Source organism: Pagrus pagrus (genome assembly GCF_965226575.1).
Source record: "Pagrus pagrus genome assembly, chromosome: 7".
Taxonomy (NCBI): domain Eukaryota; kingdom Metazoa; phylum Chordata; class Actinopteri; order Spariformes; family Sparidae; genus Pagrus; species Pagrus pagrus.
The window spans coordinates 4,741,812-5,009,865 of record NC_140191.1 but is presented as its reverse complement, the minus strand read 5'-3'; the positions used below and the strand labels follow the sequence as shown (position 1 = coordinate 5,009,865).

Sequence of the window (268,054 nt, the reverse complement as noted above, 5' to 3'; positions counted from 1 at the left end):
AGAAGAAGAAGAAGAAGGAGCAGGAGGAGGAGGAGGAGGAAAAAGAGGAGGAGGAGGGGGGGAGGTGGTGGATGTGTGGGGACGAGCCTCCCTTTGTGCCGAGGCAGGGTCACTGCTCTTCAACGCACAATGTGGACACTCCAGAAACGGCGAGGATCCGCACATTTCTCCCCCCTCCCGCCCCCCCCGCCGCCGCTCCGCCTGGCCCTGCCGTTGACCGTCCTCCATCAGCCCCGCCGCCGCCGCCGTTCGCCGTCGGCTGTTTCGGACGAGTCCGACAGAAACGCCTTCCTCTATGCGTATATTCATTGAGTTTAAAACCACCGAGGCCCGTTCAGCTTGTTCTTGTTTTTCTTCTTCTTCTTTAAAACCCCCCTCAGCGGTAACCTTTCCGCACTTTCCGCCTCCTCCCCCCGGCCTTGTAACGTTAGCTAGCTCCCCATAATGTTTACGGTCGCTTTTGTCGGACGGTCCCCCCCCCCTATTGTGCTCTTCATCCCCACAAAATGTTGACCTACCGAGCCGTTAAGTGCTGTCTGATAACACACAGACATCTTAACTTGCCTCTTGGTATTTTCGGGGGGAGTATAATGTCTCCGCATCGACCCTGTCATCTCCAACGGCTGTTTGAAACCGGGTACATTTTTAGCCGTTGATGTCCCCATCATTACCGTGAAACGCCCCCCCGGGAAAGGCGAAGCTGTCCGCCACTTCACCTCATCGCTTTGATTAACTCCCCGATCCATCGGACAGCTTCTGCACGTCCGCGTTTTATTCCGCATTTAAAGCACATGTACATATTTTAACCGTGTCTTTGTCGTCTGTAAAAATGGGGCTTGAATTAAGGTTAAACAATGCCCGTCCTCACCGATGTTCGCCTCATATTCTGCCTCTGATTAGATGCGTGTGACTTTTTGATTTAATCAGCCTGCAAGAGCTATTATCCATCTATAAGGTCACATCTTTGACCCAAAAGCATACACTTATCAAGTATTTGTTTGAGGAAAAACAGACAGAGGGCTGCTTTATGAGTGTAGGCCAGTAAAGCTTTACATACAAACAATTAGCCTGTAATGTGTGACCCCTTGTAGATCATTAGGTGAATGACTTATTTATATTTCTTTTTAACAAGGGCCCTATACATCTGTAACACAGCACTGTAAGGCTTTGACAAATGTCTTTTCACCAGCTCCCACTCTGCACACCCCTCCTCATCCACGGCCAGCTGTACCTTGATTAAATTAAACTCATCTTACTGTGGCTTCCCCTCAAATCTGCCCATTTAGCAGAGCAGAGCAGTTTAACGTTACATCGTCTTTATTGGCCCCCAGAGTGGGGTCAGCTTTGCCCTGCCACACGCTCACACCACTTGCCGTCCGTGTTATTTCACCAGGGCCCACGATGTCCAGCGAAGTGCAGAGACCGGACGACAGCCCCAGCACCAGCGGGGGGAAGCTCGGATATCGAACAAAGGGAAACGGTACCACCTGAGCAGGAGCGAGAGCAAGCACAGCCCAAAAAGAAGGAGACCAAGATCTCGAGTAAAAACTGCTGCTAAACTTTCAACTAGTGCCAAGAGGTAAGACGAGACGAGGAAAAGCCAGAGTGTGGCTCTGGAGAGACATTTACACAGGGGTTGTTTGTTGAACTTAAGGCCTCTCCCCTTGTGCCCCAGGGGTGTGAAGTTATATAAAAAGACTGCAGTCCCACAGGCATTGTCATTTCAAACATCCACGCTATTCAGTGAGGCGCTGAAACCCGCAGAAAGGTGGTTACTCACACAGCTCGGCACTCCAGTGTCATTGCTGTCATTTGAAAGAGATATTCCCATTCCAGCCTGTTTGTTTGAGTAGATCAGCCTCGTGCTCCAAAGCGCTCTCTTCTCTCCTCCACCGCCAACACCACCACCAACACTTACCTCCACCAGTCTTAGCACTTATTCCCAAAAAAAAGACAGGCGATGACAGACTTATGCAACCGCATGAGCGAAGGGTTGGCTGAGGCCGCCGAGTCTTTTTATAACAGTGACTGATGTTATGATCGTCTCCCTTTTGTGTGTCTGCGCCTCACTTAAAAACTCTTTGAGGGTCTGGAGCACAACAAGGGGGCCGTAATGTGGAGAGGCTGCACTGTTTGTCTGAAGTACTGTGTTTTATGTTAACGTGAGTTTAGCTGCAGCATTTGCACTCGGTTGCCCTTCACAGTCTGAATCATCATTTTGCACGGTTATCTGAAGGGCTCAAAGCAGTCGTGTTCATCCTCATGCTTGATGTTCCTTTTAATTTAGTCTGTGCAGCGCAGACGAATGCCTACGATGAGACGGATAACAAAACATAAACTAGGGATGCATGATATGGCTTTTTTAACACCACAAACTGATAATTTACCTGCTTCTCCTGGGCAGATTATTTCACATTTTGTGTTTAAAAAGAAGTCCATAGCCTGTAGTTTTATACACTCCCGAGTGTAAGAAAGGCTCAGATATAATGAGCAAAGATGGAGGATTTTTCTATTCCTTAGCTGTAAAAACAATTTGTTGTGTTTACACTCATAGATTTTCCCTCCTATGAACCCTTTCTGCTTTTCTTCTTTGTGTATTTGTGGATCACAAACCAACTTTAAAGGTGCATACAACTGCCTACCTTATCAGAGTGTGTGTGCACGCTGAGCTACTCAAGTCCGTGAAAGGAATCTTGCTTCGTATGATTGTTTGTATTTATCGCCAAAAAATTCTACCAATACCGCTAAGTAGCCGATAATAAAATTTCCCTGTATGTATATCGTGCATCTCTAATATAGACGCTTGAATCGGATATTTAAGCGATTACTTGTATTGTTCGTTAATCTGTAGATTATTTTATCGATGAATCGATTAGTTGTTTGGTCTGTAAATGTCATAAAATGGTGAAAAATGTGATCGAAGCCCAAGATTACACCCACAAATGTCTTTTCCACGACCCAAGGATATTCAGTTTGCTGTTATAGCACAACATTCACATTTAAGAAGCTGGAAATAAAGAGTTTTGACTTTTTCTAATTTTCTTAATTTATGTTCGTCATAGTAAATGAAGTTGTGACACCATTAACAACCAGGAATAAATGTGATGTTCTCAGCAGCTGTGTCAGTGTTGAACACTGTGTTGTTAACAGCTGTAGGTCCACATGTTGGAAGCAACATTTACCTCATCTTGAGCTCAAAACTGACTTCATGTGCTGCAGAAATTGTCTTTCTTCAGCTTTCATACTCTGGAGATTTTTCCCTCCCAGCTTTGATTTTAACACTAAAATCTTTGTCTTCCAGGATTCAGAAAGAGCTCGCAGAAATAACACTAGACCCACCTCCAAACTGCAGGTAAGATGAATGTTCTCTTGTCAAAGCATTTCTCTAATGAATCATGAGCCTGTATGTACAGATGCTCGGGCTGTAATGAGCGTAGACGTCAGAAACGTGCTGCTTTCAAGGCTTCTTGTCTGTTTAAAAAGGAAAGGCCACGCTGCGGTGCTCTCCCTTTTGTCTCCGCTCCCATAATGCTGTTGTTTGTGTTTTTTGTTTGAGATGGTAATCTCAGGTGAATTAGAGTGACTGGAGCCCGCTCTGGCGCTGTTGTTGCCGCATAATGCACGCCGCAACCTCTGTTGAAAACGCAGCCTTTTTGATCACAGTGTTATGGTTTCACTGAAATGGTGGAAAACAAGCAGCAGTGTGACTTTAAAACCTGTTTCGATTCTCATGTGGTTCCCCCCCTCGCTCTGCTGGGGATTTACCACAGACAATGGTTATTGTGTGCTACTGCCGCGGCACTCAGCCCTTTGAGGAAGAGATATGGTCGCGAGCGAGTGGCAGACCACATGTGCATCAGTCTCTCTTGACATGACAAAAGACGTGCCTTTGGGATGTACTGCGGGAGCCAGCTTTTATTAACTTAAATAACACAAAGTGACACTGATTACGGCTCTGTTTATTACAGCACGATAATTACTCTCGGAATCAGCGCTCCGCCGCAAATTAAAAAAGGAAAATGGAGGCCGGTCCGCGTGAGATTGAGGACACTTGTGGGAGAAGCTGATGTTTCCTGATCATTTCAGATTGACCATATTCGTATAAAGGCATCTGCTTAAAATGATTAAGGAAAACGGCTTTGTATGACTCATCTGGCGATTTGGAATTACTACACCCTAGACGGGCTTGTTTATTGCATGAATTAATCACCCCTGCTGGGTCTCATCAGAACCCCGCCATCATTAACGATAAACATTGGGCTAACCTTTTCATTCCAGCTCACAGCCCAGTTTTGTTATTGCACTGGAGGCTAAAAGAGATGTTGTTTTCCTCGAGGACTCTAATCTATTTCAACCCCCCCTCCCACCTCCCCCCTCCCAAAAAAACTAGGTTGGCTCACATGAAGGATTTAGCTTGAGGACACGAGTAAGTCATTTGAAAGTAAAATAATCGCTAGCGGAAATTTCACAGTCACCGTCTTAGTGGGGAAGTAGTTGCCTGGGAAACAATTAAGCTTCTTCAAGATAATCCTTTTCTGCGTGTGTGTGTTCCCTTTCTGTACACTCCAAGTGATACCAAAATCTAATAATGTCTTTTCTGTGATGCACCCAAATAGATTAGCCCTCTGCTAACAATGACGAGGAGAGGGTTCAGATGCATCAAACATCAAATTTCTCATGCAAACGATCATTTACATCCGCGCATGAACAAGCGCGCAGGGCGCAGCCAGAGTCGTCATTTGTATGCCACACGCTCCTCGCTCACGGCCAGGTTAGCCTGAAAGGTTATTCATTTCACCAACCCCTACCCCCCGCACCCCCGCCCGCGACAAATGGAGTCACAGACTGTTGGCCCCCTTCAGGAGGCAGACAGAGAGTTGTGTTAAAGAGATTCACTTGGGCACATTCAACAATCGCGGCGCTGGAGGCCAGTTGATGTATGTCATCTCATCTGTTTCTTGGCTGAGGAGCCTCTCAGACTCCCTCACCACTTTGTTCCCGGTCGGAGAGAATTTGCCGTCCTCATCGTGTAGTTAAAATCTGCAGTCTCCTTTGTTTCACCTACAATCTCTTCAGTATCGCCTTCGGGGATGTGGAAGGCCTCATGCTGCGTTTCTCTCTGCAAAATGGAGAGCTCTGCCTCGTGTCTCTAATATGGATCTGAGCTGAGAACCGGAATTTGCCATTTTAACGCCCTGGAAGTGTGGAGGATATAATCTAGTGAAACATCTGTGGCAGGAGGTGCCCATTTGATAAGTCTAATAAAACTCCCACGCCTTCTAGAATTCATCTGAGGTTACTGTGTTAACCCTCAGCTGCGTTTCATATCACAATCTGTTGATACAATAACCCTGTCTGCGTTGATAAATCACACACTTTCTAATGTTTCCCGGTTTCCTGCGACTCTGAAGAGTCTGTAATATAAATGCTTAAGTTGTTTAAAAATCTATTTCCTTACACTGTGAACAAGATTGTGATACGTTTTTGTGCAATGTCACTACTTGGAAAACGCAAACAAGTATTTAAATTCGTCGCCGAGCTTCATCTCACTCTCGGCATTGTGACAGCTCCTCTTGTCACCTTGGCACTTGTCATGCATCAAACGAACAGGAACATGCTGAAGCCCAAGAGGATTTGACATGGCAATTATTCTCACTGTCATACACTTCAAGTATATTGTACAGGCAGCCTGTGCTTTTACATCTATTGTTGCAAATGAAGCCACATGTGAAAGGAAGATTGTTTCGCTTCCTGCGAGTTGCACAAACATTGCAATAATCTTACTGGCAATAAAGCTCTGATTAGATCCGCTATGAGCGAAACATGACAGGCTCATTGGTGTTACTGCATTTCCAATGCCATAAAGATTCAGATTCATACTGTTGTCATATAAAAGTGTTGTGCCGCTCTGTAGATAGAAAATATGGTGACTCAGATTGTTGACTCACAGAAGGTGTTTCAAGTTTGATAAACACGTCTCTCTTTTTTTTCTGAGCTGACATTTCTGAACCAAAACTGTAGTGTAATACGTACAAAATTCTCCTGAGTGCTCATATGCCTGCCCTTTTATTCTTTTCTCATTCATCCTTTGTGGAAAAGCTTTACACTGACTGCCGCAGCTAACAATTACTGTCGATTAGTATGCAGATTATTTTCTCTATTACATTTTTAGCCTATAAAATGTCAGAAAATGGTAAAACATGCCTGTCACAAGAGCCCAAAGTGATGTCCCAGCAACAGTCTTAAATTGGGATGTTAATGATTAATGATTAATCAACATAAAAAATTTATTAACCGACAATCAGAGAATGGCACAAATACATCAGAAATTATGCCTGTCTGCCAGCAATCAATTTCGATCATTAAATTCAGTCAATTTTTGATTAAGAATCATAATCGTGACACTCCTATTAAATGACTAATAACAGATAATGAGAACAGTTGCAGTTGAATCAGAAAGTTTGATCTAGAAGTGGTGAAAATGTGACATCTGTCTGTAGATGATTGGTAGCAAAGCTGCTTCTTTATCTCACATTCCAGCTCTCCCACAGTCGATATGTCATAAAAATACTCTCCGCGTCTCAGTTTATTTTTCCCTGCCTATCACTTTCTGTGCATCTGCATCGCTGCTGTATCACAGGAGTTGTTTTTGCTGAATTTGTTATTGCCTGTGACTGTTACTGTTCCTTCCTTGTAATGTTGATCCACTGACGCCAACATTTCTAGCAGAAATCCAAACAAACACACTTTGACGTTGTTAAAATAACTACTGCTGATGTACCTTGCAGTTCTGGACCACTGTGCTGTTTGATGCGTTTATCTTTTTTATCACAGGCGGTCAAACAGATACTTTCATTGCAGCTACAATGGAGTGATAGCAGAGCAATGTTCTGCTGCCTGGAATATAATAGTAATGTAGCAGTGAAAGGTTTTGATGTCAATCTATCCAGATTCAAAGAATCATTTTTTTTAAAGCTGCTATTGTACTCTCAGCAGAATAATCCATCACCGAACAGGCAGAGATACCGATTTCTGATCCTGAGGCAGCTCAAATAGATTTAATGCAATGCAGCCGCAGCCTGTGGTGCATTTTGAGGAACAGGTTCATCCTCCTCTTCTTTCAGGTTGTGACAAGTCATTCTGGGAAACCAGTAGCTGAGGTGGAAGTAGATAACTTAAATCATGGAATAGCTCCTGTAGTGTATTGCACTTTACAAACCTGTCCCAGGTAGATATTACCAGATGTATCTAGCTAGTTAATTAAGCCAACACTAACTCCATGAGCTGGTTGAAAACACCGTCCATGAATGACTTGATAGAGGTCATTGCTCTTGTATTGCAATGCAGAACTGGTGAGTCCTTGTATTATAACTATATCAAGTAAAAATGTAAGATATCCTAAATATTAATGTAGTAACCTAGTCAGCTGACATGCTAATGTTCGCAGGGTAAGTTGGAGCCAACAAAACCCTAATGTAGAAGAGAGATTTGGATACAGTGTCAGAAAAGTTCAACCTTCCACATTGTGTCCGTATTGTGTGCACTAGAGACTTCTGTCGCCAGAGGCTAACTTCCCATTTAGCCCTCAGCTAACTTGAATGACGGCTTTTCTCGACTGTTCAATTGTAATCGGATCAAATAGACAGAATTGATCAAATTCTGATAAACGAGTCACTTTGTAGGGATTGTGACGCTCAAAAAATGTCATCCACAATGTAAGGTTATGATTAAGAAAAACATAATGTTGTAATTACACGGTTTGACCACTGTGTCAAATTGGCTTCAAAGTATAGCGTTCTTCCTGGGGCCTTACTTACAATTCTGCTCTATATTATCGGTGAGGGACTACAAAATATGGAAACAACCCTCCAAACTCTTTATATTTACTACAGCCCTTTTTACACTGTAGCTTTGATGGGACAATTATTGTTTGTGGGAGGGGTTTTGGTATTGTTAGCGTGTGGTTCATCTCTTCATTAGAGCATCAGCTGACTGCCTTAAATGTCACCCCTCTTTCAGAGCAGCTGTAATTTATGGCTGGACGTTGGAACAAATAGCTGTCTTTGGTCCCTGAATTTTCCTGGTGTGATGTAATGCCCCCATGATGCCCAAAGACAACTCTGTCACTCCCTGATGACATCATACAACAGTCAGAAAAAATTTCAGAAAACACACACAGCTGGTCACTGCATCACTTGCTCGCTGGCGTAGAGCCTTGATATGAATATGTATCTCCATCAGCGTCAAGTCCCACCAAGAAATGAGCCTCTCTTTATTGTAGGTTCTGACCTCTAATTCTCTGCTCGCTGATGGGATCATCTTCATGTCTGTGAAAGCTGCATATTAGTTTTGTGCCATGGCCCTGGGGGATTATGTGTGAGCGACACACCCAGCATCATTTTTCACAGCGTTACCATTAAGCACAGCAGGGAGGGTTATCAATATTCATGAGGGGGCGGGGGGATGAAAACCGGAGGCAAGGGGGGGGATGAGCTGCAGGAATACCTCCCGGGTGTTGGAGTTGATCACTGTATTGTGCATGGCAACTTCAATAAATTATCACGAGTATCATCTATGCAAAGTGATGTCAATTTGAAGAGAATAAAACAAGTGAACACTTTTTATTGACAGTTACATTTAGCCTCAGATCATGAATCAACTCTAATCGACGTCTCGTTCCATAACCTCCGCCTTTATAAATATTGATGAATCATAGGCATCCATCTGTGTCTGAAGCTCGCATGTTCATGACCTTTAAGTGAAAGTCTTGTCCATTGACTGCAAAATCTAAGAACCTGAAGGCAACGCTACAGAATCGGAATCACTTTGTTCTCCAAACAGAACACATGAAAATGGGTCTTCTTGGAGATTTTTGTGTATTTGCATAACTGCACAGGGCAGGTCAGGGACTCTTGGGGAGGTTTGTAAAAAAAAGGTTCTTTTTAAAAATGCACTACTTTGGCTATGATGCAGCATTTCCCTGTCTGTAATCACCACTCTGTTTTCTCGCTCAATGTCAAGAGTAATATAATCTGACCCTGCAAAGTAACTAGTAACTAAAGCTATCACACAAATGGCCCTTAGAAAGCATAACCGACTACACCACTATGAAATACCATTCAATTAACTGCATTTGACGCTCTAAAACATGGCTGCAACTAAAGATTATTACCACAGATTAACCGGTCAGTTATTTTCTCCATTGTTCATTTGTTAAATCTATAAAATGTCAGAAAACACTGAAATATGTCCAAACAAACATGAAAAAGAAATCAATGGAAAATTCAAAGTACATAGATTTGACTTCACAATTCACAGTACATGAGGTTGTTTATAAGATTTAAGTTGTTAGAAGCTAAATTAAACTGAACACTGATGGATTAAAAGATGGGTTGGTTGAAAATGGAGCGGGGAGAAACGAGTGCCACATCTGTAGAAAGGCCTTTTCTTTGCAGCAATGAAAAGGACATTAAATCTTAGTACTTTAAACTGTTTATTTGCTATCGTTTACAGGCATTGTATTATATCTTGGATAAATAAAAGTGTCCTTAAGAAGGGCCAGAAGAAGGGGAGAGAAATGCTATCTGTAACACCAGTCTTATCTAAAGATAAATAAAGATGTGTTGAGGCTGGTACAGAAGCAGATGCGTGTTAGCATGCAGATGCACAGTGCCAGACTGGGTTCTGCTACCGAGCTGTTATGGCCAACATCCTCCTTTTGCACCTATGAAACATCTGCTGAAAATCATTTTCTTCCCAACAAAATCAATCTGCCCTCATCATTTTTCCTGTCACACAAAGTTTCAAAGTGGAAGAGAAATACATTTGCTCCTATAGAACAACAGTAACATATGCGCTCCCTCTGACTCCGGCCTGACTCTAATTTATCCTTAATGTTTTCCACTGCGGCACTTGTTTGACAGCGAACACGGCCTGCCTTGATTCATGTGTGTCATTGAATTCTCAATGTCCTCATTTGTGAGGTAGTTTTCTGGCAAACATTTGTCCAGAATGTTATTAATGGGTTTGTGGGGAAGCCGAGCATGAAGCCGTGTGGACATTTCGCCGTGGAGTGTTGCCATTACACCGCCGGTTTCACAGAAGCAGTTTAGGTCGTTGAGAATGACCGAACGGTAATCTTAGGCTGACAATAAAGCAAACAGAAGAATCTTTTGGCAAGCAAACTCTGAAGTAAACAATTGCTCTGAGATCCCATTAGCCCTGTGCCTGGGATCTCTGAACCTAATAGATTTCCCTTGAAGTCACAAAACATAGCTTCTGCCAAGATTTAAGAGTCTTAATGACATATTTGCGGTCTGAAATGTTAACACTCATAACATTCTGTTGAATACGGGGACATGAATAATTACCAGTGAATAACATCCCGGTGGAGTGCCCTTTTCTCAGCGCTGATTTGTCGAACCTGAAGCTTCAAAATCCTGTCACATTTTCTACCTGCAGACCTGGGGGCAAATATGGTGTCGGGGGAGTATGAGACTCCACAGCAGATCTGGCAGCTCAGCTTGTCCTGATCACTGACCTTTTGGTAATAAGTCCATTCTCTCTGCCACCGGGCCAAATGGCTGCCCAGACTGCTTTAGTGGAGGCAGCAGAGAGACTGAAGAGGCTGCCTCTAATTATGTCCGTGTAGACTTTTGGTGCAGGGTTGTGAAATTAAAAGTATTAACGTCGTACTCTTGACTAATTTAGTTCATATAAATTGCAAGAGGCTGCAGTTTTGTCTTGGAGGCAAATGTGTTTTTTAGGCAGTTTCCTTTCCTGAAGCGGCGTTCCTGCGAATCCCTGGCCTGCAAACCGATTTGCATGTCAGCACAAACTCTAACTTGTTTTATTCAGGCAAAGCAAATGTTTATAATTACCCGTCCATGACGCACAGACACACAACTTTTATGTTCTTACACATATTACTAAGATCAAGCTACTTGTCTGCATCAATTGTGATTATTATGTCAGACTATGTGTTCTTCAAATTTCTATTTTCTGCTTACTTTAGTTTTAGGGTCATGACGAGCTCCTCATTAATAAAAATGAAGCTTTTTTCCTACTTCTTTTTTTTTTACTGTTTGTTGTGTGTCATCCATCACCCTAGTGCACAGCAGCACTTTCTTGGTTAAGTGATATTTTTATGACTCATGATGTTGTGCAGTTTCCTTTATGCAAAGCCTGTGTATTATGGTAATGATATATACTCTGCATTATTCATTTTTAGCCAGAGGCAAACATTTGCACTGCATCAGATGCCGGGTGCATGTAGCAGCTCAGATGCGGAGAAGGAAAAATGCTTACCGCACCAAAACCTCTGTTTTACCTCAGAAGCATCTTGCTGAATTAAAAAAGGAAAGCTGGGGATAATGAACAGATCCTCTGCTCTATTTACAGCTTTCTTAACAGGACTTTAAACCCCAGCGAGGACAAATTTGCTGAGGGAAAGGCCAGTTCTTCAAACCTGTCTTTCGAAGTATACTTCCTCAGTTCAATACTCACAGCTGTTTAGATTGATTCATCCCAGCATGCAGAGTTGCCCTCCTGTGGGAATAAAATTGTGTTATTCCCTTCAACTTGGAAAGCATGCAACCACCTACTCAACCATTTCCCCTGTAGCTGGATAAAGCGTCCGGTCAGTAATTGCAGTATTCATTGTGCAGATGAACAATAAAAGGCTTGATTAAAAAAAACAAACCATGTCATTTGAGACAATAAAGACAAGAGAACAGAGGAAGGAGGTGTCACCTCGGCCGTTGAGCCGCACAGTAATTGGTCTTGGGGCTCTTTCACGGTCGGGAGGAAAGAAGATTGCTTCATTAAAGTTCCTCTTCTGATAACCGCAGCAGCCACACTGATAGAAAAGAAGATCTTAACTGAAATGACGGTGCCATTAGGAAAAAAAAAAAAAGCCCGCGGGGAGCGAACTGGAATGGCGAATAATGCAGATAATGGCTTTATTTGTGCATGGCGGTATTCACAAGCTCCAAAACATACTGATTCACATTCAATTACTGGTTTACTTTCCTGTTTTATTTATCAGCCCCTCGGTGCAGGTCTTGGCTCAGACAGCTATTTACCTGCTGCTGTAAACAGCTCGCTGTGTGACAGGCTGCTTTAGAAACACACTGCCTTTCTGCTGCGTTTAGTGTTTTCACCGTGCACAGTAACGAGTTTGATCATGATTGTGCTATGATTTGTTTTCTGGCCTTTCATGTTCTCATGTTGTAGGTATTTTACAATTATCTGATCTTTTTAAATGTAATCTTTTGAGTTTCAAACAGTCATTTTCGTCTTGTTAGGTGGCTGTAAAGAGTGTAGTTTCCCCTGTCACAGAGAACACCAGCTGTGGTCGGCTTGCATTCAGGCAGGTTACAATGGATTCCTATAGGGACCAGTTTTTACGGTGGTCATAAAAAATTAATCGACACTCTTCATACCGCTCCTGCAGCACTTCGCCAGTGTCCACCCATATGCTCAGTATGTTCCAAACAGTCATATTTTCACCTAAATCTGACTACGTCCATCTGTTTCAGCAGTCTGTGGAGATTTGTCACGATTCTCTCGAACATTCACGTTTGTGAAATCGATATCTGAATCAGCTGCAAAACATGGGAAAAGCATTTCTTTGAAAGGGTGTGAATGACAGTTTTCTTAGAAAAGATGTGTAAGAACACTTCACAGTATTTTTTGCTTTGTGGTTGCCTTAAAAAGCCACACATTTCACAGATTACACAACACTGCTGAAACCTCTCACATGCCTGTGAGTTACAAGGTTATCAGTTTTATATAACTGAACAATGAACGTCCTCATCATATTCTTGAATCATGGAAAAAGAAGCCAACTGTGGATCGACTCTTTCCAGTTCATACAGTCTGGCTCCGCCATAGCAGATAACCAGAGAGGCAAAGCTGTGATTCTTTGAAACCTCAGTGTATTTATTGGAGCGGTTTCTTCGACAGTCAACAGGCGACTGTGTATTGTTTGTCTGACAGTTTCTGATGGACTCTATTGCCACCACACACAGTCATTTCAGGCACTCAAGACCGTTCCTGCGGTTTCCCTGAATCTGTGGTTTTGACTCTTATATTCTTTAATAGTAGTTGCTTGTAGTTTTGTCTTAGATTTAAGAACCCGCATTTATTCTGGTTTGTTATTGTGATATGCTCTGCAATGTCAGCTAAACTGAAAATAAATCTGTTTGGATATCTCTTACCATTTTACACAAGAATGAACACGTATGTGCAAGTTTTTTAAACATGAGTAAAGTCACTACAAATAGGCAAATTACTCATCTTCCAAAGCCTGTAGACAACTCGACCTCCTGTTTATTTTCTGGCATGTCACATTTGAATGCGGAAAATAGGGAACAGTAGAAAACAGCATGCAGGCCATGACCCTTTTTTAAAATACATGCAGACTGACCAATGTTGGAGCGCTGCTTGAACAGAAAAGTATTCATGCACCAATTAGAGGAGTGGAAATTTCTCGATTCTAACATGGATGGATGGATGAATGGATGAGTTTGCAGCCTATGTTGTTGAGTGTTGATTTTCAGGCCTCTGCTGGACATTCAAGTTGTAAAGTTACGTCTTAACGTTGCTCAACTGGCACGAGACGCATGCTGTGTGTTAAATCTGCCTCACTGGTACAAACCACGTTAGCCGTTTTCACGTGAAGCTAACGTCTGCAACCATGAAGAACATAGGGAGCCTGGCTCAGATTGAGGAGGTGCCGTCAACTTCACTGTTAAACTGAGAGAAGTGTGTGCAGCAGTCGCAGTCATGCTTGTGATGTTTGTCACATTTAGTAAGTGCCCTTACTAAATATTTTTGTAGATTTTAGGTACCTCACAGGTCCTGGTATTGAAAAGATGTAGCTTTTAATATTGTAGACTGTTGTCTGATTTCTTTACAGGACTTTCTTTATAAAAAGAGAATTCAGATTGATCTTACTGCTTGTATTGAATTATGAAAAAATAGTCTGTGTGCAGTAATATAGATAATAGAGGATATCATGCATGGAGATGCATCAAGATGCATCAGAAAATTGTTGTGCATTCAAACTGAATCAGCCAACCATCACCTCTAATGTCCTCAGCGAGTATCAAAGCATGCCGTTAGAAAAGTGGCAGAAATTGCCGTGTCTGCCTGGGTGTCATGTTTCCATTACCTCCGATTGGAGCTCATGAATAACCAAAACTACTGCGGGATTATTGGACTCCTATTGGACTGGAAACATGCCTATTGTACCCATTCCCACAGAAGACAAAAGCCAGATGCTAGTGGGTGTTTGTGGGTTTTTTTTACCAGTATGAGGGTGCAAGAGACTTCTTAACGATTTCCTCATGAAGAAGTCTTTTTTTCCCTCCTGTAATCGTGATCTGAATTTACCTTGCCTCACGAATTCACCTGTGAGTGGCACAGGCCTATCTCATGACTACATCTCTTTCATCAACTTAACCTGAGCCCTGATGTCTGTGGGAATTGGCTCTGGGTGACAAGGCAGGTTAGTGATTTTTGCAGAGATTAGCCGAGCTCTCATGGCGCTAGATAAAGGTTATCTTCTGGCATTGGCATCTATCTGCAGATCGCCCCGTCTATGAGTAAGGCATTGCGGATGATTAAATTGGCAAAAGACACCCAAGTCTCACTTACTGTACTCGATCAGGGGTAGGAAAGGTCATTCAATATATATGGAAATTATTACTGCCGTGTGTGATTACAGGCCACAGCTTGGATCGTTTTCAGGAACTGAGAATGAAAGATAAAAATGACGAAGTAGGTCTGTGGGTAAAGTGTTCCTTTTTTATATTCTACGAAGAAACTGTTTCTTAATCCTCCGACTTTGAGAACTGTCTATGTGAAGTCTCTGGTTTTCAAAGTGTCCAATCTTTCTCAGCCTTGTGTGCACTGATGAGTCTTTGTTGAGGTGAAGCACTGAACAAGGTCAGTGTGGGATGCAATTACTCTCTCTCTCTCTCACAGGCACCACAAACGCTATGACTGAATCATGCTGACGATACTGGCTGCTGTTGACATTTAAGTGAAGAATCTGAATTGTTCTGTTGAAAATACTCACAAAAAGATGAACTGTGAGGGGAAAAAAGGACAAATCTCAAAGAAAGAGAGCAGTGTGAATCTGTGGTTTTACACTATTTTGGTGCTCGGCTGCGGAGGAAGCAGCCCATCTGTCAGAGTGGGTTCTTACATGAGCGTAATCTCAGAGGACAGGGCAGTGGCAAGATTCTCACGGACACCCGCACCCTAATGTATCCCAGACCCTGGAAACAAATGACCCAAATACTCACTGAATAAAGGCATTTGGCTGACCGTGCACTGCAGATGTAGTCTTACTTACACAGAGGTTATTATTAGTGCAGCCAACAACAAAGCCCATAAGCAGCACTGGTGCACCAGTGAACGTCAGACCTGTCTGCTTGAAAGGAAGAGAGAATAAAAGACAGAAGTGAGTCGTAATACCTACCTTACTATCACTCCGTTTCAGTTTCAGGGCTCGGTGTTGCGTCACTGTTGGTTTCTAAAGAAGAAGAAGAAGATTTCTGTTTCAATTCCCTGAGCTATGCACACAAAACACAATACAGGCTACTTAACAAATAATCAATTCACAAAAATAAACTATTCATGGTGGATTGCTGAGGAAGAGAATTTTCTCTGTAGTCTGGTGGTATGACAGCGGATACTTCTGTATCTTTTGCCAGACAACAGCAGGGTCAACAGACTGTGGCTGGGGTTTGTTGTTGTCTTTTAGGACCCTGACACATGACCAGTATTCAGGCCGTTGGTGAGCATCTGTGGCTCTAGTTTTTGCAGTGTGTCCCGCACGGTCGGCACCAGTCGGCTCTCGTCAGTAGTTTGTCGGCCAAAATGAGCCTGTGAATGAGCCTGTCGCTGTAATATGCATAATTTCACTGATTTAACACTGTTTGTCATTGATCTGCCTTCAGCTCTTACCAGTGCATTTTGCAGCTCTTTATCAGACATATTCCTGATTAGAAGTGGCTATATTTGTGAGAGTGGTGTGATTATAAACAGCAAACGCTGCTATCTCAACTATCGTTTGTATATTCGCAGTAAGGAGTCTTCCAGTTTCCCTTTTTGAATGAGGAATACAGACTACCGCCACCTTGTGTTACGGAGAGTTATTTTTTTTCTGTATTCTTCGCGATGTGTTCAAATGCAGCTTTTTGTTTGAGACATTGGCGACGCGAGGCCACACAACAGTCGTCCTTTGTTCTTTGAGGTCAGTTCGGTGTGTCGGTGTCCTTACATAACTAAGACTTGTTAACTCGTTACTGTTCGTTCAAACTCGACGGACACCTGACGTATGAAGAAATGAGTGTCGATTTTAAGTTGCATTTGCAGAATTCAAATTCTGATAATGACTTGATTACCCATTAATTACTGTGAGATGAATATGTCAGCGGAGCACAATATTCTGCATGGCTATTAACCAGGGCCAAGGAATCATTATCCATTTAACTCCTGACATTAACCGTGTGTTAATTAAAGCCTCGTGCATCTCGTGGAAACACTCACTGCTGCTACAAATCTGCAGATAGACGTGATTTATCTCGAGGCTCTTGTGATTGTCACACTGCTCACCTCTCCCAAACTAACAGCGAAGTGGAGAGACTATCAGATCCTGAAAGAGCTGGCCCTCAACCAGCTGCAACAAAGCACCACAGGAACGCCCGAGCCGGTGGGGGGAGGAGGTCTCCAAGCAACAGCCAGCGGTGGCATGCACATTCAGCTATTGACTTAGCCTGTTATCCACAGCCCTTGTGTGGTTGTCAGATCCCCTTCAGCAATCTCTGTGCTGAGCGAGGACCTCTGCCATGCCCGCTCATCTCTATCTTTCCATCATGTCAGAGTTATTATCGCTGCTACAAACTCATCAGCCTCGAAGGAAGTGAGCATCTGCTTCTGCTGGAGATGTTTGGAAATGGAATAGTCGGCTGTCTCTTTCACCCCGGTGTCAGGGAAGCTTCTGAATAGCGAGCAGTAATGGGAGTGTTAACCCTGAGGTGTGTGTAGCATAGAAATGTAAGTTCACTGAGGAAAGATTGCTGGGAGCCGATGGAAATAAGCTTATGTGGTTCTGTCAACAGCAGGGAATGTAGAGTGCAATGTTGGGGCGGGAGAGTGCTCACAACAAATTCAGTCATCAGAACATTTGAAAAGATGTTTGTATTAATAAATCAGTCGGCTTCAAAAAGACATAATTACAAGATAAACAGGACTTGTATCAAAAGTCACACAGAGTCATAAGTAAAGGCGAGTGTGTGAGTGAGATCGATGTGCTCAGTTGTTCGGGACAGGCACAATGAAAGATGGAGATGTCAAAGAGAAAGACAACACTCGTGTAAATATAGAGATAAAGGGCACAAGCTTTTAGACGATCTTTCCTTTAAGGCATTCATAGTGTTGCACTCATTTGTAGGTACAACAAGTGCTGGAAGTAATTTTGTGAAGAATGAAAATCACTTGTCAGCTGCCTTCTCTTTCTGGGTATTTTGACCGAAAATGATAGGGGCTGTATTTTTGGGGAGGTGCCCTCAGTGTTTTCATTCCCACCAGACTGGTTGCATATAATTTAACGGGTTGTGGGTTTATTTCATGCATGTCTGAAGTCAGTTGGTCAACTAATTGTGGTTCGGGATGGAGCGATATGTTTTTTTCAGGGCCAATAACCGATACCAATAATTACTAGTCAAGAAGACTGATAACGGATATTTAGAATGATTAACTTTCACAGTAAAAGTAAAAATCTTGGTCTCAGAAATTTGGAATGACTATTGATGATATGTAATTAACTACAGTTTACTCAAGTACTGTCATACAATGTTGAGGTACTTAAGATATTTGAGTATTTCCATTTTCTGTGTGACATTTAACCAATAAGATAGTGTTGTGGGTGACTACAGGCAGAGAATCAGAGCTGAAGTGGAGTATTTTAAATTAATTTATTTTATCAGCAATCAGACACAAAATCCACTGATACTGATAATCAGAAAAATGCTAAATATCAGCCCCAATTATTGACCTGGTCTATCCCTAGTTGGGAACTTAGTCTGCGTTCATCTGCAGAGGGACAATAAATACTGAAGAATCAATTGGACAGATTAATCAAACTGTGATAATCAGAATCTGAACTTCCTCAGCCGAGAGGAGCTCTTTAAGTAGGTCATTTATTGAACAGAGTTTCTCAGACCTGACATTTTAAAACTCATCCATTCGCAGGCAGGGCATGATGGAAGTATTGAATTCCTCTGCTCTAATTTAACGTCTGTTAAATACCACAACAGAACAATGTAGGAACAGCTGTATATGACCGCCAGTTCGTACTGCGGTTTGCCCTCACTTTATATTGTTATGACAGGCTTTCCAAGCACAAGTAACTGCTGGCTATCACATGTCAACATCTGTCTCTGTGTGCCTATAAATCCCTGTATTTTGAAGTCATTTCCTGTAGTTGGTTCAGACGTTGCTCTCTCTGTCTGACTGAAACGCAACACAGTTTGTCTGGATGAGAAACAAAACCTGCAATTTCAGGTTATTTGGAGCCGTTCGGTCATACAGCATTGCCTGAGTCTGCCAAAACAAATGAAACTAATATTGTTAATACTCCATGAATAAACCTTGTTAACTTGTTTAGTGTGAACATCAACACCTTGTTGACAGATGTGTCCCTCTTTACTGCGAGCACCCTCTGTGTCCGTGGTGGAAGTTATCAATTACTGCAGCTAGTTTAAGTATTATGTTTACACAGACAAATGACCAGCGGGGTCTCTATACATTCTTTGCTTTTGTTATTTTATTTCAGCTCTTACAATAAATTCAAAGATCCTCTTTGTGCCTCAAACAACAAAGTCCAGATTGGCGAAGCCCTTATCGAAAGTGTATTTTGAAGTAATTCCCCAGAGAAGAAGTAATCATAATTAGCTAATTAAAGAAGGCTTAAGAGAGGGGCAGAGTGAAAGAGTGGCAAAGTAGATTAGTGAAAATTTGCATGTGTTGACACTGAAGGAGGAAGGAAGTGTCTACTGTCTAATTTCTGTTTATGGAGAATGATCTATTTTCAAGGGCACGCTTCGAGCCAGATGCTGCTTTTAACAGTTTTCTGTTTGAGGTTATTACACAGACGCGCTGAGGAAATCTCTGTCTGCGATTATTGAGTGAACAGTAATATAGTAATACAACAGCCTTGGGTGAAAGCGAACCCCGTGTGCCGGGGCGGTACGCACACACACACATTTGTGAGCACATCTGCCGGCAGCTAAGGGTTGGCATTGAACACCATCCCTGGTAATTACACGAAATCGGAGGGATTGTTCATTGTCCCTGGCTTTGTGATCTGGACATTGTCCCGGTCTCTTCCTGGCTTTGTGCCAGCTCAGGGTCTTACCACAAACAACAGTGGGGGAGGGAGCCCTTAATATGGAAATGGCATTAATTACTGGGCCTATACAGCAGATGTGACCTTCAGCCTCCACTCAGCATAAATACTCATCTCATGAAGGAGAAAAACTGGCTGGAATATGAAATCATTTTACTCCTGTAAGCATATGAATACCTGTTTGTAGAGTATCTCTTTTCTTAGACTTTCTTTCACTCTTTGGTTTTACTGAACACTCGGTTTGACGCTTAAACTGGTTCACCGGTTTGTGCCCCAACTCCCAACAGCAGGTAATCTCCTAATCAAAATTTTGAAAGATAATCTAAATCCTACCAAAATAGCCTTGAACTAAAAACTCTCAAACCTCCACGGCTTCGGCATTCCCCAAATCTCCATCATTAACTTGTCAGGAGCGAGCATTTACCGCCTGAGCTGCTCTCTCCCCCAAATCTCTGTCAGCCCGCTGGCAGTTTGAACACCAGGCTGTCGATTCCAGTGCGCCGTGCTGATTAACATATTAACACGTCTTTTGTTTCAATTTTCTAGCGCTGGCCCCAAAGGAGACAACATCTACGAGTGGAGGTCGACCATCCTGGGACCCCCGGGCTCCGTGTACGAGGGAGGCGTCTTCTTCCTGGACATCGCCTTCACGCCAGACTACCCATTCAAACCCCCCAAGGTCAGCAGCCTGCAGACATAACTGTTAAATTATTTGGATGTTTGAGTAGCTGACCAAATATCAGCTTCCTGCAGAGGGTCTGGGAAAGTGTTGAGAATATGTCTGGGTCATTTCATGCTGTGGAAAAGTTAAAAGATTGGTGGTGATACACAAAGTGTTTGACCACACATTTTCTTCTAGCAACCACTTTATATTTGATGTTTTTTTGGTGCAGAATAAGTAGCAGTTACATCTGGCCAGATACAGAGCAACATTAGAAATCATCTGGAGTCATGTTTCTGGACACCTGAGGAATCATTTCAATATTCACTTAGTTATTAATCGCTCTACTGTGTCACTATCTTTGTCAGCCTGTCTGCCAGGTGCTGGGCGGGTAGTGTACAGTGAGTTTATCTGAATGTGTCAGACTCTTCTTCTCGCTCTAATACTTGCCTGAAGTGCTTAAAAGGAGATTTTAAAATATATATTTAGTGTCAAGTCATATCGCTTAAATATATCACAATATTATTTTAAGTCCATAAAGCCCTGCCCGTAGTTATAACAGAGGTGTTTCCATTAGTTTGTTTACAGGTTCCTGTTCACAAATCATGTGATTGTCTCTCATAATTGTCCTCCCAAAGCAAAAATAGGCCTTTGGTATACCACCAAGTATCATGTTATTACAGGCCTTTGGTTGAATCATGTTATTATTATCAAGCCCCTGTAAAACATGAAGCACGGTGTTTTCCACACGAGGTCAGCGTAAGCCTGTGCTGCTTATGCTACAGTACACACAAACAGCAGATCTTTGAATAATCAAAATATCGTCATATCCCACCCCTTCCCTCCAAAAGCCAATCGTCTGCTTATCACAGCAGAACCGGGGAAACATATCAACCAATCGTGTTGTTGCACCTACGCGAGCGCACACTTGAGATTAACTCGCATCTGTTCAAGTGATGAACTGATGGAGTCACGTCAAGGGACTCTGGATTGAAGTTGGTGTCGTGAAACAGTGCACATGCATAGTAGAAGTTTAACCTGCGAGGGGAAAAAAGTGGTTTTAAATCTTATTTTGGTGCAAAGTCATCAAACTGTTTTGAACATGCAGTGAAAATGAAGTTCTGGCTCTGTCCCTGTTCATTAAGCTCCTGGTCCTGTTAGCCCAGGGGCGTTGCCAAGATGGCTGCTGAATGGCGAGCCTTGCCTAAAAGGACTTTGGTAGTTGTCCTCACACAGATTTCATGCACTGCTGAATCCTGCAGGATGGTGATGACTGACTGGTTACCTCGCATACTGATGACCTACTTTAGTAAAAATCAGGAAGTGATGAGGAAAATGCTGCACAGACAGATTGAGCAAAGTTCAGGGAAATGTCCCACAAAATAGTGAAATGTATCCAGAAAACGTCACGTATTTATTATTCAGCCCTTTTGCTAAATTATAGTTTCATCACAGCCTGGCAGCAAATGTTCCACAGCCCAGGGAGTGGGAGTCCTCGCTGTACAGACTGAGCAGGTACAGAAAATGAATGGATTGTTGGACTGATGTAGGCAGTAGTGGACTTTTTTATGCATGTTGATGACAGCATAATGTGATAAAAATGAAGCACCATTTCAAGAGAATTATGGCAGTAAGCTAGTGCTGCACATTATATCACACTGGTGTCATGGTAATGGCTCAGAGTCGGTACTGCAGCCGTTGACGTGGCTTCTTTACAGCCTGGTTTGCACTTTCCTGCACTTTTGTTTTATGAAGAATCGTCGTGATTTTATGCTTAAAATCTGTGCGGTGCCTGATCCTGACCCGTGGGCTGCTCAGCTTCTGAAGAGTCGCTCCTCTTGTTTTATGCGCTGCTGTCTGCAGAGCACTTTCAGGTTGTTGAGTGGATGTCATCATTGAACACGCAGACCCGTCAGGGCCAATCTCCCTTTAGTTTGCCGTGCACCCCATTACCCTTTCACTTGGCCTTCATTTTCTCTCCTCTGTGTTATGCACACCCCTCCCCGTGCTCACTCGCCCTCTTTTCCCTCTTTCTCGTCCTTTGTGCTGTGTAACCACCAGCTCTGTGTTTGACAGCAGACTCAAACAAATCCACAGGCTCCGGCCCAGCTCTCTGTTGCCAGAGGGACTCGAGTGTTTCCGCCCCCACCGATACCTCCTACCCCTCCGACACACTGTGATCTGCAGCCAAACCCCCCTGCAATCACACACCAAACCCTTCGGCCTGTAGCTGCTATACACTCCCTCACTATAGAAACGCTCCAGTGGAGCTCAGTTGCTGAATTCAATCAGACCTCAGGCTTGGGAATTTTGGATCCAGAACCCGACTCGCTTTAAAAAATCTCTAAAACAGAAGAGCAACAAGAGCTGACAAGTTCGCCAGGTGGATGAGTTTCTGTGTCTGAACTCGGGCCAGGAGAGGAGCAGTGTCTGCACCGGGGCTGGTTATTTATAACGTCCTGCCCTGTGTGATTTTTGGGAATGCCAAGGCTCATTAGAGATTTCCTCTGGAGGGTCAGGGTCAGGAGGGCCAGATGTTGGTGATTGGTCCTGACACTTGACACCACTGTTTGCCTCGCTGCTCCAAACAGATGTCAAGCTCACATCCAAGCCGAGACAGACCACATAAACAGTGGTAGGTTGGTTGTCTGCTTGTTTAAGGTGTTTTGAAATGAGCATGAAACATCACTCCACATGTTAAAGGAGTTCATTTACACGTGGATGCTGCAGTACAGTATTCAAACAAAACCGACATGAAAGCTGTTATTGTTTGTTGTTGTGCTTTGGTTTGACACCATGCTGCCCTCTGTTGGTCTGTCTCCTTCAGTAAAGTATCATGAGATTTGCTCGAGGAGGTGTTAATCTCTGACCAGATGAAGTGAAATGCTGTTTTCAAGCCACCCAAAAAAAATCCAAACTGTATCTGGTTCACTGACTGCAGTAAAATACTGTCCTTCTTGATATACTGTGTATCTGTGGCGACATGCTCATCCAGCAGCAGTGACAAATGGTGTTAAATGGGCCTCGGTGGAGCAATCAGGCAGGGCCATTATGCCGGTACTGATGCTGATACATCAGCGTTAATGTGAATAAAAGAGAGAAAGGAGGTGAAAAGACCCACAGCAGCTTTTAAATGTCCTCCATGTCTCACCTGTTATTACTCCCAGTTTTAACAAGCTTCTCCACCTCACAGACTCCACAACAAATTATCTCCAAGGTTTTAAACTCCTCCCTCGTCACAAATTATGCCGTTGATATTTTTTTACTTCATCTGCTGCTAACATATTTTTATTTGAGGTCATTACCGATCACTTGTTTCCCCTTTATCTCTTCCTTTACCTGCAGGTTTTCTGCGTTCATACTGCATCTGTAGAGCGGTGACTCCGACTGTTGAACTTAATTAATATCGGTTGCTTAAAGTGGTCATTCATTATCATTATCAGGCACAGATTGGCCGCCGGGACCACCGGCAATCTGATTGGCCTGGAGTGTCGAGCAGTGTTAAAAATGCTAAATTAATAACGGGTCAATGAGAGAGAAAACACAGTGCCGCTCTCAGCACGTCATATCACAACAGACCTTTCCTGAGTTGATTCCACGTTCTGAAAAAACTCAATCGTGCTGTAAAAAGCAGATGATGCACATGGAAATAATCTGGAAAATAAAGACGTGTATACTCTTTCTTGTCAGGTGGATTAAACAAAGCACTACCAGAGCGTTATGATGATTAATTCATGTCCAGTCGCAGCTCAGAGGAAACGCCATCTGCAAAACAAACAGCCGTACAAAGTGCACAAAAATCTATTTATGAATATTAAACTGAAGACACTTTTTAAACTTTAAACTTTTGATTGGTTGTGAACAGAGCGACTGTGGAGGCTGACGTTAGACTCCTCTCCTGAATCATGATCCCAGTCCGCTCTCAATCATTTTTCTGTTATTGCGAGTTCCTCTGAATAAGATGAGCAAATTACCACAAGTGTAACTGCACAGTAACTGCTACACAATCCAATTTTAAAAGATCATATTAGACGGACATTACGGGGAAAGATAATGGCGGTGTTCCTGACAAAGTTGAAAGGATAATTGGATGAATCTCTGCTGCTGTTCTTCTCTTTCTCTTCATGAATGTCTGCCGTCAGGGTACAAACAAGACGAGTCGACATATTCAGATGTTTTGAATCATTTATCAAATCTGTTGCAGCTGATATTTGTTGTTGAACAAATGGATTTATTGTTTCAGCTCTAAATCATGATTGCACAAAACAAATGTTAAAATCTACCGAGGCAGTTCAACAGGATCACCAGTTGTTTTAATGTTGTGACAGGTTGGAGTGAACTGCTGCAGCTGTGTGTCAGTTTGCTGGAGAATATGCATTAGAGAACAGGAAGCTGACTGTTTTAATGTCATTTCATTATAACGCTGAAACAAAGAAACAACGGTTTGTTATTAAAGGCAAATAAAACAAATGTGGAGCATTTAGTTTTGGTCGACGATCACAGGCCTCGTTCTTGACTTAAAAGGTCGGCGGCTTCGGGGTCACGCTCGCTAAAGTTCAAGTAATTTCGTGGTCATTTTGAGTAAACCGTGACATCGAGGGTCGTGTTGCCTTTGATGTCCAACAGCAGCTTGTCAAAGTGACTTTGTTTTGTGTCGGTCTCAAAGGAAAAAGCTGGTTTGAAACGTAGGGAAACAAAACAATTATTCCCTTTCATGGGAAAGTTGGATGAGAATGTCAATATTACTCTCAGAAGATTCTCAGCTTAGTTTAGTTTAGCATAATGACTGTAAGCAGAGAGAAACAGCAAGCTGGGCTCCCTCAGAAGATAAAATGTCTGCCTACTAGCACCTCTAAAGCTCAGTGATATAACACGTTATGTTGGTACAAAAACTGACAATCTGTAGTTTTACTGTTCCCCTCCTCTCAGTCTTAAAGCTGCGCTAATCACCTGCTGACTTGAGCTTTGTATTTAACAAAAGATATGAAAGTGGTATCAATCAGCTGAGACAACTTTTGGTAGGAAAGCGGGTAAACTTATTTTCCAAAATGTCAAAATAATCCAAATAATTCCTAATTAATTCAATAGATGTCAGAGCCGTGTGTTAAAATAGCCACATCCTCTTATTTGAGCTTTTTCTTGCTTATTTTAAGTATTTCTGGGATCTCAAAGAAGATATTTGTACATCCAACTAACTCAAATGCAGTTGGACACTTAGAAAGCGTCACTGGGTCTCAAGAGTTTTTCAGACACTCTTTGCTAAAGTACTTTAGAGACCGAAATTGTGTGCTGGAAGTATTTCTGGGCAAAAATATGTGCAAGTTATTCACAGCACAGAACAGTTTTCTCCTTCTTCGGTAACATTTCCAGTAAAGTACTGAATTACCGACAGTAATTTTCAAATTAACATCTTTTCATCTGGATTTTATTTTCACACAGTGACTTCATGTTGTTGACACGTCTTCGCTCCACCAGTGTGAATGTTTTAAAGTCCTGTTTTTTCTGTATTTGGCAGATGCGATCATTCTGTTTCTGTTTTGTGCGTGCAGGTAACATTTCGTACGAGGATCTATCACTGCAACATCAACAGTCAGGGCGTGATCTGTCTGGACATCCTGAAGGACAACTGGAGCCCCGCCCTCACCATCTCCAAGGTGCTGCTGTCCATCTGCTCCCTGCTCACAGACTGTAACCCAGGTAAGATCCACATCTTCACGGTATTTATTTATTATGAGACTTGTGTGCGAGGTGTCTCGGTGCTGGAGCAGCTTGAAGAGCTCTCTGTAACCGAGAGCAGTTGTTCTGTTAAACGCATCAAATTGCCGTTTCTTTTCTCTTATTTGAATCTAATGTTTATTTTTACTCGAGGCCAAATTTCAAGCTGACAGGCTGTCAAAATTATGTTTCCAGACTATTAAGTAAGCCATGACCAATTCAACCCCTCATTGTTTCCCAAGGCCGTCCAACACTGACAGATCTTTGGCACAGTCGGTGGCCCGAAGTTGTAAATAATAAAACCAAATTTTCACAGCAGGAAATAGCAACTGAGCCGCTCAGAGAGGAGATCCACAGTGACTGTTTAAAGAAAAACTAATATTATCTTGCATAATGCTTAGAAAATGTTAATAGGGATGTAATAAAGTGGTTGAACGTGTGAGCAGGTGTGAGGGGAATGAGCGCAGGGCTGAAAAATGAGTGGAAAAAGCGAGAGAATTCATGACCTGGAGAAGGAATAATTGGGTCAAGATGTAAGATGGCCGTTTTGTGCTGCCTTACAAGTAGCAATTTTAAGTTCAGCGTGATAAATGTGAGCATAATGGAAGCCAGCCAAGTACAGGGCATTAACTTGCAATATGGTGGTTTTATAGTCAATTTAAGTCTTTCCACAACTCCTCTCCCTCAGTCTCCACACAGGCTGCGCTGCTACTGCAGGGGTTGTCTCTGCTTTTAAAATGATTGATGGTTATTGATACAGCTGAAGTTGAGATGGAGAAGTCACGTCTACTGAAGCCATTAGAAAACGAATGCTGCATCTTCCCCCCAGAGAGAAGTCTTTAACAGTTTGAGCTACGGTTCATCAGCCGCCATGAATCTGGTGAATGGTTTTAATAATCTGGAATTAAATTCCATTTATATCAATCGTAGTTAATGTGGATGGAAAAAATGTAGAAAATCAGTGACAAATTTTGGCCATTTTTTAAAATACTGAACTATAAATACTTAATTTTAACCTCAGTTGCTTGAATTTGCATGTTATAATTCTTAGATGATTTCAGAGCAGAATTAAGGGGAAATACTCCCAAACTCTGAAATGCATATGTACTTATTTACTCAACCGTGACCACATTTTGTGATCAGATCTTAATGCACAATTAAGTTAAATGGGGAAGTCAGTATTTTTAACGTCCAATGTCAACAGAAGCAGTGCCATTGACGACATCGCTCATATTTAAATCTCTTTTGCGAGAGAAGACTCGCTAGCTACGGCTACTGCTTGTAGTTTTTGCTCGGCTTGACAGCGAGCAGGAAGAGCGGAGACGAGACAGTTAGGTGACCTTTGAACTCGCTGAGCAGATTTTTTTCTTTTTATAAGGAATTGGTCACGTTGTACACACGAGACATTGAGATCATTAACGTGCATTCTGTCCGCATCCAGGTAGAATATCCAGATACAGACTGCGTGTTAATGCTTCAAGGCCGTAAAGAAATAGACATAAACAGACATTGACACTTGAAAGTGCTTGAATTTATAATTCATTAATATGTATAATTGCTGGAGATTGCATAGACCCTTCTCAAGGACCCCAAGCTTTGAGACCTTCCTACATCTACATAGAGCAAAACATATTAACAAAAACATCCAGATACAGATTGCAGATTGAAACTCACAGACGACAATTAAAAAGAGAGATCGTAATTTTATTTTTCAAGTATCTGACATGCACTACAATCATTTAGAGGAGCATAACTGTGTTGGCAGAATAATGAGACACCTAAACAAAACGCTGCTCCTCAGCATGTAGCAATAGATCCAAATGATCCAATAGATCCAATAGATCTGATGGAAATTCGATCATTATTGTGACACATCCTCCCCTCACACAATCGTTTACATAATCTGAGCCTGAGAAGATACAAATCTTTGGAGGACTGTTGCAAACTCTTCACGAGTCTGTTTACAGCAGACACACAGTAATTATACTTGATGATTAACACACTCTCTCTCTGTCTTTGCTCCTTTCAGCCGACCCTCTGGTGGGAAGCATCGCCACACAGTACCTGACCAACAGAACAGAGCATGACAGAATAGCCAAACAATGGACGAAGAGATACGCCACATAGACTCCCCGCCTGGAAACGTCCCCTCCTTTACCTCCCTCGCCCTTCACTGTACCTCTCTCTACCTCTCGCTCTCACCCATAGTCTGTCAAAGCACACTCACTAAGTGCAACGGTATACCCGCCCTCCTATCACCCTCCTCCTCCTCCTCTTCCTCCTCCACCCCAACATTTTATCTACCTTTTCTGTGTAAAAAAAAAAAAAAAAAAAATCAAACAAGACAAAAAAATGTCCTTTGTTCCTTGTTGACTTGAAAGCTTCTTTTTTATACAAAGAGTAGATTGGGATTTTTATTTTCCAATATCTGAATGTTGGAAGTATTGTATTGGAGAAAAAAAAAACACAGAATATTATAATTATCATACGCATTGTCCTCCAGCTATACAGTATGTATTCTCATTTTTCTTAGTGGCACCTGGAACAAACATGCAGAAGAAATGCTTTGACTTTGTTTTCCTTGTTTTTTCTGTCGTTTTATTTTTTTTGTATTTGTCATCAATATGTTATCTGCATGGAACAGGAAGGTTTGCGTCAATGGATCCTTCATGCTTTTTAACTTCCTCTGATTTTGTTTGTACTGTATGTATTTTTTCAAAGGCTTTTGAGGCAGACCACAAAAGTATAGGTCTGCCTGTGAAAGAGGCAGGACTTGTATATTTACTGGCTACCCGCCACCTCTGCAATTGCAGAGTGGTTTGTTGTGCACTTGTATTACTGAAGCACCCAATAAAACACACTGTGGTTGGCTTGTGAGAAAACGCTCGGCTCTGTCTGGGTTTGTGTTCGACTGCAGCCTCCGTGCCGCTCGTATTTACACCTGCTCACCGACCACCCGTTCATTTCTTTTATGTCTCCGCTGATTATAAAAGTTTACAGTCAGAAAACACCAGCTCAAACAAATCTTATCTAATCTGCTTTAGTCGGGCGTGGCTCATTACGACTCCCGCCACATCTTACAGCTTTTATTACCTCTATCAAAGAGGTGTGATGTTTTCATCTGTCGGGATATCTCAGAAGCTCTTTGGGCAAAAGAAGAAGCGATTGTGTTTTGGCGATGGTCCAGATCTGGGATGTGTTTTGTTAGTTGAGTTTGATCCCAATCTTGAGGGCATGTTTACAGGATAAAGAAGTCAAATTAGAGGGTAGGAATCCAATGACTCTTGTTACAATACTTAAATACCCCTATGATGCGTTTAAGTGCATTTAAATGGGTATTTATTCTTTGTTTTGGGGACGGAAATGTCAATCGACCAGTCGTTCGGTCAACCACTTTCTCTTCAGACTGCAAGACTCGAAAAACTATTCATAGATATTCATGTTCAGCGCAGACACTCGTGCTCCTCTTGTTATGAAGGACTGAAAGTGCCGAGAACAGCTTCACAAAGCCGCCAGCATAAATGTTGACTCCTTTAAAATATTTGTAAACAAACAAACATGAAGACATAAGACAAAAACAAAGCTTCCTGTTCTAAATAAATAACACCCGGCCAAGAAATGAACCAATGTCTTTGAGATAACTTGGTGGGATTTCTGGAAAAACAGCAAACGATGGCAACATCTGTGGGACGTGCGAGAACAAGTCCCCTCCACTGACACGATGATCAGTGTTATTCACTTTACCCTCGAGATGTTGTGGCTGATCAGTGTGTGAGGTCGTTTATTGTCAGAACAGGGTTATGAACAGGGTTATGACTCGAGGTGACCTTCAGGATACAGCTCCTGAGCCTGCACTGTGAGATGAAGAGATGTAAAATCACACCTGATATGTTCATCACCCTCTGTTTGATGGTGCAGCTCGATTGAGTCTGTTCGTCCTCCTAACAGGAGTCTGTTCGAGGGTTAAGGCCTCGGTTGTTACACCTCTCACAGCCATGAAAAAAACCCACCCTGCAAATCTGTAGGCAGCGTGAGTATTTGGGTCATAGCCATCTGTGAAAGAAGGATCCCCTTGGCTGCTCACCACGGTTGACTGCATGAAAAATCTCCCATACTTGTGTGATAGAAACCAGAGTCACTGTACAGAGGTAACGTCCCTCGTGTGTTACAGTCGATACCAGTGTTGTACATTTAAAGAGATCGCAGTCAGAGCACTTGGTAGTTTGGCTGTAGACCATGAACGCCTTCCTCTACATAACATCATCGACCTTATAGTGACACAACTCTTTCTGGATCACCTGGTGACCTCTTAATATATCAGACTTTGATCATTTGTCTGCCTGCTCATCACTGCGTCCAAGGACATACCTTTATTTAAAATGATCTCAGCTATTTAATTGTTCTATATAGATTATTTGAGTAGGACAGCCGGGAAACAAGGGATATTATTACCTATAATTTTTTTTCTTCTTTTTAAATACTCGTGTTTACCACTTTTCAAACCACAGAGACTTCTTGGCGTCACCGAACCCTCCAGAGTTACTCATCACGAGAGTGAAAGTCAAAGAAAACACTTCAAGTCTACGTGTAATTCAGTAAAATGTGAGTCACACTTGTCTCATAAAGGATCATTTTCATTTTGGTCGACATCAGTGTTGTGGAGATTTTTAGTTTGATCGTTTTAAAGGCTCTCCGTCGGCCCGCAGAGAATCAAGGCCATTCATGATTTCACGAGGGAATAAAGTAAAGTGCCTGAGTGAGTATCAGGTTTTTAGAGGAGTAGATAATATCCAAAGTATTCAAAACAGAAGGACGGGACATGCTGAAAACAGTCTTTGTTGTACGACTTGTTCAAGCTGAAAGAATCATCACACACAACATGCTCTGGCAGCGAGTCGGTTTACCGTTATAAATTAGTCATAAAACAAAAGCTTTTAAGCAGAAAGGACGCAGCCAGCTCTCGACTCGCTCTGTTTTTTAACAGATTTGGTTTTCCAGATTGGATCCTGGTGCAAATAGCGTTACAGAAAAAAACCTACTTTACATCTTAATGAATGTTCTGATTGGCTGGTGGGATGCATAAATAATAAGATGGCCATTATTATGCGAGGCAGTAGCCAGCAGGCTGCTCGCCAACCTGGCTGAGGCCTCAACGCCTGCATTAATGGGTGCTGAAACAACAACAGCAGATATATATTCGTCAAAGATTAGGAGGAGAGGATTAGGGTAATGTGTTGCAGGAATGAAATTTGGATGAATTAATTAGCGTCTGCTGGATTTTTAAATCTATATTAAGTTGTTCTGACTCCATGAGGTGCGTGCAAGATAATATTGCAGCGCAGATCCAGTAATTTAATCCCACTGTGAATCATGCTTCTTGTGTTTCAGAGCTTCACTCTGTCTTTTTTTGCAATACACTGCACAGCTTCGATGATGGAAAGGTTTCTAATTTCTTTAAATATAAAGACTTTAAAGGGATGAAAAGACGAGAACATGTTACTGTCAAAATATTGACACAGCACAGCAGTGTTCACTTGCCTAGATTACCCCATTAACCTTGTATACTCACACATCCGCCAGCAGGTAACAGTATATAAGGCACTTCACGGCTCATTTAACTGCTTTATGCGGCTCTTTCCACCTTACAAATCTCTTAATATGTAATTTATTAGTAATTGCACAAGATGGAGGCCAAAAAGGAAGGTTTTGAGGTGTTGATTTGCACATAACGGATGCAGAAAGTGCAGAGAATTGATGCCCTTTAACACAAAAAATGCAAACTGTCCACATTATCTCCTCTAAACTGTGAAAATCTGCTGTGCATGTGATGAATGTTGTCAACTCACCTGCCCCTTAGTCATGAGCACATCTACATGAGGTCAGTTTATGAGGTGTTTCAGTTTCTGTGGCCAGTGACACAACAGTTTAGTCATTGCTGAAGTTGTTTTACCAGCTGAACATTTCACACTTTCCAGATATTTCACTTTCCTCAAATATTGGAGGACTTTTCACCGTTGTCTGTCAAATAAGACTGTAACAAACGATTACTTTCAATGTTGATTAATCGATTATTTTCATAGTTGTTAGGGTTAGATTATTTTCATTATAGATTAACCAGTCGATTATCTTCTAGATTGATCAGCTGGTTGTTTGGTCTATCAGCGTTCCCTGAAGCCTGAGATGACATCCTTGAATATCTTGTTTAGTCCACAACTCAACGATATTCATTTCACTGTCATAGACGAGTAAAGAAACCAGAAATTAGTCACATTTCAGAAGCAGAAATCAGATAATTCTTACTTTTATTTCCTCAGAAACTGATTCAAACCGATTAACCGATTGCAGAAACAGTTGGCCATTAATTTACTGGTTGATTTACTGTTGCAGCTATACAGTCAAACATAAAGCTGCTGTCAATTAAGCCTATTAATTTGCTATACTTTGGTTGTTATTATGAATTTCAGCAGTAAATCCTCACATGAAATACTGAAGTTCAACTTAAAGTTGACAAGTCCGACCTCCTGTTGCAAACACATGCAGTCAAATTATCCTCTGAGCAAGATGTTGAGTCTAACGTCACATTAAAACAGCCACATTAACCGTATAAAGGTGAGATCGTGTGTATAAACCCAGATGATGTAGGCTGTGCTGTTTCCAGAGTAGGACCGGTGCCGTACAGCCCACTGCAGCCGCGGTAGGCTACTTCCGTTCCGCAGAGGGCGACAGGCACCAGCCAGCCAAGACTGTGGCGGAGGTCCAGACACAATAGACTGGGTAAGTTTTATTAGTGAGCGAAATACATGGTTTAAGGTCGATATTTCACCGAGTGGTCAAAGTATACGAGTCGGTCCGCCGCCCGTGTGCGTTTCCAGGCGGAGTCGGAGGTCAGTTGGTCGGAACACACGCCGAAAAGACGAGCAAACAAACAACACGGTCGTGGTTAGTTGGTCGCACGGAAAAGAGGCTCCGGCTACGTGCTGGAGCGGAGTTGTTCCTGGCTGCTGTCTGACGCGTTTAATGTTTCGCTCTCATATTGAGCCTTTTTAAAAAAAACATCTGTGTAGCCTCGCTTTTAATACATATAACCACAATGTCTTGTGTAAACAGCCAAGACAGGCGACGTCTACATTTGTGTGACGGTTACCCGGTTCACTTGTAAAGGATGCTTAGCAAGCAGCTTTCCCCCACGCCGCTCCAGGAAGTAGCCTCATCCCTGAAGTCGTTGGGCCCGAGTGTTCGCTGCCAGTTGGAGTTGGGGGGTGAGGGTGGGGGGGGGCGTTTTCAGGTAGCATGAGCCGTGCGTCCTGGGGGGGGTCACCGCCGCGGTGAGCCGCCTCAACACCCACATCCATTAGATATTAATCTGTACACACACACCGGAGTGTTAGCTTTGAGTTTACGGTTGTGAAACGGTTAAACTTGAACGCGTGCGAGTGTGAACTGTGCACTTAGCTAGCTGGCGAGCTAACGGCAGTTCGCTCACCGTCACGGAAACGTTAGCTAACGTTAAGTACGTGAAAAACAAACAGCTTTGTTCGCCCCCCTGCGCCCCTACAGAGGCGAGCTCAACACACGACCACCGCTGTCATGCTCCAGGTCAACAATATACCAACACTGACTTTAATGTGGAGGCTGTTTATCAAGGCAATAATCATCTAATCACAATAAATTAGAAGATTTTATGAGTGTGTCAACTCAATAACAGGGTCGTTTAAAGGAGCACTATGTAGTTTTGGGGAAGACATTTTAATCAGAAGATGGCTACACGAACTAAATAAACAAACTCTCTTCGCTTTCATGACTGAATAAACAAACTGACCGCAACGGACAACTCAATTTTATGCTGTTTTACTTTGTGTTTACATTTGGCGGACCCCGCCACCTTTCTAGCTTCAGAACTACATAGTGCCCCTTTAAAAGGGGTGTCCAGGTAAACTATATAGTAATATACTAGTAGTGTCCGGGTCAATAATACACCAACAGTGACTTTATGATGTGTGTGTTTATCAAGGTAATAACATCTAATCACAATAAAATAGAAGATTTATGAGTGTGTGAACTCAACAACAGGGTCGTTTAAAGGAGCACTATGTAGTTTTGGGGAAGACATTTTAATCAGAAGATGGCTGATTTTTTTTTTTTTTTAATGCCTCAACGAACTTAATAAACAAACTCTTCGCTTTCACGACTGGGTAAACTGATTGCAATGGACATCTCAATGTTATACCATATGACTTTGTTTATATTTGGTGGACCCCGCCACCTTTCTAGCTTCAAAAAAGATGCACTATGTCGTTTTGGAGAATAAATCCAAACTCTAATATTTACAATATTAATGAGGTAATAATACAAACTCAGAAATACATATTTTTTCCATAACTGAATAAACAAGCTGTTCTCAGAGGAAAATAATGTGGGTCCGCCAAATATAAACAAAGTAAAACAGTGTGAAATTGTGTTGTCCCTTAAGGCCACTTTGTTTATTCAGTCATTAAAACAAAGAGGGCTTTAGGCATAAAAAAATATCAGTCAGTGAAGATCTTTCTCTTCTGACTAAAATTTCTTCCCCAAAACTACACAGTGCACCTTTAATCACCCAATTAAAAAATGTTGCCAGTCCACCAGCTACTTTGGCAGACGGCCTGCTTATGAAAACATGCAAATGACTGCTTATAAATAGTGAAAGTGGCTTTTGAGTTATGAAACCTATCAGCTATTGTGGCCACGCTGAGGACAAATTAGCATCTACTTTGGTTAGAAATCATTCTGAAACTGCCCCTCCTCCTGCAGCTGTGGTATCCGTCACATATTTATTTACCATTTGTTGTTCTCCGCCTCAGGTCCCGGCTCTTCTCCAATCCAAACCGGTATGTCGGATGAGGATTCCCGTGCCAGCACCAGCTCTTCCTCATCGCCGCCTTCCTCCAGCCAAACCAGACAGAGGGACACGCTTTGTAAAAAGAAACGGGAGAGCAAAGCCAGCATGAGCAAGACCTCCAAGCTGCTTTCTACCAGCGCCAAAAGGTACAAATAAAACCCCAGATCAAACAGTCATGAATCAGTTATTACACTCTGACAAAACTCAGGATATACATATAAAGTATTTCTTAAAATATTTTACTTTAGTCTGATTTCTTTCTGGTAGTAACCACATTGAGATACTTCCAGCGCAGCTACAATAAAGTTGAATAGCAGATTTTTTTTAGAAGAATAAGCAGTGCCGTTACTTCCACCTTGCACCATCATTTAAAAGTTGTACAGGAAGAAATCCATTGTAAAAGAGGAACATGTGCTAAGTTCTCCTCAGACAGTAACTTCAACAGACCATAACGCACACAGTCAACAGATAGGCTGTGTTTGGAGTCCAAAGCTTCCTTTTACCCCTCACTCACTTGGCCTTTTTTAAGCGTACTTCCACAATCATTGTTGGGTGTTTACACAAGAAACCAACAGCACAAATTCCATTACTTACAAACTGATAAAAAAAGATTGTAAGTCACATTTCATAATAATACATCAACGATCTGAGATGTTGCGTCTCTGGGAGTTTAATGGTCTTATTTTCCTCATGGTTAAAGGCATGTTTGTACTGATCCGTGACTGATGTTGATTCCTGTTTGTGTGCAGGATTCAGAAAGAGCTGGCTGATATCACACTGGACCCTCCGCCAAACTGCAGGTGGGTTTCATTCTTTGCCTAAAGTCTGTTAGTGGTCTGTCCGCTGGTGTACTCATTAGGAGTGTACCGATCCCACCTTTTCTCTTCTAATGCCAATCATAGTAAAACAGATTCTTCGTCCATACAACATCTGAAAATGCATATCTCATGACCATTCTGTCACTGTACAAACTCGAATACTCCAAATTCATAACATTGACTCCGAGTTCACTTTTGGAAATGATGCCACAAACACTGAAAAACGCGTGGGTCTGCCTCATAGTTTCCAAAAGTCTCTGTCCAGATGTAAACACTGAAAACTTTCTGAACATCTCCACCCTGGAAGGAGTTTTCCAAAAGCTCAGTATTCAGTGACTAAAATGTGATTTACATGAGAACGAAAGGCAGGCGTGGTGGATTATTTGCATTACTTGTACTTATATACTAGCAAGTGTATAAAGACTGCTGTATTCCCTTTTAATGGGTCAGAACTGCCCGACTGACACAGGTATGAGGCTCAGAAATCCTGATAATGATATATTGGCTGACATGTATTCTACTTTTTTATGTATGAGGTGAACACAACAAACATCTTTGATAATCTGTTAAATCTACTTACTAAAGATCCCTTGCAGACATGTTTTAAGACATGAAATACTCCACAAATCAGTTCAATTACTTGAATTTTTTAAAATATTACATCTACTCCTTCTGTCTTATTGAAAAACAATTGAATGTTCAAATGTTTTCCATTTCAAAAGTTAAACTTCTTGACACAAGATGTCTCCTATTTCACTGACAAGTCCACTCACATTCCTCATCACACTCGTGCGAGCTGCGCTTTGGCCTCCAAACTAGCTGTGATGTCACAAAGTCGTGCTCATTCAGACACGTGTTAAACTGAGATGTCAGCAGCTGAATGTGAAAACAGCCTTCTAGTGTCAAACTCTGCGCGTGCATCATTCTGCACAATGAAGGTCAAACATCTGAGTGAAATAACAACAAGTTAAGTGAATTGTTGACTGAAGGGGACTTTTAAGAACTGAACAATATGTATAACAAAAGAAAAATAAACCTGTCAGTGATGTTTTGACAACAGTGCTTCCAAATTACCTCAATTATCTCTTTGGCATTTGTGTACCGCAATTTCTTGTCACTTGTCTACAACATACAGTCAGTCATACATATCATATTTCTCTGATAGGCTGAAATCACTGTCAGTCAGGGTCTTATAACTAGACATTATTTCTTAATTATAAGTTGAAATGACTGTGCACCAATATCATTTGTAGGTCTGTGAACATTTTAAAAAGAAATCTGCTTTTGACAGCCACGAAGAAATCACAATAAAAATGGATTATTAGATAAGTCAGTGCCCATTAAGGGTATTAATAAGACTCAGTTGTTTTCTTTTTAGTCCATTCAGACCTGGTTAATTATAATGCACCATTACAGTTGCTAAACTATCATCTGATAAAACTTTTCAAAACACAAAATGTTATTTTCAGTTGAAGTAAAACCCTTCTCTGTAAACGGATCCCTGCAAGCTGCCTGGTTGTTAATGCTCATGTGTCGCTGTCAACAGAGATGAAGCGAGATGTCACACTTCAAAGCCACGTCCGTTATCAGCTCTGTAAAAAGTATTTCTAATTCAGAACGATATTGATTAAGACACACAAGGGGAAAAAAACAGAAGAAGAGAAACTCGAAAGAGAAGGAGAAACTCTGTGTAAAAATAAATGGCTCTTCAACCAAAAGTAACATTGTCAAAGGAAATAGAGCTGAAACGATTGACAGAAAAATAAACCCAACTATTTTGATAATCAGATCATCACTCTAGTCATTCTTCAAGCCAAAATGCAGACATTTGATAGTTCCAGCTTCTCAAATGAGACAATTTCCTGATTTTCATTGTCGGAAGTTAAAGGAAGTTTGGGACCGTTCGTCAGGCAACGCTATGTTGAATATGTTGTGTTTGGTTTCTAGGAAATTGTGACAACATTTTAAAAACAAAGCTGACTAGTTAGTTGCTGCCCGAAGTTCACAGGCCTGAGGTATGACTGACCCTTGAGCAGCTGGGATTACTGCATCGTGACTTGAAAGACAATCCTTAAAACTGGATGGTCTGGGTTAAAGCTCCCGTCGCAGCAGGCGTCCTCCCTCCTGCAGAGTCCTGAGGCAAATCACTAAAGCCCTCCCTGCTCCAGGCTGATGTTCAGCAGCTGAGCCTGACCTCTGACCTCCCTGTGAAAGTAGACAAGAGAAACTGAGAAACATCTCTCCCATCATAGCTCAGCAGATCAAACAAGCCACCTCAGGCCACAGACCATCCCAAAATGAACACCGTCTGGATATTCTCTGCAAACTGACAGAAAACAGTTTGTTTTTCTGTCACATTCATCAAAAAAGGCTGTTTCTACTTTGAATTTTTGTTGTTGTTGCTGCCACTTTTCCTCATGTATAAAACAACAGGCTGTGTCTGGCTGGAAAAATAACTAGTCTTTACTCACTACCTGCCACCCCACAGGCAACCAGCCTTCATTTGAAAGTCAGTCTGTTTATAAAATCAAGCCATTAGTTTGCTGCAGGGAAGCATGTGGCATGTCCACATGTTTTACTTTACCGTATAGCACAGAAGATTTGAAAAGTGTGTTGAAGTTGTGGCAAATCAAAGGAAAATTGCTGCGAACTGAGAGAAACCCATTTTTTATTAGAGCAGTTGCTTAAAACATGTTATATATATTTTTCTGCCTGCTGTCATTCAACATTCCCATTACTCTTGAAATAACTTCTGGCTCACAAGTGATAAAAGTCATATTTATTGATAATTTCCACCCACAAAATCTGTGTCTAGTTCTTGCAAGACAGGAAATGGAAACATTAAAACATTAAAATGCCTCCTATTGTTAGTACGCCCCGGCAAAAGCTTAGTGAATTTCCTCCTAATATCCTGAGAGTTTTCAGTGAAGCATTGAGTGACGCTCAGAAAGTGATGTCCGTCTCTGACTATATCATGACTCCAGCGATGATGCTCTTGGTTAAACGGACGGCTTAAATGGTGGATTAAGGATGGATGACTGAAGCTGAAAGTTGTGACGCTGAAGGACAGAAGCAGGGGCAGATTTCAGCGACAGGCTTGTACCATTTAGGCTAATTCATAATGGACTACCTAATTACAACAATCAAGTGTGACAGCTTAAAATACAACCTGCCCCTGCACATGATGGATTAAAAGCCATGTTAAATTGAGTACATCGTATTATATGATAATGTATTTAGTAATAAGTGTTGAAAATGTGAAAAGACTCTTGAGCTTAACTTGTTATTGAAGGAGGAGGGAGCATGTCTCCATGTGGGTAATATTAATGAAACTGAAGTCATGAGTGTTAATGAGTCCGAGCTAAGTTATGGTGCAGACTATTTATTTATTGGTCGAGTTAAAACCTGACCAATTTTGTTTTTTCGTGGCCAATACCGATAGCGAGTAGAAGAAAATTCCAACATCCATTTATCGGCTTATATATACAGAATATATGGATAAATATACTTTTCTTTTCTTTTTTTGCAATAATCCCTAAAATGTGGTTATCAAACACTTTTCACTTGTGAAATTTAGTAATGATTAACTCCCCTGAGCATCTTTCTGCACTGTTTTTTGAAAAAAGAAAAAGAGAGAGTTTTCATATGAGCAAATATCATAAAACATATATGCTGGTACCTTCATACCTGTGATAGGCCGATAATATCAGCTGACAGAAGGAGCAAACAAAGACTGTTTGGTTTCAGCTGCATTAAATTAAAAACACTTCTGCTGAGAGTTTGTCGAGTTTTAATCTAAAGTTGTATTGTATTTAGTTCTGCTGCTTCCACTCTGGAAAACTCGAAGTTCAAGCTGACTGTTTGAAGTCTCCATCTTGAAAACATTTCATTTGAGCCGTCACGACTGCTGCCTAGCTGCGTTAAAAATCTGCACCACACAGTTTCCTTTGTGCCAGTTTTTCTAACTGTTTCTGATGTAGCTGAAACAACAAATATCTTAAATGATGTCAAAACTAATTGGTTCTGCATCAGATCCTTACATCCCTTAAAAGCTTATCATGACTGCAGATAAGAATAAATTGATGTTTTGAGGCTGTTTGTGTTTGAAGACATGCGCACATATCGTTAAAATCAACTACTTTGGAAGTCAAAGCCTTTCATGCAGTGGAAGTTTTCATCCGTCACATCTCCGTCCTATCGTTAACACTCAGTTAATTAGCCCAAACTGTCCTCTCTGGATCGATTTTCTATGTCGTAGCTGCTGCTGAAAGTCGGCCAAGCGTCCGTGGTTAACGTTGATCAAAAAGCACAGCGGAGCGAAACATCTGCCCCACCCCCCCCGAAGAGTTTTGGATCAATACTATTATGTCTAGTACTCATGACCCCAAGGGGTTCAAGACCACATGTTCTGCATGTAAGAGGGATAAAGGCTGGGCTGCTTTGAGGGAAAATCAATACAGATTACAGATCATGACGCATAGACACATCGCTGGGGATTTGCTTTGATCTGAAGCGTCTTCTGAATGATGCACGAGGGAAAAGCAACTTTCATCACTCCACAGTTAAAGGGGAAATATACTAACATTTTTATGATCATTAATCTGCAAGAGTCTATCTGCAGAAATGTATTAGTGTTACTGCATTTTATTTGAGAATCGTAATTATTAAAAGATCAGTAAATGTGACGTGTTACATTTTCACACGTCACATCTGCTTTCATCCATCAAAGGGAATGCAGTTCTGAGATTTCCCATGATGCTTTTTCCTTCATCCTGTGAGCTTCATAAATAATGGAAATCTGTTCTGTTTTGGTGGAGTTTCCCTTTATTGACACATGTTGAGCAGATCTTCAGTGGAAGGCAGCAGTTACGGTCCGTTTTAGTTCAACTCCTCACAGAAGAAAGAAAATGTGACGCCCACATACTCCAGTATGCTGCCAGTAAGCTTTAGATGTGCAGCGATTCATCAGTTTATACACACAGTACATGAATGACTGTGACTTTCATACTGTAGTATACACACAGCGCTGGTTTCTTCATTGATGTAGATAATCTACGATATACTGACACTTCCTCAGTGTGTGGGTGTTTTTTTTCCTCTCACTATTTATTATTCTGTGTTTGCTGTGTGCTTTTTTTTTTTTGCCTGTGTTGAGATGAGTTTGTTTTTCTTCCTCAGCATTAGTGATGACAGAGTGTGATCTAAACTGGTAAATACTAATGACCAAGAGAGATGAGAACAAACATTGACTCTTTAAAATTTCAAATATGAGTCATGGTGTAATAGTCGGGCTGTACTGAATAGTTAAAAGCCATATTGGTTGGTGTTTAGCCGTACAAAAACATTTTCACTGTGGTCAAAAAATCCCAAACTTTTCTCTCCGCAAACTAGATTTATATAACCACAATAAAAAAATATATATTTAAGCTCTAACATTATTATAATAAATTACTTGAGTTGTTACAAAAAAAGATCATATGTATCTGCATTCACTCGTTGCTTAGTGCTCCATCGAGATGTCATCTTTCATACCAACGACTGTAGAAAGATGTTGAACTAGAATGGCACTCAGTAGAGTGCATACCCCTGCCAAGGTCTAACAGTCCCCTTTAATTCACTCAAGCCTAATTCAATATTAAATAAAATACATTTAAATCTGCGATACCTGGATTTTTATTTGGAGCCGCATCAAATTGTACTCGCTCATAAGTACGAGCCGCCTAAATACACCAGTTTTTTTTTTTCCATCAAGATACATGCATTATTCCCTGAGAATTTCCTAGATCCGTACCTTTATCCAGAGACAAACTAAAAGTTAATGGGGTCTATTCTGGGCTGACACACATCCTCAAGTTTCGTGGCAGTCCGTTCAGTTGTTTACAAACCAACCAACAAAGGGTGAAAACCTACTTGGTGGAGGTGAGAATGAAAAAGGATGGATCTTTCAGGGCGATGATGTCGTACAACATGACTAGAAAGTTTGGATGTAAAACAAACAAAAAAGAAAAAAAAGAGAGATTTGAAGGTTCTGGACTCGGCACCAGACAGCAGCTCTATGGATGTTGCATTGCTCAGTGCTTCAGTTTTTATATGTTGTGCAGATGTGAGTTAAAGTTTTGTTTTCTTCCTGCAGTGCTGGCCCAAAAGGAGACAACATCTATGAGTGGAGGTCGACCATCCTGGGACCACCGGGCTCCGTGTACGAGGGAGGCGTCTTCTTCCTGGACATCGCCTTCACACCCGACTACCCCTTCAAACCCCCCAAGGTACTGATGTTACTACCACGTCACTGTCAGCACTGTTGGTCTGGTTCTACAACTATAAGGAGACAAAACGACCTATTACACTTGAAGCTGCCTGCTGGGTTACTATTAACTAACACTGAACCAAATGACACAGAAATCCTTCAGACTGAGAGCTGACTGACTGTATGACTCTGATATGAAAGTAGTGTGACTGTGACGGGGGCGAGTTTGGTGCAGCTGTCACAGATGGAGTTTTTTGCTATTTTTAGCTTTGAAAACTTTATTTAAAGGACAACTCTGGTGGATTGTTTTCCCCTATATATCTCATCAAATCCAATGAAAAGACTTAAATCAATAAGTTGACTCTTTATCCTTAAAACTTTCTAAATCCTTGGCAGTCAGCCTGGAGCCCACTGCTTCTACTGAAGGCATAAGTATTTTTTTCTGACTTAATTTTTGCTTTAGAGTATTCAAATCAGTCATCAGTCATGGCCGTAGCACATGCACCAGTGTACCTTCATCTATACAACACTTCCAGCAAGTAGCTGAGCCTTATAAACCAAGTCTGAATTCGGTGCAGAAATGAAGCTGTCAGTATTTATAAGTGTAAATACTTTAATTTGTAGTTTTATTTTTGGTGTCTGTTACTCTGACAGGAGTTGAGTGTATTTGTTGGGGACTATTTTAAGCCACAGATTTGGCTTTTTAAGCTTTTATCTTTGCATAGAGGCACAGCTCCTCCTGCTCTGGTATACTAAAAACACTATAACGCATACACAAGAGGAGTCCGGTATGGGCACGTCAACAATACAGGATTTTCTGGAAAACCTGTTATCAGATTATACACAGAATACATTCTTTGTGGGATCTTAACTGTGTGACCAATAGAAAAGAAAAGAGTAGAATGTTGTTTTTCCTGATTTTTTTGGATCACTTAGTTGTTGCACAAAATTCCTCCTGACAGATTTTAGTATCTGTTCTCTCCTGAATACAAGCTACATGTCTCCTGCTGGCATGTAGAAGATGCCACATGAAGTCGCTTACCAGTATAGTTATACTATTTTTTCCCCTTCAGAATCAGAGCTTTCTTAATTTTCAGCATATTGCTGTTTTGTCTGTATTCCATGGATCCCCTGTAGCGTTAGATTCAATGTGTATTTTCCGGCCTGTTTACAAGAGTAGTTTTATAGAGGTTAATTTGTCGGTCATGTGGTCAGCAACAATAAAACAGCAGGAAAATGAAGAACCTGTTCTGTACAGATAGTAAAATCAAACAAACAAGGAACCATTTCACAATATTTTTTGTAGGTTTTGTCCTGAAGCGTTTTTAGCTCTCGCAAACTCTTATAAATATGTACCGAGCTTCTCTGCTCTCTAACAATTAAATATTCTTGATGGAATACATGTGGTGTTTTTATGGGTGTGTGAGGGTGAATGGAAAGTTTGGTTTACTGTGTAATCGTAAGCAGGAAACACCCTTGTGAAATGAGTGAGACAAAGGTGAGCCCAAGATCTCCAAAAATAACCGTACACGCCACTTTTATCTGAGAATCAAGGCTGCATGTGAATTGTTGTCTCAACTTAACATCTGACATTTCCCACAGCTCACTTGTTCCAAAACAATATGAGTTTTCAGTGTTTCACCAGAACATTTACTGTAACTAAATCTCTTGCTTTCACTGCTGGTCAGTGATCTGATACCTTAATGACAAGTTGGTAGCTCTCTGTAATATTTTCCTTTTCATGATAGCAGGCTTGTTTGAGATGAGCCAGATCACCACAGACCAGTTTCAGTTGCCATTGTGCTGAATAAATTGTATGATAGTTAGTAATTTTGTCTGACTCACTCTGGAGGCTCAACTGTATGAGACATGGAAATATCACGTGCCTCAGACACGCAGTTCAGTACAGCAGTTTCTTTTCACGAGCTGCAGAAGCAGCCGATCATTTCCTGGCATGTAGAAGTACCTCTTTTCCACCACCAGAGGGCGTACAGCTCCAGTCATTTGAGTGTTTTGTAAATCAGTAGGTTTAATGCTGCAGGCCTGAGCTGAGTGTTTCTGTCTGACTGAACTACAGTCACATTTATAGACAATATTAGATTATTAAAACAATTTCTCATTTTAATTTGAATTGTTCTTGTGCGTGCAGGTAACATTTCGTACGAGGATCTATCACTGCAACATCAACAGTCAGGGCGTGATCTGTCTGGACATCCTGAAGGACAACTGGAGCCCCGCCCTCACCATCTCCAAGGTGCTGCTGTCCATCTGCTCCCTGCTCACAGACTGTAACCCAGGTAAGACTGAATGTGTTGATGAAGCTCAGTCGCTTCAGCACCTTCACACAATCAGAGATGTTTGGAAACAGCAGGCTGATGAGTTGTTGACTGTCTGATGTGGGCTTTGCAAGTTATAAGTTAGATTTTATGTGTTCGACCAACTGCAACAGCAAACATAACAGTTTCACTCTGTCATTAGAGTTGTTTATCAAAATACACAGCCTGTTAAATTACTTTTTTTTTGTTTTGACGGCTCTCCATCAGAGATCCTTACTTAGCTTAAAAAAGTCTAGTTTAGGAGTGATGTAGGAAACTTCTTGGAGCAACTCTGAGCGATGAAGGACAGAGACGTTTATCTCAGTGAGGAGGCGTGCCACATTTCTAATGAAGCCCACAAAATGTTAGAAAAACAGGTGGACTTGTGCAGTAGCCTCTTCAACATACGGAAGTTTTCATATTTATTTGCTTGCATGTGTTTACCATGCTGTTAACTTTAGTTGGCCTACTCAGTCTGTTTTGATTTTAACGAACGTAAAACCATTTTAAGAGGAATATTCAGTCTGGGTGTCAGCGCAGACCGAGAGGCAGGCGTGGGAGCGTATAGCGCAGCAGGTATATGCCTTATTCCCTGCGGTCGTGTGAAAAGAGGTGGTATGTGTCGCAGTGCAGACAGGAGAGGGGGACTGATCACTCGGCTGATGGAGGGTTGCAACAGACTCTAGTTATCGCTGCATATCTTGGTGGTGTGAGCACATCTCTAATGGATCCACAAACATCCCTGCACAACTGCAGTGTTTCATTAACTCGCTGTCATTTAGCACCTGGAGAATATTTCTCTTATCTTTTTGTCTTGCCACCTCCTCTGCTTAAGAAACTGTTAAGGCTCTTAAAAGGCCTCCTCCCTACTCATAACAGTTTTTCACCTCAGAAGCTCTTTTAAGGGCTGATATGCTTTGTGAATAAGTTGGCTACCAGAATCTCGTCTTGACTTAAAAGTTAAAGTCGCAGAAAACATCGCAATTCTAACTTTGGTTCATTTTCAGAAATGTGAAAAAAATCACAAATTCTTACCTTTAAACAGCAATTTTCCCTCGTTTTACTAAATACCAGGAATCTGAAACCCATGTGTGTGAATGCTGGTAAATGCAGCCACCTTGACAGGAAACCCAGAATCATCTGGACATCCTATTCTGTTTTTATAAAGCGAAAGCAGATAGGGGTTTTTTTTTTGCAGTTTGCCTGCCAATGGGGCCAAAGACAAAAGTTAGTTGTGTGCAGCAGGCGACACAGTTGACTCGTTCTGACATTAGAGTGCTGCTTTATTACCCCGCAATGTAAAAGAAATGAAAAAACATTCCAATCAGTTAAACCCAGGTAAGTCGAGGTAGGGGAATTAGTAATAAACTTTCCAAAAAAACCTTCTGTCTAAAAAGAACAAAAACCTCCACCTGTTTATGCTCTGCACTGAAAATGATTTCCTGTTTGTAGATAAAGAAAAATGAGAACAGCCAGATGTGATTTCAGCAAAACAGAAACAATATCTGGGGAAGAAAATGTTTATAAGCCCCTCAGTGTCTTCTTTCTGTCTGTCTGTGTTTGTCATTTCTATGTGCAGTTGATCTTAACTTGCTATTTTTCCATTCAGCCGACCCTCTGGTGGGAAGCATCGCCACCCAGTACACGACTAACAGAGCGGAACATGACCGAACAGCCAAACAGTGGACGAAGCGATACGCCACATAAACCCACAGAGGACGACAGTGGGAGGAGGAGGAGGAGGAGGAGGAGGTGGAGGAGGAGGGGTGGGGGGGCTCTGGGTGGTTTGTGTTGGGGGGTTATTTGTATCTCAGATTTTTAGTACTTTATTGTCTGGTATATTTTTTGCTTCCTGATTAAGTTATCTCCGCAAATATGGTAATAAAGGAACACAATGGAAAGGAAGTCTTGTCTGCCTCTTTTTTTTTTTTTTTACATTGTTAATTGAAGGGTGGAACCAGTAAGTGCTGTTGGTAATGCTGGGAATGCTTGTAAGCTGATTGTACAGAATAAATATGTTTGTACTCACATCATGTTGAGGGTAGTTTTGAGTCAGTTTGGGGTTTTATTTGATCATTTGTGTTCACTTTACAGCATTTATAATCGGCATATAAACATTGTCTAAACGTCAGTAAAATACAGCTGTATTAACATAGCACGTAAAAAAAAAAGTCAAATATCCCCACCTTTATCCTTTATGTTATACAGGAATGTTCAGTTACTGCTTGTAAACACCATTTAAAGGTGCAGTGATCAATTTTGGAGATAGATTGTTGATTGCGTTTCATTCCCAGGTTGTCAAAATACTGATGCTTTGGGTTAGCGAGCCACCAACCCACAGCAGATAGGACAACAAGGAAATGGGTCGCTGCTGATGCAGACACTGACACAAGTGGGTCAAATGATGATTGAGAGGGTTACTTTTGTATGAGTCCATATGGAAAATCCAGTATAGAATACCTTTTTAAAGAACAGTAGAATTATATTCTATTTAATTCTCCTTTTTTTTTGACCAGGTAAAAGTCTCCTTTTCAAGACAGTCTCAGGCAAGAGAGCAGCATGAGAACACAGTTACAAAGATTACAACAACACAGACTGAGACCTGTCACGCTACAGAAGAGAGATTTAAACAAGTCCCTGTTTCTAAGTTGACATATCTCTACTCTAAAATGGCATTTCAGTGTTCTTAAAATACCTCAGATGGCTGGAAGCTGTTGAGGACCTTATGTTCTGCCAAGAGGGAACCATTCCACAGTACCCTGAACTCTGGCCAGACAGCTGAATGTGGAAAAAAAAACACGCACAGTACGAATGTTAGTGTAGTACACATGGTTTTTAAACTGACGAAGGGATTTTTGCCTCTCTATTTCCTTTAATAGTCTTGTTATGAAATAATTTTCCAGAAGCTCGTTTTTGCTTGGTTTTGTGCACGAGCAATACCAAATCTTAAACTTGATTAAACAATGACGACAATGAAACAGTTGGCACAATAAATGTCGCATTACAACTAATAAACATGATTAAAAATGAGGTAACGTCAAGGACGTGGTGGTCTAACCTGTTGGTTCTCAGCCGGTGGGGTTGGGAGTTGTGAATCATTTTTCAGGGGACACAAGATGGTTGTGGAGGAAAAAAATAAAATGACATTTTAAACTGGGGAATAGTTTTCACATTACATTGCCTGTTTCGATGATACTATCTGACTGATTCTATGATTTTATTGAGTTTGTTTATGAGAATCAAAGTGCCTGTGCACATGAATTCACACACACAAAAACCTTTTCATTTTGGTGCTTTCAGGATGTTGTAAGTTAAAAGTCCCAGTGCTGGGAGTGGGGTAGTTGACCACAACCGGGTTTTTTCTGGGGGGTCATGACTCAAAAAGTTTCAGAACCACAGTGCAAACCACCTTGGTTATTAAAAGTAGACGAGTTAGAGTACAATAGCTGTCGTAAGCCCTGTTTTGATGCGGCACTGTGGTTTCCTCTTGGTAATTGACAAGTAAAAAATATTAAGGTTAAAACTGGGCTAACTTTGGTCCAAATGTAAATGTTTTATTAGACACTTGAGTTATAACTTATGTTTCAGTGACTCGATTTCGGAACATACATATACACAAAATTAAAAAAACACATTTTCTAAGCTCTTATCCTGGTTGCCTTGTTAGTCCATTATCTCTTTGTATATCTTAGATCTATGTTAAAAAAAAATGTTGGGGTGTTTTTATATCTCCTTTTAATTTTGGTAAAACATTAACATTTTTTAAATGTATCCAGTCAAGTGTGATTTGAGTCAACGTGCCACTCATGAAAGAGGAGTATGATGATGTGTAAGCACAGCAGTGCGTTGAGATAAATGCTAACCTCAGCATGCTAACATGCTCACATTGACAATCCATTCTAATGCTAAACATGTGTGAGGTTTACCTTGTTCACCATCTTAGATTAGTCTGTATACATGCTAACATCTGCCACTGAGCATTTAACTGAACTTGATGGGAATGTCATTAGTTTAGTAGGAATTAGGTCATAAACCAGAGTTCACGATGATTCAAAATATCGACCAGATGAAGGCACACTGCAAACTGCAGTTTAAGTGCTGTTTGAGCTTGGTATGTGTGATTGTGATGACCAATAATCGTAATATTTTTTCACCTTGACAGCTGCACCACCTCTGACCGGCAAATCAAATGTTTACTGGGGGAGTTTGGGGACTTCCATAGAGCTCGACAAAATGACAAATAGCGCAATTTCACTTTCACCCGTTTCAAGTAAGCCTAACGACTGCATTTACAAATAGGAATGTTTCTTTTCTACAGATGTTAATTCTGCGTAGGTGTCACATAGAGACTCATGTCAGCCCACAGTCTGACAAAACTGAGGTCAAACACAGTAACATTATACAAAGTTATTTTGATTGACACAAAGTCAAAGCAAGATGGCTGCTATGGGGTTAAATGTGAAAGAGGCCTTGAAAACTTGGATGACACTCACCCGTGTTGAATGTATTGGAAAAGCTAGCACAGACGTTGCCACGTAGTCAGTGTACGTATGGATCCAGCCTGAGTGGTTCTAAAGGAAAAACAAACAATATCAGCAGCCCAAGATAATTCACATCCACAAGGGTGTATTGATAAGGTCTCTGTGGTGGTTTACTGGACTGCATTGTATTAAGTACAACCTTTTTATAGAGGGACCCAAATCATGAACAAATAAGTAAAAGTAGCAATACAATAATGCAATACATTACAATACTACGTTACAAGTAAAAGTCCTGCATTCAAATTCTGTAGCAAAATAATTTTCACCTTGGTCTTACATTAAAATAATAGGCATATTCACACATACGCAGACATAAAGTATGCATAAATGTATACATGTACATTCATATATGTACAGTTAATATACATATGTACATACATGTATACAAAGAGAGACACATACTTATGCAGAATTGGATTATAATTATTGATGCATTCATGTGTTCATCACAGCATTTTGCAGCTTATAGTTTCTCTGCTGGGTAGCTTGTGAATTCCTTCTCAGGGATCAAAAAAGTTTTATCTTATTCTACAATATTACATCCTAATTTATTTGTTTATTGTAAGTAGTATTATTATACTAAACCTGCAGAGTAGCCTAACTAGTAACATAAAGCTGTCAAATAAATGTAGTGGAGTTACAAGTCAAATATCTGCCTCTGAGTTGTAGTGGAATAGAAGTACAAAGTATCAGAAAATACAAACACTAAAGTGAAGTATCATGTAATTGTACTTAAGTACAGTACTTGAGTAAACATACTAAGTTACTTCCCACCACTCTTTATGACTAACAGTAAACACAAGTACAGCTGTGGCTGATGGAAAGTCAGATTGCGTGTATTTGGTCATAAGCCAGAGAACTGGACAAATAAAAATATTGACCAGCTGACGGCACACTGCAGCAAACAGCGCTAAATGCGACCTCAAGTGCTTTTTACACCAAGTATGTGTAATCTCTAAAATACTCACTTAAACCCAGTTTCATCTCTTTTTCACCCTGACATCTGAAGGCCTGCTTCTTTTGACGAATGATTATGACATTAATGTTTTTGTACAAATATATGTTGTATGTATGGTGTGTTTAAGTACATTTCCTCACTAAATAGTGGAGTACATGCTTAAATGAGCATAAGCTGTACATGTGAAGTAAATGTACGTTAAAAATACTGCTATTTACACTCAAACTCAACATGTATTTAGAGGTGCACCATGTTATTTTGGGGAAGAAATCCTCACTGACTGATTTTTTTTATATATATACCTAAACCAACTAAATAAACAAGCTCTCATCATTTTCATGACTGAATAAACTGAATAAACAAACTGACCTTACAGGACAACACCATTTCATACTGTGCTACTTTGTTTACATGTGGCGGACTCTGCCACCTTTCTAGCTTCAAACAGTGCTCTGGGACCTTATTTTCCTCTGAGAACAGCTTGTTCATTCAGTTGTAAAAAAAAAAAAAAAAAATACAAAAAAATAATAATATATACATATATTTCTGAGTTTGTGTTATTTCCTCATTTATATTGAACGTATTAAAATCCTGACTTTGAATTTCTTCTCCAAAACGGCAAAGCGCAACTGTAAACAAAATGTTCGTACGGACCTGCTGATGTGTGTCAGTATAACGTGACTGCAGGAAAAAAAAGTGAAGCCACAAACAAGAGCTAGAAGCCTCGATCATTCATGCTCAGCAGCCAGGACATGGATGCACGCGGCATGACCGTACTGTACAGCCCAGGCTTCACCCTTCACGTTGTGCTCTGCAACGTGACTGCTGTGTTACCATTCCTCTGTTACGTCGATAGGACGCGCTTGGCTCCGCCCCCCCGTGTCCTGAAAGTGTGTCACTGGGTTAAAGTGGCTCGAGCGGCCGGGCGGAGAGGCGTGGCCGACGGAAAAAGGGTCACATGGGCGAGCCCACTATTGAGAACATTCAGTTCTCTTGACGAACCCGCAGTCACACACAACAAGGAAGGAGTTCCTCTGATTCAGACGTCCGAGCTCGTCTCTCTCTCTCTGAGCTGCAGTTATTACTATTTCCTGAATCACAACCCTGATATGAGCTTCATGAACATCGTTCAACTCGTCGCACAGAATCCTCAAGTTTAGTCTCCGTTGTTTTCGTGACGGCGACAGAAGTCGTGACAGTTGAGTTTAGTTGTTGGAGATTTTCCTTTTTCCTCGATCCGAGATGCCTGAGGACATCGGAACCGCCAAGCCTGGTAAGAGGACACTTTCTGATCAATTCAATACTGCAAGAACTGCATGGTTACAGTGTTTTCAGTGCATGCACCGGGCACAAACTTGGACATGGCTGCAGTGACGGTGTCCTACATACGAGTCTCATTCATCCGCAACACCAATTGAACACATCAGTACATAATGTCTTCAGATGCGTTCACTGGCTGTGATACTGGTGGAAACTCGCTGCAATTCATTGTGACATAGTTCTGAAAATGCTAGAAAACTGTTGTTGTGGCTTGAATTCGGTAAACACATCATAATGATTGTAATTTAATAGATCCGGACGATGAGGAAGTATTTTTTAGGAGGGCTGGGCGCAGATGAATGGTCTCCTCGTACTCAAAGTGTCTCGTCTTTTCTCCCTGTCGTGCAGCAGCATAATCCTTATTTCTGTGTCAGAAAATAACAACATATATAGAAAAAGTGTTTAAATAGCTTGTCGCGTGTTTTAACCGTGTTATAAACGTGACACTGTGCTTTAAAACAGGGTTAGGAGTGCCAGTGCGCCGCCGCGTCGTTGCCACCTTTTACATTTGACACAACAACAGTGTTTATCTTCCCCGGTCCCTCTCACATGGACAGCGTAGACTAGCCATGTGCCGCTGTGTGTACACGAGTGCAAGAACACTCCTCTGATTGGTCGAGGGGCGTTCCACTCCTAGAGCACGCTTTAGCGGGAGCTCTTCTCTGATTGGACGAGCGGGTGGCCGTGACGCAGAAAATTGCATAATCCTGTCTGTACACAGCACCCCTCGACGCGAGGCTCGACTGCAAGATACACGTGAGCCCGACAGAGACAGCAGAGAGTGACCTAGATTTTTTTTTCACCTCCTCGCGCTTCGCTTTCACAGAAATCCATGACAGGTCCACGTGTGGGCGGGTCGCGAAGGAGAACAGTCATGGTTGTGGTTAGGTAATCATGTGCTGCTGCGCCTAAAACCCAGGGGCTTTTTAACAGTTCGGCGAAGAGAAACACATTTTAAAACTTTTTCGCAGATCTTTCCAGTAAAGACGCACAAGAAGCGCAGTGCGTTTTATTTTTAAATGGAAATTCACGAAGCACGACTGGTATTTAAAAACTGCACTGGCCTACTTCAAATGACTCACTTTAACACGGTCGCACTGGGTAGCAGTTTAATGTTAAAAAAAACCCTACTGCCTTGCCCAAGGACACTTAGAAAACACGAATAAAAGCAAATGCTGCTTTAAGTTGTGTTCTTGCTGACCTTATTAATTTATTTTATTAAATGCATTTGATGTTAATAAATAATAGTTTCTACCTCCAAAAACTATTTCATTCATCACTTGCGATGCCCCATTTAAATTATTGCGGTTTAAATTATTTTCAAACAGTTGCTCTTTTTTTTTTTTTATTGTGGCTGCAAATTCTTGGTGGTCTAGTTCTCGATCCAAAACAGCCAGCAGGGCTGTTTTCTAACCAAACATGTCATTACATAACCGGTGGTACGTGTTTTAGCTGTACATTCTTCAGTGCCTACAACTGTTGTTTTGCTCCAGTGCTTCAGTGACCCTGTCTAGTCGTCAGGTCAGCAGAGCACACTCCCATAGAGTCCCAGGCATGTTATGTAACATGTTACCCAATCAGCAAGCACTGGAGGTGATAAAGCAGGTCAATCGCAGCGTTGAATAAACCAACCAGGAAACAGAGACAAAGGCGTGTCAGGGCCACCTGCTCTACTTGTACTGCCTACGGTTTATGAGGCATACAGCTATTTTTAGTACAGTTATCATATATGGCTCCAATTGACTTTGGCAAGCTTGATGTGTAGTAGAGTTAAAAAAAACAACAACAACAAAAAACATTTGATGTTGTGTGTTTTGTTGATCATAAATAGATTTACTTGAAAACATATTTCCTGAGATATATTTTTTTCTTAATTGAGTGATTCATTCTCATTTTTCTGCATACCACCTCCTCGTCTTGGAAGTAATTTGCCTGCTATAACTCTGCACTGTCACCGTCTCTCCACAGGAGGCGTCATTGCCTATATTTCCTCTGGCTCTGCCTCCAGCCCAGAGTCCTGTATGAGCACCAGCCCCAGCAGCGGCTACCTGTCGACATCGCCACCGATGTCCCGCCCCTCGCTGCCAAGCAGGGCTGTTGGCATAGTGGTGGATATCTCTCCGCCAGCCAAGAATGGCCACCCCCGAAGCCACGGCACGGAGAAGGCTGGTCGCTCCTCCACATCTGCCAAGAGCAGCATTACCAGTAAGAATAAAATCTTGGCATTATTGGAATACTACACTGTTTAGAAAATTTCTTTTGAATCCTATCTTGTGCACATGAATCACCACTGATCTTTGTTTCTGCAGAAATCAACGGCATGGTGCTGTTGTGCAAGGTGTGCGGTGATGTGGCCTCTGGCTTCCATTATGGCGTCCATGCCTGTGAGGGCTGCAAGGTGAGACAAGTTTCTGCAATGAAGTTGTTGCCTCTCTGCTAGCTTGAGTTATATCCTCTTGCTGACTGCACACGCTCACATGATGACTAATGCTCCTTGTGGTATCTCAGGGCTTCTTCAGGAGAAGCATCCAGCAGAACATCCAGTACAAGAAGTGTCTTAAGATGGAGAACTGCACCATCATGAGGATCAACAGGAACCGCTGCCAGCAGTGTCGGTTCAAGAAGTGTCTGGCTGTTGGCATGTCCAGAGATGGTGAGCAGTTTATTTAGTTTAGTCTCAGTCAGCTGTTTGTCTAGTTTACCATACAGATGAATAGAAAAGCAAACATCCTCTGATTATGTGACCCCTTTACTCTGAGGGATGTCATTTTCTTTTCAATGCTCCTATTAATTGTTGTTAACCTCAAAGTGACCTAATGGCTGTCATTTTTACTCTCAGCTGTCCGATTTGGCCGCATCCCAAAGCGGGAAAAGCAGAGGATGCTGCTGGAGATGCAGAACGCAATGAACAACATGATGAGCAACAACAGCCAGCTGCACAGCATGCTGCACGGTCACCAGAGCCCGTCACTGCCCATGGAGACCATGACCAGCGATGCCAGCTCATCGTCCTCCTCTTCCTCCTCCTCTGCTTCCGACTCTCCATCGTGCTCAAACCCCTCCTCCCCTCAGTGCCCCCAGGACTCGGAGTCTGTGGTGTCCATGGACACAAACTCCAGCTCTGCCTCCTCCTGCGCATCAGACAGCGGCGAGGACGAGGCTGTCTCCTCTGTGAGCAGGCAGCACCAAGATGCCTTCGCCTTCAGCCAGAGACAGGGCCAGACCTCGCCCTCGCCAGTCGCCCAGGAGACAGGGAGCAACGGTCGCATGGAGGAGCAACGGGAGAGCTGGAACTGCTGGAACAACAATGCAGTTGTTGGAGGTTACCAGCACAGTTCTTACAGTCAAAGCCAACAGGTCGCCAACACTGCTTACAGGGAGGAGAGGGGAGTTTACCAGCAGCAGCAGCCTCAGCAGCAGCTCAACAGCACCCCTAGCTGTGAACCATCAGAAGACAGCCAAAGACAGCATGAATTTAACACACTAACTGCCTCAAGTGGTTACAATGGACCAACCAACTGTGTGAACAATAGAGCACACTTGGTGAGTAATGTAATCAACATTCTTGAAATTCATGTCACCATTCTAGAGCTAAAAGTCAAGTGAGGCCTTTGTTCACGCTCCCTGATTGACCTTCTGTCTTCATGTTTCTTTCAGGTCTGTCCGATGAACACTTCACCGTACGTGGACCCCCACAAGCCAAGCCAGGAGATCTGGGAGGATTTCTCCATGAGCTTCACCCCCGCCGTGCGCGAGGTGGTCGACTTCGCCAAGAGGATCCCAGGTTTCCGTGACCTCCCCGAGCACGACCAAGTCGGCCTGCTGAAAGCTGGAACTTTCGAGGTGAGGGGGCAAACAAGCAAAACATCAACACCTGATGTTATTTTGTGCTCGCTTTGAAGTCAAACACGGCAGTTCTCACTCAATATAAGATCCATTGTTGCTTTCCCAAACAGAGCACACTGTCAGCTGTGTGTGCTGACCTAATATTTGCTCTGATAACAGAGCCTTCTGAAATTCTGTATAGGTGTGACTGAGAAATTCTCCTGGGCAGAGCTGAGATTTACACACATTTTAGCTGAAATATCACTTGCACAAACATCACTTTTAAAAACTAGTTGTAAGAGAGAAGGCTTTTCTGTCAGTTTGGATCTACAAATGAGCAACAAGTTGTCTTAGTTCAATTCAAACCATAAACTAAAAACTCTCTCGTCTTCCCTCTCTTGACTCCCAGGTGCTTATGGTCCGCTTCGCCTCTCTGTTCAATGTGGCCGAGCGGACGGTGACCTTCCTGAGCGGCAAGCGCTACAGCCTTGACACGCTACGGTCGCTGGGCGCCGGCGAGCTGCTCAACTCCATGTGCGAATTCAGCGAGAAGCTGGCAGCACTGCGTCTCGACCAGGATGAAATGAGCCTCTTCACAGCCGTGGTGCTCGTTTCAGCTGGTAAGAACACAAACTCTAGTTAGATCGATGTATATACACACAATGTGTTTTAAAGCAGAATACACAATAGTTTTGCTAGACAACTCACTCTCAGATTATAACCCTAAAACAATAATAAAGCCCTGTTCTGACCTCCAGCATTAACCATGCCCCCCTTTTTTTCTTGCTCAGATCGCTCAGGGATCCAGGACCTGAACTCAGTTGAGGCCCTGCAGGACAAACTGATCCGGGCCCTGAGAAACCTGGTAGTTCAGAACCACGGCGAGGAGTCGTCCACCACCTTCACCAAGCTGCTTCTCAAGCTTCCCGAGTTGCGTTCACTCAACAACATGCACTCTGAGGAGCTGCTCTCCTTCAAAGTTCACCCTTGAAAGCTTCCTGAGGGGGTGCATCTGCGCCCTCCACCTTAATCCACACACCTCCACCTCCACCAGGACCTGCCTCTTACTGCCCCCCCCACCCCCAGTCTCTGTATACGACCAACCCATTTGTGTGTTTGTTTCTAGAATGTATTGAAAGTTATTTTTTATTCTATTTTTGTTAAATAGACCATGTGGGGTCGGAAGAGAGAAGAATATAAAACTGTACTGTATTTATAGAGGAGATAGCTTAACGCTTGTTGCACACAAACACACGCAAGTGCACGTGTGTCAGAGGTTCTTAGTTTGGGAGGCACTTTTCTATTTTGAGAGAAAGAAGAGTTCTTAACTGGCATTATGAAATGAAAAAAAGTAGAAACCAATTAGTTGATCCAAAAGCCATTTAATTCCAAAGTGTATTCTCTGAGTGGGTGAATGTGAGAGACAGTATATACCTTACATACCGCATGTTTGTTTGGTCCAATATTTTTGACTGATAAGTCCGAGAAAGGCAAGCTATCAGAAAATGTATCGAAGAATGTGTGATGATCGCTGCTAATGCATGGCTGTATTTAATGCGAACAACTATTACTTGGATCTTCTCCCCTTGCCTCAAGAAGCATCAGTTCATTGTTTCAGAGTGTATAGTGTTGTATGTTTTCTTTTTATTTAAGATTTTTTTTCCAATGTGTTTCAAGTCCATGTCAAGTCACGCCTGCACGCTGCCTGGAGTTTTTTTTGGGGGAGAGTCGATGACGCAGTTTTCAGCAACACTACATTTGCACATGTTCTGGAGCGGAAAGACCATGTAACACAAAATCCACAAGTGGTGTGACATCATGTAAAGACTACATGCAACCGAGTCACACACACACAAGTGTTTTTGCTGTTTTCCTACTTTTTTTTCTTCTTAAAATCAGACTTTGTGTGCTTTCAGCATAGCACTGAATTGACACTTGTTTTTGTTATCCTTTTTTGTTGAAATATCATTTTCTTTGACTGGCAACACTGCCATTTGTAAATAACTATATAAATATATATAAATATGAATATATGATGAACATAGAATATAAATATGAAATAGTATGAATAAATACAAGTGAAGACGACTCTGTGTAGTTTGTGTTTTTATTGATCCAATCCAATTATTTTTTAATAAATGAAGCCAACAGATCAGCACAGACGAATCTTCAGAGAAGCAGTGACAGTCATCCACCACTAGGTAGAGCTATTTGCCTACAGGCTCTTGATTTCAACATGGATACCCTTCTGTTACCAGTTTGTCTTGCTTAACATTAATGAGTTTAGAGAACAATGATCCACAAGGACCGTGCAGAGGGACTGTTGCATACATTTCAAATTAACTGAGCTCCACCTAAATATCTTTATTTAGTTGGATTAGTAAACATAAGCATCTCATCTCAGAATCTGTATAATATATAAGAGAAAAAGGTTGATATGTAGGTGGGTATGTAGCCGAAATGAGTATAAAAGTCCTAAAACGTATAAATCAGCATGAACGCCTTATGAATACACTCACACATGAACTAAAGGGGCACTATGTAGTTATGGAGAAGAAATTGTAATATTTACAATATTAATGAGGTAATGATACAAACATAACTGAATAAACAAGCTGTTCTCAGAGGAAAATTAGGTCCTAAGGACACTGTTTGAAGCTAGAAAGGTGGCAGGGTCCGCCAAATATAAACAAAGTAAAACAGTATGAAACTGTGTAGCAGTCCCATTGTTTTGGGCTGATTTTCAAAATCCCTCTGAACTAATTGCAGGAGATTCAGATCACCTGTGTGCAGGGTGGGGAGACTGACTCCTGATTGAGGAGTGGAAGCAGCAGGAGGTGGGGAAGAGCACCCAGGTGGCTCTCACACTCATTCTGAATCTGTCTCTGACTCACTGATAACCTCATCCCCTTAAATTGCCAGCCAGAAACTCTGGTCTATTTAAATTGTGTTTTCTTGGCTGCCCACGTCATTCTAGTGAGGAAACTGTGTTTATTCTTGAACCCCTTGAAACCCAAGCCCCATACACCTTAAGTGTTGACATTTTATTTGACTGGGGCTTGTAGGAGCACATTTCATTTTGATAATACCCTGAAGAGGCATTTGTTTATTGGTTTATTGTCCTGTAAGCATTTAACTGCCAGAATGTCTTCCTCAAAACTACATACTGCACCGTTAAATAGAGTTTCTGTATACAATTATCATGCCATATTTTTCAAGATAATAATAATTATAATAGATCATAAATGCATTCATAGGTGCCTTCCAGAACACCCAATTTATCGACAACAATAAAATCAAACAAGGCAATGCTATATAATGGTATGTATAAGAGTAATGTATATATCCTTTATACAACCAGGTAAAAGCCTCATTGAGAATAACATTTCAATTTGAGAAAGTTGCAAGATTTAGATGTTAACATATTAAATTCTGTCACGCAGAGGTGTTAAACAAACTGTGCTATACTATACAGAGGAAGCCTTAAATCTCTCTGATATAAAACTATAATCACAATTATTTTATTTCTGTATTTCAACGTAAGCACAGATTTGTTTTCCATGTTTCCAAGTTTCAATGTTGAAACAAGAGCAGACTGTCTTTGTCTTCGAAGCTCTTCAAATGCAAATTGTTCCCAAATTTATATGAGGTCGGAGTCCAACCATCCATGAGCCGAACAACCTATTACACCTGCAATTCATTTTAAATCAGGTTCAAGTTTCAACTAAATCCTCTTACCTGTTACAGGGAGTGTCCACGCAGCCAAAGTGAGGACACCCGTAGCTGTACACCAAATCATCCTATATAGACTAAAAACAGCTAATACTGACAATTATTGACTGTGCTCACTGTAGAGATTTTAAAATGTCCTTATCTTAAAGGGGCACTACGTAGTTTTGGAAAAGACATTCAAACTCAGAAGTTGAATATTTACAATATTAATGAAGTAATAACACAAGCTCATAAATGTTTATCTTTTTCATAACTGAATAAACAAGTTGTTCTCAGAGGAAAATAAGGTCACCATAACACTGTTTAACGCTAGAAAGGTGGCAGGGTCCGCCAAATATGAACAAAGTAAAACAGTATGAGATGTTTGTTTAGAAAGTTTGTTGATTATTCTCAAAATTAAATCGTGCACCTGTACGTTTTTTCATTCTGCATTTAGTAGAATTAGACGTGTGTGTTTTTAATACAGAGTGGCGACAGAGTTTGATGTCTTATGGTTAATTGCAATCATCTTAATGTTGAATAACATCTGTAACACACACACACACAAGCGCACACACACACTTTGATCAGTGTTTTTCTTCTCCACAGGCAAAACATGACTAGATTGTCTTTGTATTCAAATCTCTGTATGTAACATTCAAATGCACATTTACATCCACTGATGATAATGGAGATGTGTCAGTCAAAGAGAAAAGTACTGAATGTTTGGTGCCATTAATGTAGTAGAAGTTAAAATGAATGACTTTTATGAAAAGACATTTAATTATCTAAACAATGTGCTCTGACTCAGCTCTGAACTAGGACGCTTGAATGTGGCACAAAAAGACTCTCTGAGAAATGTTGTGTGTTTAAAAACAGGACACAATAGATGAAATCTCCTCTAGGATCTGACTTTTTTTCATAGCAAATCTCTCTTTCAACTGTTTTCCCCTGAAGGAAGTATATTTTTTTAGTTCAAGGGTGCTTTGGGGAGTTTTTTCAAAACACATTATGGATGTGTCAACATCACCAGGAACCGTTGATTTCTTCTAATTTGTGTGATTTCTTCAGGTCAATTTTTCGTGAGCTTCTGACTCGGACAAGTTGCAAATATCACATCATTTGCATTTCAAAACTTTCTAGATGATTCATTCAAATCTAATCTGACCACATAATGACAACTTCTATTCAGGTCTGATGATGATGTAAATGTGGTAAACAAAAAGAAAAGCACAGGCAGACATGAATCTCCAGTCTGATTAATCTTAAAATAAAAAAAGTCCACTCTATATTAAAACATTCAAGTATTAATATAGTTTGATTTAACACTGATGCCAGATCAGCTGCAGCTTGTAGTTTTACATATTATGATTTACTCCCACTTGCTGTTTTTGCTCCACAACTCTCATTATTGTATGTAAAATATGAAGCTACAACGGGCAGCAGGTTAGCTTAGCATAAAGACTCGAAGCAGGGGGAGACAGCTAGCCTGGCTGCCAAAGCTGTTTAAAAAAATTAAAAATACTCTAACAGGAACCCTAAAGCTCACTTATTGACATGCTATATCTTGTTTAGCCTTACAGTCTTTATGCTAAGCTAAGTTAACTGGCTGCTGGCTTTGGTATCATATTCGGTGTACAGTCTTGAAGGTGGTATCAATTTTCTCATCTTACAATCAGCAAAAATGTTGATTTATTTTCTTTAAATGGGATAAAGACATGTTGGGTCAATTTTGGGGTTCATTTAGGCTCTTAAAAAAAAGTTTTACCATGTTTTATGTAGCTTTTAACATATCATCAAAGGCTGGTGGATTAGGAGGAAAATCAATTACCAACTAAGAATAAGAATTCATACACGAGGATATTTGGAGTTAACTTGAGCTTCTTTGAGTCACACATGGTGTTGATAACTTTAAGGTTTGGAGAGCTAAAGATATCTCATATATGCACATATAAATATCAAACAAAGCTAAACTTGCTCTACTGGTATCATCTACGATCGGTCACCTTCAAATGTTGAAGTAGATGTTTAGTAAGTCCAAGTTTTCTTCAAAGAAAAGGAAATGTTGTTTTTGCAAGCAAGGGTGTGTCACAGTTTTCTCAACTGATCTGCCTCATTCAAAGTTTATCATTCAACTGTAACTCATACTGTACTGATTTGCATTATAATATAAAAACAGCCTCAAACACAACAACAGTAGTAGTCAAACACTGAAGAGGACGACTCAAGAAATCTGAAGTCTGTAAGTGAAAAATGTTTAATTTTGATTTTTGTAACTCGTTCATTGCTATTCAACTCTTGTGTTCCACTTTATTTTTATAATTGCAATGAGTTAGATGAATATATCTCTTTAAAGTAAAGAGTAAAGTAAAATAAATGTTTTTTTTCATGCAGCTTGTCAGCTTGTGATTAGATAAAAAACGGAGAAAGGGGGGAATGGATGAACTTAACATGTAGTTGTTTGACTTTACAGTTACGCAGGGTACAAAATGTTTTATAAATGGTGCTCTGCCTCAAAGACAGTAATAAAAAGGCAAACACAAAGAGAAGTCAGATCTAAAAACAGCACAGTATCTAATCAAAAACACGGTAAGTTTTGATCTCTTAGTTCTGACCTTCAGGTCCTGTGCTGCATAAAAGCAGTTTCACTGTGTTTGGTTTAAAGTCTGGAAACAATTGGAGGCCGACGTTGGCCGACAGTGATGCGTTATTGCCAAGTGACCAAATTTACAGACAAAATCGATTCAGTATCTTTGTGCCAAATGCGTCTTCACCTGTATGAAAACAGTCCAAAAGTCTCAGCAAGTAGTGGCTCCTATGAAAATGTCTTTAAAATGTGTGAGCATTATTCAGCTCTCATGTCAGGATCTTTTTTGTCATCCACAGTTAATCGAAGTCAACATGGACAAGACTGTGTTTGTGATACTCGTGCTTACAGGTGAGATGTGATTTATGTAATGATTGGTCCGTGATAGATTATTGGAACATGCCTTCATGAAGTCTGATTTTCCAGCTGTGGGGTTTATGGCAATGGTGACAGAAGTATTCAGATCCTTTACTTAAGTATAAATACCTCACTATGAAAATACTCCACTACAAATAAAAGTCCTGTAATCAAAGCGTTACTCAGGTAAAAGTATGTAACTATTATCAGCTAAATATACTTAAAAATGAAAACATACTCATTGTGCAGTAATGTCCCCGGTCAATGTTTTACTATTATATCTGAATGTACTACAAACACTACAACATTCAGTTCCAGTCTGTTTTCATGGTAAAGAAATAAAATGCACTGAAACAGATCATTAGGATCCTGTATATTTACTGCTAACCTGAACATATATCAGATATCAAATATATTCCTCATTTTGACTTCTTCACTTGGAACCATTTGGTGCTACTGCTGTTCTGCTTATTGTGGTACCAAAGACTCTCGGAGTACTCCAATTTAGGGGGGTGCAATTATTTTTGTTGTAACAAATACATGTGTCAAAACAAAGGATAAATACATATATATTTCTTAGTAAAATATAATTTAATTTCAACTGGACTTAACATCCTAGATTCCAACAAATCCACTTTCCTCTTCAGGTTTCTGCGTCCCCTCCGCTTCCTCTCCGAATGTCAACTACTTTGTCAGCAAGAACATGACTTGGTTTGATGCGCAAGACTACTGCATCTACCATCACACTAACCTGGCCGAAATACTTAGCAAGGAAAACCTAACCACAATGATGAACACTGCTGCTGGGCGATACAAATACAAGGCCTGGATAGGACTGTACAGGGCCCTTTCCTTGACCTGGGTGGGTGGACAAGCAGCCACATATAACGACTGGGATATCGGTGAGCCGAAAGTCGATGCAATGGCAATCTGTGTATGCCTGACTAAAGATAAATACTGGAGGGCTCACAACTGCTCTGAATTAAAAAATCCTTTGTGTATTCAAGGTAGGTAAATCACAATTACTGTAAGTAATTATACTCACCAGATTTATCTGACAGCTGTACATACTTTGAAGATGAAGATGATAAATTCAAAAACTTTTCCAAGATTTATGTGGCCCTGATCCGAACCAAGTCCAATCTGATAAAAAAAAAACAACTAAAAAAAGAAACGTGAAATGGCTCCGACCGCTTGTTGGCATAATCCAAGTCCCCAACTTGATTTGAAAAGATGTTATTTACACCCTTTTCAAAAGCTGAAATCTTTACTGTAGCTGCTAAGCCAAAAGTGTAAGCACTCTGTGTCGAGCATGTAAAAAACATCTTTACAAATCAATTTGGGATCTCAGGGGCTGACTTTCATTTTTTTGGTGAATCCATACCCTTAATAATGCATAACTTTAAGCCTCAAGATAATTCAAACGACCCCACAGTTATCTTGAACTGGAAAATTAGCTATTGAGCTATTAGCTATTAGCCAAAGTAGTTTATTGGCCAATTAAATTTGCCACGGCTTATTTTTTACATGCTGCTTGATCCAGATTTTAGAGGTTCTGTCTGTAAACAATTAGATTGTTAAAATTAAATTAGTCAAGAAAAGATTTATTTAGGATAATGGTAAACTGACTGATATTGATGTGATTCACTAACAATTTTACTCGAGTAGACTGTCATCAACTTTCTCAAAGAATGAATGTTAAAACTGGCAACAGCTGTTTGGTTTTATTTATTCATGCTACATTGAAAACCCATGTATAACTATTTCTTTCACTTCTTTTGAGATGGAACTTACCAGTTTGGTTCACCAAAAATGAACTGGACGGACGCCATTACCTACTGTGAAGGTCTACATGCAAACCTGGCCACTTTCCCTTATTGGAAAAAAAATTATGTCATCCCACAGTGGCAGGTGAATGCTGAAGAAGTGTGGATTGGCCTCAGTGGAGTTCTAAAGTGGTATTGGTCAGAAACCGGAAATGATCTCACATTCATGAACTGGACACATAATGAAATAAGCGACCTGACCGGAGAAGAAAAGTGTGCAGCTGTAGAGCTGCAAAATGTAACCTGGACTGATGAGCAGTGCAACGCAACATACCCTTTTTTCTGCTATGGAGGTATGAATCACATTTACCTTGTATTAAAGCTCAGGTTAGTTGCCAGGCGTGACATATGCAGAAGTGTTTTACTGCACACATCGTGGAGGATGTTTTGATCCAGTTGAATGCTGAGGTAGAATCAGGTAGATTACATGCTGACTGCTTTATATTCTGGAAACATTTTTGATGCTAGGCACTAGTTGTGGTCAATCTACTACCCCTTTAACGCTGGCTGAAAAACACTTATACCCGTTTAACATCTGGCTTTGGTGTGCAATATGAATGTATATTAACGGGATTAACTCCCGAGTCATTTAACCTTGCAGTAGTCGCAGGTTTTTAACTCCTCCAGCTCGGTTCGGCTGTGATTTGAACAAAACTCCTGGGTGAACACACTGATTTTACACTCCTTTTCTGGCACGATGCTAGCACGTGTTGAAGTAAAGGTCTTTGGCTTGTTAATATCTTTCCATCCGTCTCTGTCAAGCAGCACTTGAACATTGTTAGTCAGTGCTGAGTTTGAAAGAGAGACTAAAGTTAAAGATATAACAAAAGCTACCGTTGTCAGTGGTTTCTGTGTGGTCTGAGCCGAGTCAGCTGCCTGATCAGTACTGCACATGTGCAACTGATCAGAGATCAGAAAGAAGCAAGATGTATCACTCCTTTGCAACTTCAGTTATCAGCTCCGGAAAAAAAACAATGTTTCTAATTCAGAATATTACTAGTGAAGACTTTTTAAAACAAGTTCAACAACTTCTTGATGTAGTCTAATGAGGTATATGATCTGCTTACCCGTGTTTAAAAAAGCAAATTAAGCAAAAATAGATTATTTTTCTGTTTGTGACCCTGTCCAGTTAACAAATCATGGAAAACAGTGGTGAGGATGAAGATCAAGTCCACCGCAAACATGGAAGATCCAGCAATCATTGCTGATCTGCAGCAGCAGGTATAGTGTGTGTGTGTGTGTGTGTGTGTGTGTGTAGTTAGGGCCCGAGCAGGAAACCTGCGAGGTCCCTATTGTAATTGTAATGATTATTATTATTATTATTATTATTTTCCTTTGTCCCAAATGATCGCATTTTTCACTGCCTGAACATGGATGAAATCGCGATTTTATTTGGTAAATACATCAGGCCTCGCGAAAAATTTTATAATCTGTTGTCATTGTGAATTTTCACCACTAGGTGGCGCTATTATCAAGGAAAGTGCGTTTTGCCTAATAACTCCCACATACTTTGTCGCACATTCAAAAACCTTACATCCACGCGTTCAGTGAATTGTGCTGAATCTGCTGATATAGGCCACGCCCATATCCGCCTACCATTTTTTTTCGCTAGCTCGCAAAACGTCGCAAACCTACTTTTTCGAACTCCTCCCAGGCACTTTGACCGATTTGCACCAAACTTTGCACACAGCATCTGTGGACCCTTCTGACAAAAAGTTATTAAAAGAATTTTGATATTCCAAAGAATACTCAAGTTATTCAATTACAACTTCCTGCAGATTTCGTTCCAAACAGGAAGTGTTGCATATCTCCACATTGGTGTGTCCGAATGACATCAAACTCAGGATATTACTTCCCCATGAGCCCCTAAGGCTCTGTGCAAAATTTCGGGACATCACCACTAGGTGGCGCTCTTTAAATTGAAGTAATTTATATCTCCACATCCGTTTGTCGGATTAACATGAAACTTGGTACACTCATTGCCAGTGCCCTCCAGAGGATAGCTGACGAATGTGTTACCGATCCGACACTAGGTGGCGCTCTGGTGGCAGTTTCATCTTAGATTTGGCACTGTGCCAACACCATAACACTTATGGATATGAAACTCATTGGGGTGGTATAGACTGGCCCCTGTAACTCACACACCAAAAATGACCAGCAGGTGGCGCTGTTATCAAGACAAAAGCATTTTTGATGAATAACTCACACACAATATGTCGCACAGTCTAAAGCCTTATATCTACGTGTTCCCTGAATCTAGATGAATTGATCGATGTAGGCCACGCCCACGTTCACCCCAAATTTCCATTCGCGAAATCGCGCAAACTGAAAAACCTACTTTTTCGAACTCCTCCCAGGCAATTTCACCGATTTGCACCTAACTTTGCACACAGCATCTGTACATGCTCACGACAAAAACTTATTAAAACAATTCTGATACTCCAATAAACACCCAAAATATAGAATTACAATTTCCTGCAAATTCTGTTCAAACAGACAGTCTTCCATATCTTGACCAAATGCAGTCCCATTAACACACGGACAGGTAACTGGCAGGCCCCGACCGCAGCACACCCCGACACGCGTGGACTGCGAGGGCCCGTTCATCACTGCTTGCAGTTTTAATTAGGGCCCGAGCAGGGAACCTGCAAGGACCCTATTGTAATTGTAATGATTATTAGGGCCCGAGCAGGGAACCTGCAAGGACCCTATTGTAATTGTAATGATTATTATTATTATTTTTATTTTTATTTTGCCCAAATGATCGCATTTTTCACTGCCTGAACATACCCCAAAACTCGCCAAACTTGGAATATATGTCACACCTGGCGAAAAATTTTATAATCTGTTGTCAGTGTTCATTTTCGCCACTAGTTGGCGCTCTTATCAAGGAAAGTGCGTTTTGCCTAATAACTCCCACATACTTTGTCGCACATTCAAAAACCTTATATCCACGCGTTCAGTGAATCCTCCTGAATCTCTGGGTATAGGCCACGCCCATATCCGCCTACCGTTTTTTTTCGCTAGCTCGCAAAATGTCGCAAACCTACTTTTTCGAACTCCTCCCAGGCAATTTCACCAATTTGCACAAAACTTTGCACACAGCATCTGTGGACCCTCCTGACAAAAAGTTATTAAAAGAATTTTGATATACCAAAAAATACTCAAGTTATTAAATTACAAATTCCTGCAGATTTCGCTCAAAAGAGGAAGTTTTGCATATCTCCACATTGGTGTGTCCGAATGACTTCAAACTCAGGATCCTACTTCCCTATGAGGCCCTAAGGCTCTCTTCAAAATTTGGGATGATGACCACCAGGTGGCGCTGTTTAAATTGAACTATTTTATATCTCAACATCGGTTGGTCAGATTATCACAAAACATGGTATACTTATTCCCAATGCCCTCCTGAGGATAGCTGACAAATGTGTTCCAGATCCGACTCTAGGTGGTGCTCTGGTGGCAGTTTCATTTTTTATTTGCCACTGTGCCCACACCATAACACTTATGGATATGAAACTCATAGGGGTGTTAGAGACTGGCCCCTGTAACTCACACACCAAAAATGACGAGCAGGTGGCGCTAAATGGCTCCATAGCGCCCCCTGGAATATTTCAAAATTGAAGCCCTGCCTCCTACATGCACGTACATGAACCAAAGTCGGTAGGATTATGTATATATCACCAGACGCACAAAAAACCCTCTTGGACACATACCCTCAGTCCAACAGGAAGTCCGCCATTTTCCTTCAAATTCAATCTTTTGCCATCAATCAGGAAGTCCTGATAACTTCAACATACAATTTCCCATCCGCATCAAATTGCTCACACATGTAGAGGGGCTCGCCCTGAACACGTCTCTGCATCAATACTATGTCATATCTATAGCGCCACCCACTGGACACAGGAAGTCACTGAAGATGTCACTGTTGTGTTTTGTGTGACACGAATCCCATTTAGGTAGGACATTTCCACAGGCAACGGGCAAGCACACAACTGGGCGCACAGGCCTCCGACGGCGCCACAGCCCAACGTACGTGGACTGCGAGGGCCCGTACATCACTGCTCGCAGTTTTAATTAGGGCCCGAGCAGGAAACCTGCGAGGTCCCTATTGTAATTGTAATGTTTATTATTATTTTTATTTATCCCAAATGATCGCATTTTTCACTGCCTTAACATACCCCAAAACTCGCCAAACTTGGAATATACGTCACACCTGGCGAAAAATTTTATAATCTGTCGTCGTTGTGAATTTTCACCACTAGGTGGCGCTGTTATCAAGGAAAGTGCGTTTTGCCTAATAACTCCCACATACTTTGTCGCACATTCTAAATCCTTATATCCACGCGTTCAGTGAATCCTCCTGAATCTCTGGGTATAGGCCACGCCCATATCCGCCTACCGTTTTTTTTCGCTAGCTCGCAAAATGTCGCAAACCTACTTTTTCGAACTCCTCCCAGGCAATTTCACCGATTTGCACGAAACTTTGCACACAGCATCTGTGGACCCTCCTGACAAAAAGTTATTAAAAGAATTTTGATATACCAAAAAATACTCAACTTATTAAATTACAAATTCCTGCAGATTTCGCTCATAACAGGAAGTTTTGCATATCTCCACATTGGTGTGTCCGAATGACTTCAAACTCAGGATCCTACTTCCCTATGAGGCCCTAAGGCTCTGTTCAAAATTTTGCCCGATGACCACTAGGTGGCGCTCTTTAAATTGGAGTAATTTATATCTCCACATTGGTTTGTCGGATTAACATGAAACTTGGTACACTCATTGCCAATGCCCTCCTGAGGATAGCTGACGAAGGTCTTACCGATCCAACACTAGGTGGCGCTCTGGTGGCAGTTTCATTTTTTATTTGCCACTGTGCCCACACCATAACACTTATGGATATGAAACTCATAGGGGTGTTAGACACTGGCCCCTGCAACTCACACACCAAAAATGACGAGCAGGTGGCGCTAAATGGCTCCATAGCGCCCCCTGGAATATTTCAAAATTGAAGCCCTGCCTCCTACATGCACGTACATGAACCAAATTCGGTAGGATTATGTATCATGACCAGACGCACAAAAAACCCTCTTGGACACATACCCTCAGTCCAACAGGAAGTCCGCCATTTTCCTTCAAATTCAATCTTTTGCCATCAATCAGGAAGTCCTGATAACTTCAACATACAATTTCCCATCGGCATCAAATTGCTCACACATGTAGAGGGGCTCGCCCTGAACACGTCTCTGCATCAATACTATGTCATATCTATAGCGCCACCCACTGGACACAGGAAGTCAATGAAGATGTCACTGTTGTGTTTTGTGTGACACGAATCCCATTTAGGTAGGACATTTCCACAGGCAACGGGCAAGCACACAACTGGGCGCACAGGCCTCCGACGGCGCCACAGCCCAACGTACGTGGACTGCGAGGGCCCGTACATCACTGCTCGCAGTTTTAATTATTATTATTATTAGGGCCTGAGCAGGGAACCTGCGAGGACCCTATTGTAATTGTAATGATTATTTTTTGTTATTTGTTATTTTTCTTCTGCCAAAATGATCGCATTTTTCTCTGCCTGAACATACCCCAAAACTCGCCAAACTTGGAATATAGATCAGACCTGGCGAAAAATTTTATAATCTGTTGTCGTTGTGAATTTTCACCACTAGGTGGCGCTATTATCAACGAAAGTGCGTTTTGCCTAATAACTCCCACATACTTTGTCGCACATTCAAAAACCTTATATCCACGCGTTCAGTGAATCCTCCTGAATCTCTGGGTATAGGCCACGCCCATATCCGCCTACCGTTTTTTTTTGCTAGCTCGCTAAATGTCGCAAACCTACTTTTTCGAACTCCTCCCAGGCAATTTCACCAATTTGCACAAAACTTTGCACACAGCATCTGTGGACCCTCCTGACAAAAAGTTATTAAAAGAATTTTGATATACCAACAAATACTCAAGTTATTACATTACAAATTCCTGCAGATTTCGCTCAAAACAGGAAGTTTTGCATATCTCCACACTGGTGTGTCCGAATGACTTCAAACTCAGGATCCTACTTCCCCATGAGCCCCTAAGGCTCTGTGCCAAATTTTGGCCGACCACCACTAGGTGGCGCTCTTTAAATTGAAGTAATTTATATCTCCACATCCGTTTGTCTGATTGACATGAAACTTGGTACACTTATTGCAAATGCCCTCCTGAGGATGGCTGACGAAGGTCTTACCGCTCCGACACTAGGTGGCGCTCTGGCGGCAGTTTCATTTTGTTTTTGGCACTGTGCCCACACCATAACACTTATGGATATGAAATTCATTGGGGTGGTACACACTGGCCCCTGTAACTCACACACCAAAAATTACCACTAGGTGGCGCTGTTATCAAGACAAAACCGTTTTTCCCTTGACTGCCTTCACTTTTCATTACTCAACGGAAGTTGTTGCATGAACAAGCCCCGACGGCAGCATGCCCCGACACGCGTGGACTGCGAGGGCCCGTACATCACTGCTCGCAGTTTTAATTATTATTATTTTTCTTATCCCCAAATGATCGCATTTTTCACTGCCTGAACATACCCCAAAACTCGCCAAACTTGGAATATACGTCACACCTGGCGAAAAATTTTATAATCTGTCGTCGTTGTGAATTTTCGCCACTAGGTGGCGCTGTAATCAAGGAAAGTGCGTTTTGCCTTATAACTCCCACATACTTTGTCGCACATTCAAAAACCTTATATCCACGCGTTCAGTGAATCCTCCTGAATCTCTGGGTATAGGCCACGCCCATATCCGCCTACCGTTTTTTTTCGCTAGCTCGCAAAATGTCGCAAACCTACTTTTTCGAACTCCTCCCAGGTAATTTCACCGATTTGCACCAAACTTTGCACACAGCATCTGTGGACCCTCCTGACAAAAAGTTATTAAAAGAATTTTGATATACCAAAAAATACTCAAGTTATTAAATTACAAATTCCTGCAGATTTCGCTCAACACAGGAAGTTTTGCATATCTCCACATTGGTGTGTCCGAATGACATGAAACTCAGGATAATACTTCCCCATGAGCCCCTAAGGCTCTGTGCCAAATTTTGGCCGACCACCACTAGGTGGCGCTCTTTAAATTGAAGTAATTTATATCTCCACATCCGTTTGTCTGATTGACATGAAACTTGGTACACTTATTGCAAATGCCCTCCTGAGGATGGCTGACGAAGGTCTTACCGCTCCGACACTAGGTGGCGCTCTGGCGGCAGTTTCATTTTGTTTTTGGCACTGTGCCCACACCATAATACTTATGGATATGAAATTCATTGGGGTGGTACACACTGGCCCCTGTAACTCACACACCAAAAATTACCACTAGGTGGCGCTGTTATCAAGACAAAACCGTTTTTCCCTTGACTGCCTTCACTTTTCATTACTCAACGGAAGTTGTTGCATGAACAAGCCCCGACGGCAGCATGCCCCGACACGCGTGGACTGCGAGGGCCCGTACATCACTGCTCGCAGTTTTAATTATTATTTTAGTTTTTTTTCTTCCGAAATGATCGCATTTTTCACTGCCTGAACATACCCCAAAACTCACCAAACTTGGAATATACGTCACACCTGGCGAAAAATTTTATAATCTGTTGTCGTTGTGAATTTTCGCCACTAGGTGGCGCTATTATCAAGGAAAGTGCGTTTTGCCTAATAACTCCCACATACTTTGTCGCACATTCAAAAACCTTATATCCACGCGTTCAGTGAATCCTCCTGAATCTCTGGGTATAGGCCACGCCCATATCCGCCTACCGTTTTTTTTCGCTAGCTCGCGAAACGTCGCAAACCTACTTTTTCGAACTCCTCCCAGGGAATTTCACCAATTTACACGAAACTTTGCACACAGCATCTGTGGACCCTCCTGACAAAAAGTTATTAAAAGAATTTTGATATTCCAAAGAATGCTCAACTTATTAAATGACAACTTCCTGCACATTTCGCTCCAAACATGAACTGTTGCATATCTCCACAATGCTGTGTCCGAATGACATGAAACTCAGGATACTACTTCGACATGAGCCCCTAAGGCTCTGTGCAAAGTTTTGGCCAATGACCACTAGGTGGCACTCTTTAAATTGAAGTAATTTATATCTCCACATCCGTTTGTCGGATTAACATGAAACTTGCTACACTCATTGCCAATGCCCTCCTGAGGATAGCTGATGAAGGTCATACCGCTCCGACACTAGGTGGCGCTCTGGCGGCAGTTTCATTTTGTTTTTGGCACTGTGCCCACACCATAATACTTATGGATATGAATTTCATTGGGGTGGTACACACTGGCCCCTGTAACTCACACACCAAAAATTACCACTAGGTGGCGCTGTTATCAAGACAAAACCATTTTTCCCTTGACTGCCTTCACTTTTCATTACTCAACGGAAGTTGTTGCATGAACAAGCCCCGACGGCAGCATGCCCCGACACGCGTGGACTGCGAGGGCCCGTACATCACTGCTCGCAGTTTTAATTATTCTTATTTTAGTTTTTTTTCTTCCCAAATGATCGCATTTTTCACTGCCTGAACATACCCCAAAACTCGCCAAACTTGGAATATATGTCACACCTGGCGAAAAATTTTATAATCTGTCGTCGTTGTGAATTTTCACCACTAGGTGGCGCTGTTATCAAGGAAAGTGCGTTTTGGCTAATAACTCCCACATACTTTGTCGCACATTCTAAATCCTTATATCCACGCGTTCAGTGAATCCTCCTGAATCTCTGGGTATAGGCCACGCCCATATCCGCCTACCGTTTTTTTTCGCTAGCTCGCAAAATGTCGCAAACCTACTTTTTCGAACTCCTCCCAGGCAGTTCGACCGATTTGCACGAAACTTTGCACACAGCATCTGTGGACCCTCCTGACAAAAAGTTATTAAAAGAATTTTGATATTCCAAAGAATACTCAAGTTATTAAATAACAATTGCCTGCAGATTTCGGTCAAAACAGGAAGTGTTGCATATCTCCACATTGGTGTGTCCGAATGACATGAAACTCAGGATAATACTTCCCCATGAGCCCCTAAGGCTCTGTGCCAAATTTTGGACGACCACCACTAGGTGGCGCTCTTTAAATTGAAGTAATTTATATCTCCACATCCGTTTGTCTGATTGACATCAAACTTGGTACACTTATTGCAAATGCCCTCCTGAGGATGGCTGACGAAGGTCTTACCGCTCCGACACTAGGTGGCGCTCTGGCGGCAGTTTCATTTTCTTTTTGGCACTGTGCCCACACCATAATACTTATGGATATGAAATTCATTGGGGTGGTACACACTGGCCCCTGTAACTCACACACCAAAAATTACCACTAGGTGGCGCTGTTATCAAGACAAAACCGTTTTTCCCTTGACTGCCTTCACTTTTCATTACTCAACGGAAGTTGTTGCATGAACAAGCCCCGACGGCAGCATGCCCCGACACGCGTGGACTGCGAGGGCCCGTACATCACTGCTCGCAGTTTTAATTAGGGCCCGAGCAGGGAACCTGCAAGGACCCTATTGTTTTTGTAGTGATTATTATTATTATTTTTAGTTTTTTTCCTTCAGCCGAAATGATCGCATTTTTCACTGCCTGAACATACCCCAAAACTCGCCAAACTTGGAATATATGTCACACCTGGCGAAAAATTTTATAATCTGTCGTCGTTGTGAATTTTCACCACTAGGTGGCGCTGTTATCAAGGAAAGTGCGTTTTGGCTAATAACTCCCACATACTTTGTCGCACATTCTAAATCCTTATATCCACGCGTTCAGTGAATCATCCTGAATCTCTGGGTATAGGCCACGCCCATATCCGCCTACCGTTTTTTTTCGCTAGCTCGCAAAATGTCGCAAACCTACTTTTTCGAACTCCTCCCAGGCAGTTCGACCGATTTGCACGAAACTTTGCACACAGCATCTGTGGACCCTCCTGACAAAAAGTTATTAAAAGAATTTTGATATTCCAAAGAATACTCAAGTTATTAAATAACAATTTCCTGCAGATTTCGGTCAAAACAGGAAGTGTTGCATATCTCCACATTGGTGTGTCCGAATGACATGAAACTCAGGATAATACTTCCCCATGAGCCCCTAAGGCTCTGTGCCAAATTTTGGACGACCACCACTAGGTGGCGCTCTTTAAATTGAAGTAATTTATATCTCCACATCCGTTTGTCTGATTGACATGAAACTTGGTACACATATTGCAAATTCCCTCCTGAGGATGGCTGACGAAGGTCTTTCCGCTCCGACACTAGGTGGCGCTCTGGCGGCAGTTTCATTTTCTTTTTGGCACTGTGCCCACACCATAATACTTATCGATATGAAATTCATTGGGGTGGTACACACTGGCCCCTGTAACTCACACACCAAAAATTACCACTAGGTGGCGCTGTTATCAAGACAAAACCGTTTTTCCCTTGACTGCCTTCACTTTTCATTACTCAACGGAAGTTGTTGCATGAACAAGCCCCGACGGCAGCATGCCCCGACACGCGTGGACTGCGAGGGCCCGTACATCACTGCTCGCAGTTTTAATTAGGGCCCGAGCAGGGAACCTGCGAGGTCCCTATTGTTTCTGTAGTGATTATTATTTTATTTAGTTATTTTTCTTTGTCCCAAATGATCGCATTTTTCACTGCCTGAACATACCCCAAAACTCGCCAAACTTGGAATATACGTCACACCTGGCGAAAATTTTTATAATCTGTTGTCGTTGTGAATTTTCACCACTAGGTGGCGCTCTTATCAAGGAAAGTGCGTTTTGCCTAATAACTCCCACATACTTTGTCGCACATTCAAAAACCTTATATCCACGCGTTCAGTGAATCCTCCTGAATCTCTGGGTATAGGCCACGCCCATATCCGCCTACCGTTTTTTTTCGCTAGCTCGCGAAATGTCGCAAACCTACTTTTTCGAACTCCTCCCAGGCAGTTCGACCGATTTGCACGAAACTTTGCACACAGCATCTGTGGACTCTCCTGACAAAAAGTTATTAAAAGAATTTTGATATTCCAAACAATACTCAAGTTATTAAATAACAATTTCCTGCAGATTTCGGTCAAAACAGGAAGTGTTGCATATCTCCACATTGGTGAGTCCGAATGACATGAAGCTCAGGATAATACTTCCCCATGAGCCCCTAAGGCTCTGTGCTAAATTTGGGATGATCACCACCAGGTGGCGCTGTTTAAATTGAACTATTTTATATCTCAACATCGGTTGGTCGGATTAACACAAAACTTGGTACACTCATTCCCAATGCCCTCCTGAGGATAGCTGACAAATGTGTTCCAGATCCGACACAAGGTGGCGCTGTGGTGGCAGTTTCATTTTATTTTTGCCACTGTGCCCACACCATAACACTTATGGATATGAAACTCATTGAGGTGGTATAGACTGGCCCCTGTAACTCACACACCAAAAATGACCAGCAGGTGGCACTGTTATCAAGCCAAAGTCGTTTTTGGTTAATAACTCCCACATAATATGTCGCACAGTTTAAAACCTTATATCTACGTGTTACCTGAATCCAGATGAATTGATTGATGTAGGCCACCCCCGCTTTCGCCCACAATTTCCATTCGCAAAATCGCGAAAACTGATAAACGTACTTTTTCAAACTCCTCCCAGGCAATTTCACCGATTTGCACCAAGCTTTGCACACAGCATCTGTGGATGCTCACCACAAAAGTTATTTAAAGAATTTTGATAGTCCACTAAACACCCAAAATATAGAATTACAATTTCCTGCACCTTGTGGTCAAACAGACAATCTTGCGTATCTTGACCAAATACTCTCCCATTAACACAGGACCTTAACCTATTGTGTTCCATGGCCCACTGATGGTTTGTGCAAAATTTGGTGCAAATCGGCCAATACATGGCACTTTTATTGCTAAATGATGAAAGAACAGCTTGACTGCCTTCACTTTTCATTCCTCAATGGAAGTTGTTGCATGAAGAAGCCCCGACAGCTGCATGCCTCGACAGCAGCATGCCCCGACGGTAGCATACCCTGCGAGGGCCCGATCATCACTGCTTGCAGTTTTAATTATTATTATTATTTTCCTTTGTCCCAAATGATCGCATTTTTCACTGCCTGAACATGGATGAAATCGCGATTTTATTTGGTAAATACATCAGGCCTCGCGAAAAATTTTATAATCTGTTGTCATTGTGAATTTTCACCACTAGGTGGCGCTATTATCAAGGAAAGTGCGTTTTGCCTAATAACTCCCACATACTTTGTCGCACATTCAAAAACCTTATATCCACGCGTTCAGTGAATCCTCCTGAATCTCTGGGTATAGGCCACGCCCATATCCGCCTAACGTTTTTTTTCGCTAGCTCGCAAAATGTCTCAAACCTACTTTTTCAAACTCCTCCCAGGCAATTTCACCAATTTGCACCAAACTTTGCACACAGCATCTGTGGACCCTCCTGACAAAAAGTTATTAAAAGAATTTTGATATTCCAAATAATACTCAAGTTATTAAATTACAACTTCCTGCAGATTTCGCTCAAAACAGGAAGTGTTGCATTTCTCCACATTGGTGTGTCCGAATGACTTCAAACTCAGGATAGTACTTCCCCATGAGCCCCTAAGGCTCTGTGCAAAATTTGGGACGATGACCACCAGGTGGCGCTGTTTAAATTGAACTATTTTATATCTCAACATTGGTTGGTCGGATTATCACAAAACTTGGTACAGTTATTCCCAATGCCCTCCTGAGGATAGCTGACAAATGTGTTCCAGATCCGACACTAGGTGGCGCTCTGGTGGCCGTCTCATTTTATATTTCGCACTGTGCCCACACCATAACACTTATGGATATGAAATTCATAGGGGTGCTATAGACTGGCCCCTGTAACTCACACACCAAAAATGACCAGCAGGTGGCGCTATTTTCAACACAAAACCGTTTTTGGCTAATAACTCCCACATAATATGGAGCACATTGTTAAACCTTATATCTATGTGTTCCCTGCATTCAGCTGAATTGTGTGATGTCGGCCACGCCCACTTTCGACGTACATTTCCATTTGCACATTCCGGAATGTCTCAAACCTACTTTTTCGAACTCCTCCCAGGCAATTTCACCGATGTGCACCAAATTTTGCACACACCATCTGTGGATGCTGACCACAAAAAGTTATTAAAACAATTTTGATAGTCCAATAAACACCCAAAATATAGAATTACAATTTCCTGCACATTGTGGTCAAACAGTCAATCTTGCGTATATTGACGAAATACAGTCCGATTAACACAAGACTTTAACTTATTGTGTTCCATGGCCAACTGACGGCTTGTGCTAAATTTGGTGCAAATCGGCCAATAGATGGCGCTTTTATTGCTAAATGATGAAAGAACAGCTTGACTGCCTTCACTTTTCATTCCTCAACGGAAGTTGTTGCATGAAGAAGCCCCGACAGCTGCATGCCCCGACAGCAGCATGCCTCGACAGCAGCATGCCCCGACGGGAGCATACCCTGCGAGGGCCCGATCATCACTGCTTGCAGTTTTAATTAGGGCCCGAGCAGGAAACCTGCGAGGTCCCTATTGTTTTTGTAATGATTATTATTATTTTTCTTTTTCCCAAATGATCGCATTTTTCACTCCCTGAACATGGATGAAAACGCGATTTTATTTGGTAAATACATTAGGCCTGGCGAAAAATTATATAATCTGTTGTCATTGTCAATTTTCAACACTAGGTGGCGCTATAGTCAAGGAAAGTGCGTTTTGCCTAATAACTCCCACATACTTTGTCGCACATTCAAATACCTCACATCCATGCGTTCAGTGAATTCTGCTGAATCTCCTGATATAGGCCACGCCCACATCCGCCTACCGTTTTTTTTCGCTAGCTCGCCAAACGTCGAAAACCTACTTTTTCGAACTCCTCCCAGGCAGTTTGACCGATTTGCACGAAACTTTGCACACACCATCTGTGGACCCTCCTGACAAAAAGTTATTAAAAGAATTTTGATACTCCAAACAATAAACAAGTTATTAAATGACAACTTCCTGCAGATTTACCTCAAAACAGGAAGTGTTGCATATCTCCACATTAGTGTGTCCGAATGACATGAAACTCAGGATACTACTTCGACATGAGCCCCTAAGGCTCTGTGCAAAGTTTTGGTCAATGACCACTAGGTGGCGCTCTTTAAATTGGAGTAATTTATATCTCCACATCGGTTGGTCCGATTAAAGCCAAACTTGGTACACTCATTGCCACTGCCCTCCTGAGGATAGCTGAAAAAGGGGTTACCAATCCGACACTAGGTGGCGCTCTGGTGGCAGTTTCATTTTTCATTTGCCACTGTGCCCACACCATAACACTTATGGATATGAAATTCATTGGGGTGTTAGAGACTGGCCCCTGTAACTCACACACCAAAAATGACGAGCAGGTGGCGCTAAATGGCTCCATAGCGCCCCCTGGAATATTTCAAAATTGAAGCCCTGCCTCCTACATGCACGTACATGAACAAAATTCGGTAGGCTTATGTATCATCACCAGATGCACAAAAAACCCTCTTGGACACATACCCTCAGTCCAACAGGAAGTCCGCCATTTTCCTTCAAATTCAATCCTTCGCCATCAAGCAGGAAGTCCCGATAACTTCAACACACAATTTCCCATTGGCATCAAATTGCTCACACATGTAGAGGAGCTCGCCCTGAACACGTCTCTGCATCAATACTGTCTCATATCTATAGCGCCACCCTCTGGACACAGGAAGTCACTGAAGATGTCACTGTTGTGTTTTGTGTGACACGGATCCCATTTACATTAGGTAGGACATTTCCACAGGCAATAGGCAAGCACACAACTGGGCGCACAGGCCTCCGACGGCGCCACAGCCCAACGTACGTGGACTGCGAGGGCCCGTTCATCGCTGCTTGCAGCTTTAATTAGGGCCCGAGCAGGGAACCTGCAAGGACCCTATTGTAATTGTAATGATTATTATTAGGGCCCGAGCAGGAAACCTGCGAGGTCCCTATTGTAATTGTAATGTTTATTATTAGGGCCCGAGCACGAATCTCGTGCGAGGCCCTATTGGATCCGCTCGGATTATTATTATTCTTCCATCCCCAAAATCGCATTTTTCACTGCCTGAACATACCCCAAAACTCACCAAACTTGGAATATAGATCAGACCTGGCGAAAAATTTTAGAATCTATTGTTGTTGTGAATTTTCACCACTAGGTGGCGCTATAGTCAAGGAAAGTGCGTTTTGGCTAATAACTCCCGCATAATTTATCACACATTCAAAAACCTTATATCCCCGCCTTCAGTGAATTGTGCTGAATCTCCTGATATAGGCCACGCCCACTTCCGCCCAGTGTTTTTTTTCGCTAGCTCGCCAAATGTCGCAAACCTACTTTTTCGAACTCCTCCCAGGCATTTTCACCGATGTGCACCAAATTTTGCACACAGCATCTGTGGACCCTCCTGACAAAAAGTTATTAAAAGAATTTTGATATACCAAAGAATACTCGAGTTATTAAATTATGACTTCCTGCAGATTTCGCTCCAGACAGGAAGTGTTGTATATCTCCACGTCGGTGTGTCCGAATGACTTCAAACTCAGGATCCTACTTCCACATGAGGCCCTAAGGCTCTGTTCAAAATTTGGGATGATGACCACAAGGTGGCGCTGTTTAAATTAAACTATTTTATATCTCAACATCGGTTGGTCAGATTAACACAAAACTTGGTACACTCATTGCCAATGCCCTCTTGAGGATACCTCACGAATGTGTTACTGATCTGACACTAGGTGGCGCTCTGGTGGCAGTTTCATCTTAGATTTGGCACTGTGCCAACACCATAACACTTATGGATATGAAACTCATTCGGGTGGTATAGACTGGCCCCTGTAACTCACACACCGAAAATGACCAGCAGGTGGCGCTGTTATCAAGACAAAACCGTTTTTGGCTAATAACTCCCACATAATATGTCGCACAGTTTAAAACCCTATGTCTACGTGTTCCCTGAATCCAGATGAATTGATTGATGTAGGCCACGCCCACTTTCGCGCCAGAATTCCATTCGCAAATTCGCTAAATGCAGATAACCTATTTTTTCGAACTCCTCCTAGGCAATTTATCCCATTTCCACAAAACTTTGCACACAGCATCTATGGACCCTCCTGACAAAAAGTTATTAAAAGAATTGCGATAGTCCAAAGAACGCCCAAAATATAAAACAACAATTTCCTGCACATTGTGGCCAAACACACAGTCTTGCCTATCTTGATGAAATACAGTCCAATTAACACTAAACTTTTTGTAATTGTGTTGGATGGCCTGATGAGGGTTTGTACAAAATTCGGTGCAAATCAACCAATAGGTGGCGCTTTTATTGCTAAATGATGAAAGAACAGCTAGTTTGAAGGAGTTTTAGCTCCTCTTCTGGGTTTATAATGGGTGTGTATTGCGTGAGCTAGAGTGGGTGACATCATCGCTAGAGTGCAGAGCAGCTGCAAAAACTTTAGAAAAAACTCTCTTCCGCTTGATTTGGGTCCCACAGCTTTTACTTCACATAGACAATATATACATAGAAATGTAGGAAATCTTGTTGGCTTTCACATGATCATCTTATTTCAGATGTGCGACTTAAACTTTTGGCTGTGGAAGCCCTAGAGTGACAACAACTCCAGCAACTCCGCCATAAGCCGCAGTGTTAACTTTGAGCCTAAATCTCTGGAGTGGAGCAGACGGTACCGGTTTTGTCTCTCGCTGTTGTGCCCTCATTTTTCACTCTTCAGAAATAAAAAATACATCACATGGTTCAGCAATGTCTCCTGTTACTCACTGTATACATATTTTGGCCATAACCATTACACTTTTTTCTAAACCTGCAGGTGTTTGGGAGGTGTTTTCCCATTCATTCTTATGGGGACATTTTCACCTTTGGTTCTGCTACTGCTCCAGCATCTGTGCAGCTACAGAAACTGTCTGGCTGTCAAACTGTTCAGCTTTTCAACCTTTTCAGCTTTTTCAAAAATTCTGCTTTATGTTCAGCTATAGAAACCATTCAACTATCAAAACATTCAGCTTCATGTTCAGCTAGAGAAACCGTTCAACTATCAAAATCTTCAGCTTTTTAAGCTCTTTCAACCTATTACTTTTCAGCCTTTCTTCCTTTTCAGCTTTTGAAAAAATCTGCTTTTTCTGCAAATTCTTCACCCAAAATACGTCTCTGCATCAATACTACGTCGTATCTATAGTGCCACCGACTGGACACAGGAAGTCACTGAAGGTGTCACTGTTGTGTTTTGTGTGACACGAATCCCATTTAGGTAGGACATTTCCACAGGCAAGGGGCAAGCACACATCTGGGCGTGCGGCTTCTGACGGCGCCACAGCCCAACGTACGTGGGGGGGCGAGGGCCCGTTCATCACTGCTCGCAGTTTTAATTAGGGCCCGAGCAGGGAACCTGCAAGGACCCTATTGTAATTGTAATGATTATTATTAGGGCCCGAGCAGGGAACCTGCAAGGACCCTATTGTTTTTGTAGTGTTTCTTATTATTATTTTAGTTATTTTTATTTTTCCCAAATGATCGCATTTTTCACTGCCTGAACATACCCCAAAACTCACCAAACTTGGAATATATGTCACACCTGGCGAAAAATTTTATAATCTGTTGTCATTGTGAACTTTCACCACTAGGTGGAGCTATTATCAAGGAAAGTGCGTTTTGGCTAATAACTCCCACATACTTTGTCACACATTCAAAAACCTCATATCCACGCTTTCAGTGAATCCTCCTGAATCTCTGGGTATAGGCCACGCCCATATCCGCCTACCGTTTTTTTTCGCTAGCTCGCAAAATGTAGCAAACCTACTTTTTCGAACTCCTCCCAGGCAATTTCACCAATTTGCACGAAACTTTGCACACAGCATCTGTGGACCCTCCTGACAAAAAGTTATTAAAAGAATTTTGATATTCCAAATAATACTCAAGTTATTAAATTACAACTTCCTGCAGATATCGCTCCAAACAGGAAGTGTTGCATTTCTCCACATTGGTGTGTCCGAATGACTTCAAACTCAGGATAGTACTTCCCCATGAGCCCCTAAGGCTCTGTGCAAAATTTGAGATGATGACCACCAGGTGGCGCTCTTTAAATTGAACTGTTTTATATCTCAACATCGGTTGGTCGGATTATCACAAAACTTGGTACACTTATTCCCAATGCCCTCCTGAGGATAGCTGACAAATGTGTTCCAGATCCGACACTAGGTGGCGCTCTGGTGGCCGTCTCATTTTATATTTCGCACTGTGCCCACACCATAACACTTATGGATATGAAATTGATAGGGGTGGTATAGACTGGCCCCTGTAACTCACACACCAAATTTGACCAGCAGGTGGCGCTATTATCAACATAAAAGCATTTTTGCCTAATAACTCCCACATAATATGGCGCACATTGTTAAACCTTATATCTACGTGTTCCCTGCATTCATCTGAATTGTGTGATGTAGGCCAACCCCACTTTTGCGACAGAATTCCATTTGCAGATTCCGGAATGTCTCAAACCTACTTTTTCGAACTCCTCCCAGGCAATTTCTCCAATTTGCACAAAACTTTGCACACAGCATCTGTGGACCCTCCTGACAAAAAGTTATTAAAACATTTATGATAGTCTAAAGAACGGCCAAAATATGAAACAACAACTTCCTGCACATTGTGGTAACACAGACAATCTTCCATATCTTGATGAAATACACTCCCATTAACACTAAAGTTTTTTTAATTGTGTTCCATGGCCTGATGACCGTTTGTCAAAAATTTGGTGCAAAGCGGCCAATAGGGGGCGCTTTTATTGCTAAATTACCAAACAACAGCTTGACTGCCTCCACTTTTGACTCCTCAACGGAAGTTGTTGCATGAGCAAGCCCCGACAGCAGCATGCCCCGACAGCAGCATGTAGCGACAGCAGCATGCCGCGACGGCAGCATGCCCCGACACGCGTGGACTGCGAGGGCCCGTTCATCGCTGCTTGCAGCTTTAATTAGGGCCCGAGCAGGGAACCTGCAAGGACCCTATTGTTTTTGTAGTGATTATTATTATTTTTTTTTTTATTATTTTTAGGCCAAAATGATCGCATTTTTCACTGCCTGAACATACCCCAAAACTCACCAAACTTGGAATATACGTCACACCTGGCGAAAAATTTTATAATCTGTTGTCGTTGTGAATTTTCACCACTAGGTGGCGCTATTATCAAGGAAAGTGCGTTTCGCCTTATAACTCCCACATACTTTGTCGCACATTCAAAAACCTTATATCCACACGTTCAGTGAATCCTCCTGAATCTCTGGGTATAGGCCACGCCCATATCCGCCTACCGTTTTTTTTCGCTAGCTCGCAAAATGTCGCAAACCTACTTTTTCGAACTCCTCCCAGGCAGTTCGACCGATTTGCACGAAACTTTGCACACAGCATCTGTGGACCCTCCTGACAAAAAGTTATTAAAAGAATTTTGATATTCCAAAGAATACTCAAGTTATTAAATAACAATTTCCTGCAGATTTCGGTCAAAACAGGAAGTGTTGCATATCTCCACATTGGTGTGTCCGAATGACATGAAACTCAGGATAATACTTCCCCATGAGCCCCTAAGGCTCTGTGCCAAATTTTGGACGACCACCACTAGGTGGCGCTCTTTAAATTGAAGTAATTTATATCTCCACATCCGTTTGTCTGATTGACATGAAACTTGGTACACTTATTGCAAATGCCCTCCTGAGGATGGCTGACGAAGGTCTTACCGCTCCGACACTAGGTGGCGCTCTGGCGGCAGATTCATTTTGTTTTTGGCACTGTGCCCACACCACAATACTTATGGATATGAAATTCATTGGGGTGGTACACACTGGCCCCTGTACCTCACACACCAAAAATTACCACTAGGTGGCGCTGTTATCAAGACAAAACCGTTTTTCCCTTGACTGCCTTCACTTTTCATTACTCAACGGAAGTTGTTGCATGAACAAGCCCCGACGGCAGCATGCCCCGACACGCGTGGACTGCGAGGGCCCGTACATCACTGCTCGCAGTTTTAATTAGGGCCCGAGCAGGAAACCTGCGAGGTCCCTATTGTAATTGTAATGTTTATTATTATTTTTATTTATCCCAAATGATCGCATTTTTCACTGCCTGAACATACCCCAAAACTCGCCAAACTTGGAATATACGTCACATCTGGCGAAAAATTTTATAATCTGTCGTCGTTGTGAATTTTCACCACTAGGTGGCGCTGTTATCAAGGAAAGTGCGTTTTGCCTAATAACTCCCACATACTTTGTCGCACATTCTAAATCCTTATATCCACGCGTTCAGTGAATCCTCCTGAATCTCTGGGTATAGGCCACGCCCATATCCGCCTACCGTTTTTTTTCGCTAGCTCGCAAAATGTCGCAAACCTACTTTTTCGAACTCCTCCCAGGCAGTTCGACCGATTTGCACGAAACTTTGCACACAGCATCTGTGGACCCTCCTGACAAAAAGTTATTAAAAGAATTTTGATATTCCAAAGAATGCTCAAGTTATTAAATAACAATTTCCTGCAGATTTCGGTCAAAACAGGAAGTGTTGCATATCTCCACATTGGTGTGTCCGAATGACATGAAACTCAGGATAATACTTCCCCATGAGCCCCTAAGGCTCTGTGCCAAATTTTGGACGACCACCACTAGGTGGCGCTCTTTAAATTGAAGTAATTTATATCTCCACATCCGTTTGTCTGATTGACATGAAACTTGGTACACTTATTGCAAATGCCCTCCTGAGGATGGCTGACGAAGGTCTTACCGCTCCGACACTAGGTGGCGCTCTGGCGGCAGTTTCATTTTGTTTCTGGCACTGTGCCCACACCATAATACTTATGGATATGAAATTCATTGGGGTGGTACACACTGGCCCCTGTAACTCACACACCAAAAATTACCACTAGGTGGCGCTGTTATCAAGACAAAACCGTTTTTCCCTTGACTGCCTTCACTTTTCATTACTCAACGGAAGTTGTTGCATGAACAAGCCCCGACGGCAGCATGCCCCAACACGCGTGGACTGCGAGGGCCCGTACATCACTGCTCGCAGTTTTAATTAGGGCCCGAGCAGGAAACCTGCGAGGTCCCTATTGTTTTTGTAATGATTATTATTATTATTTTTCTTTTTCCCAAATGATCGCATTTTTCACTGCCTGAATATGGATGAAAACGCGATTTTATTTGGTAAATACATTAGGCCTGGCGAAAAATTTTATAATCTGTTGTCATTGTGAATTTTCAACACTAGGTGGCGCTATTATCAAGGAAAGTGCGTTTTGCCTAATAACTCCCACATACTTTGTCGCACATTTAAAAACCTTATATCCACGCGTTCAGTGAATCCTCCTGAATCTCTGGGTATAGGCCACGCCCATATCCGCCTACCGTTTTTTTTCGCTAGCTCGCAAAATGTCGCAAACCTACTTTTTCGAACTCATCCCAGGCAATTTCACCAATTTGCACCAAACTCTGCACACAGCATCTGTGGACCCTCCTGACAAAAAGTTATTAAAAGAATTTTGATATGCCAAAAAATACTCAAGTTATTAAATTACAAATTCCTGCAGATTTCGCTCAAAACAGGAAGTTTTGCATATCTCCACACTGGTGTGTCCGAATGACTTCAAACTCAGGATCCTACTTCCCTATGAGGCCCTAAGACTCTGTGCAAAATTTGGGATGATGACCACCAGGTGGCGCTCTTTAAATTAAAGTAATTTATATCTCAACATCAGTTGGTCGGATTAACACAAAATCTGGTACACTTATTGCCACTGCCCTCCTGAGGATAGTTGACAAATGTGTTCCAGATCCGACACTAGGTGGCGCTCTGGTGGCCGTCTAATTTTATATTTGGCACTGTGCCCACACCATAACACTTATGGATATGAAATTGATAGGGGTGGTATAGACTGGCCCCTAGAACTCACACACCAAATTTGACCAGCAGGTGGCGCTATTATCAACACAAAAGCGTTTTTGCCTAATAACTCCCACATGATATGGCGCACATTGTTAAACCTTATATCTACGTGTTCCCTGCATTCATCTGAATTGTGTTATGTAGGCTACCCCCACTTTCGCGACAGAATTCCATTCGCAAATTCCGGAATGTCTCAAACCTACTTTTTCGAACTCCTCCCACCCAATTTCTCTAATTTGCACCAAACTTTGCACACAGCATCTGTGGACCCTCCTGACAAAAAGTTATTAAAAGAATTGTGATAGTCCAAACAACGGCCAAAATATGAAACAACAATTTCCTGCACATTGTGGTCAGGCAGACAATCTTCCATATCTTGATGAAATACACTCCCATTAACACTAAAGTTTTTTTAATTGTGTTCCATGGCACGATGACGGTTTGTGAAAAATTTGGTGAAAATCGCCCAATAGGGGGCGCTTTTATTGCGAAATGACGAAAGAACAGCTTGCCTGCCTTCACTTTTGATTCCTCAGCGGAAGTTCTTGCATGAACAAGCCACGACAGCAGCATGCCCCGACAGCAGCATGTAGCGACAGCAGCACGCCGCGACATCAGCATGCCCCGACATCAGCATGCCCCGACACGCGTGGACTGCGAGGGCCCGTTCATCGCTGCTTGCAGCTTTAATTAGGGCCCGAGCAGGGAACCTGCAAGGACCCTATTGTTTTTGTAGTGATTATTATTATTTTTTTTTTTATTATTTTTAGGCCAAAATGATCGCATTTTTCACTGCCTGAACATACCCCAAAACTCACCAAACTTGGAATATAGATCAGACCTGGCGAAAAATTTTATAATCTATTGTTGTTGTGAAATTTCACCACTAGGTGGCGCTATTATCAAGGAAAGTGCGTTTTGGCTAATAACTCCCACATACTTTGTCGCACATTCAAAAACCTTATATCCACGCCTTCAGTGAATTGTGCTGAATCTCCTGATATAGGCCACGCCCATATCCGCCTACCGTTTTTTCTCGCTAGCTCGCAAAATGTCGCAAACCTACTTTTTCGAACTCCTCCCAGGCAATTTCACCAATTTGCACCAAACTTTGCACACAGCATCTGTGGACCCTTCTGACAAAAAGTTATTAAAAGAATTTTGATATTCCAAAGAATACTCAAGTTATTAAATTACAACTTCCTGCAGGTTTCGCTCCAAACAGGAAGTGTTGCATATCTCCACATTGGTTTGTCCGAAGGACATGAAACTCAAGATACTACTTCCCCATGAGCCCCTACGGCTCTGTACTAAATTTTGTCTCATGACCACTAGGTGGCGCTCTTTAAATTGAAGTAATTTATATCTCCACATCCGTTTGTCGGATTAACATGAAACTTGCTACGCTCATTGCCAATGCCCTCCTGAGGATATCTGACGAAGGTCATACCGATCCGACACTAGGTGGCGCTCTGGTGGCAGTTTCATTTTTTATTTGGCACTGTGCCCACACCATAATACTTATGGATATGAAATTCATAGGGGTGGTATAGACTGGTGCCTGTAACTCACACACCAAAAATGACCGGCAGGTGGCGCTATTTTCAACACAAAACCGTTTTTGGCTAATAACTCCCACATAGCATGGTGCACATTGTTAAACCTTATGTCTACGTGTTCCCTGCATTCATCTGAATTTTGTGATGTAGGCCAACCCCACTTTCACGACAGAATTCCATTTCCAAATTCCGGAATGTCTCAAACCTACTTTTTCCAACTCCTCCCACCCAATTTCTCCGATTTGCACCAAACTTTGCAAACAGCATCTGTGGACCCTCCTGACAAAAAGTTATTAAAATAATAGTGATAGTCCAAACAACGGCCAAAATATGCAACAACAATTTCCTGCACATTGTGGTCAAACCGACAGTCTTCCATATCTTGATGAAATACACTCCCATTAACACTAAAGTTTTTTTTATTGTGTTCCATGGCACGATGACGGTTTGTGAAAAATTTGGTGCAAATCGCCCAATAGGGGGCGCTTTTATTGCTAAATGACGAAAGAACAGCTTGCCTGCCTTCACTTTTCATTCCTCAGCGGAAGTTGTTGCATGAACAAGCCGCGACAGCAGCATGCCCCGACAGCAGCATGTAGCGACAGCAGCACGCCGCGACATCAGCATGCTCCGACACGCGTGGACTGCGAGGGCCCGTTCATCGCTGCTTGCAGCTTTAATTAGGGCCCGAGCAGGGAACCTGCAAGGACCCTATTGTAATTGTAATGATTATTATTATTATTATTATTTTCCTTTGTCCCAAATGATCGCATTTTTCACTGCCTGAACATGGATGAAATCGCGATTTTATTTGGTAAATGCATCAGGCCTCGCGAAAAATTTTATAATCTGTTGTCATTGTGAATTTTCACCACTAGGTGGCGCTATTATCAAGGAAAGTGCGTTTTGCCTAATAACTCCCACATACTTTGTCGCACATTCAAAAACCTTACATCCACGCGTTCAGTGAATTGTGCTGAATCTGCTGATATAGGCCACGCCCATATCCGCCTACCATTTTTTTTTGCTAGCTCGCAAAACGTCGCAAACCTACTTTTTCGAACTCCTCCCACGCACTCTGACCGATTTGCACCAAACTTTGCACACAGCATCTGTGGACCGTCCTGACAAAAAGTTATTAAAAGAATTTTGATATACCAAAAAATACTCAAGTTATTAAATTACAAATTCCTGCAGATTTCCCTCAAAACAGGAAGTTTTGCATATCTCCACACTGGTGTGTCCGAATGACTTCAAACTCAGGATCCTACTTCCCCATGAGCCCCTAAGGCTCTGTGCCAAATTTTGGCCGACCACCACTAGGTGGCGCTCTTTAAATTAAACTATTTTATATCTCAACATTGGTTGGTCCGATTAATGCCAAACTTGGTACACTCATTGCCAGTGCCCTCCTGAGGACAGCTGATGAAGGTCTTACCGATCCCACTCTAGGTGGCGCTCTGGTGGCAGTTTCATTTTACATTTGGCACTGTGCCCACACCATAACACTTATGGATATGAAACTCATAGGGGTGTTAGAGACTGGCCCCTGTAACTCACACACCAAAAATGACGAGCAGGTGGCGCTAAATGGCTCCATAGCGCCCCCTGGAATATTTCAAAATTGAAGCCCTGCCTCCTACATGCACGTACATGAACCAAAGTCGGTAGGATTATGTATATATCACCAGACGCACAAAAAACCCTCTTGGACACATACCCTCAGTCCAACAGGAAGTCCGCCATTTTCCTTCAAATTCAATCTTTTGCCATCAATCAGGAAGTCCTGATAACTTCAACATACAATTTCCCATCCGCATCAAATTGCTCACACATGTAGAGGGGCTCGCCCTGAACACGTCTCTGCATCAATACTATGTCATATCTATAGCGCCACCCACTGGACACAGGAAGTCACTGAAGATGTCACTGTTGTGTTTTGTGTGACACGAATCCCATTTAGGTAGGACATTTCCACAGGCAACGGGCAAGCACACAACTGGGCGCACAGGCCTCCGACGGCGCCACAGCCCAACGTACGTGGACTGCGAGGGCCCGTACATCACTGCTCGCAGTTTTAATTAGGGCCCGAGCAGGGAACCTGCGAGGTCCCTATTGTAATTGTAATGATTATTATTATTTTTTTTTTTCTTTGTCGCAAATGATCGCATTTTTCAATGCCTGAACATGAATGAAAACGCGATTTTATTTGGCAAAGTCATTCGGCTTGGCGAAAAATTTGATAATCTGTTGTTGTTGTGAATTTTCACCACTAGGGGGCGCTATTATCAAGGAAACTGCGTTTTGGCTAATAACTCCCACATACTTTGTCGCACATTCAAAAACCTCATATCCACGCGTTCAGTGAATTCTGCTGAATCTCCTGATATAGGCCACGCCCATATCCGCCTACCATTTTTTTTCGCTAGCTCGCAAAATGTCCAAAACCTACTTTTTCGAACTCCTCCCAGGCAGTTCGACCGATTTGCATGAAACTTTGCACACAGCATCTGTGGACCCTCATGACAAAAAGTTATTAAAAGAATTTTAATATTCCAAAGAATACTCAAGTTATTAAATAACAACTTCCTGCTGATTTTGCACCAAACAGGAAGTGTTGCATATCTCCACATTGCTTTGTCCGAAGGACATGAAACTCAGGATACTACTTCCACATGAGCCCCTTAGGCTCTGTACTAAATTTTATCTCATGACCCCTAGGTGGCGCTCTTTAAATTTAAGTAATTTATATCTCCACATCGGTTGTTCGGATTGACATGAAACTTGGTACACTCATTGCCAGTGCCCTCCAGAGGATGGCTGACAAAGATCTTACCGATCCGACACTGGGTGGCGCTCTGGTGGCAGTTTACTTGCCACTGTGCCCACACCATAACACTTATGGATATGAAATTCATTGGGGTGTTAGAGACTGGCCCCTGTAACTCACACACCAAAAATGACCAGCAGGTGGCGCTAAATGGCTCCATAGCGCCCCCTGGAATATTTCAAAATTGAAGCCCTGCCTCCTACATGCACGTACATGAACCAAATTCGGTAGGTTTATGTATCATCACCAGACGCACAAAAAACCCTCTTGGACACATACCCTCAGTCCAACAGGAAGTCCGCCATTTTCCTTCAAATTCAACCCTTTGCCATCAAGCAGGAAGTCCTGATAACTTCAACATACAATTTCCCATCGGCATCAAATTGCTCACACATGTAGAGGGGCTCGCCCTGAACACGTCTCTGCATCAATACTATGTCATATCTATAGCGCCACCCTCTGGACACAGCAAGTCACTGAAGATGTCACTGTTGTGTTTTGTGTGACACGGATCCCATTTACATTAGGTAGGACATTTCCACAGCCAACGGGCAAGCACACAACTGGGCGCACAGGCCTCCGACGGCGCCACAGCCCAACGTACGTGGACTGCGAGGGCCCGTTCATCGCTGCTTGCAGCTTTAATTATTATTATTTTCCTTTGTCCCAAATGATCGCATTTTTCACTGCCTGAACATGGATGAAAACGCGATTTTATTTGGTAAATACATCAGGCCTCGCGAAAAATTTTATAATCTGTCGTCGTTGTGAATTTTCACCACTAGGTGGCGCTGTTATCAAGGAAAGTGCGTTTTGCCTAATAACTCCCACATACTTTCTCGCACATTCAAAAACCTTATATCCACGCGTTCAGTGAATTCTGCTGAATCTCTGGGTATAGGCCACGCCCATATCCGCCTACCGTTTTTTTTCGCTAGCTTGCAAAATGTCGCAAACCTACTTTTTCGAACTCCTCCCAGGCAATTTCACCGATTTGCACGAAACTTTGCACACAGCATCTGTGGACCCTCCTGACAAAAAGTTATTAAAAGAATTTTGATATTCCAAAGAAAACTCAAGTTATTAAAAAACAACTTCCTGCAGATTTCGTTCCAAACAGGAAGTGTTGCATATCTCCACATTGGTTTGTCCGAAAGACATGAAACTCAGGATACTACTTCCACATGAGCTCCTTAGGTTCTGTACTAAATTTTATCTCATGGCCCCTAGGTGGCGCTCTTTAAATTGGAGTAATTTATATCTCCACATTTGTTTTTCGGATTAACATGAAACTTGGTCCACTCATTGCCAGTGCCCTCCTGAGGATAGCTGACGAAGGTCTTACCGATCCGACACTAGGTGGCGCTCTGGTGGCAGTTTCATTTTACATTTGGCACTGTGCCCACACCATAACACTTATGGATATGAAATTCATTGGGGTGTTAGAGACTGGCCCCTGTAACTCACACACCAAAAATGACGAGCAGGTGGCGCTAAATGGCTCCATAACGCCCCCTGGAATATTTCAAAATTGAAGCCCTGCCTCCTACATGCACGTACATGAACCAAATTCGGTAGGCTTATATATCATCACCAGACGCACAAAAAACCCTCTTGGACACATACCCTCAGTCCAACAGGAAGTCCGCCATTTTCCTTCAAATTCAATCTTTTGCCATCAAGCAGGAATCCTCATAACTTCAACATACAATTTCCCATCGGCATCAAATTGCTCACACATGTAGAGGGGCTTGCCCTGAACACGTCTCTACATCAATACTGTGTCATATCTATAGCGCCACCCTCTTGACGCAGCAAGTCACTGAAGATGTCACTGTTGTGTTTTGTGTGACACGAATCCCATTTAGGTAGGACATTTCCACAGGCAACGGGCAAGCACACAACTGGGCGCACAGGCCTCCGACGGCGCCACAGCCCAACGTACGTGGACTGCGAGGGCCCGTACATCACTGCTCGCAGTTTTAATTATTATTATTATTTTCCTTTGTCCCAAATGATCGCATTTTTCACTGCCTGAACATGGATGAAAACGCGATTTTATTTGGTAAATACATGAGGCCTCGCGAAAAATTTTATAATCTGTTGTTGTTGTGAATTTTCACCACTAGGTGGCGCTATTATCAAGGAAAGTGCGTTTTGGCTAATAACTCCCACGTACTTTGTCGCACATTCAAAAACCTTATATCCACGAGTTCAGTGAATCCTCCTGAATCTCTGGGTATAGGCCACGCCCATATCCGCCTACCGTTTTTTTTCGCTAGCTCGCAAAATGTCGCAAACCTACTTTTTCCAACTCCTCCCACGCAATTTCACCAATTTGCACAAAACTTTGCACACAGCATCTGTGGACCGTCCTGACAAAAAGTTATTAAAAGAATTTTGATATACCAAAAAATACTCAAGTTATTAAATTACAAATTCCTGCAGATTTCCCTCAAAACAGGAAGTTTTGCATATCTCCACACTGGTGTGTCCGAATGACTTCAAACTCAGGATCCTACTTCCCCATGAGCCCCTAAGGCTCTGTGCCAAATTTTGGCCGACCACCACTAGGTGGCGCTCTTTAAATTAAACTATTTTATATCTCCACATCGGTTGGTCCGATTAATGCCAAACTTGGTACACTCATTGCCAGTGCCCTCCTGAGGATAGCTGATGAAGGTCTTACCGATCCGACACTAGGTGGCGCTCTGGTGGCAGTTTCATTTTACATTTGGCACTGTGCCCACACCATAACACTTATGGATATGAAACTCATTGGGGTGGTATAGACTGGCCCCTGTAACTCACACACCAAAAATGACCAGCAGGTGGCGCTGTTATCAAGAGAAAAGCGTTTTCGGTGAATAACTCCCACATAATATGTCGCACAGTTCAAAGCCTTATATCTACGTGTTCCCTGAATCCAGATGAAGTGATTGATGTAGGCCACGCCCACGTTCACCCCAAATTTCCATTCGCAAAATCGCGCAAACTGAAAAACCTACTTTTTCGAACTCCTCCCAGGCAATTTCACCGATTTGCACCAAACTTTGCACACAGCATCTGTACATGCTCACGACAAAAAGTTATTACAACAATTTTGATACTCCAATAAACACCCAAAATATAGAATTACAATTTCCTGCAAATTCTGTTCAAACAGACAGTCTTCCATATCTTGACCAAATGCAGTCCCATTAACACACGGACAGTTAAGACATACATACACAATAATCGGGCAATGCGGCCGGGTAACTGGCAGGCCCCGACTGCACCAAACCCCGACACGCGTGGACTGCGAGGGCCCGTTCATCACTGCTTGCAGTTTTAATTATTATTATTTTTCTTTTTCCCAAATGATCGCATTTTTCACTGCCTGAATATGGATGAAAACGCGATTTTATTTGGTAAATACATTAGGCCTGGCGAAAAATTTTATAATCTGTTGTCATTGTGAATTTTCAACACTAGGTGGCGCTATTATCAAGGAAAGTGCGTTTTGCCTAATAACTCCCACATACTTTGTCGCACATTTAAAAACCTTATATCCACGCGTTCAGTGAATCCTCCTGAATCTCTGGGTATAGGCCACGCCCATATCCGCCTACCGTTTTTTTTCGCTAGCTCGCATAATGTCGCAAACCTACTTTTTCGAACTCCTCCCAGGCAATTTCACCAATTTGCACCAAACTCTGCACACAGCATCTGTGGACCCTCCTGACAAAAAGTTATTAAAAGAATTTTGATATGCCAAAAAATACTCAAGTTATTAAATTACAAATTCCTGCAGATTTCGCTCAAAACAGGAAGTTTTGCATATCTCCACACTGGTGTGTCCGAATGACTTCAAACTCAGGATCCTACTTCCCTATGAGGCCCTAAGGCTCTGTGCAAAATTTGGGATGATGACCACCAGGTGGCGCTCTTTAAATTAAAGTAATTTATATCTCAACATCAGTTGGTCGGATTAACACAAAATCTGGTACACTTATTGCCACTGCCCTCCTGAGGATAGCTGACAAATGTGTTCCAGATCCGACACTAGGTGGCGCTCTGGTGGCCGTCTAATTTTATATTTGGCACTGTGCCCACACCACAATACTTATGGATATGAAATTCATTGGGGTGGTACACACTGGCCCCTGTACCTCACACACCAAAAATTACCACTAGGTGGCGCTGTTATCAAGACAAAACCGTTTTTCCCTTGACTGCCTTCACTTTTCATTACTCAACGGAAGTTGTTGCATGAACAAGCCCCGACGGCAGCATGCCCCGACACGCGTGGACTGCGAGGGCCCGTACATCACTGCTCGCAGTTTTAATTAGGGCCCGAGCAGGAAACCTGCGAGGTCCCTATTGTAATTGTAATGTTTATTAGGGCCCGAGCAGGGAACCTGCAAGGACCCTATTGTTTTTGTAGTGATTATTATTATTTTTTTTTTTATTATTTTTAGGCCAAAATGATCGCATTTTTCACTGCCTGAACATACCCCAAAACTCACCAAACTTGGAATATACGTTACACCTGGCGAAAAATTTTATAATCTGTTGTCGTTGTGAATTTTCACCACTAGGTGGCGCTATTATCAAGGAAAGTGCGTTTCGCCTTATAACTCCCACATACTTTGTCGCACATTCAAAAACCTTATATCCACACGTTCAGTGAATCCTCCTGAATCTCTGGGTATAGGCCACGCCCATATCCGCCTACCGTTTTTTTTCGCTAGCTCGCAAAATGTCGCAAACCTACTTTTTCGAACTCCTCCCAGGCAGTTCGACCGATTTGCACGAAACTTTGCACACAGCATCTGTGGACCCTCCTGACAAAAAGTTATTAAAAGAATTTTGATATTCCAAAGAATACTCAAGTTATTAAATAACAATTTCCTGCAGATTTCGGTCAAAACAGGAAGTGTTGCATATCTACACATTGGTGTGTCCGAATGACATGAAACTCAGGATAATACTTCCCCATGAGCCCCTAAGGCTCTGTGCCAAATTTTGGACGACCACCACTAGGTGGCGCTCTTTAAATTGAAGTAATTTATATCTCCACATCCGTTTGTCTGATTGACATGAAACTTGGTACACTTATTGCAAATGCCCTCCTGAGGATGGCTGACGAAGGTCTTACCGCTCCGACACTAGGTGGCGCTCTGGCGGCAGATTCATTTTGTTTTTGGCACTGTGCCCACACCACAATACTTATGGATATGAAATTCATTGGGGTGGTACACACTGGCCCCTGTACCTCACACACCAAAAATTACCACTAGGTGGCGCTGTTATCAAGACAAAACCGTTTTTCCTTTGACTGCCTTCACTTTTCATTACTCAACGGAAGTTGTTGCATGAACAAGCCCCGACGGCAGCATGCCCCGACACGCGTGGACTGCGAGGGCCCGTACATCGCTGCTTGCAGCTTTAATTATTATTATTATTTTTATTTATCCCAAATGATCGCATTTTTCACTGCCTGAACATACCCCAAAACTCGCCAAACTTGGAATATACGTCACACCTGGCGAAAAATTTTATAATCTGTCGTCGTTGTGAATTTTCACCACTAGGTGGCGCTGTTATCAAGGAAAGTGCGTTTTGCCTAATAACTCCCACATACTTTGTCGCACATTCTAAATCCTTATATCCACGCGTTCAGTGAATCCTCCTGAATCTCTGGGTATAGGCCACGCCCATATCCGCCTACCGTTTTTTTTCGCTAGCTCGCAAAATGTCGCAAACCTACTTTTTCGAACTCCTCCCAGGCAGTTCGACCGATTTGCACGAAACTTTGCACACAGCATCTGTGGACCCTCCTGACAAAAAGTTATTAAAAGAATTTTGATATTCCAAAGAATACTCAAGTTATTAAATAACAATTTCCTGCAGATTTCGGTCAAAACAGGAAGTGTTGCATATCTCCACATTGGTGTGTCCGAATGACATGAAACTCAGGATAATACTTCCCCATGAGCCCCTAAGGCTCTGTGCCAAATTTTGGCCGACCACCACTAGGTGGCGCTCTTTAAATTGAAGTAATTTATATCTCCACATCCGTTTGTCTGATTGACATGAAACTTGGTACACTTATTGCAAATGCCCTCCTGAGGATGGCTGACGAAGGTCTTACCGCTCCGACACTAGGTGGCGCTCTGGCGGCAGTTTCATTTTGTTTTTGGCACTGTGCCCACACCATAATACTTATGGATATGAAATTCTTTGGTGTGGTACACACTGGCCCCTGTAACTCACACACTAAAAATTGCCACTAGGTGGCGCTGTTATCAAGACAAAACCGTTTTTCCCTCGACTGCCTTCACTTTTCATTACTCAACGGAAGTTGTTGCATGAACAAGCCCCGACGGCAGCATGCCCCGACACGCGTGGACTGCGAGGGCCCGTACATCACTGCTCGCAGTTTTAATTAGGGCCCGAGCAGGGAACCTGCGAGGTCCCTATTGTAATTGTAACGATTATTATTATTTTAGTTTTTTTTCTTCCGAAATGATCGCATTTTTCACTGCCTGAACATACCCCAAAACTCACCAAACTTGGAATATACGTCACACCTGGCGAAAAATTTTATAATCTGTTGTCGTTGTGAATTTTCACCACTAGGTGGCGCTATTATCAAGGAAAGTGCGTTTTGCCTAATAACTCCCACATACTTTGTCGCACATTCAAAAACCTTATATCCACACGTTCAGTGAATCCTCCTGAATCTCTGGGTATAGGCCACGCCCATATCCGCCTACCGTTTTTTTTCGCTAGCTCGCAAAATGTCGCAAACCTACTTTTTCGAACTCCTCCCAGGCAATTTCACCGATTTGCACCAAACTTTGCACACAGCATCTGTGGACTCCTCTGACAAAAAGTTATTAAAATAATTTTGATATTCCAAACAATACTCAAGTTATTAAATTATAACTTCCTGCAGATTTCGCTCCAGACAGGAAGTGTTGCATATCTCCACATCAGTGTGTCCGAATGACTTCAAACTCAGGATCCTACTTCCACATGAGGCCCTAAGGCTCTGTTCAAAATTTGGGATGATGACCACCAGGTGGCGCTGTTTAAATTCAACTATTTTATATCTCAACATCAGTTGGTCGGATTAACACAAAACTTGGTACACTCATTGCCAATGCCCTCTTGAGGATACCTGACGAAGGTCATACCAATCCGACACTAGGTGGCGCTCTGGTGGCAGTTTCATCTTAGATTTGGCACTGTGCCAACACCATAACACTTATGGATATGAAACTCATTGGGGTGGTATAGACTGGCCCCTGTAACTCACACACCAAAAATGACGAGCAGGTGGCGCTAAATGGCTCCATAGCGCCCCCCGGAATATTTCAAAATTGAAGCCCTGCCTACTACATGCACGTACATGAACAAAATTCGGTAGGATTATGTATCATCACCACACGCACAAAAAACCCTCTTGGACTCATACCCTCAGTCCAACAGGAAGTCCGCCATTTTCCTTCTAATTCAATCCTTCGCCATCAAGCAACAACTCCTGATAACTTCAACATACAATTTCCCATCGGCATCAAATTGCTCACACATGTAGACGGGCTCGCCCTGAACACGTCTCTGCATCATTACTGTGTCATATCTATAGCGCCACCCTCTGGACACAGCAAGTCACTGAAGATGTCACTGTTGTGTTTTGTGTGACACGGATCCCATTTACATTAGGTAGGACATTTCCACAGGCAACAGGCAAGCACACAACTGGGCGCACAGGCCTCCGACGGCGCCACAGCCCAACGTACGTGGGACTGCGAGGGCCCGTTCATCGCTGCTTGCAGCTTTAATTAGGGCCCGAGCAGGGAACCTGCAAGGTCCCATTGTAATTGTAATGATTATTATTATTATTATTTTTCTTTTTCCCAAATGATCGCATTTTTCACTGTCTGAACATGGACGAAAACGCGATTTTATTTGGTAAATACATCAGGCCTCGCGAAAAATTTTATAATCTGTTGTCATTGTGAATTTTCGCCACTAGGTGGCGCTATTATCAAGGAAAGTGCGTTTTGGCTAATAACTCCCACGTACTTTGTCGCATCTTCAAAAAACTTATATCCACGCGTTCAGTGAATTCTGCTGAATCTCCTGATATAGGCCACGCCCATATCCGCCTACCGTTTTTTTTCGCTAGCTCGCAAAATGTCGCAAACCTACTTTTTCGAACTCCTCCCAGGCAATTTCACCAATTTGCACCAAACTTTGCACACACCATCTGTGGACCCTCCTGACAAAAAGTTATTAAAAGAATTTTGATATACCAAAAAATACTCAAGTTATTAAATTACAAATTCCTGCAGATTTCCCTCAAAACAGGAAGTTTTGCATATCTCCACAATGCTGTGTCCGAATGACATCAAACTCAGGATCCTACTTCCCCATGAGCCCCTAAGGCTCTGTACTGAATTTTATCTCATGACCACTAGGTGGCGCTCTTTAAATTGAAGTAATTTATATCTCCACATCCGTTTGTCTGATTGACATGAAACTTGGTACACTTATTGCCAATGCCCTCCTGAGGATGGCTGACGAAGGTCTTACTGATCTGACACTAGGTGGCGCTCTGGCGGCAGTTTCATTTTAGATTTGGCACTGTGCCCACACCATAACACTTATGGATATGAAACTCATTGGGGTGGTATAGACTGGCCCCTGTAACTCACACACAAAAAATGACCTGCAGGTGGCGCTATTTTCAAGACAAAACCGTTTTTGGCTAATAACTCCCACATTATATGGAGCACATTGTTAAACCTTATATCTATGTGTTCCCTGCATTCAGCTGAATTGTGTGATGTCGGCCACGCCCACTTTCGACGTACATTTCCATTCGCAAAATCGCGAAAACTGATAAACGTACTTTTTCGAAATCCTCCCAGGCAATTTCACCAATTTGCACCAAATTTTGCACACAGCATCTGTGGATGCTCACGACAAAAAGTTATTAAAAGAATTGTGATAGTCCAAACAATGGCCAAAATATGAAACAACAATTTCCTGCACATTGTGGTCAGGCAGACAATCTTCCATATCTTGATGAAAGACACTCCCATTAACACTAAAGTTTTTTAATTGTGTTCCATGGCACGATGACGGTTTGTGAAAAATTTGGTGAAAATCGCCCAATTGGGGGGCGCTTTTATTGCGAAATGACCAAAGAACAGCTTGCCTGCCTTCACTTTTGATTCCTCAGCGGAAGTTCTTGCATGAACAAGCCACGACAGCAGCATGCCCCGACAGCAGCATGTAGCGACAGCAGCACGCCGCGACATCAGCATGCCCCGACATCAGCATGCCCCGACACGCATGGACTGCGAGGGCCCGTTCATCGCTGCTTGCAGCTTTAATTAGGGCCCGAGCAGGGAACCTGCAAGGACCCTATTGTAATTGTAATGATTATTATTATTAGGGCCCGAGCAGGGAACCTGCAAGGACCCTATTGTAATTGTAATGATTATTTTTTGTTATTTGTTATTTTTCTTCTGCCAAAATGATCGCATTTTTCACTGCCTGAACATACCCCAAAACTCACCAAACTTGGAATGTAGATCAGACCTGGCGAAAAATTTTATAATCTGTTGTCGTTGTGAATTTTCACCACTAGGTGGCGCTATTATCAACGAAAGTGCGTTTTGCCTAATAACTCCCACATACTTTGTCGCACATTCAAAAACCTTATATCCACGCGTTCAGTGAATCCTCCTGAATCTCTGGGTATAGGCCACGCCCATATCCGCCTACCGTTTTTTTTCGCTAGCTCGCAAAATGTCGCAAACCTACTTTTTCCAACTATTCCCAGGCATTTTGACCGACGTGCACCAAATTTTGCACACAGCATCTGTGGACCCTCCTGACAAAAAGTTATTAAAAGAATTTTGATATACCAAAGAATACTCGAGTTATTAAATTATAACTTCCTGCAGATTTCGCTCCAGACAGGAAGTGTTGCATATCTCCACGTCGGTGTGTCCGAATGACTTCAACCTCAGGATCCTACTTCCCCATGAGCCCCTAAGGCTCTGTGCCAAATTTTGGCCGACCACCACTAGGTGGCGCTCTTTAAATTGAAGTAATTTATATCTCCACATCCGATTGTCTGATTGACATGAAACTTGGTACACTTATTGCAAATGCCCTCCTGAGGATGGCTGACGAAGGTCTTACTGATCTGACACTAGGTGGCGCTCTGGCGGCAGTTTCATTTTGTTTTTGGCACTGTGCCCACACCATAATACTTATGGATATGAAATTCATAGGGGTGCTATAGACTGGTGCCTGTAACTCACACACCAAAAATGACCAACAGGTGGCGCTATTTTCAACACAAAACCGTTTTTGCCTAATAACTCCCACATAATATGGACCACATTGTTAAACCATATATCTACCTGTTCCCTGCATTCATCTGAATTGTGTGAATTAGGCCACGCCCACTTTCAACGTACATTTCCATTTGCACATTCCGGAATGTCACAAACCTACTTTTTCAAACTCCTCCCAGGCAATTTCTCCAATTTGCACAAAACTTTGCACACAGCATCTGTGGACCCTCCTGACAAAAACTTATTAAAAGAATTTAGATATTCCAAAGAATGCTCAACTTATTAAATAACAACTTCCTGCAGATTTCGCTCCAAACAGGAAGTGTTGCATATCTCCACAATGCTGTGTCCGAATGACATCAAACTCAGGATACTACTTCCCCATGAGCCCCTAACGCTCTATACTAAATTTTATCTCATGACCACTAGGTGGCGCTCTTTAAATTGAAGTAATTTATATCTCCACATCCGTTTGTCGGATTAACATGAAACTTGGTACACTCATTGCCAATGAACTCCTGAGGATGGCTGACAAAGATCTTACCGATCCGACACTGGGTGGCGCTCTGGTGGCAGTTTCATTTTATATTTGGCACTGTGCCCACACCATAACACTTATGGATATGAAATTCATTGGGGTGTTAGAGACTGGCCCCTGTAACTCACACACCAAAAATGACGAGCAGCTGGCGCTAAATGGCTCCATAGCGCCCCCTGGAATATTTCAAAATTGAAACCCTGCCTCCTACATGCACGTACATGAACAAAATTCGGTAGGCTTATGTATCATCACCAGACGCACAAAAAACCCTCTTGGACACATACCCTCAGTCCAACAGGAAGTCCGCCATTTTCCTTCAAATTCAATCCTTCGCCATCAAGCAGGAAGTCCTGATTACTTCAACATACAATTTCCCATCGGCATCAAATTGCTCACACATGTAGAGGGGCTCGCCCTGAACACGTCTCTGCATCAATGCTGTGTCATATCTATAGCGCCACCCTCTGGACACAGGAAGTCACTGAAGATGTCACTGTTGTGTTTTGTGTGACACGGATCACATTTACATTAGGTAGGACATTTCCACAGGCAATAGGCAAGCACACAACTGGGCGCACAGGCCTCCGACGGCGCCACAGCCAAACGTGCGTGGACTGCGAGGGCCCGTTCATCGCTGCTTGCAGCTTTAATTATTATTATTTTCCTTTGTCCCAAATGATCGCATTTTTCACTGCCTGAACATGGATGAAAACGCGATTTTATTTGGTAAATAGATCAGGCCTCGCGAAAAATTTTATAATCTGTTGTCATTGTGAATTTTCGCCACTAGGGGGCGCTATTATCAAGGAAAGTGCGTTTTGGCTAATAACTCCCACATACTTTGTCGCACATTCAAAAACCTCATATCCACGCGTTCAGTGAATTCTGCTGAATCTCCTGATATAGGCCACGCCCATATCCGCCTACCGTTTTTTTTCGCTAGCTCGCAAAATGTCGTAAACCTACTTTTTCAAACTCCTCCCAGGCAGTTTCACCGATTTGCACCAAACTTTGCACACAGCATCTGTGGACCCTCCTGACTCAAACTTATTAAAAGAATTTTGATATTCCAAAGGATACTCAAGTGATTAAATAACAACTTCCTGCAGATTTCGGCCAAAACAGGAAGTGTTGCATATCTCCACATTGGTGTGTCCGAATGACATGAAACTCAGGATAATACTTCCCCATGAGCCCCTAAGGCTCTGTGCCAAATTGTGGCCGACCACCACTAGGTGGCGCTCTTTAAATTGAAGTAATTTATATCTCCACATCCGTTTGTCTGCTTGACATGAAACTTGGTACACTTATTGCAAATGCCCTCCTGAGGATGGCTGACGAAGGTCTTACCGCTCCGACACTAGGTGGCGCTCTGGCGGCAGTTTCATTTTGTTTTTGGCACTGTGCCCACACCATAATACTTATGGATATGAAATTCATTGGGGTGGTACACACTGGCCCCTGTAACTCACACACCAAAAATTGCCACTAGGTGGCGCTGTTATCAAGACAAAACCGTTTTTCCCTTGACTGCCTTCACTTTTCATTACTCAACGGAAGTTGTTGCATGAACAAGCCCCGACGGCAGCATGCCCCGACACGCGTGGACTGCGAGGGCCCGTACATCACTGCTCGCAGTTTTAATTATTATTATTTTCCTTTGTCCCAAATGATCGCATTTTTCACTGCCTGAACATGGATGAAATCGCGATTTTATTTGGTAAATACATCAGGCCTCGCGAAAAATTTTATAATCTGTTGTCATTGTGAATTTTCACCACTAGGTGGCGCTATTATCAAGGAAAGTGCGTTTTGCCTAATAACTCCCACATACTTTGTCGCACATTCAAAAACCTTATATCCACGCGTTCAGTGAATCCTCCTGAATCTCTGGGTATAGGCCACGCCCATATCCGCCTACCGTTTTTTTTCGCTAGCTCGCAAAATGTAGCAAACCTACTTTTTCGAACTCCTCCCAGGCAATTTCACCAATTTGCACAAAACTTTGCACACAGCATCTGTGGACCCTCCTGACAAAAAGTTATTAAAAGAATTTTGATATACCAAAAAATACTCAAGTTATTAAATTACAAATTCCTGCACATTTCGCTCCAAACAGGAAGTGTTGCATTTCTCCACATTGGTGTGTCTGAATGACTTCAAACTCAGGATAGTACTTCCCCATGAGCCCCTAAGGCTCTGTGCAAAGTTTTGGCCAATGACCACTAGGTGGCGCTCTTTAAATTGAAGTAATTTATATCTCCACATCCGTTTGTCGGATTAACATGAAACTTGCTACACTCATTGCCAATGCCCTCCTGAGGATAGCTGACGAAGGTCATACTGATCCAACACTAGGTGGCGCCCTGGTGGCAGTTTCGTTTTTCATTTGCCACTGTGCCCACACCATAACACTTATGGATATGAAACTCATTGGGGTGGTATAGACTGGCCCCTGTAACTCACACACCAAAAATGACAAGCAGGTGGCGCTGTTATCAAGACAAAAGCGTTTTTGATGAATAACTCCCACATAATATGTCGCACAGTCTAAAGCCTTATATCTACGTGTTCCCTGAATCTAGATGAATTGATCGATGTAGGCCACGCCCACGTTCACCCCAAATTTCCATTCGCAAAATCGCGCAAACTGAAAAACCTACTTTTTCGAACTCCTCCCAGGCAATTTCACCGATTTGCACCAAACTTTGCACACAGCATCTGTACATGCTCACGACAAAAAGTTATTAAAACAATTCTGATACTCCAATAAACACCCAAAATATAGAATTACAATTTCCTGCAAATTCTGTTCAAACAGACAGTCTTCCATATCTTGACCAAATGCAGTCCCATTAACACACGGACAGTTAAGACATACATACACAATAATCGGGCAATGCGGCCGGGTAACTGGCAGGCCCCGACCGCAGCACACCCCGACACGCGTGGACTGCGAGGGCCCGTTCATCACTGCTTGCAGTTTTAATTAGGGCCCGAGCAGGGAACCTGCAAGGACCCTATTGTAATTGTAATGATTATTATTATTAGGGCCCGAGCAGGGAACCTGCAAGGACCCTATTGTAATTGTAATGATTATTATTAGGGCCCGAGCAGGGAACCTGCGAGGACCCTATTGTAATTGTAATGTTTATTATTATTATTATTATTATTTTTATTTATCCCAAATGATCGCATTTTTCACTGCCTGAACATACCCCAAAACTCGCCAAACTTGGAATATACGTCACACCTGGCGAAAAATTTTATAATCTGTCGTCGTTGTGAATTTTTGCCACTAGGTGGCGCTGTTATCAAGGAAAGTGCGTTTTGCCTTATAACTCACACATACTTTGTCGCACATTCAAAAACCTTATATCCACGCCTTCAGTGAATCCTCCTGAATCTCTGGGTATAGGCCACGCCCATATCCGCCTACCGTTTTTTTTCGCTAGCTCGCAAAATGTCGCAAACCTACTTTTTCGAACTCCTCCCAGGTAATTTCACCGATTTGCACCAAACTTTGCACACAGCATCTGTGGACCCTCCTGACAAAAAGTTATTAAAAGAATTTTGATATACCAAAAAATACTCAAGTTATTAAATTACAAATTCCTGCAGATTTCGCTCAACACAGGAAGTTTTGCATATCTCCACATTGGTGTGTCCGAATGACATGAAACTCAGGATAATACTTCCCCATGAGCCCCTAAGGCTCTGTGCCAAATTTTGGCCGACCACCACTAGGTGGCGCTCTTTAAATTGAAGTAATTTATATCTCCACATCCGTTTGTCTGATTGACATGAAACTTGGTACACTTATTGCAAATGCCCTCCTGAGGATGGCTGACAAAGGTCTTACCGCTCCGACACTAGGTGGCGCTCTGGCGGCAGTTTCATTTTCTTTTTGGCACTGTGCCCACACCATAATACTTATGGATATGAAATTCATTGGGGTGGTACACACTGGCCCCTGTAACTCACACACCAAAAATTACCACTAGGTGGCGCTGTTATCAAGACAAAACCGTTTTTCCCTTGACTGCCTTCACTTTTCATTACTCAACGGAAGTTGTTGCATGAACAAGCCCCGACGGCAGCATGCCCCGACACGCGTGGACTGCGAGGGCCCGTACATCACTGCTCGCAGTTTTAATTATTCTTATTTTAGTTTTTTTTCTTCCCAAATGATCGCATTTTTCACTGCCTGAACATACCCCAAAACTCGCCAAACTTGGAATATACGTCACACCTGGCGAAAAATTTTATAATCTGTCGTCGTTGTGAATTTTCACCACTAGGTGGCGCTGTTATCAAGGAAAGTGCGTTTTGGCTAATAACTCCCACATACTTTGTCGCACATTCTAAATCCTTATATCCACGCGTTCAGTGAATCCTCCTGAATCTCTGGGTATAGGCCACGCCCATATCCGCCTACCGTTTTTTTTCGCTAGCTCGCAAAATGTCGCAAACCTACTTTTTCGAACTCCTCCCAGGCAGTTCGACCAATTTGCACAAAACTTTGCACACAGCATCTGTGGACCCTCCTGACAAAAAGTTATTAAAAGAATTTTGATATTCCAAAGAATACTCAAGTTATTAAATAACAATTTCCTGCAGATTTCGGTCAAAACAGGAAGTGTTGCATATCTCCACATTGGTGTGTCCGAATGACATGAAACTCAGGATAATACTTCCCCATGAGCCCCTAAGGCTCTGTGCCAAATTTTGGACGACCACCACTAGGTGGCGCTCTTTAAATTGAAGTAATTTATATCTCCACATCCGTTTGTCTGATTGACATGAAACTTGGTAAACTTATTGCAAATGCCCTCCTGAGGATGGCTGACGAAGGTCTTACCGCTCCGACACTAGGTGGCGCTCTGGCGGCAGTTTCATTTTGTTTTTGGCACTGTGCCCACACCATAACACTTATGGATATGAAATTCATTGGGGTGGTACACACTGGCCCCTGTAACTCACACACCAAAAATTACCACTAGGTGGCGCTGTTATCAAGACAAAACCGTTTTTCCCTTGACTGCCTTCACTTTTCATTACTCAACGGAAGTTGTTGCATGAACAAGCCCCGACGGCAGCATGCCCCGACACGCGTGGACTGCGAGGGCCCGTACATCACTGCTCGCAGTTTTAATTTTAGTTTTTTTTCTTCCGAAATGATCGCATTTTTCACTGCCTGAACATACCCCAAAACTCACCAAACTTGGAATATACGTCACACCTGGCGAAAAATTTTATAATCTGTTGTCGTTGTGAATTTTCACCACTAGGTGGCGCTATTATCAAGGAAAGTGCGTTTTGCCTAATAACTCCCACATACTTTGTCGCACATTCAAAAACCTTATATCCACACGTTCAGTGAATCCTCCTGAATCTCTGGGTATAGGCCACGCCCATATCCGCCTACCGTTTTTTTTCGCTAGCTCGCAAAATGTCGCAAACCTACTTTTTCGAACTCCTCCCAGGCAATTTCACCGATTTGCACCAAACTTTGCACACAGCATCTGTGGACTCCTCTGACAAAAAGTTATTAAAATAATTTTGATATTCCAAACAATACTCAAGTTATTAAATTATAACTTCCTGCAGATTTCGCTCCAGACAGGAAGTGTTGCATATCTCCACATCAGTGTGTCCGAATGACTTCAAACTCAGGATCCTACTTCCACATGAGGCCCTAAGGCTCTGTTCAAAATTTGGGATGATGACCACCAGGTGGCGCTGTTTAAATTCAACTATTTTATATCTCAACATCAGTTGGTCGGATTAACACAAAACTTGGTACACTCATTGCCAATGCCCTCTTGAGGATACCTGACGAAGGTCATACCAATCCGACACTAGGTGGCGCTCTGGTGGCAGTTTCATCTTAGATTTGGCACTGTGCCAACACCATAACACTTATGGATATGAAACTCATTGGGGTGGTATAGACTGGCCCCTGTAACTCACACACCAAAAATGACGAGCAGGTGGCGCTAAATGGCTCCATAGCGCCCCCCGGAATATTTCAAAATTGAAGCCCTGCCTACTACATGCACGTACATGAACAAAATTCGGTAGGATTATGTATCATCACCAGACGCACAAAAAACCCTCTTGGACTCATACCCTCAGTCCAACAGGAAGTCCGCCATTTTCCTTCTAATTCAATCCTTCGCCATCAAGCAACAACTCCTGATAACTTCAACATACAATTTCCCATCGGCATCAAATTGCTCACACATGTAGACGGGCTCGCCCTGAACACGTCTCTGCATCATTACTGTGTCATATCTATAGCGCCACCCTCTGGACACAGCAAGTCACTGAAGATGTCACTGTTGTGTTTTGTGTGACACGGATCCCATTTACATTAGGTAGGACATTTCCACAGGCAACAGGCAAGCACACAACTGGGCGCACAGGCCTCCGACGGCGCCACAGCCCAACGTACGTGGGACTGCGAGGGCCCGTTCATCGCTGCTTGCAGCTTTAATTAGGGCCCGAGCAGGAAACCTGCGAGGTCCCTATTGTTTTTGTAATGATTATTATTAGGGCCCGAGCAGGGAACCTGCGAGGTCCCTATTGTAATTGTAGTGATTATTCATTAGGGCCCGAGCAGGAAACCTGCGAGGTCCCTATTGTAATTGTAATGTTTATTATTATTTTTATTTATCCCAAATGATCGCATTTTTCACTGCCTTAACATACCCCAAAACTCGCCAAACTTGGAATATACGTCACACCTGGCGAAAAATTTTATAATCTGTCGTCGTTGTGAATTTTCACCACTAGGTGGCGCTGTTATCAAGGAAAGTGCGTTTTGCCTAATAACTCCCACATACTTTGTCGCACATTCTAAATCCTTATATCCACGCGTTCAGTGAATCCTCCTGAATCTCTGGGTATAGGCCACGCCCATATCCGCCTACCGTTTTTTTTCGCTAGCTCGCAAAATGTCGCAAACCTACTTTTTCGAACTCCTCCCAGGCAATTTCACCGATTTGCACGAAACTTTGCACACAGCATCTGTGGACCCTCCTGACAAAAAGTTATTAAAAGAATTTTGATATACCAAAAAATACTCAACTTATTAAATTACAAATTCCTGCAGATTTCGCTCATAACAGGAAGTTTTGCATATCTCCACATTGGTGTGTCCGAATGACTTCAAACTCAGGATCCTACTTCCCTATGAGGCCCTAAGGCTCTGTTCAAAATTTTGCCCGATGACCACTAGGTGGCGCTCTTTAAATTGGAGTAATTTATATCTCCACATTGGTTTGTCGGATTAACATGAAACTTGGTACACTCATTGCCAATGCCCTCCTGAGGATAGCTGACGAAGGTCTTACCGATCCAACACTAGGTGGCGCTCTGGTGGCAGTTTCATTTTTTATTTGCCACTGTGCCCACACCATAACACTTATGGATATGAAACTCATAGGGGTGCTATAAACTGGCCCCTGTAACTCACACACCAAAAATGACCAGCAGGTGGCGCTATTATCAACACAAAACCGTTTTTGCCTAATAACTCCCACATAACATGGTGTGAATTCTTAAAACTTATATCTATGTGTTCCCTGCATTCAGCTGAATTGTGTGATGTAGGCCACGCCCACTTTCGCGTCACACTTCCATTTGAAAATTCCGGAATGTCACAAACCTTCTTCTCCGAACTCCACCTATGCAATTAATCCCATTTCCACCAAACTTTGCACACATCATCTGCGGACCCTCCTGACAAAAAGTTATTAAAAGAATTGTGATAGTCCAAACAACGGCCATAATATGAAACAACAATTTCCTGCAAATTCTGTTCAAACAGACAGTCTTCCATATCTTCACCAAATGCAGTCCCATTAACACACGGACAGTTAAGACATACATACACAATAATCGGGCAATGCGGCCGGGTAACTGGCAGGCCCCGACCGCAGCACACCCCGACACGCGTGGACTGCGAGGGCCCGTTCATCACTGCTTGCAGTTTTAATTATTATTATTATTTTCCTTTGTCCCAAATGATCGCATTTTTCACTGCCTGAACATGGATGAAAACGCGATTTTATTTGGTAAATAGATCAGGCCTCGCCAAAAATTTTATTATCTGTTGTCATTGTGAATTTTCGCCACTAGGTGGCGCTATTATCAAGGAAAGTGCGTTTTGGCTAATAACTCCCACATACTTTCTCGCACATTCAAAAACCTCATATCCACGCGTTCAGTGAATTCTGCTGAATCTCCTGATATAGGCCACGCCCATATCCGCCTACCGTTTTTTTTCGCTAGCTCGCAAAATGTCGTAAACCTACTTTTTCAAACTCCTCCCAGGCAGTTTCACCGATTTGCACCAAACTTTGCACACAGCATCTGTGGACCCTCCTGACTCAAAGTTATTAAAAGAATTTTGATATTCCAAAGGATACTCAAGTTATTAAATAACAACTTCCTGCAGATTTCGGTCAAAACAGGAAGTGTTGCATATCTCCACATTGGTGTGTCCGAATTACATGAAACTCAGGATAATACTTCCCCATGAGCCCCTAAGGCTCTGTGCCAAATTGTGGCCGACCACCACTAGGTGGCGCTCTTTAAATTGAAGTAATTTATATCTCCACATCCGTTTGTCTGATTGACATGAAACTTGGTACACTTATTGCAAATGCCCTCCTGAGGATGGCTGACGAAGGTCTTACCGCTCCGACACTAGGTGGCGCTCTGGCGGCAGTTTCATTTTGTTTTTGGCACTGTGCCCACACCATAACACTTATGGATATGAAATTCATTGGGGTGGTACACACTGGCCCCTGTAACTCACACACCAAAAATTACCACTAGGTGGCGCTGTTATCAAGACAAAACCGTTTTTCCCTTGACTGCCTTCACTTTTCATTACTCAACGGAAGTTGTTGCATGAACAAGCCCCGACGGCAGCATGCCCCGACACGCGTGGACTGCGAGGGCCCGTACATCACTGCTCGCAGTTTTAATTATTAGGGCCCGAGCAGGGAACCTGCGAGGACCCTATTGTAATTGTAATGATTATTATTTTTTGTTATTTTTCTTCTGCCAAAATGATCGCATTTTTCACTGCCTGAACATACCCCAAAACTCGCCAAACTTGGAATATACGTCACACCTGGCGAAAAATTTTATAATCTGTCGTCGTTGTGAATTTTCACCACTAGGTGGCGCTGTTATCAAGGAAAGTGCGTTTTGCCTAATAACTCCCACATACTTTGTCGCACATTCTAAATCCTTACATCCACGCGTTCAGTGAATCCTCCTGAATCTCTGGGTATAGGCCACGCCCATATCCGCCTACCGTTTTTTTTCGCTAGCTCGCAAAATGTCGCAAACCCACTTTTTCGATCTCCTCCCACACAATTTCACCGATTTGCACCAAACTTTGCACACAGCATCTGTGGACCCTCCTGACAAAAAGTTATTAAAAGAAGTTTAATATTCCAAAGAATACTCAAGTTATTAAATGACAACTTCCTGCAGATTTCGTTCCAAACAGGAAGTGTTGCATATCTCCACATTGGTGTGTCCGAATGACATGCAACTCAGGATACTACTTCGACATGAGCCCCTAAGGCTCTGTGCAAAGTTTTGGCCAATGACCACTAGGTGGCGCTCTTGAAATTGAAGTAATTTATATCTCCACATCCGTTTGTCGGATTAACATGAAACTTGCTACACTCATTGCCAATGCCCTCCTGAGGATAGCTGACGAAGGTCATACCGATCCGACACTAGGTGGCGCTCTGGTGGCAGTTTCATTTTTTATTTGCCACTGTGCTTACACTATAACACTTATGGATATGAAACTCATAGGGGTGTTAGACACTGGCCCCTGTAACTCACACACCAAAAATGACGAGCAGGTGGCGCTAAATGGCTCCATAGCGCCCCCTGGAATATTTCAAATTTGAAGCCCTGCCTCCTACATGCACGTACATGAACCAAATTCGGTGGCCTTATGTATCATCACCAGACGCACAAAAAACCCTCTTGGACACATACCCTCAGTCCAACAGGAAGTCCGCCATTTTCCTTCAAATTCAATCTTTTGCCATCAATCAGGAAGTCCTGATAACTTCAACATACAATTTCCCATCGGCATCAAATTGCTCACACATGTAGAGGGGCTCGCCCTGAACACGTCTCTGCATCAATACTATGTCATATCTATAGCGCCACCCACTGGACACAGGAAGTCACTGAAGATGTCACTGTTGTGTTTTGTGTGACACAAATCCCGTTTAGGTAGGACATTTCCACAGGCAACGGCCAAGCACACAACTGGGCGCACAGGCCTCCGACGGCGCCACAGCCCAACGTACGTGAACTGCGAGGGCCCGTACATCACTGCTCGCAGTTTTAATTTTATTTAGTTATTTTTCTTTGTCCCAAATGATCGCATTTTTCACTGCCTGAACATACCCCAAAACTCGCCAAACTTGGAATATACGTCACACCTGGCGAAAATTTTTATAATCTGTTGTCGTTGTGAATTTTCACCACTAGGTGGCGCTCTTATCAAGGAAAGTGCGTTTTGCCTAATAACTCCCACATACTTTGTCGCACATTCAAAAACCTTATATCCACGCGTTCAGTGAATCCTCCTGAATCTCTGGGTATAGGCCACGCCCATATCCGCCTACCGTTTTTTTTCGCTAGCTCGCGAAATGTCGCAAACCTACTTTTTCGAACTCCTCCCAGGCAGTTCGACCGATTTGCACAAAACTTTGCACACAGCATCTGTGGACTCTCCTGACAAAAAGTTATTAAAAGAATTTTGATATTCCAAACAATACTCAAGTTATTAAATAACAATTTCCTGCAGATTTCGGTCAAAACAGGAAGTGTTGCATATCTCCACATTGGTGAGTCCGAATGACATGAAACTCAGGATAATACTTCCCCATGAGCCCCTAAGGCTCTGTGCAAAATTTGGGATGATCACCACCAGGTGGCGCTCTTTAAATTGAACTATTTTATATCTCAACATCGGTTGGTCGGATTAACACAAAACTTGGTACACTCATTCCCAATGCCCTCCTGAGGATAGCTGACAAATGTGTTCCAGATCCGACACAAGGTGGCGCTGTGGTGGCAGTTTCATTTTATTTTTGCCACTGTGCCCACACCATAACACTTATGGATATGAAACTCATTGAGGTGGTATAGACTGGCCCCTGTAACTCACACACCAAAAATGACCAGCAGGTGGCACTGTTATCAAGCCAAAGTCGTTTTTGGTTAATAACTCCCACATAATATGTCGCACAGTTTAAAACCTACGTGTTACCTGAATCCAGATGAATTGATTGATGTAGGCCACGCCCGCTTTCGCCCACAATTTCCATTCGCAAAATCGCGAAAACTGATAAACGTACTTTTTCAAACTCCTCCCAGGCAATTTCACCGATTTGCACCAAGCTTTGCACACAGCATCTGTGGATGCTCACCACAAAAGTTATTTAAAGAATTTTGATAGTCCACTAAACACCCAAAATATAGAATTACAATTTCCTGCACCTTGTGGTCAAACAGACAATCTTGCGTATCTTGACCAAATACTCTCCCATTAACACAGGACCTTAACCTATTGTGTTCCATGGCCCACTGATGGTTTGTGCAAAATTTGGTGCAAATCGGCCAATACATGGCACTTTTATTGCTAAATGATGAAAGAACAGCTTGACTGCCTTCACTTTTCATTCCTCAATGGAAGTTGTTGCATGAAGAAGCCCCGACAGCTGCATGCCTCGACAGCAGCATGCCCCGACGGTAGCATACCCTGCGAGGGCCCGATCATCACTGCTTGCAGTTTTAATTCTTATTAGGGCCCGAGCAGGGAACCTGCGAGGTCCCTATTGTAATTGTAATGATTATTATTATTTTAGTTTTTTTTCTTCCGAAATGATCGCATTTTTCACTGCCTGAACATACCCCAAAACTCACCAAACTTGGAATATACGTCACACCTGGCGAAAAATTTTATAATCTGTTGTCGTTGTGAATTTTCGCCACTAGGTGGCGCTATTATCAAGGAAAGTGCGTTTTGCCTAATAACTCCCACATACTTTGTCGCACATTCAAAAACCTTATATCCACGCGTTCAGTGAATCCTCCTGAATCTCTGGGTATAGGCCTCGCCCATATCCGCCTACCGTTTTTTTTCGCTAGCTCGCGAAACGTCGCAAACCTACTTTTTCGAACTCCTCCCAGGGAATTTCACCAATTTACACGAAACTTTGCACACAGCATCTGTGGACCCTCCTGACTAAAAGTTATTAAAAGAATTTTGATATTCCAAAGAATGCTCAACTTATTAAATGACAACTTCCTGCACATTTCGCTCCAAACATGAACTGTTGCATATCTCCACAATGCTGTGTCCGAATGACATGAAACTCAGGATACTACTTCGACATGAGCCCCTAAGGCTCTGTGCAAAGTTTTGGCCAATGACCACTAGGTGGCGCTCTTTAAATTGAAGTAATTTATATCTCCACATCCGTTTGTCGGATTGACATGAAACTTGCTACACTCATTGCCAATGCCCTCCTGAGGATAGCTGATGAAGGTCATACCGATCCGACACTAGGTGGCGCTCTGGCGGCAGTTTCATTTTGTTTTTGGCACTGTGCCCACACCATAATACTTATGGATATGAAATTCATTGGGGTGGTACACACTGGCCCCTGTAACTCACACACCAAAAATTACCACTAGGTGGCGCTGTTATCAAGACAAAACCGTTTTTCCCTTGACTGCCTTCACTTTTCATTACTCAACGGAAGTTGTTGCATGAACAAGCCCCGACGGCAGCATGCCCCGACACGCGTGGACTGCGAGGGCCCGTACATCACTGCTCGCAGTTTTAATTTTAGTTTTTTTTCTTCCCAAATGATCGCATTTTTCACTGCCTGAACATACCCCAAAACTCGCCAAACTTGGAATATACGTCACACCTGGCGAAAAATTTTATAATCTGTCGTCGTTGTGAATTTTCACCACTAGGTGGCGCTGTTATCAAGGAAAGTGCGTTTTGGCTAATAACTCCCACATACTTTGTCGCACATTCTAAATCCTTATATCCACGCGTTCAGTGAATCCTCCTGAATCTCTGGGTATAGGCCACGCCCATATCCGCCTACCGTTTTTTTTCGCTAGCTCGCAAAATGTCGCAAACCTACTTTTTCGAACTCCTCCCAGGCAGTTCGACCGATTTGCACGAAACTTTGCACACAGCATCTGTGGACCCTCCTGACAAAAAGTTATTAAAAGAATTTTGATATTCCAAAGAATACTCAAGTTATTAAATAACAATTTCCTGCAGATTTCGGTCAAAACAGGAAGTGTTGCATATCTCCACATTGGTGTGTCCGAATGACATGAAACTCAGGATAATACTTCCCCATGAGCCCCTAAGGCTCTGTGCCAAATTTTGGACGACCACCACTAGGTGGCGCTCTTTAAATTGAAGTAATTTATATCTCCACATCCGTTTGTCTGATTGACATGAAACTTGGTAAACTTATTGCAAATGCCCTCCTGAGGATGGCTGACGAAGGTCTTACCGCTCCGACACTAGGTGGCGCTCTGGCGGCAGTTTCATTTTGTTTTTGGCACTGTGCCCACACCATAACACTTATGGATATGAAATTCATTGGGGTGGTACACACTGGCCCCTGTAACTCACACACCAAAAATTACCACTAGGTGGCGCTGTTATCAAGACAAAACCGTTTTTCCCTTGACTGCCTTCACTTTTCATTACTCAACGGAAGTTGTTGCATGAACAAGCCCCGACGGCAGCATGCCCCGACACGCGTGGACTGCGAGGGCCCGTACATCACTGCTCGCAGTTTTAATTATTATTATTTTCCTTTGTCCCAAATGATCGCATTTTTCACTGCCTGAACATGGACGAAAACGCGATTTTATTTGGTAAATACATCAGGCCTCGCGAAAAATTTTATAATCTGTTGTCATTGTGAATTTTCGCCACTAGGTGGCGCTATTATCAAGGAAAGTGCGTTTTGGCTAATAACTCCCACGTACTTTGTCGCATATTCAAAAAACTTATATCCACGCGTTCAGTGAATTCTGCTGAATCTCCTGATATAGGCCACGCCCACATCCGCCTACCGTTTTTTTTCGCTAGCTCGCAAAATGTCCCAAACCTACTTTTTCTAACTCCTCCCAGGGAATTCAACCGATTTGCACGAAACTTTGCACACAGCATCTGTGGACCCTCCTGACAAAAAGTTATTAAAAGAATTTTGATATTTCAAAGAATACTCAAGTTATTAAATAACAATTTCCTGCAGATTTCGGTCAAAACAGGAAGTGTTGCATATCTCCACATTGGTTTGTCCGAATGACATGAAACTCAGGATAATACTTCCCCATGAGCCCCTAAGGCTCTGTGCCAAATTTTGGACGACCACCACTAGGTGGCGCTCTTTAAATTGAAGTAATTTATATCTCCACATCCGTTTGTCTGATTGACATGAAACTTGGTACACTTATTGCAAATGCCCTCCTGAGGATGGCTGACGAAGGTCTTACCGCTCCAACACTAGGTGGCGCTCTGGCGGCAGTTTCATTTTGTTTTTGGCACTGTGCCCACACCATAATACTTATGGATATGAAATTCATTGGGGTGGTACACACTGGCCCCTGTAACTCACACACCAAAAATTACCACTAGGTGGCGCTGTTATCAAGACAAAACCGTTTTTCCCTTGACTGCCTTCACTTTTCATTACTCAACGGAAGTTGTTGCATGAACAAGCCCCGACAGCAGCATGCCCCGACACGCGTGGACTGCGAGGGCCCGTACATCACTGCTCGCAGTTTTAATTAAACTTGTATTTGCTATATAGTGAAGACTGTAACATTTCTCTCCTTATTTAGTTGTATGCAGTATTTGCTAATCAGGGAGGGTTTGAGGTGAAACTGACCTGGACGAAACTGCCAGTAAAGAGGACAAATGATTAGAGGTGAGCACAATGACACACACACACACACATACTAGGGTTGTTCGGTATACCGGTACTAATTTGGTACCGGGGTACTGAGGCATTTAAAATGGTACTATATTGCATTTTGATGGGACCGGTACTTGCAGCGCCGCTGGCAGCGCCCGCAACAATAGCTCTGGAAGAAGAAAAAAAATAGAGCTGGATTATTTATATTATATTAGGGCCCGAGCAGGGAACCTGCAAGGACCCTATTGTTTTTGTAGTGATCATTTTTTCTCCCAAATGATCACAATTTTCACTGCCTGAACGTACCCCAAAACTCTCCAAACTTGGAATATATGTCCCACCTGGCGAAAAATTTTATAATCTGTTGTCGTTGTGAATTTTCATCACTAGGTGGCGCTATAATCAGGGAAAGTGCGTTTTGGCTAATAACTCCCACATACTGTACTTAGTCGCACATTCAAAAACCTTATATCCACACGTTCAGTGAATTGTGCTGTATCTCCTGATGTAGGCCACGCCCATATCCGCCAACGGTTTTTTTCGCTAGCTCGCGAAATGTCGCAAACCTACTTTTTCAAACTCCTCCCAGGCAATTTCACCGATTTACTCCAAACTTTGTACACAGCATCTGTGGACCGTTCTCACAAAAAGTTATTAAAAGAATTTTGATATTCCAAAGAATACTCAACTTATTAAATAACAACTTCCTGCACATTTCGTTCAAAACAGGAAGTGTTGCATATCTCCACATTGGTTCGTCCGAATGACATGAAACTCAGGATACTACTTCCCCATGAGCCCCTAAGGCTCTGTACAAAATCTTGCCCGATGACCACTAGGTGGCGCTCTTTAAATTGAAGTATTTTATATCTCCACATCGGTTGGTCAGATTAACACAAAACTTGCTACACTCATTGCCACTGCCCTCCTGAGGACATCTGTTGAAGGTTTTACCGATCCGTCACTAGTGCTCTGCCAGTTTCATTAGGGCCCCAGCAGGTAACCTGCGATGTCCCTATTGTTTCTGTAGTGAGCAGTATTTTTCTTTGTCCGAAATGATCGCATTTTTCACTGCCTGAACATGGATGAAAACGGCATTTTATTTGACAAACACATTAGGCCTGGCCAAAAATTTTATAATCTATGCTCGTCCTGTACGTCCATCACTAGGTATCGCTATAATCAAGGAAAGTGTGTTTTGGCTTATAACTCCCATATACTTTGTTGCACATTCAAAAACCATATATCCACGCGTTCCCTGAATTCTGTTGAATCTCGTGATGTAGGCCATGCTAATTTGTAAGACTTGTTTTTTATGTTTTATATCTCTAAATATTTTTTTTTAATTTTTATTATTTTTTATTAATTTTTACATGTAAATATTAGCATGTTAGCTCAATAGCTTCCAGGTCATGTGATCAATTGACTCAAAATTATGTTGGGATCATGTAACTACACTGGCTGCATGAGATACACCTCTTGTTTTTACATTTTACATCTCTAAATATTTTTTATCAATTTTTATATGTAAATATTAGCATGTTAGCTCAATAGCTTCCAGGTCATGTGATCAATTGACTCAAAATCAGTGTGGGATCATGTAACTACACTGGCTGCATGAGATACGCCTCTTGTTTTTTACGTTTTACATCTCTAAATATTTTCTTTTTTAATTTTTATTATTTTTTATTAATTTCTATATGTAAATATTAGCATGTTAGCTCAATAGCTTTCAGGTCATGTGATCAATTGACTCAAAATCAGTGTGGGATCATGTAACTACACTGGCTGCATGAGTCATGGGTCACCAGATTTGGCCCGTAGCTCGTTACACATGAGTACGTTAATTCGATACTACAACTGCCCTCATGTGCAGCACGATAGCTCAGTAGCGCCCCCTAACGCCCCCTTATTGCTTTTCCCATTAATTTTTTTCATTTCTATGCCTCGTACTTTATTTCACTAGTCCTACAGATTTATCGCCACAGACTTCACACTCACTAAACATCATCTTCAGACATTGATGATGACACCTTGTCAAAAGCTTTTGCCTCCGATATACATATGTATCATGACCAGACGCACAAAATACCCCTCGGCACCGAAACCCTCAGTCCAACAGGAAGTCGGCCACTTTGGTTCACAGCGGCCATTTTGTCAAACTTGAAGCCCCGCCTCCTACATGCACATACGCTAACGAATTTCGGCACGCATAAGTATCGTGACCAAACGCACAAAGAAGCCTCTTGGACCCACAACCTCAGTCCAATGGGAAGTTTGCCATTTTGGTTCAAAGTTGAGATGTTGCCGCCATTTCCACCCATTTCCATGGCTCGTACTTTAATTAACTTGCCCTACAGATTTAACGCCACAGACTTCACAGTCACTAAGACTCATCCTCATACCTTGATGATGAAGAGCAGTAAAAAGCTTTCGCCTACGTTATTCCTGGTGGGCATGACAGTCTGAACTTTCAATGTTTGGCCACTATAAGAGCCATGTCAATGTGTGGTGTGTGTTGGACACAAACTGTCCACTAGGTGGCTACGTTGTGTTGTGGGTCAGCCTGATATCAATCAATCAGACGTCATTTATATCGCACATTTAATACAAATACAATGTAGCACAAAGAGCTTCACACAATAAAAGCAAGAACAACAAAACAGAAGTGAAACCAAAAGACACACACACACACACACACACTTTCTCTCACACATAACACATACATGCATTTCTGACAGAAGCTTACAGAAACTTGCCCTCTGCGTCTGCCCTCCGACGGCGCCACGGCCCAACGTAGGCGAGGGCCCGTTCATCGCTGCTTGCAGCTTTAATTATATTTATATTTTCACAGTGATTTTTAAAGTTTTTGCCGTACATGTAGACATGCTGATTTACAATAAATCAGAAGTGGTCCCTTCATTTTTTTCCAGAGCTGTAAAATGCATACATGCATGATCTTTATAAAGTAACAAACTTTTACATACACATTTAGCCATTTAATAGTTATAAAGACAAGTAACATACCATTTAAAGACATTGGTTCTACTTAAGACAGGCTCTATCTAATGAAAATATTTTTTAGGTTATGTATCTCAATGTAATTAAGGCCTCAGCTTGTATGACAAATGTATCACCTTAATTTTATTTTTCACTGCAGAGGTCTGGTGCTTCTGGTCCGGATAGAGAGAAAATTTGTGTGCATTAGAAAAGCTTGTCTTTGTGGTATTTTATTTTATTTACTGATTAATATGTTATTGTTCTAAGATTTTCTATTAAAATAAAGTAGTAAAGTAATGACATTTTTTACGTTCTCTTTTTATTTGAAAAAGTACCGAAAAGTATTGAAAAGTATCGAAATACATGTTGGTACCGGTACCGATACCAAAATGTTGGTATCGTGACAACACTAACACACACACACACACACATACACACACACACACACACACACACAAACACACAATAAATCTTCTCTAAATACCAAAATGCTTTTGTCTTTTTTCCGTGTAGGTACTAGTTGACCCTGTGAGAGCAACTCCCAGAAAGATGCAACACCACTGCATCTGTATACTGATCAACACTGTGTACAGATCAACAAGTTACTGTGGAGCGCAGAGAATATGTTAATGTTTGTCCCATATAAGTTAAAGACTGGACTCAGAAACACAGCATGTACATATCTCTGTTAAATAATATATATATATGAATACATTTCAATTAGACGGCAGTATGTTTGACACATATTGTGTGACTTAATGTTGAATGATATAGTGACCGACATATATACTCAGAAATATGTATTTTCCATTTAATTTCTCTGATAATTGTCGTCATCTTTTTTTTAAAGTATCCTCCACTGTTATCACTCTCATAGTTCTGTACATGTAAAGGGATTTACTGGTTATGATATAAAACAGTCAATAAATAAAACCATTAAAACAAATTCAATAACTCTGGTAATATTCAATATTCTCACCTTCAATAAATCTCAGCAGGGGGTGAGATTCTCACTTCTCTTGCATTTGATGCTATTTGAGACTTTTCATGAGCTGCAGAAAGCTTGCAACTACAGTTGGAAGTCAGACACAAATTACACTCATAATATACAAAACCTGAATTAAACACTTGAATATTTTACAATGACTAATTGCTATTCGTTGTTTGTGATGTTGGTGACGAGAATAAGAATGGAAATGGCCAAAAGTACAAGTTACAGCCTACAGTGGTTCACTCACACACATCATTTACATTCAAAGACCGTCTTATATCACACGAGCAGGGAGCCTCACTTGTTAGTAAACAAAGACAAATGCAGCAGCAGCAGCAGAGACACTTGCAAACAATTTACATCTAATTTTACTGGTTTGAATAAGAAATCACTAATCAGAGATTTGCTTGCTCATCTCCTGCCTGTTGCTGGTTTTTCACCCTTGTCTGTTTGTTGGTTGGTTGATTTGTCAGCAAGATTACACAAAAACTATAGAAAGGAATTTCATGAAACTTGGATGGAGGATGGGTCTCAGCTCAGAACAGACCCCGTTAATGTTTGGTGTGGATCCTGATGAAGAACCAGATTCAGAAATGCTTTATCACTGTCTTTAACATTGCAAGTTAGGCTGTTTTTGACATTTGCATTGGATCTTGTTGAAAAATATCAGGCGTATTTAGGTGGCTGGTGTCTATCAGTGAGTACAATTTGGTGCTGATGCTAATAAAAATCTGGACCTAGCGGATTTAAATGTGTTTCATTTGATAGTGGATTAGGCTTGATTGGATCAAAGGGGACTGCTGGGCCTTGGTGGAGGTATGCGCTCTACTGAGTGCCATTTTAGTTTTCACAATGTATCAGGGTTACCCGTAGTGATGAACCAACAGGGAATTTTCACCTATATCTGCAGCTCCCCTTAGCTTTACAGAGGCTTTATAGCGAGTTTCAGCTCATTGTTTGTCTGTCTGGCCCTTAACTTCCTGTCTACCGCTCCCAAAAGGACCATTTCCCTGCTGCTTTTTCCAGCGAAACTCTAAAAACCATCTGTACTCTACTTCAACACCCAACACAACAACTAGCTCGTGAACATAATGGAGCTTTTAGCAGCTAAGAGCTATATTTCCCTCAGGAGCTGATGGAGAGTAAAACTGCATTAAAAGTAGAGTGAGAATTGGACTTGCTGGGCAGAGCACAACTTCAAATGAATGCTAATGTTGGTCCATTACTGCTGGATTTAAAATCAGGAAACTGTTTGTGATATCAACTTAAAGGTGATAATACAGGATGTCATTATTGGATTTACTGCTTGTTTCTGTTTCTTGTTTTTGTTGTTTCAGGTCGTGTGGCTATAGTCCTCATGAATACAATCTAATGTTTGTACTGGCTTCCTACAGTATGTGTCAAATGATTTACTATAACATACTCCTGTTGGTTTATAAAGCATTGACTGGTTTAGGGTCAAAATACATTCCTGGTGTGCTGCTCTGTTATGAACCATCCAGACCTCTCAGGTGGTCTTGAACAGGTCAGTTTATTGTCCAAAGAATCAGTTTGTGCAGATGTAACAGAGGTTGAGAAGAATAATCATCAAGGGACTTTTTATCTGTTATGCTAAACTAATGGTCTGCAAGGTGCAGGATATTTATTACCTAACCAACCCCTAATGACTTTTACGAAAGCCACGCTTTGCATATGAAAATAGTATCAAGTACTTAATGTTAATAGCTTCTGTTTAACCTCAAATGTGCAGAAGTCTCTATTGTTGGAGGATCTCTTCTAACCACATTTGATGGCTGGATTTTAAACTTGTAAGTATACTTTTATATTTAAAGGGGTTTAGTGAGATGTTTGAGAAAACCACTGCACCTTCAAAATAAACAAGGAATGCAGGAGAATCACTAACTGCTCTTGATTTGCTCATGTTTTTTGTTTTTTTTCCCCATTCCTTAATATTGAACAAAATTGTTGGAATCTGAAACTTGATCGGGAAATCCTACTGCCTTCTTCTTCAATCAGAAATCAGAAATGGATTGTTACGTGACTCTGACTCTCCTCATCTTCGGTAAGGTCAATGTTGTCATTTACATAATTTCATGTATAACAATGTGGGTTTTTGTTTTCAGTTTACATCACCCACGCTACAGCATTGTAAACTTGCTGAGTCATACAGCCTGAAGGTAAAGACAAAGAATAAATGAACAGGGCAGAAATGTATGCACTGATGAAAGAAAAAAATATTATGATAACAACTGGCGGTTATTTTGTGCAGAAGACAAAAATACCATATTTAAAAAAATAACTTAAAAATATCTACTTAACTTCTGAACCAGTTTTGAATGAGAACTAAAAAAAGAAAGATTTATGAGCATGACAAATATTTAATGATTATTTCCACGCAAATAAAAAATGTTTTTAATGATAATTCTGAAATAGCTTTTATGGATAGAGATGTGTTGAAGGAGTAAAGATGGGGGACGGATGAAGGCGGAAGAGGATAAGACATGGATAGCCACTGTTAGACTATCACATCTGGACTGTATAGATTAACAGACCATTGGTTTAATGCCCCAACAGCTGTCATCTGCATTTTCAAATTCTTCTTTAATAAAATAGGGGTATTTTACAACATGCGGTCTGGATGAAAATGACATAATACCAAGTTTAATCAAATGCAGATTGTAGGATGTAAGTCGTTTACTAAGTGATGATGTTGCTTTTTATATCAGGCATGAGTCGCTTGGATTTGATACAATTTCTTTTTTAGTGTATTATCTACACACTTTTTTTTCTTTAAAATAACAATGTTTTAAATAGAGTAAATTGATGCAAATGATTCATGTTTACTAAATGCGCATTCTTTCATCAATCCTCAGGATTTGGCTTCAGCTCCTGCTCTCAGTTCCCCCTGCGAAAGTACTACTACATTCAAACAGAAATGACCTGGAGCGAAGCTCAGCATTACTGCAGAGAGAAGTACACTGACCTGGCGACCTTCGAAAACGTGGATGAAATCAGGACGCTTGAACCTGATTTTTCCTATTCATGGGCATGGATAGGATTGAAGGATGACCCAAAGTTCTGGAAGGGAGTTATGGGCAATAATACAAACTCCTGGAGATGGTCAGCAACTGGTAAAACAAGCACAACTGGTTACCAAAACTGGACTGTAAGCGAACCAAATAGTATAGCAGGAAAGGAAAACTGCGTAAATATGGTCAGTAGTGGACAATGGCAAGATGTGTCCTGTCAATCAGTCATGAGTTTTGTTTGTTACACTGGTAAGCAAAGATTTAATTGTATGGATTTTACTTACTGGCTTAAACTAAAACTGTCTTTGTTTGTCGCCATCTCAGACTGTTTTCAGACTGGGTTTGTTTGTTGGAGTCTAACAACGAGTTTAAACAAATCATTATTTCCACTGATTAATCTAGTTAGTTTTTTTAATGAATATACACCGATCAGCCACAACATTAAAACCACTGATAGGTGACGTGAATAACATTGACCATCTCAACACAATGCGATGTTCTGCTGGGAAACCTTGGGTGCTGGCATTCATGTGAATGCCACTTGACACGCACCACCACCCATCCAAACACTGTTGTGGACCAAGTACACCCCCTCATCACAACAACACTACCTGATGGCAGTGGCCCCCCAGCAGGACAATGTGCCCTGACACACCACAAACACTGCTCAGGATCAGCTCAAGAAACACAATAAAGGGCCCAAGGTGTTGACCGGGCCTCCAAATTCCCCAGATCCCAATCTGACCGAGCATCTGTAAGACGTGCTGGAGCAAACTCCCTGGTGCCAGACACCACAGGACACCCTCAGAGGTCTTAAGTCCATGTCTTGACAGGTCAGAGCTGTTTTGGCTGCACAAGGGGAACCTTCACAATGTTTGGCAGGTGGTCATAATGTTATGCCTGATCGGTGTATAAATTGTTGATTGATCTGCAAAATGTCAGAAAACAGTAAAAGATGCCCATCGCATTTTCAAGGCCAAGATGACAGAGCAGTACACTCTTGCACACATTGCACAGAAGAGACCACTGTGACGCAACTGGAATCATATAAGTAATTGTGACACTGGCTTTGTTTTCTTCCATTTCAGCTACAAACCAAACTGAGAAAACCTATGTGTTCATCTCAGCTTCAAAAACGTGGCATTCTGCTCAGGCATACTGCAGAGAGCATCACACAGACCTGCCGACGATCGACAACACTGAAGAAAACAATGAGGTGTATTCTGCAAAACCAGACGATGCCGAAGTTTGGATCGGTCTGTACCGAGTGCCGTGGACTTGGTCTGACGGGACCCAAAGCTCTTTTAGATTTTGGAGAAGTAGCAGCCCAAATAACTATGGTGGGAATCAATTCTGTCTGTCTGAGAATACTCAACATGAATGGGATGACGACAACTGTCTGATCAAGGATCCTTTCATCTGCCATCAAGGTGACTTTTTACCAACAGAGAGAAATTCTTCAGGGTTTTGTCAATCACGTGTGTCACTTTGTTTAATGATGCATCTTTATTGTCCGGTTTAGTTTTAAGATTGAAGACAATGGTCAAGATGACGATTCAGACTGATGCTGACTTAACTGATCCAGCTACCAACACTGAAATCCTGCAGCAGGTAAAATTCTTTGTCTTTCTCTTTTGAAGAAGAAGAATTAAGAATGAAACAAATTATAGGAAACTCAAGTCTACAACTGATGAGTATGGCCAGTGATATTAAATCAGTATATTTATTTCCTTCCTCTTCAGCTTGGTGCAGTGCTAACAAGTCAGGGGTGGACTGACTTCAATCTGCAATGGAAGATTCAGCCCAGAAAACAGGAGGAAGAGAAACTCTGGGAATATTAATGCAATTCGCATTCTTAATAATTTTTGTCTGCAAATCCACTCACGGATATAATGATGTTGTTAAGTAATTTGTGCATTTAATTATGATGCAGCAAATAGAGAATAATGATGGAATACAATGCAATAATTTAGCGTTTTGTTGTGTGCTGCCCATTGGCTTGATATGGGTAACTATATAATTATGCACAAAAGGCAGAGCCTTAAAATAAATTGTGATTAATAAATTGTGATTAATGGACGAATCATTGTTTTTCATTTTCCAAGCAAAAAGATAATTGCCTCGTTCCAGCTTCTCAAATGTGAAGATTATCTGCTTGCTTTTTTGTGTTCCCAGATAGACATAACCATGGGTTTGAAAAGTTGTTACGTTTAAAAAAAAAAAAAAACCTTAACATTCATTAGATCTTAGTACGATAAATGTTTCTAATTTTATTCTGTTTTTCTGTTTTACTGTGGTTACTGTACTGACAAATTCTTTATTCATGAAAAAAAGTTTCTTAATAACTGGTTTGATTTTATTAGTCATTACCAGCTTGTTGCATTCAAACTCACTCCAGACATGACAGTTTATATATATAAATATATATATGTGTGTATGTATACACATATAAATGTATATTATATATGTATATATGTGTATACATACACACATACACACACACACACAAATACATACATATGCATTTACATATACACAAATAAAAAAAAAAACAGAATAGGCATGTCTATAGATAACATCACCATAATCCAGAACAAATAAAAAGACAGCTTCAATGATCCATTTCCTACAGAACATGGGGAAAGTAGTTCTGTTTCTGCATAAATAACCAATTGTTTGTCTTAGCGTGTGTTTTAAGTGTGTTAAAATTAAATTTAAATGTGCATGTCTGATCCAACCAGATACCCAAATATTTGTTTTCAGAAACCATTCAATATTGTGTCCTGTCAGAGTGGTAATTTGATAACTTTATATTCTAGGCAAACTAAACTCTGTGTATATAATCCATTATACATCTTGAGTGCAGATAGTCAACTTGTCAATACATCCACATTTGAAGGTATTAAGAGGCTTTGAAAGGCTACATGTATACACATTTTGAACCACAAGAGACAACCTTTAACAAGGTCATGATTTGCATATGAAAATAGTATCAAAGCACTTCACACTGTGCTCCTCGTATCAAAGGTATCAACGATGTCTGTATGTGTGGAGGATTTACTGAAAAGAGTTCAAATCCCAACAATCAACAGCTGAACTTTAAATTTGTAAGTATGTCTTTATATTTATGCGAAATAAGTAAGATGATACAATTCACACTTCAAAGTCGTATTTTTTATCTCTTAGCTACAATCTGAAACTTCGAAGTCATTTTCATCAGAAAATCCCTCTGTCAAAAGCCTTCATGTTTTTATTAATTTCTGCTTATATTATCCTTTTTCAATATTAGCAGTAGAGCTAGTCGAGGGTGGAGCTACACATTGAACTACTTTAAAGTTGCTCATATTTTTTCACATTACTTCATACTGAGAGAAAGTTGTTGGGAACTTTTATTGATCAGAAAAAGCATTGCTTTGATGATTTGCAGGTCAAAATTTACTCAACCGTAACCGGGATATCTTTGCTTTAGATATGAACATTATTTTTAACCCATTTCAAAGATCTCAGTGGGGAGTGGGGCACGATTACAATCAAAGTGGATGTGAACGTTTTTCATCGTTTTTCCAAACAAATCAAATTTAATCCAGTTTTAATTCTGACAATTTTGGACCTGCAAATCACCAAAATCATGATAACTGGCCACCTGATAAAATGGTCCCAGAAATACAAAGTCACCACCAATGTATCTTTGTACTTATTTGTTGTGTTTTAACGTGCCACTATGCACAACTTCTAAAAGCATGCAGTGGATTCACTCATTTTCTAAGAACTTTTCACAAGTTGTTACATTTCCCCATTTCTCCTTTTCATTTTGCTACATTTCTTAGGACTTGCATCTTAATCATACCTGTTCAATCATGAAGTTGATGACCTTACATGCATGTAATACTGACCGATTGTCTTCTTGATTGCTGTAAGATCAGAGATGGATTGTTACGTGACTCTGATTCTCCTCTTCTTCGGTAAGTCAAGGGTATCATTTAGTTGTCACAAATAATAATAAAGCTCAACTTCTTGAGCAGCAACACGAAAAGGGGGGATTAATCCCATTATTTAGACAAGTACTAAATTTCCAACTATGTATTCTCAGGCAAAGTATGTGGTCTGAAAGGAAATGACCCATACCAAATTTAACCAAATGTTAGTTGTAGAACCCCAGCAAACATTGAGATGATAAGTGACTGTTGTTTGAACGTCCAATCAAGACGTCCCGTTGTGTTCAAAAGTTGTTCCAAAATGGAAGTTTTGCCAGGGTTTGATATTTATCAAATAAATGTAGTGAAGAAGAAGATCAATTCAATCAATAATTTTTCAGTCTTCTTGATTTCTATTTATCGGTATCGGCCCTGATAAAGCCATATTAGTTGACTCCTAGTTTTGATGTCAGACAGGGACCATTTTTGGCCAGTGACATGACGTCACCACCCAACCAATATTTGCTGGGATGTTGGTTATCTACTATTTAATAATACTAATAACACTTATGCTAAATACGCATTCTATCATCAATCCTCAGGATTTGGCTTCAGCTCCTGCTCTCAGTTCCCCCTGCGAAAGTACTACTACATTAACATGGAAATGACCTGGAGCGAAGCTCAGCATTTCTGCAGAGAGAAGTACACTGACCTGGCGACCTTCGAAAGCGTGGATGATATCAACAGGCTTGAACCTGATATTTCCTATTCATGGGCATGGATAGGACTGAGGGATGACCCAAAGTCCTGGAAGAGAGTTATGGGCAATGATACAAACTCCTGGAGATGGTCAGCAACTGGTAAAACAAGCAAAACTGGTTACCACAACTGGGGTGGAAGCGAACCAAATAGTATAGCAGGAAAGGAAAACTGCGTAACTATGGTCAAAAATGGACAATGGAATGATGTGTCCTGTCAATCACTCATGAGTTTTGTTTGTTACACTGGTAAGCAAAGATTTAAGTTTATGGATTTTACTTACTGGCTTAAACTTAAATTCTCTTTGGCACGTTTATTTGTTGGAGTCCAAACTACAGTTTAAACTATCATTTTCATTGATTAATCTAGTAATTTTTTTCATGAAGACATAAATTGTTAATTGATTTACAAAATGTCCAAAAACAGTAAAAAAAAAATGCCCATCACATTTTCAAGGCCAAGATGACAGAGCAGTAAACTCTTACACACAGCTTCCACTGTTATATAGTGAAATTAGCCTCATTGCACAGAAGAGACCACTGTGACGCAACTGGAATCATATAAGTAATTGTGACACTGGCTTTGTTTACTTCCATTTCAGCTACAAACCAAAATGAGAAAACCTATGTGTTCATCTCAGCTTCAAAAACATGGCATTCTGCTCAGGCATACTGCAGAGAGCATCACACAGACCTGCCGACGATCGACAACACTGAAGAATACAATGACGTGTATTCTGCAAAACCAGGCAATGCTCAAGTTTGGATCGGTCTGTACCGAGTGCCGTGGGCTTGGTCCGACAAGACCCAAAGCTCTTTTAGATTTTGGAGAAGTGGCAGCCCAAATAACTATGGTGGGAATCAATTCTGTCTGTCTGAGAATATTCGACATGAATGGGATGACGACAGCTGTCTAACCAAGTATCCTTTCATCTGCCATCAAGGTGACCTTTCACCAATATAGAGAAATTCTTCAGGATTTTGTCAATCAAATGTGTGTCACTTTGTTTAATGAAGCATCTTTATTGTCCTGTTTAGTTTTAAGATTAAAGACAATGGTCAAGATGACGATTCAGACTGATGCTGACTTAACTGATCCAGCTACTAACACTGAAATCCTGCAGCAGGTCAAATTCTTTGTCTTTCTTTTTTGAAGAGGAATTAATAATGAAAAAAATGATAGGAAACTAAAGTCTACAACTAATGAGTATGGCCATTGATACTAAATCAGTATATTTCATTTATTCCTCCTCAGCTTGGTGCAGTGCTAACAAGTCAGGGGTGGACTGACTTCAATCTGCAATGGAAGATTCAGCCCAGAAAACAGGAGAAAGAGAAAACTCAGGGAATATTAATGTAATTTATATTCTTGATATTTTGTCTGCAAATCCACTCATGATGTTGTAACTCGAGTAATTTGTGTATGTGATTATGCTGCAGTGACAGTGTCATAATAATATGAGATAATTTGCCTTTTTGTGTATGTAAATGCAGAGCTGAATCGATAGATTAGGATTTATTGATTCATCTTTTTGTCATTTTCCAAGCAAAAGGGTAATTACTAGAGGTGTGAATCTTTACTGGCCTCACAATTCAATTTGATTAGGATCCAGTTGTCATCGATTTGAATTCAAAACGATTCTCCATGTCTCTCGATGCATCTCAGTGTATGGCATCCTCAATGATCTATATTGCTGTACATGGCATACATACTTTTTCATTATTTAAATTCCACTTTTATCCATTAAGTCCTTCCAATAATCAGACTACAGCAGTCTATGATATAAAAGCTGCATCTTTTCAATACATAAACATTACAAAAACAAAACATTTATCCATATGCAGTGCCTTACACGTTTGTTGTAATCTACAATATGGCAGCTTTAAGATAAGGCATCTATTGGCTATGCTGCACACACCTCTCTAAGAGTTTGGACGGCAAAGTTGACAGCACCTCCTTAGATCTTGGCTGCAGATGTTACGAGAGGTGAAAATGTCTAATGTGAATAATAATTGTTTTGAGGCAGAAGTCTCGTCCAGTTCGTGCTTCCCAGTAAGTTCATAAAATCCAACATGTGCCCCGAGATGTCTGTTTTAAAAAATACTAGGTGAGTTTTTAATCACACGCAGATGATCTCTGCGTCTTTCTGACATACCTCCTACATAAGTAACGTGAGCCTTATGTCCACCCACAATTCAAAGCATGGGACCAATGTTGCGATGTAACTTTATTGTCCAGCTGAGGCCGGACAATCAACAATCAACATGAGTTGCAGACTCTTGATTATGCTCTGTCTCTGCATCGATGCAGAATCTTCCACGTCAGCATTGCGATGCATCTTATAATCTAGAAATTTTTCCAGACCTCTAGTTCCAGTTTCTCAGATGTGAACATCAGCTGCTTAATTTGGTCTTGTGAGTTCAGAAAGACATAGCCTTGGATTTGAAGACATTATAAACATCATAACCATAGAATTTTGAATTCTATCATACTTTAAACACTTTTACATTTTTATCTTCAGTAACTTAAATTGATTCTGTTTTTCTGTCTTCCTTTTTTCATTGTACTGAAAATTCCTTGTTTATGATACTGGGTGAATAAAAAAAGGTTCTTACCAAATGATTTGACTTTATGGACATGAACAGACATCTTTATGTTTGGAGGATTTACTGCAAAAAGATCTCAATAATCAACAGCTAAATTCTTAACCTGTAAGTATGTCTTTATATTTACGGAGATTAAATAAGATGGCGAAATAGCACAGATAAGTTAACAATTTGTTCCTGCCTGAAAAGTGATAGATAATGGTTATTCTCAAGAAGAACATTTCAGCTTTGGTGCCTTTTTTCCTAAAAGTTACATTTTGTGTGGTTGGTGTATTTTTGTATCGCTCCCTCATCTAAAACAGATTTCCTCCTCCTTCTCAGTAAGCACTGATAATGGATTATGTAGGTCAGAGACCTCTAAACATGCTGATAAAACCTCTGGTTCGATTAAAAATATTGACTAAATGTGGTGCCACACACAATGGCACATGCCACAACTTTACCATATATCTCTGTGCATCACATAAAAAATACCAGATGTAATCACAGCATTCTTAACAATGCAGATTACAAAACACACGTTTACGTAAGATTTACTAAACTGTTTCTGTCCACACTTTAAAGCTATAAAAACAATAAAATAAGGATTACCACACCATCTCCACTATCTGCTACTGTTGATTTACTATCACACCTGAAAGCTTATATGCACCTGTACTGCACTTCAGATTCCCTACCCGTAGAAAACCGAGAGAGAAACTCCTCATGTATCCTCAATGCACTTTATATTTTTAATATATTTACTAGTCACAGCAGCACAGTTGCTTTTTTTGTGTGTGTTTGCCAATCATGTATTGCATTGGTATGGAGGGATCATTCACGATAACACAGGCAGTGATTGTGATTCTCTACAGAACCTAACTGGTATAACAAAATAGTCATAAATTAATGTAATCCATATGAGACCTGGTTGTTTGCTGAGTAACAATGTTAGTAATAATGCACATCAGAGCCAAAATTGAAAATAATTATTGTCTGTTTGCTTTATATATGTATTGATTATGTGGCTAAGTGTCTTCTTTCCTGAAAACTGCATTCTTGCTCTATTTGTTTGTTTTTTTTGCCTGTGATTCTTAATAAGAAACCTCAACAAGTGACAGCCCATATTAAGTGAAGGCAGTGAAATCAAATCAAATCAAACAAATCAATCAAACCATAGAAAACATGGATTACATTTCAAAAGCAAAGCCAAACATTTTACTTTCCAATTCATGATGTAAACAACACTATGAGGTGACCTTTGTCAGATTCCTCATTTTCATATGGAAATATGAGTGTTTCAGAAGTTTGCCTGCAGATGCATGTGTTTCTAGTTTTGGAAAATATCGAAGTGTCCTTTGTCAGATTCGTCATTTGCCTATTTTTAAAACCTTTGTCAGATTTCATTTTTTAAAATAATGAAATGCACAAATAAATTACTTTTGATTTTGTGCTGCTCTTTTTATGCTCTAATATGTGCATTTGTAAGCCAAAGCCACTGTGGAGTTTTTATTGCTGATCTCTGTGTTGCAGTTTGTATGCGTGTTCAGAAAGTTGAGAAGACTGTTTCAAAATTTAGGCCACCAACATCAAATTATTAAAGTAGTGACAAAACATTTTCAAAACATCACTGTTTGATTGATTACTATCATGTAGGAACCAAAATGACCTTGACACAAACCATATTTGTGTATATTAAAATGTAAGCGTGCCAAAGATCCAAAGCACTGACGGTGTCTCTCTGAGGTCAGTAGATGCTGACCTGCAGAGCTGAGTGGTTCCAGCTTTGGAAAATTGCAACTTTGGGCAGTGAAGAGTTGAATATACTATAAGAGCTGCAGCTGAGATTTTAAAAGATTCATCTTGATGTAAACGTGAGTATTTTCTCAACAACCTTACGAGAATGAGTTATTTTGTACATAACTGTGCTTTGAGAACGACAGTAAAATTCCTGGACTGTCGAAAGAAAAACAGCCTTTTAGGTCAAATTTCAAAATATGAAATAAGTGTGGAAGCTACACCTTTATTTTCTCTTTAATACGTTCCCTGAACAGGCTGGTTGTTTTTTACATTTTTGGGGGAAAATCCACCTTTTGACTCAACAATAAATAATTGTTATTATGCTATTATGTTATTAGTCAATATATACATTTATTTCTGATTGCAGTACTTTTGTTCGTTGTTTTGTTTTCATCTACTTAAAAGTTTTTGCTATTTTTTTTAGAAAATTACTGGTTTTAATTCAATTTGGCTCAATTGACTTACAGCCAACTAGGATCAATTTTGTAGTATTCGATGGTGGATTTGTTAGAGTAATGGATGTATTGAGTGCCATATTGAAGTGTACAGGAAACTGCAGTTAATCTGTGGTTTTGTTATTTCTCATTTGTTTTCTGCTTTTCAGTAAATTCACACATGGATCATAATGTGCTTGTGGTGTTTGTCCATTTCGGTGAGTCAAGAGTTACATTTTATTTTGTCTCTGGTGGTTTTGTGTTTCAGCCCATATATCGTAAATCAGGTACTACTGCTGACTTAAGTATTATTTAAGTTTTCTGACATTCACGCAGCCCTCATGTCCAATAATTTCACTACAATCTAAAAAATCAGCCTGCAGAGACTTTAAAATGACTTGCATAAGGTTCATCTATTACAATGAACATCATGTGTGCCTTCAGTGTTGTCACAGCTACATTAGTATGATTGGTACGATAGGTGCATATTTATCTAAAAAGTCTGCAACACAGTACCACAAGACAATAGCAGAACAGAACACAAACAAAAGTTGATTTTCATCATAAAAAGTGGAAACCAGGGGCTGCTTGAAGAAAATACATGAAGCGAATGTGCTAATTTTTCCCATTAACTTCTGTGGAGAACAGACACATCAAAATACAACACATCAAAAATATCAGGTGAAGCAAGAAATCCAGGACTTTCACCAGGGAGGGTTTTAATACTTAAACCTAAACAAACTGCAACCTTTTTTTATATTAACAACATGTTTGTTTTTGTTAGCATCTATTACACTTTAGGGAATAGTGAATAAGTAAACAAGACAGTGGTTTCAGACGGACAATTTCAAATTAACATCAGATTTTCGGTAATAAGACCCTTTGAGATTTTTTAATACTTCAGTCCCAAAAATCAGTGAGGTTGTCTTCAGGGTACGTAGCCTTAGTCATATTTTTCTCCACCGCATGGCAAGAGTTTTGATAAACAAATTCCGTCCCTGAATGTGCCATTACTCCGGTGGAAAAGGAGCTCAACACATTTACTCTGACAATGAAAGCACTGATTTTTGAGTTAATCACAGTCAGCCATTGCCCAGAGTCTGTGTGAAAGTGAAAGTTTTCAGTCTCTAAACACGAGTCCGAAGTTGGGTATGATGCAGCCATTAATGTACCGCTTCTGTCCGACCTGCACAGGCTGGATGTGAGAGTAGGTAATTACAACCGCCACAAATTATTTGCTAGCTCATGTTTTAAACCTTCAAACTCATCACAGCCACAAAAGGACATCTAGCTGACTGTTAAAACTGGGTTTTGTTGATAATATACTTTATTTATATGGCATTTGATGAATATATAGTATTTTCACTATATAGCTGGCTCAATGGAATCTGCTGAACAGATGAATGGACAAAAGTGCTTAAAAAGTGAAATATTTTATGTAATTACAATGATATATCAAGATTTACAACAGAGTTTGCACCACAGTAATGTACATTCATAAATATGAACTCTATCGTTTACCTTCAGGATTTGGCCTCACTTCCTGCTATCACTTCCTCCTTCGGGAGTACCACTATGTCAACGTGAAAATGAGCTGGGCCGACGCTCAGCATTACTGCAGAGACAAATACACAGACCTGGCGACTATTGTAAGCACCGATGACATCAGGAGTTTAGACAGACCTAACACGGACAACTCACTAGCGTGGATCGGGCTGAGAGATGACCCCCAATCCTGGAATGGAGTTATGGGCAATAATGCCAACTCCTGGAGATGGTCAACAACTGGTAATACAAGCACAACTGGTTACCACAACTGGGTTGGTTCCCACCCAAATAATGCAGGTGGAAAGCAGACCTGTGTGCTGGTGGACTTGAGTGGAAAATGGAATGACTACGACTGTCCCTCAAAGATAAGATTTGTTTGTTACACTGGTAAGACAAGATTTGCATTATTTCAAAGTATTATTAACTGCTGCCACCTTGAATGGATAATGAAAATGAAAAAAATAACTTTGTGCTAGTAAAAATATTCAAGTTCTTATGACCTTTGCTTTTAGATTGTCTGAAAAACTCATTCTTGGTGAAATATGCTCCCAAGTAATTCATGCTTTGCCATATCTATTCATCTCTTCATAAACAGGTTTTTACATTTTTAGAAATACTACCATCTCCTCACAGCTAATGCTGTGGTGCATCGTACACTTGCTTTCTTTTTTCTATTCTAGCTACAAATCCTGCAGGCCAGAAAACGTATACTGTAAGTGACAACAAGCTGAATTGGGAGGACGCTCGGTCTTACTGCAGAGCACACTACACAGACCTGGCTATGATCGAGAATGCTCAGGAACAAGCAGACTTTATGTCAGTAAAGTCAACTGTTGTTGTGTGGATTGGCTTGTACAGAGTATCATGGAGATGGTCTGACAAGAGCAGCAGCTCCTTCAGAAACTGGCGAAGACCAGCGCCAGATAACTATGGAGGTAACCAGTATTGTGCGGCTGAGTACTCAAACCATCTTTGGAATGACGTTAGCTGTGGCACCAAGCTTCCATTTTTCTGCCATGGTAAAATAAATAAATAAAATACAATCAACATACACAATTTTGTTTGTTTGAGCAATGTTAAAATATTTCTCTCCTTGGTTTGTTGTCACGTTGGACTGTCCAGTTCTAACAATAAAAATGACGATTGTGAGGATGAAGATTCAGACCGATGGTGACCTTTCAGATCCAGCTACCAATGCCCAGATCCTACAACAGGTATGTCCAATGTTATGTCTCTCTAGAGGAGAAGAACTGCACATCAATGTATGTTTACAGGTCTTGGGGAGGCTACCGCAGATGTGAAACAACCTTTTTCGCAAGTGATGTCACTTAAATCAGTGTCAGATGGGGCGTGTGAAAGTGTGAAAATATAAAAAAAATCTGGGGATGTGAAGTTTAAAAGTAATCCTTTCCTTCCTATCCCTCCAGTAAAGTTGTGTTGTATTACTATAAACAACACTTGGTATTACTAATATTTAGGGTGCAGTGTGTCAGGTGCTACATTAATACATTAATTTTTTACTTTATAAAGGTAGATTCCTAAAATGTTACTACAGTATTTGACAGTGGTCTTCTAACATTACTTTTATTCCCTCACAGCTAGTCGCTGTGCTAAAGAGCAAGACTTTACAGACCGACATCAACCTAAGATGGAGGATTCAACCCAGAAAACAAGAGGAAGACAGTGAGGCCAGTGGATAAGATGCCCTTGTTAAACAATGTTTTTCTACAAGTGGCAAAAGCAGAATACAGAATGTATCTAGGTGACTTTTCTAACCAAATCTAATAAATCAACTGCTCTTTAATCAAAAAACCTGTAAAACAAAACATGTTACTTTCTCTCACTGTGCTTTATCTGAATAGAAGTTTTATATAAATTCAGGACACCTCATTGTGTAGTATTGCTTATTCTTTGGTGTCAAAGTTATCGTGTCAAGTAGCAATCATGTTTATCATTTGTTTATTTCGGGTATTTTTTTGTGTTCTAAATATGTAAAAAAAAATATATATATATATGACAGGTAGTCTGTAGTATGACAAAAGAACATACTCAAGCTATAATTCATTGCTGTCTGTTATTGTCTACTTAATAAAGTCAATGTGCTGCATACAATTTATTAATCATCTCCTCTTCACTTATGTCACACATGTATTTACCTTTCTCCCTTTATTATTCTTCAGGCTTCTAGAATGAATTATCATCTCTTTACTGTGAAGCTATAAACCCCACAGGAACAGTACAAAATATATCTGTAAATGTAATTTGAAAGGTGGATTACTTTTCTGTTCCAAAATGTATTTTTTGTAATAATGGCCAGCAGACAAACATTGCCTCTAGCCTATCCTGAAATGGAATAAGAATCATTGCTACTCTGATTGGTGCAATCAAATTCCTCAACTGTCCATCTATAACAAACTGATTCACATTTTTTCGTAGAGAAAGTATCTAAAGGTACATGTATATTTCTGTTTTACCCACTGATTTAAAGCCTGCTTTTACATTTGTATACAGTGATTTAAAATTGGCCAATAAAGGCATGTATCGTTCAACTGACAGTTTTAAATAAATGTCCCATTACTCAGATCTGAGGGCAGCCTTTGAAATTAACTGGACCATTTGGCATGGGAAGAATATTTAAAGAAAAATTGCATTTTACAAGGCTTTTTGTGATTGCTTACTTCCAATAATTGGCATGACATCCAAAACATGTCTTGAATTGGGGTTTTACATTTTTTTACTTTAGTAAACTCAACATTTATCAAGTTAAAGATGTTTTCGGCCTGATTGTACTGGTTGTGGATTTTATGTTTACGTCTACAGAATGCATATATTGTGAATAACTTAACTGCAAGTTGAAATCTACTAATTTATTTTGTTGAACTTGTTTTAGATCTAATATTATTAATTCTAATTAAAGATGAATCAGTTTGACTGTGCCATTGTAGTATGCCACTGATAGCAAGCTGGAGCAGTCATTTGTATAAACGGCACTTAATCCCCACAAGGTCAGTGTTACAGTTTGGTTGCAGGCCGGAGAATACAGCCGACATGTCCCAAATAACTTATTAGCCCCAGATGTTCCAAATAAAAAAATCATGGCAACATCTTTCAGCAAGAATGGTGTTGTTTTTCAGCTGTTTAATGGGCCAGGCACGATCCTTTAGAAACTCAACTTCAAAGAGGAGTTTGACTTACGGAGAGCCCTTTTAAACCTGTCCAGTCCCTGTCATCCCTTTCCTGCTTGTGTGACAGTAAAAATAAAGAGATATATTGCGCTAATAAATAACTCCTCAATGGTGCCAGGCTCTGAGTAAAAGTTTACAGCTGGTTGTAAAAAAGCAAAAGGAAGGCTGAGAATCTGTTAGGTTGTTGGTCATTCTGCTCCTAGTTGAGCATTTGGTGCAATGCCAGATCTGGACAAAATGCTGGGGAAATGCACAAAATGTAGATATGATGAGAAGATTTTAAGACATGGTTTCTGTGATCATATCATATTGAGTATTTATACTGAGTATTTATGAGGTACTTTAAAATCATTTGAAATTGGAACAAAAGTGTACAGCCATGACATTTTATGAAGAGACACAAGATAGTTTCTTACAGTCAGAGAAAATATAAAGATGCATTAATGATGGTGTAGGATCACCAGTGGCAGTCAATCTGGTACACTCACTGGTCCAGAGTAAAACAACTTGAAAGGGACTTGCTATGAAATTTTACATCTTAGTGACTTTGGGGATCCTCTGACTGTTCATCTAGTGCCATCACTATGTAAAAATTTGCTCTTGTCCAGCACAACATGACAGGTCCATTGTGACATAATACAACTATTAAAGGTACTCCGGTCAACCTCAACTGTACTTTAAGGTTCATGTCAATGCTAAAAGCATGGTAAATGTTGATATGTTAAATGTACTTATTTCAACATCTAACATGCTAACATTAACAAGCTTTCATGTAAATATTACACCTGAATGTAAGAATAATAACATGTAATAGTTTTTTCATGCATGCTAACTGTAAGGCTTATGTTACAATTCAGCTCAAAGCACAGATAAGTCTATTTACAGCTAAGGATGATGAATATTGGATGGGAGACAAGTCCAGAAGCTTCCTGTAGAAAAGCTTAGGCGAGCAGCCGTGTGCTGCACTTTATCTGAGGTGAGAAAGTTAATCAGATGTACATTTAACTTTTTTTATTTAGATTTAATGTTTATTATACTATTTCCTGTACATTGAGAGCAAAGTTGGCAAGAGTAAAATTCTTTCTTTGCATACACATACTTGGCCAATAAAGCTGATTCTGATTCTGATTTGACGGTTTTGGAGGGCACAGTCATTTTAGCATGTTGGCATTTCAGATCACAGCTGTGCCTCAGTACAGCCTCGCAGACTTGGTAGCATGGCTGCAGACTCCTAGTCTTGTTTAATCCGAAAGACTGAGTATATCCCAACCCCCTGCCAAAAAAGATTATAGTAAATGGGACATAGGGAAGAGGAGGACGATTTGGAGCCGGGGGAGGATGGATGAAGGAGGAGAAAGGAGGACAGGGGAAGACTGAGCTGGGAGGGAGGTCCAGCAGCAGCAGCAGGCTGCAGGAATGTTTCACATGCCTGTCCTCTGGATGACCTGGCCTCCCTGGAGTGTGGGAGATACTGGGAGTAATTAGCCTCTTTTAACATTGGATCTGTGCTGCCTCTACGCCTCAATGGGGTTAGCAGTGGCATTGAAGGAGATCAAGTGTATTTATATTTTCAAACAAAACAGCTTCAGCATTCTTGTTTGGCACCAACCGCCTGAATCACTCTATCTCTCTTCAACTGATCATTTTTACATGGAGCATTAAAATCATTTTCTATGTATTTGTTTTGTGTTTTAGGGGTTTCAAGGCAGAAAAGTGGTTTTCAATCATTTCCAGTTGAAGAATGCTGTAAATTAGGTCCTTTATTTTGAAGTGGAACAGATTTCCTTCCCCCACACACTAACCCATCTCGCAGCTGACCTACTTTATCTTCCAGAAGATTTAATTATGGATCCTCCCAACTGCAAATATTTCTAACTTAAAGTCAAGGACCCAGAATCGAAGTGGACGTGAATGAAGAGAAACAGTGTCTAAAAAGTATTGATTTTGTAAAAGGCCACATGGTTTCAATCCTGAAATGCCAATACTGGAACATCAGTGTATCTGCTTTGCTTAGAATGCCCTTTATTTAAAACAGACAAGTGTCCCTTTATGGCATACCATAAATCCAGAGCTACAAACCTAGATATTTCATTAAAAAGCTATTATCTCCAAGCTTAAAGCAAGGTGCATAATGCTCTTTTGCTGCATAAAAGGAAAGATTTTGCAAGCCACACTGTGTTCCCTCAGGAGACAGTGACAATATTTTACAATTAGGACAAACAAGGAGTTAAAGTGAATACATTGCCGTAAAAAAAACTAACAAATAGATGCTTTGGATGCCCTAGTTTGATTTCACTATGATAAAAATAACAAAACATTTGTAGTTTTGATTTTTTTAACCTGTACAGGTGCATCTTTTATCCTGATCTGAAGAAATCAGCATTGATGTATAAACCACCTGATTAATAATTGAACAATTACTCTTTTTCTTTTGATATGTTAGAGTTCTTTATGATTATGCTTGTTTACAATTTTACTTCAAAGGAATAGTTCTACTTTTTGGGAAATACAGTTACTCACCCTGCATTCACGTGCTCCTCGGATGGTCCTATTTCCAGTGTTGGGAAGTCTTTCTTCCAACTTTGGTGTATTCATGAGCTTTTAATGTAGAAACAGCATGGAGGCTGCAAGAAGAAGAGCCATGCTAGCTGTTTCCCCCTGCTTCCAGTCTTTCTGCTAAGCTAAGCTAACTGTCTCTAGAAGCTCTCTACTGTAGCAGACAATTTTACACATCAATAGGTGGGTTTCCATCCACCTGTTTTTAATCTGCATTTCCTATTTTTGCATAAATACCTTGGTGTTTTGGGTGTTTTTTAAGTCAAAATATCACTAAATATTTTTTTGCTTGGGGCAGGTTGAAAAGTTGGTGTCGCTTAAAAGTGCAATAAAAACGGATGCAGCGAATAAATCATGACACACTGCTGTGTGGAGCATTAAGAAACAAATGCCATAATGTTTTCTATTTTATCTATTTATTTATTTTCACAGTTTGGGGTTTGATTGCCGCCCTCTCAACTACTTTATTTCATTTTCACTGTCTCTACTGGTATACTGGAGAATTAGCACCACCCACTGGTAATCTGGATGAGCCAACTCCTAAAATTTGCATTACAATAGCAGTTAATGGATGTAAAAGTGCATGAATTCACATTTTTCTTGGCAGCTTTTACTGAAAATTTGGTTAAACTGCATCTAAATGGAAACCTGGCTTGTGTCTGTTAGCTAGCAGTTCTTGGCGAGGACTAGCTAGCGGTTAGGAAAGCTTAATTTACAACGTCTGGTCACGTAACTTCATTGGAGACTAACAATACAAGTGTGAAAATGGAAATAAATCAGTTGGTGTGGATAAATAAGCTTACCAGACCGTCTTTAACCAACTCATTTCTGTCGCACGATAGCACTTGGAGGCCAAATTCGCCACTACTAGCATGTCACACCAACCGCCGGAATCTCCAACCGTCGACAGTTCGGTGCCGCGTTGCATTGTGGGTAACGTAGGCGCCAGGACTGACGAGGAAGAAGAAGATAAAATGTGATATCTCTGTCCCTGCTGTACCAATTTCGATACTTTTTTAAAGTTGAACTCTCGATTGAGGAGCGCCACCTTTCCTTGTACTCGAGTGCGGGACTTCAGTGCTCGTTTCCACCGCTGCCGGTGATGTCAGACGGCGGCTGGGTCATGTGAAGGTCAGTAGCGGAGGAGGAGGTTCACGGAGAGTTCACTCGCATACATTAGGTAACACCATCGGTCGCTCTGACATAACTAGTATGAAGCAGGTTGAGCTGAGACATTCGTCAATAAAGACGAGATAAGGAGAAGAAGGAGAAGAAGTCCCGGGACAAACTTTGTTATGCTAAACTGCCTCGGGATCTGGATGTGTTTACCCGCTGCTGTCTCCCTGCTGGAGGACCACCGTCCGCCGGGGACATGCAGTTTCTGAGCGTCTGTTGGAAATCTAGTTGCTGTTCCTGAGCGCACGCGCCGCTTTGACCGTATTACAGACATGTTTTACTCCTAAAACACCGTTTACATTAAGTATAAACCCGCAGATAGAGAAAACCTGCTCCAGACAGACTTCGCGATCATGTTCGACTATCTGGAATTTCAAGCGTTCGGTCCAGAAGAATTCGTGGACTTCTACACCACATCCAGCGCCGCGTGCGTGCTCCAGGAGCAGGACCAGGACCAGGACCAGGATCTGTCAGCCTTCTTCCCCGAGCTGATGGAGGCGGTGGACTGGCAGCAGCACCGGTGCTCACAATGTAGGTGGAATAACACATGAGTCAGTGATGTTGCGGTGAATCTGTGGGCCCATCAGGAAAAATATCAGATTATTATCAAAACGGAAATCATGTGAAGTCAGGACAGTTTTAGTGATGTGGCCCCAAATTGACAGTCTGTACAGGACACCCTCCATCCTTAGACCCTCACAAATACTTAAGAATGATGTCAGGGAGGTTTTCTCATCAATATGTCAACAATTTTTGTACTAATTTCCTGTTTTCGAGTGATGTATCTTACTGTAGGTCAGGCCTGCACAATTATCAAAACACAATATGGCCAAATGCAAAATCCAAATCACAGAAGCTGCAGTTTTTTTCATAAAGGCCAAATGTCGAGCTTTATAATGAATTTCTACAGTCCCGCAGAGATGTCCTGGTACACAAACATTGTTCTCCAGATGTAAGCAAACACTGCATTTTGGTTCAGACATAGTGATTTTAGTGTAAATTAAAATTGTGATGCAGAAATAATCATTCCCACTAATCGTGGATAATTTTGTAAGCATATTGATCAGTCAAAATAATCACAATATGATTTTTGCATCGTATGTTAAAGTTCAGGTGTTGTGCTACAACATAAGAACAATCCTAACATCACAATAACATTTTAAAACATTAGATTACACTGATAGGTAGAGGGATACAACGTATACACATAGAAACATGGGATAAATCCACTGCATTGTTGTTATCTTTCCTGTTGTGACTTTTCTACAGCTTGGTTTAATCAATCAGTCAAACAATCGATTGATTTGTGTTGAACATTTCATACAGGGTACTGCAACTCAAACAAGCCGATAAAAACACAGTGCAACTGTGACCAGTAAAACAATTGTACACTAATGCACAGAAGATATGAAAATAATGAGAATTAATTCATAAAACAATAAAATAGGTTAAAAATAATTGTGAAATATATACAAGAAGACAACAAATTATAATAGAAACAGGAAATAAAGACAATTTAGAGCATGAATGTAATAAAATAAGTAGCTAAATTTAATGTTAAAAATTACCATAAAACAATCTAGACGTAGGTATTAGGTCTACTTTTAAAGAAGGCTGACGGGGAACAATGAAAATGTAAGGACTTCTATACTGTCTCGCTGTCCTCACCTCAGATTTGTTGATTTGATATTTGTATTAATGATGCTGGTTTCATTTTTACTGGGAATTTGAGATTTCATCATGTCTTATTTGTGTCTGGAGGACTTTACTCTGTCATTAAATAGTTTATAACAGTATAATGTAGTTGTAAACAGATATAGAAGTATAGCCATAATTGGAGGCTGTATAATACTTATTTAATGACAGTTGTGATCATAAAGTATGTCTTCCTGTCATTAATTAATACTCAAACATGTGTTATGACCATTCATTAAATGTTTAACATGCTGCTTATAAATACCAAATGGGTTGGGTGGGTTTAAAGCAAAGTGTTACTCGTTCTACTTTAACGCAATCTTGATTTATATACTGTGATGCTTTTCATGAAGAGTTTCCTGTTGGAGGAGCTTTTCTTTAACAGAAATGGGGAGCAGATGAAAACAGGGTACTGTATGTGAGCGCAGAGCCATTCATGACAGTGTGGTGGTCTGTGTTTGGGACGGGCGGCAGGGTCGGTCAGTTTGGGGTCGCGGCGGGTTCACTGGACGGTCACCGGCTCAGGAGGTCAGAGGAGAGTCAGACTGTTGCTCCTCAGATGCTTTACTGTAGTAAAAGTACCACAACAATAAATCTAAAAATACTCAATTTCAAGCTAGTCACTAAAGTACAGACGCAACGTTTTATTGTATATGACAGTACGAGATTGTTTGATGTATATGTCACAAGCTTTAAATAAAATATCTTCGTAAATAAACTGAACTGAAAGTCTTTTTAACCAGGAAAAAAATTAAAGTAGGTTTATTTTCAACAAACTTTATTTATACTTCCAGAACTTTGATAGTAGAGTAAACAATACTGCCATGGTGGAGATAAAAGATCATATACATGTAAAAAATGACATAAGATAAATTAAGAAAGAACCTGGAACTGCAACAATTTGTTGATTTAACTGATTCGTCGGTTGAAAGAAAATGAATCAACAGTATTATGAAAATCAATAAACAGTTTCAGTAATTTTTCAAGCTCAAATGCCAAAAATTTGCCTGAGTGTTTGATGCTTTTTTTGGTCATAATATAACAGTAAATTAATGTTTTTGGGGCTTTGGACAGTCCCTCGGACAAAGCAAGCAATTTGAAAGACGTACCTTTGGGCTGTGGGTCATTTTGATGCAATTTTCACTACTTTCTGACATTTAATAGAATAAACAAAGCATCTATTCATTGAGAAAACAGTCAGCAGTTAATTAATTGCAAGTTGCTCGGGCTGCAACAAAAAATGCTTTCACTTTTGATTCGAGGATACAAAGTTTTTATTGTCATATGCAGAGATAAACAGTGTGTCAGTGCAATGAAAATCTCGTTCACTATGTCCCTACCTAGTGCCTAAACTAACCAATTTACAAATATATACAAGACGCAATTATTATAAAAAAAAACATTTTAAATTCACATTCATTTACACTCGCATACAGTGAGGTATGATTTATGGATGCTGTATATAGCTATACGTGAAATGAGGTAATTCACCAGGAAGATTCCAGTTCCTCTTTTTAAATGTCAGTATGACCAAGAATAGCATTTAGCAGTATGTAACATCTAAGTTTATACACAAATTGACATTTTTAGTATTTTACTCATCATTTACCGCATCATGCAGGTTCCTCCTTCCTGTAATCCACTGACGATGCCTTTTTAAGTTACCTCCTTATCTGTCCTGCTCGTAAATATTAGCACTACAATGATTAATCCAGTAAGAGATTCATTGTGAAATAGTTTAATGATCGATTTATCACTTTGAGTATTTTTTTCATTGTTAAGCACAAACAAAAGTCTAATTTCTCTGATTCCAGCTTCTTAAATGTGAATATTTTCTGGTTTATTTCCTCTTCTATGACCGTAAACTGAATATCTTTGGGTTGTGGACAAAACGAGACATTTGATGTTGTCGTCTTGGACTTTGGGAAACACTGATCAACATTTTATATTAATTGATGAATCCAGACAATAACCGTCGTTGCGGCCCTACAAAATATTTTAAACCCTTAACATTTTTAATTTGATTTAAGTACAACTCACTGCATTGTTCCATACATCAAGTAACACCAGCTAAATTGGGCTGGGGGGGACCTCTTTCCCCCGACCAAATCACTTACACCGCCCCACCACACACACTTTCTGTCCTTCTCCCTCCCTCTCGCTCCCTCTCATCAGTCAGCTGGGCTTGTGGCATGCTCCTGCATTGTTTTGTGTTGGGGGAGCGCTCGGGCTGATGGGGGGGCGTCCTCGTTTGACCCACTGATTCCAGGTTCAACCGGAGGCCACGGGTTCAAGGGGATGTAGATGAGCAATTTTTCTCGTTTTGTCCCCTTTTCAAAATGTCTTTCTTCGTTTTCTGTCAGCGTCGGAGCGGTGGAGGTGATCAGAGAGCCGGCAGGGAGGCCTGAGCGAGCCCCACAGACAGGAGCAATTCTCCTCTCAAAAGTGGGTCTAAAGTGGGAGGGTGGACTGTTGTGATTGATGGAGTGAAATGATTCAACACTGAACTGGGAAAATGGAGGGTAATGCTGTGCTACAATAGGTGCAGCTGTATACATTGGGGCCAGTCTGTGATGTAAATGGAAATAAAAGACTGAGTACAGCTCTCTCTGGATGGAGCGTGCACTGTCCTGTTTCTGAGACTCTTTGGGTTTCACGCCATAGTTTTGGTTTCCTAGTTCCTGAAGGGCTCATTCAGATACATAACCGCATGTGTCCATATATATATATGCATTAGTGTGGGGAGGAATTTGTTTCTTTGTCCCTCAGAGTCTGATAAAGGCTGATAAGATCGTTGTAGATTTACAGGAAAGTCCTACCAGAAGAGTAAAGTACGCTCCAATCCTGAAACACTATAGCAGCTTTTTGAAACTGAACTGCCTGAGCACTCAGAAGAGTCTCTGCTTCCCCAAGGATGCACACTAGATTTCATCTCAATGGAAACAACTTTTTACATCCCTTTCCTCAAAACATTTTACTATAAATATTTGATTTCATAGAGGCTACAACACCATGTGTGCTCTGGGCACAAACCTTGCCTTTTAGGGGGAACACTAAAGCCACGCTTGCAGCTCCTAGCAGCTCTAATCCATGATGCCATGGACCATTTATTGATGCTTTTGACTAGAGCTGCAAGGGGTTTTTCTCCCTTTGTTGGTTGGTTGGTTTGTCAGCAGGATGTGTCTCAGACCAGAATAGACCCAGTAAAACTTTTAGTGCAGATCCTGATAAAGTCACGGAAAACGGTTCATCCTCCTGGAAGCAAGCATGTGATCAGTACATTTCATTACAATGTGATTTTAGATTTTCCATATTTGTGTACAAGTTGACCTGATGCTTTAGAGCAAAGATCTGAGGGTCACCAAACAAACAGGGTTCATCTCCTGGAGATAATGAATGTCTTGAGCTAACTCCATATGGCTGTTACTTTCCATTATTTTCATTCTTTTTAAAACTGCAGCGTCTCTTGAGCAGCCAGTCAGGCGAGGTTTTACAGTTGACACTGCTCCACTGTGGTACTCATCTGAATCACTTGGGTTCTCAGATTTGTTGTGGTCGTAGACAACAATGCTGCGGTGTCATGATAATCCAATTAGCTCGGCTTTGCTCGCTGGTGTCCTCCATTTTTTTTTCATTAGTTTAGTTTACTGAGATCAGGAATTTTAACTGTACCCTCTGCTAGTTGATAAAGCAAATTACTTCAACTCTCTGTAATGATAAAATTAAAAGTTGAACAGCTCATTAGATAGTTTGAATATTTGATTATTTTCCTCCTGTCTGAATAAACCTACAGTCCAAAAGCCAAAGATATTCTGTTTTCTATCAAACTATCATGCTGCTGTCATGAAATCATGTGCTTAGTTCAGATGTATCACTGACAGTATGTTATGTTCTCCCTTCTCCGTCCTTGTGTGTTTGCAGCAGTCGGAAGCCAGAGCTCCAGCTCCAGCTCCGGCTCAGATGACCTGTTCGCCAGCCCGTCCTCCCCGCCGCCCCCTCCTCGCACTTACAAGCCCTGTTTTGTGTGTCAAGACAAGTCCTCAGGCTACCATTACGGCGTCAGCGCCTGCGAGGGCTGCAAGGTAAAATGTCTGGCCTGTGGTTCGCTTTACAGCGTGCTCCTCACTCACTTAAGCGCCAAGTGGATGCCACAAAGCTGTATTCTCTCAGTGGTCATTGTATAAATGTGTGTCATGCTCTTTTGTGATGAAACCTTTGAATCGACTCCAAAACCCACAAGAAAATTAAAAGAATTAGGTGAATAAAGACATTTATTTTGTAACGCACTTTTACAGGATGTTTTGGTACATTTATCAGTTATTGATCGGTGTTTATTTGGAAAACACCAACATCACTACAGGTCCTGAACTTTGTCCTGATAAACTACATGTGTTAAACAACACAGTGTTCTGTCAATATACCACAAGACGCATCCTGTCACTTTGGTGATTATTCCTCTAGTGTAGGGTTGCCCAAAATGGGGTGTTGCGGGCTAAAGTTGGTCCTGCCATGCAGTTTGATTTACCGTTTTATTTTGTGTGAGGTAAAAAAGGCCCTTGAATTATATAGAATCCCTAATTATTGATTATTATTTATAATCTGAGCACAGCAGGCAGAGTGACCCTTTGCACAGGAAGTCTGTCAATAAAGGGAACTGTGGATCTTAACTATGCAACACAATAGATGTCTGTTTTTGGCCCATGGCCCGCTATGACATTTTAGTTTTGGCCTGAGAGAGGAAAAAGTATTTGGCTCCTCTAGCGCCACCAGCAGGTCAAGTTTTTCACTTTCGTAGTAAAATTTCTCAACATTTAATATACATTGAAGTTATCGTAATAAATTAAGTAAATATATTTGTGAATTTATACAGGATGTTTTATTGCGCACACATTATTCAGTTTTTGATTGCTGTGTTTGCACAGACGAAACAATAATATCACTATGAACTCTCCAAGTCAGTGAGTACATATACCTTCCAGATTGATCCTTGAGGCAGGATTATTTTCATACTCCTGTAACTTAAATTATTAATATCTTGTCTTTACTCTGTTGCTGCCTCTGCAGGGCTTCTTCCGCCGCAGCGTGCAGAAAAACATGGTGTATACCTGCCACAGAGACAGAAACTGCATCATCAACAAGATCACCAGGAACCGCTGTCAGTACTGTCGGCTCCAGAGGTGCTTCGCTGTGGGAATGTCCAAGGAGTGTAAGTGTCTGATCCACTCTGATTCAGCAGGAGGCCTCGTGAGGGCTGCATTGCATAAAACATCCCCTTTAACTCCCTCTCACGCTGAAAATATTTTGGCTCTGAAGCAGCGTTTTGTAAGATCCTAAAATTACACATTTCTCTCCACAAAAGGATTTTTTCTCTTCTCTTACAAAATGTGAATTAGAATTATTTATGACACATTCAAGCACAGGGCAGATGGTAGATAGTGAGTCATAGATATCAGAGGTGACAGAACGTTTTGTGTCATAAATGTGAATAATCAGCTCAGGTTTATCTTTTGCTTTTGCAAAAAACAGTTACATGTTACATAAGCGATTCATAAAAGCTCAGAGCAAGAAAGGCAGATTTAGACTTTACACACCTGAATAGTAATGATCTTAACACACAGCTTTAGTGTCCTAATAGTGGAGGTAATTTAACAACAGATATTTCAGTCAATCCAGCTGTCTACACAAGCTGTGTAATAGCAAAAATAGCAAGTAGAATTTTCTATTTATTTTTTGCCTCATGTAGTCCTTCCAATTTCGAAAGTAATGAAAAATAACATCTAGTGGTGAAAAGATTTAGCTAAGCTATGCTAACTAGCTTCCACTTTTAGAGTGAAGACTCTGGAGTCCTTCCAAGTGTTTAATGTCTTTAAGGGATCGACAGCTTAAATTCTTAAAGTTGCAGAAATAACACTCTTCGGGCTTCTTGAAATGGGGGAATGTCTCGTACACAGAAGGGCCATGTCCACAAATCTATCATGTGGCGATAAAAGAGTGTCCATCGTTTCAGATAGCGTCACTCTTTACTACAATATTATTTGCTGTTTGGACGATGCTTTGCTTTCTTCTACACGATATGAACGCAGGCAGGAAATTTGCACGAATGCAACACAAACAAACATGGAGGAGAGTGAACATAACACAGAACACAGTAATATTGAGAAGGAGATGGAAGAAGTGTTTTCTATTCGCCTTTTCATATTTTATACATTCATATTTATATGTTTTGTTACTTGCTTAATTGAAAATGTGCACAATGGTTCTAAATAAAAGGTCTGAAAAATAATCAGACCTTTTACTTGTCGAGAATATCATTCAAAATGAAACTAGAATGGCACTCAGTACTACAGATACCTACACCAGAGCACAACAGTCCCCTTTAATTCAATCAAGCCTAATCCAATATCCAACTTAATAGTCCTGTGTCACTCTACATTTTAAACCACCCAGAACTGTTTAAAAATAATTTAAGCTCACCAGATCTAGGATCTGCGTCAAATTGTACTCACTCATAGATAACAAACACATGAATACACCTGATTTGCTTTCATCAAGATCCATGTTTTTACCCTGAGAAATTGTAGAAAAACATTCACAATGTTAAAGAAACCTGGATCTGTCCCTTTATCCGGATCCACACCAATAGTTAATGTGGTCTAATCTGAGCTCAGACTCATCCTCCATCCAAGTTTCGTGGAAATCTGTTTAGTAGTTTTTGTGCAATCCAGCTGACAAACCAGCCAACAGACGAACACAGGCGATAACATTGTCTTCTTAGCAGAGATAATAAGAAAAAGGCCTTTCCCTGTGGTAACTTTAAATAACTATTTATTCCTTGTAGTAAAAAAATGTGCTTGTGATATATAACATTATCTGGATATAAAATTACTTTTTACAGGATATGAGATTTTAGTCATACTGTCATTCTCCACTCAGCAGCCACGCCAGCTTTCAGATGTCAGTTAAACATTGCCATGTGGAAATACCCACAAAGAAGATTTCCAGACTCCCAAAACATCCTGTTTACTGAGGACAGATATAAGTATTTTCAGCATTTGCTAATGAAAAGTGTTGGCACTATTCAGGGTTACTACATTTCTGTAGTAACTACATACATTACTAAATACTACAGCTCTGACGTGCTGCTGTTTAGTTGTTTAAATGTCATTTTTGAAATGCTGTGAGCATTTGGTTTAGCAGCACGGCAGCAGAACAACCTCAGGAGCTGAAACTGAAACTATCTACAAAACATTCCTTTTAAGAGCCCCTTTAAATATTTATTTTTCGAGTGACTCATTGAGGAGTTTTCAGCAGCGCTCTAGCGCCTCAACCGTACAACAGAAACAAAGTCAAACTGTGTGTGTTACCCAGAAGTGCAGTGACCTAGATAATAGTGTGTGTTACGTGCAGGAAGCCGAGGGCAGCGATAGGGCGGCAGTGAAGGATCCACCCATCCACATGTTCTCATTGTTGCTCCTTCACTCTCAGACACACATATTACATAAATCCATCACATGTAGCAGACAGACGGATGCTATGTAACTGCGCGCAGACCGCTCCGGCTAGTGAGTAATATGATCTCACTCCCGATTGTTTATACAATGACGACTGGATGTAGGGCATCCAGGGAGAGGAGGAGGAGGAGGAGGAGGAGGAGGAAGAAGGCAGAGACGGAGGTGTTGCGTAATCCTGGGCTCCTCTGACATGTGCATAGCTGCCTGAGCCCAGTCAGTAGGCCGCTGTGAAGCATGTTGACACCGTTACTGAAGTGATTATGAAGGCTAACCTGGTTGGGCTGTGTTAGCCTGCTTCACGTGCTCCCTGGAGTAACCAGATAATCCACACAGCTTACTGCCAGCTGTCTTCAATGGAAATTACTTTCATCCAGGGAAAGTAGTCCACTGAAAGGCCTTTTGAGTTTTCAGAGGTCAATTTTAGATGCTTGAAGTAACGCTATTGAAAATCCATTCATCTCCACTGGATTGGAAAGGAGGCAGTTGTCTGAGTGACTGGTCTTTATCAGTAATCAAACCAAAACTGCACTACATGGCCAAAATTACAGTATGTGGAAGCCCCTGTTCACATACTGTCCACACACTTTTGTTGGTCATTGTTACGGAAATGCTGCATAGTTGAAATCTTCCAGGCTGCGAGAGCGTGTACTAAACTGTGTCATCCTTTTCCACAGCTGTGAGAAATGACAGAACCCGGAGGAAGGGGAAGAAGGAAGCGGTGAAGATGACCATAATGGAGACGTATGAACTGACGGCGGAGCTCGGCTTGGTAGTGGAGAAAATCTGCAGGGCTCACAAAGAGACCTTCCCCGCTCTCTGCCAGCTGGGAAAATACACCACAGTGAGTCACAACATGAGACCTGACTGTTAAAATAATGTTCCTCGAGAGAGAAAAAATAATCTGTAGAGAGGAGATGATCAAAGCTGTCCTCCCAGTCCGGTGATTCATTTCATTCAGACATGCATTTAATGGATAAGAGCTGAAGGACAGAATATATTTTAGTAGATACAGCCACCGTGGCTGCCAGCAGAAGATAAAACATAACAGGAAATACTCACAGAAGTACATCGTGTTCTTCATGCAAATTGTGGCTCACGTACGTCACAAATAGGAAAGACTGCGCATGCCTTAATTAGAATAAACAAAAGACTTCCCCGATGAAACACGTCCAACTGCTGTAAAGTATGTGTCAGTGTCCTTCAGGTCACATTGTAGTGGTTTGATAGGTCAACAGAATGTGAGCAATGCTCTGATGTATGATTAAAATCAGGAAACGCTAACAAACAGACTGACTCATGTGTTGGTCCATTCTTCGTGGTTTGATTGGTATCAGGAAACGTCTGAACCTGTCCGAATTAAATGCCTCAAATGTGTTATCATAATACTCCACAAATAAACACATACAATAAATGGCACCGCACAGAAGAAAACTTAGCAAACAGGTTTGTACATTTTGATCCACTGTGCTTAAAATTGAGCTTGACAAAAAGTTAATTGAAAGGTTGTTTTAATACATTTTAGGGGTACAAGCTTTTACTCAGACCCCAAGCTCCATTATCATTGTTATGTAATCCAGCGGCAGATGTACAGATGCAGTTATCATGCAGGAGTTGATGGAGACAAACCACAGCTAAATTTACATTCATATTCTTCGGGGCTCCAGGGACGCGACTCCAAATGAATGCTAATGTTGCTCCACCTCTGTTGTATGAGTAAGGAGGCTATTGTTTGCTTACATCAAATCAAATCAAATCACATTTTATTTGTATAGCCCAAATTCACAAATCACAGTTTGCCTCAGAGGGCTTTACAATCTGTACAGAGACGACACCCTCTGTCCTTCGACCCTCGATTCGAGTGAGGATGTTTACCATATCAACTTTACAAGGTGACAATATGTCAGTGTTGTATTTACAGCTTGTTGCGCTGCCCCCTAATGGACAAAAAAATCAAAGAATGCAGCTGAAAGTCCCCTGTGTCAAAGCTAAATTATGTGTGGATGGATTTAAACACCGTGTAGCTTTCTCAATCCTTTATGTTCCCTGTGACACCTCTTTAAAAAAACATCTGACAAATATTCTTCATCTTTTCCATCCACCCAGAACTCCAGCTCAGACCACAGGATCCAGCTGGACCTCGGGCTGTGGGACAAGTTCAGCGAGCTCGCCACCAAGTGCATCATCAAGGTGGTGGAGTTCGCCAAGCGAGTGCCTGGTTTCACCGGCCTGACCATCGCTGACCAGATCACTCTGCTCAAAACTGCCTGCCTCGACATTCTGGTACGTCTGCGCCTTTCCAAAAACAACTTTCTGCTTCATAAAAAATGCAAAAAAAAAACTAAGTTTGTGAGCTGTGAAAAGTTTTTGTTACCTGCACCCACACAAGACTTTTCAAACTGAATAACCTGAATTATGTACACACACACTGCTCCTTCACACCTTCTGTGGATCTTGACTCATGCTGGCAGCTCACACTCATGCCAACGACACACTGACATGCTGGCTGGCAGATAGACAGCCGCCCTCAGGCAGAGTGTGTCGCATGTTTTATTCTCCTTCATCCTCCCTCCATCTCCACTGTCATTCACAGCCAAGTGTGTCTGTCATCGTCACCATCAGGGCCTGATCCTTCACTCTGACGTCCTCTGATAGCACTGGAGGAGTGTCACGTACCATCAAAAGCTCTGCTGTGTTACATTTCTACACATTGCTCCCTGATGAGGTGTTCAGGGACTTGTGTTTGCCAGGCCCTCCTCATTTGGTGCATGTTTGTCACTCTGGCAACACTGTAAACCCAGAATATGTTACACTGTAAGAAAAACAGTCCAGTAGGCCACGCATGCTTTCTTGATGTGCCATGATTTCATGGGAATCCACTTCACATTTATTTCTTGTGTCCTCTTCGTCGCTCTGTTCTCCTTCTACACAGATCCTGAGGATTTGCGCTCGCTACACTCCAGACCAAGACACTATGACCTTTTCCGACGGGCTTACACTGACCCGCACTCAGATCCACAACGCTGGATTTGGACCGCTGACAGATCAGGTTTTCACATTTGCTGGCCAGCTGCTGCCGCTGCAGATGGATGACACAGAGAGCGGCCTCCTCAGCGCCATCTGTCTCGTCTCTGGAGGTGAAAATACAACCTGAGAACAGGTGTTACGTAAACCAGCAAGTGAACGTCGATGTTATTTTCATTGTTTGGAAGCACATAGATGAAATAAATACTCACTTCTGGAAAGGATGACGTTAATGTCCGAAATGTTGAAATTAGATGTTTGTCTCTTCTGTCTTTCTGAACAGACCGTCAGGACCTGGAGGAGCCGTCGAAGGTGGAGGTGCTGCAGGAGCCGCTGCTGGAGGCGCTGAAGATTTACTCCCGCAAGCGGCGACCCAGCATGCCCCTCATGTTCCCCAAGGCCCTCATGAAGATCACTGACCTGCGCAGCATCAGCGCCAAAGGTCAGAAAACACTGTCCTGCTGGTAGATCATTCTCTGTAAAGTTCCTTATTTGTCGCATATTATTTTGATAATATAATAAAGTACTTAAATAATCTTTTGATTTTGTTTGTGCAGGAAGGAAATTGAAGCAAGATTTTGAAAGAAAAATCAACATGTAACGTGATTTTCCATGTCCACAGGCGCTGAGAGGGTGGTGACCCTGAAGATGGAGATCCCGGGCTGCATGCCCCCTCTGATCGAGGAGATGCTGGAGGATCTGGAGAACCTGGAGAAGAACCAGAAGAAAGACTCGGAGGAGAGTACAGAGAAGCAAAACACAGGCACACACACACCCACACACACACCATCTCCTCACAGCACATGAACTCCTTTGACTCCGAAGACGATCAAAGAACAATGGCTCCCGTCTTCCCTCGCAGAGAAAACACTAACACTGTATACTACAGGTGCAGTACAGAGGGTTTCTAGTGTCTTACCTCAGTTTGTGGTTGGAGAACTGTCAGTACAGACTCACTGATGAAAGAGCTAATTTCTGCTTCGAAGGGGAACAAAGAGAATGATGCAGTAATGTTTTAATCCTGGCAGCTGCCTCATAACCACAACCTTTCTGTGTCAGGTCTCTACTGTATTTATATTTGCATGAGATATCACATGGATTAATTTTTACCTCATTAAATAACAACGCTTGTAGCATTAGCGTAGCAAAGATAGAAAACATATCGACTTAAACTTCTGGATTTTTAAAAATTCTTTCATGTACAGTGTGATTTTTTTTCACGTCTCAAAGTCTGTTTGTACGCGCAAGTTATTGATTTTCACGTGTAAAAAGAAAAGCTGCAGACTAACTCAACACATTTGGAGAAGTAAGCAGATTTATCTGTACAAAAGGGAAATATAAATGTTTTTACTTATAAAGATGAATGTTCCTAACATTAACAAGTTCACAAACATAAATAGCTGAGTTTGTACAGGAAGTAAATACAGAAAACAAGTCAACATATAAGTACATAATTATGGTCTTATTTGTATAGTGTCACATATATTGATGTAGTTTAAATCAGTAGTTCAACATGGTTAATGGTTAATATAAAGCCGGAGCCAGCAGCTGATTGGATTAGCTTAGCAGAAAGACTGAAGATGATAAACACCCAAAACAAAAACTCAGTTGTTCACACAGGTGTAGGATCAAGAGGTGTTCAGTTCAAAAGGTCCCATATTTTCATTTTCAGGTTCATATTTTTATTTTGGATGTCTACCAGAAAATGTTAACATGCTTTAATGTGAAAAAAACAGATTTTCTCATACTGTCAAGTGCTGCAGCACCTCTATTCACCCCCTGTCTGAATGCTTTTTTAGTGCCTGTCTCTTTAAGACCCAGTCTGCTCTGACTGGTCAGTTCTCACAGGCCTGAGCCGGCACTCCCCACCATTTTTTTCACACCAGCACTGCTGTTGTGTTTGCAACAAGCGCTCCATGAGCAGCTCCAGGCTGTGACGCCAATTTGACATAGTGGCCAAACTGTGTAATTAGAAGTCTAGTGCGCCGCTCTGTGGGTCCCAAAATGTTGGGATTACAATGGTCTGTAATTTTGTTAGCTTTGGACAGAACCACGCTAGCCAGCTGTTTCCAGTCTTTGTGTAAAGCTAAACTAACCGGCTGCTTGGTCCAGCTTTATATTGAGCTGACAGACGTGAGAGTGGTATCGATCCGCTCCATGTCACTGGAGATCTGCTCGATTGTTTTGCAGTATCAAATATAAAAAGTATATACACTGTATGGAAGCTAATATCCAACTTTATTCTTTCACACATATTATAAAAGTTTTAATCCCAGATGGCATATTTGCAGTTATTGGTAGGCCTGGATGTTCAAAAGTTTCTTTTTATACTGAAAAGAAACTTTGTTTTTTAATACATTTCTTTGGTGAGTTTTGTAAAAACAAACTACAAAACTTTCATTTTTCATTTAACAAAATAAGCCACTTTTTTAAAAACGCATCAGTGTTTGATATCGTCTTATCGTAAATGAATTTTACCGAAATATAATACACTGTACTGTAGAAATAATACTAATAACGAAAAAAAAGTACTAAAAATGTATCTGCACTTGCAGCAGGAGGAAAAGGATTATAGGGAAATGTGTTTTAATGTTTAAGAAAACAAAAAGCTTTGCATACAGCAGCGTTATGTCTCACTGTTTGAACAGAAGGATGTTGTTATCTCCTGTAAGTAAACGAGCAGCCGGTGTACTGTAAGAACTCATGTGCCTACTCTAAATGTGCCAACATCTTCCAATTTTACATATTTTACAAAATTATCAACCTGGAATAGACATTTCATATGTTTTTGTTGGTCTATTAAAGTCTTTCCACTGAAGTTGTGCGGTTGTCTTATTTCTGAGCTGACGCAGTTTCATGTTGAAGAGCTGAGAGGTTGTGTGAGGTCAGCTCGTCTTCTCCCACAAAGCAGGGTCATACTGCCCCCTGCGGTTCATGTAAGGAACTGCACTGCAGCACAGATAATAGTCAAAGTTACCACCCACTGATTTTATCTGTTCAGTGGTGAATAAAGTTCATATTTATGGAATAAGAAGCTAATTATAATAGTGCTGTCTTAATGGCTGTCACATATTTAATAATTAACTTTGCCAGAATCTGAAAAACAAAACAAAATATTTATTTTATGCATATGAAACATGAGAAACGATCACAGCTGCATTAAATATTGTTTATTCAGTAAAATATTGCATCTTTAAACATTCCTTATACAGGTGATACTGTCTAATCCCTTCTGGATCAAAGTGCATACGACGCGTCCCTTCAGCTTCCCTCCACAATGACAATGTACAGTGAATTTACTTACAAAAGGATACTTAAGATGTTAATTAAATTGAAAATTAAAGCAGTATTTCAAAGTGCATGTCAACATATAGTCTGTACAGCGAGAGTGGAACAAATTTTTAAAAATGGTCTGTGGTCAGTTTTCACTGTCCACCAAAGCTGCGGTCAAACAACTCAAACGAGATGCTGAATCAAGGTGAAGGTCTGGTTTCTTATCAGCGCCCTTAAAGTCAACTGAATGAGGAAATTTGGCCCGCAGCCATTTGAAACACACGCTGTGATACACCGTCCCGCAGTGAGGAGTTAAAACAGTCAAACTGCTGAGTCTGATCCTGAGAAGTTAAAGTGCTAAACTCAGTCGAACCTGAAATAACAAAACTGAGCGCTTCACACGAGCTGAACCCAGCAGATAGGAGATAAAAAGCTTTGATAGAGTCGAGGTTAAGTCAGTTGTTTCTGCGTTTCTCACGGTCTAAACCGACAGAAATGAACATAAATCAGCTTCATTACAAGCATTTTAGAGCTCCAACTAGTGATTATTTTCATCGTCGTTTATTTTCTCGTTATTTGATCAGTTGTTTGGTCCATAAAATGTCAGAAAATGGTAAACATTTGGATCAGAGTTTCCTAAAGCCCAAGATGACGTCCTAAAATGTCTTGGAAAAATGGATTTCCTGCTTTGTGACATTACATTTAATATCTTTGGAGTTTGGATTGTTGGTTGAACAAGACGGTCAGGAGCATATTTTACTGTTTTCTGGCACTTTATGGACAGAACAATTAATCCATTGAATAATAATCCTTAGTTGCAGCCTGACTGTGGTGATGTCAGCTTTGGTAACATGTTGCAGCAGCCATATGACAACATTAACTCAGCTAAGTCGTCAATAGCTTAAAGACAAACAAGCATGTTTTTATGTAGCATTTCCGTCGTTTTAAATAATTATAAATTATGTATAAAGGATGGATTTAAATTAAAATAGTTACATTTCTTGTGTACATACAGTATTTTTGTGAACTCAGGTTGATGCAAACGTCGCCACACTGGAAGAAGTTTGTGTTTTTCCAGCTGCTTCTGAAGATGAACATGGACGACGGTCACTTGTTGTCTTGGCCATTTCTTTTCTCTGCGATCCTTAATATGAACACAAAACATATAGAAGTTTATAACCACTGTAAGTTGTTTTCAATTTAGCTCTTTATTCAGGAGAAACAGTGACATAAGAACTCAAATAAACTGACAGCTGCCATATAAATAAAACACATCATGATTTTACCATAAAAACTGTGAAAACCTCATCTCTGTGATAATAAAACATCTGTTCAGTGATGAATAATGACTGAGTGTGAGTTGTCCTGGATCACCTGCTGTGTGTTTCCTCATAGTAGCTGCTCTCCTCCAGCAGCTCCTCCATGATCCCCTGAAAAGGAGCATTTGACCAGGAAATCACTTCACTGGTATCAGACAGATGTTCAATATGACTTGAGACGGAAATTAAAAATGAGACACGAGATCCAGCAGGACAAAAACAAAGCTGACACCTACCTGAAACATATCCAGAGTTTCAACGGTTGGTATATATTAAAGAAATGACTGAAAGGAATAATTTGATGTTGTGGAAATTCTATTATTCACTTTCTTGCTGAGAGTAAGATAACCGGACTTTCATTTCTGAGAACAGTATTGATCTTGTAATCTAACTCTCAGCTAGAATCGGTGTGACGTCGTGTGACTTTTCTCGTAAAGAATGAATGATAAAAAAATGTCAGATAAATCAACTCATCAATCGATCTCAGAGAAACTGACCTGCATCTGCTGATAGGTGACTCCATCTTTGAGGTTCCCGTCACCTGTTAGAAGCAGAGAATCAGACGCACATTCATGACGTTAAAATCTAAACATGAAGCGGTGAATTTGCAACATATGAGGCCAAAATCAGCTCGATGAAAACCTAGATCGATATCACTAAATGCCGAAAATGCACCAGAATACATCAAAAATGTTATTTGATTTTGTGTAAGAGGAGAACTGCCAAAGATCCTCCAGTATTTTGTGTTTGCCGTTTTGTACTTGGCATATAAGGTGAAGCTGCGGTGATGGTATCTCTCACCTGTACTGTCAGCAGCATTGTGGTCTCCTGTGAAGTGGTGGACCAGTGGAAACCAGTCTGAACTGGTTGAACCTGACTCCATCAGCTCTGGAGAAGCCTGGAGGAGCTGCAGCGAAACATGAAGCAGATTCTCATTTGACTTACAAAAAAACTGCAAATCTCTCACGAAGTATCTCAAAATAATATAACAGAAGTGGGACTGTACAGTTTGTTTCCTCATGAATAACTAAAACAAGGGAAAAGATTAGAAGAAAGATTATATTCCCTAGCTGAAACAATAGCACCATTTTTTCTTCTAATATAAACATGGATTTTAATTATATCAGATAATGCTAAAAGGTTTGACCAAATGTGTGACCGCGTTACTTAATTGGTGTATGGTTTGGAGCTAAAGCAATTGGCCCATTAATTGATCAAAATCAAAAGAAAAATAACTTTATGCCAAATGTTCCCTTGTTCCAGCTTCTCACATGTCAGGATTTTCTGCTTTTTGAATGGTTGGTCAAACAAAACGAGCTCAACTTTCACTTGAGAATGTACAAACCTTGCTGAGCTCCACCTTCAGGTTGTTTGAATCGCTCCCACAGTGGAACAGAGACTTTTTAAATCTTTCAACGACCCGTCGTTTAATGTTGTGGTGCGGTGCTGGTGGGAGCTGGACGTGAAAAAAAGATTTATCGTTGCTGTACCTCTGAAACGCTCCTTACATATGATTGACCAGTTTAAATTAAATTCAACATTGTAAAACCAGAGTAACTGTTGTATTACTGTACTTGAGTGATGTAAATAATCTTGTGCAGCTGCACGAGGAGCCTCTGAATGGGATCATCGATCTGCCGAACCTTCTTCTGGGAGACACAGATCCCTGCTGAACCTGAGGCGACAGTCAGCAAAACCAAACACATACATTTTATATATACTCTTTATGAGTCAACAATGAATGTTAAGCATTTCCATCAGGCTGAGACGGTACCTGGTCTTGATTTAATCTTTGCAGCAGCGTGATCCCCACTGGGAAACAAGACAACATTTAAATGCAGGCTCATAAATTGTGTCAGATGTGAACAAATTGATTTTGTCAAGTTGTGTCCGGGTGTTTGTGCATCTAGAAAACGTCTGCCTTCCTTTAAAAATAACTGCTTGTTACATCTCACAGGAATACTGATGATAATGTGAGTTTTCACTTACCCAGATGTAATTTGGTCAGGTGTAACACAGGCACTGGACTTTAAACCTTAAAACATGAAAAATAAGGGGAAAACAGTCACTTCTGGCTTTGAAAGACTGCCAGTTCAAATCCCAGACTTCCCCCCCTTGTTGACAGTGGACAGGAAAACTTATTTATCTTGGAAAAACAGCTTGCTGACTAACCGCAGTGTTTTCCTGTAATGGCCGAGGTGTCGATTTTGGTATCACAAGGTTCAACATCAACATCTGAGGCATCATCTAAAAACACAATAACATTTAAAATGACTTACAACATGTAATCATTTTGATTTAAGATCTTTCCCTGTCTGTTAAATGTGTACCTTGACTGATATTCTGCCCCCTGTGGTTTGAACTGGAGGCTGCAGAGGAGCGTGGAGTCGGACTTTCGGCATTTAATGAGGATTTTTCCTAAAAATAAACAAAAAAAAAAGTGCAGAATGTATTTTAAAAACCCTGCAGGGCATGAACTAAAGATATCAAGTTATTTACTTTTTTATATTTAATCACAAAAATAGTTCTTAGTTGCCTCTTTGGACAACAACAAATATCTAAATAGTCTTCGAGGACGTCCTTTCAATTCTCAAAATCCATTTAACCTGATGCAGGTCTGAGTGACAGCAGTTCCTCCTGCATTTGTGCCTTTCCAGGAAGTACTTCTGCGCTCGTTTCCTGTCCCGCTCTGCTCTTCTTTCCAGTGCATTCTGGGAAGTGTAGAGGCCGTCCATCAGCCTCATCATGATGTCGGAGATCCTGGAGCTGACGGCCACAACGTCGGGCCGCTGGTCCGCATCTGGACTCAAACACCTGACAGGACGTCCCATAACAGAAGAGATACTTTATGTGAGAGCAGTGAGTGACTTTTATATTAAATTACTTTTAATCTTTAACAGTAAACACACAAAATAATACTATAAATGGGTTGAAATGTATCACTGATGGACTTTTATTTAAACTGGCGATGTTCGCAATTAGTCAACTTTTTCTGTGCACATTTAAATTTAATATTGACATAATTTTGCAGTGATATGTCACGTCTTTCCTCAACATTTGAAAACAGTTTTTAATAAATGGTATTTGTTAACTTTTATTTAGAGAGTTGTTGTCATGTTTTACAGGACTGGCAATGTTAATAATGCAGTTTGCAAAGTGCCACACATTTCAGCAGTATTTAAAATTCAATTTGCTTATTGAAGAAAGTGATTACCAGTTTCAAATGGCTCTTATAATATACACAATATATTTGGGAGACGAGTTTAACATTATAGATGAAATTGAAACTTTTAGACTATTCGACGAGTCAAAGCTTAAACTTCCATTCAAAAGTTGTGAAGAACATCTGTAATTTTTAGAAACATCTTCTGCAGGTGCAACAATATAAAATGAAAATCAATCAATTTTACAGAAAAGTCTCACCATCCGATCATGTCTGTGACTCTCTCTGAGAAAGCTCCTTCTTCAATCGGCTCGTAGACGGCCTCGACGATCTACCAGAACAGAACAAGACACAAGAACAATAACAGATGGCAGAGACAAAACTATTTATAGTCCAAAATATGTGTTTGTGTGTGTGGGACGGTGTCTGTTGTATGTAACCTTGCTTGCCAGGGACAGCATGTTGCTGCTATAGAAAGGAGGCTGTAAAGCGGCCATCTGGTAGAGGATGCAGCCCAAAGCCCAGACATCAGCTTTCTCTCCATACGGCTCGTTCTTCACCACCTCTGGACTAACGTGCACACACACAAACATTGCCTGGATTTTAGGATATCTTTCTCCCAATATAGTCGATGACAATTAAAGTTAAAGAACTACTTTCCAACAAATAAATAGTCCTAATGAAAACTCCTCACCAGGAGTAAAGGATGGTGCCGACCACTGATGTCATCTTGCTGTTCTCCTGTTTCTGCTTAGCGAGGCCGAAGTCAGCTTCAAGAGAAAGACAGACACAGGTTCAACTTTCATTATAATACTGGACATGGAGGGTGATTGTGGATGGAGATGATGTGGTGTGTCTGAAGCTGTGAGCTACAACTCACTGATTGTGACTTTGTCCTTTTCGCCCAGCATGATGTTGTTTGGAGAGAGGTCGCGGTGGACTATTCTCTTTTCCTTGTGCAGGTACCGCAGCGCCAGACACATCTGAGGGACAGGATATACAGTATTAGTAATTAAGTTTCAAACTTTGGAGAGACTAAGATGTTTCCACTGAGCCAAAATGTGGAAATAATTTACATTGATATTTTAGGTTATTGGCAGTGAGCACAGAAATGGACCAAAACACACTGATCCTTTGGGAAACGGTCTTCTGCTGCAGTGGTTTCCCACTTTTTGGTCCACATTCCCATCTGATGAGTTCAAGTACGTCTTCATGTTCCAGCTGAGCTCATTTGAATTGTTTTAACATCAATGAATATATAAAAGTGATGAGGATTAAGTTGTTACTTGTATGAAAATATTCCAGATTCTGTCCTCTGTGAACTGCTGCTGCTTCTCCTTCAGAGAGCTGAAATGTTCGGCCAGCGGGACTCCTTCGATCAGCTCCATCACGATGTACAGCCTGTCTCCTGAGAAGAACAGTGTGATTCAGCTTTGAATTTGTGTTGTATTTCTCCCTGTGGCCTAAAGGAATCAGTGTAAATAATTATCCTCACCTTCCAAGAATGTCTTGTAATACTTCACAACGTTTGGATGTGTCATCTAGAGAGAAAGAACAAATCAACACATAAACAACGCAAAAAAAACAGCCGCGCTGGATCAGACAGATTATAAATTGACTGTCAGTGATTAAAATTGAAACTCTGTGCCTGTTCTTTGATGATCGAGAGCTCTGAGATGATTTTCTCCACGTTACTGTCTCTGGACTTCTTGTCTTTGCCAAATGCCGGGTTGTGGAGGTTCACCTCCTTCAGAGCCAGGAGGTTCTGGCCGCTCTGCTTTCGCACCTGTCATTGAGTATATTTGTTGTAACCACTTGCACTTTATATGAACCACCTGAAGCATGAGGTCACAAAGAAGCAAAATTGATCCAAACCAATGCTGCTGACTGCAGACGTGGTCACTTGTTTACCTTAAAGACGCTTCCAAAGGCCCCGGTGCCCAGATGGTCCAGTATGGAGTAACCATTGATGACTTTAAGGGGAGGTCGGTTCTGGTCCACAGCCTTGATGCTCTCTCTCAGACTGTCCAGTTCTTCTTCCTGCAGTACAAAAAACACAACACTCCATCCATTTGCACAGGAAATAACTCTCCATGACAATTTTATCTTATTTATTTATATTTATTTTAATTTCGCAGCCGAAAACCAGCTGAATGAACAGATGGATCCATTTAGAAGCTGTTCTCTTACAGTGTAGAGTGAAACTTTGGTTCGCAGTCCCTCATAGGCCCTGAGGTCCCGTACATAATGTCCAACGTCAATAAACAACTCAAAAAGGTCCGTGGGAAAGAGTCTGAAACAGATCAAAGATTACATAACAGCACTGGAGAACATTCAGAGAGATTTTCCACAACAGATCCAACAGTAGCCAAACTGAAACTGTTTATGCATGACATGAAGTTGAAGTTACATATGTTTCTTTCTAGAATAAATATTTAAGTGCGTGTGTGTATATATGCTGTAACATCACCTCTTAAACAGATGTCTGTTTCTTTCCATGCTGAAGAGAAACCGGAGGGTCCGAAATGCATAGCACTGCCAATAAACAAACACATTTATAATAATCATGTCACTTTCTGGTAGATACGCCATCTTCATTTCCATAATAACATAGTTTAATACTGATATGAAGTGATATACCTGTAAAGATGTGACCTTTGGTCCAGAGTTTTTCGGTAAAATCAACTTTGTGATTATATAGACCCCATTTTCCTAAGAAAAGATTAATCTAATTAAAGCATTTTAAAAAGTTGACTTGATATAAAGTTGTCCCGCTCGGTGAGTAAAGACTTTTCTTTACCTGCACAATGTGGTGAGCAGATGTGTCATCCAGACTGAGCTCAGTCAGCACTGTACAGCAGACTGGAAAATAGATTAAAGAGGAGAGAGCTCATACATGCAATCTTAGACGTCCCAATGAACAGCTGTGAACATTAACAACTCACTCCCCAAACCCCGGACAGAACAAACACTGGAAACAGTGATGCCGTTAAACTGTTACATTCAAAGTTTCTCTTCAGCTCTAACAAAAATGTTTTATTTTCTATTTGACAGAGGTGTCTTTTTATACAAACTAGAAACAAACAGAACATTCCCAACTTCCTCCAAAATCATAGAGACAGCAAGCGAACATTCAGTGGTCCGGATTGTCATGACAGGAATAAACTGTTTACATTCTCACTAAGTGATAAGACTCTACTGGGGGTGGAACTGACTGTACAGTGTACAACACTAATATAACTTTACTGGCCTTTAGCACCATCTTACATTATTAAAATTCTTACTGGTTGACTTCTATCTCTCAAGAAACCCTGCTGAAAACACATTATTTTATGCAGCGTGTGATAATTTGTCTGGTCCCTGACCTGACTGCAGGGCCATCGTGTTGTCCACCTCCTCCTGCGGGCTCAGCTCCTCCCTGACGTGCTCCCTCTGTATACGGCCGGCTGCGTTGGCGCTGGAGAGCGTCTCGATGGACGAGCGGTCAGACACATACTGCCTGTCACTGTAAGAGTTACTTTGTACATCACTACACTAAATAATGTACATTTTTAAATTGTTTATTATGTGCTCAAATTTACTGTAATCTTTTGACCTTGTGAAAGTAGAAAACCAGAAATCCTACACGCAACACATCTTTACATGTTATTGTAACCTGTTAGAATGTTTTTTGCATTGTCCCGGACAAATAACCTAATTAATAAATGGAATAAATAAAAACAACAGCTCCTTCTGTCATTTGTTTTGGCCTTAAAATGAAGCTTTATTACTGGAATGTTTTGTGATGCTAGTTACTCGGGTGTTAAAATATTGGGAGTTAAATCTGATTGTGTTTCGGTTGAGTGGGGAGCTTAAAGCCAGAAAGCTCAGCACCCACTAATCAACATCCTGCTGATACATCTTAGTAAATTTTGTGGTATGGGGCAGCATAAATCTTTTCAAATCGCAAATACTCTAAGATACTTCAGCGATTTAGTGTTTTACTTCCATAAAGTTGGAGGACTGAGATATGAGACAGCTTTTGAAAAAGAAGGATAGCCAAAAGTGATGCTGCAGATGCAGAGATGTGCTGACTTTTATATGGGTCAAGCTCTTCCTTCTTTTTTGTGACTCTTTAAATCACTTCAATGTGGACCTGCTGTAGCTTCACACAGTGAATATTCAGGGAAACAAAAGGACAGGTGGGTAACATTAACACAAGTAAAAGGTTTTGGTTGAAACATCAGTCAGTGAAGAGAGAGGCTGTTTTACCTTTGACTACAGCGATATGGCCTTAAAATAATATTGCAACATTTTTGTTTCAGTTTCTTGAAGACGTTTCACCTCTCATCCAAGAGGCTTCTTCAGAACTGAAGGGAGGTGAAATGTCTTCAAGACACTGAAACCAGTCCAGTCCATGAAAAATACAACTGAATTTATATGATTTAATCTAAACATTGAAAAAGCTTTAATTCCTCTGTCTCACAAACCTGTTGAGCAGTCGGAGAAGCTGCTGCACCCCGCCCCAGCTCCTGATCTCTGTCCTGGTGTCGGGGTCCTCACAGAGCTGGACCAGGACCCAGGCGACGCTCCACAGCAGCTTCAGGTGCTGCCCGTACAGCAGGCTGAGCAGCACCGGGAGACCCTCCAGCTCCCTCACCTGGTCCCTCACCTGCCACACCGGGGACAGGAGCCTCAGCAGCTCCGCACTCAGTCTGGAGGAAACATCAGGTTCAGTCCGGCTTTGCTTGTTTCCATGTTTTTATTGTGTTTGCTGATAATTCATTTTTTAACATCCTCAATGTGTCTGTGTACTTATGTAAGATAAAACATCATGATGAGAGATGAGATAAGCTAAGACTGGATGCAATTGTTTGTCTAGTTTTTTATTTAAATGGATGATGGTGCCCCCATCTTAGACACAACATGTTATCAAACAGTAACTTACTCATCAACACAGAAGTGTTTTCTAACCTCTTTGAAAGGAGGTCATATTCCTGCAGTATTATGAGCAGGTTCTCCACTATCGGCAGCTCTCCAATCTCCTCCTTGCATTCTGGGCTGCAAAAGAGAAAAAAAATCTTGCAACGGATGAAATCCTAAATGTATTTAATGCACTAAATGAAGTACTTGCTTACCTCTCAGCCAAAGTGGTAAGCGCCAGCAGGGCTCCCAGCAGGACGCTGCTATCTGTGGTGGAGAGGAGCTTCACCAGGGTCTATAAATAGTTTATTTCATTAGAGACCAGAATCTTTTCCTCAAAATATAATAAATAATGAAAATTTTTAATAATAAACTGGGCGCAGAGACCATCATGCTACATGAAAAGTGTGACCTAATATTGTCAGAAATTTGAAGACTGGGTAATCATTTGCAAACATTTGCACCCTGGAAGCTGCAAGGTTTGTTATCAACCATGCCAGCAACACAACTGACAATCTGGCTTTCCTAGCAACCATAACAGCTACAGTAGAGCTTAAAATGTAAGTTTTTCATGTGGATGACACAACAAGAGAGGTTGTTCATATGTAAAAGGTGTATCCTCAGTAGAATCCAATGTGTGGGACAGATTTTATTGTAATCTATCTGTTAGATTATGAGATATCTTGTACATACATATCACATTTCCACCTGTTAGTGGTCATGAATGGAAAAAAGCTCATATTGTGTCCATGTGGAAAAGGTTCATCCTCTTGGGAGCAGGAATGTTCTCAATGAATGCACAGCAATCTGTGCATAAAATGTTTTTATTTCTTGTGTAATTCCACTAACATTGGTAATGGTGGAAAGTCAAGATGCCAAATCCACCTGACTCATTTGCAGAACAGTAATTTTGTTATTGTAAAAGACACAAACTTGACAGAAAAACAAATGTAACTTGCCAAAACCATCTTGGTTCGTCTATCCACTGTTTCAGTAATCACCAACTCATGTTACTCTTTCTGCAAATGGAGTCTGGTGGCTTTAGCGAGCTGCTGTTTCTGCTTAAACAAAAAGGTCTATCTCTGTCGGGATCCTTTCCACAACTTTAGACCCTTTGAATAAAAGTCTGAGCCTGTCAGTGGCAAAAACAAGTGGCAAATCAAACAATATTTGAAAAAGAATATAAAAACTAAACAGAGAAAAACAAAAATATTCTCCATTTAAAATGTAGTGAGTGAGTGTTATGGCATAAAGGTCAGCTCAGACATAATTTGAATACCACATAATCACAGATAACCTTATCGCAACTTCTCACTCACCCTGTGAGCGCCGCTCTCTGTGACCCAGACCCTCTGATTCTCAACGGCAGACAGCTTCTGAAACATGTCTGCAGAGCAATCAGCAAACACAAGCGCTGATGAGATCGTACTCGAGGCTCACATCATCAGTTTCATGATATTGTCCTCAGTTTACTCACATGTCATGGTGACCAGCTTCTGCACCGCAAATGCCTGCTCGCCACAAGATATGTACATGGCAGTGACAGACTCCAGATACTGAGAGAGAAACAGAGCAGCGATGAGGATGACATGTGGATAAATCACAGAACAAAGCCTGTTTAGGCCTGTGAGAAAATCTTAAAGAGCATTTACCCCGGCAAGTAAATTGACACCTTGAAGTTGATGGAGGATTTTCTAAAAGGAAGCAGATAAAAGAGGCTTTTACACAGTGGAAGTATTCATACAGTAAAAGTTACAAATGATCGTTGGTTTTTCACGTTGTACCTGATGGTGGGGATCTCTGATCAATAATCGTAGGCAGATCAGAACTCTATGGACATTCTCAGGTGGTGCATGGTCAATCCATTCACTATACAAGGAGTAAATATTGTTAGTAATGTCAGCCTTGTGTGAGACAAGAGAAGAAATATGAATGTATTTCAAGCACACTGTATTTTACCTGCAGAGTCGGTTCTTGACCAAGGACATGAGGATGTCAGAGAACAGTGTACGCAGCGGGTGGCTGCTGAAACATCTCTGGTCTTTGTACGTGACGCTGAAAAATGAACAAATATATAATTAAGTGCAAAATGGTCTTATTTGATTCTTCAAACAGTTGATCTTACACATCAACTTCTGTGTACTACTGAGTGCGCGACAGTCCTTAATTTATCTCTTGACATGTACAATATAATACAGGTTGAATCATGGGTGTGGGAGATCAATACTCTCCTCACTCACACTTTTCTCCACGAGCCAGCTTAAAAATTTGGCAACGATTTAACACGGCTGTGAAAGGATTCTTCTTCCAACTAAGACTCAAACTGTTCCCCTTATTTAATGACCTGAAGATGCCCCTTTCAGCTGGATTACTGCAATGCTCTTTATTTGGGAATTAGCCTGTCGTCCGTGTCTCGCCTGCAGCTGGTGCAGATTGTGGCTGCTAGAAAACTAACTCTTACCAGGAAAAGAGACAGCATCCCGGCATTGGCTAAGGGGTCAAGTTTAGGACTGAGTTTTATAAGGGTTGATAATTTGTTTTTAAAGCTTTTAACAGCCCTCAGTTGTAGCGAAGGGGAAAGGGTGATTGTGTATTCACAGCGGCTGCCCTAAAGCTCTGGAGCAATCTACCATTTTCAATCACATGCTCCCCTCTGCAGACACTTTTAAGGCTAAAGTTAAGTTATTTGTTTTCTTAAACGAGAATGAGAGTGTTGTTAAGGTCTCATGTTTTTCTTTTTACTCCTCTGTGTTTATATTTTCCACCTGTTTCGCTCCTTATTTATCCATGTATGCGATATTACTTTGATGTTATCTATACTGCTTTTTGTTTTTCCCATGTCATGCTATTTTATCTGTTATTTAATTACACAGCACTTTGGTCGACCCTGGTTGTTTTTGAATGTACCTTATAAATAGATTTGATTTGACTTGATGTGATATTTTATATATTTTTATATTTGTGTATTGTTGAGACTTTTGGCTTCCTTGAAAGAAAATAAACATTTAAAATATATATCTATTAAAGTGAGATATAGGTGAAAAATGGATTGTTTGTATCTGTAACAAAACTCGGATATAATTTTCCCTAAAATTCCCTAAAAAAACAGAGTCTCAGTAAAATAAACACACTTTTATGCACTCAAAGAAAGCCCAGATGATTGTTAGTGCAGGAAAAAAGGGGGGTAATGAAGTAAATATTGAACTTTTGGATACATGGTGCAATTATACTGTTACATATGAATGAATAGGAGAAATTTGGACATGGACATGTTAACTTTACTAGTTTAGGAAAAGGCTTAAGCTTCAATACAGCTTCATTGTGAGTTTTGTGTTCTAAGAACTTAATTTAAGTTTCAGATTACATTTTATTGTGATTTTTTTTATTTTCAATAATCTGTTTTGACTTGCTGCACTTGTTTATGTGTTCTTTATAGTGCTCATATGTGACATCCTACTTGGCAATAAACCTGATTCTGATTCAGAGATGATAAGTGTAAAAAAACAAAAAAGAGTGACAGAAAATTGATTGAAACCTGAATTTCTCCAGTTCAGACACCTCACTGGTGATGTCGCTCTCACTCCTGTGTCTGCTGGTGTCTTTTGGAGGATGTAGGCCTGATCTGCTGGATCCACGTGCTTTACTGTGACTCACCGCTGCCGCCTGCAACACCGAGACTCTCATACCACAACATATACTGTACGCAGATATGAAGAAACATGAGCCGCTTTGTTATCAAAATGTCTAGACACATCGCCCCAGAGTGGCGTCATTTGTTGCTGTTCACCTCTTGTCTGGGGCTGCTTCTGGCAAGCAGGGACTGAAGCCTCCTGAGATCATGAGATGCCCTAGAAGAAGAAGAAGAAGGAAAAAAAAAAAGTCTTATCAGGTGATTTGTTTTGGGCATATCAGGAAAACACATTTGAAGTTTGGGAACATAACCTTGAGGCGGAGATGACCCAGCTTACTTGCTCTGGTTTCCTCTGGATCTCAGGGGCAACTTTTCTCCTTGTCTCACTTTTCTAACTGAATTGGACATTTTCAGCTTCCCCCCTTTGTTTCCATGAGTGACCTGTGGTTCAGCTTCAGACATTTCAGGCACATTATGACAGTTTTAGCTCGCTTACAGTAACTCAGACACAATCCAAAAGAAACATAGTTAGCTTCTGCTAGCTAGACTTTACTTATTTATGTGTGGCTAAAGGAAGCAGTTAAACTGAGCTGACCTTGTTTGTCAGGGCAGTTTTTCAAACAGACAAGTCAAAACGTCTCTTACCCTTCCTCCAACCGGCAGTAGATAGTTGTTTTGGACGGATAAATACGAATTTAGCTTCATTAAGTATCCTCAGTCCAATATATAGGTTAGTTTTTATTCTTGACACAGCAGACGCCCCTACATTAGCAAATAAGACAACACAATGCTCAGTGTCACTCCCTGTTCAACCAATCCAGGTGAGCAGTGTTAGAGAGTCGTGGTTGCTATGGAAGCAACGGACGCTACTCGCATTCCGTCGTCGAGTATTTAAACACTAAAATGCCGTTTGACACACAAACACAAACACAAACACACATATTGCAAATGAACTGTCATTAGTAATTTGAATGTGAGGAAATGGACAGGAATTTAATTAATCAACTGATGCTTCGTGTACAAATCACGCCCAGTTCTTCTTTAATTAAACCACAGGAGCAAGGGGACCGAGTGGAAACTGTAATTAATTCAGCTTTGAAAAAGAAAAAATTGTTCCACATAAAAAAAAAAAAAAAGATTATTACCATAGCGGTTAGTTATCGCGAGAACACAGCGACACTGAAAGGAATCACAAGTTATCGCGAGGCTGGAGCGTTCCTCCCTTTGTGATTCACGTACATTCTACGTCAGGATTTCAACGTACGTTCGCTGAGCGCGGGAGGCGTTGCGTGCCTCAAAGTGCGTAACTCGAGCAAAAGCGGCGAGAAGGGGGAATGTCGGCTTGTGAATGATCGTTTTTTGAGGCGGCAGGGGAGCGTCAACGTTATGGGTGAGACTGCTGCGGGCAGATACTGACACGACTTATTCAGGAACATTTGTTATAAACTCCAACTGTGATCATTTGTGTTGGATTTGTTTCGCTCATGGTACTATTTGGCTTTGCCGCTGTTTAGCTTCTGCAGTTGTCTGAGCAACCAACGCCCAGTCGTCCGCCTACAGTTGGATGGTGTGCTAGCATGCTAGCTAGCTGCCTAGCTAGTTGTTAGCCTGGGTCTCGCTAGCAGGCTGCATGATCTAACCGGAGTGTCATTTCCTGTCTTTAGCTCTTCAGCAAAGTATTCTAGTAAACGTTTATGTGTGTATTATAAGCGAACACAGTAAACCACGTTAACACTCCTTTTAGGACGACGGTGTTTTGTGTTAAAATGTGTCTACAAATACTAGCAATTTGACTAACGAGCTAAGTAAGTGTCGTATGTTGGATTAAACAGCTCGCGTTAATGCTAACTTGTTTGAACCTATGGGGGAAACGAAATGTAACGTTAGAGCTTTGTATTCATATTCTGCTTAAACGAGATCATGTTAAATAGTCCCGCATAATGCGGAATACAGCCCCAGTACCTAAGCATTACATTTGTACATGAGGACCTTTACAAAGTGCTTCTTCAAACGGGGCGAGCAACCACTTTGTGTCGTCTGTGTGCCCGTGATGGGGGTTGCATTAGTGTGCGATCAATAATTTGATTAAACTGCCATGAGTGGAGCATCTAGGTTAGGCAATGGAAGCCAAACCAGGAAGATGTATCAGGGTTAGGTATAAGGAGGTTACGGCTGCCATCTAATCTGGATTACAGTGGATCTAGTACCTTAAGGTTCATGTTTTGACTTTAAGTTCATTGGCTTCTGCCTCCAAGGCAGAAAACTGGATCTGGTTTCCCCTCAGACTGAAACAACAAACTGTTCTGCTGAGGAAAACCTTTTTAAAATTTGTACAAGCATACTATAATTTAGTCATCAACCTGCCACCACTTCCTTTATCAGAGCTGACAGACATAACCGGAAAGGCGACAGACAGCTGTCATTTTAAAATGACAGTGCTCAAATTTTCTTCTCAGCTTTTCTGATTTAAAACAATCGGCTTTGATAAAAGATGTTTGGAGATGATTTGCAAGGTAATGTCTTTGCAAAATCCATAGTGCAATGATTCACAAACTGAAGTTGTAAAATGCTGCAGAGATTAAAACTGCACATCCTGTAGGCAAATCAGCATATTAAGTCAGAGCGTCACACAGAAGACATGTGGGCTGTAGTTAGTAGGCAGGAGATGCTCCGGCGTGAGAGACAGAAATCCACTCCTAGCCATGGGCCAAAAGAAAAAGCTGAAACAGTCAATGGACCTTGCTTTATGGTACCACTGACATTAAAGGAGCAAGTGGAGTGGAATATGTACAACACTGGCCAAGTGTCTGTGTTGTTACTGTACCCCAGATCATGAATCATTTTGCCCCAGGCTTCTCAGCTTGGGAAACTGATGCTGGAGAGAGAATGGGTTGTTTGTCAGATGGCCTGACATTGATTCTCTGTTGCTTTTTTGTTTTTGTGCTCTGTCCCTTTGCTTTCTGACCCTGGGAATGCTGGCTTTTCCTGCACACTGGGACCACATCACAACAGCTGTAAGTATTGAAATTATATCTATGATTTAAATAACTGCCATTACATATGGACAAGCAGCATTCAGGTCAGAAGAACGTCATTTTGAAGTTTACTTGAGAGCTCAACATCTCCGGTGTAACGACTGTTTCCTCTTTAATTACAATTTTTAAAAAGTAAGGCATGATATATGACACATCTAGAATATTTCCATTTGATTTAATGGTGGCATTTTGGATATGAATATTTTATTCAATGTAAGTGATTTATCTTTAATGAAATCTGGAATAAGCAGATGCAGACTGTCAAACTGTATTATAAAAATGCTTTGTCTGACTTTGAATCTACTTAAAGGGAACATTAGGATTCAGGTGGGGGTTTTTTTTCTTCAGTTTTGGCAGCATGGGAATACAGATTCAAACTTTTCTTTTAAGCTTTGCAGCTAAAGCGGGGGTGCAAGATTAGATTTCTTTATGGTTTTGATGTGTGTATTTTTTTTCTGTCTTACAGCAGCAAAAGAATCTGGAGGGATATGTCGGCTTTGCAAGCCTCCCAAACCAAGTGTACAGGAAGTCTGTCAAGAGGGGCTTTGAGTTCACCCTGATGGTTGTTGGTAAGAAGAACATACGCTGCTGTGTTTGCTCTTGTTTTTAATGAATCATTTCATTGTATTTGTTGCGGTTGGCATTACAGTCTGTGGTTTGTTTTGGAGAGCACGAGAGAGATTTTTTGGGTGCGTGTGTGTGGAGCCATATTTTTGTACAAGGGACATGCCCTGAGCTTTGTAGTGTTAATTTCTGAGTCAGAGAGGAGGGGACCATTGCATTGCTGTTATTCAAATTAATCTTGATGTCAGGTCCTTGACTTTTTCTGCCAGAACAGACACATTTGGGATGCATTTATCTAGAGCTGCACTCAGCAAATCATAAACGCAGACATTCTTTTAAAATGCCTGGATGTGGTGGTTGACACCGGGCCAAGATCCTCCTCGGCTGATCAGTCCCTGTTTGGAGGGAAAATGCTTCCTCGGGTCAAAACCATTTCCTGTGGTGGGACCAGCAGAATTCGTACCCAGCATGCCTCTAAGAATAGCACATCTCCCGTTGTGATAGCAACACTTCGTTTCTACAGGCTTTTTGCTTACAGTGCTGCTGATAGACGTCAGTCAGTGTGCAGTCTTTTCATTGCTGTTATTTACATTAGAACATCCTCATAAAAAGCCACTTGAATTTCATTTGCTCTTGTTTCACGCAGCGCCCTCTGTAAAAGCTGCTAGATGGTCACCAAGTGGTCCTCCGGGACCTGTGAATGCTTTAATGTGTTTTCGACAAATAACCTCATTTTGGGAACAATTTCGGCAAAAGATAGAAACGGTATTGCGTCTAGCAACAAGGAAAGTAGAGGAGGTCCTCTGGGATTGGTGATAGTTAAAAGCTTGCCATTGTTTTTTTGGAATCACTCTCTTCCATGGACACACACACACGCACGCAATATTAAGCTTTCCTTGGCTCTGATGAGCTGTGTGCCCACATGTCCCTGCCGTGCAACGCAATGCGTCACCAATGTGGTGTGAAAGAGAAAAGGAGGAGGATGAAAGATAAAGGCAGGGAACGAGAGAGATGGGACCGGTATTACCAGCAGTGACTGGCACGTCTGCCCATGCCTCATGAAACTCGTGAACCAACAACCTGTTCACTCAACGTTGCAATCAGCTCAATTCACAGGCCTGTCATCACTTCATGTTGCTGTGCTTTTAACAGGCGAATACCCATAGCGCATTGTCACATGCCATGCATAAAACCAACGACAGACAAATGTTACCGAATGAGCTCCACAGATTACCCTTTGGCTGTAGCTTGGGTGTAAATGGTGGCTCATTAAATATTGACTTGTGGCCATCAGCCAAGGCAGGCAGTGTCAGTGGTCATTTCCACTAATGATCCTTTTCATTGGAGCTTGGAAACTGGGCACACAATGGCCAGCCAAGCTTGAGAAGCCTCCCAGACTGCACAGCCAGTCAGCTGAACATAACAAGAGCCATTGTCAGTGTTGTGTCCTTAGCCTTTGAACTGTAAACCCAAATGGATTAATGTCTTGGACAAATGTCAGTCTCAACTGCGGATAGCACATGACCTTTAATTGTCATTTAGATGCCAACAGTGATCTTTGTGTGGACATAATTCAGAGGGTTGGGTTCTTGTAATAGGAATGTTGTATTCAAGTTATGCAAAGCCTTACCATCTGACCAACTGCCTAAATATAACCTGAATGTAATTGGTCAGTGTGTTCCTGAAGTACTGATTTGTCTTCTGCTTTTGCTTTTTTACAGGTGAGTCAGGGTTGGGCAAATCCACGTTGATCAACTCTCTGTTCCTCACAGACCTGTATTCAGCAGAGTATCCTGGTCCTTCGCATAGAATCAAAAAGACTGTACAGGTACATTGAAACAAATATGAGCTGAGGTGTTTCACACGGTGTTAAAAACACATCCACAGTGTGAGCATGTGCTGCGACCAAAAAAACAGCTACAGAAGTGAAATTGCCGCTGGGTGTTTTTGTTTAATACAGCTCAAAGTAGATCAAATATCAGAGTGGGGAGATTGCACAGTTCAATAAACAACATTGAAATGTGTTACAGGCTGTGGCTGGTAACATTTTCTAACCCACCAGCAGCTCTGGCAGCTGTCCAAACCATCATTTTGAAGTACTATTTGAGAATGTGGCCACAGAACCAACAAATATAGATCTGTGTTTTATACATAATTGCCTACTTAATTATCTGTTTTTTTCCACTGTGTTCTCAACTATGTAGCTCTCAAGTAGATGAATTGCCTTTCATCCCGCTAAGATGAATACAGCAAATTAAACTTCTTTGCTCGCTCGTTCACAACATCAGCTGGAGCATTAACAAAGATACCACATTATTATGAAAACACACATGAATGGGCTGTTTATAAAACATTGTGATTTACAATATCACAGTGACAGAGAACTTGCTCTGTTGAATACAGAATCATTTTCTTTCTCACCATACGTCATGCGAACTGATTAACAAAGAACACAGAAATAGTTCCTACAGGCACTTAAAAAAAACTAAAATCCCCTTTCTTAAGCTGTTTTATCACAAATATAAATGGCACAAAAAGCCAGTAATTATAACACTGAACTGACTCCAACTTTCCTTCATATCCTCTGCAGTTTTTAGCCAGTGTAGACATGAAATAGGTCTTAAATTGTGTTCATAATAGTCTTAAAAACTGTAAAAAGTCCTAAATTTAACTTGTTAAACTAACTAACGTTCAACGTAAGGACATCATCTGAATGTTTTAAGGAGACGAGAAAGTCTGTTTCTTTTAGATTTATTTTATCTTATTCGATCGAGCTGTGTTAACAGCTCTCTTGGTTTGTAAAAAATCGATTTTACCACACTGTGAAGAGGTTTGACTGACTCCGTAAGAGATGCAGTAAAAGCCTTATTTTAAAAAAGTCAGGATGACTGTCTGTTCCTTCCATAAAGTCCATCTTACTTAATTACACAACGCTGTCCTGAATCTTCAGTGCCTCAAGTGCTGCACTTTATCTGTCTGGCTCCTGACTGACAGTATTTCTATCTCCAGATGCTTGTGTGCGTCTCTGGTTTCTCAACATAGTTAACTAATAGCACAGTCTGGGATGGCGTGTTGCTACATGCTGCTAGCTTTAAGTGTTTTCTGTGTGAACTGTGTGATCTGTGATGCTACTATCTCACATTGATACTGGTTTTACATTTCCTGATTAAACCGTTTAAGGCACAGTTTGTGGCAGAAGTAAACACAGTGTGCCCTTTATTCTTTCTCCTGTGTCAGGTGGAGCAGTCCAAAGTTTTAATAAAGGAAGGCGGTGTCCAGCTGCTGCTCACAATAGTTGACACCCCAGGGTTTGGAGATGCTGTTGACAACAGCAACTGGTAAGGATCGCCATAACTTCAGCTCAGCACAGATAATATTCCTTCACTTATAATCCTTAAAAACTCTCTGACATTCCTATTTCACGGGGGGGACTTCTCAGTCTTTGTTTCTTAACGGAAGCTGTAATTTGTGTTATGCAGCTGGCAGCCAATCATCGACCACATAGACAGCAAGTTCGAAGACTACCTGAACTCAGAATCCCGGGTGAACAGACGGCAGATGCCCGACAGCCGGATCCACTGCTGCCTGTACTTCATCGCCCCCTCGGGACATGGGTGAGTCTGGGACACAAATTAATAACAAAATGCTTTTATTCAGAGCGGCCTACAACCACCCATGTTGTTAATATGTGCTGACCCAGTTAGAATCAGGAGCTTGAATCACCACTTCCTTGTTAAATACAAAGAATAGAGGATGGTCGTAAAGGACGTATTGGATTGGAGAAAGGAAAGGGTTGGACACGGGAACAGTGAGAGGAAATGAGTAAAAAATAGTGGAAGGAGGGAAATGAAGGGTCAAGAATGCCCCAAAGGTCAGAGAAGCAGGGTTGTGACTGGAAGTGAAGGGTGCTGGTTCAGGTCTCTGTGCAGTCTGTAAAAATCAAAGGAAGGATAGCCAGTAATGCCCTTACTCCATTTGCATTGAAGCACAGTACAGCTTAGTGGCCAACAGCACGAAGCTGTGGTCACGCTGAGCAGCTCTTAAGTGTGTGCAGTAAATATGCGTGTTGTCTTACTCTATCTTCTACACTCACTGCCTCCAGGCCGTTGCAGTAAATGATCATGTGAGACTGCTCATCTTGCAAAATAAGGGTTAAAACTTTAAGCTTGCAGATGGAATAAAATGAGGGGGGGGCATGAGCAATACAGAGAGAGACGCTGGCAAAACGCCCAGCAGATGATACTGATCGCCAAATGTTGCATAAAGACGCAACTGTATGGAATTTAATCTGTCGTGTTTATTATTCCCATCAGATCTTCTACAGCTAGCTGACAGCTCAAATGTGCTCATCTAGTCTTTCCTTTTAAGAAGAGTAGGTGTCTTGTGTGATGCACAATCGAGTCAAAGAGTAGAAAGTGTGGGAGTAGTGAAATTGAGAAGCTTCAGAGGTTATTTCCTCCCCTGAAAATAAAAGGCTGATATTCAGTTGACAACTCGGTTAAATGCATTTGTTCTTTTTGGTGAATTTATTGTCTTGTATTTTATTGCAGAATACAACACGACAAACACACAACAAATACACTTCTATATACCCAAAAAACCTTTAACTCTTATGATGGGTTATATTATATTATCTCTGCAAACATCTTGATTGGTGACTCTCAAGATAATTAATAAAATGTCCCCATATCTGAAGATCTCCTCCTCACGTGTATTAAGACACACATCAGAATTATCTGATGTGTGTCTGATGTGGTCTTTGTAGTAAATAAGTATAATTTCTGCATGGAAATATTTAGAGTGGCAGCTAGTCCTTTTCCCTCATTAAAATTTCCAGAAAATATGATTATGAAAATATTTTTCATTTCACAAGTTGAACTGCTGGACACGAGATGTTTCCTACTGCACTGTCGAGCCCATTCTCAGTGTTTGTGCACCAGAGGCTTCAAGGTTCGTCATCACATTTGTGTTATGCTGAATACTGGACCAGGATCTGACAAATTACAAATTACGCTTTTAGGCCTGCCAGTTAAATCTGATTTTCAATGGGCACAGAGAAAATTAAATTTATTCAGCTGAAGGACAAGAAAAGAAGAAAAACAATTTTTTTGACTTGATAGGGACTCTAAAAACTCTGTATTTGTCCCCTTTGTGACCTCGGTTTGTTTTTCCACGGCCGGGCTGTTAAACTTTCAAACCCATGTCCAACTGTAGGCGCCACAGTGCTCTTCCAGGCAGTCTCAACACAGTGTTTAGCCTTCAGTGAACATTAAATGACTATCTCTGTTTTGTTTTGTTTTTTTGCAGCTGACAGTCTTAACTCAGGTGGAAGTAGTCCAAGAATAGATACCTGAGGGCAGACGGGTAACTCAGTAGAAATGATATCTGATGTAGTTTGTTTGACCTGTTAACAGAATTTTCACATTTTTGGGCAGCTACAGAGAAAGTGGAATAATGTGCCTTGTTCTAGCCCTGATTTATTACTTGGATCAGGTTTAGGTTTAGGATAAATTCTTTGCAAATCATCAAAACGATAAAGTCGAGTATTATCATTATCCATATCCATCATTTTGCTAATCCCTCAGATTTTAATGCCAGGGTCACTTCCGTCTGCAGAAAATCTGTGATTTCCCCAGCCTCTATTCAAGGCTCTTGACCTTTTCTTTAAAAACAAAAAAATACAAATGGAGCTTCTGCTGTTTGCCATTGTAGTGCAGGATACTGTTGTTTGTGTCCCAGTTCGTGTTTATGCAAATGTCCACTGTGTGCTCACATTAAAGCTGTTGACCGTGACTTACTGTAAACAATGAAGAAGGCTCTGTCCTTCTCTCTCCTCGTGCTTTTTCTCTCCTCTTTCCTCGGCCTCTCCGTCCGTCCTCTGTGAGACATTGTGTTTGTACAAGTCAGCCCTCTGTACCCACACAAGCAGTGTGTTAGCCTTGAGGATGGGCAGCGTATGTTCTCATACACACACACAGAGCATCCCCTCATAACACCAGCTGACAGCTCTCACACAGAATCACAATGACCTCCAACACTGAGAGACAATCTGGACATTGAGCACCCAGCTGAACTGTGGTGGCAGCTTTTCTGAGGACGGTGACTCATGATGGAAAAGATCGCCCACATCAATCTCTGTTAAATCATTAACTGCGGCTTTTCCCAAACTGTGGTTGAACCCAATTATCAGAGGGGTTTGCTGACACTGTCAACATCAGCAAGTAGAGCTGAAAGTCAATTAATCACTTCAGTCATTTATCAAGCAAAAGTGATGAAAAAATGCCACAATTTCTTATGTTCCAGCTTCCTACATGTGCAGATTTGCTGCTTCTTTGTCAGCTATCATCGTAAAGTGAATTCATTTTAGTTTTGGACATTTAGGTCAAACAAAACAAGACATTTTTACACTTCATCTCAGGCTATGGGGAGTTGTAATTGGCATTTTTTCACTATTTGTTGACATGTAATTGATAAAATGATCAGAGGAAAAATTTGGCTCTTTAATTAATAATTAGAATAATCATTAATAGTTGCAGATCAATCAGAAAGTATGTTTGAAAATATGAGTGTAAAATAAGAAACAAGACAATTGCAGGGAAAGTAATAATAATATACTATACTGTTTGTTGGGATTTTGAATATACATTTGTCATTGTCTCAAATATGTGTCAATTTTGGCTAGATTTTTTGATTCTGTCCCAAAATAATTGACCCTGTTTGTTAGTTAAAGTTTAGTGTTGGTTCCCTCTCAGCAATGACATCAGCTCAGGACATGTTGTGCATAGCTTGAGTAGCTGAATTGCTGCTTGCCAACAGCATATCCTCCTGGTCAGTTTGTGTACGATCAAAGCAGTGAAATGTGGCAGAACACCAGGCCTGTTTTTATTGTAATTTATCCAACATTTAGTGTGTTTCATTGACTCAGATATTGCTGCTGTACAATGAAACTATGAAAAATCGATGTCAGACAACATTAAGCAATAAACAGTTAGTCATACTCACACTTCTGTTAATCATACAGTGCTTGCTCCATGGACCAACTGTCGTATTTCATTGTTGGGTTTATCATAAAAGTTTATTAGCATCAGATTTGTCACCTGTTAATGACGTTCGTAGGATCTGATGAGTAGAGCAGCAGTGAAGTAGTTTTATTGTAATAACTGTTGTTCTTAGCTGTAACATCCTGGTTTTCAGTGCAGCACTATGTGTTTTTTTAAATAGATCCACATTGGTTGTTGGCAACGTGACAAACATGCATCCCACTGTTAATACTGTATCAGATTCTGCTTCAGGCAGATTCAACTCAGACGGATATTTCCACTGTACCTTCAAAGAGTCTAATAAAGATTATATCGAAATGCGAAGCTATAACTCAGTAATTCAGCCATGTCAAATGTTATTTATTCGGCTCATAAACAGCCAAGAATAGCAACGCTTTCTCACGACTATAAGGTCATTTTCTTAGACATTACAAACATCAGTCAGGCGTCACAGATACTTCTCTATATTTGGTTAAGCTCCATTTCTCCTTGTGTTGTCTAAAGAAGGGCTGACCAAGAAAACGTTATCAGAAGTAAATCCAAAAGCCAGTCAGCCGCAAAAATGCCCTGCAATGACAAAAATGAACTCCACAACTGTTTGATTCATTGTTTTGTGCTTAAATGTGCTAGAATGGCTAGAAAATAAGATACAGTATATCAATACTAAGTACAAGGTACAAAGTGTTAGTGAAGCTATATCTTTATCTCCTTGCAGACTGAAGCCCTTGGACATTGAGTTCATGAAACGGTTGCATGAGAAAGTCAATGTCATCCCGCTGATCGCCAAAGCAGACACCCTCACCCCAGAGGAATGCCAACAGTTCAAGAAACAGGTCAGTAGTTTCCCCAGCTGCACACTACTGCAGAAAAAAATAGCCAAGAGCGTTTTTTTTGTTTTTTTTTCACTGTGGTCATCGGTATCTTGGCAGAGAAGTGCATCCTGAAGCAAACCCAAATAAAGTAGAACCTCTTTGGTGCTACAGCTGTTTGTACGACGATGTGTGGAAGGTTTTCTGTAAATTATTCATATGTATGAACACAAAAAGAGACTGAGAAGTAGTTCCTTTCTTTATGTAGTTTTGTGTGATTTGTTGTGCTTTGTAACAAACATAGTTGGTAGACATCTTTTAACCAGTCATATAAAGTTTGAATTAATTTAATTAAGGAGCATAACGGGTAACATCAGAGCCTTCACTTTGAACATTTTTGACATCGTCAACATCAAGCTATGCTTAAACTGACATCAGTGAACTGCATGAAGTCACTGTATAACACCAGATAGGGTGAGGAGAGTGGATACTGGTTTGTAAGTGAATATATGAGATATCTACAAGAAAGAAAATGTTGCTTCTAGTGTCACATGTTTCAGTTACTTTAGTTTACTCAAGTAACTACGCAAGACATTTGTTAGACGCAAAATTCTGCATGTCTTCAAAGCAGAGTATGGAGAGCACATCTCTTGATTAAATAAATGTATTTTTCCTGACTCAACATTAGATTAAGGAGGCTAATGTTTCCAATTAGCTCTGCCAGAAGTTTCTAAAAGATCCTCTCTTTTGCTGCCAGATCATGCGGGAAATCCAAGAGCACAAAATCAAGATCTACGAGTTCCCTGAGACGGACGACGAAGAAGAGAACAGGCTGGTGAAGAAGATAAAGGTACTATATGTCACCTGACACGTCATATTGCGTATGTGTTCTAGTTTGTTCTTGTCAAACCCGGACTCAAGCACTTAATGTTAATGAGTCCAAATGTTGATCTTTTGCTAGGACAAGTTGCCGCTGGCTGTAGTAGGAAGCAACACCATCATCGAGGTGAACAGCAAGAGGGTCAGAGGGAGACAATACCCCTGGGGGGTTGCAGAAGGTATGAAGGTTTCGTTACCACAGTGAAAAATGTTTAAATTGTGAATTACCCTTGAAGAAATTGAATAAGTGATGCATCCAAATGAATTTGGGCAACTGATGAAATTAGTAGGAGGCATAAAAATGAATCAGACTAAATATAAATAAAGTTAAGACTGTTGTGTTATTCTCCAACAAGTAAGGACAGTTCAACAGCATTCCTGAGAACAGGAGCTGAACATTACTTACGTTGCCCTGCATTGTTGAGTGCATCAGACCCAAGATGATACTGGATGTCTGAATAAACAAGGCGACATAATTATTATCCAGAGAATTGTCTGACTGGCTTCTTGTTTTCTCTTCTAGTTGAAAACAGCGACCACTGTGACTTCACCATCCTCAGGGACATGCTCATCAGGTACAAAAACAAAGATGATATCTAACCTGGAACATTTACAGTTAATAACCATCTCAGTTAACCAGGCAGTTAATAAACAAAGACAGTTTACGTTCAGGTTCTCTGATAATAAAAGATCTTAGATGTATCAGAGATTAAATAAATCAAATCAATATAACAATTTAACTGCAGAAGAAGCAGTTTGAAACATTACTCAGATGGCTTTTTGAATATATTGAATTGTTTGTTGTCTGTCTCCAGAACTCACATGCAGGACCTGAAGGACGTGACAAACAACGTCCACTATGAAAACTACCGCAGCAGGAAGCTGGCCGCTGTCACCTACAACGGAGTGGACAACAACAGGGCTAAAGGCCAACTCTCCACCAAGTAAGTGCTTTACAAAGTTACTAAAGACAACAGCTGTAGTCGCGGCAAGCAGGACAGGTTCACTTCTATATAATCTTATCCACCAAGTTCCTTAAATAATAAAAGGCTTTAGATTTATTACAAAATTGAATTTTCGAAAGACCAAAACATTTTTTTCTCATCATATAATGACAGTTACTTTTAGGACATATCGTCTGATTTTCTATAATTATGTTCTACTCTGTGTTGTATTCAAGATTTCATTAAAATTCTTGAATTTAACTTGATGAAACCTGCAGAAATCCTGAAAAAGCAACGTGAGATTGAGTTGTTGTCACATTATTTACTCCTGTCCTATATTTAGGTTCCAGCCAACGGAAAAAGTCTTGTTCATATATTTCCATTCTCCATTTGTTCTCTCCTTGTGGCGTTTGACAAACACCCAATGATTTTGCTTTTGTCGAAACCTCTGACTGTACTACTTTGCATAAAATCAAGCCACTGATTTTGATCAGTTTCCGTTCAAAGCACCACGCTGCTTTCTCATTCATGTAGACACAAGCAAATGGCTAACTCACTCAGCTATAATTCTGGCTCTACAGCTGAAAAAAAGCCTCACACTGCTAATGCTAACACACAGCTAAACATTTGATCGACTCTGTTAATATATTTGACACCCAGCTCACATAGCTGACATTATTGTTTCCAAGCTTTCATTTTTTCCATTTGCAGTGACAAAGTGGCTGAAATCACAGAACACGTCTAAAAGATGTTTTAGTGCATGACCTCATTATTGCATGCTGTGTGTGTCTGTGCGTGCGTGTGTGTGTCTGTGTGTGTGTGTTTGGTTGAATGTGTTTTTGTTTTTTAGACATGACACAGTTGAAGGAATGTAAGTGGTCATTTTTTCACTTTTTTTTGAGACCCTCGTGAATGATCTCTCTCCCTCCTTCCTCTTTTCTCCCAAGTTGGCTGCATTTGGGTGTTTTCTTTCCTCCATGTTGAATTACTGTAGGTTTTCTTTTCCCCCGACTTCCCCCTGTCAGTAGACATTTCCAGGAACAGCGGGAGAAAAACTATGAATTGCCACACTCATGAATATAGTTTGACGGCTATGAATGTGACAAAGCCTTGAACTCTTTCCACTGTTGCATTTATTGCTGCTGCTACCACCTCCTGCTGCTGCTTGGAGTAATAACAGAGACCTGTACATGAGAGCAATGGAGTGATTAAGAATGATTAGGAGATGCACCACATTAACATCAATTTATTAATTTGAAATTGCTCAAAGCCACAGCTGCTGGTGCGTTCCACCTTTAGTTGTCAACGTTCTCATCCAAGTGACATTTTACTCACATCAGAAACTAGAAAAAATAAAACCTCAACATATGATTCACCGACACAGTTGTTGGTAGTGCAGTGAAGCATTATGCACTTCTTGCAAGAGAGCGCTCTAGCTCACCCAGGTTACACGGTGCAAGAACAGGTGTTCTGGGTGTGTGTGTCTAATGTTGCTTTAAGATTGCATCGTTGTCTCCTTTAGCATCACCTCTTTTATTATATAATTTAAATCAGTCATAACACTGTCGTCTATCCTGACTATACATTACTCATAATCACAGGTAACCTCTCCATATTTAATGTCAGGTCTCTGTACACTCTCACACTGCAATAAAACATCCTGGTGAGCTTTACTAACATTTAACCCACCACGTGCACTAACAGTCAGTGTTCACAGGTGCCCTGCAGTAGCTTTGGGGTCCATCTTCTGGTTCTCAGAGATGTCTCGTGGTCGGTTTGGTCTCCTGCTCCTGTCAGCCTTGTTGGATCCCGTCCTTCCTGAAACTTTTCCCTTTTCTCCCTCCTGCACCCTGACATGATGCATTTCCTTGGGAAATGAGGGCTGATGTCGTCACGATATAATTTGAGATTTGTTCAGATCTTCTGCACAGCTTTCAGTCAGTCTAGGAGAGGAAACGTTGCATATTTTACTTTGACCTGTTTAATATGAAAGTAAAACATGCTCCTCATACTCCTTCCTCTTTATCGTCTTTTTCTTCCTCACGTTTAAATAAGATTTCTGTGTGCAGAACAAATTGGGTCAAAGAGTTGAGTTTGTTAAATACACTTAATTAACTTAAGTGAATTCAGTTAATTATCGTGACGACTCTAGTAATTACTGTTCACACTTTATCAGCAGACTGAGTAGGCCGGTGCTGGTGATGCTCTGCAGTGCGGGTCTAAATGTGTGTCTCTGTGTGTGCGTGTGTTTGTGCAGGAGTCCCCTGGCCCAGATGGAGGAGGAACGACGGGAGCATGTGACTAAGATGAAGAAGATGGAGATGGAGATGGAGCAGGTGTTTGAGATGAAAGTCAAGGAAAAAGTGCAGAAGCTCAAAGACTCTGAAGCTGAGGTAAAAACACACGCACACAAACACACGTACGTATGTGGTTTAATGAATTCTGCCGTTAATGCCCTCGTGAAGTTACTCATCTCTGTCTGGGCCCCTTCCTTCCTCTTATGCTGACGTGTTTCAGTGGTTAGAAGTGTGAGGGAGCTTTATGAGAGAGTGTTGCTGATTTGTCTAAATGTATGTTCTTTTTTCTAGTTCCCTCTTTTGTACTTGGCAGTTAATTTGTTTGTCTGCATGCAGTTTACATGTGTAACATGCAGACTGTTGGGATTATGTCTTTGTTGAACAATATCTGCTGATGATGGAAACAGTTTTTTTTCATTCTTTCCGTGTGTGTAGACCATTGCAGCATAGTCACCGCAACTCAACTGAACATGACAAGTTATTATATTTTTTGTACGCAGAAAAAACAGTCCGTGACATTATCTGACATTGCTGATAAAATGAAACATGAAGTCAGAGTCAGAACTGAAGCTCAAGGCCATGAAATGAAATGAAACATTAAGGTTAACCTCATGAATTTAATGTTGCCTTCAAGCCTTATTTCTGTCCAAGCATTTTCCCTTGTTTAGTCTGTTAAATCAGCTGAACATTTCTCTCTTTGCTTTTTTTTTCCACTGACACCAAACGGTTTAATTTATAGTTGAGCTCAAAAATATTGCAGCACAACGAGGCTCTTTGATTCAGTTAGAGTGCAATCTGTTTGAAGGCTTGTCTCTCTTCATTCTGTGTAGTGGGTATTGTAAACTGTAGAAATATATAAAAGAAAGTACTGATGTTCTCCTCTGTCTTGTGTCTCTCTGTAGCTTCAGCGGCGTCATGAGCAGATGAAGAAGAACCTGGAGGCTCAGCACAAGGAGCTGGAGGAGAAGAGACGTGTGTTTGAGGAGGAGAGAGCGAACTGGGAGGCCCAGCAGCGCCTGGAGCAGCAGAAATTGGAGGCCTCCAGGTACAACTCACACATGCACTCAATATCTTTAACAAACCCAAGTATTTAAGGTCCTATACCACGCACTGTGGGACTGACCTTAAGTATCATTGGAGGATAAATGGTGGACAGTAATGGATTAGTGCCACCTTGTGGCCATCTGGTCTTCCTGCAGAAAGAGAAAATTGATTTTCTCAAATTGCGTCAAAAATGGACAGACAGATCATCTGTAAGGAGTTTCTCACAGCGGCACAAGCAGCCCACGAAGCAGCCATTAGAATTGTCGGACTGGCTAACGGGTGTACCAGAGAAAATCCTTGTTGTCCTCATGGCCTGTCTGACCAATATTGAATTGTTGTGGTCTGTTTGTGTTTGCTGTGCCTGTTTTTGGAGACATTTATTTAATTGCTACGTGCTATTTGCTTGAATGGTTTGACAGAGCTAATGTCTTTATTTTTTACAGTATTTTTTCAAATTGCTGAAGAGAAAAATACCGCAATGTCATGTTTTTCCAGTATCGTGCAGGGCTATTAGTTACTCTTTTTTTCCAACTGAGCCCACCACGTGAAACCAGCGAGAGCACAGACAAATTCAGAATTCTCTCATGTGAAGACAATCGATGTTTGGTCAGCGTGATCAAAACCAATGGGTGTATTCAGCCAGTAACAATGGGTCACAAGTGCACTTTAATTACCTAGTTGGAGGGGTCACAGGGCAAAAATGTTCTGTGTACTTGTTGTACAGTGTTCTTTGGTATAAATGCATCAGTACTGTGTTGGCTTTTTAATATCTTATTTCTTACAGACATAACTCATAAAGTGATGGTTGTATTTGCTGCTCAAAGATCTGAAGGTAAACTGTGTGTTTCTCCTCTTCTGCAGAACCCTGGAGAAAAACAAAAAGAAAGGCAAGATCTTTTAAGAGACAGTCGGCAGGACCACCCCGGCTCGAGTTAATATTGTTTGCCAACGTTGCCGGTCAGGACGCCAGTGTGTGGCGCTGACATCACCCACCTCCTTCTCCCCCCCTTCTCCCTTCTTCTCCCCTCCCTCCTCCTTCTCCACCCCTCTCGTCCCCTGTCCCCGCTCTGTCTGCCAGCACAGCTGCGCTCCTGCTCCCAGCCACTAGAGGGGGGTACTGGGGGTATTATGGGCATGTGAGGAGGTGACGGGGGTCTTCATGTACGTACAGAGCCGCCACAACAGAGCCCCCTCGCTGCCTCGGGACTCATCATCGAAGAATGTTTTTTCCCTTAACGACAGAAATAAAGAAACCCATTTTAGAAAGGCCAAACCCATATTATTATTTTAATTATTATTATTATTGATGTTATTATTATTATTATTATTGTTGTTGTTATAACTGAATACTGTCCCCACCCCACACCCACCCCCACTTGCTGCTCTCTTTTTTTCATCCCAAGGTTGCTTTTAAATGACTGATGTGTACAGTTTTACAGAGAGCACTGCAGACAACAACAAAAAATACCCATGAGTCATGTTTGACTGTTTTACAATCAAGTTCTGGTGGATTTAATGTGTTTACAGATAAAAATGAAAGTAACAGTATATGAACATTAACCTGATCTTCCGTTATGTGTATTAAAGTAAGAAGAGGACGAGGCATTGACTAATCCTTTTTGTTTTGAGTGGTAAACCTTTAACCCTCTTATCAGTGCGCCAGTCAGCAGAGAAACCTGAGATCATGAAAAACAATAAAATGCACCTTGGGCCTTTTTATAGATAAAAAAAAAAAACAACAATGGCTAAAGCTTCTCTTTTTTCTGAAATGTAACGCTTTCTTTTTCCTCTGTGTTTAGCTATTTCCACTAGCCTTGGACCACCATTTATAATGTCATCATTAAGTGTTATATTTCACTTTAGTTTATTTTTATATATACCGAGCCAGCTGAAGTAACGACTTCTTTTGTATGTTTAGAAAATCCTCAGAGACTTGAGAGCAGCGTCCACTGTTGAGAAGAAACATGCTTTCATATGTTACAGTGATCCTGAACGCTTTAAAAAGAAAAAAAAAAAAAACAATATTTCAATCACTCTGCGGAAACGATCAGTGGGAAATGAAGAGTCAACACCGCAATTTGCTTTGGCTATGTACTCCATCTCTGTATTTTTAATTTTATTTTTCATTTGTATTGTACAAAGTCACTTAATAAACCTGTGATGATACTGAGGAGTGAAATGGTTTATTATGAATACTTTTTGTGAGGTGATGATACTTTTTTTTTCTTTACAGGACTGTTTTTATATCATTGTACTGTCAGATTTGTTTTTCACCATGTTATTTGAACACTAGATGGCCCCGTTTGCCTAAAAATGCTCAGCTTTGGGAGCAGTGTCAAACTTAAATTTAAATTCGTAATTCTTTAATATTTCTTTAATGAAATAAATAACACACAAAATAAGTTTTTGCAATCAGTCAGGAAAGAAAGAAAAATAAAACGAGAGCAGAGTCTTAATCTTCCGTGCAGCTCACATGGCTCCTGCAGGGATAAAAACAGCTGTTACCAGGCAGAATTTCACCAAAAGTGCCCTTATATTATACTTAATGTCACTATTGAATGTATACCTTGATCCTCGAAGCTCCTTTTACCCATCAGTCCAACAAACGTTTGAAATCTGTTCCCTGAAGATGAAAAGTTCTGTTAAAATGCAACAGTAACTTAATAGTTTTCAAAATATAAAGCAAAATAAAAACACTTACGTTTACGGGATCTCTGTGATGTTGCTGTTGGAGGAAAGAAACAAAATGAGACCTGAACGCAGCAGTCTTAAAAATAAATACAGGATTTCTTGGTGTGAAATGTCATCAAATAGCTCTACCGGAGTCCTTCTTCCCAATGACTCTTAGAAATGGTTGTGGTCCTGGATTTCTGCTCAATCTCACGAATATATCTTGAATTACACCTGAGTCTGGCCATTTGTTCTTTTAGGAGACAAACAATGCAAAGAAAAAATAAATGCTCTTTAGGTCTCTGTAGAAACATTGTAGTTGATTTTACAGCTGCAGTTGAGTCGAATAAATGATCTTACCAAGAACTAAACCGAAAAGAAAATTATAACAACTATTATAAGTTATAGAAAAGGCTTCTGGGATGTTTTCTGATTCTTTGCATAAATGGTAAATTTGAATAGTTTCACAAATATGATTAAGTTTGATAAGTCTTACCTCTTCGATGCCTTCTGTCCAGTTGTCAACTTCCATTTCTTGACAGAAAACATTTGTGAGAAACAGCAGAACTATTATAACAAGTTTAACTAGCTCCATCATTGCCAAACTGTGCGTAATTTCAGCCAAACGTCTCCGCAAAAAAATATAAATCCGAATCCTTTCAGTCTGGATTATTACTAATGATAAACACTAATGTGTGCAGGTAGTCCACACCTCACTGCTGAATTATTTAAATGCTGATGGAGAACAGATTACAGCTCGTTTTCACTGGTGATGCGCCATTGTGCCACGGGGATCCATTTACGCTCCTTTTACGCACAAGGGCTTTTACGCACAGCTGGAGTGGATGATCGTCTCCGGCAATTATTCTGTGAGTCACAGGGCTTCCTTTTGACATATGTTGTAATTAGCATGGCTATGTTATAACACTGGGAACATGTGAAGATAATACTGAAATTAGAGTTTCTGAAATACTGTTAGGGGACCAGTTCAGTAACATTTCAACTCAAGAACAAAACTGACGTCCTGGCTATAAAAATATTGTCAGATTAAAGTGATAAGTGGGAAACAGCCAAAGCTAAGAGGTCTATTAGTATCTAAATTAACAAAATAAGGAGTTGATACACGTTGTTAGATAACTTATTAAAGGCTGCAGTCCAACAGGGACATCTTTATAGTATCGTGTGATGGAAGATGTATTCAGAGAGGCTATTTTTACTTAAATGTGCACTATGTAGTTTTGGGGAGTTCATGAAATGCCTTGTGTCATATGTTGACAGGAAAGAAAGATCTTCATTGACGGATTTGTGTGCCTGAACAAACTAAATAAACAAACTGTCTTCATTTTCTTGACTGAATAAACAAACTGACCTTAATGGACAGCACAATATAATAATGTTTTACTTTGTTTATATGTGCCCCTTTAAGTAAAAATAGTGGTGCCACGGTGTACTCAATATGACGTAAATGTCTTGCATTAAAGATTGTCTTTATGTAAAATTATATCAAATTAGAGTAAATGATCATGTTAATTAATATTCACATGTTAACAAAGAAACGCGTCCAGACCAAGAAGTGACAGCTAGACGCAGATTAGATTAGATTTAGGACATTAGGCATTAAATCCTCAAATCTCGCGAGAAGTGGTGCTTTTGTTTAGTTAATTGTACGTTAACATCTTGAGTTGCTAGCTAAAATCCTCTCTAATTATGGCACAATTATAGGCTGTTCTCCAATATACACCGTGATATAATTATTATTTGCCACGTCTTATCACAGTTTATTCGCTCGTGGCATCAAAGGTCGGTGTCGTTAATCCCAGATTTGAATAATCCGGATCACCTCGGTAACTATTTGAAATCCCGTTTTCGAGCTATCAACGGCTCACTGTTGTCAATTTGCGCTTTTCAAGGCTTCCTGTCCCTCCAGGGCCACCGTAGACCGCTGCACGGCCCGCCTCCAACTCAAAAGTCTTTAGACGCAGATTAAGGATCCGTGAAAACGCCTACTGACAGAGTTTAAAACAGTCTGACCTTCATAATTCAGATAAACTCTCTTAAAAGACATGCTCTGTCGTGGTTGTCTGTGGTGAGTTCACGGTCACTCGCCATCAGCGCTAACATGGCTCCGTTGCGTTCAAAGTTCTCGATGTTTTGGCTGCTTGTTGTTTTGACAGCTCATGTGACTGAAGGTATAGGGAAACCGAAACTAATCGGAGACGAAGAGGCCTGCGGGTCCAGCAACAATAACGACAACACGCTCAGTTTGAGAAGCACTAAAAGCTTCGGGGTCACCGGACCGGAGCCAGGAGACATCGCGGACGCGTTTACGGTCCCAACTCTGGATGGAGAGTTCCGCTACAAGCCGGGTGCCCTGCAGGGACCTCTCATCGTCCACGCCTTCACCAACAAGTCCGGGTTCCTGGAGTGCCTGTGGAGCTCCGAGTCGTCTCTGACCAGCCTGGTGCAGGACCTGCCCGACAGTACCCAGGTGCTCTTTCTGTCCCTGGACGACTCTGCGGTCAGTGATGCCCTGTGGATGAGGGACCAGCTGCACCGGGTGGCCGTGCAAAGGTGACCGGGGAGGAAGCGCTGCTTTAAGGCAACGTGTTGTGTTGACATGCAGCCCAGCCCAGTGGCAGCAGCAGCAGTACAATAATGTTAAAATACCCCCAATACAAGTACAAATCCTACATTCAGATCTTTAAAATTGCAGTAAAAGCACAATATTACCAGTAAAATTCAAACAAAGTATTAAAAATAATCCATATTTCAGTATTCTTTATTAAATTATTGTTAGTAATGATGCATCAGTGTGTAAGTACAATTTCACTGACGTAGCTTCTCGAGCTGGTGCATTTTAACCACTTTATATACAGCACACTTTTCTCTCAGCTTTGCTTTCTATGTAAGATACTGGGTAATTGTACCTATTTGGGACTAATGCAGTTATTTAAATGAGACAATCTGTGAAGCTTCAAGGGGAAATTATTGCTTACAACTGTATAACATAGGGGGTCTATTAAATACATATATAATACAATATTAATGAGGTAATAATACAAAATCAGAAATGTGTATCTTTTCAATAACTGAATAAACAAGCTCTTCTCAGAGGAAAATAAGGTCCCCAGAACACTGTTTGATGCTAGGAAGGTGGCAGGGTCCGCCAAATACAAACAAAGTGAAACAGTGTGTAATTTTGTTGTCCTTTTAGGTCAGTTTGTTTATTTAGTGTGTTTACACATAAAAAAAAAATCAGTGAATGAAGATCTTTCTCTTGTGAAAAAATGTCTTCCCCAAAACTACATAGTGCACCTTAAAAAAGTACATTTCTAACAAAATCTCTGCTGCAAAGATGGATGAATGAGTTCAGTTTTGTTCTGTTTTATTGACTCACAGGGGAAATTTGGCCCTACAGGGTGGCATGAACAGACAAATCAAGACTGACACATCCACAAGTTAAACAGAATAACAAATAATTGTAAGTTACACACAACGGCAGTGAAAAAATATGCAGTAAATCACATTTAAACCAATTGATTTATAAGACAGAACAGGGGATTGTCCTGTTAAAGGCAAATGGATTACTGGAGCACTCGATTATGACTTTTTAAAGCGGCATAAAACATCTTGGCCAAACAGCCGGTTGCCAAATTTGCAACGGGCGGTTTGGCCACTCTGAGTTGTTGCAAAATAATCTAATATGTCAAACATATTTCATACTGTACCAAAGTGAGACAAACCACACTGAAAAGGGAAGTGCTGTTAGGTAAATGGCTGACAAATACTCATGTTACCCAGTATGAAAAACCTTTGCAGCAGAGTTTGTACTGGTGCAGCAGTTTCTCCTTCACATCCTGTATATTATCATTTTTTGGTTAAATATCATACAAAGATCAATGTCATATGCAATATAAAGTACAAACATACAGTTTCAAACAGCTCTTAGCTCAACTTGTTTGGTATGTTTTGCAAAAACATGAAAAAAGTAAGTTGTTCTAAAACTGTTACTTCATTATCCATAAACTACTTTTCACATTTTTTTGAGAATCTAGGCTTTTTGGCCGCTCATTACACTGTAGTGGCTGTTCTGTCAACATTTGACTGTATGCCTAATAAGAGTTTCGTGCTCTCATGTCTTTACATGTCTCAGCGATAAGAAGGATGTTCTGTCCAGGCTGCACTTCTCTCCGGTGCCTGTCTTCGCTCTGGGTAACTGGATGCCCATGGTGCTTTACTACTGGGGCTGCGTGTCACGTAACTGTGTCCTTGCCCAGGCTGCTTTCACCTCCGAGGGTAAGACCGTTTTCTCTTCACAAGTCAGATTGTGTGACTTGTTATTGTCTGACTCTATCACCAACATACTGTATGATGCTCGGTGCAGTATATCTATGCTGCATTAGACACGATCTCTCTTATCATCTTAACCTCTGAACTACTCTTAACTGCAGTGTATGTTTGCATTTTTCTCCACCCACGATAAATGATTAAACTTAAAGGTCCCTTTTTGCTGGTGATGCATTCAAGAGCATAAACTGTTTAAAACAGCGTTCTACACTGCAGCTTAAACCCTGCAGGTCTGCCTTTATTATTTATATATAATATATAATATAATATATATATATTATATATATATATTATTTTACTAACAGGCAGCATTATCACCGTTTGAAGGCTCGATGGGACAAAGGTGTGTGTTCTTACTCAGCTTACCTCGACACCATCATTAATATTTAACTTGATGCCCAGAATGTCAGGGTGTGATGGTGCAATCAATTTCAGTTTGTTGTTGTGTCTGTTTTGTATGTCGTTTTCCAAAATTGTGTCAAACAATGTATTTTGGATGCAGGTTGATGATGCAGGTTCCTCCTGAACTGCAGCAAGTGACCGATCTGGTTTTTTCTCTCCTCACAGGGTGGCACATGCCTATTATTATCAAGAGACTAGATGCCAGGTATGATTGGCTCAGCACGCGCTGGGGTCAGACGTCCTATCAGCTGATTGATTCAGGTGACGGCTGTGATCCCTCCCCCTCATTGGCGGGTGCTGTGGCCTGGGTGTCTGAGGGAAACTGCTCTTACTTCACTAAGGTCTGTTAATGTGCACAGTTCTTGTGTTTTTCTGTGAGTTGGCCCCTATTTTTGTCGAAAAGGGGTGTTAGATCTTTTCCTCCTGACATCTCGATACAGAATCAGAATCAGCTGGGCCTGCTCAGTAATTTTATACATGCCACAGAGCGTGATTGGAAGATAATTACTTGTTTTACCATCCAGTGCAGCTGTGTGGAAGCGTATGCATTCGTTATGTTTCTGCACTCATTTATTCAGGTTTTTCCTTTATTTTTTCATCCGTCTAAGTATTATTATTTTATTTATAACAGAGAACAAATCGTCAGATCTAAGAAGCTGGAAACGCTGCATTTGTGAATATTTTCTTACATTTTACAGATTAAACTATTATTAATTGAAGTATAGGTTAAAGCCCGGCTGCTTTTTCTCCTCTGTTGTAGTTAATGATTCCCTTCATTCATTTTGTTGTGTAACTCACAGGCAGCATCGACTTTCATCTTGTATGATTTTATCAACACTGGATCTTCTGTACTTCCTTCCAGGTGGAAAACATGGCCAAATCCAACGCCTCCGGTGTCCTTGTCTACACTCTCCCTGGTAACCCGATCCAGGACATGAACTGTGTCGACGATGAGTGCAACACGACGCTGAGCATCCCCGCCGCCATGGTGCACCTGGAGCCTTCGGTCGCTCAGGCGCTGGAGTAAGACCTCACTGTGACGCTTGTACACAGATTAACTGAACACTTTCAAGGTTAAAGTAATGATCCTCCAAAGCCTTTTTGTTTCCTCTCTGATTACGGAGCTGACTTGGTCTGGTCCAACTAAAGAGACCAGAGAGCATCTGAATCATGTCTGTCTGTCTTTTCCTTTTGCCCATCTCATAATGATATAATACTTCTGAATGTGTTTTGTAGGTCTGAACAGCCGGTGTATGTGTCCTTCCAGAACACCCCATCCCCATCCTTCTTCTTCAGTATTGACCAACAGGGGCTGCTGGCTGAGATGGGCTGGTTTCTTTACCCCTCGTTCAGCTTCCTTGCCTGGCAGGCACAGTGGTAAGAACACACGTGTTCGACTTACGACTGTAACTGGAAGATTTCAGGTTTTCTCAAACCATTCTGATCTTACTGAGAAGGAAATAGCACGATAAGGTTCTTTGCAATGTTGCTGTGAATGGTTGCATTGGATTGTACAGGTCAAGGAGATTTTATTTATAAAAGCCGTCTATCATAGATTTACACAAGCTCTGTCGTTAGGTGTGTTTTTGCATTTATCTGTGACTTTGTCTCCAGGTTCGATTTCTACGCTGATCTGCAGACCAAACTTCAAAATCCTGCAAAGGTTGTTACTGTTTTTGACAAAGTCCAAATGCAGGGGGAGAAGGGAGCGGTGGCCACAGTCGACATGCCGTCAGGTAACTTCATTAACAATACGTGTGAGATGGTCACATTTAAGAAGTGACAAATATTCTAACATATCATCATTATTGTTTGATCAAACTCATATGTGTCACTAAGACTCTCGGGCACAGACAAGTGATATTATTCTTTAGTTTTGCAGCTTTAACACAAACTATAAACGTGTAAAGAAACTTTAAGTTAATGCCGTTTTTACAGACTGTTTCTGCGTAGCTGTGGTGTGAGGGGACTGACAAACACATTCAGGTCTCACCTTGATGATATAACCCATTTTATAGGTCACTTTATGGGTCTCTTCTATCCAGAGCATCCATTAGAGAGCGCTCATAACACCTAACCCCACCACATTAGCATGGAAAGCTAAGGGGACGATGCATTAGAGCGTCCGTGTGAGCTGTTACAGGACGCCATCCACCGTATGTTAAACATTTTAATGATGCTAACATTTGTATATTATGTCTCTCTGCAGGCTTGTCGGACTTTAACGTGCTGGAGCTCGACGCGGCCCTGTCGTGTCCCAGTAAGAGAGACTCGTCCTGCGCTCACTGGGATCACACAGTGCAGCTGTTTGTCTGCTGTGACGCTCTCGGTCCTTATTGCAACGCGGAGCTGGGCCGATGGATCACCGCCTTCCGCAGGTGAGACGATGTCAAACACTCTGATGGCACAGATACATTAGATTATAGCCGACGAACCTGAACCCTGACCCTTAACTCTCACTAAAATATTACAGTAATATTGTCTTCAGACTCTTGACATGTTAGCAAGCTGTTAGTCACGTTGACTTTGTTTAATACCCCCAACATACCTGAAAAGTGGGAAGAAATAATGGTGATGTTTCCTCAGCGATAACTTGATCTAATAAGGAAAATATAGCGACTTCCGAGGTACGTGGGTGGAGACAGAAGCATTCGATCTCACAGACAGATTAAGACCACCAAATCACAGGTTAACACTGAATACTGGTAATCAATGCGAAATAAACACTCTTTGCATTTCAACCATTTTTAAATGTGAATTTTAACAGTTATAAACAATTTTATGGTTTTAGTCAGTCCCTATGAATGTTTTTTATGAATCTATAGTTTTTTTTAAGGTATTTTTTTTTTTCATTTTAACATTATTGCAGACCAAGAAATTAAAATACTGCTTTATAAACTTATTACAGATTGAGAGCATATCATCTTTTAACTTTTCAGACTTTATTATGAGCGAGAATCCTGTTATTTTATCTGATATTTGTTGATATGTGTCATCCTGGCAGAGGTACTGGGCGCTGGCTGACAGACGTGTCTTCTCTGCTCCCCCTGCTGGACGGCAACAAATGCACCTTCACCATGAAGACTCCGCCTTGGGCGATGCCGTGGTTCACTTCCCTCAACCTGAGATTCAGTATCGGCAATCAGACAGGTGAGAAGGCTGAAGTTTCACTCGATTTGCAGCTGGAAAACTGCGTGGGTGTACTGAGCAGTTAATATAATGGGGCAATATGATGATATAGTGTTTTGCAAACTGCGAGGCGCTCCTGGTTGAAAGGGGAGAGATGAAGGGGAGGCGTGGTGGAAGAGATGTGACTCAAAGATACTGCTCTGGGTGAAATCGAGGGGTGCATGCCAGGGATCTGAAGACAGCACAGGTTGTTAGGTATTTTAGTACGACACACTGATTGTCTATCAGCAGTCGGTAGATGGCTGTGACACATAGCTCATGGAAGCAGTTAAGATACTTTCAAACCACTGGGGGTTTCATTGCTGCCATTGACGTCAAAATTCATGTTCCCATAACTTTGTCAAATCTGAACACACAAACATGATTCACATGTTTTCATTATCACTGTGGCTCAAACTATCTGAGCATATCATCACCATAGAACATCACAAATAAACGTCCATAACTCTGCTCAGAAATCATGGAAAAAGATCTTTAGAAGTTGCCCTCGAATCTTCACAATTTTAAGTGATCTTCAGTGTTAAAGTAATCCAATGATAGCTGTCTGCACATTCATGGGCACATTGCAAACAGGAACTACTAATAGCTAATTCAGCATAATTTAATGGTGACAATTTGCCAAAATGTAAAAAACGTGGCTCAAGCTGCAGCTCACAGCTGGCTAAAAGACTCCATATAGATATACTATAAGCAGATTTCAATGTAAAATAACATGTACCATGACAGAAAATGTTATCCACATAGGCAGCGCTCAGCAGTCATCATTGCACTGGTGTAACAGTTCAGAGACGCTTTCATGCTCAGATCTGAACTCTCCCGCTGTGAGGACAGAGAGCTGCAACTGAAATTATATCATCTCAGGACATTTTGTGTCCGTATTCTCTCACTGGAGGCTTTCTTCAAAGGGAGAGAGAAGGAATGGCTCTGCAGGAAGGAACGGCCTGTCTGTAAATAGTTACTGGAACATATCTGGATAAAAATGACTCTCAGCTTTTAGTTCCAGGAAATAATTTGACTCTGCTTCTTTATAAAAACAGTCTGTATGACACAGAGGATGATTAGGGAGTAAACAGGAGTCTGTCCGGCGTGACTCGAGACCGGATTTGTTTTTGTTGCAGTCCTGTGCTTTAGATTTTATTAAGTGGTTTATAAAGCTAATTTAGGTCATGAAATTTGGCCATGTGACCGAAAACCACACATAAACAAACAGAGCCACTACGTCTCTGTTGGAAACAAGAAACTAACACGAAATTAAATTGATTAAACCTGCCAGCGTATATTTTCACTTTCTATAAATCCACAGTGAACGTCACAGGTGATGGTGAAGAGGAGCTCCGTTCCTTCCAAGTAATGTCACTGTACAGCGGAGGAACCTTCGACAAAAACTACAACAAGAGATACCAACCGATCAAATTCTCCATCCCAGCATCAACCAAGAAGGTGAAAGATCTGCTCGTTAACCCTTTGAAGAGCTTCCTGTCTGTCTGAGTCAGCGTCTTATCATCTGTGTGTCTAATTTCAGGTGGAGCTGTACGCTGTCATCACAGCCCACGGCTACGACGACAACCACTGCGGAGAATTTTGTGTCACCTCCCACCACTTCCTGTTCAACAGCGTCTTTAACAACACGCTGATATTCGATTCTGCAGGTGAGAAATGTCGACTTTTGAAGGAATGTTTACTGCAGGTATGCGACAAAGACTCCACCGTCAGGGTCCATTTTTATTTTGTATTTTCATCTTTCGATCACATTACTTGCTCTTCACCAAGAGTCAGGAAAGGAGGTTTAGGTGAGGTTGTTTTGTCAGATAAGGTCAAGAATGAACTTTGAACCTCAACATTTAGGTCATTAGAAGTTCTTCAGATCTCGAGGTAAGCAGCCATGTTGATCAATAACCTGATGTCCAACATCCTCAGATACAATAAAAGTAAACCTGCAGGACAGAATGTATGTGTTTGAGCCACTGATTAATTGATCATTTCTTTCTCATATCTCTTTGGGGTCATGGTTGGCACCATCAGGAACCCCTCTGGGCTGCACCTCGCGGGTGAAAGAGGGCGCCGTTCCTAACGAACACGGCACGTGGCTGTACGGACGAGCAGGCTGGTGTGATGGACTACAGGTCAACCCCTGGAGGGTCGATGTCACCAAACAGGTGACCTTTGACCCTAAACTTTATCATTTGATTGAATTATTGATCTCTATCCTTTTTTTTCTGCTGTTGTTCAAAGCTGGATCAGTTAATGGTTTTATATTGATGGATTAAGTGACTATGTGTTATGTGGAAGGATTTGGTCACATTGACTGCAGTTCCCCTCGGCTGTACGGAGCATTTTCAGTGAAATGTTTTGGTTTTATGGACCCTGACTGTTTTGTTTCATTGGCACTGCTCTCATTTCCAGACCCAGCAGGTCGTGGTATTCAGTGAAAAAGCTTTAAAACTGACTCGCAGATAGATATTTGTCTTAGGAGTTGGTGAGACCAAAACAAAGCTAAAATAAGAGTTGCTATTGGACTTACATTCATCAGAGACATGACTTCAAATGAATCTCCATAGATAGATATACTTAGTATCCAATTCACTTTTACTAACCACACACATGTTCAAGTTTATTGAAGACAACCTCAAAGCCAAGTAAACTTCTCTTCCTCCAGTAGAGGAGCCTTGTACTGAAGTCAGCGTCATACTGAAGTGAAACATTTGAGTGAAGTGAGCCCACTAGAGTTACAAAGCACTTCATTATTCTGAAGTGAATTATCAAACGTAACGGCTCTTGATACAATCAGGTAAACTCCTGACTTGAGTGCTGTCATGTTCTCAGTATGTCACAGACCTGAGATCAGATTTACTGTAAAATTACACAACCGCATGTTGCACATAATGTCCGATGTGAGATGTTTAGTGTTCCCTTGTCACTTTAAAAGAAATGGTTTAAAAGTTTCCTCCAATTCGTCCACTATGAGGAGAGCAGTGATGCGATTATGAAGTAATCGTTTTAGCCCAGATTTATTCCACCAGTTCATGTCAGGAAACGAAAAATTAGAGTCTAATATTTTGGATGTTCAGGGTTATTAATGATGAAAAACCTAATCACCAGAATAAATGTTGACTGTTGTAACGTGTCTTTATGTTAGATTTTAAATGTTACGCTGTGACGACACTGTGCTTATGTTCTGGTTAGGTTTAGGTACAAAAGTCACTTAGTTCTGAAAAGATCCTGTTCTGGTTTACCTGGTTCTGTCGGCACAAACGTGGTCGGAAATTGTTCTGACGTCTCCTTAAAAATATCCAGTGGTTTCACGCTTACAAATATTCAAACGCCGTCTCCAACAACGGCGTACGGCTCGGCAGACGTCTCACCAACACTAAACTCATATACCTTTATTCAGACGACTGGGCTGTGAACAGATGTCACAAGTCATATTATGTCATAAGTTTTTGATTTTAGGAAAGTGAGACAGTTATGGTGTAACCTGGTACAGTCTGTGTGTTTGTGTCTCTTTTGAGTTGCCGATCCTAACCTGTGTGTGTTCAGTGAAACCGAAACATTGCTTCTTTATTTGTTTATTTAGTGTTATTAATACAGTGTGTGTCTGTGTCTGTCCTCTTTCAGTTGGACATGAGCGGGTCAGAATCCAACACTGTTCTCTACTTCGGCTTGTTTGAAGGGAAGGATCCTAATCCAGCCAAAGATCCTGGATACATCATCATGTCTTCTTTTCTTGTCTTTTACAAATGATGCCGCTCTGTCAAACTCCACAATGTCGTCATTGATGTATTAATATTCTACTGAATGTACCACCAAGCCAAAGATTAAAATGTCTATTTTCCTACTGCTTTTTCTGACTGGATCCATTACTCCTACCATCTCATTAACTAGCATACACGGGCGGGAGCCGTTAATCCATGACGACAGCGCTGATGCAAAATATCACCTACCACGCTCGCCCAGCATGAAAGCCAATTAGCTTTTTTTTTTTCTCAAGATGTTACCCTGAAGTCAACAAGAAGCTTTTACAGCTAAATAGGCACTCCACGTGCTGAAGATGCATTGTTCTGAGAGCGGCTTCTCCTCGCTAATTACATGTAATCATGTCCAACTTGAAAGTTTGTGGTGAAGAAAGTGTTTCTCAGTGAGTCATCTTCCTGTTGGGAGGGAATTCCTCTTACCTTCAACAACAACGAGATCTTCTCGCCGGCTTTTTACTGCCAATACCGGCTATTTCCTCTATTGAAGCTCATCACATTTTAGGCACAACTATGACTTATTCTTTTGTGTAACCTTGTGTTAAGTTATATTCAGTTAACAGATGATTTGGAAGTGCATTCAACCCATAGTGCATGAAATTATGAGTTTATTTGTTGTGTGACATTTCACAGTATTAAAAAACATAAACATAAAAAACTTGAGACATTAAGTAGAAAAATACACGGTTGTATTATACAAAAGGGTTACTTCTTCTGAATAGAAAGGTTAGTGGTTACAAAGTTTGTTTTATTTTTAACATAACTGCTCAACAGTGTAAGTAACATTACAGACATCATTTTGATTGATTGACACAATGGCCAACAGGAAAAAACACATTTAAAACCATGTGGCCTACTGAACAATTTAAACCTTCAACTACATTTAAGGTTAATTTGGTTTACTGAAGCCTCTTTTATAACAGTTGTTGTTTATTTTCCCTATCCATGTCAAAGTAGCTACAAGTAAAATACTAAGGCACTGAAGCTGAGGTGAACTTCATGGCGTGAAGTCTCAGAAGAATGTTTTTTTTTGAGCATCATGCTCATGACTACAGGCACGTTGTGCACGTTAGACCTTGACGCAGGTTTTTCTGCACTCCTTCTCAGCGGCGAACTGGTTGCTGTTTCCTCGACAGCCTCCGAACCAGAACTGAGCGCAGGAATTGGCTGTGGCGTCGTAGTACCACTTCACCACGTAGTCCCGGCAAGGTCCTGGATCCAGGGGTTGCTCGCAGCGCTCCGCTGAAGACAACGAAAGACAAGTGTCAAACTTAACAAGACCAGGTTCACAAGCCATGCTAGCAGCTCTGTGATGGTATACGCAGGCACAGAGATGCAGCAAGCTACTGTTACACACTCATTTACAATGCCAACATGCAGGTGATGAGCATGTAAAATGAGGAGCGCACCTTTGTTCCCAGGGTCCTGTTCCCCTGTTCAGTATTTTGTTCCATGCATTACCCCTCCTATTGCATTCAGGTGGGAATAACCCCAACTCTAACCCTAGAGCTGGGCAACAAACGACCCTAGGAGAGCATAGAACTGGGGAACATAGGATCTTGGAAACATAGGACCTCAGGAGGGCACGTAAGTAGTTGGGGAACACTGGACCCTGGAAACCAAACCCCTGGAGAGCACATGAGTAGAACTTGGGAACGTACGTCCCTCTGAACATATTACCCATGGGACAAAGACCACCAACATTTTCTCAATATAACAAAATAAAAGATGCGCAGAGGTAAAAAGTATTTGAACCTTCACTGCATATTTCTTTTTACTTAATTGAGACTTGATTTCTACCATTTAAACCAATCATTTCTTCATCATCTCTTAAAACTCTCTGTTACCTGAGCCGTAGGCGTCTGATGGCTTCAGTGCAGGAGTCGGCGGCAGCGGTACTGGTATCTTCTCCTCAGACGGGGTCTTCAGAGTGGGACCCGCCGGCCCGATGGCTCCCGTCATCACCATGTGGTTCGTGGGGTCCTGCATGTCAAACTGTGGGAGGAACTCTGTTACAGGTCTGAAAGGCTCCCTGTCGAACAGTGGAAATCTCTGAATTTCTGAGGAGGATCTGTCATCCGTCGGGGGTCTCTGTGGAGTGATGGGTTCTCTGTCCGGCATTGACGCTGGAGGGCCGGGCTGTAGAGCAGGGAATGAGATCATCTACTGTGCCGAGATAATGTCAGGTAATCACTTAAATAATTAGGATTTGTCCCCTAGGACAATTCATTTTTGTACAAAATTTCATGGCAATCCCTCGACTAGTTCTTGAGACATTTTTGTCCGGACCAAAGCGGTGGACAGACCATCAGAGCCATGCCAGAGGGTTGCTGGATGGTTTTACTTAATTGCGTCTGGATATTGCCAGTGATACAATAAACCATTGTAATAGAGCCTTCGTTGTCAACAGGGGGTAGAAAAAAATGACTGATTTGTTCTCCTCACCATCATCTGGACTCTCCTGAAGTCTCCTGTGAAAGTGGGTGTGTCTGTATCGGTCCTGTATGGAGGTTCTCGAACGTTACCGGAGATCTCAGGGATTCCTGGAGGCAGTCTGGAGTTCGGGATGGAGCTGAACAAATGTCTTTCTCCATCCTCACAGATATGGCTCAGCAGTTTCCTCTCCAGAGCTGCAAGTCCAGAGCAATGCGAGCAAATGTAATCAGTTACTTTCCACCGCTAGACCGATATTTTAAAATCTGGGCAAATAAGTGATAAGTAGGAAAATGTGTTTGTTTTGTCATTCGGGTGAAACTAACCCTTTAAAATGCTGCTACGTCATGTGATCACGAGAGCGGCTCACCTGGAAGAGTTTTGAAGTCATCGATCAGGAACACGTGGTCGCTGTCGGGGTCAGAGGCCATGAGATTGATCTCCTTCTTGAACTCCTCGTACAGCGGGTCGCTCTCATTCACCACCCCGATCACGAACATCTCCACGTTACTTCCTTTAGCTTCTGACACCGCGCTCTCCAAACTGACGGCGTCTCTCTTATCGGCCTGCCCGTCCGTGATAATGATGGCCACCTTCCTCACACCTGCCCGCGCCGCCTTGAACACCTGGTTGGCCTGTTGGATGGCGCTGCCCGTGAACGTACCCTCGCCCAGGTAGGTCATGGAACGCACGGCAGACTTGATCTCATCTCGATTGGCCTCCTGTCTGAGGCTGACCACCACCATGTTGATGTGACTGTAAAGGACCACACCCACCCGCGTGGTGTCCTTGTTGACCGAGGCTCGGTCGATCAGGGCGTTCACAAAGTCTTTGATCACGTTGAAGTTGTCGGGGCCGACGCTCTCAGAGCTGTCGATCACAAACACGAGCTCCAATGGAGTTTGGCGGCACGTCACTCCACAACCTAACGAAACAGAGGAGGGACGGAGCCACGTTATAGAAATAAAGAAACAACTACAGTTCAAAATGTGAGTTTTGAGTTTCTGATGACTTACTGCAGATGGATCTCACTATTTTGATGATTTCATCTCTCTGTGAAAGATAGAAAGTGCAGTACTTTCAAAACTGAATATGTTTGCATGCGTACGAGAATCCAGGTCTTGAGTCTTCGGTCATAAAACTTGCCTATTCATCTCCCTGTGTACATGATCATGACTGTATTCATGTTTCTGATCAATTGCCTGCAGGTGTGTCTTGATTTTCTCTCACCATCTCATGTTTTTTTCATCAACAAGATCAATGCATTATTCCTTGAGAAGTTAATGAAGATGTTGACACAGCAAAAGTTAACGGGGTCTATTCAAGATTCAAGACCTCCGTTCAAGTTTCCTAATATCCGTTCAGTAGTTTTTGTGTAGTACTCAGAACTTTAAAGTCCTAAGAAACTAAAATGTTCCTTCAGCCTTTTGTTTTCTGTACTTTGTTTACTGCTTCCTGTTTACTTCCGTTCGAGTTATTGTGCAAATAGAACATTCACATCCGGTGGTGAAGCAAATTCATATCTTGGCTTCGCATTATTAATTATTTATTAGTATTGTTGACTGCACTGCATGTTTTTCATCGTAATGAGTGATACTTACTGTAAGTCCAGGCTCTCCTTTTTGTCCCATTCTGCCCTGTGATTCGAAAGAGATCAACATTTTTTAACTATTGTCTTTGAAAGCACTTGAATGTGTCTAAAAAACTAATCCAGTACCAAAGGTCCGATGGCTCCTGTCTCTCCAGATTCTCCTTTATCTCCCTTTTTGCCTTTTTCACCTCTGAACCCTCGATCCCCCTGCGAGAGGAAAGAAACACCCGTCTCATGAGCCACGCAGTAGACCAAATAGGCTGGTTAATCTGAACATGTTGCATATTTTGTTTAAATGTCATGCAATTTATCATTTTGCTCGGTTTACTGTCACTTCATATTTCATGATCATGTGTTGTTACCTTGTCCCCCTGCAGACCTTGTCCAGGAGGACCTCTGGGGCCGGAGATCCCTTGAAATCCACTCTCCCCCTGGAAACATACAGTACAGACACCACTGAGAACTTATACAAGAAGATGGAGCTCATAGAAAAGTTTCTATTGTCTGTCTTTAAGCACCAGCACCTCAGAGTCTAAACTGAATGGGTTCCTTCACCACGATAAATCAATGATTAAAACATATCCTGCGGTACCTTTTGTCCTTGGATGCCCTCACCAGGTAACCCTGGTGCACCAGGTTGTCCGGCTCGGCCAACAGTACCCTGCAGGGAAAAGAAACTGTGTCTTTCTGGATACCAACATGAAATTAAAGGCATTCACGTACACGCTTTTGTTCGAAATAGAGCAGATTACCTTAGCACCAAGGAGACCAATCCCTGGTGGTCCAGCAGGTCCAGGAGGTCCAGCTAAGCCTCTGTCCCCCTGAACAGAGAACAGTTTTCTTTAGTTATAAAACATTTATATGACTGAAACAAACAAAAACAGACCACTTCATTTAAGAACTACAATCATTTCCGTGGGCTGAACTTTTACCTTTGGTCCAGGTAAACCAACACCATCCGATCCCGTCTCTCCTATCAGACCTGGAGGCCCTGGAAGTCCCTGAGACACAGTGTGAAATAATTACATAATGCAGGCTGTGAAGGGATAAAACATGTAGATGTACTTCAGGATGATACTCACTGGAGGGCCGGGGTATCCGTCACCTTTCAGTCCAGGTGACCCAGCAGGCCCCGGGGCCCCTCTGTCTCCCTACAAACCAAACCATTTGTTTTTCAGAACTTATCATGGGGAGGATCCGTGAAGATTAAACCTGAGCTGAACTCACCTTTGGTCCAGGTAAGCCAATCCCTGACTCTCCCACAGCTCCAGGTGGACCTCGTGGACCTAGTTCTCCCTGACAAAAACCAGAAGTAGAACAATGAACCAGGCTTGTTGCTGTTTACAGTTACAGCTGTGGTTTGTTTGCACCACATGAGCCTACCTTGGCACCAGGTATACCCTTCCCTGGTGGTCCAGTTTTTCCTGGTGGCCCAATAATTCCTGGTTCCCCCTGCAAGAGAAAACACCTATTAGACTAATATTAGTTTAGTATTATTATAATTATAATTAGGTAGTTTTAAGCCTATAGAGAGGTGGACCCCATGGGACCTTATTTTGGGAAAGCTATGTACCGGTGTTGTCTGACTCAACATGTCCTTGCTTTGGAGATATTTTAGTCCCACGACACATAAACCCCTCAGTATCAGCAGATATTAAAATTCAGGTATAAGAATCCAACATTTTCATATAAAATTGACCTGTTGTGTGCTTACAGACCTTTGCCCCCATTGGCCCCACTGGACCGACTGCACCGGGCTGGCCTCTGGTCCCTCTGTCCCCTGGGGGTCCCTGCAAAAACAACACAAGACTGCTGTTCATATTCAACCAAATAGCCCTCTGACTCATCAGCTTTGAGTTACACTGTTATCATATTACGGGGATTTTTTTCTGTAAACTCAACATATCAAGTATACAGAACATATCAACTGTGAAAAACGTCCATTACCCGTTCTCCAGGTGTGCCTTTAACAGAAGCACCGACAGCTCCCCTCGGCCCTGGTAACCCGATGTCACCCTGACATCATTTGGAAACAGTTACTGAAGCACAGACTGATAAGAAAAATTCCAAATAATATCGAAAATAGAAAACAGGTTCGAGTACTGATGTTACCTTCAGTCCCGGGACTCCGTCCTCTCCTGTCTGACCTGGTATACCTGGTAACCCCTCAGCTCCTGGGTCACCCTGAGAGAGGAAAATAACATGCAAACAAGCTTCAACAAAAAAGTGATTAAGCATATTTCCCAAAATGTCAAACTGTTTCTTCAAAGGGAACTATACTGTTCTGTGGTGGCTGAGTATACTGCAGTAGTGTTGCGAGGGGAGCAGCACACTTACTTTGGGTCCTGGTTCTCCCACTCCTCTCTCACCTGGCAGTCCAACTTCACCTGGGAGTCCCTGGTTCCCCTGAAAGGAAACATTCACACAGACAGGAGAATATTCAGTGTTTTTACTTAGAGCTTAAACGAGCTGTCACCAAGAAAGAGGTGAAAAATCCTACCAAAACTGAATACATGTTAGTTCTCACCGTGTGTGTGTCACTAAGCCCTAAGATAATTACTTCCTACTACAGATGTAAAAGTTCAGGTCACAAATATAAAGATTCATTTTTTTTAAAAAGGCTCGGTAATTTCATAAAACCGCCGGATACCGTAGTTGTAGCAAATGTTACTTTAACTGGATTAACTTGGGCATTTGTTGGGAACTATTTGTAGCGGTGGATTAATACACACCTGGTGCACTACTGAGCGTTCTGCTTGCAGGACGGTGAGTGTGCACAAAGGAAGAAGATATATCAGGGTTTCGATACACAGACGACACTCAAAAGAACAGTTCATCCTTATTTTTTTTGTTTTTGTGGGATTTTTTGACAGTAAAAATGTTTTTTTTTGTGTGTTTGTGTTTTAATTATGTTCTGTTCCTTTTCTTTTCTTGTTTAAAGTTACACTATGCAGGACTTTGCAGTATAGACTCGTACAAAAATAATCCCTCTCAGTCATGACTTCGGACTCTCTTGTTGTATCTGCATCTACAGAGACCCTGATCTCTGCCTGTATTTTCTTATTGTTTTTTTTCCGTGTTCAGGATGTTTCTGGGCATCAGCGATGGCTTGCCAACCCAAAATGGTGGTATGTGATTACCTGAGACTGAGACTCAACAATCAACTGCTTACAAACAGTAACCAGCAAATCCTACACAGTATGCCTTTAATCTTCTCTTTGAGTAAAATTAAGAAAACAGAAAATGTTTTACAGAGTCACTGAAGTTAGCCTCACTTGAACCTGATCTCAATGTGAATTAAATGTGTCTCAGATTATAAACTAGCAGCCTCTCTGTTGCCTCCATGATTGAGCCTGAGACTGATTCAAACAGGCGTTTGATTGACAGGCCAGCTGTGTCGCACAGGTGCATGTGCGTGATAAAATATGCAAAACAATGTAGATGCAATCACACAATCAGCTGACTGTCAATCACAATTACTATCTTGAGTTTCTGTTTCTGAGACAAACACCCTGTCAGTTAATGGACGTCCCCCTCCTGTCTCACCTTTGGTCCCGTTATTCCAATACCTGGGAGTCCTCTGGGTCCTGCAGGTCCGACTGGGCCTAGATCGCCCTGCGAGAAAGAACATTAAGCTTTTAAAATAAAAGCAGCTGGGAGACGCTGATAACTCAATACGATGATTAGAAAGTGTCTCTCCCCTTCAGTTTTAGCAGAGGTTCCAGCAGTTTTTACCTTTTCTCCTTGAAGTCCTAAACCAGGAGCACCAACTGGACCTGTAATCCCCGGCGGGCCCTGACTGCCCTGAGAAAAGGTTCATACAAAAGTAAACAAAGAGCCAGCTCTGTGTCAGAGTGAGGCGCAGGTGAACACATTGTAGTAAACGTTGCAGCATCAGCAGACAGTTTGAATATAAATATAAGACGTGTATACGTTTCAAGTGTCTTTACCTTGTCACCTTTGACCCCAACACCAGGAAGTCCTCGATTGCCCCTCGGGCCCTCGTATCCTCGATCACCCTAAAACAAGGACAGTTCTCATATTATAATTGCATGAGCTTCACACATGTCCAACATGTTTTAAATGTGATTATTAGGCCAATAATGTAAATTCCTGAATAAATGCACAACGTTTGGAGAAATCAGAGACACATACTCTTGTTTTTTCTATGAATCAGTCTGTTCTGCTACCGGCAGTGAACGTTATCAATTAAACAAATATCACATTTTTGTTCAGTAAATCAAACACTGCATGTTTTTGTTTGTATGAAAATCTGCACACATTTGTGTTACTGTCAAGATCAAGATTCAGTAAGAATTTTCCTTGCATGTTTAAAAAAAACCCGACCCACCTTCGGACCTGGAAACCCGTCTCCAGGTGGTCCGGAGTTTCCTTGTGCACCTGGAGGTCCTGGGGGGCCCTGGAACAAACAAACAACTTCTCATAAAAATCTCCACATATGAGCACAAAATGCTAAATACAGAATGCTTGAGGTTGTACTTTGCACATTGGTGCTGCAGGGGGCAGCAGCGGTTCAAACAATGATAACAACCTTAATTCCCAGGAATCCTGGAATGTGATGAGAGTAAAGTGGACTGAACATGCTCATGTTTTGACAGTTTGATCTGTGATGTATAATAACCAGAAGGACACCAGATGGAGGGGAGAAAGAATATCCTAAATATGTGATATAGCTTCGTCAGGATGTTCGCTCACTCTTTATGAAATAGTTTACATTTAGACCTTTAACTTTGATCTGGTACTCTCCTTAATGCATTCACACGACGAGGATCTTAACTTCAGCTGTTTATTTTATCACTTTTATCAAGGTTACACAGTTATACACAGAGTAAACTTAAAAGTAATCAACTGTGTACACAAAGGATCTTGATGCAGTTACTCTTGTACATTATAAGACCATTTTCATACTCACTGGCAGTCCTGGTTCTCCGATCCCAACAGGACCATTGGGACCTGGTCTTCCCTGAATGCCTTTTTCACCCTGTAAACATGACAAAGTTTCCAGTAAGTCATTAAAGTCTGATGATATTTATTCTATATCTGTCATTTATTGGGGTTTTGTTCGTTTCACATTATCTGTGAAAACAATTAAACAATCTCTCTGGCTGTTAAGGATGTCCTAAAATGTTCTGCAACTCTTAAAATGAACCAAAGAGAGAGACAAGAGGGAATAAACAAAGAAAGATAGTGTTTATGAACTGCATACATGTGCTATACAAAGCTTCATTGTTGTGTTTCACATAAGCTTTCAGAAATTGTATGAAATGGTTATAAAGGAAAACACCATCCATCATCACCTCCTTGAGAGTAAATTTAGGCATTGATTAGACTTTAGGATGAGTTTTTACAGTAAAGAGTTACCTTTCCTCCTGGGAAACCGATACCAATGTCCCCCGGTGGTCCAGAAGCACCAGTGGGTCCTCTGTCTCCCTGTGGCAATAAACAAATTCAGAGACATGTATGTCACGATGACGGCAGTTCAACACTGTAAACATGTGAAATGAATTCAGAAGTAGTGACCAAAGTCATCTGGTCATCTTCCCTTTATACACATTATGCAGTAACATGTACAGGATGCCATCTTGTTCCTGTTGGCATTGACTGTCATTTACAAAAGTATCTGATGGAAAATACTATAAAAATACATGTTATACTCATTAATCTTCATCAGTGAAGCCAAATGGCCTGTCAGTCTTTTTTCAACCTTTTCTGGCATTTAAGAAATAAAGACGAGTCCTTTGTTCGCTCTCTAAAACTCTTGATTAATGCCTGGACTTTTCCTGGATGTGCAATAAATCACAGTAGATTTCATCTGTATAAAGAGATCTTTGTTAGGAAGCTGCAGGACAGCTCTGTGGTGATGGAGGCATCAGCATCTTATTAGCCGTGGGCACACATTTTTAAAGGTCGATCTTATGTGTTGCTCGCTTTTTTAACCAAATCTGCCATCTGACAATACAAATGTTGTGTGCGAATGTGTCTGGGGAGCGCTGTGTGTGAATGAAGAAATCCTTATACGATCTGAATAAATGGATTCTGTGGTTGAACAAATAATAATGCTTTTTACAGACAGAACGCTCTGTTGTCTCTGGGAAGACGACGGACTGGATTTCAGATCACAAAATGAGAACATTTCCTAAAAAAGCTCTCTAAGCCTCACAGGAATAGTTCGACATTTTGGGAAAAATGCTTTCGGAAAAAAAACAAAAAAAAAAACAGCCGTGACTTCTTGGCATCGCATTGAGGTTGCCGGGCAACCAGTGGGGATGCTGAACAGAGATACTGGGTGGATGGAAACAGTCCCAGCATGTAAACCACAAGTGATCATTTTTACATTTCTGTTTGTGTACATAGTAAACCAACAACGACAACTTTTTAATTATGATGTTTTAGTTGTGTTGCGAGCTGTATTTTTTCAAGCCAAGCAAACTCTTTCCCCCTCACCATCAGTCTTACTGTATATCTTATAATGTGTAACTACTCTTTTAATACAAAAAGTGTATCTCATTTCAAGAACTTTTCTCATTTTTTGAGACAGAGTTGAAAATTCCCTAAATTTCCTGCATCTTGAGGTCTTGAGGAAACTTACTTTCGGTCCCCCTGTTCCCTCAGCGCCCATTTCTCCTGGCGGTCCTAATGCACCCTGCAAAACAAATATTAAATATTGATGCAAGTTTTCTTAAATCACATACTGCACAGTCTATGTTTTTTTACTCAAACAACTGAGGCATCCAGCTGCATGCAACAGTCATGTATGAATTTAAAATGTGGCCCCCGCGTTGTATGACCAAAACCCACAACCTCTGAATGAAAAATACAACAAGATTAAAATCAACATTCATGGCTTTCATGTCCTTCGATTCTCAGGCCAAGCCCACAAAATAACAAGGTTATACTGACACTGTGCCAGTGGCACAGAGGAGGAAGAGTGGTGCTGGGCGGCCAGGTCCCTGCACTAATCCCACCACACAAAGTCTGTTCCTGCAAAAGAATAATATCCTGCAAGCCTGGATTCACTGCTTTGGATAGCCACATTGGTATCAGGATTACCCATAATCCAATATTCACATTCCATTAGTGCAGAGATGAATACGAGACAAATTCCACTTCCATTTTTCATATTGGAGGCTGAACAGGCTGTCTGATGTGGACGTTACATGATGTCCGCGTATCAATGAACAGCCGGCAGTAAACTGAACGATCAGGGGCGTGAAGCATCAGGGACAAAAGTATAACTATAACAATTAAAAATGATTTAACGGCAAAGTCAAACGATTAAATGAATCTGGTGATAAGTCAATACAAACTACGATCAATGAAACTTTATTGAAGTTAAATTATTTAAACAAGACTAAGTCAACAGTCACGCTCACCACTCTGTGAAGCCGTACTTAGACATAAAGGTGCTCAGGGCTAAATGCTAACATCAGCATGCTAAAATGCTCATTTTAACAATGCTAGCATGCTGATGTTTATCCTACGTTGTTTGTCAATCCCTATGAACATATATCCGTGTAAGAATTGTGAATCCGTAGGCAAGAGACAAGATTTTGGTATCAGTCTGTTTGTAGTCTGACTTTTATTGACCAATCACATTTGAGTGCATTTTGGTGGCATGCAGGTAAACAGTCTGTGTCCGAGTCTTCAACTCCATTCTTGCCTCTCAAGTTGCTAATGTAGCTGTAAACCATGACCAGTGCATGGAAGAGGAAGTCTTGGCTTGGATATCCTTTATGTAGATAATGGCGGTTGTTCTCAGAGGCTAAATAGTCGTTAGACTATAGCCGATGGGTTGATAGCGTTCTAACATTTGGTAATCAGCACCAAACGAAACATAGAGTTGATCACGAGTCAGTAGGATTCATAGACTGTATAAAACATGGAAGGAGTCTTTGTGACGTCACCCATAGGTTTCCGAAGAGCTGTTGTGAAGCTCAGTGTTGTGGCTCCAGCTGTTACCATCTTGGCACAGCCTGACTCCCCCTAACTCCCAGCTAATCCAAACATGGGCAAAGAGGTAGAGCGTGGCTTAATCTTTCCGCCCCGGAGGTCACCGCTTGGTTGGATTCATCTTCCACGGACCATGAATGCATGAATGAATGAGTGTTTGTACAAAGCTTCGCTGCAATCCATCAGATATTTTCTGAGAGCTTTCAGTCTGGACATAAGTGGTGACCAACACTTTGATAGCATTGGCCGAGTACTGACACTCACTGTTCTTATTTAAACTATTTTCTGGACTTTTAAGAAATAAAATTGTTAGCATTTTGTTTTTGTCACTTCTACTTACAATATACTTTTAGTATGATGTTTTTTAATGCTGTATATGGAATTAGCCAACAAAATTCCTATTTGTTGGGTCTAAAATGAGTACACTAAGCTCATTATTGCTATCGTTCAACAAAAAAAGACATCTATTTATGCTCTACCTGTTCTCCTTTTGTTCCTCGCTGGCCTGGAGGTCCCTCAGGTCCCTGCAAAATGACACTTAATTCAGTATGAGGACAAACTCTGTGAGTATTGATGACAATAATGTACTTAATAATGTCCATACAATGTCACCCTTTTCACCAGGAGTGCCACAGTCTCCTCTCTCCCCCTGAAACACCAAACACAACAGTTTACCCTCTTGTTTTCTTCAGACTTGAATATAACTGATTAGCATGTTGCTAAAGCTAAACGTCACCCACCTTGTTGCCCTTATAACCTGGTCGACCCTGCAAAAGGTGAAACACACTTAAAATCTGCATTTCATCTGATGAAAAGCATGTTATTTGGTTGTTAAAGTGAATTTTTTTTTACCTCTGGGCCGTCATTTCCAGGTCGACCGTTCGAGCCAGACTCTCCCTGATAAAAAAAAGATGCCAACTTAAAGTAAAATCAGACACTAAAATAGTTAAATATCTTCTTTATGTGATGACTTACCCTCGCTCCTTTTTGACCAGGTGACCCTCTGAAGCCTGCGTCCCCTTTTCTACCCTGAAATTAGTAACAGTCAAGTCTTAACTAGGTGCTAAAAGACAAAATCAAGCCATGCCATGATGAAGAAATACAGAAAAACCCAGACAGATTTTTGACTCACTGGACTTCCTGGAGGGCCCCTCTCTCCCCTTTCACACAAACAGACTTGGGCCTGTGGACACTAACAGGAGGGAAAAAAAGTCAATGCTACATTTAAAATTTACAGTGTAATTATAGAGGTAAAGAGCTGAATTGCGTTGAAAGACTTACCCCTTCAAATGCGACTGCAGCCTGGATGCAAAACATGAGACAACACATGTTCAGTTACAGGTTCAGTACCACAGAAAAGATCCATTTATTTGTTTGAGTCAAAACTTGGTACCTCCGTGTTAAATATTGTCTTTCCTCACAACTAGTGAAATAAACTATTGTCATGACTTTAATAGTTTATCACAGCACAAAGACATCAGTCAAAGTTATAAATGACCTGTGTTTGTACTTGTTTTGTTAGATCGTAGTGCTGCATTTGACTCCATTACCATCACATCCTATTACAGAGACTGGGAACTTTAATTAGCATTAAAGGAAGTGGATTAAACTGGTTTCAAGGTGCAACATGTGAGAATTAGTCGAATTTTTACGCTAGCATATCAGCAGAGTAACCACAAACTGCTGCTAACTGAAGCTGCCCATTAGCTAGTTAGCTTAGTTAGCCATGCAGTTAGTGGTCTGGAGTGGGAACTTGGGTTAGGGTTAGCACTGGGGGAGTGTGAGTGTTGTATACACTGCTTGCACAGGAGCTTCGGACTTTTCAGGCCCGGAGCAGGGCGGGACCCAGGAGGGAATGTTGGCAGGGAGAGGTGCCAGAACTTCTTATGTTTTTTACATTCTGTTCATAATTTTGGTGAATCTCTGAACAACTGAAACTAAAAATTATACACATTGCACCTTTTTCCACAAGGTTCTGTGTTTGGACCATTGCAGTTATTATTTTTATTGCTGTTGTTATTGTTGTTGTTGAGACAGATGGCCGTCCACGAGGAGTGAGGTTCTGATGGAGGTGTCTTCCTGTTAAAGGCAGTATGTCCTCTTCGCTGTCACCACGTGATTGCTCATTGGAAATGTTGCATCTCTGCAAATTAGAGTAGTCTAGACCTGCTCCATATGAGATGAGAACTTCTGTCGTAATTTGGCACTACACAATTAAAACTGACATGACTGTATTAATATGTAGTGTCTTTCTTGTAAGCTGTAAGTATGAATGGATAACTTCACACATTTCTGGGGAGCAGAACAAACCAGGCCACTCTCTCCGACAGGCCCTGACCCCGACATTTCTGTCTGTGTGGAAAATGCAAAGCAGGCGGGAAAGCCCCTCATCGTGCAGACACAACTCTGTCACGGAGACATGAACCCGCTGTAAGGACACGAGTAAACAGTGGTTCATCAGTGCCTCTTAAACATGTGATGGACCAAACAGAAAGCATAGTTTCAACAGGTGTTGATGTCAGGGATCAACCGAGGACTGGATATGCACTGGTGAAATCAGATGGTGTTATAGCAGTAGTTGATGTGATTAAAGCCCCCTTGGTTCCCAATGGGTTCGGTACTGAAAGGACCCTAGACATGGTGGAGTTCCACGGCCCGGTAGAACCCCTTAAAAAAAACTAAATCTACTTGAATCTCTTCAATGGTTACAGAGAAAAAAATATTCCCAGTTTCCTTTTATATCCTTTTAATTGATCTTTGGTTCTCTTGGAGGGTCCCAACCCCAAGATAGGGAATCACTGGTGTAGCCTAACATTTCCAAGCCTTGAGTTTTGCATTACAGCAGTTGCCATGTTGTTTTTTGGGGGTCAAAAATGGCCGTATTTGGACAAGAAGGGGGAACTAGGGGGATATCCTAACTGGTTCTGACTGAGAACCCAAGAACACACTGTGGTAGCGACTTCTCAATCACAGTGTAGCCACATCTCAAGCATACCCAACTTTATCTTCTATTTTACTCTAAATGGGACCAAAACTTACAAGAACCTACAAGGAAACCGTTTACTGAGGTAATAAATCAAGTGAGAAGTAGGTTCATTTTCTCATAAGCTTCAGACTTCTTCTTGAAATCAGTGGAGTCGCCTCCTGCTGGCCATTAAAGAGAACGTCCCAGTTGTTTCTCATGTCAACACGGTCGCCATCTTATCTGATCTCGTCTCACGTGAGGGCCTCACTCACCATCTCTTTGAGCAGCTTCTCCTCCAGCTGAGGATTCAGAAGACTTTGGACAAACTGCTGAGCGGGTGTGCTGGCGATGGCGCGGAGCTTGGCGTTATTCTGACTCTGCTGGGCGATGTCTGATAAACCCACAGCAAAGAACTTTATGCCGTGACCTTTGGCCTCGGCTGCAGCCGCGATCACATCAGGGTTGCGGGGATGGTCAACCCCGTCGGTCATCAGTACCGCGACCCTGACGCTGTCCGCCGGCGTCTCCTGCACCAGCAGCTGGGAGGCGTTGGTGATGGCGTAGGTGGTGTAGGTGCCGTGGCCGATGTAGTTCATGGTGCTGACTCGGCCGTGAAATGAATCCAGCTCTGTCCAGGCTGAGAATCGGTGCTCTATGGACACGGAGCTGCTGTACTGGAGTGCAGCCATTCGCACCTTCAGGGTCCAGCCTGCTACCTGCAGCATAGCGAGGCGGGTGCTGAAGCTCAACACGAAGGCTTTCTGCTTCTCAAACAGGAATATTTTGGCGCTCTCCGAGCTGTCCAGGATGAAGGCCACCTCAAGCGAACATGTTAGACCTGTGGGAGAAAGAAACCAATAAAACCTCAGGAAAATGTAGAGATTAACAAGACTGTAGAGGAAGACGGATGAGAGAATCTGGAGAAGGTTGCAACTGCATAGTCCTTATTGTAGATAAGTTGATAGATATTTGAATTTGAATAACTTTGGGTTTTGAACTGTTGGTCAACTAAAACAAGCTAATCAATATATATTTATAAAGATACAATATGCAAGAATTCAGCATTACAACGTCTAAAAACTTCTAAACCTATCGTTATATATTTCACTGAATTTTCTGCATGTTTCCAACAACATTTAAACCCAGAGAAATCTGTCATTTTATTCAAGGTAACAGTGTGTTTCCTTTGGTCACCTGCCGCCATGGCCTCATGGAGAGAGTGAGGAAACATGGCATACTGTGCATTTAAGCATTATCTTTGCAGTGTTACTTTCAATGTGCTGATCATTTGAGAAAAACTAAAAACCTGGCTTGAAACAACAGGATGATGTATATGTCAATGCCTGTGCAAATGCAGGACATCAACTGTTAGGTAATGAGTGCAAAGTGGCTGCATTTACAGGATATAGCGCTTTTATGCAAAGTGCAACAGTTTGCCTCTCATTCACAGTTTTCACATATGGATCACAGCAAGCTGCCATGCTGGTCTGACCATCGGGAGGAATTTGGGGTTCAGTGTCTTGTACAGGGACACTTCAGCAGATGGGAACCTCCATCCCTGTGATCGGTGGACAACCCACTCGACGTTCTGAGGCACAGCCGCTCTGCGATGGTCCCACTGTGACCACTCAGCTCTGGATTCTTGGGTTCAATCACTGACAACAAGAAAGGCTTAAAATGGGTTCAGTTCTAAACCTTGACTTGGATTTAAACATCGAGGATTTGAGACGTTAAGTTTGATGACCTTGCTAATACACTGCTGGCTCTTATCCCATATTTATCAAATAAGTGTCTAGTTTGTGTCAAAGACATTCTTATTTCAGCCCGTCATGATTATTAAGTTAACGACTTATCGTACATATCTTATCGGTATCGGTTTATTTATTTATGTATGTGAAGTTGCTCGTCTTTGCTGACCTTGATATTGCCCGATGTTTTACATAAGTTTGTTTACAAAAGAACATTTTTTGAAACATGACACCAGAATAACTACCTGCCAGTATAAGACTTCAGCATTTTATCACATATTATTTATTGTTTTGATTGTGTGCTTTTAAATTGTTTATGCTTAATTTATTTAGGATATTTTTTTACATTACAATTTCAATGTCTGAGTAATAAAAACGTATTAAAAGTTAAATGCTCTTTGAAAAGGTGTACTTGCATTATTATTTCATTATATATCAGTGACATAAAATTATCTTAAAATAACAATGATAGTGTTTATTGCAGGACAGCAGTTATCCTGACAGACCTGTTCTTACTCTCACCATACTTACATCTTGAGCTGTGCATGCTGTCTGGTGAATGTCTGATCCTCCTACTGTACCTGAAGTCTGTTACACCCACAGCATCCAGTGACCGACCTTCCCCGCCCCACATGTGGATAGCTCATATAAGGAATTACCATTTCCTCCATCGTCATGCAACCTGTAGTTGTTCCTGCGTCCTGTCTTTCTTCTCTGGCCTGTGGCCTCGTGCAGGAGAGCCAACAGCAGCAGGCAGAGCGCCACTCCTCTCCTCAGGTTTCCCCTCAGCAACATTTCCATCCTAGTAGACGAAGCAGTTCGAAATGAAGTAAATTAACTTCAGTTTATGCAAATCAGAAATTATTCTGCCAGTGTCATAGGAATCACCTGTTTTATTTGTTACTATCATGCATCCGAGCTGTAAAGCTCCAGTTAAATAAGTAATGTAATGATTCCTGATACTGATGATGTGCTTTCTAAAGTGCTTTGACTATTAGAGAACCAAAATCTCTAAAATATAAAAATATGAAGCCAGAATGATATGTGCAAATACTAATTAGTCTAAGCAAATTTCAGATACTGTAGGCTTTGCATAATCTTTAATGTAACTGAGCTCATGTCAGTAAATAAGCATCTTTAAATATATAAAAAACAAACATCCCGCCTTGTTTGACTAATATAAACATAATGGCTTGTCTAAGCTGTAGTATAAACTTTGCCATTCAAATAAATAACAACTGCATACTGTCCCGGGCATGCAAATTAAAAGTTATTCAAAAATCTTTTACCTATGATCTCATTTAGCTGCTGTCAGAGCTTGTAGTCCAGTCAGCTGTGGCTCTTTGGGGGGCATTTCGTCGCTGAATCTGGTCCTGTGAACCGGGCTGAGACAGACTGAGGACCATGAGATGAGCTGATGTGCTGCTGTGTGTGTAGCCGGGGGCTCTGGGGCCAATCCAACATTGCAGCCCTGGTCCACTTCAGAGCTTGATGTCTGACCGAAAGGACTCTATTCTCCTGACCCTCCTGTTCATTGGCACAATGTGTTTTTGCAGGAATGTTCTCGTAGTGTGGATAGACTACAATAGTTAAACCTGAGCACCACAGCGATGAAAAATATATAATATTGCTTATTATTCAAATCAAATACCCTATAGTGAGTCGGGGGCAGTCTTTCGCTGTTTTCATTCTTGCCTCACTGCTTTGTGTTTTGGGCTGTTGACCATGGAGATTATTTGGATGCTGTGTGTGTAAGAGTCCCAAATGAGATTGTTTTACTTTTCCACTGTCGCCCACTAATGTTAAAACCAGATGAGTTGTAAGTTATTATGATTCCCATGTACCGCACAGTTTTTAACCTTATTTAAAGCAGCCTACTTGCAAAGTGCAGTCAATCCGATGATCCGTGCACACTGGATTACTTCCCAGAAAGAAAGAAAAAAACATATTTTCAAATAATGTACCATATTGTACTCGATTACAATAATCTGATGATGTGTGTGTCATTATCAGGGAGTATTTTCATACACTTTGGTAACAGCACCCTCTGGTGGTTAACTGCGTGCATTAAATTAAAAGTTAACCGGAACTTTTTAGCAGCTGACACCTCTGAACACCCCGGACGTGTTTTGGTGTTACACACAACATTCAGTGGGGCTTCAAGTGTCCCTTCCCGACATGTGTATGTCAAGTCGAAATTCAGCTGCTCGTTTAAACACCGCGCGTGTTTGTAAGTAACGCAGCATCGTTAATCTGGTTAATTGTTAGCAAGTGTTTTCGACAGCTAGCTAAAACAGCGCTAGCTAAACGGTTGTGTTTCAGCTCGTCCTTCACTCGTTAGCATTAGCTTAGTTGAGTTAGCATGTCAACAAACTTGGAGCTGTAGTTTTTCCTGCTGTGTCACTTTGGCACGTCGCAAATCGACCGCATCTTTTATTCAACGCAGGTCTCTTATTTCAAACCACTACGTTGCAAGCTTAGCCACTTAGCATCAGGCTGCTAACTTTTCAGACAAGGCAGTAACGTTCAGATTTGCATCAACACTTCAGCTAATTTACACCTCAAAGGGGCACTTTGTGGTTTTGGAGAAGAAATTCAAATTCAGAGTTTTAATATTTAAATTATTAATAACGTAATAATCCAAACGCAGAAATATTTATTTTTTCCATAACTAAATAAACAAGCTGTTCTTAGAGGAAAATTAGGCCTAGAAAGGTGGCAGGGTCCGCCAAATATAAACTAAGAGCGTGTTTAGTTCAGTCAATGAAGATCTTTCTCTTAAATGTCTTCGCTAAAACTACATGGTGCACCTTTAATGTTACTATAACTACTTCTGAGATTTGTCAGTGCTGTTTATTGGCCAACCTGCGTTTATTTCAGTAGCTTCAGGTCTGTAGTGTCACTGTGGTGTCAGAAGTGTTAATCCATGGACTCATTTCTGTGTTATTTATCCAATTTCCAGGTTACAGAAGGCAGATTTCTTTGAGATCCTTCTAGCTGCTTTTGAATCATGAGTGGCTCCAAGCCGGACATCCTGTGGTCTCCCCACCACCCGGACCGTTATGTCATCTGTGACTCTGAACTTGGACTGTACCGTATTGGACCTGTGGGCAGCGCAGAAACCAAGGCTGGCACTCTCCCGCTGTCTGAAGAAACTGCTGCTACTTTACTAGCCATTAACTCTGACACCCCGTACATGAAATGTGTGGCTTGGTACCCAAAGCACGAGCCTGAGTGTCTGCTCGCTGTGGGCCAAGCTAATGGCAGAGTAGTGCTCACCAGCCTGGGTCAGAGCCACAACTCTACATGTAAAGAGCTGGTGGGGAAAGAGTTTGTTCCCAAGCACGCCCGTCAATGCAACACTTTAGCCTGGAACCCGGTGGACAGCAACTTGCTGGCTGCTGGGCTGGACAAGCACAGGGCGGACTTCTCTGTCCTCATATGGGACATCAGCAGTAAGTTTTCTCCAGAGACCAGTGTATCCGCAGATAAGATTCGTCTCTCATCTGTAGATTTGGACTCGAGCACAGTAGTGACCAAACCGTTGTATGAGCTAGGCCAGAACGATGCTTGCCTGTCTCTCTGCTGGCTGCTTCGTGACCCAAAGCTGCTGTTGGCTGGCATGCACAGGAACCTCGCAATATTTGACCTGAGAAACACAAGCCAGAAAACGTTTGTCAACACCAAGGCCATCCAGGGGGTGACGGTCGACCCACACTTCCATGACCGCGTTGCCTCTTTCTTTGAGGGCCAGGTGGCCATCTGGGATCTGAGGAAGTTTGAGAAGCCTGTGCTTACGCTCACTGAGCAGCCTAAGCCACTCACTAAGGTCTGACTCGGTTTGTTTTAAGGAGATAAGCTTAATGTCTAGATTTCCGTCTAGTTAAATTGGGATAAAAATGCGTGTTTTGTGGATTCTTATCACATATCTTGCTGGTAAATTATTAAATATAGTAGAATTTACAGGTTGTTAGTAACATGATGTTCTCCTTTCTCATTTTAGGTGGCTTGGTGTCCAACTCGTACCGGCCTGCTGGCTACACTGACACGTGACAGCAACATCATCCGCCTGTACGACATGCAACACACTCCTACACCCATCGGCGATGAGACGGAGCCCACCATCATCGAGCGAAGCGTGCAGCCCTGTGAGAGCCAGATTGGCAGCTTCGCCTGGCACCCGTCCTCTCAGAACCGCATGGTGGTGGTGTCAGCAGCCAACCGGGTCATGACTGACTTCACCGTGTTTGAACGCATCTCACTGGCCTGGAGCTCTACTACCTCTCTCATGTGGGCGTGCGGCAGGCACTTGTATGACTGTGTGGAGGATGGGGCTGAAGGAGTTGAGAGCGTGATTGAGAAAGACATCGCCACTAAGATGAGGCAGAGGGCCCAGTCCAGGTACGGGCACGATACCGTCCAGGTGTGGAGGAACCACCAGTTGGCTGGAGGGAACGATCCCCAGCTCAAGTCTTTGTGGTATGATCTGTTCTATATCCTTTTTGACGAGGAAGTGGTGGAAATGCCTGCTCAGTGGGACACTGTTTATCTTGGTATAACAATCATCGTGAATGTGCTGTGATTCGGTGCACCTGGGTTTTGATCAACAAATCTGTTGACTCAGCTGCTAATCAAAAAAATCTGCAAAGATGCTTCATGTAGTAGTTGTGCTTCATGACTCTTTCTTATCCGTAGTTTCGTCTCTCTTCTGATGTAGCGTGCAATCTGCAAAGTAACGTGTAACTAAAGTTATCATATAAATCCATTGTTGTAAGAATTAAAACATTTGCCTCCAAAGTGTAGTGCAGTGGAAATACTCAAGCAAATCACAAGTACCTCAAAAACTTAAATACAGCACTTGAGTAAATGCACTTAGTTACATTCAATAACTGAATATAGGTAACTTAAACGTCATGAATAGATTAAAGTCACAGTGTAGTATTTTTCTGTGAGTGTGGCGTCTTTTAAATCATTTTGATGGAGCTCCTGATGACTATCTCTGCTAAGGACTGGTGTTATCTACAGTGACATAGTGATTAACTCTTATCTTTGTTTTATAAAGATACAAAAACGATACAGATATCGTCTAATTTTAAGTAATTTAGGAACCTACCGTAAACCTTCTAGACTGGAAATGTATCAATTTGTCTCCTATAGTCAGTAGTAATTTTTTATCATAAATTGACAGCTCTTATCTTATCCCACAGTGGTCCAGTTTATATTTGAGCATTGTGATAAAGTTCTGTGGTACCTGTGGTTCTTCTTAAATCTCTGTTCTGTGCTACCATTGTTATGTTTGAACTGCAATATCAGCTAAACTTCCTATAGAGTATCACATATGAAGCAGTGTGCAGAAGATATGGAGCTGAAGCTGCAGGGGAACAAGCAGTCTGTCGTCTACTCTGGTATCAAGAACATTGTGAAGACCAGCTCGGGTAAGTCATTGACACTCTGAACACTTAATGATGATCAGAACTTGGTTAAATAATATTTCTAAACTTTATTAAGTTGTGTGTTATCGATTTATAGAATGGTGTGTGTTTGTCCTCCTGGTCTCTCAGGCACAACAGAGAGCCGCAGGTGCTGGAGCGGTTCAGACCGGCAGACGGATCTACCGCGGTACCTCAGCGAGGAGCGTTGCCTCGCCCTGCGGCTCTGCGGCTGGATCAGCCGGGGTACCGACATCGACGTGGAGATATTCCTTCGAACACTGGAGCAGGAGCGCGAGTGGGAGCGGGCGGCCGCCGTGGCTCTGTTCAACCTGGACATCCGCCGGGCCATCCAGATCCTCAACAAAGGAGCCACGGTTGAGAAGGGTGAGTTCTGCATCACCTGAGAGTGAAGGGGGAGGAAGCAGGTGTGTCTTTGAAGCCAGGTGTTGACTGGAAGGAGGAACGATTCAGAACCGACACATTATTGCACATGTGCTGCTTGAAAATGTGAAACTCTAATGCTGACATATTTATATAAACTAAGTTATGTGCATGAGGGCTGCAACGAGTGACGATTTTCATTTTCAATTAAAATGCAGATTAATTTCTTGATTAATTAGTTAATTGTTTGGTTTATAAAACATCAGGAAACAATTAAAAAAAATCCCATCACAATATCCTAGAGCCCAGGATAACATCATCAAATACCTGAGAGACAGTCCAAAACCCCAAGTTATTAAATTATCTTTAGTGTTAGACCAGGAAAATCAACAACTCCCACATTTTTGCTTAAAAAAAACAACTTTTTCTCATCAAAAAAGTTACATTTTAATATGATTTAATATTCTTCCCATCAATAAACTGATTGCTTTACTAAATGTAGCAGCTTAAATGTGCTTGGTCTTATAAATTACATTTTTTTTCGGACTAAATAAATTATTTGTAGTGGTAAAAAATGAAGCAGAAGCAGTAAAATGTCAAATAATCACATAATTTTAAAGGGATCTCTCCTGGATAAATGATTTACACTTCTCAGTTCAGTTCATCTGCTTCTGCACAAATGTGCATTGTAATGTCATGCTGCTTTACCAGGAAATGAAGTAAGCAGTATTTTGAAAGCTATGTTGACCAAGGACCTATGTCTGCAGTGTGTATCAAAGCATGATAAAACAGTGTCATCATTTTTAGGTGAAAAAAAACCTCTCAGAAATGTGCCAAAGATATTATTGTACTATCCTGATAAAAAATAAAGTGCCCCTTTCTGTTTTCAGACAAAAGCAAGGAATGTCAGAAATGTAACAGCAGGAGAACCTTGTTTTTCACACAACACTTGTCTTGTATCAGCTGCAGCGCTTTTCACACCGAGGGTTGATGAAAATGGAGAGGGAAGGCTGTTGTTTACACACGTCTTGACTAAGAAAAAATTCCACCAATGTAGGTCAAACGTTTTTCTGCTGTGTGTTCTAATGAGTGTTTCCTGAGCATGACTGATGGGGTGATCCATTAGATAAGGAGTGTCAACAGAGCCATCTCGACAGACAGTTGCAGTGTTTTTTCAACAGCAGCTCTCAGTCAATGCATTGATTCTCATCTACACACTTGTATAAATATTTGAACATTTTTGTGGTAGTGGTAATTTTAGTTTGACGTGTTCTCAGCCTGTGGCAGCCAACTGAAAACGGTCTTAGTGGCAGAGAAGTTTTTTAGTCAATTTAGCCGAAATGTACTAAATAAATTTAATGTTGAAGAAAAAGTGGGACATTTAGAAAAATGCTTGTTCGCTTTGGATGAATATCGGTCTCATATCAGTCTGACTCTGCAATGTAAGAAAATACAGCCATTAGACGCTTAGCTAAGCTTGGCTCTGTCCAAAGGTCAACAAGCTCACTAAAAACATTTTATATCCCATTTGTTTAATCTGTACTACGGCTGGCATGATATTAGATCTTAACTGTCCATTATCGTGGCCGAAAGAATTCATGACACTGATATTATGCCAAAATTTTGCCACATTTCGGGTGGAGTGTCTCGCCCTCATCTGTTCTTCTTCTTTTTTCAATTTTATTGCAGGTTGAAACAGGTGTTAAAATGCATTATTCCAAAAAAGAACGTAAAGAAACAAATGATTTAAGAGTCACCAGTTTATTTACATGATATTTTTGACTGTGTATTACTAATAATATATCAATATTTCATACTCTGATATCACCATTTGCATCACTGTCGGTTTATCTTGACTGACCGCTCTAATCTGTACAAAAACCAAAGTGCATAAAACGTTTGTTAGTTAGGAGCTTTAAATTTGCTGGAAGTAGAGTTGCCAAAATGTTACACTACTCCTGTAAATAATTAATGTTGAGTCAGTGAATGAATGAGTTTTACACCACTACGACCTTGAAAGGTGTTGTATAATAGAAACAATATAAACAATACGAAACCATCAGTAAACAACAGGCCGTCTGTAAAAAGAAACTGATTTTTAGGCATTTTTCTTCAAGGGTGCTTTAATCCTTTTGTTTTGTTTTGAATGCTGATGAAGACCACAGCATGACCAAAGTGATGAAGCTGTTTTTAATGTGAACAAATCACAAAACAAAGGTTTTTTCAAGTAATTCATGTGTCTTGAAACTTCTTGTTCATTGAGCCATAAAGCCAAACCGCCTTGAATAGTTGCCTCTGAAGCTCAGTCAAAAAAACTGCTTTCTTTTTGTCCGACCAGAGCGCTGCACTCACAATGAAGACTTTGCTGATATGAACTAAACCAGCCTGTCTGACTTCTTCTCGTTCACAGGTGACCTGAACCTGAACGTGGTTGCCATGGCTCTGTCAGGCTACACCGACGAGAAGTCCTCCCTGTGGAGGGAGATGTGCAGCTCTCTGAGGCTGCAGCTGAAGAACCCCTACCTTTGCGTGATGTTTGCCTTTCTCACCAGTGAGCCTGGAGCCTATGATGGCGTGCTGGTAATGGATCTCTTACTGTCACGGAATTTCATGGCTCTATTGCAAACACAAGGAAAGTTGGTGAAAGAAAAAAAATAGACGTTTAAATCGGCAAAGAAGTAGTTAATACTCCAGTGTCTTCAGGTGCACAGGAAGAGATGTGTTCCACATTTATGTAATCAGTGCTGTAAGGTCGTTAAACACTTAACAGAAAATGAACCCGTGCCCAGGACAGAGTGTTTTCCTCCCCCAGTTGCATCAGAATCTGGCAGCCAGCTGCTGTCACATTTATTTATCTCTTTAGACCTTTTCCTGGCCAGAAGTGATGACTCCACGATAAAAGCATTAAGTCAGTCCCTTTGACTTTGTTTCTTGCCATCTTGGCTCTTAGACTTGATTAGGTGTTCCTGCAGAAGTGTGTCACGGAGCAGAAGAATTTAAGTTGCAAATTGACGCCTTTATTCGAGATTGTAATCCCAAAATATTTATTTATAAAATGACAAGAGGGGATAAAAATTCTTTGTCTGTATTTCAGTACGAGAGCAGTGTTGCTGTGCGGGACCGAGTAGCCTTTGCCTGTATGTTTCTCAGCGACGCCCAGGTAACACAACACAAAGCCTTTCAACAGCAGATTATGTCTGTTGTCATACCTTGTTACAGCATTTCCTGTTGAACTTCTGTAGTGCATGATCAGGTTGCATTCGCCTCTGATTTCATAAACTTCTCTGGGGTTGTTTGACTGCAGCTCCCTCGATACATCGACAAACTAACCAATGAGATGAAGGAGGCGGGCAACCTGGAGGGCATCCTGCTGACGGGTCTGACTAAGGATGGCGTGGACCTCATGGAGAGCTACGTGGACCGCACTGGAGATGTCCAGACTGCCAGCTTCTGCATGCTGAAGGTACACAGACACAGAAAAAGGATGCCTAGTTCATCCTATTTTGTAATCGGTACACATTTACGAGAAATATGATTGGAGCCAAGTCCAGGCCCTCAACCAAAATATTTAGCTATGTAAGATTTCACTTTTGCAGTTTGGCTTATTGTTCTATATCTTCTGTAGATTTCAGTACATATACAAGGCTCATGTAAAAGCCTATGACCTAAATCATCTAATAATTAAGATAAATGTCCCCACGTGAAGAGAAGTATGAAAACTGAGGCTACTTTCAGTTATTCGGTGCATGGTGAGATCTAATAAACCAACCGTATACCACTGCTCTTCACAAATTTATAATCCCTCCTCACCCGACCAGATCTCTGGCCTGTTAAACTCTTGTTACCCTTCAGGTACATAATGAAGTTGCCTTCCATTCCTTTACACCTTATAAATGGAATAAAAAGAAGATTATAAACTTCAAATATATGTAGAGATTGTCAATGTGCCTTTTTTTGTCCGTATTTGTCCTGTTGTTTTGCCCGGCTGTGTATGAATGAACTCAGGTCTGTTTTGTAAAAGATCACGATCTCAATAAGACCTGATTAAATAAAGGTTGTGTACAAACAAAGGATTCCACATCTTAAGCCTATTTGACCATCAACACAAAAAGATGGCATCTAAGTGAAAAAATGCAGATAACATGATTTTTTCTAAAGCATCAGTAACAACAACAATACTTTAGTTCAGCCAGAAATGAAGCAGGCCACTTTTCATTTGTGGATAAACTATGAATTAAACTTGTCTTGTCGTGCAACACAGAAGACACGCTTGTGTCATTTTATTGCCAAATAAGTTTTGCAGTAACTTAAGCTGCTGTCACTCTGTTAGCACTTACAAATGAATGCAAAATGACACCTGGCCTCAGGTACAATCCTACAGCACATATAAATCAATTTTATTCATAAATGAAATAAAATAATACTCAAACAACCACAGCATGCACAAATGATATTGAACATGTACATGGCTGCGTCTCCACCACCCATGATAGTACATGGAACAGCCCCAAAACTTAACAGATCAGAAGGTTTAAACAGGAACCTAAATGAACAAACTGTATAACTGCTACCAAGAGAAAAGGTCTGATCGCACCCTTGTAGAGATCAAGGCACATGTTGAAACTTGTGCGTTCATTTCTAAAAAGTCACAGCCTCTTATTCTTAACACAGTTGCCATCTATGAAGCTCATCTCATTGGAGTTGTTTGCTGTCATGCACTTGGTTCTTTAAAGAAACACTAAAGCAGTTGTGGAACAGGTCTGTAATTTTTCAACATGTTGGGGAACATTATGTTCAATTCTTACTTTGCTTGATCGTTTTCCTGTTCTACCTGCTCCTCAGTAGAGCACTGCAGTAACTTCCTATACCTCTTATACCGTTTACACAAACATGAACTTGTTTCACCAGAGGGATGGGTGTAGGAAGGTGAGAGCTCTAGAAGGTATTTGTTCAAGTACACTTAAACTATTTGTTTTCCCATGCGGCAGGTAAACCTGAAGTGATGTGAAAGAAGGCTAAGACAATGTTTCCTTTACTAGGGTTCCCCAGGTGATGTGCTGAAAGACCCTCGAGTCCAATGCTGGATCGAAAACTACCGCAACTTGTTGGACGCGTGGAGGTTCTGGCACAAACGAGCTGAGTTTGATATCCATCGAGGAAAGCTGGACCCCAGCTCCAAACCACTGGCCCAGGTAACTGACATCAGGAACATCTTGTTCCTATAGTTGAATGTTTGTATATATATATATATATACAAAATGTATTCAAGTTACTGATAAAACTGTAAAACTTTGTTTTGTTTGTTACTGTCATAGATATTACTGCCCTCGTAACAAAATGGGACGTTTGTACTGTTTATTACTCACAGGTATTTGTGCCAAGCAATATGAAGAGTGTCAGCCAAGCTCATAACACTCACAGCTCTGCTCTCCAATTCTCGTCATAAAACTTGTGTTCTAGTCAGCGATCTATTCCAGACAGTACACACACTTTTCTTTTTATAAATCCTAATACTTAATGTTTGGCTTGTTTTCATGCAAGCTAAACTCGGCACTATCTAGCTGCATCACTGGCATTCCAATATTCACAGTTAAGCATGTCGGGATTATAGTTTATCTAATCCTTATCTCCCTCTCCCCTAAAGTGAAAATCGGACAGCTGGTGAGCGTGCACTTGTCAGTTTTACCTTCATGTTCACCAGCTTATCAACCGACCTTTGTGTTTGTTCTTGTGCGACAGGTGTTTGTGAGCTGCAACTTCTGCGGGAAGTCCATTTCCTACAGCTGCTCGGCAATGCCTCACCAGGGCCGCGGCTTCAGCCAGTACGGGGTCAGCGGCTCACCCACTAAGTCAAAAGTCACCAGTTGCCCTGGCTGCAGGAAACCGCTGCCACGTTGTGCCCTCTGCCTCATGAACATGGGCACACCTGTTTCTAATTGTCCAGGTAAACCAGCCTGTGTGGAGTATGTAGACAGATGTTCAGGCAGTCATCTTGGAGCAGCTTGAGTGCCCATAATAGTTAACTGAGCATTTGCAGGGGACAATGTCTGGACTTTGATCAACATTTAGTTGCAGCTGCACCTGGCAGTTTGGTGGCCAATCCAGTTTCCTTACTGCCTTGTTGTCACTCATACCAATGTTGATAGATAGTCAAATTTTAGTGATTGTTCATGTTGACTTATGGATAAATCTTTTCTGGCAGGAACAGGGAAGTCGGATGAGAAGGTGGACTTGACAAGGGAGAACAAACTCGCCCAGTTCAACAACTGGTTCACCTGGTGTCACAACTGTCGACACGGAGGCCATGCTGGCCACATGCTTAGCTGGTTCAGGTGGGACTTGCATGATGCTGCACAAGTCTGCATAATTTTCAGACAGACAATTGTGAACTGTTATGGCCCATGTACCCTCAAATCATTGAACTTTTTTAATCCTGAAACAGTAATTTAAAAAAGACTGTACACAAACAGTCAAATGTGAAAATACAATATTGATAATAATTGTATTTTTGCTGAAACTAAAAAAATTAATTCATGGAAGTTACACTGACCTGCTTTACCCTTCTGTGTTCTTGAGGCCAGGATGTAAAAAAAACTTTTGTATTATCTATTGTTTATCCATTTCTTCTCATCTTCATTCATCTAATTTGTCCGTTACAGAGACCACACAGAGTGCCCAGTGTCGGCGTGCACGTGTAAATGCATGCAGCTGGACACCACAGGGAACCTGGTGCCTTCAGACAGCAGCTAAACAGGAGACGCCTGTCGGAAAGTGAAGCCAAACACCAGCACAGAGCCAACCGGTGCAGGTTCACCGCTGCACCCGCTGCACCGACAACTGGGCAAGGGACAAAGGGTGCCAGCAGTGTCCTCCTCTGGAGTGGCTGCTTGAATAGAATGACATACTGTTAAGTTATAGTCTAGTGAATGTAACGTTGTGACAGACCCCTACATGAAGAAGGGAGGCAGTGTGTGTTACTGATCTCACTAACTGAATCAATGACAGAAAGGGAGCAAATGCAAACTCACTGCTCTGCTAATGAAAATCCCACTCAGGAGAAATACAAGAGGCTCTGCTGTAATCAGCCTCTTCCAATCTAACCTGAATCAGGCTTGTGGTTTTATTGTGATTTATTAAAAAAAAAAAAAGTCCACTCACACATCAGGTTGTAACGATGTGATCGCAGGTGCCAATATGTCTGAGCTATATTTTTTGGGCTTGTGTTTTAATACGCTATTTAACGTCTGTGTTTGTCTTACGAAAGGATCTTCACATACCTCATGAAAGCGTGTTTTGGGGTGAAGGACGGTACCCCGGGTGACGGAGCGGAGTGTAGCGCACAATAACAACACTCTCTTGCTCTCTTCATGTTCGTCTGTGCCACTCTTCTTCTAGCATTGTGCGGGAGGGCTTCCAGTGCGTTCTGGGGGCGAGAATGAGGAATAGGAGAAGGTAGGGGTGGTGGTGATGGGTGATGAGGAGGGTGGGAGGGGTGCGTCTGTATTCACCAGCCCACTCCAGGCCTGTGGTCCATGAAAGAAGCTCGCCAGAAAACAGCAGCTGCTCGGCACTCTGACAAGACCCTCCAGATTGTTCCCCTCATAAAGAACCTCAGCTGCCGGAACACTATTGACTCAAAGAGAGGGCGAGAGAACAGACAGCCTGAGCCCCGTACCCCCTCCTTCCTACACCCTCCGACATACACAGACTTGCCCTCTCTTTCTTTCTCCCCTCACTCTGGTGCCCAAATTGCACCCAAAAACTATGCATACCACACATCAATCTGAGGATGGGCGCCGTCTGTGGGGGGACGGCCGTGTGTAAGCGGCATTGTAAATGGGTTTTCTCTCTTTCTCTGCCACCCTCCCCGCTCTGTCACTAACCTAGGGAGGCATTGTAAGTGAGAGGCGGCCTGCACCAGAGCTGGCTAAATCACTTAGTCATGGAGTAGGGAGGAGGAGGTGCAGAGGAGGGGGGCACAGGAGCTACTGTATGCTGCTTTCACCAGGATCTCTTCCCGGTGTGGGAGGTTTTATAGGCCTGCATGCCCTTTTGTGAACTATTTTGGAGTGGAGCTGACAAATTGGCGAGCCGTGTAGCGTCCCGATAAACAAGGGTGGCTGGAATTTCATCCTTTCAGTGTTTTCTTGTGTTTGCCTTTTAAATAAATTCCGACTGACAAATTGGAGCACAGCTGAATGGAGTGTTTTTACATACGTTTACATGGCTTATTTTTATATTATGATTCATAGACACAGATGGCGTGGGTTTTATGTCGTGTGCATTCTTTATCTTTGCCTAAAAAACATTGAGTCACACATTATTCTCTCATGGGAACTCCCACAGAATAGCACAACATCAATGCTGGCAGAAAGATAGATAAGATGGATAGGGCCTCAGAAACGGATAAGCAATAAATCTCCTTTTTAAACTTAAATGTGCAATATCTAAGATTGTCAACTTGATGAAACAAACAGGCAGCAAATCTCAAGTTTAACTGCTAACTATAGCTGCTGTTAGCTAGTTAGCTTGGCTAGAATGAAAATTTTAGATATATTATGAATGTTTTCAACTAAAATTCTTACACATTGCACCTTTAAAGTTTGTTATTGACCTTGGAAGCAGCCGTTGACACAATAATCTCACCACAAAGTCCATTATTAGCTAATCTGGGGCTCACGATCATATCACAGTTGTCCTCGGCAGATGGAGTTTGCCCAGTTGTCAAATTGACATTTTTTAAAGGACCTATTGTCCATATTGGCTTAAAGTTGGGACTGAAATTCACTCTCGACCTTAGAAAGCATCAGTTAATCAACAATCTCACCACAACCAAACAAAACTTTATTGGCCAAGTATGTTTAAGCAAACAAATAGAGCGCAGTACACGTAGACATACAGCTCAAACAAGGACAACAAGGCTAAACAAAGATAGGTAAACACACATACAACTTATGTACACGTATGTTCATCCATAGCCGATAACATACAGTTCAGTTTTTATGTACAGGTCAAATTGTCAAAATGCTTGAATAAATATTGTGTAAGCTTTGTTATTGAGTGGCTTATGGTAAGTATTAAGTCACTTTAGGTCCCTAAGTAGTGCTCAAAGTAAAATAAGGACATTGGGCATCTACATTGTCATGATGACTTGTCAAGCTCCATCTACTGAAGAAGACTATGTGATGAAGATTGAAAGCTCCAGAACACCTACTAATGGACGTTGTGATGAGATAATGTAAAATCCTCAGTTGTAATATTTATTTTATTATAATATTTTTTATATATATATACTTTAATCTATACTGACTACAGCATACAATCGATTTTCACGATCATTACTGTGGCTGAAGTATGTTTTTAAATCTTTAATCTTCAATAAAAAAAAACTTCACTCATACTAATAAGACATTTGTAACCTGATTGGATGAAAGTACGATCCATAGACCAACTCACACCAATCAGCGTCGTTACTGTAAAACGCGACTACCCAATCAGAAGCTCGGAAGCGAGCAGCGTAGCCCGCCCACACGCATCAGCCAGTAGTCTGGTCGGAACAACTGTCATTTAGAGTGAGTGGACATGATGGGGAAGACAGAGCAAGGGCTGGAAAACACGAATTAAACCTTTCAAGAAGTATCAAAAACAACTTTTAAAGTTACCTGCGTGATGGCTACAGCTTACGTCGGCATGTGTTAGTATCTTACAGGTAAGTTATCACGAAATAATGCGTGTCGAAGCGTTTTTTTCCCCCCTCGAGCGCATGAGTTAAAAATGTTAAAAAGGAAGCTAACGTTTTTTCTTTGCTAACAGGCTAATGTTTATCTTACCGTTCCCCCCCCACCGCCTCCTTCTCTAGAGAAGCAGCAGCTTTGGCAGTACGTCTTTCTTACTGCGATAGGAATTACAGCCAGTTTCGGAGGATGTCAGCGCCCAGCAACTCGCTTCAGCAGCCGAGGGTGAGACGCAGCAATGCGGGATCCCCCGGCTCGTTCAACAACAGCTGCCGTTTGCACCCCATCCGTGCCACCGTGCCCTACCAGCTCCTGCGCGGGGGTCAGAGCAGCCCGACGAGGGCGCAGACCCTCTACGGGGGAGCCACGACCAGCCGGGGCTCAAGCCCCCCTTCCAGCCCGACACTCAGTTCAGGAAGTGCTAAGCAAAGACTGTCCCCCGAAAATAAGGATTCCTCCTGCCCCTCAGACTCTCCAGTTTCCAGAGGTAAAAACACGTATTTTGATCTGTTTTAGCCTTATATAAACCAAAAAATGCCATGTCACCACGTGCTGTAGTCCACTCAAACTTGTCATGGTAACTTTTAACTGGCATACAGTGATGCAGCTACTTTAAAAAATGTGATATGTGAATGTGAAAAATGTGTCAAACATTATTTTTAAGGGGGTAGTCTGATTCTGGATAAAGGGTGCCACTTGATTTAAAGAGGGTTGATTCATTAACTGTTTAACCTATTGTCTACTTACACAATTAGGCACTCATAAAGAGAATAGAGTGCACTATTGGCTCTTATTTCCTATGGACTTTTGACAGGAGAGAGGGGGAGGAGAAAATTGGCAGAAAGACATGCTTTCAGTTGTAAATGGGGCCACGTCAGTCCCAGTAGAAGCAGTGCTAAGCGAATGGTCAGGTGTTGCCTATTCTGACCTCGCTGACTTCATACACGCAGCACAGAGAACTCTGCATATGCTGAACATATGCTGCACCTCACCATGTTGCTTAACAATGGCTAACAGAGGCAAGTGCTGTGTCGTTTTATGTCAAGCTCAGCTGCTCCCTGGAAGAGATCTGGAGACAAATCGAAGCTGGACATGAAAGTCCAGGCAGACCTAAATCCGTATTTCCCACTAAATCTTATTTATGTGACAGCCTCTCCTGCCAAATATCGACACTGTGGCTGCTTTTTCAGACTGGTAGCAGTACCCTTTCCTAGGCCAGAACTGCGTTTTTAGCTTAGCTTTTTTGGTCTGTATACCCTGTGTTTTTATGTAAAAAACACTCGCACATAACCACACACTATCTGGCGAGTGTTTGAGACACATTGTTCTATGGAAGTGTCTGAATACAGCTTGCTTTTCCAGTATCTGGAGACAGAAAGAGACTCAATCTTTCAACCTCACTGGGTATTTCTGACTCTGCATCAGTTCACATGAAAAGCACCTGATAATCTCACCACAATAGTGTTGTGTTCTTAAGCTTAAGGGGAGCAATGCTACCTTCATTAGTCACGATTGATAGCCTCCCCCTCTTACCTTTAACCAAAATGGCAGCCCTCTTGTCTCAGTGCAGCATGGTAGTTATTGTGGAGTTGTGTGTGTGTGTGTGTGTGTGTGTGTGTGTGTGTGTATGTGTATGTGGAATTTGATGTTTGTGACGTGCTTCACATTCCTCAGTTCTTTGAATGATGACCTCCAACCTTGACCAGTGTACCATGCAAGGCAGGAAACGAAGTCTCTTCCACAACAACTGAGTAGGCAGACTTGCCAGGCACGACTAATTTCACCCGTGTTTGGCTAACGCTTGGTGTTGATTTCCCACCCCAGTGGCATGCCACGCATACCTCAGTCCTCTGAAAGAGAGGACCTCTAGCCCAGGCTAGTGTCCCATGTCAGTAGTGATGATGGAGACCTGACCCACCTTCATCGCTGTGACCTCACAGCCCAAACATGCATAAGAGGCCTCAGATGACGACTGTGATCATATCAGTACAGGGGTGGTGACTTCTAGCAGTCAAAAAATGCAAACTGACCTGCATTTATCAAGAAACAAACAAGTAACACAATGCGAGCAAGACTCAGTCATCTTCATCTTCATCTTTCATCACAGCAGCACAGCTTGCCTGAAGCAGTAGGCTTTGCACTTTGTAATTTCTCATTCATTGTTGTACTTTGAACCCACTCACAGACATAATACTTGCCATTTGGTGGGGAATTCAGTCCAAAGTGCCGTACAGTACCATCAATGTGAGTGCCAGGCATGGTTACACTGGTAATGGACTGCACTGGTGTTCAGATCATGGTCTGATGATGAAGGACGTAATGAAGACAATTATATTCCACATCATGACCTTTTAGGTTCACCAGCATGACATCATTCTCTTACCACACTGTCCCAACAATGAATGTCCCACTCCCTGTCAAAGTGCCAGCTGTGCTGAAACAGCCCTGCTTCATTGTCACCCATTCAAACTGCAGAGTAGGACTGAATGTGAAAATGAGTATGTTGTCCAAATCAGTCGACTCTGGTGGAACTGTGCTGCGTTTGCTGTAGTTCATCAGCCTGCACATAACTGACCGCGTTGAACTTTGATGTTAACTTCTGCTCCTTCTTCACTTCACAGTTATGAGAGTTTGAATCATTAGCACCTTTCTGAACCATTGGGATACGCTCAAACTAGTCCAAGATAGCTTGCTGTGGGAGGTACCCACTGGACTCATTGAGTGATGCTAATAATGCTAACAAGCCATTTCCTGACCCGCTGAGGGACAGATGCTGAAACTCATAACCGTAAAAGATTACAGCCAAGATTAATTTCATCATTCATCATTTATATAGTATGGAAGACAGACACTGCTGAAATTACTGCTCGCAATGAACACACTTTTAACTTGAGCAACTAACGTAGAACTTTATTGGAATATGAACTGCAGGGTGGTGTACAGATTCGCCATAACTGTATAATCAGGTGTTTGGTTCAAAACATGAAGTGATGATGTGCTTTATGTATGTAATGTAGTATAGGGCTGGGCGATATGGCCTTAGAAACCTTTCTCCAGTCATTGCCGACATACATACATTTAAAAGTGGCTTCATCTCTGCACCACATGTCCATAACTTACCTGTGTTCAGCTTCAGAGGCTTGAAACAAAGTTAGCCGGCTAGCTGCACTACGGAATCCAAGCTAAGAAATCGCAAATAAGAATGGCCCGATTGAGAGAAACATGCTAGCAGCAGCTCGCAGAAAAGCAACCGCGCTTCCACCGATGTGCGCTAGAATCTTTGCTTCGCCAAAATTGGCAGGTTGATAAGAAAATAATAACTGGGACATGGAGACAACATTGGTGCATTGACCAGCAACAAACTTCTTTTGGCTCCTGCCTTATGGCAACTCTCAACTACTTTTTGCACTCTTAGGTTGGGGGCCTTTTTTAAAATCGTTATGTTTCAATGGTACAGAACTCAGTAGTCGATGACTGTCAGCCATCACCTGTTGGTAGTTTTACAAAGTATTAACACATTGATATTTTTGATAAATAATCACCTGTAATGTGAATACAATGACGACGTGGGTAAAGGAGAACAGTCTGGAAAGTTAAGAAAAGTACATCACTTTACTGTAAAACAGGAAAACATTTATGCAATATCACAATAAAATAACATCCAATATGATGTATACTCTCATTTCACAGTGACAGTATAAAATCAATATTTTTCCCAGCCCTAATAAAATGTATATAAACGAGCAGTATCATAAGTATTTCACAGAATCTGTAATCGCATTAGTTGTATCAGCAGTTTATTTTATCATAGTGATTAATACAAGTTTGGCAAATGACAAGTATTATTAAGTAATTTCTTATTCATTGTATTTATTGTTTAATTTCCTTCTCTTTCTTAAGAATGACCAAGCATGCACAGAGAGTAGGCAATTACATGCTCTCAATATTCACTGTGTAGAAAGTCTTAGCAGTAACAGGTTGAATTGAACTAAATGTGTCCAAGGCCGTGTACAGTAAATGTATGTCAGAGTTATATATAAGCCCTACCAGGTTTAATTTACTCTAGCCTTTCTCGAGTAAATGAAACCTTAAAGTGACTTTGTTCTAACCAAATTATCGTGATTTTCCTTTCAACCTGTGTCATGCAGCCTTGTGAAAACCTACAGGAAACCATGCTGCTATGGTTTACTGATTTGGACCACATGTTTGTTTTCACATTTGCCTCTGCTCTACAGTTAATAAACCACCCATTTATCCCTGGAAAGGCAGAGACTTTTTTTTGCCGCATGCCGAACGCCCAGTGATGGAAAGTTCTTATTAAAATTCAACCTGAAAATATTCCTTTTAATATGACATACACCTCTCACTCATCCCTGAAATCAGCAGATGGACTGCTTTGATGTCTTGGCTTCTTTCACACTGTTTCTTTTTTCTCATCAGGAGATTATTCTAGTCTGGCAAGTAGGGAGACGATGGAAAATAACCACAATCCCAGTTCTGAGAGCACTGGCTTGGCCTATATCAATATTGATGGAAATTTAGCCTGCTTCCTTTGTCTACAATGCTTCAGGGAATTTTACTGTAGCCCAGTAAGCTTACTTAGGCAATACCTTTGGGTGGGTAGGCCTATGTATTCTATGGACAAAGAACAACAATGAATGGCTGTGTAGTTCTGCTAGGAGAGGGGTGCCTCATGTAGATAGTTTAGTCTGTGTGATCATGTTGGAAAGGCCTCTGCTGCAGCCTGCTCGGACGAGGAATGGAGTAAATGAGCATGTTTCCTGATCATTACGCTGTTACTTTTTATTCTGTCTCGGAAAGGGAAATGAAGAAGCTTTAATTTACTTGTAGTAATCACACAAGTGTAATTGAGGCTAATACATTTAATCCAGTTCTTACTGCAGTCTCATGCTGTTCTCAAGCTAATGTCTTTGTGTTTGCTTGTTTTGTTTTTCTCTCTTTTTTTTTTTACTGCGTGTCACTGCAGGAATGTTGAGTGGATGCAGGCAGTATTGATGTGCATTGTGTTGTGGTTGTTTATGAGTTCTTATGTGGGTGGTGTGTGCTTAACTGCTCTGGCTCACAGCAGACTGCTTTCATAACATCAGATACTCCTGCTCAGCCATTTACGTTTGCTTCAGGCCTCGGCTCTCGAACCTGCTGTTTGCCCTGAACTAATTCTTACGAGATTAGAAAAATTGTCCACACTTTGAAAACAAGGAGAGATTGCAGGGCAAGGTCTCGTCTCAGTAAACCACTGTTAATTGCAGCAGTTAACATAGGTGAGGGGAAAGTATTGATTTGTAATGTTTTGTTTTGGGAGATTTTCTAACTTGTTTCCACCATTGACTCGAGTAAGAATTCATTCTGTGATTCTTGTAATGTGAAGATCTACCTATGTGATCTTGCAACAACACATAGTTAAATAAACCAAGTCATGTAGACCAACTTATTATGAAAGTTAAAGCCTTTGATTATGCATTTCTTTTCATTTCAGGTGAAATATTTAAACCATTAAGAATCAGTGTGCCACATTAAATAATGCCCCCGGTCCTTGCCTACACATTTGCACTGAGAGATTTATTACACAGTGACATTTTTATTCCCTACGCTGAACTTAGTCTTATTGACACAATCGGGAAAGTTGGCAAGACGAATGTTGAGATTTCTCAGCGTGTTGGGTAATAATGCTCACTTGGTGTTTGTGCCTGCATGAGTGTGTGTTTGTGTGCATGCTTCATCTTATTTCTTTGTTCTTTCCCACAGCAGAGAGGTCCAAGTTACAGGTTCGTAGTTCCAGTGCCATCCGGCGGACATCTTCCCTGGATGCCATCACAGGGCCATACCTCACCGGCCAGTGGCCACGGGACTCCCATGGACCCTACCCGTCGTGTATGAAAGACAAAGCCACACAGGTACAAACCCTTCATTATAAAAACACTGTCTTGGCTGTAGGCCTAAATAAAGATGGGCCTTATCATTGTTCCTGTTTTTCTCCATTCTGTATTCCCAATTTGAAATTCTTGTAAACTGTCTCTTCGCTGTTACTCAGCATAGAATCACGGGACTCACCTGATAATGAATGACTTACTATGACCTCCAACTTGAATTATTTCAACCTTGTTTCAGAGAAATGTTTTGTCTGCCATTTTGTGATGGTGGATGGGTTTTTTGTAATGATCCCTCAAATGTGGTTTTTCAAACACGTTTGACAAAGACATGTAACAGAGGCAAAATTAAAGTCGGGAGTCATAATTAACTTCTCTTCTGACATTTTTATGTACACATCATCACGTACTTAGACTTTTTAAAACATTTTTTTCGCAGTGACGTAGGTGTTTTCCAATGCAGTTGTTTCCAAATGAATTGTTGATCTTATCTACTGATGAGTTAACTGGGAGAGTTGCATGCCAATCCAAGCCGAAGAAATGCTCCAGCTGTGAGTCATACAACAATTGTCTGTGGAAAAATTTTATGAGACTTTTCACAAAATGACTCTTTACAACTTTATCTGGTATAAATTATTATGTGATTTTTAAACATTTTAACAATATTGCAACGTTAGACATTTACATGTACATCATGATTATTTCCAGCAGCAACACGTGGCAAAAGTGGTTGGTTGCAAAAATGGAACAACTTCGGTGGTGTGTACATGGCTTGATAACACTAATCTTTAGAGACATGGGGGTTCACTGGTAGTCAAATGGTCCGGGTGCATTCGCCACGACTGTCGCAACCACATCAAAAAGAAACTACGAAACTCTGAGACAAAAACAAGAGGTGCACAATATCACACATCAAACAAGGGGGCCACGTTGTCTTCTTTTAACCAAATTGATCTTGAGATGAGATGAGAATGTCATATGAACTGTCTGATTCAGCTCAGCAACTGAAAAGGAATGATTGCCAAAATTATTCTTTTTTCCCCTGCAAATGCAACGTGAGTCTCTGATTGATTACCATAAAGCAGGTGTACAATTTGATGATCAAAGAAGAGTCAGATGGCTTAGTCATTCATACCCAGGGAGGGATGTGTGAGAACAAACCTCACGGTGAAGGAAAGTTCAGACTGAAGTTTGTGTAATGATCATGAGCTGGAACAGCTTTAAGAAATACCATTAAAATATCGTAATATTATATTAAAGCCATTTGGCCAACACTTAGGCCAGAGTGTCTGGTAAATCCCCAAATTCAACACTCATTTTCACCTTTCTCCAAGCAAATTATGGTAATTAGGACTTGGAAATACTTGTGGGTTTCTATCATAACTGTTGGTGAAGGAGTCAAATCTACAAGCTGTGGCCAAAGATTTTGTTACAGTAAACTGGTGGCTGGTGGTGAAGTCTGGTGCTAATAAAGGCCTAATAGACTTTACTGAAATTATTCTGAAATTTTAATACCTTTTTATAACACTTCATAAGACCTACGTATGGATTTCTCATTGAGCCTGACCACAGTATTCCTGGATAGCAGCCCACACATGATCGCCCGTAATCTTGCCATGTGACTGATGGCTAAATGCAGTTTTTTCTCTAAGAGCTTAATTTTTGGGGGGAGGGAGTTTGGGTTGGGGGTTAAAGAAAGAATATTGACTATGTATGATCATGACAAGGGCTGCTCCCTCTTTGCTAACAGAAGCCTTTCATGTGTCTGAATAAAGACCGCCAAGCCTCATTTACATGGGCTTCGTCCCTTTAACCCCTCATTTGCCTCGCATTTCTTTGTGTGTAGGCTGGGGAAGTGGTGAGAGGGCCTTGAGAGATCTCTTGCAAGTGGCTGTATGTAGAGTAAACACCTCTAATTACAGGGTTCCTGTGCAGCACTGGAAAGACTGGACAAGTATGGAAAATCAATTTGATAATTATCAGGTCTTGAAGAATGTCATTGCACAGCAACGTCTGGGCACGTATACACGGTGATCTGGCAGACCTACATTGTGATATTCGCCTGTGCCTCGACTATGTTTTCCCAGACATTATTGGCGAAAAAGGGATTGAGGGCCAAAATTTAAATCAAGTTGAGAGATTTATGTCTGTCAAAGCTGTGGAAAATTGAGATGGAAAACATTTGGCTGTGTTGTAATGTTGTGGGAGAGTGTGACACACTTGACAGTCCTTGAACAATTAAATGCACAAACTCCCCTAAGGATAGTCAGAGACCACTTCCTGTTAACACACTATGCCTAGGCCCAGCTCTTTTTGTAAGACAACAACAGCAGAAAGCAGCAGACAAAAGATCCCTGGCCTCTTTTGTTGTGCACTGCACAAGTTCAAGACGGCCTCTCCTTTGAGCTGTAATGTAGTCTTGCATGGAGGTGAAGTTGTTTGCACCTGTCCCTCAGGCTACGGCTGAGGCGAGGAGAAATCCCACTGCTTACCACCTGGCCCTCGTGGCTGCACGGCCCGCCTGCCTTTTGTGTGGGAGTTGAGGAGCAGAGGGCCCATACATATGCTAATCACTGTTCCGGGATAGGTCTGTATGCCCTAGGCCCCGTGGTTACAGAACACAGAGAATGTCTGTATGAAGATTAGGGCCCTGACACACCAAGCCGACCTCAAAGAAACAGCACCGACAAAGGCAGACTGATCAAACAGTGTGCGTTGCCTCACGTCTTCTGTTAAAAGTTGCTCTTGAGCACAACATAAAGAAAAACAGCCCGATGGCCAGCTGACCACCGACACGCATGTAGATTTTGCTCCTGGGTGAGAGGAAATAACAAATCAGCAGTGTGTGTTTGTAATCTGAAAAAAAACATAAAGGAAAGACAAACTAAACAAACTAGCGTCTGTTTTTCATGTCATTGTGGATCTAACTGTCTCATTATGAGCCTGTAATATGAAGCTGAATCTAAACTCGCATCTCAGACATCCATTTTCTGGAATGCTCATTGAGTATCAGACATGCATGAGACAACAGATACACAAAGTCAACTCACCAAATCAGAATGCACGTTCTTCTCATCTCTAAACCCCACCAAATGATAGCAGTGGCACTCTGCTCGCATGTCTCAGCATGCAATCTAAACAAACCAGCACAAATTCCACTGCAGTTCTATTGAAGCCCAGTCATTATTTCCTGCTTTGGAACAGAGCTGGATTCTTGAGGATGTTGCCTGTATGTAACCCTTTGGGTGGGAATCATAATGGGAAGCAAGCTGCAGGCCACGGTAACAAGAGTTTATCTTCACAGTAGTACATTATCAGGCACAACACCTGGCACACATGTCTACAAAGCACACAACTTGGGCCGGAAGCTCAAGAGCTTGCATGATAAAAGGGCCTCTGGGGTAAATAAAGGTGGGTGCTCTTGTTAACTGACAATTTGTTTGGGAGGAACAGAGATGGCCTGCAGTACTTTTTAACTGTCTTGTCTTACAATGGATACCTGGGGAGAAATTTGGCATTTAATTGCAACCAAGATATCCAACATGTCTGTTAACACCTTTTTAAAGTAATTATCTTCCTTGAGAGTCTTTTAAACAAAAGGATTAATGTAGAAAGTTCATTTTTAGTCTGAGACATAAACCCACAGGCTGATACTTGTTAAAATGCTGACTAAAACGCACAACAATGGTACTAGCTGCATGATAAATTCTCATCTTAACTGTTGAACTATTCCTTTTTTGTGTACTGGAGTTGCTGTCATAACCTTAATTACTAAGTACACATTCATTCAAATTGATTTAAAGTGGAGTCCAGTGGAAATCAACCAACAATAGTCTATCACAGATTTATCAGTATCTGCGTATATGTTGACTGATATGTACCGATATGAAAATGTTTTTGCAATCTATAATGCAGAAAAAGATACTTGGTAATCATAATTAATAATAATTATTATAAATAGTATATGTATTTGTATGCCAACACATCAATGTCAGATTTTTTCCCCCATTGGCATCCGCCCCAAAAATCAGTATTGATTGGGCTCTAATTTAGAGCTCATGAAAATAAGAATGATGAAAATATTACTTGTAAACTGAATAGTATTGAATTAAAACGTGTCCAATCACACCACTTTGTTGTGTCAAAGTGACAATGAGCCCCTAGCTTAAAGCCCTCCATTTTGTCTTTTGATCTGAAGGAAAATAATTGTGCATTGATTTTAACCAGTATTGCGCACCCTGTGAAATCCTATACAGATCACTAACTGCCAAATAAACGTTTCACATTTCATTGAGTTACAAGGAGCGCCATTAGTAGCATTCCCTTCTTGACGTCATTGAACATCTGTGAGAACTTAGTTTTTCTTCAAATCCACAACTCCAGAATGCCTCTCTGCCCTTTTACAGCAATCTACAGTCTGTATGAACAGATTAGGCTCTAGCATCAAGTCCCTCAATGTTTGGCAGATGCATCAAACAGCACAGGCCATGCACAAAATGTTAATGCTAAAGGCTAGCTACACATCTGCCATCCAGCGTGGCAAAGCACAGTGGTCCCTTTATGAGAGCACAAGCACCCATTTAATTCGCTGTCCTTTTCTGGGGGAAACCAGCGCCAGCGATCCAGCGCAAACGGCTTCACGGGTGTTCCTCATTATTCACAGTGTGATATTCCATATCATAGGGCAAGGCTTGTGCGTTAGTTGGAGAGCCATAGAGGTTTTTCTGTTAGTGTGGGGTCAGACATGAGGCAGTGTGAAGACACTGACATTTCAGATGTTTCGTACCACTGTGCTGACCATGAAGCGTCAGATGTTAGAGGATTTGTTTGAGGACCAGAGGCACTGTTGATATGCATAATCAGGGGGAAGTATGTGGTTTCAGACAACCCTATGAAACATCCTCAGTCTGTTTCTGTTTTTGCATATATTTACATAACTTAACCGTTTCCTTGTTTATGCAATAGAGGTCTAAAAGACATGTTCAGTGAGACAGAACTGCCTCTGTGCTCTCTGGTAGGGAATGTTTAGTATATTAGATGTTTTCTCATGGGTGTACTAAAAACACAAAATTTCCCTGCAGACTCGTTGACCTGGTAAGTCTAGATTTTGCTGTACACATTTTGCCAAATCACAGACGAATATATAGGCTAAAATGTAATAGGTATTTGTAGACTAATGGAAACTACTGAAGGTGAAAAGGTGGAAACTTAGCCAACACCATCTGCTAGTAGTCCTTGTAAATGTCACCTGTGGCTGACAAGGAAGTCTTTTTGGCAGGTAACCATTTATTATTTGGTGGCCCTGTAATTATTTCCTGGAACAATGTTTGGCTTTTGAAGAGCTGGTGGATTTTGAACTGTACTCGCTGGTTTAGACTTCAGTCAAAAAATGAGTTTTAAGCCCTGACACAAATGTATTCGTCTTAACCTTTCTTACTGATGGAAGCAATCAAGTATGCTATGACTTTTGTTTTCCTGTTGAATGTAGTTCTTTCCTCAGGGATAGTATCTCATGACCGTTTCCTTCATTTTCATTGATTCCAGATTTCTTTGCTCTTGAGCACACTGCACTCATTACTGCTTTTACCCACATCTTTCTCAACTGCTTATTCAAACATTTAACATTTTAGGTATTCAGTTAATACTCACATCCTGAGTGACATCACACTGAGGTGGCACAATGGGTATTCTGTGTCCTTATCAAGGACATTTCATGGCTTTTTAGGAGTAGTTTTCATACAGTATAAGCTTTTAGCTTTGTACTTCTCCTGCTCCTGCTTTAAATTCATGTACAGTATATTTTAAGTACAACTCATTTTCCAAAATAGTTTGGGGGCTGTGTAAAATGTAAATAAATGCAGAATGCAATCATTGGCAAACAAACTGAATTCCTCAGCTCATGTAGTAATATCCTCTATACAATCATGTGTTTCACAAAGTGGTGAACCTCACCCCATCCTTGCCTGTAAACGACTGAGCCTTACGAGGATTCCCCTTTCATACCTGATCACGATACTATCACCTGTCACCAATGAACCTGTTTTCCCGTTCCAAACAGGTTTCAAACTTTTGTTGCCCCAGTCCCACCTTATTTGAAATGTGTTACTGGCATCAAATTCAGAATAAATATGTATTTTTTTAAAAAGTTGATGAGGTAAAACATTTTTGTGCTGTTTTTGATTTGAGTATCTGTCAAAAAGAATCAGCAAATAATCACACAGCATCCCGACCTTTTTTACAAACAGGGTTGAGCTAGTCGTTAAAAGTGTGTCTGTTTATATATACACGTATGTTTTTGAGTGTATATATATCATATCATATCATTTATAATAACTGATTTTGTGCAAAAAATGTGTCAATGTAAAACAAATGCATGACATATCAGAAGACAGGTGACTCTTTGTGGGCATACCTTCACCACATCTGTGGCCTTTCAGTTATCTGATCTCTGTAAACATTAGGCCACCCTGCCACGTAAACAAATCTCAAACTGCAGGTTAGTTAATCTAAGGCTTTAAGGGTGATGTTATGTGTTCTACTTAGATACCTTTGCATCAACACACAATGAAAACTTCTGTTTATGTTTTTTTGCACTCTTTTGTTCATCGTTCTCGTCCCTGTGTGGCAGCAGTGTTGAACAATACAGTTGGAGCATGAATCAAGAGCATGAGTTGTATGTGTTGAGTTGTATAATGTGGTTATGTGTCAGCATGTATTTCTTTGTTTCAGACTCCAGGTCTCTGGATTGATGAGGGAGCAGAACAGGGAAGTCCACACCAGCGGTCAGCCTCCTGGGGCAGCGCAGACCACCTCAAAGAGGTAGATTCACCTGTCTTAGCTGTGGTTCACCAAAGTCACAGCTGCTTCTGACAAACACTACAGACAGTGGAGTAGTGTCAGCAGTCTGTCTGACTGGTTTAAAACATTCACACAGCCTGTTCAAAGAGATGTTTATGTCATATTTGAGGTTCATTCGATTTACTCAAAATGTGTTTTATTTGTCAGGGTCTGAGGTCAGCCTAAATATTATCCTCCTTAACGTTGGTTTCCACTCCTGTCTATCTGCTGGCCTCGGTGGCCAACCAGCCGACCACATGGAGCTATTAGGTCTCCAACTCTCCAGACCACAGTCTAAATTTAACCTCCTTCTCCCCTCTTGTTTCCCTCACAACTGCACTGTTGCATCTCATTATGGCCTGTTCTTTTTGAGAGACAGTGCTGGAACCTAAAGGTTGAAGCAACCATATTGTTCCCTCTTCAGGTTAGATACACTGATTAATGGTACTAAAAACTTGAAGATGTACATTCATATATTTTCTTATTTTGGCTCTGGAATAGGTATGCAATCAATATTTAGTTCCAAAACATTAATGACACACGGATGTCTTGGGTGTTGGCCAGAAGAAACTACAACTCGGAAGCCTTTTACAAACTCACAAGGACACTTTCAAGAATCTATTTTTACCACACGTAAAGACCAGCATGCAAAACTACATTCCATAAATAACTTAACTTTATGACTGAAATACCAAAGCTGGTGTTATTCAAGTTGATAATAAGACCACTTCATAATACACATGTGTAGGAGTAATGTGTTTTGGACAGAACAGACTATGTATTCACTTGGTTGACCACGTGTTACCTGGCCTGGTTATGGTTGCACTTGTCTGATCCTGCTAGGCACAATTAAGTGTAGAAGATTTGGATTTAACTCGCTTGACTATTGAATTGTCAAGACAAGAAATGTGTTGATGGCTCTTATTGTGAGTAACAATATGAGTAGTGAGTTGCAACATTGCACTTAAGCAATACAACAGCTGTAAAGAGGAGACAGGAAGAGACACATTTTAATAAAAACAGCCACAGGAGATGCACAAAATTTCCCAGCTATGTACTCAGAGCAGTTTGATCTCATAAAATCTGAGTGCTAGAATGAGTTCTCATAAATCACATTCAAGTGAAAATGTAGCCAAACACTATAACTAGGCCTGCTAGAAAAATGTGGTGTTGAACTTCCTACAGACGAGGCCCTGGCCTTGGCCTGAACAGTCAATAGCTTAGCACAGTCAGGAAAACTTGTCTTTCCAATCCTCTGAGATTACATCGGGATCGCCTGGACTTGTCATTATCGAGTGCTCCGGTCACTCATTGAATGAAGTGAACCACATTCTAGCTCTCTTAACCTCTGCGATTAACTGTGTGGGAGGACATCCATGAAAAAAGCAGGCTCTTTTGTTGACTGTGTTGCCAGGATTACAAGATCAGCGTTGAGGACCACACCTTAGTCTGCATAGTACAACTGAGTCTGTTTGGCTGACAAAGGGTATCCTGTTTTTAGGCTGATACTGGGCCAGAAGCAGAAACACCCATTGACCTAACATGTTTCATCACCAGACATACATGACAGCAAAATACTAGTCTGCAACAATATTCACGTTAGGTCAATATGCATGGTGCACACAGTTGTACATATTTCTGTAAAAAGTGCCATATAGATGTTGTGGGTCACATGAGAGAGGAAAGCATCCCAGCCACCCAAAAATATAAATTTGGCTGAGAGCTCAATAATCTGATTAATGTAGGTTGTCAGGAACAGTTCATCAATAAAAATATTCAACCATACTCTGAACATTAGAGCTAAGTTTATTTCTAGGCCAAGAGTTAAATAAATTGGAGAAGAGCTGCAACAATTAGTTGATTAAAGCTGCTGTAACTGTTATTGTCATATTAAGATAAGTGTTAAAAGCTCTGTATTCTATGTGTGTGGTCAGTAACCCATGTCTCTCCTCCCCCTGCTCATGCAGTAAAAGAGAAAAGACATTTTCTGGTATCCCTGCCAACTTTATTCTGGTACCAACGTAGGCAATGGTGTAACAGGGAAAAGCTACCAATTCCAACCCTCCTGGTGACTCTTAAAAAAATAATCCATGAAAGATGCAAAAAGAGAAAGAAGATGTACAAGTGTGGTGACATATTGAGGAGGGAGGAGTTTGCTAACCGCAAACAGACAGGAAGTTAGCTAAAATGAAAACAACAACTTAAATTGACTCTTAGATCGGCAGAATCAGAACATGCCTGAAGACACTTGAGGCTTTATAAAAATGTGACAGCCATTTTGTTACAGTTTTTCGACATTTCATATATTAGAATTTCGCTTTTATATAGTGCTTTTTTTAGTCCACTGACTACTCAAAGTGCTTTACAACACGTGTCACATTTGCCCAATTGTACGCATGCTACCAGGTGCCGACCTGCTCATCAGGAGCGGTGCACCTAACCAAAGTGCCCCACAGTATTTCTATGCTCTCACATCCACTTGCACAGTGATGGAACAGCCACCGGGAGCAGTTGGGGTCCAGTATCTTGTGCAAAGATGTGCAGCTGGTCGATCCAGCAAGCAAACCACAACCTTCAGATTAGTGGACAACCCGTTCTGCCTATGGAGCCACAGCATACACCAGACAATTTGCACATTAAATGTTTATGAAAATAAGGGTTAGCTGCAGCCCTACATGCGAAAAGATTTGCTCATCCACATCTTGCTTCATTAATTTCACTTGTGGGAAAAGTTAAAATTCATGTTTACAGAAATAATTCCTTCATGACTTAATTGTGATCTGTCATTTGTTGAAGTAATGTTATTTTTCTTCCAGCAGATTGCTAAACTGAGACTGCAGCTGCAGCGCAGCAAACAGGTCAGCCGGCAGAGTAAAGACAGGGAGCAGAGCTCGCTGCAGCTGTCGCAACAGGCACAGCATGGCATTGCATGCCAACCACAGGTGAGTTATTCATGCCTTGCCAAACTGAGTCAATGCTTGCTATTTTCAGGTGAAAACATTAACTAACTCTGACTTTGGTGATGCAAGATTTTACCCTGACAGCGATGATATGATAAGGTAGCTTAGCAGCCAAGCAAAAAACATACAAATGAAACAGACGGTGACCAAGCCATATCACTGCTGTTAAAGATAAGAAAACTGAATGTGAATATACCAGGGTTAAGCAAGGTGGCAATCTACATTACACAGTGAATGTGCCTGTAAGTTTGTTGTAGCATGCTCTTTTTAGGTTTGTGTGCCGGTCATGAAAATGTACGATGTTGTATGTTGCACGGCATTTGACTGAGAAGATCTAGTTAATGAGTCCCGGTTCTGACCAGCTGTCTCAAAACAGGGAGAAGAGAGAGGGAATGTGTCTGGACATGCCCTGTTCTCTCCTGTGCAGTTCATTCATTAACAGATGCCCAGTAACAGAACACACCAACCACTGTGGGAAAATTAACACAAACGAGGATATGTCCTATACCAGCCTGCAGTAGATCACAATCATGAATGTGTTTTTGTTCCCTCTGACATTTAATCCCACTTCAGTAACATGTATTTAAACTGAACGCCTCCACCCATTAAATATCTCATGAAACTGGATCAGCGACAATTCAATCCCGCAAACAGATCTACTTGTCACAGAGTCGAAGACATCTGAAGCATTGTGTATGTAATTGCACAATTGACCTGATTGTCTTTGAATGTGCTGTGAGGGTGGGGTCATTTTTGAGTATATATATTATTTTGTTGTGTACGTAATTTTTGACTTACTTTTTGTCTGCCTTTCCAGTACAAGGGAACTTCATCAGCCTTGTCGGCAATCCCTGTGCCAAAATCCCTCATATCCAGAGTGCCGAGCAGTGTGGAGGGCATCAACCACGAGCTAGAAAATGTGTTTATCAGAGAGGACTGGGAGCACGGTATACAGGTAGGGATGTGAACACACACCAGCAACAGATCAAGTGTTGTTATTTAAAACATTTTTAAAGTGCTTGTTGAACTGCAAACATGTGAGAATAATATATATCACATAGTACAAGTTGAGTTTGCTTGTCCTATATCTGATGACCTCACCTGACACATTTGTCCTTTAAGTCTTATAATTTTAGTCCCAGTTGGGTTTAATGTCAGATTCATATCACATCGTACCGACTGTAATTGCGATGCAGCCAAAAAATTGTTCACAGCAGTAACTACTGTCAGTGGTCAAGAATAGCTTTTCAGCCGGTGCTTAAAATGTATTACATGCGTGCAAAAGCACAGTCTTGTAAAGTTCCTTGCAGCATTGTGCACCATTCAGTCAGACAGCATATATCCCTGCTCGCACTGAATTAAATCGCTTAGGGGTGAGGGGAGGCGTAAATCTTGTCTGATGTGGGGTAGTAAACCCTGGCAGGTCTGTAAAGCTAGCCTCCTAGAAAGTTGCATGTGCGCACACACACACACACACACACACACACACACACACACACACACACAGTTTGAGCGCAAACAAACACACGCACCACTACAGATTTACAGCCTGCTGTGCAGCAAGCCTTTTTAAATCAGCTGTGCCAAAGCAGAACGCTCTGCACATCACACTGTTCATCTACTGTCAAGTATTACCATCTGGTGTGATGTTTGCTTCTCCAATTGCCCTTTAAACAGACAGACAAACACACCAGAGGCCTTTCAGTTCCAGTCATTTTTAAATTTAGGACATTTTAGCTGATGCTCTTCACCCACAGCGACATCATCTAGTGAGTGAACAGGTAGCTGCTCAGCCTCAACATGAGTTTTTCAAGGACACATTGGCTGTTACGGGTGATTGAACGCGACCCTATGAGTTAAAATTCTCTCCAAACGCTAAGCACCATTTTAGGATCCACGCACATTAACACATGACTTCTCACCACCTCCTCCATCCTCTCACCTCACAGGCCATGGATGTGGTAGATGGCCGCCGTGCCCCCTTCCCTCCGCATCACTACAGCAACAGCGGGGACACACGTGACACAGACACACAAGCCCCTTCAAGTGGTGACTCCAGTCCGTTGCTCCACCCCTACAGCTCCGACCACCTCCACTCCCCTGATGGAAGCCCCTGTTCTGCAGAGGACATTGACAAAGGTGTGGCCATGTTTGACGGATTCAGCTTGTGTTCCCTGCGTTAAAGTGGAACTTGACCACTTTACACATTAAATTATTTTTATAGGTCTCAAGGATTGTGGATATGTGCAAATATGTGCTCAAGTGGTGCCACTTGAGTCAGCGTTGAGTCAAGTTTTTGCAAATGAAAAAAGAAATGTGTGTGTCAGATTGAAATGAGCTTACCACACTGCTGTAGCCCTCTCCTCAGCTCTGCTTGACACTACATTAGCAACTACTCTCTTAACACACCTGATTCTCTGACTGAGCTGTCAGGGGTTGAGTTGCATTGTGGGTAATGGCGCCAGGTTTTAAAACGAAAGCAGAATGCATGGAATGAAAAAAGATAATATCTCTAGTTGTGGTGCAATTTGATCCTTAAACTGTATTTTATGTAATACTCGATTGGTCGAGTAAAGAATAAGGAGTTTTATTGATTTCATTCCTTTGCAGAGCTGCAACTTGTACTTATTATACTCAAATGCTAATTGTAGTTACTCTGATTGGTCTATGGTCTAAATGAACATTGACACATAGATGGCATTATGCACACTAAAAGCTATCACAGAGTATTGAGCTCAGCACTCTTCAGTTAGGTAATGAAAGCTGGAACAAAATATTGTATTTTCTTTAGGCAAAGTTGGCAGCTTGTGTGTAACATTTGCATGTAATTTGCATTTGAAAATAAGTTTGACATCTTTTGTTAAATAAAAAAAGGGTTTTGTAGAACAGGGTATTTATATTCCATAAAGCAAGATACTGACAAAGATATCGATTTAGTGCAGAAATTTGTATTGTATCAGCATTTGTATTGAAATGTTTAGAGTGATACACAGCTTTACTTTAAGCACATTGCAGCTGCTTAGAGTCAATAACCAGAGTGTTTTTCTTTCCCTGTTTGTCTCATTAAAACTACAAAAGCAATGTATTTATAATTAATAATATGTTATATTCTTTATTTTATTTCCAGACAATTTGTGCAGTTCTCCTCTTCCCAATTTTGCCACTTCTCCCAAACCCAACAACAGCTACATGTTCAAACGGGAACCTCCAGAGGGCTGTGAGAGGGTCAAAGTGTTTGAGGAGATGGTGTAAGTATTTTACCATCAGTTTGTTTTTAAATGCACCATCAAAGTTGATCCTTTGCTACTGCACAATTGTGCTTCTGCCTGCCAAGTGTACGCATCATTAAAAGCAAAACAATAGATAAGAGTTTACTGTACTATTTCATGGACTCTGAGATCCTGTTAGACGATAGTTCAACAAAGCTAACAAGCTTATTTGCATTGTGGGTGGCAGGGATGAGCCCAAAGCTGCTGTGTAGGATAAACAACTCGCATTTAATCAGACCGGTCATGGAAATACAAAATAACAACCAAAAATACTGTTTTGTCTTCAGGTCCGGCAAATCAAAAGGCTTCCCTCTTTTCTCGTGCCCTGACAAAAACAAGGTGAACTTCATTCCCAGGGGCTCTGCCTTCTGCCCGGTCAAACTCCTGTGCTCCTCCCTCTTCTCCCCCGTCTCTCCCTCGTCCTGCTCCTCCGCCAGCCCAGGTCTCCATGGCAACGACAGCCCAGGGCCTCAGGTGACCCCAACTCTGCCCACTGCACCACTAGCTACCTTTCCAGCCTCCGCTGACTGGAGCACCGACACAAGCACAGGCATAAACACAGACAACAGCACAGACAGCCCGAGCCCCGACGCAGATGTGGGGAAAGACGGCTCAGCACAAGTACTCCTCACCAGCTAGTCCTCAGGTATTCATGACCAAACCACCTACAGCTAACACTTAAGCTAGTCAGGTGGGCTGGTTTTAAAACAGAGAAAACAAACAAAAGCAAAAAAAAAAAAATCCTTGCACTCCGTTAATCCTAACGTTAGCCAGCAGGGAGTGCCCAAGGTCTAGAAATGACAAACACATAGGAGGATAATGGTACCAGCATCCTGCTGCACAAGCACATCTGCTCGGTCCCAGTGTTTGTCCCGCCGTCGGGAAACTCTGATGTGTTATCAAGAAAACTTGATAGTTTGATCATTGTCGTCCAGACCTAAGTGTGTGCTGACCTTGGGCACAGCTTCCCTTCACCCATCACTAACCTAGCCTTCTCCTCTGTACTGTGACGACTCCCATAACAAAAATAGCTTTGCTTTGTTTTTCGCAAAAAAAAATAGAAATTACAGCTCAAATTATTGTGTTACGTAGTGCCTGCAGTTTTATCGAGATAAATTAAAAAGGAAAAAATCATAAAACCTTCACAAGAAACAACTCTGAGGAAACTCATTCTACTCATGTTATCTAACCGGCTTATTAGCTGTTCCGTGTTCAGCAAGCTAACATCTAAAGTAAATATACACAAGCTTTTTGACAGGATGGGAAATGCTCGATTCATATTATAAACATATCAGGATGTCTTACAGTTAGAACACATTGCCCCACATTAACCACAATGTTTGCACTTGTTAAGACCTGGATCAGAGTGACACAGGCTGACGCCTGTTTTATTTGTTTATTATTTTAAAGTATTTGTATCACAGTGTCTATGTGAAACCAGCAGTTGCTGGAGTGCAGGCTCCACCCGACAGGCTTACAAATTCTAGTCTGATCACCATTTAAACTTGGTTAGCTAAACACAAAATGCAAATCAGCTCTTTTTCAGTGACCAAATAACCAATAACAAAGCACACAATTCCCCTATTGCCTTGTTTTATTGCCCCACACTACACAGAACAGTAACTCAGGTCATGTGGAATGTACTTGCTTGGACTATGTTGCCTTTCCCCAGTGTTTATGACTTTATTCTACAGAGAGACATTCCGGTCTTCTGCAGAAATGTTTATTTTTTCCCCAGAGAGGGAGGTTATTATGGACTGAATCAACTGATTAATGTCACAGCTTGTGACAGATGACTTTTGGATTAACCTGTTCAGGTTAGAGTTTCAGGTGCTATGACACATTCCAGAAATCACTGTTGCATTTGTCAACCGTGAGTACTCGTGTAAACGCAACTAGCTACATAAGCTACATAATCCCGAATTGAGAAGTTGACAAATGTGTCGTTTGTTTTACCCCTTTGTTAAATATGTACCAAAGCAAATGACAAAACAATGAAAGGCCTGTCATGTATTTGGGACAAGAGGCACCGTTTTTGTGCCAGAAGCAGAATGTTTATGTGCACTTTTGTTTTGTTTATGAACAGTTCAGCGACATGTAAACACTGGTTCATAGTGTTTCAAACACAGGCGATAATCGTTAAACCAAGCCGAAGCACTTATTTGGAAGTGAGATGATAATCACTATTTTTTTTTTTTTTTTTTAGACCAATTTGTAACTTAAAAACAATCAGAACTTGAGTGTGCAATTGATTTTGTTTGAAGTAAAGATACACTAACATTTTTTGTGTAACACAGTTTGGCTCAGTATACAGATCCAACCGGATGTGCCCTTAACGTCACCTGCACAAGTTGTGTCACCAGAACATATATAGAAAAAGAAAACATGACTGATTTAGTGAACTAGTAAATGTTTCATTCCAAAACTTTGGTCTATCAAACCACTTGCACACAGAATTAAAACATGAACAATATGCAACACATTCCACACAGATTAAGTTGATGTACTCTCTTCTGCTTGCAGCTCCAAGAGTTTCAATCATACTAATTCTGATTTTATTCACAAGCTCATTGCAGTGCAGTTAAGGAATGGTTGCCATGTTTGGCGATGATGATTCAGTTCTCCTGTGTATTACGCATTTTTATGTAGATCTTGTGTGTGTTTTTCAATAAAGAAAACAAGAAAATCTCTTTTTGGATTGGTATGTAATTTTTTCAAAGGCAGACACATCAACTAATAATTTACAGAAGCATGGCATGTATACAGGAGGCAAGGTAAGGCAATCAATGTATTTGGTTATGATTAAATATTAACAAATGTCAGATGGCATGAAAATCAAAAATGACTCATCATACAGCAAAATAAATTCACAAGCAACTGTTATATACTGAATAAGGAATTTGATAATTTAATGAGGTTCTATATTGTTCATTTGTGATTTGATTAAGGCATTTGCTCTCATATATATTTAATTTATGCAGCATTGTCGTCAAAATCAGTGTGACTTTGTCTTCATGATTATCAAACTTTGCAGTCAGTTTGGCTTTGAAAACAATACATTGAAAACGGCATATATTACCCGTTAAAAGCCAACAACTGCACTAAATAAACACAAGTCCGAGTAATGAAAGTATTGATGACAAATCTCACATTAATATAAATATATTTTTCATTCAATCACACTTTTGACTGGATGACAGAAAACAAGGCATGCAACATGCAATGATAAATGAGTGATATGTGTATGTTTAGCTCTGGACAATGTTAGAAACAGTGGTCACAAATACAGCATGTAGCAAACAAATAAAAGCATAAATCTTAAAAAGAAACCTTTGCTGTTTGAAAATAGAAACGACTTCAGGCTGTTTCCAGTTCCCCCTTTTCATATGTGCCGTTAAATAGTTGCTGATAATTCTGATCATTTAACCTGCTTTTGCCGAGTGTTGATCAGATTAATGGCAGAAAAGTAAACATTTATTTTTTAATATTCCTCTGACTAAATTAACTGTTTTTTTGCTGCTTTGCATTCTTTTGTAATAAGAATCAGAAATAAAGCATGAATGCTACTATTGACTACAGATTTCCAAGGCAGCTAATGTCAAAGGCTTCTTGTTCCAATCTCATACTGAGGTATCCCTGCTAAACATTAAATGTTCAACCCAGTGAAGTGTTAATGTTTGATTTCTTTCACAAAGGAAAGGACGAGAGCTGGTAGTTGTTAGTGGGACACTTACAGCAGCGTAACACTGCCACCGTGAGACAAAAATCTGATTTGTTTCTTATAACGACAAGCAAATTTCTTGGTTTTTTTCTCATAATAATAAGATACTTTAATGATTTGAAATTGTATTATTTAATTTTACCAGCTTCTTCTTTTTTTGAAAAACTTTCCTCCTGTAACGATATGGAAGTGTATCTTTTATCGTAAGAAACATGGGTATCGTAGTACAGTGTCATTCTAACAAGGGACATTTATTTATATTGTTATAACAATTATATTTTCTCAATTCAATTCACGTTTGGATCTTAAAAAATTTCCAAGATGACGTATTGAATTTCCTGACAGTCCAAAAGTCCCAAAGATGTTCAGTTTGCTACCACATCTGATAAAGAAAAGCACCTTTGAAAACAAATTTGTACTAGAAAAATGACCAGTGAATATAACCAGTGGTGGAGAGTAACTTAAGTACATTTACTCTGGCACAATACTGAAGTACAGTTTTGAGATATTCTTACTTTACTTGAGTATTTCCATTTTCTGCTACTTTATATTATATTGCTAATATTGTCCTTTTTACTACACTACATTTATTGATAACTTTAGTTGATTACGTTGCAGATTATGATTAATAGTACAAAATATAATCAACAAATGAATTATGATGTCTTATTATTGATAAAGATAAAGCTTTATTGATCCCTGCATGAAATTCAAAAGCTATACAAGCTGTGCAGTCACAGGAAGTGATAAACACATTAATGAATCAATAATTATTCATTCTGAATACTTTTGCTTTTACTTTGGTATATTTTAAATCTTATTCTTCTGTACTTTTACTTGAGCAAATTGTTGGAAGCAGGATGTTTACGTCTAAAGAGAAAACAGTTGTGTGTTGCTCATCAGGTTTGTCTCAGGTCACAGTGGCAGCTTTATTCTGCTGTACCCACTAACAAAGGTGCCCATTTCATTTCACCATGACGCTGCGGAAGAACTATGCATTGTGAAGTTCGTGTTCTGTGTCAGTTTTGCCGACCGCATCAGGATTGGAGAGGGGGTCCAGGTCAGCAAACAGGTTGAACCACGCCGAGAGGTCTTTGGACATCCCTGCTGTCTCTGTGAAATGAGTTAACAAAGGATAAATGTCACTCGGACTCGCTGCTGAACATTCAGAGACACGGTGAAAGTATAATCATCTCCGTTCGATCCAGCGTTATGAATGGAAACAACCCACAAGTTCTTTGAAAAACAGTTAAGTCTTTTTTTTCTTTCAAGTCTTCTCATATGTTTTGCTCATTTGGCCCGCTCCTACCTTTCACTGCTGGCTTAGGAGGGTTCTGATTGGCTCCAGATGAGTGCTCTGTTGCCTGGGCGACGGGCTGTGGAACAATCCCGCCCCAATCTGAAACGGCGATGCAGAGTTGGATTAATCAACAGGGGACGTTTAACGTGCCAAACCATGATTCAACAAATAAATCATCACACCCTCTCTCGCACTCTGCTGACGTGGACGGATATTGTGTAATAGACACACAAACAACAACAATCACAACTTCAGTCACGGCACAAATCTGACGACATTACAGGCCAAAAGTTGCAATTACAACCTTGAGATCTTGTTTCAGGCAAGTTTATTTTAGCTTTTATCCTTTGTGTATCCAGAAAATACAGTCTGTAGCAGGACTAAACACCACCAGAGAGGACGCTGGAATGTGGTGTTGATGTTATATTTTGCGACTAACAGTTTAAATCCAAATACAAACAAATATCAAGAAGCCAGCGGGCCTAAATGACCACATAGCCTTTTAAATCCTTAAGAGCTCCAGCTCTCTCTACTCGTGTTCCCTTTATGGTTACAAGTCCTGAAGTGGAAGATGAAACTTTGAATGAATCAACGTTTTTGTTGAGATAAATGCCCCATGATGAAAAGGCAAAAAAATCTTTTAGGAATGTTGTCTGCTGAGTTTGAAAGCTTTGAATGTGTCCTAGGGATGCACGACTAATTGAAATATCCAAATCGCAGAAGTTGCAATTTTTGGGTCAAATGTGTTAGAAAACAGCATTATAATGAAGTCCTGTAGTGCTGCAGAGATGCCCTGCCCTTTAATTTGTTTATTCAGTGAAAGTACTGAAAATTGCAATGCATAAATGATTATTCCCACAAAACGTGAATCATATCGCAATATCTGTCAGAAATAACTTTTTTTTAACAGCAGTCCAAGTGTGGCTGCATCTAAATATGCTCAACTCATGAGAATTTAGGGATTTTCTGTCTTTAAGGTTTGTTGTAGCTTGTTTTCACAATTTTGCTGTCAAGCGCAAGCCTCTACAAGTATCAGTCAAGATTTTAGACTCTGCACCAGGTTGTTTGCAGGCCTGTTTCGGGCCCCAGTCAAGGTTAAATGGAGGCCGTAAACCTCTGGCCGTTAAGTTCTCAACCTCTTGAACAAGCTCCTTCTTGCCTCCCGACTCAGATTCGTCTTGAAAGTCTTGCAGCGCTTTTTCTTTTTGTTTTCTTAACAGCAAAACAAATTTGAGTGTAAATCAGTACGTGCAAGAAAAGTTTCAAGGACACAGGGGTATATTTGTAAGTGTAATTAGTTTTGAGCCTGATGTTTTGTGTGCTCCGTTTTCCTTGCGTGTTGTCAAAAGTTATTTTTCACTTACAAGCCAGTCCCAGCCTGTGTGCTCTCCTGCCGACTGATTGCTGCCTGAATCGGCTTTAAGTGCACCGAGTTATTTAAAATCGTTCTATACTTTAACCAAGTTCTGTGCAGTTCTGATTGAATTCTGTTGACAGCTTCTCAGACTGCATGTTGTGATTGTTGCTGCTTCAAGCTGTAAAACTGTTGACATGTGGAAAAAGTCAAACAGTTTGAATATGTTCTGACAGCTTTTTAAAAGGAGAAATATTGATCAGTCCCCAAGTGTGTTTCGTTGACCAGCTGGACTCTCAGCCTCCCCTTCGGCACTCCTCTCCATCTTGCCAGCCTCGGATCGCATTGACCATATGCTTCTCCTCAGTCTGTTCTGATATACTTGAGTTGAAAAACTCCAGACCTGCTTCTTTTTCTAACTCGTTCCTCATCGATGATCGTTGTGGAACCGAAGGAATATTTCTAAATCACGCTGTGACTCTGAACCGGGCAGGAATTATACTTTACTGCCCTGATGAACACTGAAATGCCAGCTTCATATTTCCACCCAGGACATACATACATACTGTAGGTTTCCATTTCTTTATGGCTTTATTAGTGGGGCTACTCAAAAGCCCTCTGAGCTGGAAATGGAGAAACCAAATCAACAAAACCAGATGAGATGCTAGCAGCCAGTGCCCAGGCCCAGATGAAATGGAAAGTCGTTGGCAATCACCTACGGGGAAGCAAATCTAACTGCCCTGGTATAATGGACTCGTATTACTCTGACAGATGTGGGTTTGATAAATCATTTTGAAGCCACTTTTCTCCCTTTGTGGAAATAGTTAGCCACAGTGAAAAGCAGCGAATTTGTGCAATTGTTAACGCAGTCATTCAAGGAAAAGCATTGCTACTTTTTATTTAGTTATAAGATGCTTAATTAAATTACGATAACGATAAATATAAATAATTATTTTCAGGAATGAACACAGACTTTAACATGCTGACCTGAGAGTGAAGACTGCAGATTATTCAGGCTCTGGTCCAGCAGCTGAGATGGTAGAAAGAAGGAGTTTTTCTTTTGTTCGGCCTCCGCTGGTCCACCTGGTGCTGCGCTCGTTCCCTCCTCGGTGTCTCCAAACACTTCTGTCCACTCTCGAGAGAAGTCGCCCTCATCCACAGACATACTGCCCAGGATCTCATTCAGTAAGGCCATGCTGTCCTTCTCCTCTCCCTCTGACTCTGGATGGGTAGAGAGAGCATCTCCATTTCCTAAAATGACAGTGCAGACTTTAGCAATAATGCATATTTATCTATTAAAGTAATGTAACTAATAATTTCCTTGTCATTTGGTCACTTACATTAACACTTATTATAAGGACCTTAATATAAAGTTTTAGCACCAACTATCTTTGTATTTAGGACTATTGGTCAAAACAAGCAACTTGAAGACGTCCCTTTGAACTTTGGGAAATTATGATCACATATTTTCAACCATTTTTGGACGTTTTATACAAAAATTAAGAAAATAATCAGCAGAACTTTATAGGAATAATCCTGTAAGAAAAAAAAGAAAAGATTTAATAATATTGTCTTTTACCTTCTCTGGTCTTATCGCTGGTGTTTTCATTTAGTGAGATGAGTCTGTGAATATGACAAACAGAATATCAGTTATTAACATTTTCCGAATCCATAAGGCAACAGGTGTGTAGAAAAACTGCGTTTGTGTTCAGTCCAGACTTATAAATATGTTGTCAGTTTGAACAGTTGGCATGCACATGTTTTGTCTACCTGCATGAGTAAAGATCAAGGCGAGATAACTCACTGGTCGTCTGTGGTCTCGGCTTTCTTTCCATCTTCTTTCTCCGTTTTGATTCTCTTCTTCCCCTTCTTCTTAGCCAGCTTGTCCATGGGGTCTTGTAAGGTCTGCAGAATAACCAAGTCACTTGTTATAAATTTTGGGCTTTTATCAAAATGCAGAACTGCTTTGAGGCTGGCATTAATCACAAGTGGACAGCTCTAAATCCGTCAGTTCACAGCTGGCATTAGACCTCACTTCCTCGCTCAGGAAGAAATGTATACATTGCTGGGACAAAGACAGAAATAACTTAATGTATAACATCTGCAGAATTTAAAAGAAAGCCCAGATAATTAAGAATGTGTCTTTGAAAGCGTTTCACAAAGTTTATAAAGTTTCTCCTGACTCAAAAACACAAAATTGCTACATTTTTTCAGGGAGTCTGGGACTTTCTCCACAGACGAAAAAGAAGTAACATATTGGTTACTGTTAACTGTATTCGTAAAATGTGACAATAAAATGGTGTCTTCTTTCATGAGGACGAGATCAGTGGCGAAGACACACTTTAAGAGTTACAAAGAGTTGCAGGCAAGCAGCACAGTGGTATCTCAGCAAATGGACACTTGACAAAAAAAGAAGAAACTTAACGTAATGCATTTTAGGCCGAATTCACAAGAAAGAACTAATAATTAAGAAATTGCCGTAGCCATCTCAATATTTTTTTTAAGTTTCTCCTCACTCGACATTGCAAAATAATTTTGTGATTTTTTTTTTAAGGGAGTATTTTTGTTACCAATTAAATGGTAAAATCGGTTCGCAAACTTTTGCTGCTTAACTCCCGGTTAGGAGAGCCCAAATAGTTAATTTGCATTCCAGTAAACCAAATGGAAATGTGTAGGTGAATACATTTTGCCCGTTGTTGTGGTTGAGTAGGCAGTCCTTCAGTGTGACCCACGACGATTAGCGGTGGTCATACCCTGCCCAGACCACCTCCGACTGTGATCTGAGTGATCGCATCTCAAATGTGTCCTCGATGATCCTTGGAGGCACGCGTGATCGATTCACTCAGGACGGATGATAATGGCAGGTGTAAACAGCCTCTCTAAGAGGGGTCAGTGTTTAGATCTCTGTGCAGGTCAAGATCCTCTCTCACCTTAAGTGTGGAGAACTCATAATGCTGACAGCCCTTGAAGCTCTCATGGATGGCTGCCATCGTGTGGGACGTCTTCTCCCAGAAGTGCAAAAGTGTCGTCTGAAAAAGTAGAACAAGCCAACGCAACACAAATCAGCTGGTTGCTTTAAAATAATTCACCATCATCGTCTCTATGCAGTGTCTCCTCACATGGTCTTAAATCTCCTTGTATAGCTTTGTTTCCTTTATGTTGTTTTGTAGGCTTAACCACATGTGGTATAGCTACTGAAAACTCCCTATTTAAGATCAGTGGCGTGTGATGCAAACAGCTGGGATGTGTGTTATACCTGGTATGTGGTTAAAACGTGCGAGAGCAGGTTGCAGCGACTGGCTCCCAGCAGGTCCACTTTCTGGCAGACATCATTCTTCAGTTTGTCAAAGCTTGTTTTGGTTGTGCGCACCTGGGCTTGAACCTGAGATATAGTAGATAAGAAAAATGTCCTAACTGAAGGTAAGCAGCCAGTGTTATGTGTGTCACAGGCTTCAACATTAAAAACAAACACTGGAGTTCAAGTGTGTGCAAGTGTAAGAAGATTGGAGCATGCAGGGTTACTGTAGAGTTAAAGCTTGAAGTAAAAGACCTCTATTTGATGGTGTGTTCTGCCCTCTAGTGGCCTTTTTTGTGAGTTTTTTCCTGATACATGCTGTTTGTGTGATCTTGCATATTGCTGTAATATTGAGGCTGAAATTATGATAACTGTCCCCTTTATCAGCATCAAGTTGTAGTCACTCATAGATACCAGCCACCTGAATATGCAGGATTTTCTTCTCCTTTTTCAGTAGTTTTTGTGCAACGCTGCTGACAAACCAACCAGCAAACAAACAAATGGACACGGATGAAAACATAATCTCCTCAGTAAGTTGATATTTTGAGTATCTTTAACTGATTATTCTTGGACATGAAGCAAGGCATATGAAAATGTCATTGTGGACTTTTTTCAATGATTTCCGACGTTTCTTCTGAACATTTAATTGAATTTGATACTCGGTGGAGCAGTGGTAATATTTTACTCTTCTCCCACACACTGTGTTGGCAGGTTCCCGAGGTTATTTCTATCTTCATGTTGCTCTGGCCTGCAGCTGTTTCTCAATATTGACAGTGGGCCTCTGAAAAGGTCCAGTGAAAAGGTCCTCCCCAAATCTTCTTCACTCATAAAGCATGTGTTCTCTCTCTTTTACATAAACACATGCACAATATCTCCTCCTCAATAAACATTGTCCTCTTTTTCACAGGTGGTGGTGTCTGCTTCACTGACCCTAGCTGCCTATTGGCTTGTTATGTTGCCTCCTGGCTATGATTTGCCTCTTCATCCTGGCAGGGAGCAGCACTTGGAACTGCCTCTCCTTCTTCTTTTTTTTTTCTGGCATCTCAATTCATGTGCAGGTCGTCACATAGCAAGGAAATTCATTCCAGCATATTTTGACTCATATTTTAGGAGAGAGGGTTTTCATTTTTGAACAGGCTACATTTCACTAAACCAACAATAAATAAAATGTTTATTTGGGTTTTTTTTTTTTTTTGTAAATTTTGGTTAAAAATAAAATTTGGTTGTCATTTCGTTTCTGCTCAAAAACGTCTGTGTGACAGACCTTGCGGAATTTCTCCATCTGTTTATGTGTGTCTGGATCCAGCTCCTGAGATACGTCCTTCATCCAAAGCAGCGCTCCTCTGTATTCGGTCCTGGACTGCTCCATCCGATTCACCGTCAGCCACGTGTCTGAGATCGCTCGATAGCGAAACGTTTCCACCTCCTGGTACAAACGGCACAGAGGGTTCCTCAGAGCCAATCTGTAGGACGGAGTGTTAAGTAAGTATTAAGGTGCAGCATGTGACAAATTTGGCATAAATTATCATCACCACATTTAGCTTTAGATATTACTAGATTGTCACATCGCACAAACTTATTTTGGCATTTCGAATACACAATACAGTCTGCTGAATAATTTAAAGTCATAAAGGAAAAGGCTTTAGAAAACCAAAAGGGCCACTTAGCTCTTCCTGCTCCAACAGTTCAAACACTTCTTATAAAAGCAAATAGTACAGTCAACCTGCGAAAGACTCAACAAACAAACTTTTGTTGGTCCCTCTCAGTAAAGTTTCAAGCAAAAGATAAGTAATGGATATTTAGTTTTAATTTTGAGAAACAAGCAGAAACAAGGTCTGACAATAAATGGAGGCTACTGATTTTCTTGTCGATGGTCACATTTGTTTACCAAACCTTTGTTCACAATTACTTTAATATTGTTATAATGTAAGAATTAACTTCATCATTAAGAATCAGTATGTATGATTCTTTGGCCAAATGTTTGTAGTTGACTGATTGTGACACTGATTCAGAAATCAAATAAAAGTAATCCTCATTTTGTAATTGAGAGATTGCATCTCTGCTGTTTATCTTCTGTTTGGTGAAAATATCCTCGGACTGTCGATAAACAACTCTAGGATTATATTTTGGACAAATAAGACGCTCCTCTCTTTTATGCTTCTTACCTCTGCTGGGAGGAGAAGCACAGTGCTTTCCCTGTGGCCTGCATGATCTTTCCAGCCCTGGTTTTATCCTGCGAGCCCTGTGAGCGCAGGAAACGACCCAGCTCGTTCTCCTCTTGGGAAAGATCTGCACAGTAGAGACGGTGAACGAGTTTAGGATTCAATCGTACAAACTTAGAAAACTTTATTTGTAAATTAAATTAAATATATGGAACTTTATCATCCAGATTAAGGGAACTGGAACGAATGGCCATTTCTTTGAAGTATTTTGTGTTCAACATGACTTTTATTTTGTTCACATTCTGCATCTCGATCACAAATAGCCCTGTAACTGAATGGATGCTGTTTATAGTAATTAAAAAGATCTCAGAGTCATGGTTTCAATTGTTGTGGGTGTTTGTGTGACCCTGGGAGCTGTTTTGTTGTGGACAACGGCTCCAGTGACAAATAGTTTCCAGGACAGAGGTCAGACTAAGAACAATGTTGTGGGTTGGTGGCATCCACAGCTTCAAACCCTGTTCTTTGTCTTTCTAACTTTGGCTTTTGTGGAGATGGCTTTCTATGCTAACACTAGCTAATCAACCAACTGTGCAACCAGTTTGTGTGTGCCAATTTATAACTTAAAGCAAGCTTGAGGGTACATTTTATTGCGACTGACATCAAGGGACTTTTCTTCCTCAAAATTGAGCATATTACATCCGTCCTCAAGGGTCAGCTTCAGCTCTGCCCACAGCAGGGATTAGATTTCAGTTCTAGGACACGGCGTCTGCAATACCCGAAAAACAGAAAGGAGCAACACCCAAAATGTATTTGTTGCTCTTGTCTAATGCAGAGGTTATGTTTAGAGGAGCGAAAGTGTCTTAAATACGGTGAGTGAGTCTGTGGAGGCAGTTCTGCTGCTGCACTCTTACATCTGTGGTGGAGGGAGGTAATTGGGAAGATTTGCCCTCCTGATTTGAAACTGAGTGGCGTTTTGGATATACCATCCTTAACAACCACAACATTGAAGCATGTGACAGTGCAGCTGGTACCAGAACACCTGAGCATGAAGACTGATGATCCACTTTGTTGTCAAATCATCTGATCTGGTAAAGACGGCAACGTGCTGGCTGATCATCACCTGGTGATGAGTTGGATCAGGTGTTGAGGGAAATGTGAAATGAGTTCCTTTGCGTGGTGTCTTGGTTCACCCTTGAGGACAAGGTGATGAACTATGACATCAAGTGTGAATGGCTGCCTGAAGTGGTTCAGAGCTCCTCTTTGATGCCACCTTGTGGACGTTATCGGGGCGTGATCAACAGGGAGGAGACTCAGAACATACTGGAGGATGTAGCTGGGAAGAAAGAGGTTTGTGCTGCCCTGTTTAGCCTGCTGCCACCATGAACACATCTGGATAAATGGTGAAAAACTGACGGATGAATATTTGCAGTTTTAGTGATATTGATGGCAATTTTTTAAGAGATCTATTTACATGCTACAGTTCTTACTTATTATGCTTTTCATTTGAACTTACAGCAGATCCTCCTCTGGTACTGCTCGATGACCTTTAGCAGCTCCATGCATGTTCTCTGGATGGAGTGGAAGACCTGCACATCAGAAGAAAATAAGCAAAAACACAAAATCAGACAAAAAAAAAAAAGCCTGATCTAAGTGGAAGTTATTGTCAGGTAAGTAAAAACGGTTGTGTGAATATGCTGCGAGTTATTTTCAAGAAGACAAACCACAGATATCCATTTAAATCTATGATATGGAATTAAATCCTTCATGAGGTAAAAATTGAAGTGTTAAAATGTCTCATCGAAGCTCTGATCTGATATGTAGATACCTCGTTTTGAATGATTCACCACCGTTCTTATCGAGGACCTGGCCTTAATTAAGGTTGGGTGTTCAGGCCTTTATGCGCTATCGATTTCAGCCATTAAACTCACTTCACTCCTGAAATGGAGGCATCAATGATGGAGGTTAGAGCGGCAGCCTAATGTAAGTGTGAAGCCTGAAGCGAAAACTGGCACTGTGTGAATCAAAAAGCCATCTAAGTCACTGCAGAGTCCACCTGAGGGAAGTATCTGCTGTGTTCCTTAATGTTTCTGTGATGTGATGGAGGCCTATGTCGCCTAAAAAGACCCTCTGCTGCAAACCTACGAGCCTGAGCAGTTTTATATCCCTCCTCACCTCCAGCTTGGCGTCCAGATCTGCGTCTGACGCCACCACATGCTCGTCCTCTTTCTTCCCGGTGACCTTGATGAGCGTCTGTTTGGTTTTCCAGTACTTCTGCTGGAACTTGTTCACCACAGACGAGTCTTGGCTTTGGATGAAGCGGTCCAGATAGTCTCGGGAGTAGCCGCTGCAATGACACAGGGGTTGGACCAATGTTGTGACTGCTGCCCTCTTCTATAATGATCTGGGAAGAACTTATTGATCGGTGTAAACACAGAAGTATACTCACAAATTTCCTCCCTCCATTTTTCACGGTTGCCTGTGGAGAAAGCAGAGCAGCTTAGATGGGCTACCTACTGGGTAACAGATGTAGTGAGGAATATTTATCTTTAGCAGCGGGGCTCAGGAACAGTTTCACACACTTCACTTAGACATTTCCTCAAATTTGCAGCAAACAAAGATTTGCAGAAATTACTGCTCGACGTCTCATCTTTGTGTCAAAATGTGCATTACAATATGCACTTGGTAAAATCAGTGTTTTCATCAAACTTGAAATATTACAACCCAGCGTGTGTGTGTGTGAGGGGTCATTATCAACAGTGTGGATTCAGTTAACAATACCAGTATGGGAATCAGTGTCAGCGAGTACATGAGTCGACGCACCGCAACGGCAAGTGATTTATGTAATTTCAAACACATCCATAACATTAAGTGGAGGTAAATGGCTGTTAAACATTATTAAAATAAATAAATATATGATATTTATTTAATGCACTGGTATCAGATTGGTACTCAGTATTGGCCAATTCGTATTGAGTGAGTATTTTCCTGCTGCATCAGTGAGGTGTGATTCAAAAGTTGATTTCTCTTGTTTTTCTCTTCGTTTTATGTTTTTGAAAGACACACAAACTTTTTGGTAAGTTACCATTTAAGGAGACACAGTTGAAATCAATATCACCATATTAGTAACGGTGTCTTCCAATGTCAAAATGTCACTATATGAATAATAATATAAAACATGTAAAATGAACAAACCCGGTTAAAATCTCATTCAAATATCCGCTGCAAGAGTTTTAACTGAAACAAAGAAACAAGATCGTATCTCACAAATCCTTGTATCGCTGCACCGGACACACCTTTCTCACGTCTATTTCATATTGTATAGTTTTTGAGTGTTTTTCTCTTTTTTGTTTTATATCAGTCAGGTTTGACCAGCTGGTACGCCATCCCTGATGCAAGTGTCCATACACATCCTGCCGTCATCAGTGTGTACTGAAAACATTTTGTGTACCGCGAGACAGATGATTATGTAACTCGTTAAAAGATATATTCCTGTATGCAGCCCTCTCTTCTTTATATCAGGCCTATAGAAGTCATTACATTAGACAAAACCCCACAAACATGTAAAAGAAAAACTTCACTCACTTATTTTGTTAGCGTTTCTACGAGTCATTAATCTGGACAACGATTTTGTAAAACAATAACAGCTACTTTGTGATCACTGCGCTGCTACAGAGCTCAATGAAAGATCACTGAGGTGGTGAAACGCCTCCAGTGGTGGAAGAAGTATTCAGATTAGCGACAGTACAGTGTTCACCTGTTACAAGACATGTCCTGAATTCAGCTCTTACGTATAAAGGTACTGACATCAAATTATACTTATCGTGTCATATATAGTATCAAAGGTAACATTATGCAGAATGGCCCATTTCAGAATCATATAACTGCATTGTAATGAATGTGTAAACATCACTTTACTGTTGCAGCTGGTAAAGAGGAAGCTAGTTAGATTTACTTTATGTACATGCTGGATGGCTTAAATATAAGATATCATGTTATTAGTTGATTTATATTTTTGTTTTAATGACGTGAATCTGTAAATAAACTCCATGTATCAAATAAATAACAACAGAAATGCTCCAGTAAAGAACAAGTAGCTCATTACTGTCACATTTCACTGATGTGACTCAAACTTAGTGGCTGCAGCATGCAGGAGTGATGACTGGCCGCTGTTTCCTCTGCAGCTATGAGAAACATGAAGGTGTGTTGTGTTTGTATTTCTACAGTCCCTCCCTGCTGCGTGCAAACATTAACCATGTCAGCTCATTATGTTGACCAACACCATCACCTGCCGAGGACGACATTAATATTTAATGAGCACATTCATTTCCTACATGCAGCAGTCACGACTCGCTTGAAACGACGGGATGTGAAGAAGCGATAAACGCGCTTTAACAAACCAAGAAGGATCATCTCAGAACACAATGTACATTTAAACAGAACCAACCGGCACCATTAACACTACACAATACTACAGTACCGGGGTGAGCACATCGCCTGACTCACTGCTCTGAAGCAGCGTCTCCCTCCGATCATCACACAAATATCAACATTTTAAAAGAGCGGATATCAAAAAATCAGAGCGCAGTTTGTCGCACACGCACCTCTCCGTGTCGATAACATGCAGAAGAGGCTCGTTAAATCCCTCCCAGCGTCTCCGGACAGCAGCTCCGGCTGCAGGCCTGCTGCGCTGTGCAGTGTACACACAGCTGCTCATTCACCGCCGCGCGTCGTCCTCCTGCACGAGACGCTGCTGACGTCATGCGCACCACGTTCAGATGTTGGTCTCCTGCAGACAGATGTTGTAACGATGATGACAAATAAACATGACATGTAATGAAACAAACATTAAGGCTACTATATTAAAAAAAGGGTACATATAGTTACACGCATAATTAAATATTTTGCTTATTAAAAGAGAATATAGAGAGTAATCCCAGCAGGGGCATTTTTGTTTGAACAGCTTGCCTTGCACACATACTAAAACATACAGTAACATGTAGACACA

At 41.2% G+C, this 268,054-nt stretch overlaps 13 protein-coding genes and 1 long non-coding RNA gene across 23 annotated transcripts in view; 9 read left to right on the top strand and 5 right to left on the bottom strand.

Annotated features, from left to right (window-relative positions):
• Positions 1-34,707, bottom strand: part of LOC311260412 — a 51,084-nt gene extending 16,377 nt beyond the window's left edge. For 2 of the 3 annotated variants that reach the window (XR_014623009.1, XR_014623010.1), the window contains exons 1-2: positions 34,618-34,707; positions 15,491-15,544 (exon numbers count right to left, since the gene is read on the bottom strand). This is a non-coding gene — a long non-coding RNA (uncharacterized lncRNA). Of the gene's footprint in view, positions 1-11,300; positions 11,548-15,490; positions 15,545-34,617 lie in introns of those variants that run through there. The other variant, XR_014623011.1, reaches the window with a different exon arrangement.
• LOC311260410 (ubiquitin-conjugating enzyme E2 E2-like) lies at positions 1,402-28,682 on the top strand (the record flags this gene model as incomplete). The annotated part of the gene is given in 7 exon segments (XM_084358194.1): positions 1,402-1,446; positions 1,448-1,543; positions 1,545-1,579; positions 3,302-3,352; positions 19,970-20,102; positions 25,634-25,781; positions 27,829-28,682. Coding segments are annotated over 7 exon segments (606 nt in total). The 3' UTR covers positions 27,927-28,682.
• On the top strand, positions 32,453-45,804 carry LOC311260411 (ubiquitin-conjugating enzyme E2 E1). The gene is made up of 6 exons (XM_084358195.1): positions 32,453-32,573; positions 34,640-34,823; positions 35,427-35,477; positions 41,629-41,761; positions 43,892-44,039; positions 45,667-45,804. Exons 2-6 carry the CDS (start codon positions 34,669-34,671, stop codon positions 45,762-45,764), a joined length of 585 nt encoding a protein of 194 aa, XP_084214321.1. The 5' UTR covers positions 32,453-32,573; positions 34,640-34,668; the 3' UTR covers positions 45,765-45,804.
• A 4,440-nt stretch (positions 45,805-50,244) lies between these two features.
• On the top strand, positions 50,245-56,789 carry nr1d2a (nuclear receptor subfamily 1, group D, member 2a). The gene is made up of 8 exons (XM_084358192.1): positions 50,245-50,829; positions 52,845-53,081; positions 53,186-53,274; positions 53,385-53,529; positions 53,716-54,419; positions 54,534-54,719; positions 55,111-55,321; positions 55,493-56,789. The coding sequence occupies exons 1-8, from the start codon at positions 50,799-50,801 to the stop codon at positions 55,690-55,692; spliced, it is 1,803 nt and encodes a 600-aa protein (XP_084214318.1). The 5' UTR covers positions 50,245-50,798; the 3' UTR covers positions 55,693-56,789.
• A 4,522-nt stretch (positions 56,790-61,311) lies between these two features.
• On the top strand, positions 61,312-119,396 carry LOC311259623 (putative C-type lectin domain family 20 member A). 2 transcript variants are annotated; one of them, XM_084356862.1, is made up of 6 exons: positions 61,312-61,350; positions 62,004-62,258; positions 63,140-63,475; positions 64,312-64,403; positions 115,474-115,559; positions 119,061-119,396. In XM_084356862.1, the coding sequence occupies exons 1-5, from the start codon at positions 61,314-61,316 to the stop codon at positions 115,555-115,557; spliced, it is 804 nt and encodes a 267-aa protein (XP_084212988.1). In that variant the 5' UTR covers positions 61,312-61,313; the 3' UTR covers positions 115,558-115,559; positions 119,061-119,396. The 2 variants fall into 2 exon arrangements, with proteins under 2 accessions (XP_084212988.1, XP_084212987.1); XM_084356861.1 differs by having other exon boundaries at positions 62,004-62,363.
• A 20,906-nt stretch (positions 119,397-140,302) lies between these two features.
• On the top strand, positions 140,303-155,569 carry LOC311260409 (retinoic acid receptor beta-like). The gene is made up of 8 exons (XM_084358193.1): positions 140,303-141,055; positions 146,141-146,301; positions 147,284-147,425; positions 150,405-150,571; positions 151,834-152,010; positions 152,660-152,864; positions 153,035-153,193; positions 153,374-155,569. The coding sequence occupies exons 1-8, from the start codon at positions 140,878-140,880 to the stop codon at positions 153,556-153,558; spliced, it is 1,374 nt and encodes a 457-aa protein (XP_084214319.1). The 5' UTR covers positions 140,303-140,877; the 3' UTR covers positions 153,559-155,569.
• A 337-nt stretch (positions 155,570-155,906) lies between these two features.
• On the bottom strand, positions 155,907-169,895 carry nek10 (NIMA-related kinase 10). 2 transcript variants are annotated; one of them, XM_084356535.1, is made up of 36 exons: positions 169,685-169,895; positions 169,377-169,491; positions 169,196-169,256; positions 168,944-169,071; positions 167,368-167,463; positions 167,193-167,277; positions 167,061-167,102; positions 166,886-166,964; positions 166,728-166,795; positions 165,624-165,703; positions 165,460-165,546; positions 164,976-165,200; positions 163,872-164,011; positions 163,307-163,368; positions 163,147-163,218; positions 162,977-163,041; positions 162,697-162,799; positions 162,418-162,546; positions 162,155-162,292; positions 162,002-162,047; positions 161,793-161,914; positions 161,387-161,489; positions 161,201-161,276; positions 160,947-161,076; positions 160,767-160,837; positions 159,950-160,157; positions 159,674-159,761; positions 159,516-159,590; positions 159,333-159,378; positions 159,118-159,155; positions 158,918-159,018; positions 158,689-158,799; positions 158,145-158,250; positions 157,841-157,884; positions 157,399-157,454; positions 155,907-157,168 (listed from the first exon to the last, which is right to left on the bottom strand). In XM_084356535.1, the coding sequence occupies exons 2-36, from the start codon at positions 169,445-169,447 to the stop codon at positions 157,132-157,134; spliced, it is 3,189 nt and encodes a 1,062-aa protein (XP_084212661.1). In that variant the 5' UTR covers positions 169,448-169,491; positions 169,685-169,895; the 3' UTR covers positions 155,907-157,131. The 2 variants fall into 2 exon arrangements, with proteins under 2 accessions (XP_084212661.1, XP_084212660.1); XM_084356534.1 differs by having other exon boundaries at positions 169,377-169,480.
• Positions 169,896-171,762: 1,867 nt separating this feature from the next.
• Positions 171,763-187,817, top strand: septin7b (septin 7b). Of its 2 annotated transcripts, XM_084358221.1 has the most exons (14): positions 171,763-172,053; positions 172,541-172,643; positions 174,360-174,466; positions 175,876-175,976; positions 176,118-176,252; positions 180,394-180,511; positions 181,245-181,337; positions 181,449-181,545; positions 181,890-181,941; positions 182,182-182,310; positions 183,161-183,181; positions 184,568-184,703; positions 185,510-185,652; positions 186,513-187,817. In XM_084358221.1, the coding sequence occupies exons 1-14, from the start codon at positions 172,012-172,014 to the stop codon at positions 186,550-186,552; spliced, it is 1,317 nt and encodes a 438-aa protein (XP_084214347.1). In that variant the 5' UTR covers positions 171,763-172,011; the 3' UTR covers positions 186,553-187,817. The 2 variants fall into 2 exon arrangements, with proteins under 2 accessions (XP_084214347.1, XP_084214348.1); XM_084358222.1 differs by lacking the exon at positions 183,161-183,181 and having other exon boundaries at positions 171,772-172,053.
• Positions 187,818-187,919: 102 nt separating this feature from the next.
• Positions 187,920-189,436, bottom strand: LOC311260429 (protachykinin). Its single transcript, XM_084358223.1, has 5 exons — positions 188,818-189,436; positions 188,472-188,574; positions 188,353-188,376; positions 188,218-188,274; positions 187,920-188,131 (listed from the first exon to the last, which is right to left on the bottom strand). Exons 1-5 carry the CDS (start codon positions 188,917-188,919, stop codon positions 188,121-188,123), a joined length of 297 nt encoding a protein of 98 aa, XP_084214349.1. The 5' UTR covers positions 188,920-189,436; the 3' UTR covers positions 187,920-188,120.
• A 538-nt stretch (positions 189,437-189,974) lies between these two features.
• LOC311259302 (uncharacterized protein) lies at positions 189,975-200,094 on the top strand. The gene is made up of 12 exons (XM_084356358.1): positions 189,975-190,892; positions 192,475-192,617; positions 193,236-193,411; positions 193,933-194,093; positions 194,307-194,447; positions 194,685-194,806; positions 195,280-195,448; positions 196,075-196,220; positions 197,563-197,699; positions 197,782-197,908; positions 198,282-198,415; positions 199,875-200,094. The coding sequence occupies exons 1-12, from the start codon at positions 190,441-190,443 to the stop codon at positions 199,998-200,000; spliced, it is 2,034 nt and encodes a 677-aa protein (XP_084212484.1). The 5' UTR covers positions 189,975-190,440; the 3' UTR covers positions 200,001-200,094.
• A 505-nt stretch (positions 200,095-200,599) lies between these two features.
• col28a1b (collagen, type XXVIII, alpha 1b) lies at positions 200,600-218,150 on the bottom strand. 2 transcript variants are annotated; one of them, XM_084357546.1, is made up of 35 exons: positions 218,006-218,150; positions 217,376-217,518; positions 215,241-215,806; positions 213,285-213,305; positions 213,136-213,195; positions 212,979-213,032; positions 212,856-212,900; positions 212,744-212,770; positions 212,608-212,652; positions 212,483-212,527; positions 210,643-210,696; positions 209,415-209,483; positions 208,966-209,034; positions 208,384-208,452; positions 207,983-208,051; positions 207,768-207,836; positions 207,579-207,647; positions 206,370-206,438; positions 206,145-206,216; positions 205,980-206,048; positions 205,751-205,822; positions 205,416-205,484; positions 205,260-205,328; positions 205,115-205,183; positions 204,965-205,033; positions 204,785-204,853; positions 204,625-204,693; positions 204,395-204,463; positions 204,159-204,239; positions 204,043-204,078; positions 203,458-203,494; positions 202,812-203,366; positions 202,454-202,638; positions 201,856-202,147; positions 200,600-201,250 (listed from the first exon to the last, which is right to left on the bottom strand). In XM_084357546.1, the coding sequence occupies exons 2-35, from the start codon at positions 217,515-217,517 to the stop codon at positions 201,078-201,080; spliced, it is 3,597 nt and encodes a 1,198-aa protein (XP_084213672.1). In that variant the 5' UTR covers position 217,518; positions 218,006-218,150; the 3' UTR covers positions 200,600-201,077. The 2 variants fall into 2 exon arrangements, with proteins under 2 accessions (XP_084213672.1, XP_084213673.1); XM_084357547.1 differs by having other exon boundaries at positions 201,856-202,003.
• Positions 218,151-218,849: 699 nt separating this feature from the next.
• Positions 218,850-230,717, top strand: mios (missing oocyte, meiosis regulator, homolog). Its single transcript, XM_084358555.1, has 12 exons — positions 218,850-218,946; positions 219,679-220,545; positions 220,720-221,213; positions 222,057-222,151; positions 222,278-222,532; positions 224,940-225,109; positions 225,624-225,689; positions 225,834-225,992; positions 227,569-227,721; positions 228,269-228,473; positions 228,732-228,861; positions 229,189-230,717. Exons 2-12 carry the CDS (start codon positions 219,727-219,729, stop codon positions 229,277-229,279), a joined length of 2,637 nt encoding a protein of 878 aa, XP_084214681.1. The 5' UTR covers positions 218,850-218,946; positions 219,679-219,726; the 3' UTR covers positions 229,280-230,717.
• A 1,379-nt stretch (positions 230,718-232,096) lies between these two features.
• glcci1b (glucocorticoid induced 1b) lies at positions 232,097-253,907 on the top strand. 3 transcript variants are annotated; one of them, XM_084357722.1, is made up of 9 exons: positions 232,097-232,238; positions 232,389-232,750; positions 238,033-238,178; positions 244,881-244,970; positions 247,805-247,930; positions 248,766-248,903; positions 249,898-250,087; positions 251,076-251,196; positions 251,505-253,907. In XM_084357722.1, the coding sequence occupies exons 2-9, from the start codon at positions 232,453-232,455 to the stop codon at positions 251,854-251,856; spliced, it is 1,461 nt and encodes a 486-aa protein (XP_084213848.1). In that variant the 5' UTR covers positions 232,097-232,238; positions 232,389-232,452; the 3' UTR covers positions 251,857-253,907. The 3 variants fall into 3 exon arrangements, with proteins under 3 accessions (XP_084213848.1, XP_084213847.1, XP_084213846.1); XM_084357721.1 differs by having other exon boundaries at positions 238,030-238,178; positions 247,808-247,930; XM_084357720.1 differs by having other exon boundaries at positions 238,030-238,178.
• On the bottom strand, positions 253,904-267,773 carry ica1 (islet cell autoantigen 1). Of its 2 annotated transcripts, none has more exons than XM_084357723.1 (13): positions 267,651-267,773; positions 265,496-265,525; positions 265,222-265,393; positions 264,563-264,635; positions 263,053-263,176; positions 262,152-262,350; positions 260,849-260,974; positions 260,523-260,621; positions 259,397-259,497; positions 259,172-259,215; positions 258,580-258,843; positions 256,248-256,337; positions 253,904-256,051 (listed from the first exon to the last, which is right to left on the bottom strand). In XM_084357723.1, the coding sequence occupies exons 2-13, from the start codon at positions 265,510-265,512 to the stop codon at positions 255,930-255,932; spliced, it is 1,431 nt and encodes a 476-aa protein (XP_084213849.1). In that variant the 5' UTR covers positions 265,513-265,525; positions 267,651-267,773; the 3' UTR covers positions 253,904-255,929. The 2 variants fall into 2 exon arrangements, with proteins under 2 accessions (XP_084213849.1, XP_084213850.1); XM_084357724.1 differs by having other exon boundaries at positions 258,580-258,813.
• Positions 267,774-268,054: the final 281 nt, after the last annotated feature.

Excerpts from the sequence above, each read along its gene's own strand:
- LOC311260411 (XM_084358195.1), top strand. The coding sequence starts at position 34,669 with ATGTCGGATGAGGATTCCCGTGCCAGCACCAGCTCTTCCTCATCGCCG. Across the intron at positions 34,824-35,426 it reads CTTTCTACCAGCGCCAAAAG|GATTCAGAAAGAGCTGGCTG; the intron begins GTACAAATAAAA and ends GTTTGTGTGCAG. Across the intron at positions 35,478-41,628 it reads GACCCTCCGCCAAACTGCAG|TGCTGGCCCAAAAGGAGACA; the intron begins GTGGGTTTCATT and ends TTCTTCCTGCAG.
- nr1d2a (XM_084358192.1), top strand. The coding sequence starts at position 50,799 with ATGCCTGAGGACATCGGAACCGCCAAGCCTG. Across the intron at positions 53,530-53,715 it reads TGTTGGCATGTCCAGAGATG|CTGTCCGATTTGGCCGCATC; the intron begins GTGAGCAGTTTA and ends TTTTACTCTCAG. Across the intron at positions 54,420-54,533 it reads TGAACAATAGAGCACACTTG|GTCTGTCCGATGAACACTTC; the intron begins GTGAGTAATGTA and ends TGTTTCTTTCAG.
- LOC311259623 (XM_084356861.1), top strand. The coding sequence starts at position 61,314 with ATGGACAAGACTGTGTTTGTGATACTCGTGCTTACAG. Across the intron at positions 63,476-64,311 it reads CCCTTTTTTCTGCTATGGAG|TTAACAAATCATGGAAAACA; the intron begins GTATGAATCACA and ends GACCCTGTCCAG. Across the intron at positions 64,404-115,473 it reads TTGCTGATCTGCAGCAGCAG|TTGTATGCAGTATTTGCTAA; the intron begins GTATAGTGTGTG and ends CTCCTTATTTAG.
- LOC311260409 (XM_084358193.1), top strand. The coding sequence starts at position 140,878 with ATGTTCGACTATCTGGAATTTCAAGCGTTCGGTCCAGAAGAATTCGTG. Across the intron at positions 152,011-152,659 it reads CTGCCTGCCTCGACATTCTG|ATCCTGAGGATTTGCGCTCG; the intron begins GTACGTCTGCGC and ends CCTTCTACACAG. Across the intron at positions 153,194-153,373 it reads GCGCAGCATCAGCGCCAAAG|GCGCTGAGAGGGTGGTGACC; the intron begins GTCAGAAAACAC and ends CCATGTCCACAG.
- nek10 (XM_084356534.1), bottom strand. The coding sequence starts at position 169,744 with ATGAAGCTAAATTCGTATTTATCCGTCCAAAACAACTATCTACTGCCG. Across the intron at positions 162,293-162,417 it reads CCTTTGGAAGCGTCTTTAAG|GTGCGAAAGCAGAGCGGCCA; the intron begins GTAAACAAGTGA and ends ACTCAATGACAG. Across the intron at positions 159,379-159,515 it reads CATTACAGGAAAACACTGCG|GTTTAAAGTCCAGTGCCTGT; the intron begins GTTAGTCAGCAA and ends TCATGTTTTAAG.
- septin7b (XM_084358221.1), top strand. The coding sequence starts at position 172,012 with ATGCTGGCTTTTCCTGCACACTGGGACCACATCACAACAGCT. Across the intron at positions 182,311-183,160 it reads AAAGGCCAACTCTCCACCAA|ACATGACACAGTTGAAGGAA; the intron begins GTAAGTGCTTTA and ends TTTGTTTTTTAG. Across the intron at positions 183,182-184,567 it reads CATGACACAGTTGAAGGAAT|GAGTCCCCTGGCCCAGATGG; the intron begins GTAAGTGGTCAT and ends GTGTTTGTGCAG.
- LOC311260429 (XM_084358223.1), bottom strand. The coding sequence starts at position 188,919 with ATGATGGAGCTAGTTAAACTTGTTATAATAGTTCTGCTGTTTCTCACA. Across the intron at positions 188,575-188,817 it reads GGACAGAAGGCATCGAAGAG|AACAAATGGCCAGACTCAGG; the intron begins GTAAGACTTATC and ends GTCTCCTAAAAG. Across the intron at positions 188,275-188,352 it reads ATCACAGAGATCCCGTAAAC|GGAACAGATTTCAAACGTTT; the intron begins GTAAGTGTTTTT and ends TTTCATCTTCAG.
- LOC311259302 (XM_084356358.1), top strand. The coding sequence starts at position 190,441 with ATGGCTCCGTTGCGTTCAAAGTTCTCGATGTTTTGGCTGCTTGTTGTT. Across the intron at positions 197,700-197,781 it reads TCCCAGCATCAACCAAGAAG|GTGGAGCTGTACGCTGTCAT; the intron begins GTGAAAGATCTG and ends GTCTAATTTCAG. Across the intron at positions 197,909-198,281 it reads GCTGATATTCGATTCTGCAG|GAACCCCTCTGGGCTGCACC; the intron begins GTGAGAAATGTC and ends TGGCACCATCAG.
- col28a1b (XM_084357546.1), bottom strand. The coding sequence starts at position 217,517 with ATGGAAATGTTGCTGAGGGGAAACCTGAGGAGAGGAGTGGCGCTCTGC. Across the intron at positions 204,694-204,784 it reads TTGGTCTCCTTGGTGCTAAG|GGTACTGTTGGCCGAGCCGG; the intron begins GTAATCTGCTCT and ends TTTTCCCTGCAG. Across the intron at positions 202,148-202,453 it reads TCAGGAGAGTCCAGATGATG|CCCGGCCCTCCAGCGTCAAT; the intron begins GTGAGGAGAACA and ends CCTGCTCTACAG.
- mios (XM_084358555.1), top strand. The coding sequence starts at position 219,727 with ATGAGTGGCTCCAAGCCGGACATCCTGTGGTCTCCCCACCACCCGGAC. Across the intron at positions 221,214-222,056 it reads TGGTATGATCTGTTCTATAT|GAAGCAGTGTGCAGAAGATA; the intron begins CCTTTTTGACGA and ends AGTATCACATAT. Across the intron at positions 222,533-224,939 it reads AGGAGCCACGGTTGAGAAGG|GTGACCTGAACCTGAACGTG; the intron begins GTGAGTTCTGCA and ends TCTCGTTCACAG.
- glcci1b (XM_084357720.1), top strand. The coding sequence starts at position 232,453 with ATGTCAGCGCCCAGCAACTCGCTTCAGCAGCCGAGGGTGAGACGCAGC. Across the intron at positions 244,971-247,804 it reads GCGCAGACCACCTCAAAGAG|CAGATTGCTAAACTGAGACT; the intron begins GTAGATTCACCT and ends TTTTTCTTCCAG. Across the intron at positions 248,904-249,897 it reads ACTGGGAGCACGGTATACAG|GCCATGGATGTGGTAGATGG; the intron begins GTAGGGATGTGA and ends CTCACCTCACAG.
- ica1 (XM_084357723.1), bottom strand. Across the intron at positions 260,975-262,151 it reads AGATGGAGAAATTCCGCAAG|GTTCAAGCCCAGGTGCGCAC; the intron begins GTCTGTCACACA and ends ACTATATCTCAG. Across the intron at positions 256,052-256,247 it reads TCCTAAGCCAGCAGTGAAAG|AGACAGCAGGGATGTCCAAA; the intron begins GTAGGAGCGGGC and ends CTCATTTCACAG.